At 43.7% G+C, this 288,358-nt stretch overlaps 1 protein-coding gene across 11 annotated transcripts; it reads right to left on the reverse strand.

Moving 5' to 3' along the window:
• Positions 1-30,593: 30,593 nt before the first annotated feature.
• IKZF2 (IKAROS family zinc finger 2) lies at positions 30,594-209,580 on the reverse strand. 11 transcript variants are annotated; one of them, XM_078680588.1, is made up of 8 exons: positions 209,262-209,580; positions 178,653-178,701; positions 175,501-175,605; positions 100,515-100,703; positions 87,054-87,221; positions 43,361-43,498; positions 37,251-37,391; positions 30,594-32,179 (listed from the first exon to the last, which is right to left on the reverse strand). In XM_078680588.1, the coding sequence occupies exons 2-8, from the start codon at positions 178,684-178,686 to the stop codon at positions 31,452-31,454; spliced, it is 1,503 nt and encodes a 500-aa protein (XP_078536714.1). In that variant the 5' UTR covers positions 178,687-178,701; positions 209,262-209,580; the 3' UTR covers positions 30,594-31,451. The 11 variants fall into 11 exon arrangements, with proteins under 11 accessions (XP_078536714.1, XP_078536711.1, XP_078536712.1 ...); XM_078680585.1 differs by having other exon boundaries at positions 100,437-100,703; positions 175,501-175,608; positions 209,262-209,494; XM_078680586.1 differs by having other exon boundaries at positions 100,437-100,703; positions 209,262-209,451.
• Positions 209,581-288,358: the final 78,778 nt, after the last annotated feature.

A 288,358-nucleotide genomic window follows, 5' to 3' on the forward strand; every position in this document is an offset into this window, starting at 1 on the left:
GGCTTTCAGGGATGGTCAAGGTAGGGGTCAGAGCTATTTGGGTAAGGTCCCCACTGATCCCTCCCGCATTATTGGTGTCCAGGCCCAACTCGACTAGCAATGAATTATTGATCGATTTATTAGATCCAGTCTCACTGGAGGGACCAGTAGGGGCCCTGTACTCATTCCTTTGTTCTCCCCCCATATAGCTAGAACCTATGGACAGACGCCTCTCAGTGTGGTCTATTTTGTCTGAGACGACATTAACCGCTTTGACCAAATATGAGTCAATCGTAGTTCATGATTTGTCAGTGAGTAGCTTGACGGTCTTCCTCCTTGCCATGATATTACAAACAGGTAGGAATGTACAAAAGAAAGGTAAGAAGTTGGCCCTATAAGAGCGTCAACAAGGACATGGATGGCGGCTACCCAGGTGTAATGTAGCGACTACAAGTGGAGCTGGGAGGAGGATAGAACACAACAGTTGATGTGAACCTCGTAGGGTCTTGTGACCTTAAGTCCTTGCTTGGCAAAAATGTGCCCCCTTTACAGATCTCTTGCTATAAGTTGTCACCACTCAGAATAAAATGCAATGTAGTTTGGCTTTAACGTGACACATGCTGCACAGTATAAATAAATCTGCCGCAAAAGCGGACTCACTATGCTAGAGCTTAGTGTTTTGAGCGACCCACTAGTGATAAAGTGCAAGGTAAATAAACCTTAAATAAAGTGGCATGTGCTATAACAGTACAAATGTATCGTACAGTAATTCGAAATCCCACAAAATCGGAACATACAATATGTTAAAGTGTCACCATTAAGAATAAGGTGCAATATAGGTTGACTTTAAAGTGACACGCGCTACAAGATATAAATTAATCTGCCGCAAAAGCGGACTCACTATGTTGGAGCTTGGTGTTTTGAGAGACCCACTAGTAATGAAGTGGAAGGTAAATAGACCTTAAATAAAGTGACATGTGCTAAACAATACGGCTATAACTCACAGTTATTCATAATCCCACAGTATCAAAACATACAATACTAGCAGCCCGTCCCGACGTTGTCCGGGAGCAAAAGGCTGTCTCAGGGCCCCCGCCCGTCCAATGTGCATTGAAATCAGTTGCTTACTTATAGAGAGTGGCCAGAGAAGTGCTATTTACTGATCTTTGGCAGAATAGTACAAATGAATATGGCAGCAGAGGTAGTGTGGGCCTCATTTTGAGCTATGTGATACATATTGATGTTAATACTATGCAAGATGTCAACCTGAGGGTGTTCGCCGTCTTAGAAATGTGCAATAAATCCTAAATGTAAGTGCCCATCTCTGCTTATGCTCTCGAGTGCAGTTTTTTGTTTTTGCCCCCGCCTGCCCCGACGTTAAGGCTGCTTCAGTGTGCAATAAATCCTAAATGTAAGTGCCCATCTCTGCTCATGCTCTTGAGTGCTTTTTTTTGTTTTGCGTGTGATAAGTTGCCAAATAATTGTGATCCCTGAGCTGTGTGAACAACATAAACATAAAGTTCTTCTTGGCCCCCCCGCCCCGACGTTAAGTCTGCTTCCGTGCCACCGCCCGCCCCGACGTTAAGGCTGCTTCAGGGCCCCCGCCCGCCCCGACGTTAAGGCTGCTTCATGGCCCCCGCCCTAATTGTGATCCCTGAGCTGTGTAAACAACATAAACATAAAGTTCTTCTGGGCCCCCGCCCGCCCCGACATTAAGGCTGCTTCCGTGCCCCCGCCCGCCCCGACGTTAAGGCTGCTTCAGGGCCCCCTCCCGCCGCGACGTTAAGGCTGCTTCAGTGCCCCCGCCCTCCCCGACGTTGTCATTGGGTCCCTCGGAGCGCACCCGCGGGTGCTTCACCTACCTCCTCCGCCGCCGATCCGCCCCGCGCTCACGTCCGCCGCTCTTCCTCTATGCCGCTCCTCCCCTTGCTCCTGATGTCAGAACGCATGTCGCGGCCGGAGCTACTTGCAAGGGACTACTTTTTTTTATATTTTATTTTCTAAACAACGTATATTTGTTTTTTTTATATAGCCTATGTCCTTCTGCTTGCCCTGACGTTTTCAAAGATGTATTGGGTGTTTGGATTAGTGGTGTAGATTCGAGTTTACCTGGCTCAAAGGACATAGTTCTCTCTTTATAATAGTAGTATAGATTAAAAGGGAAACACAAAATATTAAAAACCAGTAAAAAGTATAAAAAGGGTAATGAGTCCAGGGATAATAGCAGCAACAGTTGTATTAACGTGTAAATTGCAATTAGGGATAACAGTCACCAAGGTCAGGAGAGAGTCAAAGAAAATATTCTAGGTCTCCAGTCACTCACAGTTCGGGATAGATGCAGGACTGTTAGGCGCAATACCTTTTCCCTGGTTCTGTATACCGATTGGGGTCCTGGTTGACAGAGTGGGGGCCCTGCCCTGCCCCTTCCTGACTATGACGGGCTAGGACGGGCACGCCCTTGGCCCGGGCTTCGCCCGGGCACCGCCCGCGCACATCCCGCGTTGCGGTGTGGCACCTGGATTTTGAATGGCGTGGCCGGTACTGCGTCACAGCTGCGGTACTGGGGGCTGCTGGGGGATGTGGTTTACCCGGCAAAGTCAGGGATCCAATGGAGCCGTTCCCCTCACGGCATTGCCCTGGAGCGCCCAGCCATTTCCTCACGGCGACCGGCAACCTGGCGACTTGAGAGAGGGTAGCAAAGTAGGTAAGGATGAGCCGTTCCCCTCACGGCGTTTCGTGAAACCCGCGCTGCGGTGTGGCACCTGGATTTTGAATGGCGCGGCCGGTACCGTGTCACAGCTGCGGTACTGGGGGCTGCTGGGGTATGTGGTTTACCCGGCAAAGTCAGGGATCCAATGGAGCTGTTCCCCTCACGGCGTTGCCCTGGAGCGCCCAGCCGTTTCCTCACAGCGAACGGCAACCTGGCGACTTGAGAGCGGGCAGCAAAGAAGGTAAGGATGAGCCGTTCCCCTCACGGCGTTTCGTGAAACCCGCGCTGCGGTGTGGCACCTGGATTTTGAATGGCGCGGCCGGTACCGTGTCACAGCTGCGGTACTGGGGGCTGCTGGGGTATGTGGTTTACCCGGCAAAGTCAGGGATCCAATGGAGCTGTTCCCCTCACGGCGTTGCCCTGGAGCGCCCAGCCGTTTCCTCACAGCGAACGGCAACCTGGTGACTTAAGAGCGGGCAGCAAAGAAGGTAAGGATGAGCCCTTACCCTCACGCCGTTTTGTGAAACCCGCGCTGCGGTGTGGCACCTGGATTTTGAATGGCGCAGCTGGTACCGCATCACAGCTGCGGTACTGGGGGCTGCTGGGGGATGTGGTTTAGCCGGCAAAGTCAGGGATCCAATGGAGCCGTTCCCCTCACGGCGTTGCCCCGGAGCGCCCAGCCGTTTCCTCACAGCGACCGGCAACCTGGCGACTTGAGAGCGGGCAGCAAAGAAGGTAAGAATGAGCCGTTCCCCTCACGGAGTTTCGTGAAACCCGCGCTGCAGGTGTGGCGCCTGGATTTTGAATGGCGCGGCTGGTACCGCGTCACAGCTGCGGTACTGGGGGCTGCTGGGGGATGTGGTTTACCCGGCAAAGTCAGGGATCCAATGGAGCCGTTCCCCTCACGACATTGCCCTGGAGCGCCCAGCCATTTCCTCATGGTGACCGGCAACCTGGCGACTTGAGAGCTGGCAGCAAAGAAGGTCATCCCAGACAGCTCATATTTTAAATATGCGCAAATTAAGGAATTTTTTAATAACCGCAGGGAGGACATATCCTTGGATAGAATCATTCTTCTGGAGGCTACGGCCCGCGCAGATAGCAAAATAAGTAATATCTATAGCGTGATAACATTCTGGACGATCCCGAACAGATCGAAGTAGATTGGCCTAGGAGGCTAGGCGAACCCGATGTTGATATGGATAAGGCAATTACACTAGCTGCAAAAATCTTTCTGTTCACTAGCTTGAAGTCATAACACAAAAAAAAAATTATTTAACCTCTATTTTACCTGGGCTAAGCTGTTTGGTGGGCAAAAAAGGATATATGATAGAGGTCCCAGGTGTGGGGATGGCCCAGCCGCACCGGTTCATATGTTGCACAACTGTGACACGCTAACTTCCCTGTAGAATGATCTGGAGTCATTTTGGGAAAGACTGCTTGGGCGAAGGATTGGCCTAGCCCTCCCATGATGATTTTAGCCCATGACAACAGCAGCAAGGGTGACCAATATATCCTGGGCAATGTGATGAAATGTTTTTTCCTGAGTGCCTCAGATTTAATTAGTGGGTATAAAATTTCCAAAGATACTTGCCATACCTTTTCCAGGTCTTCACTCGGTAAGCACTTCTCCCAGACCAGATATGGGGGCTCCATTTTCTTATCTGCTGCCGCAAGAAAATACTGGTACGACCGGCCTACTTCCTTTTTTTTAACCATTGGATCTTGCAACTCATCTTCCATGGAGGTATCCTTGGGAATTTAACTATTTAGGCTTTTACACCATGAAGAGATTTGATAAAATTTGAATCTAGAAAGAGCTCCGCTTGTAAGGTTTCACCAAACTTCCCAAGGATGACAGATGTTCCCCTCCATTATATCCTTTCAATGTAGGACTCCGGCCTCTTTTAATGGCTGAGATAGAGTGTCTATAAGGCATTCAGGAGTTCCTGGAGAGTCCCACAATGGAGTCCAATCACTATAATACGGCAATCCTAAACCAGCTCGACACTCAATCCATAGCTTAGCCGCCATATATATAGTCTTAAGCCTGATCTTTTTAAAGTATTTGGGGGCTCCAAATTTGTACATAAAACCTACCTCATCCATATCTGAAAGCATGGCTTTAAACATACTACCAATCAGGGAGCTATCTGGTTTCAAAAGTAGCATCCTGCAGGTTTTTTATTGGTATGCTGAAGGTCCGGCAGACCCAAACTTCCCTTAGCCAGCTTTCTCCTGAGCTTCTTCCAGGATAACCTAATCCCTTTGCCTGTCCATATAAATGAGGAGATATTACCCTGTATTTTCAAAAGAGCAGTTTTATCAAATTCCAGGGGAATATTATTAAAAAGGTAGGCGAATTTGGGAAGAACACACATTTTAATCAAATTAGCTCTCCCATAATGAGATAACGGTAGGATCTGCCAACTCTTGAGTAAGAGCTCCACCTCCCTTGAAACGTTATCTAAGTTTGTTTTGGGGATCTTTCCTATATCCTGGGTTACTTTCACTCCCAAGTACTTTAGTTCTTTAGAAAGCCTGACCCCCTGTGGTGGCGTATTCCAAGCCATTACCTCTGTTTTATCGCTATTAACTTGATAACCTGACACTTCCCCAAAGGACTGTACTTCAGCCATTAGCTCAGATAACGTTGGATTAACATTAGAGGAAAATAAAATGAGATCATCTGCATATAATGCAATCTTCCTGGTAAACCCATTGATTTTGAAAGGGGAGATATTGTCATTCTGCCTTAAACTCTGAGCCAGAGGCTCAATGTACAGGTCAAAAAGGATGGGGGATAACGGGCACCCTTGCCTTGACCAACGCTGTATTATGACCGCCGTAGTAAGTTTACCATTGACCAAGATATGTGCCCGGGGTGAATTATATATTTTTTTAAGAACTTCCCTAAAATTGACTCCAAAACCAAAAGCCTTTAGAGTGTTATTAAGCTAATGCCAATTAACTTGGTTAAAGGCTTTTGCAGCATCAACCGTAGTAATAGAAAGGGAGACCCCTAATGTTATTGCCAACTGAGCCTATTAAGGAATACACCAGGTCCAGCATCTGCCTACCCGGTAAAAAACCCTTTTGGTCATGATGAATAATTAACCCCACTACCTTATTGAGCCGAGCATTTAATACACCTGCAAAGACCTTATAATCACAATTTAGTAGTGATATAGGGCGATAAGATTGACACTGAGTTGGGTCCTTGCCTGGCTTCAGGGTTAGCGTGATGACAGCCTCATTCCAGGAATTCGGCAAGGGAGAATTCCCTCTGACGATCTCATTATACAATCTCAACCAAATCGGGATTATTTCATCTAATATTAACACATAGACCTCTATTGGGATTGCATTGGGACCCGCTGCTTTCCCTTTCTTGGTGTTATTTAAAATTACACGTATATCGCCCTCTTTTATATCTTTAGTCTAAATTGCTTGGCTCGCTGGATCCAATTTCGGTAGTTGTTTTTCAGACAGCCACTGATCAATAACCTCATCCTCAACTGATAACTCTTCCCTATACAAACCTTGAAAAAACTCCACAAATGCTTTTTCAATATCCCTTTTTTCCTCCACCACTTTAGCTCCTACCTTGATCTTATTAATAAAATTGTGGGATCTATCAGATCTACTTTTCAAGGCAAGTAATTTGCCACAGTTCTCCACCTGATCAAAATCACTCATTTTGCTTGCCTCCCACTTTTGAAGCATTATTGCTTCGGTTTTGAGCCTAAACTTCATCTGTAAATCCTTTGCCCTAGCTACGAGCTTTTTTTTCTCCGCATCGGGCATCTACCCCCTTTTTAAGGCTGTCTCTACCAACACCAACTGTTTTTCTAGATCTTCAATCTCGTTTTTTTCCAACCTGGCCCAGCCAGCAACCGCCAGCGTTAAAGTCCCCCTAAGCCAAGCCTTAACGGTGTCCCACACTATGTGAAGAGGGGCCGAACCCAGTTTGTGCTGAAATAAAATAGCTGTCTCTTTCTTTAATAACTCAGGGGTTGAAGGTTGCAAAAGGAATCTTCTGTTCAAGGTCCACCTCCTCAAAATGGGCTCTGAAGGAAGATCCAGTTTTAACACCATAGCGCCAGAGTCCGAGATATGGATCGGCTGATATCTAATTATTCTTACTGAATCTAACTCAAAGAGGTCAATAAACATATAATCAATTCTTGAGTAGTGATGATTTTTTTTACTATAAAAGGAATAATCTCTCGCCTCTCCCATCTTTTTCCTACAAACATCACAGAGGTTAAAAAATGTTAACATCGTCTCTAAGTACGCTTTTACACGGGGCGCCGCAACTTGTGTTCTGGGGGAAGATCTATCCAAGTTATTATTAAGCAGAAATTAAATTAAGGGGGCTTCAAAATCCACCAAGGCTGAACACAAGTTATTCAAAGGGTCGATATCATCCGCATTAGGGCCACAATAATTGGCTACGGTATATTAAATACCGTGGCACCTCACCTTCCTCCATTATCTCTCTGTGATTTAATAAGCTCTATTGCTGCATTTGATTTAATAATTACAACTACTCCCTTTGAACAACATTGTTGGACAGAGACTATTACATTCCCCACCAATCTTAGCTTCTCAGACAAAGCCTTCCATTCTGACTGTAGCAGGTGTGTTTCTTGAAGCATAAGAATCTTAGCCGCGTAATCTTTAAGATGTTGCAAAACCAGGTGCTGCCTCCTCCTAACTCACAGACCATTCACATTCCAGTTAAGAATCTCAAGGGTCTCTACCCCCGGTCTATCCCCTTTCCTAATCCTTGCTCTTCCCGAGCTGAGTCTACAAATAAAAATTAAGTCATATGAGGTCTTATTTAGGATATTTTTTTTGTATTTTTTCCCCAATGCTCCCCACCCATACATGTGTAACATCACCCACCCACTCCACCCTAGGAAACCCTCCCTGACTGTTCCTTGGCAAGTACATTTTGCCAATTTGGGTCAAGGCCCACTAACCTCGAAAAAGAATAAAAAAGGAAAATTATAAAAGAATACTTTCCGCTGCGCTCCCTACACTGATAGTCATACATCACTATCATTTAGTTGCTGATTTTGTATGTAACAAGAAATTATCCACCTCTTCAGGAGATCTAAAATTGTACATCTTATGATCAAGCATAACTTTCAGGAAGGCCGGAAATCTTAATTGGGCTTGCGCACCTAATTCTTTTAATGGGTCTATCCGCTTGCCAAGTTCCCATCTTCTATCCTCTGTGATACGACAAATACGAGATCTTATTCAACAGGTTGAACCTTGTAGCTGAATTGATTTAAACTTCAACACAGCCCCAAGTAGCTGTTCCTTACGATTGGATATACACCAAGATTTTCCTTGGTTTCTTCCGTCCTGGATTAAGCTTAAGTGGACCCGTTGAATCTCGGCCTCCTAGACGGACGTCGAGGCAGCCTGTGGAAATGCTTTAGTCAGATACCAATAACAAAAGCCTTAATATTGTCCCCCTACAGACCTTCAGCTAAATCCAGAATCCTGATGTTGTTCCTTCTGGTGTTATTTTCAAGTCTCTGCAGTCTTTCCGAAAGGTCTCGCTCTCTTTCTTTTAACCTATTTATTTCTAGAGAGTTCCTTTTTACATCTAGCGTAAGTTCTCCCATCTTATTTTCCCGCTCCTTCGTACGATACGCTAATGCAGTAATTCTTTCCTCTAAATTATTACTTGTGTCTTGAATTTTTTTCTGATTTACTTCAGAAGTGGAAAAGCGATCCTTTATCTCTAGAGTCAACTGTGCCAACATCGCCTGAATTAAGTCAGAGCCGGGTGTTGTGGTCACCTGATCCCTATCAGGGCTTTCATTCCTCTTACCAGTCTCGCTCAGATCGATATCTCTCCCAGCTAAAGGGCTGGCCTAGGAAAGAAGTGCAAACCTATTTGGCGAGAGAATGGCCTTTGGTGGTTTGATGTTCTGGACCAGGGCTGCTCCCTGCTTCTCAGCTTCCTTATTACCCTGCATGTTCAATTTAAAGTAAGACCTTAAAGACGGGGTCACCCTTGCTGGGGGTTGAGTAGATTTCTTCTTCCTCTCCTTATTAGGAGTCAGTTTGCCGTCCTTACCGACCTTACCAGGCCGCCTCCTAAGTTTTGGCTTGTTAGGGACTCGGCTGGAGGTAAAGATTGACACTGTGAAACCTCTTTCCCTAAGAAGGTACTTGATCTTAATTTGTATCTTTTCCCCTTTAGAACCTCACCGGTAGGGGTTAAACCGGCCGGAATGCTGGAACTACAATTCTGTTGTCCAAAATGGCCCACCTCAAATAGCTAAATCTTCCCCCCGCTCTGCTGAGGAGCTAACTCCATGGACCTAACTCCACTCCTAAGAGCTGGATCATACCTAGGCTCGTCCTGCTTAACCTCTATAGGTTGATTGCATATATGTAAGCAGTGAGGCTTCCAGATAACTAGGGATCAGCGCAGTAGGAGGCCAATTTATTCTCCTTATGCCTACTGATAAACAACACGCATAATGCGTATGGGCTTTTCCTAGGGATATCTGGTAGCAATTGGGTTGGTCAGCTCAGAATGGGGAAAGCGCGCTCGGCGCGACTCACCAAGTACTTTAGCAGCCCTGAGACAGGCAAAAGTTGGACCGCCACACATCAGGTTAGTGGGAGAGGACTGAGAAACTAAAGAGTGGTGAGAGGGGGAGAGGAGGGGAAATCGCAAATACCAAAAGCTGGTGAAATTACCTCTAACCCACAGTAAAAGCAGCTTATATAAGCTACTTCAGGTTCTTAAAGCAGTCCCCTCCAGAGCTTAATCTAGGACGTGTCTCCCTTCCGCTACATATATGTAGCGACACCCTTCCAGGATCTGTAATTTAGGACCCCTTTTCTGACAAACAATAACTATCCATAGCTTAGACTCAGACTAATACTCAAACTAATACCAAATTCTAATTTAATTCACTTGGGGACCAACCATAACGCTTCTCCCCGCTAATGTCTTACTCACAAATTGTCACAGTCCACCATTCCACAGTCTCAGCCACAGTCCTGGGGGCAGATTCCAATGTGTGTCACAGCCCACCACCCCGCGCCAGCTGACCAAACAGATCAGCGGACCAGCCTAAGCTCAGACCGAACACAACAAAACAGCCACAACACCACAACGCCACCTCTTCACCCCCTGACTCCCGGCCGTAGTCCTCACCAGGGGCTCCACTCCAAAAGGGCATCAAAAATGGCACAAACTGCATAAAAACAGAGCGATTAGCCTGCAAACCTGCAAGCTTGCAAGCCCGAATACCTGCGGCGATGTTCACTGCTTCAGGAGTCGCAAACAGCAAAGCAGCCGACCTGCTGCTCACGGCTCACGTCCGCCACCACAATCCCCGACGTGGACCGTAGAAACAGCTGAGCAGAGCCAGACCATGGCTCAGAAGGCCTTAGCCTTCGATTAGAAAAACCCCCAAAAAGGAAAAATGCCCTAGAAGAAACGGATGTAACGCTGGCTAACTACCGCCAACGAGTTGCATCCTGACGCCGGGAGATCAGCATTCAGCGAGCATTCAGCAAGGTTAGTGAGAGCTCGACCCGCGACCGGCTCCTTGCTGGCTGCCATGTTCCCCCCTAACATCACCATTTTCTGTGTGACTGGAATTGTCTGGTGCGACCAGTATCAACACCTCCAGACTTTGTGCCTCATTTTCAGCGAGGTACAGAATTTGTAACTCTTCATTGTGTGTGACTGGAAATGTCTGGTGTGACCCATATCAACGCGCACCAGACATTGTTCCTCATTTCATGACAAGCTGTGATAGTAAAGGGGTGGTCACAGGTAGCGGAATAGCCAACAATCAGCTAGAATGAACAGTAGCATCAAACACATACCACAAAAATATTAAAAACTGAGGGGATGCAACAAACACTGTACATTCTGCTGGAAATCCAATAGTCGTGCCAAAACAGCACCATAATAGGGAGGTAAGAATAGTGGGTTCGCTGGTATGTGGACAGGTACTAGATGCACAGACGCAGGGCTACAAAGGCAGGGGTAGTCGGGTAGGGATTATTCTCAAGAGAAGGAACACACACAATCTGTGTTGTCATCCTCGCTCGCTAGGGGGGAGCAGATCCTGCCTGTAATGCACAGGTGGGGGCAATCCTGCCATACGATGTGCCTAGCATGTCCTTGGTCTGAGGCCCTAAGTCTCATTGCACCTCCCTCTGAAGAGCTACCTCCTAATTTTCTGCCCTGTTAAGCAGCTCAGCGCACCATCATCTGAGGCTGTGGCCTCGTAAGTTCTTCCAGGAGATCGCCACTTGGCATCAGGCCAGTACTAATGCCAGGTCATGTAATCTAGATGTGATTACCTTCGTCTTGGGCCTGGGTAAGAGCCTCAGTCAGTAGACAGTAAGGTGGTGTTTCAGTATGTGGCAGTCAGTTACAATGGTAATGTATCAGACAACAGGGTCTTAGTAATGGAGAAGAGCAGGATAGGCCCAACCTATGTGATAGAAATCAACCCCCACTGCCTTTTATCTTGGGCATGCAGCATGTGCTGTAGGGAACATAATATTGATGCACTTAGGAGTAATGTACACCTAGTGCAAGAAGTAATATTGGGTTAGCTTGAAACTTGAGTTACTAAAGGGGTGTGGGGTGAGCTCAAGTATAGCATCCCAGTCTCTGATGGAAATTGGGAATTCTATGTCAGCTGCCCACCAGTCACACAGTCCCCCCAGGTTCCCCTTAGCCTGTCATAAGATTGCATTGTAGAGAAGTGTAATGGCTTTGTCTGTGGTGGCCGTAGTGCATGTTGTCTGCAGGGCTTTATGTGTCAGTCGTTCATACTCCCCGTTTGCCAGTGTACCCAAATCGAAGCCCTTTCTACCTCTTAAAGTAACAAATGGTGGGAAAGGATCTCAAAGTTGTCAGTAAGACCCTGAAAGCTTCTCAGTGCGTCGTTCTCAAAGAGGCCCCCAAGGTACAGCGGCCATTTCACTCCTATTCCTGTAGTCCTCTCCAGTCCGCCAGGGAAAAGGGGATGGCTAAAGCCGTGAGGTCCTGAGCATAGGGCAACCTAAAGTAAATTCTCTGGAGCAGGCTGGACCAGGCATACCTGAGGGTATCGACCAATATGCTGTCTGTGGAACCCTGGGGCCAACACAGTGGATGAAGTAGGGCCTGCAGCTATTCAGAGTGCAGGGGTCACGACTCCCAACACTCAAAGAGGGCCCCAACATACCTCCCTCCATCTTGCTGCCCATTCCAGTTGTGATGCCAAATACTATAGTTTGAGGTCAGGAACCACCAGCCCGCCCTTATTTGTGGGAAGGCGGGATTTAGGCAGGAAGCCAGTAATAGGTTATCAATTTTCCAAAAGATGGTACGAGGCACTCAGATGGGACGACTTGTAATAAAGTATAGTAATCATGGTAACATCACAGAAGCTCAGCCAATAACTGTCAGGGGTAGAGTATGCCAGAAGGTGATTGTGTAGCATAAGGAGGCCAGAGTCGCGTGTATATTACCTTCTGTTAGCTGATTTTCCAATTGATAAGTTTGTACCTCTAAGTAACAGAATGTGTATGGCTCCCTGTGCATCTCCTCTCCTGCTTCTTGGTCTAGTCTCTGACTCGAGCTTATGGACAGAGTATGCATGGAATTTACTCTAGTTCACCCTCAAGCCAGAGACAGGACCAAATTCAGTGAGTGTGGTGACAGTGTCTTCAACACTAACCCGTTCTCTATGGAAGTAGAGCAGTAAATCGTCCACCTATAGTGATACACATGGTGTAGACTAATCTACTTGTAGTCCCTGGTATGAGTGACCCTATCGGAACATGTGTGCCAAGGGTTCGACTGCCAAGGCAAAGAGCACCGGAGATAGTAGACACCCCTGTCTAAGGGCCTCTTTAAACTATTTAGGGGTTGAAAATTAAACCGTAATTAAACCGTGCAGTTTGGATAGTATAGAGAAGATTGGTCCATGCAAGGAAACCCCTGCCAAGTCCCATGCTGGCCAGGACATGTACAAGTAATCCTATCAAAGACAGTAGCTTTCTCTATGCCCACTGCCATCACCAGTGCCTTGGGATAAGTCAAAAGTGTGGAGTGCAATATGTAGGCAAGCTGTCTGACATTGGGGCTGTGCTACAGATCAGGGTAAACCTGGATGGAGCTGTGTGTATTAAATCCTACATGCGGGGTAACAACCCAGTGATCAGTTTGTTACTGAGGATTTTATTATCCACGTTTAGGACTGACGGTTACTCTATAGGAGGATACTAGGCCTTCCTCTTTCCCACCTTTCAGGAGCCGGACCAGAAGCACCTCTCACATAGACGGTGGCAGAGCTTCCAGGTCCCTCATGGTATTGTATTGTTTGGCTAACCTAGGAGCCAGTGTATCGACATATGCAGAATAGAATTCAATCGGCAGTGCATCAGTTCCTGGGATACTTTCCCTGGCCGGAGTCATGATGGCCCCTCGGAACTCCTGTACCTATATATCACCCCCAAAAACTGAGGCCCCACTATACGTGTCCAGGCATTTAGTAGATAAGAATGCAAAGCTTGAGGACCAGGACTTGGTGGGGTAGTGTAGAGTTGGACATAGTACTCCTGAAACATTGTATTAGTGTCCGCCTGATTGTACTCCCTACGTCCCGCAAACTTGATAACCAAGAGTATTTGTCTGTGCGATCGTGAGAGGTTAGCGCGCCAGTCAAGCAATCAACCAGTCTTGTCACGTTCACTGAACTTTTGTTATGGATCAGTGATAGTCATACTCCCTCAGTCTCTCTAATAACTCAAGAGGTTTCTCTTTTGTGGACGGTGGCTAATGGCGCATAACAGTGTCATGAGGTCCCATTCTATCCAGTGTGTCTAGTAATTTTTCCTGCTGCGTAATCTCCTGCAGTAACTGCGCTCGGATCCCTGCTATTGCCACTATACATTGTCCTCTAACCACCACCTTGAAAGCTTCTCCTACAAACCAATCGGAGGAAGCAGAAAGAATAGGTTGTGGTCTGAATGATTTCTAGCAAAGTACTTGGAGTGTAGCACTTTAGCTGGCCAAAAAACCATTGCAAAGCAATGAGTCCAACTGTACAAAAATGTCATGCATGCCTGAATAGTAAGAATATTCCCTGAGCTGGGGATTCTGTTCTATCCCTATGTCTACCAGACCCCACTCCTGCTTCAATCTCCGGAAAGGTTTAGCCACAATATGTGACAGGGACATCTGTAGTGGCGGGTGGGATCTATCAAGGGTCGTATCACCTCTACAGGTGATACCTTCGCCCAAGCACTAAGGGGTAGTGCAATAGCTGGAGAGGTATTTTTACAGTGAATGGAGGAAGGCCTGTTGTTCTGTATTTGAGGCATAGAGATTCAGTAGAGCTATGTCTTTCCCTTCAAATTTACCCCCTAACACAATGTATCTGCCCTCCAGGTCGGTAATCTTAAACTGAGGTCAAAAGCCTACATCCAGCAGGATCCACTCTACGAATGAAGGCAGAGTAGGATGTAGAGTAAATCAGACCCCTCCATCTTTTCTGCATTGCAGTCCCTTCTGTTTTAGTGAGGGGCGTTTCCTGTGAGAAGGCAACCTGCACTTTATGGCTTTTGATGTATGTCTGGACTTTGTATCTTTTACTTGGAGAATTAAGGGCCGTACATTCCAGGTGAATAACAGTAGAGTCAGTGCTTTAAATAAAAAAAAACAAGTGCAGGTACGCATTAACATAAGCTAGAGGTGTGGCAAGTGGGCGGAGCTAGGGGCGGGCTAAGGGCAAGATACGCTGGTACATATTGGCTTCTGTACCAGTTGCAGCACATATCAAAAACATGAAATGCGTTTATGTACCTGTGAGTACCGATCCATTTAAAGCACTGCCACTGCCCTTTTCCCTACCACGAGGCTCATCATATCTCTTGCTGGTTCCGTGCCTTTGCCTCCAAATGTCCTCCCCACTTTACCTGTCACCTCACTTTACATTCCTCCCTTGACCTTCTATGCTCCTGTCATCTTTCTCCCAACCAAATGCATGCCCAGTTGTCATGGGAGCTAATTCCTGGAGTGTTCCAACGTTCCCTGCTGTGCATTGCCCCATGGGCAGGGCTAAATTCACACCCTTTGTCCCAGTAGCCTGGTCGGTCCCTGTTATCTTGTAAATGCAGCAATTGCCAAGGGCGAGCATCGTGAAGCGCGCACTTAGGACCTGGCCCCCCGGCCCCCGCCCCCTACCTCATCTAGTCTTAGGGGCGGCCGGTCAGCCCTAATGGGCGACCGGCCGCCTAGTACTTCCGGGGCATAAGGTGACGCACTTCCGGTGGTGTGGAGGGCGGGGACTGGGGACCTATTTAGGTTCATGGGACAGGGACCCCAGTCTCTTCTTCCTCCACGACACCGGACCGGTTGCTGGCTCCCAGGAGCGTCTTCCCTCTTCACTCCATTGTTTAGTTTAACTCCCACCCACCCGTCCCTTTAGCTCAGTTTGTTGGAGGGGCGTGTTGCGGTAGAAAGACCTTGGAACAGTAAAATTGACCGACGGAATGGACGGGAGTCCGCCTTGCGTACTCCCTAGGCCAGCACTGAGGGGGGGAGAGACGGTAAGCTCTCCGCTGTAAAATATGACCCCGGCTGGGGAGGCTAGGGCGACAGGTTACGAGCATCCTGGGTCCCTGGTCAGCCTGGTGGTCTGAGGGTGGGCCCCTGGAGAGGGCGGACAAGGATCAGAGGTTTGGGGGCCAACTCCTCATGGGGCGCAGGTGGGTTGCACCTTGCGTGGATGCTCTGCATGGAAGATGCGAGATGGAAGGCCCCTTAGTGCTGGAGAACTAGAGTCTCGCCGACGAAGATCAGGAAAGTCAATAATAAAATTGTGTTGATAACTGTAAATAATGAATTTGAAATGCCTTGTCATGTTTATGAAATGTCAAATATTAAACATGGCCGTTTTTACACCCACAAAATCTCTGTCGATGATTTAATGTGGGTTGTCAAATTATCAGGAGGGAGCGGGGAGCATGCTGGGGGATCCAGGTCCTATAGTGTTTGCAGGGCACACAAAGGGAAGCAGCTCCTGTGCTAAACATAAAGCGCCTTGATGAAGGACGAGTATTGTATTGCGCTGCCGCACACTTTAGTAGGGCCAGTGCAATACACTAAATGGGACTGGATGACTGTCTGGCATTCCCAGCCCATTTCAGTCACCTAATGGAGAAGGGGAGTGGTGGGGGCGAAATCAATTTCAACCGAACGTTCTTTGCGCATCTGATCAACAGTGTAGGGTCTGTCTAGACCCTGTCCTGTTTATCACGGCGTGCTGTGAACCCTCTCAACCCCCTGCAGTCTTGGACATTCAGGTGGGCGTTGCTGGAATCTTTAGCAGCGACTCTACAAAAGGCCCCTGAGGGCCTCGGTGACTTACAATCTCCACGGGAGCCCTGCCCTCCGTGGAGGAGATGCCTAACCCGAGCCTGCCGTGGCGCTGATCAGAGTACCAGTACTCTCTCTGGCTAAAGAGAAGTGCCGGTACTGACGGCAAGAACATTCGGAAGTGCCGGTACTCAGTAATGGTGAGTACCGGCCTATTTAAAGCACTGAGTAGAGCCGGTTCCGGTTCCAGGCGGGCCACAGCACATCCTGCTTGAGGTAGGTAGAAATCCTAAACCCCATACGTACTGGTGCCCCGTCCAATCCCCAGTCACCATCATCTTAGGCTGCACCTGTCAGAGTGCCTTTCACTACTGTCAGGGATCACGATGAGCCGGTGGGAATGAGAGTGGTGTTAGGGTGTTCCAAGGAGTTAATGGGGATACCTCTCACACCCTATGTAAGCATGACGACTGTACATGAGAGCTCATTTCCCCCCACCTGTACATGTATGACTCGAGTTACTTTTGTTCTGCTGTGTTTTTTCTGTGTCAGTGTGCCTGTTTGACTTGATCTATTTTCAGTTGTGTGGGATGGCGTCCTGTCTCACTCCAGATACCTATATTATTAATGCTACTGTAAGTTTTGCACAGATGGGCGTTTTCTTATGTATGCACGGTGTGTCTTTCTTTATATATGTTATTTTCATTTTTAATAATGTGTGTTTTTCAGAGAAATGTACCTTTAGAAACACATATTGTTCGACACACATTCAGTAAGATACAACTCTACACTTTAGCTTCGCATATGACTGAGAGCTGCTTCTTTCTTCACACCTCACAACCCTTTATGAGTGGTGTGTGAAGTTGTGGAGTTGACCGACTTGCAACTACATGCAACTTTTACTAAACTTCATAAGCTGCGTGAGGTGTAAAGCTTTTGTTTTTTACCCATAACTCTTGCTCGTAGGGGCCACAGGGTGCAGCTATTGTTTGCAGCTGTCCCCTGCTGACAGCCCCATGCTATGAGGCGTAACACAAGCCCCTGCAGAGCAGGAGGCGCCTAACCCTCCATGGGGCCCCCAACCCTTTCTTGGGTGCCCTGTTTATCCCAAGCCCAATGAATATCTGTGAGATATGTCAGACTCAGGGGCCTCTTGTCACATTCTGTAGGGTGGCCCCATCATTTTGCTGCCCACCCTCATATTCATGTCCATGGACTCAGCCTCAACACCCCTTTGTCCTGCCCCTTCCCCCCAGTATGGGCCTCAGTTCACAATGTTCACAAATCTATTATTCGAGTAACGGTTTTGTGCAAAAAAAAAATGTTCATAGGCAGTCTTTGATGAATTTCATGCTCTCTTGTTTATTTCAAAAACCTTTCAAATTGTTAGATCTATACAATATAGTAACAAATCAATCAGCCATATTGTGTGGATCTAACAATTTGAAAGAATTTAAAATAAACCACAGAGTTTGAAATTCATCAAAGACGGGCTATGAGCCTTTTTTTTTTACAAGAAACCATTACTTGAATAATAGATTTTTGAACATTGTGAACATTGTGAATCGAGGCACTCCTTTCAGGATAGGTCATGAATTCTTGTTGATTAGTGGCCCAGTGGCGGTGGGACCATTGAAAGTTGAGCGTGGATGAACTACCTAATCGACTAACCGATATTACACACCAGTATGCACATCTCCTAGCCCTCACCGCGTATCGAGCTGGATGAATTGTTTGGAATTAGATTAGTTTACACTAGGGAACCATACCTGAATATAAGTGAGGCCGCTCTGCTTAGACCTCCTGCCCCTGTTCAATTAGCATACATTAATGGGCAGCCCAGCTACGGGTATCTGGGTCAGTGTTGTTTAGCCCGATCGACATTTTTAACCATGTTTACTATTAGTTCTATTTTGTGCTTTGAAGGGGACATAAAATGTTTAGAATCTGTGTTTTAAATTTCATTGGGGCGTGCAGTGTACTCTCCGGTCTACCGCAATCTCAGTAGGCGACTTTGAGTGGAGAGAGGACACTGCAAAAGTCTTTCCACACTGTAACTAGCAGGCAGTTAGCGGTCTAGTCGCTGTGAGAAGTTGGCCTGGTATATGATGCTCACTAGTTCTAGTGATCACCTTGTACCATGCCAAGCAACCCTTATGGTGCAGGTTGTAAAGTCAACCTTATAGACAAGCTATCCTAGGGGTAGCATGGACTAAGCAGTCTTAGGCTAAACTCTGTAAAGGCATGTGAAGCAAGCTGTTTTACCATACACAATCCCTTGAATACCAAATGAAAGGACACCACACAGATATATATTGAAAATATATATAGATTTATTTCTACAAATATCCCTGATACTCTTTATGAGCACAGAAGCAAATGCGTTAAAACAAAACACAGTTTAAATACACAAAAGTTGCACAATTTTGGATGAGCCCTAGGGGCCACCTAAACCATATACTAAATAGTGGTATAAGAACCACTATGGGGAAAGTGAAGAGGCCTAGGGCCTGGGCAATCGCTGGAGCTGTTCGGGACTAGCAGTGAAGAAGTCGGGAAAGGCCCGCGGGACTCGGGTGCAGTGTGGAAAGTGCACGCTTTACCAATGCAATGTCAATGGTGCGTAAAAGTTACAAAGTTAGTTAAAAAGGAACCTTCCGAGTGACCTAGAAGGATGAAACTTTAGACACAGACACTAGAGGTGTGTACTAGTGTAGGAACACCGGCGGAGCTGAGTTACCTCACCCACAGGAAGCGGGTGCATAGGGTCGAAGTAGTGTCGGGTTTCGTCACGCAGGTCGATGGTGCTTGGAGCTGAAGATGCTGCAGGCGACTCGATGTGAAGAGTTCCGGTGGATCCAAGGGCGGATCTGAAGAGGTGAAGACCTGAAAGCAGAGGGGACAATGTTCAAAGTCACTAGCCAGTGACTACCGTGGAACCAGAGTGGAACCAGGCGATGTCGGGTGCAGACAGGCGTCGAGGTGTAGCTTCTCTCTGCAGCCACGTGGACACGAGGGGTCGAAGACGTCCAGGAGTCGGTCACGAGCTGTCCCACGCAGGCTTCTCGCTGTTGGCTGTGTTGGCAACTTGATTGGAGCAAACAGGCCTTGGCTAATGCAAGCCACGCAGGAATCAAAAAAGGCTTGTTACTCGGACCAGCAAGGTCAGAGCAGGTGCTCCTTTTTACAGGAGCGAGGGCAGGTCTGGAGCAACCAGACCCGCAGTGTAAGTTGAAGGTTTCGTCGCCAAGATGGCCGCTAGCCACATGGCAAGTGGCCGAGGTGGCGCGTCGAGTGGCACGGTGCAAAAGGCCCCCACTCAGATCGTGGAGATGCTGGGGGGCTGATCTTCGGTGCAAGGGCTGCTCGAGGGTGGGGCTTCTCAAACCCCAAAGCACAGCATCGAGGGTGCCTCTGATGCTGCGCAGTCAGCTTCTCGGGGGTCTTTCAAGAGGTCCGGTCCCACGTCTCTCGGTGCCTCCACGGGTCCCTTCTTTGCAGGGACTGTGAATCGGGAGGTGAGAAGTCTGGGAGTATGGGTCTTGTCAGGCTCTGGGCTCGGGCTCCGGCGGGAGGCGGCGGCAAAGCAGACGTCGAGTTGCTGGTTGGTGCCTGTATTCACAGGGTGGTCACTCCTTGGCCACAAGGGAGATTCTCTTCCGTCTTCTGTGCAGCAGAATGTCGAAGTCCAGTCTTCTTCTGTATTTCAAGTTGATTCAGGATGATCTGAAGTCTCAGGACACAGCTCCCACTCTTATTCGAATCTGGGGGGCTGGATCACCTACTAGGTCCCTCCTCTGGGTGGAACCAGGAAGGGGGGTGGTTACACCCCCTTTCCTTTGTCCAGTTTCGCGCCAGGACTGGGGCTGGAAAGCTCCAGCACCGGTTTGAACTGGCCTATGCACAGGGACACCTTGTGTGCCCCAGGCATGTCTGATTCTATTCAGCCCTGTCCTACCCAATACACAAAATCCTGTCTGGAGTGGTGCTAGCACCTCCCCAGGCAGGAAACCCTTTGTCCAAGCTGCCCTCGCTGGAAGGACTCCCAGCAGCAGGAGGTCAGACTTGTGTCTGTGGTGGCAGCATCCATTTTGTGATGCTAAGGCTCTGTTTAACTTTAACCGGGGTTCAGGCTAGGTACATGTCGTGTCCCTCTAGAAGGGTGGAATGCTACCCCCGTCGCCAGAACTGGCGAGGGGGTAGTATTCCAATTCGTATGACACCTTACTCGACATGTTTTGATAAAGCCAAACCCAAGATAGCATTTAACCGCGAGGTTCATAATGCACTTAAGAGTATATGGTCTGGCAATATCATGAAACAGCTAACAGCTAAAGGACATGGTTCCGAAAGCTGCAGACAGGCTCAGCTCATGCCAGAGCACCATCTCACATATTTCCAAGCACTCTGCCTCCAGGATTGATGAGGCCTTCCATAGGAGTGGCTGATAGGAACATATGTGTCCATTTTAGGTTAGGTATAGGCATACTACACCTAAGTAAGGGGTGGTTACACCGACTTACCCCAGCTGAGTGATCAGCCAGTTGTGTCAAATATGGAGGCCAGGCCAGGGGTGGCACAATACATGCTGCAGCCCCTGGTAGGCCTTGGAAGCACCTATACCCTGGGTACCTGGGTACACTGTTACAGGGGCCAATAAGGTGAACCAGTTCCAATTTCGTTATGCACCTAAAGTACATGGGTTACAATTTAGAGAGAGAACAGCAGGCTGTGGGTCTGATTAGCAGGCCCACAGCCACATTAAGTCATAAACCAGTGAAGCAAAAAGCAAAAATGTGGGGTGACCATAGGATAGCAGACCCTACTCTCCTACAGTCGCCAACACGCCTATGCCATAAATTTCACTTCCCGAGCAGGCGCGCACAAGGAGCAAGGTATCTGGGGCAGTGTTGTTTAGCCCGGTCGTATTTTTAACCACTTTTACCATTAGTTCTATTTTGTGCTTTGAAGGGGACATTAAATGTTTAGAATCTGTGTTTTAAATGTCCTTGGGGCACGCAGTGTACTCTCCGGTCCACCACAATCACAGTAGGCAACTGTTTGAGAGGAGAGAGAACACAGCATAAGTCTTTCCAAACTGTAACTAGCAGGCGGTTAGCGGTCTAGTCGCCAACATGCCTACGCCATAAATTTCACTTCCCGAGCGTCTGCGCCCGTCCGCGCCGGGACGCCGCCAGCTGCCAGGGGATGCTGCCAGTTTTACAGCAGGGACCTTCTGGGAGGAGAACCTCTTATACACGAGAAACACTTTTGGCATGCAGGCATTCATCATCATGTAGAGGGGATAACAACGAGTTCCTAGCAGCCGATGGTAATCGGGCTACAAGGATCGACAGGTGCATCAACTGTGGATGGGCCTTGGTTAAACAACTACCTTCCCTTCATGACCTGTATCCCTCTTCATATTACAAACAGGTGCAACAGAGGAAGTATAATGAGTGCTTAGAGGAACTAGGTGTGACAGGGCAGGAGAGACAGAGACCTCACATTCAAAGTCTATATCTGAATGCCAGATCCATCCCTAAACAAGTAACTGAGATATGGGACTTATTAGAGGATATTAAACCTGACATATGTCTCTTTACCGAAACATGGCTCAACAATGATGTCACCCCGGTATTGATAGTGGCCTTCCCGGATGATTATGCAGTCACCAGGCTGGATAGGTCTTGTAAACGCGGGGGAATTAGCCATTGCCACTGGTCTCCCTTACTACATCAGGACATTGGATAGGGTCTCTTCCTCCAATTTGGAGCTATTAATATTCAGAGTACAGCGTGACCAGGTCATTGAATGGTCAGGCGCACTGGCATATCACCCTGCTGGGGGTAGTAAAAAGGAGTGCTGTATCTCATTACTAGATAGACTGGCACCTCACGTCTTGAACTCCAATAAATTCCTACTGAGTGGAGATCTTAACCATCACTTAGAGTCACTTTCCAATCCAGACTCTGCCAGCCTAATAGCAGCCATGGAATCTCTTGAGCTATCGCTGAGAGTCACCAGCCCTACTCACAGTGCAGGCCACACGCTAGATGCCATTTTTCCAACATATTTGAATTGGCAGTTGATCCCCCTCAGCTACTTGGCTGGACTGACCATATAGCATTAAGCTTCTCGGTACTGCCTGTACTGTCAGCAGCACGGACACAAGTTCAGAAGGACGGCCGCAGGCCCTGGTCGAGAGTAACCCCCTCCGCCTTTAGCCAAGTCTACAGCGACCCCTCGTTCAATCTGGATACAGACCCCAACTCTGCCTGGGCAAGCGATCCAGGCAGCCCTGGATGTCATAGCCCCCCCTAAAAGGGTGACCACCCAGGAGAGAGCAGCTTCTGTCCCATGGTACTTAGACACCCTTAGAAGGGAGAAGGCCTTATGCAGGGCCCTGGAGAGGAGGTGGAGAAAATCGAATGGGGGTTAGACGAACATCTATATCGAAAGGAACATAGAGCTTACCTTAACAGCTGTAATGCAGCAAGAAGGGCACATCTGGGTGTACGCATTACAGAGGCTAAAAATTCCTCTAAAGAATTATATAAGATCCTGAGGGAATTTACAAATTCCAAGGTCGATAATGCGGCACCACCTCCCACTCAGGAACAATGTGATGACCTAACCAAGCATTTCACTCACAAGATTGATTTGATCTATCAGTAGTTTGACTCAGCGGGAGAAAAACCGGTGGAGAGACACTTATCCAGAGACCCGTCGCGGGAAACGACTCCCTCTGCTGGGCTGGATCTCTTCTCGTACGTAACTAAAGAGCAAGTAGGCTCCCTACTAAGCCGTGTAAAATCTGGCTCCCCATTAGATCCGGCACCACCAGCGGTCATGTCAACAGTCAGCCCGGTCTTAGCAGACGCGCTTTCCAAAATATACAACATCTCGTTGGAGACTGCCATATTTCCGGGAAAGTGGAAAAACGCGCGTGTCAAACCACTCTTAAAAAAAGCGTCAGCGGCATGACTGAGCTACAGAATTACAGGCCAATCTCTCTTCACCCTTGCTGTGCGAAGGTTCTAGAAACCTTAGTGAACCAACAGATATCCTTCTATCTGGAAGAAAACAGCCTTCTGGACCCTTCCCAGTCCTGCTTCCGTGCATCACATAGCACGGAGACCGCACTGCTAGAGGTCAGGGATACCATAAGGATGACACTGGATAGAGGTACCCCAGTGATCCTAGTCCTCCTTGATCTGGCAGCAGCATTTGACACCATCTCTCATAAGGTGCTTAGACAGATTAGGGGGGATTGGGGTGAAGGGCAGGGCCCTTAAGTGGATACATAGCTTTTTATTGGGACGTACTCAGAGCATTCAGCTGGATTCATTTGTATCACATACTACAGGGGTGGACAGGGGTGTTCCCCAGGGATCTGTCCTGAGTCCTAGCCAGTTCAATGCATACGTGACCCCCTCGGCCGATATCATCAGAGGCCATGGTTTTGAGACCATCTCATATGCGGACGACGCGCAGCTAATTGTCCCCATTGAGGAGGACATTATGTCAACTCAACTAAAATTCAAAAGCTGCATGTCCAGCATTGCCAGCTGGATGAGGAGGAATTTCTTACAACTTAACATCTAAAAAACAGAGATTCTGCTGTTTGGGAAGGCCAAAGCAATCTGGTCTCCTGAGTGGTGGCCCACTGAGCTGGGTGACGCCCCCCTCGTAGGAGCTAGGCCAAGAACCTTGGTATCAGAATAGATGACAAACTATCTATGGAGGAGCAGGTGAAGCCTGTGTAAGGCACTTTTTTTGGCACAATGAGGATGCGCAGGAAGATCTTCCCCTGGATCCCGCAATCAGCAAGAAAAACACTTATCCAGTCACTCCTGGTGAGTCGTCTTGATTATGGTAACTCACTGCTGGTGGGAGCAAGGGAAGATCTCCTATCAAGGCTTCAGGTGGTGAGGAACACAGCAGCCCACCTTGCCCTCAACAAGCCGGAAGCCGTGGCCCGTGGAGGGAGTTGCGGTAGGGCAGGCAGGTGGGGCGTGGGAGGGGCAGGGTGTGGGGTGATAAACACCGGAATCTTGATGATTGCAGGTAAGTAAACAATTAAATTAATAAAAACGAATTTCGTAGCGCGCCCTGCATCGCATTTTGCGATGCAGGGCACGGAACGAAATTTGTCTTATTAATTTAATTGTTTACTTACCTGCAATCATCCAGATTCCGGTGTTTATCATCCCCCATCCTGCCCCTCCACCGCCCCGCCTGCCTACCCCATCGCAACTCCCTCCACAGGCCGTGGCTGCAAGCCAGCACGGACCCCGTCCGCCCCTCTGCTGAACCAGCTACATTGGCTTCCCGTCAGGAAAAGAGCTATCTTTAAGATGCTCTGTGTGGTCTTCAGGTCGCTAAAGGGGAGAGGCCCTACCTATCTCAGAAATAAACTTAGTTGGTATCAACCAGCCCGACAACTAAGATCTAGCAATGCCAACCTCTTATGTACTCAGAGAATACACAAGGCAAGGATGGGTGGGAGAGCTTTTTCTTATTTGGCCGCTAGCCACTGGAATAAATTGCTGCAGAACATTAGGGCCTGCGGTGAACTTACCAGCTTCAAGAAACTTTTAAAAACATGGCTGTTTTAGAAATGCACGTCCAACAATTACCTTCTCCTCAAAGTGCCGAGAGATCCCCCTGGGAATGATTCGCCTGCGCTATACAAATCCACAAAGTAAAGTAAAGTAAAGTACATACTGGGAATGATACCTCTGCCCATTGATAAAAGGGAGGTAATAGAGGCCCATCTGCGTCCGGAAAGGGCATTCAAGCCCCTACTGGGTAGCTGGTGGTATCTGAGTAACAATACCACAGCCCAAATTGCCCACCACGCTGGCCAAAAAAAGTTGCTAACAGCTGTAATTCATATAGTGGCCCATCACCAATTGCCCAAGCGCCCACCTTACCAAACTGAGCCTGATGCCTAATATTAGTCTTGACACCTTTTTCATAAACTACCAAAGATTATCTGTCAGTCTCTCAGCTTCATCGGATTCCTACTTATGAAGAGTTGCATTGATAACTGTCACAGACAAACTCGATTTGACAAAAAAATGTGTTGCCTTCTTCATGTAAATATCTTTTTGATCACCGTCTCAAAGCTTTCTCAGGTGGTTTGTAGGGGCTAATGCAAAATAATTTGATTTTGCATAAATACAGAAAATATTGAAAAAATTATGAGTAATTATGTGAAATTCAAAACCGTAATTTCGCACTGTATTTTAGAGCAAAATACGCCCTTGTGTTCACTAAGGGCATGAGGATGAATTATCTGCTAAAAATTAAGGGTGCATCCGCTGTACATTTTTTGCTTGAACAGCACATAATTATGCGATGTGGTGTAATAATGTAATTTTAGGAATTCGCGTAATCAGAGCAACATAAAGACACCAAGATTACACTAATTTCACCTGCTTAATTTAGAGCTTTGCCAGGAAACATTTGACACATGATGAAAAATAAAGCCTACTGTAAAGGAACAAATGGACGTCTATTTGCAATAGAAACTCGGGACTACATTTTTTTAGGTGGGGTGAAGCCCCTTCATGTCAGCAACCTTTTATTGGTAAAATATTAAATAATATACAGAATTAAAAACTGCACTTGCACATCTGAGAAGACACAAGTGTTGGATAAAACATATGCTTCTTCCTGAGAGTCCTTAAAAATATATACACATTTCTATATTTTATATATATATATTTATATATAAGTTGCAGTAGTTGTGCACTTAAGACAGATTTTTTTTCTCATATCTTGTTTTTCACAAATTACCAGCATTATAATTTTTTCATAGGATCATGTCTTTAGCTTCTCTTCCACCTCTGTGGGAGCAAACACACTTTTATACCTCACTCTAACTTGTGGTGCTGCACCCCTACCCATGCAATTATCGCGAGGAGACATACAAAACACACAAATGACCCGTCCCACATCCCAGTTGGAAATGTTTGAGTTTCTATGAAAGGGAATGGAAAGAACTGTCTATGCTTCTATTTCTGCTTTTGCCATTCCTGATGGAACGCGAAGGGCGGTTCTAAGACAGATTTGATAGGAAGGTATTGCACATGATTCTGCCCAAAAAACAGGGAAATATCCTATAAGATGATAAAAAAAAAGATTGATCAATGAAGCCCCAAAGCTGGACAACTATTTTCTGAACGTGGAATGCTGATGAGGAAGTAGAGGGATAAATAAATTGTCATAAACGACTACCTACAAAATCAGTGTCTAACTTCTTACTCTAGAAAAAACTGGGAGGTGCACTCCGCCTAATATTAAATAGGCGCAGTAGTGAGAGTAATGGAGGAGAGTGTTTTACAAGAAAAAAAATCTGTTCAGCAACAATGAGCAGTATGGTTCAGTGGAACTGAAATTGACAAGAAATGTAGAATGAATGTGCAATCAAATCAGAATATGGAGCAAACGGATTCAGATTCAGAAAATGTGGAACACTATACATTTAAATGCTGATTTTCAATCTGGAAAACCAGACCAGGGACTTTCCGTTCCTCTAGGTTACTCAAAATCCCGGTTCTGTTAACCAATCAACCGAAATTGATAGCATAATAAAACTTGCGACTATACATTCTGCAACTGTGAAAAGAAGCTGGCACAAGCTAAATGTTGAATTATCTGGTTACTCAGACACTATGTCCAATTAAAGGCGATTGGTGCATTGCACAGCTCCATTCTCTCGCAGTGTGAAGATTTCCTAAGAAAGATGGCATTGGTTGGTGTTAAAAAGGCAGGGAAATGCAACTCCCACTCAGCTCAAAGACTGCTGTGTAAACAAGATATCAGCTGGAGCACAAAATACAATCAGTAAAGCATATTAACCTTTTAAAGTCGTGATGTGGGTTCCTAAAATGTGCATATATTAAAAAATCAATTGTTAAAGGCATGCAAGAGAATTATCAATTGGGGTGAGAAAAAAATGTGTGTAGGCCCAAATAATTCGACAACCCTCTCACACTCCTGTTTGTTGTCTCTCACTGAAGGGGATACTTGATAAAATGCATGGGACACCCTAGCACTCATAGAAAATAGTGAGCATCAGATTATAATGATCATCCAGTGTGCCAAGTATTGCACCATACAACTTCACTTACAGAAATAGTTTTACGTTGAAACAGAAAAACTGAACAAACATATCCTACATACTGTCATCAATCCGCTTCTTTGGTGGTTGAATCTTTCTTCTGAGTTTCTCTTTCAAGAATAATGGATAAGGAAGGTGTGCTCTTACAACAATGGACTGAACATGTCGAAGGTGCTGGAGGGCCGCAAGTCTCTGCATGTTGTCTGGGCACTGCAATCCCAATTGTAGTTCAGTTGAAGAGACCATACTGGTTATCCATAATTCTTCAGAAAAGACCAATGGAATCGTTTGGACCGCCCCATCACAATGTCTTAAATAGTGCAAGCAACAGGCACTGGTGCGCACCAATACACCACAACTAGGTCACACTTTCTAACACATGGCCAGTTGAGGTTTCCTGCCTCAACCAAACTGCTTAGTTGAATCCAATAATTATTTAGTCTAAGCACAATTGGCTTCAACTGTGGAATATTCATTGAGATAACCTGCATTACTCTGTAGCTTGCAAAAAGAGCCGTTCAAGGCTACCAAAGTGACCGCACAATTAACAACATTAAAAACCTACCATGGCAAAAATGCTGCCAGGAGCCAAGAAACATAAAATCAACAGACATTTCACTTAGTTGTTGCTGATTTCAATTGTCCCTCAGCAGTCCTGTGAATTCCGTGCCTGCGTTATTCACCAGGAAAGCATTAGCAGCTGGAGGTCTCAACATGTTGAAAACAACTCATTTGCAGATATCCACATGAAGTGTCCGGTTGAAGACTGAAATGAAGTGTCCGTGGCAAGTTCAGAAGCTTTTCCAGATTTGATATGGTGATATCAGTAGCCTAATCAGCAGTGGCCACTTAGCATTTACAGGCAGCTCGTCCTCAATGCGGAACAAGTACAGAGGTATAGTAAAAGCCAGTGAGGGCTGCTCTGGTCACTTCGTCTAACAAAGCACCTATAAACCCCAACCTGTTTTTAAAGCAATGGTAAATTCCTAGAAAAGAAATTCTTTATAGGTGGACAAAATCTTCCTCACCCTCCCCAAAAACCTACAAGAAAAGTCCACATGTTTCTCACACAAAAATAAAATAATGTACAATTTCAGAACACGTAAAAAAGAACCTTTTACAACCTAGAGTTTAAACCAACAAAATAAATTCAAATATATAACAGGATGCTGAATCTTTTAAATTAGCCTTTTTCTGGTACCCTCGTTTTGAAGGTCAAAACAACACACAGGTAACCAGTTATAAGGAATAATACCTCTCCCTCTCAAAAAAACAAGTTTCACTCTTTTCGTTTTTCCTCTTAAATATAAAACTACACTTGAATACAAAAATATGTAAACGAACTGTACAACAAATCAACAAGCAGGAAACTAACTCTCCCTCTTTCTCTCTCTAAATATATATATTGTTTTTATTTCAAGTTTCCCAATGTTTCCCAATGTTTATAAACTCTGTAATTCACAGGTAGGATGCTACTTGCGTAAATTATGGTGTATCTCATTTTCTTAAGAGATTATTTAACAAACTAACAGGTAACTGTGAATTATGGTCCTATATTAAAAGCTACATTTGGTCAATGGAGACATTCACAAACAAATCAATCTCACCTGTTGCTTACGGCATCAGAGGACCATAATTTAAAGAGTTACCAAACTTTCATGGGTGCATGCGCTTAGAAACACACACAGACACAGACATAAATATATATGCACGTATATATATGCACGTTCTCGGTGTTGTAGCCTTGTTTGGTTCCTTGAACTAATTAGACTAACAGATTTGAAATCAATGATGTGTAGACAATAAGTTTAGGACTGGAGACAGGGTCCGTAATGACCTGGAGTGAGGTGGTCACCAGGCAGCACAACATATATATAGATAAACATCACAGTTTGTCAGAATAACATATTTTGTGCTATGTAATATCATCTGTAACAAGGATATCTGTATATTATCGACGTCCATTCAATGGGTGGACAGCAATGCCATACAGAAGTCTTGGCGGTTTTGCAACATTATGCTGTTGTGCTAATCTGTACCATTTTTTTTGGTGTAGATAGTATATGCTCACAATCACGTCTGCATACATAAGCAGACGCTATGTGAGTGAAGACAATACAGTGCCCATCGAATGTTAAAGTGCATGAAGCACTGCTCCTTGACATAGAAACTTGAAAGAAAGTTTGGTCAGGATGGTTGTGCCACATCATCATCATATGTTCAAGTGCATGAGGAAACAATGGGAGCCCTTTCGTGGGCTGAGTTGACAAGGGGACCTGCCCCTCACCCAGCCATCTTTAGTCTCAATAAGTGCATTGAAGGCAGATCCCATGGGAAAGGCAGGCGGTCTGGTGGGTGACTGACACCACCTCATGCCTATCGGCCTTTGACAGGACCCACCCTCTTTAGAAATCACCCGAATTTCCCTAGTGGCAAGCTTGCTTCTTTTACATTGGAGTGTAGCTAAAACGTGTTTCCCTTTTCAAACACCAAACCCACAAGTTAAGTGCATAAGACACCTCGGATGTAGGTGATTTACAACAAGCGGAGTGTGTCCCTTTGTAAGAGAGCAGGCAGGGTGGAACTCATGTTACACCTGCCGCAATATACCGCTCCGCCCTACTTAGAGCGAGAGCACTTGCGCCAGCAGGGCAATTCACCAGCAATGACACAGCATCTTGGGTGTGAGAAAATACCCTTCCTATGGATGATTAACAGAGGACAGGACAAGGAAGATGGGGCTGCTAAGATACATCAGTGTAACCACAGTGCAGATAACAGTGTGTAATATGTACATCAGATGTCTGGAGCCCAGTAGGTCTATTTGATTTTTCATCATTCAAAGTCACATGCAATGATTACCATTCCATGGGGTAACAGTAATACCCTGGAGACCTGGGTGACAAAGTGCCACTGAAGCAGTCATTTACACTGTAGGAGGTGAGTTTAGCCCAACGGGATCACAAAGGGCTCTGAGAGGAAGAGGGCTCAGTGGCACTGATCTTTCTGCCAGAGCAAACTGCTGCCACACTCCCTTCACACTCTTTCCCCTTTCTTGACGAATGCCAAGGCCCTGAGCCATGGAGGCTACAACCTCAAAAGGGCAAGGCTTACTCCAACATGGGGCTGTTGTGTGGTGTTTTAAGTAGTCTAGAAATGGCTCAACTTCTGTGGGACACAGGAATCTTTCACTGCTTTGCAGTAAAGGTAATTTAAGGTGTAGTCAGCATTTGTAAATAAGCAGTTGTGCTTGCGCTATTCACAGCTATTACTGAAAATATCTGTTTCTGTATGTCTATCCCAACTTTAGAGTCAGTTTCATGACATTTTGTGGACTCTTATTTGCATGGGGTGTTTGCCTCTATTTGTTTTATATTTTCATTTATCATGTTTCAGGTTTATTTTTTTCTATTTGTTCTTGACGTGTTTCTCTGACTGTTTCTACGTTCACTAACCACTATCCTGTTACTAAATAAGGCTTTTACCTTCTTAAGTCCTTAGATTCATTTCCTGAACATATTGCACGCCTTGGCCTTGTATATATATGTGTATGCGAGCAGCCAATAAACGACTCTCCAAGGACTCGTTTCTGTGCCCTAAGATGATGCAGAACTACACACACCCGTCCCCATAACATGGGAGTGAATGACATTAACAACCTTGTGCACTGTCAATTTTCAGATCCACATGGCTTACTGCAATCTCAGGGCATTTCTACAATGACAAAAAAGCTGCCTGTCAGAGATCCAGTCTCCCACGTTTCAGGCATGGCCCTAAAGCTGGTACGTTTTCCCTAAATATTGTAGGAGTGTTTAACAAATTCATCCAAAACCCAGTCTCATGTTATCTGAGGTAAAAGACTAACCACTTTTATGAACCCGTAGACTGAGCAATAAAGGATTGCATAATCGTTGGGTGGCTTCAGTTTTGATGACACGGACATTGAGGGGGTGTATCTTAGACTCAAAAATAGGCACTCAATCTCTCTTACTCTCTTTTTCCCATACTTATCTATATATGTATATCTCTTTTTCTCTTTAGTAGCTCCTTCTATAAACCAGGGCAAAGGTATCTAGGAAAGATTATACAACATCATAGTAAGATAACAATCTTTCAAGTTAGAACTAATGACAGCTCCCCCACCCCAGCAATGTACCCAAAATCAGCAAATGTCTGAGGAAATATTGGGATTTTAAGTGCAGTACTTCATGTCCAGTTTAACTTCATGACCAATACCAACAGAAGACCCAGTTCTAGTGGAATGTATGTTCGCCTCTGACAATGTGAGATGAGAATTCATAGCGGTCATGACTCCTGTAGCCGCAGATGTTGCATTCTAGTGGGTCTCGGTAGCCATGACAACCCATGTGGATAGTGTACATGACATGGTCCAGAAAAAGAACACGACAGTGCTCACACTTGAAGGCCCTGACCTGGTCACCTTCACTGTTAAAGACCTTGTAGATGTCTTTTGAAATGTCTGCCGAGTTCTTGCCAGAATTCAGAACCTTGCCATCCTCCTTCATGTAAGTTGGGCTCCGCTTCCTCTTGTTAGCGAAAGCGGAGAGTCCTTGGTAGGATTGCCGGTCTTCATGGCTGCTCTCTGAATCTGTGGTATCCAAGCAGCTGTTCCCAGGTGAAGCCTCCCTCTGCTGGGCATGACTCTTTGGTCGGATAAGGGAGATGGGACCATCTAAGTTGTTGTCATTGCTGTCTGATGTTTCCCTGCTGGTGGGCCTCTCTATTCGGCCTGCGTGGTAGACCGAATTGTATGGTGAACCGATGACCGGGGCCACCTCTGCAATTGTGCTACTCGTGTGTTGCTGCATCAGTGGGCGCAGTGCCTCAGCCCCAAGGTAGGTAATGGCATTGTTGATGGCTTGGTCCATCATGTGAGACTGCATCATCTCTGCTTCCTTCTCGTAGGGCAGGTTAACATCGTAGTGGATCTCGGGGTAGCCAAACCTTATTAGCTTCTCACCTGAGAATCAAAAGAATGCAGGCGTAAGGGATGAGTAGCATACACAAGAGCAATTAAATGATAATAAGACTCAAGATAACTAACAATTGGTAAGACATAATGTCAGTTTTCATGTTATTTCTACCTCACTTCGCCAGAACATAAATTACCAAGTACACCTTATCGTATTCATTCATTGGTTAGGTACCCCATTCTAAAGCAGGATAACACTGTACATGTTTGGGTTGGGTTATTTTGTCCGTGTTATGTTTTTATGAATAATTCACAGAGTGATGGTGGTTTACAGTAGCAGAGTCCCATGGTCTAGGGTCCCAGCTCCCCAGTGGCAGTACTTATGTTCTTTAGCATGTATTTTTTTTCAAGGAGCATATCTTCCGTTATAGCAAATGATTCATCCCACAGATAAAGCCCTCTAGTCAGACACATTGTTCATTCCTGCAGATCGCACCTCCTTACCACAGACCACACCCTTGTCAACAGTCTGAGCCTTTTGTGCACAAGCACAACAACCTTCCACAGACCACGCACAAATGTGACATTCTGAACTTGCCTCCTACCTGAGTGACTTATAGCTCTTGTAAGAATATCCTCACATCTAACTACAAAACATACTATGCCTTTTCCCCATAGACCAAACCCCTCTGCAACATACTCTGACCCCTTCACACAAGCCAAATTGCCTTCCACAGACCACTAACTCTTACAGTTATTAGACCAAACCTCCTCCCAACTGGATACACTCGACTCCAAAGATCATGAACTCCTCTAGCATATCATGTCATCTATTTATCTGCCTATATTAAGACTAAGCACACATCCCATAAAAATTGACCACTTCCGATAGGTTGTGCCTAGGGGCCACTTCACCTTCCAAAATGTCAACAGATCCTTCTTCAAGGTATTGTCTCATCCTCAATTCACAACTATCCTCCTTTAGAACAGTGATTTGCTCTCATATTATTTAATTCTATCAAAGTTCACAAATAAATTGTGCAAAGTTTCTTTATTTTTGCCGGCCATTACAATTTTTGCCACGATAGATGAAAAAACATCCGAGGGCCTCTTAGTGTGGGCATTTATCTCAGGCAACCATAGTCAGGAAACACATGCTTGCTAAAAATACTAACTGGTGCACAAGGCTAAGTCAAGATCAAGCATCAAATGAAAGGCATGCCCTACTTTAAGCAAACCCACACCGTCCAACAGTCAGCATATATGCCCAAGAACCAATGTGGTCACAATAGAAAACTGATTGCAGGGGGTTCACCCACATGATGTTCTTCCATTGTTGTGGAGAAATATTTCCTGGGTATGGGGGATGTTGGTTTTAAAACTTCACTAACATCCAAAAATTGAAATCTTGTTTAAATCCCGATGGATTTCCTGAGCTAATTTAAATTCTTATAGTTGCAGCACCTGAAGTTTTTTTTTCACTATGACTAAATGAAATTGTCCGTTTAAGCAGCTCACAAGCTTTGCAGTAAATGATTATTCCAAATGAAAAGAAAAAATCATAATATGAAGTAAATGCATGGGGTGTTTGTATTCAGATTTTGAGATGCCTTTGGCTAATTTGCTAAGAGATGTACCTTTAGGGTGTCTTTGTCGTTATCTAACTCTCAAACATGCTAATGCTGCAAAAAATATTGTTTCCAAAGGCTCTTTACATACTAGGAAAGACAGTTACTTCTAAAAGGCCTTTATGGTAGGCATTTACTTGGGCTCTTTGTGATTAGGCTCAAGGAGTCGTTTTTACAGGGTGGATGGGTTCAGTGGCATCACTGGGGTTGATGTCACCCAGTGCGGGTAACTCATGGTGTCACCCTCTCACGACTTACCGCATGGACCATCTCACCCTCTGCCTGCACCATCTCCCCTATGCCTGCACCATATCCCCTCTGCCTGCACCATCTCTCCCTCTGTCCGCAGCATCTCCCCTCCGCCAGGCAGCACCATCTCTCCCTCTGCCTGCACCATCTCTCTCTCTGCCTGCACCATCTTCCCTCTGCCTGCACCATCTCCCCTCCACCATCTCCCCCTCTGCATGCACCATCTCTCCCTCTGCCTGCACCATCTCTCCCTCTGCCTGCACCATCTCTCCCTCTGCCTGCACCATCTCTCCCTCTGCCTGCACCATCTTCCCTCTGCCTTGTCCATCTCCCCTCCACCATCTCCCGCTCCGCCTGCACCATCTCCCCCTCTGCCTGCACCATCTCTCCCTCTGCCTGCACCATCTCCCCTCCACCATCTCCCCCTCTGCCTGCACCATCTCTCCCTCTGCCTGCACCATCTCTCCCTCTGACTGCACCATCTCTCCCTCTGCCTGCATCATCTCCCCTCTGCCTACACCATCTCCCCTATGCCATCTCCCCCACCGCCTGCACCATCTCTCCCTCCGCCTGCACCCTCTCTCCCTCTGCCTGAACCATCTCTCCCTCTGCCTGCACCATCTCCCCTCTGCCTGCACCACTTCCCCTCCGCCATCTCCCCCTCCGCCTGCACCTCCCCTCCGCCATCTCCCCCTCCGCCTGCACCATCTCTCCCTCTGCCTGCACCATCTCTCCCTCTGCCTGCACCACCTGCACCATCTCTCCCTCTACCTGCACCATATCTCCCTCTGCCTGCACCATCTCTCCCTCTGCCTGCACCATTTCCCCTTCGCCTGCACCATTTCCCCTCTGCCTGCACCATATCTCCCTCTGACCGCACCATCTCCCCTCCGCCTGCACCATCTCCCTCTGCCTGCACCATGTCACCCTCTGCCTACACCATGTCACCCTCTGCCTGCAGCATCTCACCCTCTGCCTGCACCATCTCACCCTCGGCCTGCACCATCTCTCCCTCCGCATGCACCATTTCCCCTCCGCCTGCACCATCTCCCCTCCACCTGCACCATCTCACCCCCTGCCGGCACCATCTCACCCCTGCCTGCACCATCTCCCCTCTACCCGCACCATCTCCCCTCCGCCCACACCTTCTCCCCTCCGCCTGCACCATCTCTCCCTCTGCCTGCACCATCTCTCCCTCCGCCTGCACCATCTCTCCCTCCGCCTGCACCATCTCTCCCTCCGCCTGCACCATCTCTCCCTCTGCCAGCACCATCTCTCCCTCTGCCTGCACCATTTCCCCTCCGCCTGCACCATTTCCCCTCCGCCTGCACCATCTCCCCCTCGCCAGCACCATCCCACCCCCTGCCTGCACCATCTCACCCCCCACCTGCACTCTCTCACCCTCTGCCTGCACCATCTCACCCTCTGCCTGCACCATTTCACCCCCTGCCTGCACCATCTCACCCTCTGCCTGCACCATCAAACCCCCTGCCTGCACCATCTCACCCTCTGCCTGCACCATCTCCCTCTCTGCCTGCACCATCCACCCCCTCTGCCTGCACCCCCTCCCCCGCCTGCTGCTTTTTAACCCTTTCCTCGTCGCCTTCTCCCCTCCTCCCCCCATGGTTTCTCCCTCACAGTTCTTGGCTCTTCTCAAAGTGATGGAAATAAACTCATGAAATGCGCTTTGAATTTGTGCGCGCAACACTGAGTGGAAAAGTTTAAATAGACACAGAAGACACACTCGCCCTCACCTTCGAGCACAGCAGGGAGGGGGGAGGCTGGCCAGGATGGGAGGAGAAAACGTCTAAAATGGGGGTTTTACGGAGAAAACGTGACCAGAAAACATAGTGCGCCTTGCAGTGGATATAAACACAGGAGTAGCTTATTAACTAAAAGTCAAACTTAGTTTGCATTATAATTCCAAGTGATGGCGTTTGCCTTGCTGCTCACTCAGCTCTCACCTAAGAAACGACTAGCTTGTTCTGCGGCGACATTAGTTGTCTGTCAAGCATGCTAGAGGGGCTCCAAGTCCAGGATGGGCAGGCGTCACGGGGCTGACATGAAGAAATCCACTCGTGAAATGTAACATAGGCAAAGCGGCCTTCTGAGGCCTAGTCAGGGAAACTTCCTAGGACACTGTGTCAGGGCGTACAGTGCGCTGGTGGCTGCAGGAACTGACTGCGGCTGCGCTAATCTGTTGATCCGATCCCGCTCAGTGTGAGCCCATCATCAACATCAATTAACCAACAGTCACAGAGGGGGGTGTGGCTGATACTCAGTAATGACGTCAAGGAGCCTGGGAGAGCAGCCTCTGCGCTTGTCAGAGATGCACAACGTTTTATTAGGCTCTGGGTTCATTATAAAGCAAAGCAGAGCAGAGGTGAGGTGAGGCTGCAGAGCTGTGTTACACAGCGTAACGGTGTCACCCCATGTGATGGTGTCACCCGGTGTGGTCGGCACCCCCCGTACCTCCCTAGTGACACCACTGCATGGGTTGCAGATATGCCAATCCATTGGTATTTACCTAATTGTGGGCCTATTAGCTGAGGTGTATATTGCATGAGATTTCCTGCTGATTCTATATTGAACACCAATTATTTTAACATATTTGGGCCTTACTGTCCTAGTTCAAATCGTGTGATACTGGATCGCTAAAGGTTGCTTGATGTCCCCTACAGGCTACATTGTGTATTGCATTGATGAACATTTCACCCTGTGTGGTTTCTAATATCTGTTGCTGGAAGGCTGGATAGTGTGAGGCTGCTGCTGATTGCTGGATTTCTAGAGCATCACAGCTGATGCTCATAGTATGTGTAGTAGATCCTAGTTGTTCGTTGCATTGTGTCTTTTGATATTGGTTTTAGTCTCATGAGTGTCTGAAGGTTGCAAGTTGCAGGTTGTATGCTGTTTCATCATCAGTTGTTATTGTTTTGCTTTCTCTGGACAGTGGGATAGAGAATTTGCAGGGTATATTATGACTGTTGGTTGCAAATTGAATATCTGGCACGAGACTGACTGTCTTACCTCCCCTTGACCTTTCAGAGGCATTAGCCTACAAGTTAATCTGAAAAGACCACAGATGAATCTGACTCTGGAATTAATTGTCTTTACAACACTAGGGAATCTGTAACTTAGAACTTTCAGGACCTATCAAAATAAGAACATTTTCAGAGCTGGCCATAACAACAAGTGCTTACAGCGAATTAGCATTATCAATGAAAAGACAGCAACTTGCTTACCCACAAACTTCTGTGGGGTGGAGCTTTTACGCTTTCCCATGTTGCTTGCGAGTCTCTCTATGACCGCCGGTCTCTCAAAAGGCACCAGGGCTATACTGCTGTCCATCATGGTCTCTTCCTTGCACTCGTCCATGGGAGGCCCTACATAGAACCAAAACGGCACGTCAAACCAAGCTGGCTACGCTTTAAGCTTAATTTTTGCAAATATAAAAATGACCAATCATTCATTTAGCAAATTTACACGTACACACTATAAGGTGCACCAGAGCAGACAGCTATCGGTGGGTGACAAGGGACTCCTTATGTACTCCATTTTGATAGTCAGAACCGGCTTTAATTAAACATTTCCACCATGACTTAGACTGCTGAGCCTCACCAAACCCAAAGAACAGGCTCGGACAGCAGCAGGAAAAAGGGCCCCATTCTGCTGACCTAATGTAGTTCAAGCCTGCTCTGGTTGAGTGGATCTGGATTTTTTGTGGACACAGTAGTGTCTGGGATTCATTGTGGCAACTAGAAGGATCCTACTGAGGCCAAGATGTGAATCGAGGACCTTTGTCAATTTCAACAATATTTCTTGAAAGAGGGAGATGCCCAACAAGAGAGTTCGTGTCCATCTTAATTGAATTCCTAAAATATACAGCTAATAAAGTGTTTAAACTCTCAGTGACCAATCCAAATACCTGAGTGATGGATCGAAAATGTTGATGGTGTGGCTCGTGCCTGCCAGCTTGCTTCTTGCAGATAGCACTTCAAATTCGAGTTAATGAGAGATCACCAAAATGAGACAAGTGGTTTAGAATTCTGAACCCAAATGTCCAATTAAAAAAAAAATCTAATACAGAATTCATCCGTACTCGTCTGACCATGTGAAAGCCACTATGCCCTCTTGAAGCATCAACAAATGCTGTCAAAGTTCCTATTTGATTTCCTACCTCCAGACCAGTGTCGTGAAATCTTTAATATGAGTGCAATCTTAACGCCTTGTTTCTGTGTGTTACCCTTCAGAGAATCCTGTCACTTCACGAACCTCGGCTTTGTCTCTGTGTTTACCTGCTGATGTCTTATGCCCTGCCCTTGTTTCTCCTCTTACGGCTTCACAGAGCCTTTGTTACTATCACTCCATTGCCCTCTGCCCACATGTTCTTGCGGAATATATTTTTTTATTTAAGCAGCTAGGCAGCAGGTCACAAAAACACTGCCCCGAAATATTTCCATTACTTTACATTTCTTCACGACTGAAAAATGTCCTCAGTGTTTGCTTCACGTATGTGTTTTGCAGTGATCAGTAAAAAAACTAAATAAAGCGCCTGCTTCGCCAGTTGACAAAACATTCGAACGCTGCGAGCTCATCCTACGTATGCCTCAGAGATCAAGATTTTCTCACTTGTGTGTCTCCGCTTCCTAGCAGCAGCAGCTGCCGCGAGCAGCGCGGTGAGGTGAGAGATCAAGGCGCCATGGCGGTGTTTGGATCAGTCTGCAGCGGTGTCACCCCACCTCCTGCTAAACTGCCTCTCTCCGCAAGCTGTGGCAACACCTGGCCGGGCGAGGCAGGGAGGGGTTCGCCGTTACAGCAAGTTCGCATGCGGCAATACAAGGCCGCAAAATGAGATTAAAGTTTACCTGCTTCTTTTTCCTCTCTTTTCCCTTCTGTTCTCGCTCCCTTCCCCTAACGGAGCCGACATGCTGGCAGCCAGAGACATGCTGGCAGGCAAGTGCTTCTAACATGTCAGGAGGACTGGGACAAAGCCACGTGCCAGTCAATGATTCCAAAACCGTTTGCTTAAAAAACTCTCCTCCCAACAGTCCCTGAGCTGCTGGTGTCAGTCAGATTTGTCATCATTGACTCAAAACTTACAATGGCATGCTCTGGCCAGTGTTTGTCGTATCATAAAATTAAAAGATTGTAACAAAGTGCTCTTGCACTCCTTGTATTTCTCAAGACCCTCTGGTGCCATCTGCGATGAGCTATATTGATCTGGCACCGTAGAGCAAGGCCATACTTGGGCAGAACTGGCACACCTAGTGTGGCAAGGGGTGTGCTGCGTGTTTAGGCTCACCAGCGCCCACTCAGCAAAGCAGGCATATTTACATTCCTACTCTTAATGCATACAATGCGTTATAAAATAGTCCCAGCCCAAAGTCATACCTCTGTTTGAATGTTGGTAAAGTATAGGGTTGCCTCATCTTACCAGCATAATGTAAATAGACATGTACACATAAAATGTAGAATGTTTATATGTCCCTACCATTAGAAAATCCCCCAACAAAACTTCTGCATCTCAAACATTAGTGCTTTACTTCTTCCATGACATGGCAGGTTCCAGCAGAAGCCATTTGACAGGTGTTTAATGTATGGCTATTGGTGGTTGTTTGTTATAAGGTGTGACGTGCCTGGTTTCTGCTGCAGCTGCTGTGCAGGGAAGCCACCGACGCGTCAAGGGGCCCCAATCCTTCAGGACGGGTCTCATTCAGTCGAAGGCCAATTAATATATGTCAGATATGGGAGACTCGGGGACCCCGCAACACATTTTGCAGGGAGACTCCATCATTATGTCGTGTGGAACTCATTGAGTGTAATCAGCATCAAGTGCCTGACTATTCACAACCCTCCCGCTTTTTGGGTGCCATTTGTCCTCCACTCTCGCTTATTGAGTACAAACTGCCAAAGCACTCAGTGCAATCTTTGCTGGACCTCTAGATTTAGAACACTGCTTTTCACACGTCATCTCATCCACAACACTGCAACCTATAAAAAAACGTACAGCCACTACTCCTGGTATATTGCCCCAGTGCCCAAACCTTTAAAACACCACTAATATCTTACTAAGCAAGGCCTTCACCCAACAATTTTAAATAACTTATTTTTAAAGTCTCATAGCCCTTTTATATGAAGTTCAATACATTGCCTCATGAGAATGCAAGCCCTGAAGAGGATGGGGTTGTCTGCTGGTGCATTGGTGTATTATATCTTTGAACAAGTTGCTGTGCTGCTGTGAACTAGCACCTCTATAATTCTGTCAGATTGTCTCAATGAATTGCACAGCACTGAGTGCACACCGCAGAATGTTACAATGTATAATTATTATTACTTTAGTTGTTATTTGTGTTATTTTTTATTTTTACTTTTATTCTTAACCTTATCTTAACACATCTGTGTCAAGTCGCATTAAAGATCTTCAGCAAAGATCCAATGTTTTAAGGTTTGCCAATAGTCACTGCTTGAGCACAACTATAATGTTTACTCATATAAAGGCACTTTAAATGGATTGTCCAAACCAAACTTGGTGACTGAACTGCTATTAAATTACACGTAGTGCCCATTTTGTGAGCCACATACAAATGAAAGGTGTACCCACCCTGCTGATATAGGACCTTTAATAAAAAAATGAATTAACCTACTTAGGCGTTTCTATATTAGAAGGTTCTTAGCAATGTAATTTATTAGTATTTATTTGGGGCTGGATCATTTCGAACACAAACACTGTACATAGCAATAATGCGATACATGAGAACATTGGTCGTTCAGTGGTAATGTTAAGTCCTCATGAAGCATAGTTGCTGATAATGAAGCACGGACATGGCAGTATAATACATGTGATTTATTTCATAGCTTGCTTATTTGCATCAAGATGTACAGGTGTCTGGTGTGAGTCATCTGTGTGGGGCTGGAAACAATTATCAGCTGTGATTTAAGGAAGGCATTAAGCAGCGGTCGGAATGACTCGCCGTAAGTGGGCAAGCGGGGGCATCTTGGGGAGGAGGGGAGTTGCGTGGGTGGTCAAGATTGCGGGAGGGAGGGAGGGAAAAAAACGAAGGAAAAAAAATCATATACCTTGCCGCCGCCTGATCCCACGTCGCTGCTCCTGCTTTCCTGCTTCCGATTTCAGGAACAGGAAGCAGGCAGCCAGGCTCCTTCCCCTAAGCCAATCACAACACTGCAATTGCAGCATTGTGATTGGTCTGAGCGCTGTAACGCAACACTCAGCCAGGGGCTATAGGGGTGCCCTGTTCTCCTTGCAGGCTGTAATGCAGCCTGCATTGAGCAGTAGGAAAGTGCAAATGACTTGTTTGGGCGGCCCGAGAAGGCGGACCAAACAGTCACTGCACAGCAAACCACTCCTTCACTACCCTGCTCGCATAGCAGCTCCACCCACCCGCAAAGCAGCCAAACATTAAATTACAGTAACTGAAAGTGATTATCATTTTATGATTTTGCTTCTGCACTGCTTGAAAGCAGTAGGGTGACGCTCCTCCACCATAGAGGAGGAGCCGCCGGCATGAAGGAAGACTTCAACAACAGGAAGCAGTTGATTGGCGTTCAAGGAGGCGGATTTGCTGATTGTTTGGTGGAAGAGGTTGAAGGAGCTGTTCCTGAAATGATTGGAGTCTGGTTTTGATATGATGTCTGACTGACAACACTGACCATGAAACAACACAGCAGGAAAGGAGAAGAGAAGAATCGAGGGTTATCTTGAATACAATAGTACAGTGCCTCAACAGCGCTCTATATTCAACAAACACAAAGCCAAAGTATCTGTGGGAGTGGTTAGAAAGTGTGTGCAGGGCACAAAAGAGTAGAAACATTATTTGAGACCATTGAGGAGGCTGAGCTAACAATCCTGTTTATTCATCACTAGGATGCTGAAGAAGGACTTAGCAGGGAGGGTAGGGCAGATTTCAATGGCTGGAATCCAGCAGCTTGTGCATTCTGGTATCACATATTACAACAAAATACTTTTGGGGTAGGAGGATATCAGAACATCAGGGGAAACAGAATGGTGATAGAGACTGGTGCAAGGGCAGTGTATGTGGGGAAACAGTGGCTAGCACTTAGAAAGGATTTTAACTTTAGCAAGCCCAGAAGCATGGCATCCAATGCCAAAAGGGGTTCACTGACACAACATCGATGTAAAAGATATCGATGTTAAAAATATCAAGTGAAAAATATGGACAACAAAAATTTCGACTCCGATTCCTAACCTCATTCCACCTGAGGATTTCTCTCTTGCTTCACTTCTGCCCAATCCCCAACATGGCTTCTTCCCTTAAAGATATCAAAAGATACCTCTTTTGCTGATAATATTTCTGATTTGTCCACTTCTTCTTTTGGGTGCTAGTGCCAAGAACTTCCCAGGGAACATACATTTTTTATATTATTTAGTTCATTCATTCATTCAAATATATGTGAAATATCCATAGGTTCTTCGTCAGTGCCCTGGAGGTAATGTCCAATCTATGGATGAACCCTGAAGCTAGAATCTTCATTACAGTCGTATCACTGACCTACCAATACCACCAAAAACCATTACCCAATGAAAGTTCACACAGAGTCAGACAGCATGTCCAGTAGAACCACATTTTCTTCATTGTTCTTATGCCAAACAAATCCGTAGTGCCTAAAGGTACATGGTAAACGTATGGCAAAGAGCAAGTATGGGTAGACGTGAAGAGGATATGGTGGGAAAGAAGGAGTGCCACGTTTTTTAATCCTCGTGACACATCAGTAGTTGGTTTCTTCAATGTTGAGATCTTGTAAGAGAGATACGGCTCTGACGGCACATATTCTAGTCATGACAAGAGATGTTAGTGTGCCATACAGACCAGAGAAGGCATTCCCAAATGGGCAGCACTGCCCTTTACTTCACATAGGATGCGGGGGGCATGGGTACGTCATAGAATTGTTGATGTAAGGCAGAAACAGACACAGTCGGAAATGGGGGAAAGAGGACTTCATTACATAGCTATTAGGTGAGTGAAATTGGCACATCATGGTATCGTGGGCATATGGAGGAACAACATTTTAGGAGAAGAACTCCCCGTTCCCCTCTTCTTATTCAGCATGAGTAGATTGAGCATTTTCATAAAACTTGGTTTTTGCCATTTAGCCACAATATATGGGGCAACTTCTGAAAGTGTACCGGCCACCACTAAGGAATAGCAGAACGTTACAGAAAGACAGAAGACAGAACGAATGGGGCTAGAAAGAAAAGTATGAAGTATACATAAAGTGATGGATGGGTTGCTCGATTTATTCTTAGGCACTGGTAATTACATCTCAATCCATAGAGAGCACCTCATTTATGACCTCAACCTCCATGGTCACCTACCATGGTGTGTCAGGCCCGTACCGGATGCCTCCATGCCGACATTCTGCAGGTAGTTGTGACAGCGTTCCTTGTGCTCCTCCAGAGAGCTGCGCTGCTTGTAGCTTCGGCCGCAGTAATTACATTTGTGCGGCTTGCCCACTGTAAAGAAAACAGACAACAGGATTAAACGTATTGCATTGACAAAAAAAACTCACCAAAATCCGACTTGCCAGAAGCCCAAAGTGCAATAAGCAGCAAGAAATGTTATCACAATATTATTGTAAGTTGTGTTTCACTCTAAGACTTTAAGCTTTGTGTCTTAAAAATATTTATTTTCAGACATTCCAATACATTGCAACTTAGTTGAGGGCCAAATGATAAACCCTATAGAACATACACTGCTGTTACATTAATTTATTTACCCATTTTGTGAAAAATGGTGATAACTTGGACTGTTAGTACTGAAAATAGGAATGTGAGATATTGTGCCTCCAACCGACATCATGGCAGAATAGTGCCCGGCCGACTAATTACGATGTGATCTCACCATACTCACGTTTCCCTATGGGAGCATGTGCTATGGCCATAAACCGGTCGTAGCACAAGCTCCCATAGGTAAATGGGAGGTTGTGTTCATCCCTGCACAGCATGCCATGCACTGCAGGGACCAACAAGGGGGCATCATAGGTGCCTCCTCGGCACTCAACCGAAGACTGCAAAGAGAAGGGGCCCTACTAGGGGCCCCCAAACTCGCTTTCCGACAGTCTTTCCATGTCGGAAAGCCTGGCATGGAAAGCCTGTTGGAAACCGAGCATCGTATTCCCAACGCGTGAACGGCATTCATTGGGATAACGGGACGGCCTCTGACTGGCTGATGGGCTCCTCGAGCCCATCGGAATCCAGCCGGAATGGCTGGCCGGTTTCAAATCTGACCACCTACATTGTAATTAGGCAGTCAGAATTTAAACAGATGATCTCCATAGTGTCTCGTTTCCTAGGTTAAAATGACTTCTCACATCCATCGTCTTGCACTACAATACTACAGAGGTGCTTGCCAGTTATCAAGGAACTCTTTCTACTTTTTGTAGCAGTCACAACATTGGAGAGGGTTACAGATTGCAAATGGTATATACCACTGTTGGATGATGTCTGACAGAATCCCAATTTGGTAATTGTGATGGTGCCAAGGGAAACCTGATACATCACCAACTTCAGCGTCGACTTGTGGCATGCTGTTTAGACCTTTCACCGACAGGAATGACAAACCTGCCATCCTCGAAGAGCAACACAAAGATATCAACATCAAAATAAGAGGCAATCTTCCATTTCACCATGTAAATCGTTTTAACCAGAATGTATAATTCGAGATTTGTTGAAATTGTAATTTTTTGGGTTGTTAAAGTTCAAGATAGGTCGACTATTCGATCTAACTTTCCAGGTATACAGCTTTAAGAGTCAAGACTCTTTCAATTATTTCAAATGTAACTGTGTATAGAGTAAGACATTATATATATTTAAAATTGAGGTGATTCGACCTGTAAAAGGCTAAAGTTCCCGTAGCAGTAAAGTCTCTTCATTTGTCTACAGACATGTGATAGTTTTGGCTCAGAGCGTTTTTTGAGAAACATGACTTGGAAGCCATTGGTCCCTTGTGTCCAAACTGCATGAAGAAGGTAAAACAAACAGGTGGCTTTTAGAGAGCCTGTCATGTAACTGACACTCTCCTAGCATCTATCCATCTTCCAGCTACACTAGCCTGTGGCAAGTCTTATGACCTCTTCAGCGAGGGTCTGTTGGTCTCTTATATCAAAGCGGCAGACCTGGAATTTAAAGTGAAAAGCTAATTCTTAAGATAGGGCTGCAGTTATTGCAAGTTGGTGAGCACCTGCAATTCATCAGTTCGATTTCAAACATGATGCACAAGCAGAAACTGCAATTATATGATTAACGAATAGTGTTGAACATTGAAACATACATTTTTCTTTTGTTTAAAATTGCCCAAGTAACACATTACGTAACATTTTCAGTCATTCAACACACTCATCCCAAATCCTCCTTCACATGTGCTCATTGTAGAATGAGTTGAGTTGCTATGAGGAGTTCAAAAGTTCCAACGCAAGGAGAGTGAACATTATAGGAAACTAGAATCAGAGACCTGCAACTAAAGAAAAGCAAGCAATGGCCAGGCCAATAGGTCAGTCAATGGCCGCCAGCCTTTTGACTTTGTCAATGTGTTTTTCATTTTGCCATGCTTTTAATAGAACTTTATTGTTGTGGGAGCTGCTTAGCCCTGGCCAATACACTAGAAAGTTGGCTAAAAGCAAAAATATGTGCGTGTCTCAAAAAGCACACATAGGCATATTAGACTCTTGTACAGAAGGAGACTAAGCTGATGTGTGTTTTGTGAAATAGCAGAATGGCTACAATCAGGGTGAAATTAGTCGGAAGCTGGAGCAGTCTGATCCATTGCCTCATGGTGTGTGAAGTAGTATGCAGAAAAAAATGTGAATAGAGCCACAACAAACAAGTGGATTTAAAACTTTGGAAGAAAGCTCCGAAAAGTAATTTTAACCAAAATCAAAAGACTGTGGAGACCGCCAAGCCTAATAGGAAGATCAATGTCAGTATAAAAAGACAACATTGGAAAGAAAAGAATATATTCACGTCAGACATGGAATAAAATATTACACAGGTTAAAATCAGTCAGCATATGGCATTATGCACTGAATGAGCCGTGCAAATGTAGGTGAAAAATTACCCAGTAAACATTTTGTGATACACAATATGGACCGTGGATCATATTTTGGACTGTCTCGTTTCTCCAGGTTCAGGCAAAGGAAACAATTCAGTCATGACCATTCGAACATCCTAGTGAGCAGCAAACCTTTTTGATTCTTGGTTATTGGCCGACACCTCTGAACCTTCAATCCAGTGTTCAGGATAGTGCTCACTTTGGCACAAAGAGTTAACAAAAACCAACGATGGGGGGTCGGACCATAGAACGTGAGAACCCGTTTCATGAATCTAGAGGAACAGGAAAGTCTGGTGACTAACCGACACATCTGGGGATGTTGAGAGGGAGCGGGGAGAAGCAGGTGTCTGGAGGACAATGCAGGTAAAAAAGTCCTGCTCCAACGTGCAACCAACCCAGCACTGGCAAGTCTAAAACATTGCTCAGTATTTACCTTAGTGAAAAATACACACACACAAATGGGAAAGTCCATCTCAGAGCCAAGAACAGCACGGCTTGTGCCAGAAACACATTGTATTGAGCTCTTTTTCAGATATGAGTTGGGCAGATGATGTTGGATATGGGTGTGATGGGTGATGCACACACTAACAGCACCCAGAAGATACAGGTCGAGAAAAGTTAGGGTGAGGAGGTTACATGTCTAAGGAGGATCCACTGGCCTTCCTCCTGGTGGACTTTACTCTCTGCCCATGGACTTGAACACCTGCCATGAATCAGTCTCCCTCCTTGTGTATCGCTTCCTTCTTTTAAAGGGCGGTCTGAAAAACAGGAGCAGTTTTTTCTGTGCACCTTACTGTTTATGGACATTGGTGGACTTTTGAGGCCATTCAGTTGAGTATTAGATATGACATATATAACATATACACCATATAGAAAGAATTCGATTTTAACAGATTGTTTGAATTTGAACTTTAGCTTGCGTATACCATGGTTGAGCTATATAAAACCTACCCTGTCATATCTGGGCCTATTGTAACCATCTGCTCCGCAAGCAGAGATTGCAGAGATCCCACCATGTGGAGGAGTTAGCTACATGCACCCACAACCCTTTGATAAAACAACTTTACCTTTATATGCTAAAAACATCTAACCAATTCACAAAAGTGAGCTTTGAATAATATCAGGCAATGATAGAGGTGATGATTTTGGGGTCCTACCTAACCTAAGGGGAGGACCAGGCTGATGCCTTGAACAAAAAGAGCATATCATGCTGAACGATTCGGTGGTGGTCCCATCCTCCTAGGACCTCCCAAGCAATGTTATGGGCAAAAATACAATGCCAACCAAAGGCCCAGCAAAGCATTATGGGGCGAGATTCTAGAGTGTAGTGAATAGTATAGTATTAGCTCTCAGCTGAGCCAGAGAGTGCAGCTTGAGGAATGTTTTGATACTGGATACTATAATATTCACTGCACTCTAGAATCTCGTCCCATAATGCTTTGCAGGACATTTGATTGGGATTGTATTTTTGCCCATAGTTTTGCTTGGAGTGGTCCTAGGAGGATGGGCACACCACCAAATCATTCAGCGTGATGTGCTCTTTGTGTTCAGGGCGTCTGCTTGGTTCTCTCCCTAGGTTTCGCAGGATCCCAAAATCATTACCTCCCAGCACTGCTTGCTCTATTTTCATTTTCACTCTTGTGAGATGAGTATATGCATTTTAGCATGTAATGATAGAGTTACTTGTTGTTTTACCAAAGGTATGTGAGATTTCTTCACGGGGCCCACCCTTATCCTATTGCATGTTTTTCATTCACATGAGAAAATAACCAAATCAGACATTGCAGGAGTCAAGAAACCATTTTTTGAGTATACTCAAGAAAAGTAGATTGCAAGACTCACAGCGTAAACGCTATTGTATACATAATACTCTGGTAAAATGTCATGATAAAATGGATTTTTTCCTAACATCGGACATGCCGGTGAACCATAGGAGATTTTTAGCAAATTTGCGGCTGAATATGTTCCCACAGCTTGTAGCAGGATGGCATAGGCCACAAGACCCTCCTGTTTGTTCCTGTGATGAGTCTTCTGCACTGGACACTTTACACATTGCACTAATTTGCCCTAAATGGGCTAATTTGCATCAAAAGTATATACGCCCATTATTTGCACATCTGAATTTCAATTAAGTGAGACCCACCTTTATATATCTACAATTTTTAGATAATTTTACTGTTTGTTGTCTCGTGATTTTTATTAGCTGTGTATTATGCTTATGCTTGAGACTGAATTGTGTAACACTCACTTAATGATACTAACTGATGTTCTTAATATTTTTGTATGATTGTTTTTATTGTACATTTATGATTGCCAAAGTCAATCAAATAAAGTAATTATTGAATTGAATTGAATATACACCATATAGACTTCAAGCTACCACACAAAGAGACAGTCTTCAAAGCAATCAGTACATAATGGTTGCTCCTTCGTTTCAACAGCCACGGCCCGTGGAGGGAGTTACGGTGGGGCAGGGAGGCGGGGAGTGGGAGGGGCCGGGTGGAGGGTGCTAAAAACCGGCATATGGATAATTGCAGGTAAGTAAACAATTTAATTAATAAAACGAATTTCGTAGCGCGCACTGCATCGCATTTTGCGATGCAAGGCGCGCTACCAAATTCGTTTTATTAATTAAACTGTTTACTTACCTGCAATTATCCATATGCCGGTTTTTAGCACCCTCCACCCCGCCCCTCCCCCTCCCCGCTTCCCTGCCCCACCGTAACTCCCTCCACGGGCCGTGGCTGCGTTTCAATCCTCATCACAGCTCAATTGACTGAAGGTAGACCGCTCTGAATCATCACAAGGAAACAAATTTGCAGCATTTTGCAATTCTTCATGGGCCATATGAAAATGATCTAAACTATACCACCATATATCACAGACAAAAGCAAAAGTCTCACTGATAACTGTACTACGGAATATCAAGGGTAGGAATATTGAGATACACCAATATTGTGTACAGAATATTGAGAGATAAAAAATAAAAGATAAGTGCATATTGAGGAAGCATATATTTACTAATCTTAACTCCACGTCTATGCACCTTAGAGATCTATCTATCTTCAAGGTTCATATATGTGGAGTTAGATATAAAAAAATGCAAACTTACCTTTGATATTATGTTTTATTTATTTATTTATTATTTGAGTTTGTTAAGCGCGGCAGCTACCCAAAAAGGGTTTCCCGGCGCTGGACAGGCAAGTTCCATTAAATCTCCGTTTCAACTACAAAAGAGTTATTGGTTGGAGAGCCAGGTTTTAGTGGCTCTGCGGAACTGCACATAATTAGTTTCAGTTCGAATGTGCAATGGCAAGGAGTTCCACAGGATGGGGCATAACTGAGCAAAAGATCTACCCCCAATCTGGCTAGTCTAATTCTAGGCACAACAAAATAGGCCATGTGGGCAGATCTCAAATTCCGGGAAGGTGCATGAGTGTGAACAAGGGACTTAAGGTAATGAGGGGCCAGGTCAGTTTTAATTTTAAACATGTAGCTCAGTGTCTTAAATTTGATACAACTATCTATTTTAAGCCAGTGGAGACTACGTAAAGGACCTGAAATATGGCTAGTTCTAGGTAATTTGCACAGCAATCTTGCTGCTGCATTTTGTACCAATTGCAGTCGCCCTATTACAGCTTTCTTTTCCCCTAAGAAGAGAATGTTTCCGTAGTCCAAGCGGGAAGTTATGAGGGCGTGGACTACGGATTTTTGAGAATCTTCTGGCAACATCCAAAGAATTTTCTTTAGCCAGCGCAGTATGATGAAACATGTAGCCGAGACCTTGTTGACTTGATCTTGCATTGTCAGTGCATTATCAATAACAAAGCCTAAATTGCAAACATGATCTGAAGGAAGGGGGAGCGAACCCATTTCAGAGGGCCAATGCTTGGCAGACCATAAGTCATGTTGCCGGCCCAGTATTAGCACCTCAGTTTTCTCGCCGTTGAGTTTCAATAAATTAAGATTCATCCAGTCGGCAATTCTCCTCAACCCTGACTGTAGGAGAGATGGCGAATCCTGGGCTGTATTCGAGAGGGGGAATGCGATCTGGGAATCATCGGTGTAGGTAAAAAATGTGAGGCCTTCTTGTTCTGCTATGTATGATAATTGTCTAACATAAAGATTAAAAAGAAGCGGGCTCAATACTGAGCCTTGGGGTACACCATAAGGAGACATATGTAGATTAGAGGTTGCAAAGTTGGAAAAAATTTGGAACGTACGTTTCTTCAGAAACGAACTCAGCCAACCCAAGGCCGGTCCGCCCACGCCCACATCAACTAAGGTTTTAATAAGTATGGGATGTGAGATGGTGTCGAAAGCGGCACTGAGATCTAATAAAATCAGTGCCACTGTCTCACCTTTGTCCAAAAGCCTACGTAAGTTTTCTGTAACCCTAGCAAGGTAGTCTCTGTGGAAAAACCAGGGCGGAAACCAGATTGTGAGAAGTGGAGAATATGATTATCCTCAATAAACTGAGCTAGATGGTAGTGGATGTGCTTTCCAAGAATTTTAGAAAAAGCTGGTAGTAAGGAGATGGGACGGAAATTGGAAGGGACATTTGGGTCGGCCGTTGGTTTTTTCAATAATGGTGAAACCATTGCGTGCTTCTAGACCGCTGGAACAGTGGCATTTTGTAATGACACGTTTAGAGTGTTACAAATCACAGAGAGCTGAGAAGTGTTGAGTAGTTTAAGTATAGGCACGGGAAGCGTATCATTCGGTGATCCTGACTTTAAATTTCCTAGAATAACCCTCAAATTCTCAAGGCTAAGTGGTGGCCAACAATTAAGGACTGGGGTAGTACAGGCTACCCCATGTTCCATGTGTGTCCATGATATTTGGTGCTGTCAAGATTTCTACCTTGGTATTATAGGGCGCACCTTTAGTGATCACCCTTCACCAAAGCAACTGCAACTCACTGTACAGCAATATAGTCTATAAGTTACTGCACACTTGGAACCTGAGCAACTGTGAGTAAAGCTGGGCATAAAAGCTGTGGTGTGAAAGTGGATGCAAAACAAAAGACATACAGCAATAGCTGACAAATCCTTACATTCTTCATGCATGAGGGCACAAAGAAACCCCAACAAACAGAGAAAAATATCTTACAAACAAACCGTCAACCATGATTGTTTTTCTTAATGACACCGTAGATTAAAGGAGCTGGGGCTACGGGGTTCAGGGCAGGCCTTGTGTTAAGGAAAACTCAGCTGGTACATGTCAGACTATTTAAAATCTAGTGAACTTTGGTTGCATTTTGGATACCTGCTAAACTCAGTTAAAATAAGATCCTGGAGGTGATGCAGTTTGACATGTTGTGTAATGTAAACCACTAAAGTGAATACGAGCAACACATAAATACAAAACTGCCAGTAAACAAGCTTCATGATACTGTCCTACAATCAAGCTTTAGCTTCCCTATGTCAGTGCAAACCCTAAGCTCCAATTGCAATGTTCCCTCCAGGGTTTGAGATGGCTCAGCTTGCTCAGCACTAAACTTTCTTAGCATCTGATCGCATTTGGGAGGAATTTCAGATAAACTATCAGTTTTGGCAGCCATCCATCACAACATAAAACCTGTGTTTAGGGAGAATTTGGCTTCATTGCTGCCAATAAAAGGTGCCTCAAATCAGAAGCAGATACTACTAAAGGAATCTTACTATAATTAGTGTTTTCTATGGATACTGTGTTGGTCTTGCATATGCAGTTATTCAAGAATGTTTCAGGTCCGCCTTAAATCCCTTCTTTTAACTAGTTCATCTGATTTAAAAGGATTAATTGCGAACCAATAGTAATCCTCATGTGTTGTTGCCTTATAGTATTTTGTTATATACTGTGTTTATTTGATGAGATCAATTTTGTGTTTGCATATGGTGGCTGATTGCGGTGTGTGATTTGCTACGCGCCGGGCTGCTGTACTCGGCATCTGCAAAAATAATACATTTAACTCATTCATGTTCAATTACTTTTATTCATAACTACTTTATTACTTTTGCTTTTCAGTAGGCCTGGGTGGTAAATTATGTTCCGTTTGCGGAATTTCTGTAACTTTACGTTCCGCTGAGAACGCGAAATTGCCCAAAATTCTGTATTGTGCGACTTCGCAAAATGTTTTGCTTGTTCGCGTTCTCAAATGCGTGTTCGCGAGATATTTCCCCCTGAGCACGCAAGCAGTGATTGCAAACAGTAAAAAAGCATCGCGAACAAGCAGTTGCGCATGTTCGTGGAAGTTCTGCGTGTTCACTGAGATTTTTACCTTTTCACGGAGATTTGCGTAACGCGATTCCGCAAATTCCGCCCACTCCTACTTTTCAGGACATAACATTCAAAGCATCATACACGTGCTAGTGTTGGAAATGACTAAAATATGACTCTCCTAAGAGCTAGAAAGATGACACACCAACATCATCTACCATCATAGATGAACTCATACTTATGACAACCTTTGGTGGACCCTTAAAGGGCATATCCTGCATTGGGCATGCAGTACTGACTGCTCCATCCTATATTACTCCAGCATGAGTACATCAATCATAACTCACCATTAGTCACTCCTGAATCCACACTGCTGCACAGATATGTAATCTCTCGATATCCTCCAGACATAACTCAACAAAAATAACCTCCGATTACAAGTCTAAAACAACGCACACCACACTGCGCACTCTGCATAGTGAAGCGATGCATCAATCAAACTATATCCAGCCTTTCAGCAAAACAAAAAACTGCTTTTACAGGAACCCACTCTTTAACCTAATATGAAATTTCTTATTAAATACGATCTCCCTGAATTTTGATTCTTTCTTGTTATTACATCCAGGAAATGGGAACATTTTCACCATCATCATGAGCTGAACCCTCTGAGTTCTGAGTTGTGCTCTGGAAAAGAGCAAAAAATAAATAGTGCCTGTATTTGTGCAATATAGCGGAGCACACCCTACGAACGCCAGTTACGAAAGAAGTACACCTAATGCACCTAGTGGGGTAAGCCCCATAAGGACATAGCTTAGTTGTATGCCCCAACACATCAGAAATGTGCACGGTGAAAGGTATAGAGACTGTTTTATCAGTAGAGACACTAAATAACAAAACTCACATATCTTAAAACACACATAAAATTAGCAAAAAAATACACACATATTCAATATTTACATCCCCACATGGCTGTCACCCTGGCCAGAAAAAATTTGCATGAGAAATAATCACATGACCTCCAGCTCAACGCATAATTGTCTATTTACAAAATCAGCACCGTTTCCTGCTCCGTCGCCACTCAGGGTGCCACGTGATTAGCTTTGATCACTCACCATAAAAGATCATACGGTGTACAGACATGGGGTATGGCTATAGGGTCTGGACCATAAGCAGGTTAGGCCGCTCTCTATCCAGTCTTGTACCCCACTCAAACCTTTGCGAAGGTTGGTTAAGACACATTAAATGAAGGCGTTCTGTGTCATTAAAGTTATCTTTTAGCATAGTTACCATCGCTCTGCCTGTGAGACTATTCATAAATCATAGGCTAGATGAGTTATTAGTGCTCTCTACGTGGCCTCCATTTCAGTGTGGAACGAGGACAAAGAGGATTACAGGGGCACAGCATGGACAGCTGAACCCCTTAGCCTTCCCTCACAAGCAACTTACTTCTAACAGGAAGAAATGCCTCCGCAGACATGACGGGCAGGGCACCTTTACCTTAGAAGGAAGGCCTAAAGGCCTTTACCTTTCATAAGCCTTGTTCACTCCCATAGTGCAAATGAGATTCCCTGGCATGCTTGCCATAAAAAAAAAAGAATGAAATGCTGCAGTAGGCCCTGGTCTTTACAGGTCCAGCTAAAAATATGGGTTGCTGAGGGGACCCATATGGGTGGAAGTGAGGAGTTTGGTAAAAGTAACTGAGAAGCCCAAGTTCTATCTTCTGGGCTGTTGGGACAGACGTTATCAATCGTCCTACAATCTTTTCTCTTTTCTTAAACAGTTCAAACTCACAGAAACAATAATGTATTATGGCTGGTATCGTCATTCTCCATCCAGATTGAGATTCTATAAAGGGCTCTTGCAGAGTGCTGTTAGTAAGTAAGTTTGAGTAGAAGTCAACGAGTATCATCAATATCCTGTCACTTCGCTGAGTTAAAGACGTTGCTATGGTAATGTTGAACATGACAGTTTTCTGGATGCGCCAATGAAAAGGGGCACCGATATCCCCAGAGAATAAAGCCTGGTTGGTTTCAGGGGAGTCAGAATATTTTGGGGTCCATTAGGATCCCATCGGTCATTGGGACCGCCCGCCATAAGGGCGGGGGTCCCGTGGGGGGTAACAGGATGCGCCCGCCACTGTGGCGGGCGCATCCTGCATTGTTGGCATTGTGGCGGGCGGTGCTCTCAGCACCGCCTGCCACAATGCTAACAATGCACAAATGCATTTGCATTAACAAAGCTGCAGGCACCGCGCCGTGCCTGCCGCTTTGTTAATGCAAATGCAGGGGGGTACCGCAGGTACCACCCTGTATGCACCCCCGACCTCTCCTTCACTCCGGGGGCCTGCAGGGGGCCCCCAAAGTGAAGACCGCATGCCTTTCCTTGGCGGGCATCTGTTCTGGCCCATCCTAATATGGCTGGCGGTGTCTAATGGACACCGCCACCATGTTAGTCCTTTTCCGCCCCGGTCGCCTTAAGCGGCGGACGGTCTTTCTGTCTGCCGCAGTTCCCCCGGCCATAATAATATGGCGGGGGGGCATTTAGGTGAGGATGGTGAGCGGATTACCCCCGCCAGGCCAGCAGTGGCTACCGCCAGCCTGGCGGGGGCAATCCGCCCGCCATCCTAATGGGCCTCTAAGTCTTTAGTGCTCTGCTGTTCACTGTACTGGGTCACAAAATCTTCAATGGATACCTAACAAAGATAAATACTTTAGTGCACAATTCGGAAAATGATTTCTCAAATGAACTACTGATCAGTGTGTTAGTTGACCCACTGATCGTGTAGAACGTCGTGTTAAAAAATGCATTTATGCCAAGCACAGCTGCTTAACTGTGTTTTATGCCTCTTTACATCCTAGTCAAGGTATTGTTGCCGTGGCCTTTCAAAGACCAAACATAAACACGTTTTCAGAAAAAAACACCAACTTACTGTCAGATGCATCTTGTGACATGGAACAAAGAAATTATGCCACAATTTGTACCATAAAATAAAATAGATGAAAACAACAGTGCAGCACATCACAGCTGCAACCAGGTTTTTAGAGAAAAATAAGGAATACACATATAAAAAAATTCAAATCATTTATATAATCTTTACAAATATTGGAGAGCACACATTGTAGATATTAGTCAATAATGAGATCTAATTATTTTAGGTCATGACAGACCTGTAAAAATATTGATAAACATTTGCCGCACCAGGATTGAATGTCTTCTTAGTGAAGTCTAGTTTACCTGAGTTGAGACAGTAACTCACCCAACACAAATGTCACTGTGCTCTAAAGTTATGTCAGCTTCTAGGAATGTCCATGACAAGCTCGTTGTTGTGACCATGGAATGCCTTACAACATACTTACAAAGGTGTAAGCATGACCTTAAAAGCAGAAATATACAAATACTCAGGTGACCTGTAAGGAAATGTGCACAATGTTGAGAAATTCTGTCTCTGAGTCCCAAAGATTAAAGCGGATTTCTCCTGAGCTGGTACCAAACAAAGTTTTCACTCACAGATCTGGAGGCTTAATCACAAATGTTCACCCTCATTAGTGCATTTTGTTAAGCAACTCCCCCAATGCACATACGCTAATGATTCTGAAACTTTAGAAGGTAAATTTGAAGGGTGAACATTGATGTGAAACAAAGTTAGAAAAAATTCCCTCCTGAAGAGGTTCACATGTGTGTCATAAGTGAGGGATTATAGTGACACTTTACCCATCCTTAGAGTAAACTGTCGTTTGAACCTCCAAAGAATTTGATAACCATTATGGATCGACAGCATTGAAAAATCTTGTGTCACAAAGTGATCCTGGAAGGCATGACAAGGCTGTCCAGGAAGTGAGTCTGCCCAGATATTTTCTCTCTCCATCCTCTTCTCTCATCACTTCCTACCATTTTTCTGTTCAAAAGCACAATTTCTGTGATCAGTGAGGATTTAACCCTTGGGCAAATGGCACATTTTCAATTGAAACTATTTTTAAAGGTCGTTTTGTCTTGATTCTCTTTCCATGCCTAGATAAATCTAAAATATAATGTTATAAAATATTATTATCTCTGTGCAAACTACCAACTTTACACTAATTTTCTGCTTCACATTACTATACTATATCTATGATCGCTTTCTTTTAACTCGTTTTAGATTTTGTATATTTTTTAGATTGGTGTCCTTTCCTAGTATGAACTCATGGATACGTATATTGCCCACTTGCCCGTGTGATGGCACCTCACATCAATCGGATATCCATATCCTTTTCTTTTGCAGGCTTTATAGTGCCTCTCGTAGAAAAATTGTCGTCCCTTTTTTAAAAGAAATGAATTTAACCAGATGCCGCCCAGCTTTTTTAGAAGTCCAGAGAATGGATACGGTTTTAACTGTAACTGTGGTTTTAAATTTCCTAAAAAGTGTTTCTAAATTACGGAAACAAATGGTAATAACCGAATAACTGTCTATTGATCCCCCTCACTGAACTCACATTAAGAGCTGTAAATATTGTAATCTGTTTTTATGTCTGTCACTTTTATGGTTACTTGTTTTTAACCGAATAAAGTTCTTTGAAACTGAAACTCAAACTATACTATATCATCAATAGGATAATACATATGCTGAGTGCTAAAATGTGGTGATCATTGGAACAGCTGTTTACAGGTTTTGATCTGTAGGCGATCACCGCCGATTAACCCCACCTCCCCATCAGCTCTCTAAAATGTCTCAACTACCCGCAGCCATATATTTCACTCAGAAAGAGGAAAATAAAGGCAAAACAATTTTGACAGCTCTTAATATTAGACACATCTGTTTTAAAATGATTACATTGTGTATGGGTGGCTGTCAAAGATATATGTGGAGCAATGTGCGTACCTTTCACATGTAGAAGCTTCATTAGTGGTTTGTAATGGTTTGGTAAATTCTGCTGGTTTAAAGGCCTATGCTCTGCGCAACTGAAACCATCATAGAGTTTGTCAGTCTGAGTTACATCACGCTTGTATATTCTGATTAGTATCATATGCCGCTCTGCTCCACAACCATATGAGTTATTGCATCACTGGTACGTGAATTGCCTGCAATGGTATCTCCTTCTCCTAACCCTTCAGCCACCAGCATAAGGTACTGTATCTTGCAACCAAAGCATTATGAGATCCTCTAACTATAGACATGTGTGCATGTATGGAATATGCTGTCATTTTCCCGAGGTTTACCCTTGCCATTTGGTTAAGTCGAACCTTATTGAAAAAATGCTTTAAAAAAAGTATACATGTCCTCTCGTTATTCAACAATCATTGTTATACCTGGCTGCCAGGGGTATATCCCACTCACCCCTTCAAATGTTACTGTAGCTTCATCTGAAAGCTAATTGTGTCCACGGCTTGGGTTTTATTTCAACCCATACACAATTTGTGTTACTAAAATGTAATCCCTATTACTGGGCTACCCATAACTTGGTTAACTACTAGTTTTCCTTTGCTCATACTGACAGCAGCTTTCACTCGTGGGAGAATTGGTTCGAGCAGATCTATCTCGTGACAGTGAACAGCCCCAGGTTAAAGCACACAGCGTAATTCCTTCCTGCAAAGAAATCGTGAAAGTGAGACTCTCGCTCTGAAAATGATTGTGAAAGTCCCAATTTCGATGCACCTGGCCTCTCATGCAAAAACCCCAGTTCTCGTCAGAATAATACACGTTACATAAGAGAAAACTGACATAGATGTTGTATTCCCTCTGACATGCTTCCAGTGGTATTTTCCGCTCCTCTCTTGCAGTCTCGCCTATTCACCCCATGGCTGAGGAAGTGGTAGTGTGAGGGGAAGGAGGGGGATTACAGAACGCGCGCAAGTCTAAGAAGGACTTCCCGCCACCCGAACCACAACCTTGGATGTGCACAACCATGTTGTGAAGCATATGTACGGTCTCCGCGCTCCCACCGTGCAGGCTGCTAGCAGCCCTCCAGTACCCTGCCTTTTGTGATACATCTACCGTTCTCCCGCCTCACTTGATACTCAGCTTGCTCTCTTGCCGTCGTAGGTGCGCCCCTGACGCCTGACGTATGCAGCACCCCTCTCCTAAATCTGACAGAGAATGCCACTGAAGGCGGCCGAGCCTGCTGCCAGCAGTGTAGATAATCATTTACACAGATTTTTTCTTTTCCTTGTTTTCCAGTCACACCCATCTCCTCTACAAATACCTACAGGGCTAAAAACACAGCCGCCTGACACCTGCGCCCTGCCTGGCAAGCTTTAATTGTGCTGTAAACGGATTTGAAGACAGCAGCAAGCCACAGGCGCACGGCAGAGCCAGCATGCATGCCTCCCCCGCACCCCAAAACTCGGCAATTAAGAGCATTTAAAGTTACATAAAATAGCAATTAGGCCTCATTGTGCCTCCGTGCATTACGGCAGGCGAACAAGTGCACAGCGAGCCAACGCACAGCTTACAGTGCCTGGTGCCAGCTTCTAACAGGGTGAATCGATACACGCGCACGAGGCAAGCTGGTTGTAGCACCAAGAGGCCTTGTGGCAAACACGCATAAATGATATTTCTGTAGCGCTGCCGCTGGATTGCCTGATCACCTGACTTGCCTTAGCCAGTTTCTCACACTATACTTTCTGTGTACTTTATAGCACAGTGATTATAGCCTTTAGATAACAAATGACTTTGACAAGTCTCTATATAACACTTTTTTTTTTATATATAGCGCTTTATACATATTGGACCGATTCACAGACGACTTTCGGTATTCACAAAGAGCATTTAATATTTGTAATCGTAAATGCCCTTTGTGAATAGCAAAAGTGGTAAAGTTCAATGTTTGGTATTCACAAAGGGCTTAATGCCCTTTGTGAATTCCAAAAGTCGTAAAGTTAGACTTTCATCTCACTTTAACTTTGTGAATCGGGCCCTATGTCTGCCTGTTCGATTCGCTGTATATATCAGCTCTTGCTATTGCCTACAGCAACGATACTCCAGTTAACGACCTCGGAAGGCAGGGCAAGTCACTCACTATATGTTTCGGCACAGAACAAACAGCTCACTGAGCTACACTGCCAGCAATACACCTTTGCCCCTATCTATAAAAAATATAAAATGTTTAATTTTTTTAGGTAGTGTGACCAGTGACAGGGCCGGACTGACTACCGGGCAGTTTCAAATGCTGCTGAGCTGGGGGCCGATTTCACAGGGGTGGGGGCTGATTTCGTTCATGGAGACCTGCGTGTGCTTCGAAATAATTAATGCAAAACGAATTTGGTTAACCCGCTCGCAGGTCTCCATGAACGAAATCACCCCCCAGCTCAGCAGCATTCCAAACTGCCCGGTAGCCAGTCCGGCCCTGACCAGTGAGCTCCTAACTTTTCCAAGATTGGCCCACGGATATTCACATGTTTCTCTAATGACATTCTGGTAACCCGTGAATGTCTGCAAATCAATGTTGGGTTCTGAATTCCTATAAAAATCTTGCAGTAAGTTTTAGCAACCAGGCTCGTTTATTATTTTTTTAAGTTGTGAGCAGTAGCGGTCCGCAGTAGGTGTTTCTGTAGGGCGGTGACGTGGGCAGGGGAAGGGGCAGGGTGGGGGGTAGTAATGTATGGATACAACGAATTTCGTTGCACGCACTGCATCACCAAATGTGATGCAGTGCGTGCAACGAAATTCGTTTTATTTTTTTAATGTTTACTTACCTGTAAAACTCCGTTATCCATACATTACTACCCCTCACCCTGCCCCTCCCCCTGCCCACGTCACCGTCCTACAGAAACACCTACTGCGACCGCTACTGGTCGTGAGGGAGAGTGCACACCCCTTAAGAAAGTGAAGTTTTTTTGCATGTTAGTTTAAGCCCTTTGAGGGAGTGCATTCCTTCGCTGCTATATTTATTGATTTTTAAGTCTCCAACCTTTCTGGGAGCCTAGACCCTCAAGGACAGCAGTGTTTTTCAGGCTTCCGGGTGACAGTAAGCACCCACGTGGTACAAAAGATTTGGAAAAATATGTTTCAGTAACAACGCCTGCTCTATGAATTCACCCTGCTGACTGTTTAATATTTCTACACAGCGCACACCTGGTAAACAGACCAGTGTATCCTGCTTTGTCAATACAGTATCAGGTGATAGTCTTTTAACTCGTGACGTAGTACATAATTTATGCCGAGGTACATGCTCATTTGGTCGATTTGATCTGCAGGAATGAAAACAATTGTATTGCCCTATGGGATACTGCACTCTCTGCAGAGTAGAAAGAAAAAACAAATAAACAAAGTCACACTTCATGGTGGGGGACCTGTTGAGACACAGGGTTTAGAAATGCATCAAAGGCCTGCCAAGTCCTGCCTTCCACTGCATGGCTTTTTAATGACATTTAGAGAGACGCCATGTAGTCTTGTGGCAACCTATCCTACCCTAAAGGGCCTAACATGCACAGAAATACTAACTTGCAATTCACAAAACCTCTTTAACCAAGCCTCCAAATGGACAAAGTGCTGCCAACTTTCATAGGGCCCCAAATTGCCCATGGACCCAGGAATTAAATGTGCTCTGGCCTACGCTTCTCCTCTGCTCCAAAAGGATATGTAACTGCTCCTCCCCGGATTATTACCCTGTCTGATGCTCCCAATTCCTAGAGGCGTGGCTAGAGAGCCTTGGGTCATGATGTACGGAAGGAAAATGGACACTAATCCTCTGGTTTCATAGTTAAAAAAACTGCTATAATCGAGGTCCAGTGGACTCCTCCAACTCTCCGGAGCCCTGTGCCACTGCACCTGTTGCACTGTTGACAACTTCATCCTTGCCTATTGCCATGTATAGAACACTGCCACCCATCAAGGCCTTGTTTGAACTCAACACAGTCTTTACTTCCCTAAATTTGCTCCGCATCATTGTGCAATTCACTACCTTGGTGAGCCTTGGACACCTTAAAATGGACTTTTTCAGCACAATGCTCTGGTTTCTCAAAGGGCCCTTAAATGAGCAACCCCTGAGGGTTTCTGACGCAAGAGGAAGCATTTTTAACATTCATCAGCTTGAGCGGATAAGGGCAGTACTTAGCTTCTGACTGTATCATTTTCGTATGTGGTGCTTGCAATGCATAAAAGCAAATTTCAGAAGGTAAAGCGTCAATATCAGTGACCCGAGAATACAGAGCGCTGGAGTTTGCACATACATATGAGGGTTACTCAGGTTAGAGGTCATCCTACATGTTCAAGAGTAGGTGGCTCCGTTGTTATTCAAAGGCTATCCTACAAAACTGGTGTACAGAGTACCAGAGCTCGACTGGTCGAGGTGTGCATCGGGCATTTCCCTGGGAGGCATGACATTTGGGGGGCAGTTTTGCTGCAGTGGGGGCAGTGGTGCAGCAATGTCGGCCCCCAATAACTAAAGCAGCAGTGCTTCACACTTACACACCCCTCCACCCCCGGGGGCTGGTAGGACAAAATTGCCAGAGCTGCTTTGGGTTCCCAGTCCAACCAAGCAGAGTATACTGGAGAGTTTGTGGTGTCATTTAAAGCGCTACTAAGTCACAGACGGCCATGTTGTATTCCTCTACAAACTTTTTATTCAACCCAAGCATGTTCATGTTCATTGTGTTTGAATAGTTTAAGCAGAAGCTCAAACGTGCCAAGCAGGCATAATAATTACTCCTTTCTCTAAAGCTAGATGGGCCGCACATTTAAATAAGAATAAAACACTTTCAAGTGGGGGTGGAGTACTCTTTAATTTACCGATTTTTCCACCAACCAGAGGATTTTCTTTTGCCAAGGAACTCTAATTCAGGACCTGGACATAAAAGAAGGCCCGAAAATAATAAATACTCACTTGCACAGAAAGCCACTGAATTGATTTCAGGTTGGACTACCAAATGTTTGATTTTGCAAACTAAGAATAAAGCAAACGTCCCTGTTCTGTACTTTTGACAGGTACCTCATTTGTTAGCGCACGGCCATCGTTAGTATATTTGATGTAATTGAGGCTACCATCAACCAGTGCACCCATCACTCATAAATGTAATGCTGTGGCTTGAGAACTGAGATTGAAAACGGATGCAGTGCAAACCTGGAATTTCATCCTGAAACCTACATCAAAACCTAGCCACAGACTCCTATCTTTTTTGTTTGAATAATAACATTAAAAAAATCGGTTAGCCAATTCAGAATGGTTTGTGTTTCTGTGTGTGTGTGTGTGAGGGGGAGGATGGGTTTCTCGATGTCGCGCCACCTACCTGTGAACCTAACATGCTATGCCTGTATATAGTGTGGCATCCTGGACTAAATATCGTATGACAAAGCTATTGCGTCTTAAAAATCGTTTCCAAAATGTTGCCCCAGTAGGGCTAATAAGAAAAAATCTAAAACCCAAAGGACAATATTTTTGTAAACAACATATACAACACTATATTTTTCAGACGATATTTGTTTAACAATATTCCGACACACAACCTATCTTGTGACGAAATGGTGGACCTTGGGACAAAGGCTGCATTGTTATAATCGCATTTTGGTGTTTTTTCTGTTGCCTCGGTGATCAAACTTGACTTAGTCCAATACATTCCATTGGATTGAATGTCTCTTGTAGGAACCACTCTCCCAAAACCTCTTGCAGTGCCCGGAATTGGTATGGTCAAGGGGAAGGAACTGTTAATAGAGCGCAGCAGACATACCAGGGCCTATATTGGTTATTACTTTATCCAAAACTTTGTTGGGGTTTTTCAACCTAATGAATTTGCTATAATTACGCAAGAGGACATCGGTCCCTGTTAGTTGTGGCTACAAACTCACTGTAGTACTGAGGTACATGTATGTGTTTGCCATGCAGGGGAACAAAAGAGGAAGTCCTATAAATGCAGTTCTCAAATCTCTCTTTATTTCTTCAGCTGACATGACCTTGATAGTCAGTCAACAGGTACTTATGATAAAGAGTCAGCAGAGGTCACATTATCTTAGCCCCGATTTCCTCGTGGCTCACTACTGAAATGCCAAATCAAGTGTTGAAAAATCGTGCTGTGATTCCAAATTTATGTATGTGAGATCCGGTTTGTTTGTGCCAGTGCCTCTGCCATGTCCAAGATAGTAGTAAAGTCGTAGTCTAGAGCAGGATAAAACGCACCACCTGCTCCCTGGTAACACGGCTCTCTGTGGGGCTCACGCATGGATGCCAAGCAACCTGTGTGATCAGCATCTTCCTGTGGTAGTCGTTTGTATATTAACGATCAAGGTCAAACCTGTGAGAGGCAGCTGACCATGAGGCAGTTTATGGAATCAAACCAGCAACTACAAATACACAACTGACTTAAATCTGTCAATGTGCACCTCTCACCGTTGTTCATACCCCACCGCTTCTTACATCATGTCCTGCATGTATTTAAAGGACCGTCTTTTTTATAGTTCACTTAGTCCTGGTTACCAGCATGATATAGGTGCTCAGTCCCATGCCTTCTAGCTGTCTTCACCATATGCAAGTATGTCAGCAGAATTCTAATTCATTATGCCTTATTTGGTTAATACCGGTCTGCTGACCTCAATCATCTGGTGCTATATTGAGGCTCCGTGTAAGACTGGGTCAATATCACGCTAACAAAACCCCAGGTCACATCTGGACTGTAATGGTGACTTTCGCCAGTACTGGAAATTGGCATGGAGACGAATTAGGTTTCCAGAAATATCCAAGTATTGTTTCTTGATCACTCCCTTGGTTTCACAGAACACACACGAAACAAGCTTACGCTGATTCTCAAACTATGTTACCTCTGGTTTGTATCAGCCCCTCACAGTAGGCTTTAAAGGGGCATGGACAACCTCCCTTGGCAGACGTTACCACAGAACAGAATGGCACGCTGCATTAAGTATGTTCAGGTAGTTGCCAAGAATGGGTAACCTGCATCTGACTCCATAACTGTAAATCCCGACGTAGCTAGCGTTATTCGCATGTGATCACTGTCACGTTGACCCGGTGACCGATTTAAGGAAGGGAAAACTCTACAAAAGATTTTAACTGTTGTTTTCTTTTTGATTATCACCTGCACTTGTCTGCAGGCTCTGTTTTCCAACTGCTTTCCCTCCCTTCTGCCTATTGTGTTTCCATACACAAAGACAAGACATGTAATCACTTAATTGCCCGACATCATTGTTCAAACTTCTTTAAGAGGTGATGCAGGTCTTTGTGTGTCATTATTAAACCCCGCCAGGCTCCTGCCGCACTAAGTGTCCATTTAGGTTGGCACGTTTCCACACCTTTGGGCACACCCAAATGCCAGTACCACTATACAGCAACGAGGACCCTCTATAGACAGGCAGGTCATACACACAGCCAATAGGCTTTGCTTTTACTAAACAATAGGGTGTATTCCATCTCTTGACAACGTGATGTCCTCCTCTTGGTAAGAGCAGGAGAACCTGGGTGCATTGGGGGACCTCAGCCTCATACAGGGGAACAGCTGAGTAGTTCACTAAAATCCTGTGATCCATGTGACCTTGAGGGCAGAGGGCGACCACACGGCAGCTTTTCACAATGTATTACATCCACAACAAGGCGGTGCATTTTTATGACACCCTAAGAATACCACGGGTTATTTCCAGCCAGTCAGGCAGACTCCCTCCAATTTGGGTGCAAATATGCAACTGTTAGGTCGTGACTTCGCGTCACTTGAAAGCTGAAAGCCTGCTCGGAACGGTTCCCAAGACATGCGAGGGAACGGTGTGCACGCACAGACAGGGTGTGGAATCCAACCTTTCACACCAGGAATGCTGCCGGGCAAACACTCCCTGGGTGATTTTTTTTTCTCTTCTATTCTAATCCCTTGTGGATCCTGTTGAATCACTCTTGGCCATATTTTTTTTCTCTCTCTTCCCTATCTGTTCACAGTAAATAAGAAAAGAAAACAGGCCACTCCCATGCAACTGCTGCCAGCAGGCTGGCGAGGTCAAAAGGTTGCGATTTTTTAAATGGTCATCCTTTTGCAAATATAGCACAAATTATTGAGTGTTTACCTTGTTTCTGAATATTCCCGATTTGATCAGCTAAGGTAACTGAGGAACATTTCTGGATTACCAAATAGGCAAAGTAGGCACCGGCCAATGGGCCTCACTCCTTTTAGGGACCCACAACAATGGATCAAAATTATATTGATTTGATCTTGAAAGAAAATTACAATCAAGCTTTCTTAAATTGTTTCCATAACATAGAAAAAATGGACCAACAAAAAAACAAAAAACTTTACATTAAAGATTCTATAGAGAAAATGCTGTATTAATTTAATGTACCCACCAACAACTTAAAATACATAAACCAGAGACATCAAATTCACATAACCGTTTGTCTCTTAAAAGCTAACATTCTGGCAGCGGCCAGTTTGTAAAAAAAATCTGGTGCAAACTACGCATGTGTTAATTATTTAAATTGTTTAATAATGTAATTGAACATGATCACACAATATGTACAACTGAGAATACAAGCCTCATACGATCACAACTGACAATCATTAAAATACCTTTGAACATATGTAATACCTACCATTGTATGCTGATGAATGCGTGGCCCTATTTTTATTGCCATGGGTAAAGTGAGATTTCTTTGCTTTTTGCTTTGATTAGCTTTGGGCCAATTCAAACTGGCAAAGTAGACAATTTCTGAGACATCCGTTATCAAAGTTCCCCGCTTCACGAAGCTGACTCTACTTATTTAAGCTTACTAGGAGATTATGACCCCTCCTGCCACTTTCTTTTGTAAATGTGTTTAAAATAATATATTCTCAACAAATTGATATGGATGTGTAGCGTAGTGTGGATGCTTTCCAAGTAGAAGTCAAAATACCACATTTTCCCTTCCCCGTGCAATGTACTTGCTGCCCTAAAATGTTTAATGTAAATAATGTATTAGGGGGCAGACACAGAGAGGGGATGGGCCAGAAAAACTATAACAGAAATATCGCAAGACATAAAAGTTGTGGTCAAAAAATTGTTACAAAATATATCGCTAAAATGGGTGTAGAATTTATATTATTAAATCTAATGAGGCGATATTTCTGAAATAATATTTAGGACACTCAGGGGCTCATTACGATGGCGGACGGACTTCCGTCTGTCCGCCATCATTTCAGATTTGGGACCGGCCACCCATGAGGCAGTCTCCCCACAATCCAAATTACGTTGCGACAGCCACCATGGCGGTCGCATCACCTCTATTTGGCATTGTGGCGGGGATGCGTTCAACAGCGCCCGCCGCAATGGAAAAAAAAGGCATCTGCATATCCCTGCACTATGTAGCAGGCACCATGCGGTGCTTGCCACATGGTGCAGGGATAAGTAGGGGTGCCCTAGACCCAGTCCCAGGGATTAAAGAGGGGCCCGCTACGGGCCCCCAAATCCGTATCTACCATTCATTTTGCTGCGGTTTGTCAACCACAAAACAAATGAAAAACAAAAGTTGATGGACAGAATGCAGAACAATGTCATACATTCACCCCAGTACAGAGATCTGGGCCTAAATCCATCGTTTTTTTGCTCAACACACCACCCCAGTTTAGACATGACCATATGCAAATAAGCCTTGACCCTGTGCCTCATGGGAACAGTCCAGCCCGAACTGCCAAACCATGTCTTCCCTGTACCGGGATGAAGCATCCTAGGACTGGTTTCTGACTATCAGCCATCTTCAGCCAGGATAGCTTGACTCCAGTGGCGTGGAGAGCACGGGACTCACGTCTGAGCATACCCGTCCAATTCGGGGTGACAAATGCAAAAACAACATTTGATGGGCAGAATGCCGAACAATGTCATACATTCACTCCAGTACAGAGATCTGGGCCTAAATCCATCGTTTTTTTGCTCACCACACCACCCCAGTTCAGACATGACCATATGCAAATAAGCCTTGACCCTGTGCCTCATGGGAACAGTCCAGCCCGAACTGCCAAGCCATGTCTTCCCTGGACCGGAATCAAGCATCCTAGGACCGGTTTCTGGCTATCAGCCGTCTTCAGCCAGGATAGCTTGACTCCAGTGGTGTGGAGAGGACGGGACTCACGTCTGAGCATACCTCTCCCACTCGGGTGACAAATGCAAAAACAACAGATGATGGACAAAATGCAGAACAATGTCATACATTCACCCAAGTACAAAGATCTGGGCCTAAATCCTTTGTTTCTTTGCTCACCACACCACCCCAGTTCAGACATGGCCATATTTAAATCAGCCTTGACCCTGTGCCTCATGGGAACCGTCCAGCCCGAACTGCCAAGCCACGTCTTCCCTGGACTGGAATCAAGCATCCTAGGACCGGTTTCTGACTATCAGCCATCATCAGCCAGGATAGCTTGACTCCAGTGGTGTGGAGAGCACGGGACTTACGTCTGAGCATACCCGTCCCACTCGGGGTGACAAATGCAAAAACAAAAGTTGATGGACAGAATGCAGAACAATGTCATACATTCACCCCAGTACAGTGACCTGGGCCTAAATCCATTGTTTGTTTGCTCACCACACCACCCCAGTTCAGACATGACCATATGCAAATAAGCCTTGACCCTGTGCCTCATGGGAACAGTCCAGCCCGAACTGCCAAGCCATGTCTTCCCTGTACCGGGATCAAGCATCCTAGGACTGGTTTCTGACTATCAGCCATCTTCAGCCAGGATAGCTTGACTCCAGTGGCGTGGAGAGCACGGGACTCACGTCTGAGCATACCCGTCCCACTCGGGGTGACAAATGCGAAAACACCAGTTGATGGACAGAATGCAGAACAATATCATACATTTACCCAAGTACAGAGATCAGGGCCTAAATCCAAATGGAAGCAAGGGATATCATAATCCCTACGGCGCTGCCTGCAGGCTCCGCCGTAATGTTGGGCTATATTTCTGTTCCGACAGGCGGTCAGAAAAGGACGGCCTGTCAGAACCGTCGCACCATGCTTACCTACAATTCCCCTGCCATCATAATATGGCGGGGGAAAACAGCAGTACGATGGCGGAAGGCCCGCCATCGTAATGAGCCCTATATTTTGCCACACATTATTTAGCCTTTGATATTCTGGGATCAACCCTCATCAGCCAACTTTCTGAAGAGTTGGCACAGGATTCCACATCTAGATGTAATTTGGTTCCCATGAGCAAGAGGTTCGCAACATTAGCGAGAAAGGAGACAGTTGTCTGAATATGACTTCTTGGTAAGTATTTTTTTTTCAATTTGATGTAAAATTGGAATCTCTTCCTGTCATTGGTTTAGCACTTTCTTCATTTATGTTTTAGATTTTTCCTGGCACGTTAATCTGGTTCCTGCAACACGGTCTAATTTACTGATGAGAATAAGATTTCATAATGACATGGGGAGCATGCAGTGTTTAAACCTCAAGGATGTAGCGCACTAGGGATCTCGGAATCATAGAAAGAAGGAGGGGAGGAAACTTCTGGAGAATGTCTGCTGAAGCAACAATCACCAAAAGAAGTGGCTTTTGCAATATTCAATTCTCTGACAGAGGTAGATATGGTGTGAGAAAGTCTCACAGAAAGATTTTAAGTGTGTCCGTGCTCGCAACACACCAGGGTCCACTCTAAATTTTCAGGCTAATTTTTAAAATAAACATAGATTTTAGGTCCAAAAACCTTGTCTGCCAGATGAAACAACCTTTTGTAAAAGCTTCATGCATGGGCTTCTAGGCCAATTGGAAGACTGCTTAAATATATTTAGGTATTGGTAAAAAAAACCTTTTTTTATTTCCAGAAACCACATGGCCGACAACCAGGACGAACAAAGTGTCAATGCTGACTATGGCAGTTAGCAGTTGCATGCCTCACACACCTGCCTAATATGTTACCCGCTTCTGATTAAGTCTTCAGTTGATATTTCTAGCTCCCACTGCGTCCTACTGCAACCCACTTTCCTCAGTGTTACCTCTGTCCCGCCTTTTTCATCGATTTCTAGACTATTGTCCATGTGTTCCTGGATCATTGGCAAGAGAACATCTAGGCCGAGATTTACACAGAAATCACGCTATGCAGTGCAGCACATAAAGTTGTTGCCCTGTGTTGTGTGAACAGTACCAATAAGTATAGCTTTCTCCCTGTCTGCATTGTGGTAAGCATAGGTTTTGTGCAGGAAGAGGTCCCTTCCTATACAAAAACAATGCTGTAAGGTTTTATACGTGTGCTGAAAAATGCAGCACACATGGAAAGAGAGACAAATAAGGAGAAATTCAAATATTTCTCCTCATTACGCCTGCATCAGTGAGGCACAGGATTTGGTGTAAATCTCTCTCTACAGTTCACTGTAGATAAGGTTTTGCATCAAAACCCATGGGTGGTTGCCAGTGGCAGTTAGCTTCAATAATAAATGGTGGGGAGCGAAGGTCCTTGACTCACCATAAATGCGTAGCTGGAACATTCCCGCTGTGGTATTTCTCCTTTTCACGAGCAGGAAAAGGAAGGACTTCCGTCCTGCTTGTAGAACGCAACTCCAACAAATCCTGGAGCTTCTCTCATGCTGTGAACGCTTCCCCAGAATTGGCGGGAGCAGGCTCACGCAGCAGGCTGGAGGCCTGTGCCAGCAATCCGCTGGATTTTTCAAAGCCTTTGGATTGATGGGACTGCAGTGTGCATGATGGGCTGGCCGTCACAAGACAGCGGGGCAATCCGACATACTTAGATTCCTCAGCTGACAGAATGGCCTCTGCCAAAACTTATAATGTTACATTATGCTATTAACACTTGTCTAGCTATTACCAGTATTTGTGTAAGTTGATATGTGAAGTGAAGTTGAGTTGCAGCGACACCTATCATTCTACTGCAAAGAAGGCTATGCAGTTTGTGGGATAGGCACTAGAAATAGTAAGTCTAATTACATTAATAAACGACTTTTGGTCTGAGACCCGCAATGATTAATATTTACCTTCACAGGCAGTGCATTTGTTCTTGGGGTGGCTCCCCCCAGGGACATTCAACAGCTTACCCTAAACAGCGTGGGGCTCCAACTCTCTTACTGCACATGCCCTGCCAGAGAGAATAACTGCTGGGACAAAGGAAAGGGCTGATGGCAGAAACCAGGAAGGACATTTTGAAGGCAGGCCCAGGGACACTCCTTTAATAAACAGAAAAGAAAGCTGGAATGCCTGAACTCGTTAAATAGACGGCATCAGAAAATCTGCACCTCCTGCCAGATAATACACGGACATGGTCTGTGCTTCATATCAACAACCCACAGGACTAGGCGCTCTGGGGTCGGTGGACAATGACAAGCTAAATGTCCTACTAATGCAGAAAATGTAATAACAGGTGACTTTTCATACCACTTTTAAACCAGAGGCTGTGGATATGCTGTAATTACACCATACTATCAGTGAGCGCTCTAACTACCAGGGATGCTTAAGTGATTTTACCTACCCTAGTGCACTCATGAGACTCTCTTCAGCCTTTTACAGCCTTTTACTGGTGCTCTAAAGTCTGAAGTTGGGTGAGCAGACTCAGGTATCATTGAAGACTGACGAAAGACCCATCTGCCCAGATATAAAAAAAAAATCAAGTGTTTCCCCATGGTAGAGATGTTGCATTAATTTCAAGGAAATTTGGATACTTGTAGTGATATCAGAGAGAATTAAGAGCATTCATTTGGTTACAGATGATGCCCCAGAGAGATGGTTCCTATGCAGGACAAGAAACATCAAAGCTGTTTTTCATTTATTGCATGCATCCATAGGTTACATGCATGGTTCATCACAATTTAAAAAAAAAAATTAAATATTACAAATCATTTTACCTATAGTCCTGGGGAAAATGTTCATAATATCAGTGGAATCTGTTGTAATTTCTGCTGAATTGCAAAATTCGGCGATTACGTCTCATAGCGTAATTAAAGACCATTTATATAAAACTCCTGGTGTAGGAGCACAGAGCAGCACAAATGACCAGATTGTGAGTGGCAGATGTTCCCGGCGCTTGTGTTTTTTGCACTTTTTCTCAGCATAAAATGTAGATTGATCTCTAAAATGTAGCTCTGAATGCCGAACTTCTATTGCACACAAATTTGTGTTATTTGGCATAATTTTAAAGAAATTTCACATAATTACTCAAAAGGAAATTATGAATATTTCGAAAACAACTATAAGTGATCCTCGTAGTAGCAGTATGACTCTGGTATGAAGAAGCGATCAAAACTTGTTAATATTCCTTTGGTAGGTTGTTGTACCTAGAGGGCATGTGGATAATTCATCAGACTTTTTCCCCAATCATGATTTTTTCATTCAGTGACTCTGACGTGGGAAGGACTCTTCCACGTGTTATGCTCTGCTTGCAATTTGACTAACTGTGAGGCAGCCCTACCAGCCCTTCAGAGGGACTGACCATTTGGTGGAATTTCTTGCTTTCTGGCTGTCCATTCAGACTTCCCACTTAACTTTGAACGTGATAAAGAGTCCATGGTGATTGAGAGTGGCTTACGAATGAACACACTTTTAGGGTATTGTGTTGTAGATTTCTTCTCTATTCACATCCTCTGCTGCATGAGGCAGCAAAGCCACAGGCTCCTTCCTCTCACAGTGTCCTCCATCACCAACACCGATGTTACATCTGCATTCCACTTGGGGCAATGACTCACAGAAACTGACACCTGTGCAATATCTACCTACTTCCATCACCAATCACTGACACAGATACTGACACCCCCATCCTCCTGCCTCCAGAGAAACTGCATCTGTTATTGTAGGGGATGGTATGCAGGACGCACATCGCCCCACACATCTTTTCTTTCTAGCCCATTTTTTTCCGTTCAGAGCTTCACCTCTCTACTTCCAAGTCAATGCATGTTACCTCATTGTAAAAAATGCCACCCTTTCTGCTCACGTTCTACTATCTGGTAGCCATTCAGAAGCAATATGAAGTGAGCTATATTTGAGCATAGAGAAAAGAGACGTGGGACGGCCGAGAGAGTTTGAGTGCAGGCAATCCGGCAAGCACTTTGCACAATCACAAATCTGAAAAATTAATTGCATGTCATTACTTTTTGCATTGCTGGACCAGCATAAATTAAGGAATGAGAGACAGTAGAGTGTCTTCTACTACTGAAAGTCAGCGACTTTGTCAAGAACTAGATTACAAATTGTGTGCCCAGAAAAGAAAACAATTACTGATCATTGATTGCATATTGGGCTTCAGAAGTCACGACTGCTTGGGGTTAACTTCCAGGATGGTGCAATGGGCGACACTTCAATGCCATGATCCTCCAACACAGAAGTTGTTTTGGTCTTGTATGAGGGCCGGTGCACATTGAGGTAATAGAAATCCGGCGCAAAGGCCCTGCAGAACACTGTTCTCCCACCACGTGTAAACCTTCAATGGGGATGGAGTACAACTGTTTGATCTGCATTCCTCTTTTATGGTTATTCCATCGCCTTAATGCACCCTACACAGCATTTCAATTTTGCTCACCTTCCAATGTACTTAATGAGTGCTTCCCCAGGGTTGTGGTTGGCTATTCTAATCTGTCATTCTGACACTGGTACACCTTAGGAAGAACCATACTCTAAGTGACAGTAAAGTTAGGTACGGGTTTAGAAAGCCTGGTTATGGTGGGTGCACATGTTTATCAAAACGGGTGCAGGTACAGAGACCAATACAATGGAGAGGCAATTCCATAGCCATAGACAAATTTTATGATGATATCATTGAAAGTAATAGCATAATTTTAGGAAAAGAAAAGGGTTAGCTACACTCTGCTGGTAGTTTTGCCACAGCCACTGTACCATTTGCCACACAGTGTCTTTGTTAAGACAGTTATGGGAGGCACAGAGAGATTTGCAACCATCAGGATGGCTATTCTCCTTCAATCTCACAGCAGTACAAGCTCAGCTCTCACAGGGTTGCCTTATCCGAGGCAGGGAATGACCTCAATAGAACACTTAGCAGAAGGCAAGATTATCTCTCAGGGGATTTCCCAGGTGTGTCTCAGATAAACACATCAATTTCACCTCCCAGAAAGCTTCAGGATGACTGAAATCAGGAAACGATTCTGTTGGGCAGACATATGAACCACATGTAAGCTGGAGTGAGCATCTTTGACAGGAAGAAGCCAGCAAAGGAGGATCATTGGTTAAAAGAGTAAGCATCACTCACTTCTGCCAGAAGGCAGACCGCTTAAATTGATACTCTAGGACATCTTCGATTTTCATACCTAAAAAAAAATCAGCAAACACGCAACCAGTGAACCAATGACTTGATATTTACGGCTCCCAGTTTTATGGAATTTCTTTTTTTGTAATTTCCATCTGTATCCATATTTATTTTTTGCTATTTTTTTCTGTAGATATCCACTTTAACTCTGTGTTTTCTGTATAAATGTAGCTGCAATGGGTATTTTTACATAGTTATTTAACTGACAAATAGGACACTGGCATTTGAATATCCAAGAGATTTCAGCAGTATACAGCGCAAGAGCGTTATCTGAAAACACTTATATATAGGAAATCTATTGTCTTTCACATCTCCCCTACCTCTCAATCTGCACATCTACTGACCTGGCACTCAGGATTTGCAGTGGAAAGTGGAAAAAAACATCCAAAGAAGGCCTATTTTCTGTATGTTTCTTATTTAAAAATAAATACAGAAAATGAATAGTATTCTGTCTGTATTTATCTGTAAAAATTGAAAACTGGGAGTCCTATTTATGTTTCATTCTGAGGTTAAACAAAACATAAGTTGCCAATGAAGATCCGAGGATTTACTTTGGAGCCTTCAGGCACTAGTGTGGATATTAGCATTTTGATGATAATAAACCGGGATAAAGTGTAAGGCTCAATGACTGAGTGGATGGATGCAGAGCAGGACAATATTGGGTTCATAGCGCAGCTAATTTAACTACTTACTACGTGTCACCTGTATGAATGGTTTTCAGTTATTTTATGACAGAGGAAAAAGCTGTGTGTAAGGCACAGACATGAGTAGTCGGGTTCTTGGACACTACTGAGAGAGCAAGCATAAGAGATGGAGTCAGCACCCCCCATTGCAAGGGAGACAATGGGCAGTCAACTTCAAGACAAATACAGAGTGAGAGTTTGACCAATACTATAAAGCATGATGAAATGTTGTTGGATATGTTGCCTTAGTCTCTGAGTTTAATTTGAGGTGGAGTTTTTTTGGAAACTTGCACTTATTGTTCTTTATAGGACATTTCGCAAGAGAAAGAGAAGGTAAAACGCACAAAAAAAGAAGAAAGCGAAAGAAAAACTGAAAAAAGGCCACAAGCGGAAAAAGCAGGAACATGCAGGAGGGAGCCAATTAAAGAAGCATGAGGTGGATTCCAGAATACAGGGTCCTTGGAATCAAGCCCCCCAAAATGTAAAGTGCTGGCCACGGGCTGCTGGATAGAGCTTCATACCGACCATAGCCCTATCAAGTCTGTCTGGCTGATTAGAGGGGGTATAGACCAGCAAGAATCCTGGGGGGCGGAGGAGTGATGATGGTGACTTGTACAAGGGTGGAAGTCTAAGGAGTTTTGGAGACCTAGTGATCACAACCTCAATCAAGGTCACTTTCTGCTGCACAGATCTCTAGCTGTGAGAGTGAAGTTCATATGAAAGATGAAAGAAATATAACCTCCCATGCATTGAGGGCTGCTGCTACTCCACTCAATTGAGGAAGAGACACTTGCAGTGTCCATTCGGCACTGCTTGACCTTAGTAAAGGTTCTTTAGATGGCGGAAGGGATAAATCGGCAAGGACATTGGTAAACCTATTGAAGAGTGAGACTGGTGGAGGGTGCAGGGCAACACCACAAAAGTGTCTAAAAAGGCTCGCTTCAAGTTGGCAAACATTAAACTTTACACATAGGATGTATGTCACACTGCCAGAGATCAGTAATATTAAATGGGAGCAACGGAGCAGTACCCTCGTTGGGGCGAAGGGGATGCAGGCTTTTATCATAGTTGTGGGACTGAACAAGACTGGATACATACATGGCTGACATACAACCTGCCTGTAATGTTCACTAAACGCATCGGCCACTGCAAAATTGGTTGAGGTTGAATATACAATTTTAAAATATGTCTAAAAAACACAGCCTTGGATTTCTACATGCTGACATTTAACAGCGTCAGTCGGGTTCTTCTGTCCATCCAACCAATTGCTGATTTCAGCGGCGGGGGGCAGAATTTACTTCGGTATCTTCATTGACTTAACCAACTAGGTATTTTGATAGTAATGGTTGGAACTTTTGAATCTTTCAATTACCCTTAAAGTAAGTTTCTGGTGTTTTGTAATCATATAATTCAAACTTGACTCTTGATTTGTATATGACAGACTTGCTAAAATGTGTCGCGCTCTCTAATGTGTAAATTCGGCCTTACTGAATTCAGTAACCAAAAATGTACTTCGAAGGTGGCAGTAAAGTAAGCATTTATTTGAATATTTCGGGCACAGGCCGCTGTAAAACCTTTTCAACTATGTGTCAAATATAGAATGAAAAATGAATACAGATTACAAAATAAAAAAACAACATACGGACATTGAAGTTGCCCTGCAACACTTGCTCGTCCTCTCAAGGACTCTCCATGACACCAGTCCCCATTACAATACAAAAAATACAGTGCCTTTGTCCTATTATCAGCAAACATTAGGATTTCTTAGTAAAAAAAAAAGCTAACCTCCAGTACAAATGAAATGATATAAAAACCCATCTTTAGACCCACAGCATGGGCAATAACACAAATGGAGATGGATAGAAAAAGACAACGATTCTCCCTCAGAACATCCTGTCATACTCTTCGTTGAGAAGGTGTATGTTTTGGCATTTTTGGTTCTCGCTCTTTTTTTTCAATTATTGTGACATTTGGCTCAGGTAGTTTTACTTCATCGTGGGTGATTTGAAAATGAAGCAAAAGTAAATGTTCCTTTACTAATTCAAGAGAAACAGAAAGGTAAGGTGTTGCTCCCCAAGCACAGAAGGCAGGGGAACAGAATGTATATTTAGTGAATTAGTCATTCGTGAATAAGATTGCACTGTTTGGTGTGGTGCCAGTAATTGCTCGCACTGTTTCTTAGTAAGCACTAAGGGTGAAGATAACTTCCGTTCACAGGCACGTTTTTGCCTAGGAAACCCACTTAGCCGACATTGAAACTAATAGATCGTTTAAGCTGTTTCTCAAAATAATAATGTCACAGCCAGCTACTGTTCGCACAGGAAATGTTATGAGCAATGGCTCTCACGACCATGAAGGTGGCATTTTTTATCTAACACTGAGAGGTAATAGGACATCTCTCCTTCGAAATGTATGTAGATTCATTCTGGTAGTTACAAACTGAGTTCATGTTATAGAATATGAAATCTGGAACAAAAAAGAAAAAAACTGGACATCTGTATAATTGAGGCTTCTTCAAGCTGATCTATCATATTATTGCAAGTTCATGCTTAATAAAGCCAGGGAAGTCGTTTCTCTGTTCCAGTGGTTTATTTTGTACCTGGATATGTTTTATTAGATGTAAGGGACTATGAGGTCACGACAAGACACATATGTCCCAAATCCTCTTTTCCTAGGAATTAGGAGATCAGAAACATTTCGAAGGACCTTTTTATTGGAGGACCGGCAGGAGAGAACCTTGAGAAACAGGAGATTTATCATCACTGGACTCACATGAAGAACTTTTGCCTGGGAGAGGATTGAGCCCCCTCTGGGTTAAAAAATTATGAAACCCCTAGAAGCGGATGTATTTGTGACCCACAGAAGGTTATGCCTCCCGGTTTTGTAATTAATATTTTGGATTCACCATGCTTCTAATGACTGATGAGGTCCAACTTGAAGACCTTTTGTATGGTATGAATTGATATTGCACTATTTGTCTAGTCTTGGAGACTTGTACATATTCATATTGTCCTGAAGAAGGTGGTTGAACATTTTCTAATCCACCGAAATGAGTTTATGTATGTCTCATGCAGGATCTGTCCAGCGAGGGACTTTAGATGAAAAACCTTTGCTTCATTAGGATCGGTGTTTAACAGATATACTACTACTGTTTTGTGTTGTTCTCCCATTTGCCTTATGCAAATTTCTTGTATATTTGTGGGTTGCAGCATATTTGGGTGGATTAGCAGTGTAGGGCCTTTTAAACTATTGGATGTGTTATCCTTTTTATGCACAGTGTCACATGTAATCCGGTTTCAGCTCAATGTTGATATGAGTTAAATGATAATATTGAACACATTATATTGAACCCTGGTGCAATTTCCATACCCTGGTGGTACTTGTGGTTGGTAGGTGGGCATAGATTGAATTTGTATGTGGTACGTGATATCGTTGAGTGTTGTGACAGACTGAATAAGCATTAGTGTAAATATAGATTCTTGCAGGGGAGCTTTTTACTTTACTGTTCTTGCGGTGCCCTGTTCCCTTGGTTTGAGGGGCCCTCTTGCTTTTTGATTGATTTATAACTTAATATGCCAAGTGTGAAAGTTATAAGATATGCAAATCATCTTACCGAGGTCTGCTATACCGTTGATACTGCAGACCATATGAAAGGAATGTGGAGCTACTTAAAACTGCTTGCAGGTGAGTTGTGACTGAAATTAAATACAGACAGGTACAAACTCTTGCACTGAATTTTCACAGAGGACATCAATAAGCAATGGCAACATGGTCCTGTAAGCATCCAAAATGGTTGGCATCTTAGAGTTATCATATCTGATTTCTTAAAAGTGACCAAACAAAATTATAATTTCGATTGACCGAATAGTAAACTTTAGGGTGAATGAGGTGTAACCAGCAATAGAAATGAGGTTGTCCCGACACAGTACCAATCACTGCTGCAGCCGTATATGCAGCCCGGGGTATTTCTTGGAGGCCACATCTCTGGAATGATGGATAAATACAAATACAGACTGGACAATTCCCCAACTGGTCTAAGAAAACAGACCGTGAATAGTGGGTTCCAATGAGCAGACTTGTTGAAAATGGCAATGTATATGCACATAAGCGGCGTTCATTTGTGTTCACTGTACCCCTTGTTGTAAGCAGAACGGATATCGCTAAACCCTGACTGTATTATCCCGCCAGCATAGACCCATGCACACACGTACACGACAGCCATTTTAGGCACCATGGCCTCTCTGCCCATTTGTTCCCGGCACCCCTCCCTGCGCGCACTGCTCATGCATCGGCCACAAGACCCTCTCCCTCTGCGTGACCCTGCTCTAGAAGTAACCCTCCTGCTTGACCCACACCCCCCATTTCCTCCCGAGAACACCCTTCCCCTCAGCTGACGACCCCCCCACCCCGGCTGCACTTGGCCTCTCGACCCGGTCCCAAGTCCTAAGACCAAGCCTCGTGAATGTACACCCCCCCTTTTCCTGCCCAGCATAACAAAACCGTGATACACCAGCCGAAGTGCCCGATCTTATCGCCTGCCCAACCTTTGATTTGATCATCCCCTCCTGCCCTCGTGTCCTGTAGGAATGTCCGGCTGAGAGATCACAATCTCTTGTTACATTCAGGAGGGGAGAATGACATCTGATCGACTGGTATGGGAATAGGCCTGAAGCTGGGATTCCAAGCATGCTTCTTCCTACTTCAAAGCGTCTTTATTGCAATAAGGAATGTTTTGTGCATCATAAACATGTGTATAAAAGACGAAGCCTCAGAGAAACTTGTTAGAGCACCTCCTGAAGACACTATGCGAGTGTCCGAAATGACAGGCTCTCCTCATGAGAAATAAAACTCTGTTCTTGTTTTCCTGCTTCCAGCGCCCGTCTCTTTATTTGGTAATTGTTCAAGATGGAAACTAAGAGGCGTCCTGCGCCAGCAGCCTGGGCATCAGGTGTGTTATGGGCTGACTTTTCCACAATTGGCGCCCAACGTGGGGCCCATCAGCGACATAAGGTCCGGTAAGAGAGGTCCAGACGATGGGGTGAACATCTAAACGATTGGAGTATACCTGCCTTGAGAGGGCCCTCGTCCGGCTGCCGATTGAATGAACTTCACCGATTCCGAACGGACCTCTCTCAAGTGACCTACTGTCCTGACTGGAATCCCACAGGAATGCTGCGGTAAAAACATGGAGAAAGAGAACGATTGGGCGCTGGAAAAGGGAAGGCAAAGAATTGCCCACACGGTCCGGTCCGGGTAAGGTTAAGTAGGACGTCTTTACGTCCGATTGGTAGGATGGCTTTATCCATCTGATTGATTGATTGATTGTACTTGAAGTATTGGTTCTCTTTGAGACATTTTCTATTTGGAAACAGCGATGAATAGGAACGTTCCTCTCTCTTTGCAAATAGTTAAGGATAGGTAATGCAGACGTTTGTCCCCTATTGTAATCCGTCATGCCTATTTTTCTCCCCACTGATTGTTTGTTATCGATTTTTATCGATTATTGCTCTTTGAGATATTCCCTGTCTACAAACAGGGAAGAATAGAAATATTCTGCCCCCTTTGCAGATAGTGAAGGATAGGTAATGCAGATTTTTGTCCCCGTTGTAATCTGTCATGCCTGTTTTTCTCCCCATTGATTGATTGATTGTCTGGACATTTATTGTTCAAGGAATAGTTTTTTTTAAGGTATCCTCTGTTTGCAAATAACGTAGAAAAGAAATATTCTGTCTAAATCTTTACAAGTAGTGAAGGGTAGGTAATGCGGACCTTTGTCCCCCGTTGTAATCTCCCGGGCCTATCTACTCCCCACTGATTGGTAAACTAGTTCCACCCGGACCATTTATTAGAGGTAGGTCATCTGGCTCGACCAGAGGGCACCCCTAATAAAAAGGACATATGCAACAATAACGAAGTAATAACCGTATCCTGTTAACAGAAACTTTAGCATGAAACACGCTAGGAAAAAAAAGGGAAGAAAGAAATAAGAAAGCAAAATCAGTAGGCCACTGATGAGTTTTTGATTTCGCTACAAATAAGAAAACGTTAGAAATAGCTGACGATAAAACACATGATTTCGCTAGAAATAAGAAACGTTAAGAAATAAGTCCGTAATAAGAAACATGAAAATGGTGAGAGAAGCCAAGCTTGACATCACGGCAGCCACAAGGCAACCAGGCTTCGCCACCCCTCACTGCTCCAAACATGTCTGTCCCACCGCCTGCCACGCCCCAATAACGGTAACATGAGACAGATACAAGTCAACAGATACCTACCCCCATTCTGGAAACTCCCGAAGTGCAACAGGTTCGCGGCTACGCCCATCCGGAAGACGAGATCTTCGGCACGTGTAGGGCGGGTCCTGCTGCCAGCCGTCGGCCGGAGGTCGTCGAGTAAGGTGGGCCAAAAGAGGAGCTGAGGCCGACGGGATCCGGGCGTCCCCTCTTCTTTCTTCAATAATGGCTGCGACAACACGGGGGGATGTCTTGCTCATGCCACCGACCCCCCCCTCGCATCTCCTGGTCCAGCCACGGCCTGGTAGAAGCTCCCCGTCCGGCCCTGAAGCGGCGCCTTGCAGGCCACCGGGGGGGTGGATGTCTTGCCTATGCCTCCGACCCCCCCCCCTCTCATCGCCTGGTCCGGCCATCATGAATATTAGCGCCGAGAAAAACGGCGTGGGGTGCGCTGGGAGGGAGAGGCGGCGCGAACGAGCCTCTCCCACCTCCCCAGGTGGAGGCCCCCAGTGGCACCCCCAACGCTCCACTCACCCGACGAGGGTTCGCCCACTCGTAAAATGGCAGCCGACCCTGCTGGAGCGGGCCCGGCGTGGAGAGATGGCCCGGTTGCTTGTTGATTAAGAAATGAGTCCCACCATCATAAGTGTTCTCCTCGACTTTGAAGATTCTATAAGAGCCACGGGGGCCCCCGACCCCTGCAGACACCCCCGATGGGGAATGACTGCCATGATTGCCCGCGGAACGATGAAAATGTAGCCGCGAGACATCGGCGCTCCCATGCTGATGCCAGCCTCAGTTTGAATTACTAAAATCCTGCAGACTACAGTTCGGATCAGTTCCGGTGAAAACCCAGTATGACCCGGTAGAAAAAATTGTTGCCTCCCTACCCCTTTTTGACTGATGGTTCATACCGCCGATCCTTTCTGTTGCCCTTTAACGGAACTTTTGGACTGCCGAAAGAGCCTCTAGGCCAACCACGAGTTGGTGGAGATTTTGACTATGCCTGGATCTGCCTGGCTGCCCCTAAAATGGCGCTGGTACAAATGAAACTTTCAACTCCTTGTTGTACCCCGATTGCTCAGCCTTGGTGTCATGAAATATGTATGCCGTTTTTAAACACAATGAATTGATATGGGATGGGTACTGATTATGTGTTCGGACAATGAATTGAAGTGAGATGGGTACTGATTGAACATTCGGACAATGAATTGTTGTTAAGTTTGGCGCATCATGATTATTGAAAGTTCGAATTTCAACACTTATGATACTCGCTCACACTGAAGTTTCGATATGCTTTTATTGCACCTGTCGCACTTTTTATTATGAAATCAACGACCACCGACTCCATTAGGTTTTCCACTAATAAGTATCCCCACATGTACAGTTCTGGCCGGCCCACGGGGTTGTAGGCCCGTATTTATGCACCGACATTTCTATTAAAGATTTTTTGGAAAAAGCAAACGTAGTTGTCACGTGTAAATTGGTAAGTTTCGAATAAATGACCACTATTTCCGATATAACTAAATTACAGGTGAAATGGCTCAGCTCGATTAGTTAAGGGTTAAAAAGTATAGTACGCAGAAATATTGCAAATATGAACGGTCCAGGTTTTTGTTGTATGTGTTTTGCATTTTTGTACAGCCTAAAGCAACCGCTAAAGATCCTGGTATTTAGCCTATACTTTATATGCTACCTGTATCAGGAAAGTTGTTTCAAAAATGCCCCTAAGTCGCCCCAAAGGAGTGCCACCTAACCCCCCCCTGGTACGAACGACAAACGACCCCGTGCCACTGTAGGTTATCACTTTTCCTCAAAGGAGAGCACGAGCTCGCCCCCCCCCCCCACGTTGCACCGACTGCCCTTTGTTCTGACCCCCCCCCTGCACACGATCCGTAATACCACACTTGGGCGACCTATGCTATCCATAGGCTTCCGATAATCATCTCTCCCACACTAAATGGTCCACCTGGGCTTAAACGCCAAGTTGGCAGGGACTGCGTCCAGTGGAGATAGCCCGAGTATGTAGTAAGTAAAATCCTTTTCGAGTTTATGCGCGCTGATGTGTTTTTAAAATGCTGCCCCCACCCCCTTCTTTTTCCCTCTTTCTGCAGGTCACATCGGAACGTCGACTAAAGAACAAAAAGGAAAATGGTGATCTAGTGGACAAAGATGGGAAAAAGGGGTTCGATTATGGTACCTACACACGACGAGCGAACAATGGCTATTTCTCTCCCTGAACTTAGCGCTTGGGAGGACAGACTGAAGCGGAAACTACGAAATATGACTTCGCTTGGCACCCCGAATAATACAACCAGGAATGACGTGCACTAATGAATGAATTCCTACGTTTAACTAAATAGGGAAAGTTTAAGGAATATTCAGAGGCGAGGTTTACCCAAGTACCCTCCGTTTGGAGGACTAGGAATGTTGCCAGTGTTTAAAATCTACTACCTTCTTTCGCACCCTCATAGACATGAAACTCAAAGCTGCCCCATTGTTCTCACAACTGACACCCACAGTTGCCTCAGCCTGGAAACATCCTAGCCCGACCAGGTTAGTTCTTGACCAATTGCCGAAGGCATATAAGTGTATATAACTAAAGCCACCGGTGAAGGCAGCCGACGATAAAAGAGAAGAAAAAGGTAAAAAGAGCTTAGGATGCTAAGGATGCGCAGCGTACAGGAAGAGATCATTTTGGCCAATAACTGTTCTATGTTTTGTCTTGGATTTTTGTATATAATACCAGTCACTGTTCTATGTTTTGTCTTAGATTTTTGTACATAATACATGTACTGTCTCCCCCGCCTGAGTTTGTGTGCACGTAATGTATGGGTCTACGTCGTCCCTCTGCCTGTGTTTCCGTATTACTTGACCCCTGCTGTTCTGTGTTGTGTGCGCACTGAATGGCCCATTATTGTACACGTTTCTCTCTCTCTCTCTCTCTCTCTCTCTCTCTCTCCCTCTCCCTCCATGTCATACGTGTACCGAATGGTTCGTTTAGAGTGCGGACTCTCTCTCTCTCTCTCGCTCTCTCTCTCTCTCTCTCTCTCTCTCTCTCTCTCTCTCTCTCTCACTCTCTCTCTCTCTCTCTCTCTCTCTCTCTCTCTCTCTCTCTCTCTGAGGATCCCCCTGTTCCCTCCTCCCTTGTATGGTAACGTTGTGCCCCACCGGCACAAACCTAATTGGGTCTCTTCGAACACAAAGGTGTTCGGCAAAATTGACAGAAACTAAAACGATTGTAACTTGCCATATTACTACCTCTCCTTTCTGCGAAACGATAGAACCCGAGTTGGTAATGAAAGAAAGGACAGGTAAGACGACTGATGTCCCCTAATCTGGCCTTTTTATAGGGGGACTATAACGTCAATGGTCTTCTGTTTTTCAGTTCGTTAGAAATGCAATCCCCAATGCCCAAATTGCCTCACCCCTCTGCACTTAAGTGCGGATGTCCAAAGCGTCCTCGCTTCCCTCGATTGACCCCAGCTCCCTGTCCAAAGCGTCCAAAGCGTCCTCGATTGACCCCAGCTCCATATCAGCTATCCCCGAAGCGTAATTGATGACCTTGATTAGCCGTCGCTCCCCAAGAAAAGCATGTTTAACCTCTGCCCCCCCCTCATGATGATAACCCCTGCTTGCAAGAGTTAGCCGACCCCGAAGGGAAATGTAAGATTGTCAGTACTTGGGTTAGAAAAAAGGGCGAGTCTCTACCTAAGGACTCGATTTCAAGTTTGATAGAATACACTGTCAATGGGAGTCCGATTTCTGTCCACGTACGTCACGAATGAACGCCAAATAGGCTTACGAATTCAGTGGAAATGCCCTCCTACATACTCCATAAGTGATGACTTCTGACTGTGACCGATGAACCTATCCCCCACCTACTTAGGATTGGGGACGGAATTGAGATGTATAAATGTCTTCTCCTGCCAGTTTTTCTAAAACTTGTTTTGTACCCATTCAAAGATACAATCACCGGAGGAGAGGAGCTGGATGTGACGCACAGCCTGGCCACAGATCATGAAGCACGTGTGACCGCAACCAAAGGTGGAGTCGCAGAGCAACGAGACGCAGGACGAGGCACCACTCTCAAGCTCGGCAGATGAAGGAATGAAGGGCTGCCTTGAAGCCCTTGATTTGCTGACCCACTCGTGCCTGAAGTCCCCGTCCCTTTTGAGCCCGACTGATGGGCCTGCCTGCTCGTCATCCTTTGTTCCTTTGGTCCCTTGGTGTGTTCAAAGATCTGATCCCACTCCGCCCTCTCTTCCCTCGATTATTCAACAACATCACCCTTTTCGCATAACTTTTGACTCAGAAAAGAAGAGCAACATTTAGATAGAATAAGGTTTTGCCACGGAAGAAGAAAGACACGCAGGTGCCCAGCATGAGGCACCCCTAAGAAGATCAGTTAGGAAACAGGACTGTGATCTAACAGCAGAGGACTGATCGCACCCTGCAACGCGTAAGGATGAATCCGAGCTGGACCTATAGCTCCACCGCCGGTGCTCAACAGCGCCAACGAAAGAAAACGGACTCTGTTAAAAAGACACTGTGACAAAGACCCCCCCTTCCTGAACTTTCTACCCACCCCTTGACTAATTGCTTGTATCAAACTGAATTCCTCCCTCAACCATTTTGTATTGCTTTCAAAAATGTTTCATCGGTCACTCATGTATTTAGTTTCCAAAAGTCTCTTATAGCACTGACAAGACCCGAAGGTATCAGAGCACTTTTTACTGTATGTTGATGTCACCGGAGAGAAAGTCAGAACCTGATTCTATAATGTGTCGGAACCTTTTCCTTGATTGACCCCGACTAAGTATTATGCCGATCTCTAGACTTGTATGAATAACCCAACAAATGTAAAATCACATGTACCGCATTCCGCCAATCGTATCGACTGTATAGAAATGAACTAGCTTATGTAAAAAAGCGGCGACTGTTGAAAATGGCAATGTATATGCACATAAGCGGCGTTCATTTGTGTTCACTGTACCCCTTGTTGTAAGCAGAACGGATATCGCTAAACTCTGACTGTATTATCCCGCCAGCATAGACCCATGCACACACGTACACGACAGCCATTTTAGGCACCATGGCCTCTCTGCCCATTTGTTCCCGGCACCCCTCCCCGCGCGCACTGCTCATGCATCGGCCACAAGACCCTCTCCCTCTGCGTGACCCTGCTCTAGAAGTAACCCTCCTGCTTGACCCACACCCCCCATTTCCTCCTGAGAACACCCTTCCCCTCAGCTGACGACCCCCCCCCCCGGCTGCACTTGGCCTCTCGACCCGGTCCCAAGTCCTAAGACCAAGCCTCGTGAATGTACACCCCCCCTTTTCCTGCCCAGCATAACAAAACCGTGATACACCAGCCGAAGTGCCCGATCTTATCGCCTGCCCAACCTTTGATTTGATCATCCCCTCCTGCCCTCATGTCCTGTAGGAATGTCCGGCTGAGAGATCACAATCTCTTGTTACATTCAGGAGGGGAGAATGACATCTGATCGACTGGTATGGGAATAGGCCTGAAGCTGGGATTCCAAGCATGCTTCTTCCTACTTCAAAGCGTCTTTATTGAAATAAGGAATGTTTTGTGCATCATAAACATGTGTATAAAAGACGAAGCCTCAGAGAAACTTGTTAGAGCACCTCCTGAAGAGACTATGCGAGTGTCCGAAATGACAGGCTCTCCTCATGAGAAATAAAACTCTGTTCTTGTTTTCCTGCTTCCAGCGCCCGTCTCTTTATTTGGTAATTGTTCAAGATGGGAACTAAGAGGCGTCCTGCGCCAGCAGCCTGGGCATCAGGTGTGTTATGGGCTGACTTTTCCACAGACTCATGAATGTAAACATGTGTACCCTAAAGAGCAGCATCTACAGAGAGACATAAGCCGGACATTTATATTCTCCATTAAAAAGTCACAGAATAACTGGCAATCATTCCTCCAGTGTAACAGTGCTTCTGAAGTGAATGACACAAGTATGTCATCTTGGGGTAGTTACAAGCCGCAACTGTTATACTTGTGCTGTTGTATACAACTGAGTGGACTGTTTTGCAACCCTGTGAACTATTATAAATGATGGTAGGTGGTTAGCACTTGATCATTCATAGTTTTAGTAGCTAGGGAGTTGACCCTTCTGTTCATCTCGATTTATTATGCTGCTGCCTAACGTTTTTAATCATTGTTGTTAAGTATGTTATTGTATCACGCGTTCAAAGTTCATGTGCTCACTTTCTCTGATTTATTAGGGTCAAAGGACATTGGATATTACTTCTGCTATCCCTATGATTTTGGCACGAAAACATATTTTTTTCATCTTCCTCTAGCAGTGGTGAAGACTAAACAGTGAATGAATTCCAAAGGACACCGAACACACACAGGAGAAAAGTCATCTGACTGAACATCAGGAAGGCTTTGTTTAGTGTTTAGAAGCATGATATGGATAGATATCTGAAATTAGACACAGGTCTGGAAATCCAAGTAACCTCACAGCATTTAGACATGTTCTGGCCTTTCAAAATGTATTAATGGGATTTTGATGGCAGCTCCATGTTTTGGCTACTTTTCAAAAACACAGAGTAACTAATAAATAGCCGGATCAGTCCTGTTAAGATCAGAAGGTTGGAAGGAGAAGCAGAGGCCACAGGCAAAGTAGCATTAAGGGAGTTCATTTTGCGGCTGTCACTAAACCACTCCTGGCAATGGGTAGACTCACCTGAGTGCGTCCTGAGATGGCCGGTCAGTGCGTCCCGCCTCCGGCAGGCGTAACTGCAGAAGGGACACTTGAAGGGCTTCTCCCCCGAATGAAGCTTGATGTGCCTGAGAAGGTTGCCCTTCTGCGTGAAGGAGGCCCCACATTGGTTGCAATGGAACGGGCGCTCACCTACAACATAGAGAGAGAGAAATAACAAGAGGGCAGTGAGTCAGCCAAAAGTGGTTGGATAGGCACAGACAAGACATGAGAAATGGTATACATTGAGATGACCCCCAGGCAGTGGACAGCTACAATACAAGGTATCGGTTAATTTTTGTGGGTAAGAGTGAGTCTTGTTAGGAGCCTTATCAATAATTGTCCTAAAATTCCAAAATGCACAGTCCTTTGCAGAACACTCGCCTTCTATTACAAAGTAACAATGGGTGGATGGACAAGTCAAAACACAGACCTGCTAGTCACATTAATCAAGCAATTTACCTATCCCTGAGTACTCGAGGGTTAGGCCATTGTTAGTTCCTTCAAGGCATTCAGAAGTTTAGGGCAGATGAAAAAGTCTGTTAAAGTCTGTTAAAGGATGAAAACATTTATATGGACATATTTATTTTTATTATTATTTCATGTCCACCACGCTATTTTTCATTTACAAACCTAGAGGGAAAAGAGGTTATAAAGGCCTCAATGCACTTGATGTACATTAGGGAATGTGTATCAGGTGCTTTATGGAATCCCATCAAGGGGGAACACTGCTGATAGGGGGTGTCAATCATGCTCTCTTCTACAAGCTGGTTGCTTTGCCAGGTCAAAAATAGAGTACTTCTAATTTCCAAGCATGTTGGAAGCTGCAGCTATGCATGTTGTTTAGGATGCGTTAGGTTTAGATTTAAGGGGCCCAGCTATCCGCCTGTTATACATCTCTCCAGTAACAGCTCAACCTCTTGTGCCCATACTGATATGACTGGATGGGTGTGAACATTCCTGTTAGATTTGGGGGTCTCTAGTTGGCAGAGGTAGGTACCTTTGACAAATAGGGACCCTGGTGTCTAGTCAAGGTAAGGGGGTACACTCCTAAAATAACCCCTGCTCACCCCCTTAGTAGCTTGGCATGAGCAGACAGGCTTATCTCAGAGGCAGTGTGTAAAGCATTTGTGAACAAATACAGTAACCAAGTGACAACACTACAGATGGACACCACCCACGTTTTATATCAAAAATAAGTATTTTTTATAGACTTATCACAAGACCATAAATGACAAAAATCCACAATACTGTACTTAAAATGGTGGAATTAGCTTAGTTCTCTTTAGATGTTAAAATGCGACACTTTGAATTCAATGTACCTTTAGATGCGTAACACTATACAACAAAAGTGTTGCAGGGAAGGTGATGCATTGGTCCCTTACTTGCAGGACGATGATGCATCGGTTTCTTACTGCTCTTCCATGGCATTGCGGCTCGCAACGCCGTGATGCGATGAAAATCTGGTGCGATGAAAACAAAGATGGTGTCTTCTAAATGATGCGATACAATGCGTGCATGCCCGATGGCCGTGCGGCGACTCAATAATTCTTCTGAGCCGTGACAGGCCCTGCGACACGCTTCTCTGGGAATGTGTGACACTCCGGTGAGGCGATGCGACAACTGCAGCAGCAACACCCTTGTTCAGTGATACAGCGACAGCGGCTGTGGCTGCTGAACTCTTTTCCAGTGATGCGAGATGCTTCTGTGATGCGATGCGACAACTACAGCGGCGTCATCCTAGTTCAGTCATGCGACGGCAGCGGCTGTGGAGGCGACACTTTTCTCCGGCGATGCAGGATGCTTCTGCGATGCGACAGCTACAGCGGCGACACCCTTGTTCAGTGAGGCAATGATAGCGGCTGCGGCAGCAACACGCTTCTTCCTCGTGAGTCGCGCTTCCAGCTCCTTGCAACACGCAGTCCCTCAGAAAGCCCAACACAACTGCAGGCACGTCCAAAGAACTCTTGGGGGGTTGGTGATTTGAAGTCTGTTGTCCCTGAGTCTTCAGCAGGAGGCAAGCTCTTTCTCAAGCCCTTGGAGATCTTTCAAAAGTTGATGAAAGTACAAACAAAGTTCCTCTCTCCTCTCTTTAGCAGTCAGCAACCACTGCAGGTCAATTCCCCAAGCAGCACTTCAGCTTAGGGATAGTTTCTCCTCAGTCTCTCTGGTTCCTCTCCTCAGCAAAAGTTTCTCCTTGTTTCCCAGTAGTGATCTAACTCTCTGCGGTCTGGATCCCCTTTTTATGTCTAGTCCAAATCAGTTCTGGTCAGTTCTGGAGCACTCTGTTTACTTGTCTCCTTCTTTCTTTTCAAAGTGCAGGGCAGAGACATTGGACGCACCACAGGAGGTGGAGCCAGCATTGTGGAGGGAAGGCATAGCCCTATTCAGGTCCCAGGTGCAACTCCTCCCACCCATCTAGTTGCAGATCTCTCTATTCACCCCTGTGCTAACTCACCCTGTCTCCTAGAATCCCGCAGCCCCTGTCACTCAAACTCCAGACACGGAATACACAACCTAGCAGAGGCAGGCTTGGATGGTTAGACAAGAAAATACCTACTTTCTAGAAGTGGTATTTTCAAACACAAAATGTTAAAACCAACTTCACTAAAATATGTATTTTATCATTCTGAGTTCAGGCATACTAAACTTGAATTTCTACCTAGGTCCCTGAGTCAGTTAGGATTATAAAATGTAATAATGAAACTGCCCATTCTGGCCTATGGGGAACATCTAGCCTTGCATTGGTGAAAATCGAAAATGGCTGTAATTCACTATTAGAGCACACCACAGACATCAGGGCTTGTCCTACCTTATAATTACAATGCACCCTGCCCTTGGGCCTACCATAGGGGTATCTGATATGAAGAAAAGGGAAGGTTTAGGGATTGGCAAGTGGGTGCACTTGCCCATTAAGCATGGCAGTACCAGACTGCACACAGGCTCAGCAATGGCAGACCTGAGACATATTTTACAAGGCTGCTTCTGTGGGTGGCACAACCAGTGCTGCAAGCCCACCAGCAGCATTTGGATTTACACGCCCTGGGCACACTCAGTGCACTGTACTAGGGTCTGACAAGTAAACCAAACCATCCAATCATGGAGTCACTGATTCATACACCAATTTACCATTGGGAGAGCATATGCACGTTAGCACTGATCAGCAATTGTAAAGTGCCCAGGGTCATAAAACCAACGAAAACAGGTCAGACAAAATACAGGAGGAAGGCAAAAGTCCAGGGATGACCCTGCAAAAAGCGCCAAGTCCAACAGTTCCTTTGTAGAGAGTTGCTCCAATTTAACGGGGCTCTCTAAAGAGGATGATTTTGACCAGGAGTGAGTGTTTAAAGTAAGATCTTACTGCACCATCTAATGAAAAACATAATTTGTAAATCACACTTGTGCACATCTAAAAACTGTAATATATAAGGATGAACTCCAGACCCTGCCCGGCTCAGATTGAGGAACGTCAGTGTTCTAGATGAAAAAAACTGCTAAAAAATTATTTGCTGGTATGTCATTCCCACATCTCTAGAAGGAGTGAAATGGTAAAGTTGTCTACTTACAGGAAAATGATCATTTGACACATTGCTTCATCTAATTTGCTAGAAAGTGAGTCATCCAGACAGCCAGTGCTAAATATGCAGTCATTTCTCAATCAGATGAAAATACAACAAAGGGCCGAGAACAAGAAGTTGATTGTGGTATATTGTGTTAAGAATGTGTTAAGCACAGAAAACACCCATAAACGCGTCCTGGATCTGGGGAAGCCAAAAGAGGAGTAGTAGAACTGAGACTTCAGGGATTAAGAAACACAAAGACTATTTAAAGATGTGACTTTTGATACATTTTGTTAACGTACAGTGGGGAGCAGTGGATTAGAAACCAGGAAAGAGAAAGAACAGCCACATTGCCAGACCAGATGACTTTATTTCTGTGCAGTAGATACTTGGATACTAAAAAACTCAGAGCATTTTGTGTCCAGCTGATTGATCCACTGTACCTCTAATACTTAAAATCAATTCCACAACACCTGGGCACACAATTTATACTGCAGTTATGAATGCATTAAACATATAGAACACGTGAAATTCTCTCTAGGGACTACTCTTTGCCAATTAAATAACCATGTTTGGCAGAATACGTTTCTTATCCTTTATTGTACGACCACAGTCCCTGACTCTCCAAAATGGCTGCCATACTGCAAGTCTGCAGCACCTGTAGATGTATAAATATGGCACTGGTTTGGTCCCTGGAACATGTCCTCAATTTTCAAACACCTTAAGTGAGGCTTTTACACTCTTAGAACCATTTGCACCCTCCAAGAGTAAGAAAAGTCCCCTAAATCCTGACTCTTCAAGATAACCAACAATCTGCGAAATCTTTAACTTGGGGTAAGAACATGTAGTTAAAATGTAAATACGTTCTGCCTTACCTAAGAGGCAAACACTTACAGGCTAACAGAACAATACTTCAACAGATCACAACTTCTTTTCTTACTTTATGTTAGGACCAGGAACACAGCTTTCAGTGGAATGCATTACGTAATCCCTGTGCCGATGTAAAATCCAAGCAAATTTATTCACTGTATACTGATGCCTCCATCAAAAAAAATGGCACATGGTGGCTTTACTGAGAGGATATATTATAACGATGGCACACATAGAGTGGTTGAGAAAATTGATTTTGTTTTCTGTGTTAATTCCATATGTGAAAATGGAATAAAATGGTTTACCTTTTTCACTATCATTGTAGAGTTATCTGCTTTGCCTTTGTGCAAAACGTAATGTAATTTGGAACAAAAACTCTTGGAGCTCTTCCTAATTATTTAAATGATGTAAAATTGAATTGCTGGAATGTTTGCCTTGGTGGAAAACTTTGAGTGTTGTCGATTCCAAAAAATCGTTCTGCTGAGTCTAGGTTTTATATTATCAACTCTAAAGGGGAAACCATTTTGCAAACGTTATTTAGGATATGATATTTCTGTCAGACAGTATTTTTTACTAAAGATATTCTGTAATTAAACTGGAATCAAACCTGACCGGCCCACCAATGAAAAAGGTGACATGGTGTCCCCACTGGCATGTTCACTGTTTTCCAAAAACAACAAAAAACAGTGTCCCTGAAAGCTTCTTCCCGTGATTGGAGGAAGTAAGAATGTTTTTCTGCCTGGGGCACGGATATAAAGGCTGCTTTGGCATCAACCATTGTTTGGAGATGTCTCATCACCACAACCTCTACATGAGTCCGTAAGTCTATTTCAGACATCCTCATTTCCTTTAGTAGATAAAGTGCACCACACATCAGGCGATGGACACTTTTCGAAGCAGTGTGTTTATGATGTCCAGTCCAATCACCATGTGCAGGCTGGCCATTTCCTTGAGAAGTTCACAAATTCCTCTCTGAAAGTTTGTCCAGTTGCTTCAAGAATCATAAAATGCCAAAGCATTACAAGACATTTCAATTTTTCAGCCTCGCTTCCAAGCTCTCCCACTAAAAAATGTTATTTGCACACTACTACATGCCATACAGTCTTGTGGTCGTAGGTGGAATGGACAGCAGTTGCCCAAAGATTTTGATGCATTTGCGTTAATTGATTGCTCTGTGGCTGGAGAACAAATGCTTTAGGTGAAATTATTTCTTCTGAGGTGATCAAGTGGTCATTGGCACATTAGAGAAAACTTTTTTTCATCGACGAAATGGTTGTTATTTATTCTGAAAATTGGCCCATTTTTAAATATATGTAATGTATTATTTGAAAAGGTCTTCTTTTTGAAAGTAATACGAGTCTCTGAAATATAATTTCTGCATTTCAGAATACTCTCCATCAGACATTGTTTACTTCAAGCAACTTTGGCTCAAAATAATGGTTCTGTTTTGCTTGTTTTTTGTTCCCTGAGAAAAAGACATCGAGATTGGGATGGAACTCCTCAATTGTTATCGATCTGACACGTGTTTTTGATTCATGGCCTTTGCTAAATATTTCCAAAGATGCCTATAATTAAAGTGTTATGAATAATCCTCTATAAAAAAATGTGTTGGCCAAAGTTTATTTTCCCTGATATATATTATAAGCCAGAGTCAGAATGGTTCAAGTGATCTGAAAGCTAGCCACGTCCACCCATACCAACCAGGGTTTCTTGATATTGCATTATGTTTTATCTTTTCAAGATTTATGTTGTTGTCAATTTCCTCCAGACATCAACCTCCTTTGTGCAAACCACCTACGACTACATTCATGTACCCCTCCTAAGGAATGCGTAATCTTTAGCTATGAAACACTCTTACTATTGAAGTAGGTGCTGGGTTCTTTCAATTTTCAATAAAGTGAGTGGTCTAGGCCATGAAGAACACATTTTCTCCACATATTACTTCAATATCTATATGTCTGTGATGTTGCTCTCCAGGCATACTTTAGTACATTCAAATCTCGTTGCACCATAGACTATGGAGCTAGACTGGAACATTTAGATTTTCTACTCATCTGACACAACTGTTAAAAAAAATCTCAAAATCATCTCAGGGTGTTTGTATTTCATAAAACAGGTAAAGATTAACCAAAACCTTGCTTCATGTCATTAATAATGTCATTTTCATCGGTGTTCTAACCACACATACACACCTCAAAGAAGCCCATATTTTAAGAAGAAGCAACTTTAAAAAAGATAATGCTACTAGCCTAATATCCAGCTTGTTCAGTTAATGCCAGAGCAAGTGCCAAGCCCAAAGCTTGAAGAATTATTTCTTCCGTTAGCCATGTGCAAAGTTCTGGGCAATATCAGAGAGTAGAAACCTATAGTCATTATTACTCTGGATGAAAACTCACTTCATTCAATCACAAATGACCACTTTCTCAACCCATTTTAATAAATACTTCTAGTTTTGAAAAAAGTTTTACAGAATATTCTAAATAAGCCTTTATCTCAATAAATGTACCCCATGTCCTTCTTAGTGCAATATTTTCCATGACTGAATTTAAAATATTGGTATAAAATAATTGAATAATGGCATGAAACATCAGGCCCTCCAGTAGAAATTTCACTTCATAATTTCATTAGAGACCTCATTAAGGGGGTCATTAGGATGGCGGGCGGACTTAGTCCGCCCGCCATCCTATCGGTGATCGGGACCACCCGCCATGAGGGTGGAGGTCCCGTGGGGGGTATTAGGATGAGCCCGCCACTGTGGCGGGCTTATCCTGCATTTTTAGCATTGTGACGGGTGGTGCTCTCAGCACCGCCCGCCACAATGCTAAAAATGCACGTATGCATGTGCATAAACAAAGCGGCAGGCACCGCACGGTGCCTGTCGCTTTGTTTATGCAAATGCAGGGGGGTACCACTGGTACCCTCCGTGTGCCACTCTACCTCTCCTTCACTCCGGGGGCCCGCAGAGGGCCCCGAAGTGAAGACCGCATGCTGTCGCCACGGAAAGGCATCTGTTTTGGCCCATGGTAATATGGCTGGTGGTGACACCGCCACCATATTAAACCTTTTCTGCCCCGGCAGCCAGGCGACCGGGGCGGAAAAGCGGCAGACGGTCTTTCCGTCCGCCGCTGTCCCCCCGCCATAGTAATATGGCGAGGTGGAAATGGGTGGCGGGCAGGTATGGATGTCGGTTGGATCGCCATCGCCCGCACGGCGGTGACGATCCGCCAGACATCCTAATGGGCCCCTAAGTTTGGTGCACATCTAGATAAATGGGACGTAACAACTTCCTTGTTGCTGTGTAAAGCAGTGGAACCTACCAAACAGTCAGAGACAGTATACTTTAGGGAGATTAAATACAAAAATAAAAAAGTTTTGCCACATGTCTGGTTTTAAAAAAAAAGTAAATAAATCCCTGCTTTTTCACAACATTTCACCTTCATTGTACTGTTACTAGTAGATGGTAGATTTCTCACTGACATTCCCTTTAATGTGGTTTCCATGCTATAGTTTCCCTCATGTGTTACAGCTATTGAATCACCATTAGCAAACCTTCTAGTAGCCTCAGTCACTTCAGAGATGGACTGGTTGGGTGGAAAAAAGGGTCATTGGTCATCTTTATGCTGGGATGCATTAATCAGAATAGACTTTAAAGAAGGAAATGACAGGAAAATACATTCAATTCGGTGGTCAGTCCTACAAGTTCAAAATGAGACCTACCTTTACAAAAAAAAGTATTATCATAACAAAACACAAAATTAAGGTACAAAAAGATATACGTCTCATTAACCAATAAAGATATACCAAATACAAACAGCACATTTATGCAAATATGTTTTCAAGAATGCTCTTCCATAGTTTTCAAACTTTGCTTGTCATGCCCAATTAATAAGCTGCTTTTCTTTGTGGTAATTATTGGCACACTGGACAATATGAGGTCAACTAAGTAAGACTGTAAACCCAACCTCTGCTCAACAAATTGGTGAGTTGCTAAAGTATCTGATGGCAATATTACCTGAGCCACTGCAGTAAGACAGACACATAACGAGACAATGTGATCAAGGATTGCATGACATGGTGATGTAGGCAAATCCTAGCTGGTGTTAAATAATCATAGTGTGAACCTGGAAAAAGGGTCTGGGTAATAAAGCCAACGGATACCAATTGGATTAAATGTGCTGAGAGATAAAGTCACTTTTAATGAACATGGTCTCAGTTTGTGTGATATTGGGTATTATAATTTCCTGTGCTTCTAGTGCCCCACTGAAATCAAACGAATGCGGCTGTGATTACGTCAATTATTCTAGAGGACATAGAAGAGGTGCCCTGGGTGCTTGGTAAGCGCAGAGAATTTCCCAAAGGACACACACGTCTTGGCTAATATCACTTAATACCATTTTGTCTTAATGGACCTGATACTGTAGGGTTCCTCAATAGCAGTACCACACAATACATTAAATAAAAGTGCTGCCATTGCCACAATTGAATTACTGTAGCACATCTTTACTGGCTTCTCCATAAAGTCTCATTGTTGGGCTACAAAGGCAACAAAACATGGGAGCCAGAATTGGCCTAAAACATTTGCAAACATTCCCTCACTATACCAGTTTTGATTGCACTCCATCGGAACCCCACTGATGCAAAGATTAAATACGACATTTTCTGCATCAATATACTCTGGGGAACAAGGCACTATTTACATTGACTCGACCAAAGACTTAAGAACTCTGTCCAAGACATCCCATTGCAAGCTAACTTCCCCTCTTCCTCCCACACTTGTCTGCTGTATCATGCACAGCATTCTGTGGAAAACAAATGGCACCAGGCAGCAATGTGTATGATTTCTAAGTAAATAAATGAACAAATCCAATGCTCTATCAATTAAGCAGTACAAATGTGACTACTCATGCTGTAGATTGAATTAAGTGTCTATTCATTATTCTTTACAGAACATGTTCCGTGAAAGTCTGCATTCTAAATATTAGTCGGGTCTGTGGGTCTTCTGGCCAGCTGTCTTCCTGCGCCAGACTTGTGAAATCTAAGAGTTGGCAGAATTTTGCATTCCTAAATAATGCAGTAGAAAGTGCAGAGATCTTCTGAGAGCTCTAAACTTCCTTGATAAGAAGTTAAATAAACGCATCAAACTAATTGTAAGAAGATCTAAAAGGATTTAGTATCTGCTTTTCTAGCTCCTCCGTGTACAATGCTGTGCAGAAGACTCACGTTTCTAGCTGGAGATGTGCTTAAAAACCAAGCATATTTATGGTAAGTTACTAAGTAGAATTGCAACCAATTTTGCAGAATGACACAGAATTTCTAAAAACCTTGCAGCTTTTTAATGATGGTGGTATCTACGTAAATTACCTACTAGACACAGATGCCAAATACTGGTGCATCCCCAGAATTAGAAGCAAGGAAATAATCTGTCTCCTCCCAAGTTATGTTGTTGTGTCATCTCATCTTTTTACTTTACCTAACCTTGTCTTTTCATATGCTAGGCTCTCTTAAGTTACCTGATAATATTTTGTGCTTGGATGAGACAGATGTTCCCTACTTGCAATTGATTTTGGGAGGTGAGGAATTAACTTTGGAGTCTAATGTTTAGCTACGTTTGGTTATAGCACTATTGGTCTCAAAACAATGCATGTAATGTCCTTTCTTTCTTTTTGAAGTAATATTATTTAGCCAATTGTTTTTTTCACCTTCAGGTAGGGTTCCATTTTATGCATCATTGTAGCTGTTTTTTGTGAACAGGAAACTAGACTGGTAGTTTTTGTACTACATTAAATTTGTTTGTTGTATTCTGCTGTGTATTCGAATTGTAATCCTGGACTGTGACTGCTGTAAGGACAGCTATCCGTCTGAATATCACCACCCTAGTGAGAGCAGCTTCTGCTGGAAGTGATAGGTGTGATAATAAGGCCAACCACCAATTTGAGGATTGCAGAGTGATAGCATGCCAATAAGGCCAAGAGGTGTGCCTTAAGCTCCTTTCTGAATGGCAAAGGAGTTGGTACAGTTTGATTTTGGTGCAGATATTGTTCCACATCCTTGGACAGTAGCATGGGAAGGCCCATCTTCTCTTGTTATTGTCTTTTTTTATTTTCAGTCTACTGGTGTCCTGGCTGTGATAATCTATGGTAGTTAGATTCTTGGCCATGTGAGGAAATCTGCCACCGATGTTGGTCCTGTGTGTGATGCGGTTGGCCTTGAAGAAAATGTGGGAGAATGTATGTCCCTTCGGGATTGGGTGACACAGACAAACCTCATTAGGCTTTAAATGAGATGTGCTGTAACACATATAATGTCTTTTCGGGTGGGAGGTGCAATTTGATGTCAGGCAAACCTAGAGCAGGGCAGTATGTGAGAGGATTAAGATTTCTGACTGTCACATTCGACTTTGCACCAGGCCTTTCTTACTGTGCAAGAAATAAGCCATGGAAGCACCTGTTTCAGTCTCCCCTGCAGGCCAGGTGAACCTTTCAGGTGAAATACAAATGTTTTTCAATAGTAACAAACAAGATTGGCCTTACAACAAATGCTGCTTTCCCAGCAATGACAATGTCTATCTGATAAAACTTTAGACTAATGGAATAGCTGACCTTGTGAGATCGGGACTGGGATGGGTGCCATCATTCCTTAATTGATCTGTGTTTTGTTTCTGCTGGAAAAGGGTCTGACAAATCCATTAATTCAAGTGTTTAATATTTAAAGGGACGTTGGGAATAGTATTCCCAGCAGCCTTTCTCAAGATGGAGCCAGGTTTGATCTATAGAATTGTAACATTCCTACCTGTAAGAAACTTGACACTGAAAGAAATTAACACATGGCAATAGACATAAAATAAGACCAGTTCAGGTCAAGTCAAGTCATGCATGAGGGTTACTGATTCTGGCATCCACTAAATAAGAATTAGGTAAACATTGGATATTTGGCCTTTTTATCTTTCTGCCTCAACTATGCAAGAAGGCAAATAACTATGGTGGTAGAAGCAGTGATTTAAGATGGATGAGAAAGGTGAATAGTAAGCTCTATATATGGTGTGGCTTTATAAGTGTATCTAAGAAGTCTAGCATATGTAACTAATTTCAGTGTCTAAATATTATGAGAGAGAAATCAGTGCTTGATAAATTTATGAATACTTCAAAGTAAAGACAGAGTACCCAAAATTGGCAGGCACCAATATATTTGTTTCGTAGTTATAGCAGTATTATCTTGGGAATTAGGAACAAGATAGTTTGAAAGTAAGCAGCAACAACTTTGTTTTTCAAGTGGAATGGAATACAATCTTAATCCCCGTGACACCAATGGTAAATGACAGTATCCACCAAGTTGCTTAGGGCACATGCATCATGCATATATTTTGTAATTCTAAAATAGCGATTGTTACCGAATCGCTATTATGGAATCACAAAAAGACCTACATATAGGAATCACAAAATAACTTGCAATTCCTTAACATTAGCTAATAGCAATTTGGAAATTGCGAATCGCTATTAGCTAATGTGACTCCATTCATTCCTATGGACCATATAGGGCTTAATTTTGCAACCTCCTAACATTATCCTAAAATTGGCTGCATTGAATCAATGTGTAAGATAAATTCTATATTTTTTTCCTGCCATCCTAAGAGTTTGCAAACGCAGGACTGAAAAGTAAGGTTAAGTTTACCATCTACTATATTCCTAAAAAGAAGAATCCACTTTACCTCTTGATATAGAAGAAAATAATTCTAAGGATTAGGATAACTCCGCTTGTAATAAGGCGGACAAGTTATCCATCACATTTGTAATGGAGTACACGTCCGCCAAACTCTTATTCAGGTCAAAAGCCATTGTGGTGTTTCACTCAAGGATAGAGCGACAGCTAATGTTAGGGCTGAAAGTTGCAGTTTTCCCAAATTATTTTGAGATTTTATTGAGCCAGCTTGTTTCCAGAGGGGTGGGCCCAGGGCCTTTCATTCTGTCTGTGGCATGGTCCAAGCTGTAAAACTGGTTACTGACTGGAGTAAGGGTAGTGTCTGCTGATAACAGTACCCAATGCTAAATATGATATTCAATATTAGGGGGACCTCTGATGATGATCCAATGATCTATCAGTGACCCTTGTTGAATGACCCATCACATGCTGTGTAACATATCCTCAAATGATAATTCTAAAGATAGATAGCTCTTAAACATCACCTATCATAAGAACACCTCAACTTCTTTATCCAGACCGATCACCTTCAGTGACCTTTTAGGCTTGGGCTTTCACCTGCTGCAGAACCAGCGATTATTCTGATTAAGATATCCTTCATCAATTGGGGTTGCTCCTGTTGATGCCCCGGGAATAGATACCTTTAAGTGACCATTTAGGAGTGGCATGAAATTTCACTGACTATAAGTTTCAGACAACTTCTGTTAACTAGTGCAGTGAAGGATAACTCTAATTAGGCATACTCTTGTGAGATACCCGATAGCTATCGCCTTCCTGCATTTCCACAGTCAGTTAAACGTATTTGATTTTCAGGATGGAGATGATTCTGTTGATGAAACCTGGGTCTGATAACATTCCCGTTTACTCGAGAGTGTGATATTTCTTACTGATCAACCATTCTCTCATTGATTATCCTTGCCTCAGTGTTCAAGACCTCTGGCTTTAATGTTCGGACATTCTCCATACATAAGCTACTAAATAAAAGCTTCTCATGTCTGCTCGTCGTGTATTTTTACTTTGCAAATATAAAAATGTATCATCTGCCTCTGGTTTATTTCCATGACTTTCTTAACTCAGCATCAAACTAATGGCTGCCTCCTTTTTATCTTGAATAGCCTGTCTGGCTCACTGCCTTAACGACATTGCCAACACTATAAGAAACGCAGATGACAAGAGAACAGTATCAGGTAATATTAACACCAGATTCTAAAGGCAGTCAGAGGTTCTGTTTGCGGCTGCTTACCAGTGTGGCTCCGTTTATGAACCATAAGCACATTGGGGCCAATGCAAACCATGCCACAGACGTCACATTTCAGTTTACCATTCGGAAGCCGGATTCCTCCTTCCAAAGACAGCTCCTGGCTGTCTCTGCCTTCGGCCAAGCCGTTGCTCTCCGAGAGGTGCTCTTCAGGGCTGCTGCCCTCGTCGTGATTCTGGATCCCACCATCATGGCTCAGCGGCTTTCTGTCCAGCTCCTCGTCACTTTGGATTTCCAGTTTCACAGAATTTGCTGTATAAGAAGAAAAAATGTACACAACTTACTGTTACCTGTTGTTTTGCAATTATTGACATGTCATCTGCATCATAGTCAAACTGTATTGTATGCTAAGGCAATAAGAACATATTACTCAGGTCAGAAACAATTATTAAAATTGTGTAAACAGCATAGACATTGCTACATTAAAGCACATCACGAAGGCACCATATAACCTGCGGTATGTCTCTGGTTCCTGTGTGAAGTGCGGGGTGAGTTTGTCCATATATTTGTTAGCTCACATCTCTTTACACGATTCACATGTAATTCTGATGTGAACAGGTAAGAGAGCAAAAGCCAAGACATTTCCCCCTGATATGGTACTAGTCAAGAGCTCTACGAGCAAAATGCTGACGGTGCAAAATAGTGCTGGGAGAACCCTAACAGGTGTATACATTGCCAAACACCCTATCATCCCCATAAGACATGCATTTAAACAGTACTATTTCACATGCACCTTAGATGCCTATCATGTTAATGTGGCCTCATACACATGTGGAGATTCCTGTTAGACAAAGCTATTTTTCTTCGATGGCGTTGCATCACCATGCTTGGGTTGTAAAGTCGCACCGTGCAGCAAATCCAGTAACAGGGAGTTGTAGCATGGGCAGCACTTTTACCAGTGAAGATACAAAACACCTGAGTAGTGTTTCAGTTACTTTTTGGCATGCTCCTCATGATAGGCTGAGCCATTACATTTCACTGTACTCCTCGTCCTTACTATGTGTACAAGAAAGCAGACATTCTGTGGGATTGTGCACACATCACCCACTCAAAACCCTTTCTCTGGTCGTATCTCCTTGTAGTATTGTGATGAGGGAAAAGGATGGGTGTTATTAATTGAATGAGCACAGTGAATGCCACGCGCCATAACTTCACAATGAGTTAATCCAGTTGCAGCTTGTTAGAGATGGACGTAGGGGCATGTTAGCAAGGAGTAGCGATATTCATCACTAAATGCGCTTAGCGCATTTTCCTTTATCGCTGCCTATTGTCGGATATTATCGCAGGGAGAACGTGCTATTAGCAACGTTTATCTCCAATGCGATAAAATATCCGGCGTTAGCGGCTCAATGCGATAATATCGCTGGAAATCCAGCGATATTCTTGCATAACGCCAATGTGGGCTTCATGTGATAATCCACCTCCCATTGACTATACAGGTAAGTCAACTTTTTAGCAGGCGTAAGATTCTAGCGATAATCACGCTTAGCACAATTGTTTTACCGCTTCACCTGCCATGCTAATAGGCGATAGCTGTGATAGCGACTGTTTTCAGTCGCTAAAAGTTTGGGTACGCCCACTTTGCATGTCATTAGCGATAAATATCGCTGACATGCAAAGCGGGCCCCAAACCGGTCGCTGTCGCTAACTGCTGTTAGCGACAGCTTGCTAATAGGGCGATAAAAATATCGCCACTTTAGCGGGAAAAAGTTCTGCTAAATCGGCGATATTGCCCGTGCTAATATACCCCATAGTCTCTTTGCATGGTACCCACTGTATGCTATGTTGTTGAGATAAGGTGGAAAAGAGATCAATGAAATTGTGGGGTTATGTAATAGCTGTCATCATTTGTCTAAGAGTTTGTGAAAAAGAGGCCTTTGGATGATTGAAATGTTGCACCGTTTAACTAAACTCCATTCAACTGTAAATCATTGATGTGAATTACACAGACTTAATAGAAATGCTGTTCAGTATTGCAATACATTATGCTTAAATGCTTAATATGGTTAGCTATCATAGTGTGCCGAAGAGATACTGCAGGTCTCTCCATAAAGGTGTGTTCATTACCTCTAGCACCAAAAATATTAATATCTTTTTATTACACATTGACTTTTGCACAGTACAAAAGGTCTTCAGCAGGGCCTGTGTGTATTGCATATAGCCTGAGGTTTTTAAGTTGTGTTGGAAACCTGAGTACATGTTTTCTGTACATGTGTCTGTCACTCCTGGGGCTTACACATATGCAGGGTCTACGGTCGCTGCTCTAGCTTTTCTCCTGGGTAGCAGTAGGAAGAAGGGTTCTGCATGTCTACATCTCTCTTGTGACACTCTGGGCTGTCCACTTGCCGGTTCATTCCTACGGGCATCACCAGAAGACACAACATCAGACGGGCTTCAGGAATCACTGCCAGTAACTCCAGGTCTGCTTGGATGACAATCCTATTAATCTAGCCATTTAGCAAATCCACCTACAACTGGGTTCTGGGTGCTCCGGTGAGTCCACGCAATGCGCATGGAAGGAGTGGCCATGCTGCCCAGCTGCGAATTTCTCAGTGGGCTAAAGAGATGCTTTAAGAGAAGGATAAGCTGAGGAATCCTCAGCCCATCCAGTCCATTACAAATGTGCTGAAGGAAGAACATAGGTTTTCTTAGATAAATATAAATGATTTGCTGCTATAGAAAAATAATGCTGCCGAATACTGTACATCTCCATGAAACTGGGATATTTGATGAGTCTTTCTTCACAACTCCATGTGAAATATATGACAATGTTTATTAAGATTCAGGAAAAGTTTCTCTAAAATTAAACAAAAGCTAGGTTGCTAAGTTCACTTTTCATGGGTGTTCTCATCTACTGGTGGTTAGGTTCTGATCTCTAGTTCGATTACAGTTGTGCAAAGTTGTGGCATTTTTCTCACACGACTTTCAAATATTGCCCTCAAACGCGAGAATTACTGCGTGTAGGTTGTGAAGTATTCTGCATGTAGACTTTAATATTAAAATTGGGACTGTCCCAGCCCTGTTAGGTTACTTCAAGAATAAAGAGGCAACATTGTTTCAAGGTGAGTGGAAAACTGTTGCCACAGGAGAAAAGGAAACACAGGTGTTCAGCTTCAATTAACACTTGGAAGGAAACATTAGTACTTGTGAGAAAATATTCCCAATTTGAGTGAAAACTATGCAATTATGTGGATGGCAGAAACTTTGCAAACCTCGAGTTTAGTGTATTACACAGTGTATTTATCAAGCCCTTCAGGTTCGTGCAATGGGGTAAATTTCATTCTAGGTTGCGCCATGCAAGGGGGATGCAGGGTGACGCAAAACCTTAATAAATCTGGGCCCAGGTTTTTAATCTTGTTTTTTTCTACTTGACCATATTTTATAACTAATGATGCCAAATCATTGTTTTCACCTTGTGCCTCAGCTTCTTTGTAAAGGTCAGGATCAGTTGCTCCGAGAGGGACAATATTGCATCCTCAGCAGTCATAGCAATCTGGGCACCAGTATTCCATTCTATTGACGAGCGATTGTGAATCCAGGCTCACATGGCCCCTGCCAAAGCCACTTTTAGAAGCTGCCGTCAGGGCTTGTTGTGTGCAGGTCTCCCTGTGGGAGTGAGCGCTGAGCTGCAAGCCACAGGGGACCTGCCAGGTGGGAGCGGGGGAAGTCTGCTACAGAAGGGAATGTGCACAAGCTTGGTGCCAGCCTACACCCTGCTCTTGAAATGATTGGAGTTCACTGAACCATCCATCTGCAGATGGTAGAGTGCAGGCCTGGGCACACTGTACTGCAATACACACATTACGGTGTTTTATATAGTGCTTAATAGAACAGCTATCATTTCTAAGCTTTGCCAATTACAGATGTTAATTTTTCTGTATTAAATGCAACTCCAGTTACTGGCTTTGGAAATTATTATTATCAATTTTAATGGTACTTACTGTATTGGCTTAGGAAAGAAGAAAAGCTGAGTTTGTCTTGTCAGTACTCATACTCATAACTAGCAGGTCACACCAGATCCCAGGTTCGAAAATTATCTAAATGCGCCTACTTGCCTGTATGTCAACCAAGGTGCCATGCCGCTGTATGTCCAGCACAGTTCTGGTAAGTAGAAACCTCTCAGCCTGACACCATCTCGCTAAATCTGAAATACAGTACAATGTTCGGACCTGATTCCAGTTGTGTGGATGGGGTGGGGTATTAGCTACACATAGTAAATTTACTGCCTCTGGTAAATACCTTCAATTCTGAATTTTCAAATTGAAATGGGGAATAACACAGAGAAGCAGTATTTAAAACACTGCCAAATTGAAAACATTTTGCCTATCTTCAGGGCGTTATCCACCAATCAATTTCAGCAGGTTTCAGCCTGCCAAAACCCAGCAAGGGAAAATACTGAGGGTGTAATAATTATCATACAACTCAATAGCCCAACCCCTGTAAAAAGTCACGTTTGCACAGGTATCAGAATTTAGCCATGAACTTGTAATCAGGTCCTGTGTTTTAGCCTAATCCCCAGAGTCTATATTTTAACGTGACCCCCAGTTGACCTGAATATACTGTACAGCCCAATAGAAATTGTGTCAGAGCGACACACACACACGCACACACACATATATATGCAACGTACTTATTATCCTGACCCTGACAGTAGACCTCTTTGCCACTTCCCCGAGTCTCCCTGTTCTGGTTCCAGTCTTCAGCTGTCCTAATTTACAAGAACAATAGACAGCAGTTCAGTCACACTTTTATGTCCATTAAAGTACAGGAAAAAGAAGAAGGACAACCAATACTGGGATCTCAACCTTCCAGGATATTGGCAGCCCTTTTTATTTCCACAAATCACAACGAATGGAAATAAAAGGAGGACTGTTCTCACATTCCCAGACTTTGTGCATGCTTCTCCACGGCACTGACAGGAATAATATATCACTGGAATTCGGGGTGGGGGTCTCCTGCAGTAGTGGTGCTGCAGCTGAAATTGAGACATGATAAAAAAAAGTCAGGATAGTAAGCCCTGTCTCCCTGTCATACGGCCCCTCTTATTTCAACCTCCCAATTTAAAATTGACAGTATACTACAAACTAGCCACAGCAGTACACACGCCAGCTTGGCTCCAGGCTTATGAATCCGCAATACAACAAGAGTCGGACTGGCCATAGAGGGCACAGGGCGTTTCCCTATTGGGCCACCAGGTTGTGGGCCCCTGGGGGGCGCGTTTTCGCTACAGGGGGGGCGGCATTATCGGTACCCTGTAACAAAATTGGTCGAAACTGGCTATAGCACACAGCTCAGACTCACCCCCTTCCTCCGCCGGGGTCAGGCCGAGCAGTTTGTCAGGGCTGTTTTCGGTTGCCAGTCTGATCCTAAATGTAACCCACAGCAAACAATCATATTATGAATAAATATCACTGCCGGTGTGTCAGCTCGACTCCCATTCTATGAACATATGATTTAGCCACAAATGTAAGGGCTAAATTCACGGAGGATTTTTGTAGATAAAATCATAATCTGACACCTTATGATTTAGAGATGATATTATTTTGGCAAGTTGCTAATTACTAACATCATATATTGTTCATAGTTTAATTTTCTTTTCTTTTTAGAATCCTTGTTTTGTTTCAGCAGTGCTTCCACTACACGTTGTTGATGAGTTCAATCATTTAATGCCTGATCCACAAATGTCTGAATTCACAGGGACCAATTTATCTGGAACGGAAATTCATTCCTTATGCTCCAGTACGATCTCTTAGATCTAGTAACAATCTCCTTCTTGTGGTCCCCTACATAAAAAAAGTAAGACACGGAGGCAGAGCCTTGTCCGCTACTGGCCCTAAGCTGTGGAACAAGTTACCTCTGGCCTTAAGACAATGTAAAGAACACCTGACATTCCGCAAACTTTTAAAAACAGCTCTTTTTAAAAATGAAGTCTAGCTCATCTCCTCATTGTCAATGTGTTGCTGATTTATGGTAAAAAAAGCGCAGAGATACTCCTGTCGGAGTGATTCAAGCGCTATACAAACTCATAAATAAATAAATAAATAAATTAAGAGACAGATTGAAGTTTTGTTTGAAGAATGTATGCAATGTTTGTAGAATACATTGGTATTATAGCTCACAAATGTGACTGGCCCACTGCACTTCCAAAATCAGATTGCCTCATCCTACAAAGAGACCAGGTCACAGTAGGGCACTCTTAAAATTACAACTATCAATGTACAAGGGAAAGACAGGATTGAGTTGGCTTTTTGCACTTCCTCCCAAATCATAAGTCTAAATAACAAGGGGTGATTTTCTGGAAAGCAATATAGTTTATGGAGCTACAAGTAGCCCTATAATGATTTACCTCATTAGGCCCAGGGATCATTTTTAGCATAATGTGTAGCCACTTAACCGTCAAGGTGTGATGCTTCATCATCGAGTCATGATCCATGTTGAGTGGGGTGGTTCAGTACCAGGGCCGGACTGGCCATAGCGGGCACCGGGCATTTCCCCGGGAGGCCGCTAGGGTGGGGGCCGGTTTTGGGTCCCTGGGGGGCCGTTTTTGTACCGGGGTCGGCAATGTCGGCCCCCGGTGACAAAATCGGCCGAAACCGGCAGCCGCAAACTGCTCAGCTGCAGTCCCCCTGACCCCAGAGTGGGTCAGCTGAGCAGTTTTCCAGGGCCGGGTTCTGTTCTCAGTCCGGCCCTGTTCAGTACCCATAGAGCTCCATTTGGAGCTCTCTATTGGGCTACATTTTTTGTTTTAATCTTCAGTTACCAGAAAGACTAATAAAATATAACACATATGAAAGTGGCAGGAGTAAGGATTTTTTAGATTTGGTGAAACATCCTAAATTGTCTATTCATAACCAATACACTTCTCCATTTAAAATTGGTTGAATCCAGGCTAAGATAACAAAGAGAGAGTGGAGGACTAGCAGGACCTATTCATCCCATAAGTTCAAAATAATACATTTTTGGTCGACGTGTTTCTTGTCTCATAGCCCAACCGGGTCTTTGGTGTTCATCAGGAAATATATAGAAAAATACCTAATCTAAACTAAGTAAGCCGTTTAGTCGAACGTATCGATGCAACTTGGGGACAGCAGTGAAATACATGCAGGCAAATCTGTGAATGGAAATTCACAATGGAACTTACAGTAGTTCTTTTTTGTAGGACCTAATAAATAATGAAATGAAACTCCAATGGTTTATAGAATTGTCTCACAGTTGTCAGCAGAAGGCACCCAGTCAGTTAAAACTATGGGCCATATTATCAAGAAAGGGCGATACATTATCGCCGTTTTATCGGCAGGAAACTGCAGCTAAAGCGGCGATAATGGGCTTGATAATATGCCTTTGTGAATTCCCATAGAAGCCCAGGTTCTGGTGTTAACTTGGGCTTCTATGGGAATTCACAATGGCATATTATCAAGCCCATTATCGCCGCTTTAGCTGCAGTTTCCTGCCGATAAAAGCGGCGATAATGTATCGCCCTTTCTTGATAATAATGCCCCTTACAGGACTGCCCTTAAACGAACGAGCCAATGTGTTTAATAAGCGCTGAAACCTTTCTGCAATTTTCAGCAAAATAAGCACACACAAAAGATGGATTTCTTGACCGTCTGTATTTAGTTATCCCACTTAAATGTCCTCAAATAATCAATGCCGCCTTCTGCAAAAAGGGAATACATGCATTAAAGGTTTAACGATACTTCAGTAAGAGTCAAGTCAAAATATCATTGCTTCCGTCATTAGTGAAAAGATTAACATTTCATTTGTGGGTCTCTATCTAGAGTCACCCAACTTGTTTAAAAAAAAAACATCCCCGAGCACAAAGACATTAGCATGCATTGGCAAAGCCAATAGGTCTTGCCTTTGGGACCTATTGGCCTTGCCAATACCTTTAGGCAATGCTTTAGAACTTCCCTGATGCTGTGCAGCATGGCCAAGTAACAAGAAAAAGCCTATCATTTGCCTACCAAATAGTACAGCCACTTTTTTTTTTACCTTTTTTTGGCAATACAACTTGGATTGCTAAAGAAAAGATAAAAAAACATACAAAAGTGGGCGGAGGGGAAAGCAACATGGGTGGGAGGGTGTAGAAATAAGGCAGGGCTGGTGGGGTCTGAAGTAATGCAGGGAGGAAGAAGCAAAACAGAGGTAGGGGAGAAAACCGGGGAAGGGGAGAGCAACCTTGAGCAGGGAGGGCAGCGAGAAAAGCAAATAAGAGAGCAATGTGGAGCTGGGAAGGAAGAGAAACACAGAGGGAAGAATGCAGCACGAGGGGCGCACATGAGGGCGAGAGCATCACCGGGGGGCATAGATGAGCAATGTGGGTGAGAGAATGCAGTGGGGAGAGGGGAATATAAGCGCACTAGGGAGAGAGCTGAAAAACACATACACTATTATGGACTGTTTAAACAAAAAGAAAAAAGTACTGCCTGAAAAAGAGAGAAGTGCATGAACACCATGTTTCAGGGAGGGAAAAAAACAGGAAGGGGAAGGATAGCCCACAAAGGCATATCAAAAGGAAGCAGGCAAATGAGAGTGACAATGAAACCAACCAATGGTAAGCAATCCATGGGCTCTACATTCACAGTAAGCTAACAATATGTCTTGCAACAGACACCATATGAGCTATCTAGCAGGTGAGACCTAAAAGTCACAAACCATGGGATGAAGTGTATAGTACAGCTTTAGCAATGAATTCAGTATGAGAGAATATTGTTATACCTTTTATATCCAAAACCTAACCAAAATATCTGTGACAAAAATATCGAAAGGTAAGTATGCATACATTTTCTACACCTAACATATATGTAACTTGATGATATATTCAAGGTATGTAGATGTGAAGTTAAGAATAGCAAATTTATACTTCCCTATATGCACTTACCTTTTGAAATGTGGCTGTCAATATTTACCTACGATATTAAGAAATCTTGATGTTCCATACTCAATATTCTAGTAAAGGTGTATTTTTCTGGTACTTGGAAATTGTATATGTTGCTACCCCCTGCTTTTTTTTTATTTTAAATGTTTATTTTTTATTTTTTGACACTAAACATCATCATTTTTAAATAATGATACATTTAACACCCTGCTACGTCAATGTTTAAGGTTTCTCGTGGCAAACACGCATGTCATTGCTGAGGCCACTGTTGGGGGCTGACTATTCTTTCCTTGATGCAGAATCAGATGTGAAGCCCACTAGCAGCTGTGAGTTAAGCATCAATTGAACTGTGGGAACTAATACATTTTGTTGAAATGTACATACTTGACAAATGTCATTGAGTTTTTGAAAATTAGTCATGTCCTTGCTCAGACTATAAATATATGCTGGTATCCTTGTTATTTTAATGTTCCTCAAACGCAATGACACTATCTATTGAGGTCATGACCAAGCACAAACCTACCTGAAACTCCAAGAAGATTAAGCTGAGAGCAGATATTATCACCACCAACATGAGATCTTACTTGCCATAGAGCTAGAACTCGTGTAAAAAGAGGAACAGGCTTTCACGGATTGGAATTGCAAACGTTTTATCATCCATTTCTGTAGTAAAAACGTTTTGGTGCGTTGCTCCAGAATATTCTATGCAACGGTTTCTACCATGAATTTCTGTTTAATTGAGAAATAGAGGATGGGTGTCATAATCTACTGTTTTTAGTCAATGGCAACATCCTCTTAAAATAATCAGATAAACCCATCTCACCAACATGTTTTATGTTCTCTGTAATGTCATCAGTCACAAGCAACCTCTGCATTTAAAAATAATTAAAATTTGCAACTTCTTAACCACCTAATGACCATGAAAGTCCATTCTGCATTTTAAATAATATATTTTTTTATTGAATATCCCTTCCAAGAAACAAATCACTTCTAAAACTCATGCTAACCAATTCAATGCTTCTCCACCATCATTAGAGGGACAGAATGATATCCCACAGGATGTCACTTTAATTAGATGAGCTTTTCCAATTTTTTCAAACAAATTCCTTCTGAGACAAGGAATGTGGCTATAGTCATGCCTTCCTCCTCCTCTTTTTTCTGGCCTCCTATTGTTAGCCTTAGAACTTTGAACAGTTTACCACTGCTGACCAGTGCTATTGTGTATGTGCTTTCTCACCTAAACATGGTATCATTGGTTTATCCTGTTTGGCATATTTAATATAGTGGTAGGTCCTTGTTAATTGGTATACCATATACCCAGGGCCTGTAAATGATATGTGACTTGTAAATTTGATTGGGATAACCACACAGGCAGCCAGGTAGCCATGTAAACATGCCTCAGGCCTGTCACTGCGGTGACTGTGAGTGCAGTTTTACTGCCACTTTGACTTGGTATTTAAAGTCCTTTATCCATCCTTAAACTCCCCTTTTATTACACATGTTACCCCTAAAGTAAGCCCTAGGTAGCCCATTGGGCAGGGTGCTGTGCAAATAAAAGATAGGACATGTACTCTTAGGTTTTGCGTGTCCTGGTAGTGAAAAACACCTACATTTGTTTTCACTACTGTGAGGCATACTCCTTTCATAGGCTAATATTCGAATTCCTTAATACACTTTTAAGCTGTAATTCCTGATTAGAAATGAGCAGCTGTCTCATGTTTTATATCTCTGGAATAAAATTTACAAATCATCTTTACTGGTAAAGTTGGATTTGACATTACTATTTTAGAAATACCACTTTTAGAAAGTGGTCATTTCTCTGCTCTTGCAGCTCTGTGCTCCTGAAGCCTGTCTCCAAAACATATTTATGGGGGGGGTGACCGCTACACTTTGTGTATTCCCTTTGGACAGCCACAAACACAAGAGGGTTAGATGTGTCTGAGAACTCATCTGCATTCTGATCTGATAACTATTCCTGGGCAGGAAGGGAGGGACGAGCTGTCACTTAAACCTGGATAGGTGAAATTCTGCCCCCCACAAAGGGCTGATTACCCCCTACAGCTAGTTTGGAGTCAGGGCTGGTAAGAAAGGGCTTCTGTGTACTTCAAAGACCCTTTTTTGAAGTCCCACCCACTTCAAAGGCACAAGTGGGTATAAGTACTGGGACTATGAACACCAAATCAGAACACTCCTGGTTCTGAGGACATTCTAACAGGAAGAGGGAATGCTGTGCTGCCAAGAGGGACTGCCACTGCACTGAACTGCTTTGCTGGGTTAGCCTGCTGCTACTTGCCTGGGAGTGAGAAGGACTGGACCTGCATCTCCACATCCCAGAACCTAAGTACTCTCCAAGGTCGTGTTGCCTTGCCTCCTGTTGTTAAAGTCTTAATGATATCAAAGACTTCACTTTTCATCTTCAACTCAGCACCTGGACTTTACTTGCTGTAAGTCTTGCTCTACAAAGTGGTGCCAATCTAGTCCAGGGTCTTTGGAAGTGAATTTCAAATGCTGTATTTGATAAGAACATGCAAATCAATGCTGTTGCGCCGATCAGAACTGACCTATTGTTTGTTGTGAGATCAGGATCAAAGCATCACCACTGCTTTGGGAACTCTGTCCAGCACATCATACTCTGGAATCACCGCTGCGGAACCTAAGCATTGCAGCCATTGCGTGGTGAAGATTGACGCATCACCCCTTCACTGTGGATTTACCTTGTGCATCGAATTGGGAACCGCCGCACTCCATAACTGGTACTTTGTCCACGGAACCGACGCATCACCACTAATGCATGGAGAAATCCATCACAACCGCTGAACTGTGTGGGGATCATAGACGGATCGCTCAACTGCACCCTGCATTTTGTGCTGCGACAAGGATTACAATATTTTTGCTCTGCAGGCATGCATGGGTCCTGTAGCCAGTCTGTGCTCCATTGTGGGTAGCCTGACTCTTGACTTTGTCCTGGTTCAGCACAACCAATTAACTCTTTGAATGCTATTTGCTTCTAAGCGCTATTTTTGCATTTAATCTTTTAAAATTCCTATCTCAACTTCTACAGATTGGATTTTTGCAGTTTTGCTTTTGTTTTATTTACAATGATTCTCTAGTTTCCTAAGCTACTGTGGAGTCTTTTTGTGGTGTTTCCACTGTGTTACTGTGGTGTGTGCACAAATACTTTACACATTGTGTCTTAAATTAAGCCTGAACGCTCTGTGCCAAGGTGCCAGAGGGTGAGCACAGGATAATTCAAAGTGTGTTTCTGACTTACGCTGACTAGGACTGTGGACACAGCTTGGACTGGTGCATACCTCTGCCAACCAGAATCCAAATCTCTAAAACATGTGATGCATAGTAGATATTAGTCATAAGGATTTCAAGTGCAACAAAGAGGGCTATAAATGCAGGAATGTAATTCCTTGTATGGTGCAACATTAAGACCACATAGCAAAGTGACATCTTGTAAGTTCCTAATCAGCTTTCCGGGGAGGCCTTCACAATTCCTTAGACCTGAAACGTGTGTGTGGTCAACTGAAGGAATGACTTTCCTCAACATACTTGAAAGAGTGGGTCAAAATGGGGTCTTATGCATGTCAAATATTCTTTATTTAGGACTTAATGAAAGATATTTGTGAGGCAAGATAGAGCTGGGCAGCTCTTTTGATTGCAATAAGCAGGATCAATGTTAATGAATATTAATGAGACAGTTGTTCGGTAATTGCCAGTTCTCCTTTGCCTTTATGCCATTATCGTAGTGGAAATGGCAGATGTGCAGGTCATCAATCAAACCCGATCTAGCTCTACATTCGCAACATACATGAAGTGTTAATTTTTTGCAAGTAGGAACTTCTACCTCACAGTTGCCACTGCTCCTCATGTTAAGGTCTATTGTGTGCTGCTTACACCAGGCCAGCTACGTTCGAAGCTGGGATGTATAGATTAAACAGATATTCATTTCCGCTTTCTTTTTTTTAAGGAAACTCTATTCAGAAGTTAATCACTTGGACCTTCATCAATCAATCAATAAAACAATCAATCAATCAACGTAACAATCAATCAATCAACGTAACAATCAATCAATTTAGTGTTATATCATAAAATGTGTGCTTATGCAATCAAATATACAAGATGGCTGCTCGATGTGTTCATCTACAACCTGACTGCCATCTTGGAGTGGTCCAACCAATAAAAAGTGTATTTTTAAGCTGGCTTCCCAATGCGATTATCTGGGCAAATGTTTTAGCAATACCGTCGAGTGGTTAATACGTATATGTGAAAGTACACTGTACACACTAGGTCTCTTGATGACAGGCAACTTGAGCTGTCTGTACAACAGACCACAAATGAAGTTGCAAGCTTCTAAAGCATTCTACAAATGAAAGCAAGGTCAGGTCAATGACTAGTTGTTTAGAAACAGGCTTTCTAATATAAGGTTTATGTGTTTAAATACTCAAAAGAGACAAAAACCTGTGCAAACCAAAAATGATGATCTCATAACATTCCCCAATCATTTAAAATTCCGCTCTTTGCTCTTATCATCATCTATGCTTTAATGCCATTTTTGTATGATACAAACATTTTTTTATTATGATTAATGTTGATGTTGTTTTTTTAGTAATTGTCTCAGTAACTGAAATCTGTAAAGGTCACACCTGTAATCAATTAAAATTGCCTTTATTTTGGCTAGTTACATGAGAGCTTTTTGACAGGCCTACTCGCAAAAAATTGGGATTTTGGTTAAGGTGAAAACACATGCTCCTTTCAAAGTCCCAACATTTCTGTACATGACCCAAAGTTGTAGTACGTGGTAAGCAGCATGAATATATTTGTTATTTTGCTGTTGATAATTAGATGTGCACTAAATTTTTTTGATTTGGCTGAAGTTATAGCCAACGGGTTTATTTGCAAATTGGACTATTTTGATTGTGCATTGCCTGGTGGATTTTGTATGTGTATAAATTAACATGCGTTAGTGAGTACCACTGTGAAACCTTGATGTCCTTCTGCTGTCTTCTCTGAACTGCATTGGGTGAGCATTAAGACTTGTGTTTTGATGCATGGTCTACACAGAAGTGGAACTTAATTAGGAGCAGTGTGCTGGAACCCGACTTTTAAGAAGGTTTTTGTATTGAGATGTGTTAGAAATTGAGTTTCTGGTTAGCAGAGGTGTACACCCTGTTAAAGCAGGAACCACAATCCTAGTCAGTGTAAGTGTGGTACCCACTAAAAGTTTACCTCTGATCGCCCTCTGGTAGTGTTTATGCACACACACACACAGTAAAAACACTAAAAAGTACCCCACACCAGATTATGAAAATAGTCAATATTTATCTGTGTAAAACAACACCAAAACAATAAAAATCCAACATACACAAGTAAAGTTATGGATTTTGCTAAATTACACAAAAAGCAGTGCTTAGAAATAAATCAACCACTCCATCTGGGTCTATCTGGTCACACTTGCCTGGAACAAATCGAAAAGCTCCATCCAACTATGATGGAGCACGCGCCACATTCAGGAGTCATGCAGACCCGCTGACAGTACCTTGGTTGTGTCAAAGCTCGGGGACGATGCGTTGAGCAACGGAGGGATGCATTGCTGCCGAAGTGATGGTGATGCATCGTTTCTAATGTCGGGCAACATCCTAGATGTTTTGATATGAATTAATGAATGAATACGCATTTATATAGCACATGGCTACCCAAGGGCATCCCAGCATGATATCAAGCGGTGATGTGCGTTAGGCCGATGCTTCGATCTCAAACCACTCGGCTACAGGCGATGCGTGCAGCACACAAGCGATGCACTGGCACAAAGCCATACTGGACCTGGAATGTGTTGGAGTCCAAGGACGTTGTATCGCAGATGTCGGCGATGCCGTGTCAGAGACTCGTGCAGCAGTGATGCTGAGGCACTGCATCAGCAAAGTCAGGGCTGCATTATGGGTCATCATTGCTGTGTAGCGCTGTCAGCGGGCATTGTCCACAACTTTGGTGCAAGCAGCAGCGATGCATCAATAGCACAGAGAAATGAGCCGTTTTCAATTGACATGGTGTTGATACATTTGTTTCTTGGGTTGCAGAAGGCAAGCCCAACAAGACCTTGACGAACCTTTAGAGATGCAGGATGTAGTGAGTCAATCCAGTTCTCTCACTCACCGGCAAGAAGTAGCAGTATGCCAACACAGAAAAGCAGCAGCAAAGTGGCAGTCCCTCCTGGCAGCGCAACAGCTCTTCTTCCTGGTAGAATGTCCTGAGTTCTAGAAGTGTCCTAATCTCTGGAGCCCTCTCGGGAACGATCCAGACCCAACGGCGGAAAAAAGAATCTGAAGATGGCGCCCAAGGGTGGGAGCTTCCGCAGGAAGCATGCCGACGTCACAGGAAGGACTCCAAAAGCTGGGACGCCGACGCCCACCTGGGCTATGAAAAAAAAAAAAAAAGAAAGAAAAGATTACGATTCCGGACCCATTCTCAGTATATGGTGTCGGAGGTCCAGTACTTATATCCATTTTAGCCTTCCTTCCTTGGCTCCAGACTCACTACAGGGGGGTATGCAACCCTTTGTGTGGGAACACCCACAGCCCTATTCAGGTGCAAGTGTCAGCACCTCCCTCTCACTCTAGGCCAGGAAGACTCATCAGCCTGGTAATGGGCTATCAGGTTGTGACTGGCACACCTCAGCTCCCTTTGTGTGTGACTGTCTAGAGGGAATGCACTAAGCCCAGCTGTCGTCCTGAAGAACCGGGTTTTAGAACCTAGCGGCGCCAGGGACGCGCCCGAAGTCTTCGGGTTCTCCTGTCTTGGCAAACAGAGACACGGAATACTTCTAGGTGGCGTCAGAGATTAAATTTATTAGCTGCAGCTGGTAACAGTAATCTCAGCAATACAACACGGTGTACAACTCAAGAAACTGTTCAATTTCATAGAGCAAGACATCTCTTTTTATGCTGTTTTCGATTAATTACAAATGCACACCCACTGCGGCAAATTCTGACCAATGGAATACATTTTCACATACATTATTACATTCCAAAAGCTCACTTTACATTGTACCAACCCACAAGTTAATTATTAGGACTGTCCCAAATTCAATTTCCTCAAGCCGGACAAACCCATAATTGAAAGCACTACCCATGTAATGAAAAGTCGTAAGGAAATCAGATGTTGAGTAGGATAAGATATGTGCAAGAAACTAAAAGTTAACGATATCCTGAACATTGATTGGCAATTTTAGACAAAGATCAGCCAGAGAAATTGGCTTCGTGAAAGGGTCAGTTTCAGGTGACGGGGTCAGCGTCTTTGCAATTCACTCACAAGTCAGAAAAGGGCCTGTTAATGCATACATGAACAATGAGGCCCATGCAACTTTGTGCGTTCGGTTACCTCCGCGGCCTACGTGAGGGCAACACAAAAATGGCGTCACGAACAACTCAAACAAAATGGAGTCTGGTTCAAAATCACGGAACCTCAGTCCAACCCAGACATGTATTCCAAAGATAGGCAGAAGGCACAGAATGGTTACAGTAAGAAAAGACCAAGTTTCTAAAGGTGCATTTTCAGACTGGCAATTTAAAAACCAAGTTCACTAAAAGATGTGTTTATAAATTGTGAGTCCAGAGATCCCAAGCTTACTTTTCCCATCTTTTACCAATTGAAAGATACACTTGTAAAATGTTCCAAGGCAGCTCCAATGTTAACCTATGGGAGAGACAGGCCTTGCAGTAGTGAAAAACTAATTTAAGAGTATTCACTACCAGGACATGTAAAACTTAAAGAGTACATGCCCTAGCTTTTAAGAACACTGCACCCTGCACATGGGCTGTCCAGTCCCTATTCTCCCCATTCTAGGGGTGATTTATTTGTAATAAAAAGGAAGGTTTAGGCCTCACAAGGAGGTTACCTGTGAGGCTCAAATGGCAAGTTAAAACTGCACACACAGGCTCTCCAGTGGCAAGCATGAGACATGTTTAAAGGGCTACTCAGGTGGGTGGCACAATCAATGCTGCAGGTCCAGTAATAGTATTTGATTTACAGGGCCTGGCACATGTAGTTGACTGTACTAGGGACTTATCAGTAGATCAAATGTGCCAATCATGGAGAAAACAAATGCCATTACATTTTAGACACAGAGCACATGTACTAGAATAGTTTGCATTTTCTCGATTTATGGGATTATTTGTAGACCCTGCTAGAACTTGAAGTCCTGCCCTTCATTCCCTTGATTGTTTTCTTAAATAACACAACTATCTCACGAGCATGTAATATGTAGATGAAGCATTGAATATTTAAGTTGTAGCTTGAAACAGTACGAGGCTGAATAGGCATGGAGTAATACTGAAAACGGAAATGATTGTGAATCCACTGGACTGTCACCGAGCAGAAGAAAGGAAGACAACATCATCAGTGGCTGGGATCGACAGGGGACCATCCTGTATTTAACAAGGGTTAATTTGTTCCACTTTCTAAACTTTTTAAGAGAGAACAATGGGAAAAATTTGAACAAATCAATGTTCTCCTTTCCCTGTTATGCCAACAGAAAATGTAGCGCAAAATCAATGTTCTTGATTTCTTGACTATGACCCAGTAGTGGCTCCTGGTGGGAGTTCTGCCGGGCGGTGACATGGGGCAGGGAGGGGCAGGGTGGGGGGTAGTAAACACCGGAATACAGATGAATGCAGGTACATAGACAATTAAATCAACAAAAGGAATTTCTTTGCACCCACTGCAGCTTGTGTTATGCACTGGTGACACACTGCAAATTCATCAAGAAGCAGTTTGCTAATTTCAAACAACTTTGCTGAGAGGATTGTATTTTTGCACAACCCTAAAAGATGCAAGGACACAATTACTTGTATGATAGAGAAGCTGAGGGGATTAGTGTGGGTGCTTCATTCCGCAGTGAATTGTTACAATAACAGAGATACCGGGGACACTGACACTTATAAGAACATTTTATGTCTTCAGGAAGTGTTTTTTTCTTCTTAGCAAAGATGGTAAAAAAACATTTTGTTCTACCGTGGGTACACTGGACAAAGAGCTAACCATGCGAGAAACACTCATGTGTGATTACTGCACACTCAGGGTTGTGGTCAGATGGATGCCAAACTGCCGTTTGGTCAGGCTGTACAGTTCCTGTAGAAGGCACTCGACATTTTTGTATTTATCGTTTCGAAGAAGTCACTTGAGGCAGTCCAGCAAGAAGCCGCATATTTAAAAGATACAGATCTTTGTATCTGCAGTTTTATAATTTTGTTTAATTTAACTTATATAATTATCCCTCTTTTTTCAGTATGATGACTTTATTGCATTTTAAGTGAGAATAGCAAAAATGAGTGCAAGATAATTAAATTGAAAGGACAATTGCATAATTAGAGATGCAAATATGCAACTAAAGATCCATAAGGCCACTGAAATTAATAAAAACATTACGTATTACATATTTTGTATGACCATATACAACTACATATTAATAGTTGAAATATAAAGTGCATGAATTGAATGTATATTTCAAATAAACTCTGCACATAAGACATTAAAGAGATGCTTAGTTATAAAGACAAAGAAAGATGGGAACCATGAAGGTGAATAACATAATTAGTCTTCTGAAATATTTATGAGATAGCCAAGTAGATAAGTCAAAACGGGGTAATTTTCGTTTTAACTTGTGCACTGGGTCCTACTACTGATAAAGCGCTTAGTATCACAATAACGCATGCTTGCCTTCGAGCACCATTTGAGGTGCCAGTGACTAGCAGCATTATCCACAGAGGCAGTGCGTTCAGTTCAAAAGTATTTTATTTCGGCGGAGCCATAAAGGTTTTACATCAACACCATAAAAACAATCATAAAACCTGTAGAGGCTCCCTCTTAAAACTAGCTCGCAATTAATGTATATACATGAATACACTTTAAAAATAGGTTAAAACATACTATGCATAATTAATCATCAATATTTACAGTGACAAGTTAAAAGATCAGCATTTGATAGCTAGACTTCTCTTTGCCCACATCTTACCCAGGAGATTTGCTGTAGCACAAACATAGAGTGGTGGCATCAGATCTTAGTATCCCTAAGGCGGTGCGATGGCACGTAGTCCCCATAAGCCTACATGTAGTGCCAGCCAAACTGAACGAATCTGGGCATAGGCAGGACATGCAAACAACACGTGAGGTACAGTCTCATCTTGTTCAATACAATAAGAACAATTGCTGTAAACATATCTAATCTTTCGTCCTCAAAATCCAAATTATTATGCTTTTTTTGTAAGTATTTGTGTTCTGATTTCAGCACTATCAGTGATTGATACAAATACATTGCAATGCAAGGTTATCTGGCAGGAGGATTCAAAGATTTTTGCTAGTAAGACATTCACTCAGCAGGTTCATTGCAAACTGCAATTTGCACAATTGATAGTGGTTTAGGCCTGCTCACCAGAGACAGTTTGGAGCAGGTAACTCGATGTTGAAAGGTAGTTGCTAGCTGTGCATCAGCTCCTCAACAAAACTCACAGAATCATTCTGAAATTGTGCACCTCTAAAGAGGTCTCTTTATAAAGGAGTATTTGGGATTTTTGGGGGACTTGATCGCACTTCCACACTACAGAAAAGCTTCAGTGTACCACACAGAATGGCCTTTAAGTGAATTTGTGATTATAATTTATTAGAAATTAAATATAGTCGTAATATACTTGATTGCAACCCATTCTCTATGAAATCTGACTTCTGGTGTAGGATTTTGCACCAACACTTTTATAACTCATGGTGTCGAGCACGTGTGTCAGTCATTGGTTAGAATCGCACAATGGCAGCTCTTGTCATTTTGAGGTTAGCAACATCCATACAGCAACTGGTTGCTGTAATAAAATCATGTAATTAAGGCACTCATGGAGAATTCTGTTTGTTTGGTGGAATATAGAAAGTTAGTATTATCTTCCTTCGGGCAGTCTTTCCATTCTCTAGTCCTACCTTCACTTCTTCCTGCCATTTTTCTTTCTTTCATTCAATACATGATATATGAATTCATTCACTCGTCTATTATGCATTAAATATTAATGTACTTCGTACATGGGATGAAAAACATAGCTACAAATTAAGTAAGCATCTGAAGGGCCCAACAGCGGGCTTGCTAATCACACCCTTTTCTATTTTCAGCACACCCTCATCCACTTTCTGTACTTGCCCTGCGGATGAAAATGCTTGGTATGATTTCGGGAGCTGTCACACCAACGCTTTTCACAAACATGACATTCAATGGAACTTTACACAAAGGAATTTGAAGCTTGTTTGTGTGGGGAACTGAGTGCAGCATGGAAACAGGAGCTTCTACACCCGGAGCCATGACCAGTCGACAGGCCTTCCAGCTCAAACCGGCACGCTGGGGGATTGGCCATTGCTAGCGTCCCTGTTTCCGAGGTACCCACTCGCTGACCAGGAACTAGACAGTTGGATCCCAGACGTAGGAATACAATGGGGCATGCGTACAACAGAATGATGGAGCGTGGCATTAAGAAAAACTTGCTAGCGCCACACTCTACCATTCTGAAAACGTAGGGATGCTCCGTATTTACAAAGATACGGCGCACCCCGGCATTTCGCCTAGTGCTTGTGCTAAATTAAGCATTCTAACGCCAACATAGGCACCCTTACACTATAGTGTAAGGGTGCCTGCCTTAGGTGGAAAGATTGTTTATGTGCAGGAAGGTGTCCTTTCCTCCACAAAGACAATCGCAAATGGTGTTTTTTTACTCCTATGTGTGCTGCATTGTGCAGCACACATAGAAGTTGCAACTCGTCATTTCTTTAATGATAGTTTATGTGCAGGAAGGGAGACCATTATTCATGGCATTTTGCTGTTTCTATGTGTGCTACACAATGCAGCACACATAGAAACAGCAAAAGCTAGGAGAAATTAACCATTTCGTCTCATTTCACCATGGTCAGACCAGGTTTTCCCTGGTCTTAATTTTGGCGCTGCCTCCTAATAATGCCACCCTTGTAAATAGGGGCAGCGTCAAAATTAATTGGCGTTTCGGCAGAACGCCCACTGCAACACCCACTGCCCACCCCTTTCACGCTAAGTAAAATGTAAAAGGGTGCCTTATTTACAAGGTAGCGTTAAGCCACGTTAAGTGGCTTAATGCCATCGTGTAAATAACGCGAAGCCCCTACTGCCACAGGAATGCGGTTAAAAGTGATGCTCCTGTGGCCCTTGGGGCTTTTATATATGCCCCAAAGTTCCTTGTGTTCAGAGAAAGCACACTAAGGAAATTGGAGGAGTGGGAGGAGAAGGTCTCAAGGTAGAGGAGGAGGCAGGGCTTTAGAATAAGAATTAAGGACCAGGTCGGACTGGGACTGAAAATAAACATGGGTTCAAAATAAAAGATCAGATGATCGCTATAAAAAGTGACCCATGTTTGCATAGTGGGGTGGTTTTGAGCTAGCAAGACGCGCTGTATAAGTGTTTTTACAACATTTGGAAGAATGCATGGGTTGGAGTTTTTTTTGGTAGTTTTATGTAGCGCGAACTCGACCCAAAGTTGTTATAGCACTTTACACGAGGCCCAGCTACATTACACACGGACACGTTCATTATTATGTTAGGCACGGGAAGATTAACTGATTCGTCCAGAATCTCTGGATGTTGAGCTGATGCCCAGATTATATTGGCTCCTCAGTTCTAAAGTCGCAGTGCTAGGTAATGTTGGCAGTAATATCGGGGAATTCAGAAGTAACAAGCGCTCGCCATTTGTCTCTAAGCCCCGTCCTTTTCAGATTGGGGGGCGTTTTTTTTACTTTCTTTCTACGATGTAAACAACAGTCAAAAACACGCCCCCCAGTCTGAAAAGGACGGGGCTTACAGACAAATGGTTCTTCTTTCTATCTAAGCCCCGTCCTTTTCAGACTGGAGGGTGTGTTTTTGACTGTTGTTTACAGCCTAGAAAGAATGTCAAAAACACGCCCCCAATCCGAAAAGGACGGGGCTTAGATCCAAAGAAGAATGTCACTGGGACTTCTTCTCCAATAGCTGGCCACCGTTTAGGAGGCCAGCCAATGGAGAAGAGGGGCGGGGTTAACCTCGCTACTCAAAGTCATTAAATCTTGCGAGCTCGAGTGTGCATGTGCGCACCTGACGCCACGCGAGACCTAAAAACTAACCAGAGACAGTTTTTTATCGGAAGAGTACTCCCAGCAGTAGGGGTTCACAAAATGAGAGCAGAGAGGGAGCGGATAAGAAGAAGGATACATTTTTATGTACGGAAAAAAAGGAATGTCTTAAACATAGTCCGCCAGTAGATTATTTTTTTTTAACTTCTAGAACAGATACTGGGCACTCTTAGTAAAAACGGTCGAATTTCTAAAGTTTTTTTTCTATAAGTAGGACTGAGTACACCAAGCAATTTTAAATTCGCCAACTTTGTCAACTTTAAGAATGCAGAAAAGTGAAAATATTTGAAACAAAATATTACCAGGGAATTTTAATTTCATGCCCTCTGCAGCAGCCAATTCCTGCCCCCCTACTGAACTCATTTCAAGACCCTCTACTGCAACCATTAATAGAAGTGAGAAACATATTGCTCTGAGGTATCTGCAAAGTATGCACCCTCTGCTACAGAGGCAGAGGTACAAAAAAACAATTGACAAGGGAAGTAAATCTGTGAGTTTTTCCCCCACAATTAACTTCCACTTATGGACTCTTCAGTGAGAGGAGCAACAGATGCTTTTGTCGGCCCGACATTTTTGTATCTCAATGGAAAGGGTAGGATTAATGGAGGCAAAGAAAGGGAGCATTACAAGTGCCCTTACTATTTTCAAAGGAGCAAAACGAGCCTTATTTTGACTTTGGCTGTAGCATTTATCAAAGAACTAAAGATATTGAGCTAACCAAAAGTGCTGATTGCATTTAGCGCCCTGTGCTTATTTTGTAAGCTTATTTACATATCGCAGCTTATCACCCGTTAGAGTATCCGGGCGTAGTCCCTGGGCATATTAAGTGATTTGCCCATTACCACAGGATGTTGTGTGGATGCAAAGACTTGAACCCGGAATCCCAGCTCCCGAGTAGGGAGCTCTGGCGGCTGTGCTACATGCTCTTCCATGCTAGAATCAGTTTGTAACATGCAGGTCACAGGGTCATACCATGCTGTGGTCAGCTTAGACTTGCGCCCTTCTGAAGCCAACCAAAAACTAATATTGAGTTGGTTAATAATAGCAGCTGTTATTTAAAAATCAAGTGATATAGGGGTTTGTGGTTTTGTGGTGCGTACTATAGTTTCTATTTTTTATAAAATGTAGTTATCAATTTATTGTTGATGAACAAGATCTGAAGTGCATAATCCTTAGCAACCAACATCAACGTTCGTTGGAGCACTGTCTAGCACATCTGCACCACGCGTCCAAGTAAACAAGATATACTGGAGGATAGGCCAGAATGCAGGCCCTGATGTGATTTACCATATTCACCCCAGGAAAGGTGCAATGCACAATTCATGTGGCATTCAACAGGCATGTACTTCATGAGTCAATCATACATAGGTTGTGTTCGATTCTACCCTCTTCTTGACAGGGAACAGAGATGTGGGGAAAGTAGTCTTCTATATTACTTGAGGGATAAAATACCCCATCCAAATAATATAAGAATATTGCAAGTAGATGAGGAGTCCCATGAAGATATGGAGGAACAAGACTGAAAGCTAAATTCCCTTATAAGGTCATGGAACTCCTAGGTGATGTGCAGCATCTTTCTAATGTATCTCAGAGGGTATTTTATTCTTTATAATACCTGGTCTCACTATCAGCCATCCCCAAAAACTCCTTAAATTATTGGTGGCTTGCTATTCCATATGAAAGAGATAACATGGTTGCAGACATGCACAATAAATGCAGAACCTGTAGTGTGATATTAAACAGACCAAAAACAGAGCAATTTGATGCAAAAAAGATACTAGTATATGTTTAATTTAACCCAGGTCAAAAAATGCTGTAGCTCAGATTGTTTAAAAACATCCAGGGAAATTATTTCTTTAGTGTAATGACTTATACGCTGCAAAAATAAACATGGTGCCATAAAAATCTAATTTCTTCCGATCAATGTTCCTTTAAAAAAACAGATCAGAAGGAGGTAATGCAAATTCTAATTTTCATTTATACTGCATCGGTACTTTGCTCTGGACCTGCCTTTTGCCTTATCTGCTGGGTCTGGCAAGAGGTACTTTGATTTCACTACTCAAGTATAATAAGTTATTACAGTTGAGTAGCTATGTTATTTCACTGTTTAAGATGACTATAGATGTCACAATTTAACTTTAGTAAGAACATTGGAGACAGTCTTACACGTCGATTGCAGACCCCCGTGTATTATTCTTTCACGTTCATATGAAGAATTACATATCTCTTTGGGGATGTTCTGCATAATGACTGAACAGTTTTGTATGCATATGCATATATACACGGGCAATTAATTTGCCCATCATCTTGTAACTAGAAAGAGATGACAGCTCCTGATACACCTCTCTGACGATTTACAAACACCTAGCAATAGGAGTGGGGAATTTTTTCCCTAGGACAACTCCGATGTCGTTGAACATTTTTGACTTTTTTTGGAATTCTCAGCAAGTAGTAGGAGTGCTCCTGGGAAACCCCAACATTCGTCATTTTCGAAGTGAACACACATGCGTGATGTTTATATATCCAGAATTTCCACCAGGTGGCAATTTCGCCAAAAGGAAATGGAATAAAACATTGCATTTGAATATTACTTTATTTTATTTCTCGATGTGGGGAGCGGGGGTTATTATTCCTGAGAAGAATTGCTTTACCTGACAATTCCACTCATGAAACGAAATACAGGAATGTACTTTTCTCATACAAATTCTGTCAAACCCGAAAGTGGAAAATGAGAACTTTCAAGTTGCACCAAGTTTGAAAATGCTTTTCGGATTAATCGTTGAGAACATAGCCAGGATGACACTTCTTTTCTGTTATGAAACCCCACAGGCCACCGCGATAAACATCTAGCACAAATCAGATAGACTCCGAAAGTGCACGTGCAACTTTAGTGCAAGCAAAAAGAGGAATCTCCTGTGATGAGAAGCAGCACTTCCAACACCCGCTATCACAAGCTATCACAACGTCCAGCTTAGTATTTCCTAGAAGAAAGTGGGTCCGAGGTGGTAACGCCATGACACACATTTGAGTTGTGTTGCAATATGTTATAAGCTAATAAAGTGGTGCCCCACAATGTGCTAAACCTTTTCTGGGGCCGTGTTTGCCTGCAACTCTAGAGCGAGAAAATCTCAGAGAAATATTAAATAAAAAACGTATTAGGGCCCATTCACAAAGGAGTAGAAGAAACCTTCCTGCAGTAATCTGTTACGGACGCATACATGCCTTAGTGAATTAGCCCAAACCATCTAAATTGAGAATTAAATGGAATAAAACCATGGATATTTTAAACGGTTAGTAGAGATTTAAAAAAAAAGGGCTGTAAGACACATTGTCTGGGGTTATCCCATATCAACACTCCCCTCTCAAACAAAATACCAGATACAACATATTCAACATACAATTTACAGAGAGGACTTTGGTGAGCCCACTTTAGCTGTTGGCCTCTACTAATATAGAACTGAACGTTTTTGGGCTGATTCACTAATACATGTCAAAGTATGTCAAATAGTACTCCTGCCGTACTCTTTTAGGTATTCCTAAATGCTTTCGTCAATCCTCCCCTTCGTGTGCGGCAAATGTAGATTGATTTCCCTTTAGCAAAAGCTACTAGATAAGTGTTCTGCAATCTTGCACCTTGCACCAAAGGTGAAGAGTGAACTGATAGGAGACCTCTTGGGGACATAATACTGGAACTTTAACTAGGCAAATGGGGTGGAACCATAAAGATGTAGTATGTTGCATACACCCTACTTAAAAGTAGTACTCTCCAAAGTAGTACTCTCCATAACATTGAAGACAGTGGAGGGTATTATTTTCGTCCTAACCTTTTTTGGTGATGTCAGCTCAGCACTCGTCACCCTCTCTTGCTACCTTACCTTAGAGTGCAATTCATGCTACTTGTTTATTTGCCCGATTGCATCATAATCAAAAGTTGGAAGACTCACGATGAGTTCTCTATGAAATGTTTATTTGGCAGTATGTTTGTGAAATGACATTGTGGAGAAGAAAATGACTAACTGCTTTCTCCAAAGCATGTTCTTGTGCAGTACAGTTATTTTTTGTTAAACAATGATATATGCGACATAAATTCATGATATTCAAATGAATGTTTGAAAGTTTGCAAAGTTGCAAGGTTTTCCATAGACCTTCGGGGTGGCATAAATACATTTTTGCATCCTTGCTCATTCCAAGTTACCAAGCAGACTTCACCAACGCCAATATAGCAACAGTGACATCTGATCACAACTAAACAGGGGAAGAAACTGGTCCAATAATTTCGGACAACCCTACCATCCACCAGCCGCGGCCGGTAGTGGGAGTACCTGCTGGGCGGTGGGGTGATGAGGGGGAGGGGCAGGGTGGGGGTTAGTTGTGTATGGATTACGGAACTTTACAGGTAAGTAAACATATAAATAAATAAAACTAATTTCCGTTGCACGCACTGCATCGCATTTGGTGATGCAGTGCACGCAACGAAATTCGTTGTATATATTTATATGTTTACTTACCTGTAAAGTTCCATAATCCATACATTAATACCCCCCACCCTGCCCCTCCCCCTCCCCACGTCACCGCCCGGCAGGTAGTCCCACTACCGGCCGCGGCTGCCATCCACCATCAACAAAAGAAGTGTGATCTATTGACAGAATTGCTGACTCTAAAATTATAAAAATGTACTTCTATCTCCCATTTCCCTACAGAAACAAATTATCTGATCCGTGGCAGTGGCATGAAGCAAAATGATGCTCATTTCCCTTCAGAATGTGAAGGGGACTATCTCACAGATATTTATTGGCTTTGGGCTGAATGGCAGCCCCCTCAAGGGTTGTGGACCCCCTTGAAGGGCTGGAGGGTCCCTCTGAACCACAGATCTGCAGGGACGGATCTAGGGCACACCACTTTTTTTTACCTTTGGGTCATTTCTCAATGGGTGTAAGAGTTTAATTTGACTGCAATGTCTGATGAATTTGAAGGTGGGTTCTAGCGGCTGAGTGGAAGAGGGGAGGGGTGTTGCAGCTCCAGTCCTATGCAGTCTGTGTGGAGTAGTTGTTTCTCAGTACCTTGTCAGGTAGAATGCAGTGTGCTCTATGAGGAGTGGAGATGGAGCATGATACATGCCAAGCTGGAGGTGCTCTTCAAGGACTGCCACCAAGTGTCAGCAGTTTACCCGCAGACCCTCGTGGCAACAAAGATTGTTGGGGCTGCATTAAGGGCCTTCTGAAACTTCCCCTCATTTTAGTTTTCGTTTTTGTCAAGAAATCAAAGTTGTGAGACCACGGACGTTGCAACTTCACACACCCTTACATATTACCCTAATTTGGTAGCACTTAAATGACTATATTTAACCTTGTACCAAAACTGGACCTTTATATGTAGGACGAGATAGATATGATCACAGCAGCAAGCTGCACATGGAAATCCACCCAGTGCTCAATTTGTAAAATAATGAGAGCCAGTGCCCAAAGCTCTGCATAGAAGCCTGCAGCCGGCATGGGTTCACCAAACACCAAGGCTGCATAATTTGGAATTGACCTCATGCCTCTTTAACCACCAGCAGACACTGATTGCCCATTTATCTCACTCTTAAAGGTTCCTTCTTTCTCCCTTTCTCATGGTTCCTCTGCTTTTCTCTTCCTCCTTTTTTCCCGTTTGTGCATTTTCCCTCTTTTGCTCTGGATCAAGGACATTGAGGAAAAATAAATGATAGTCCCTAAAAATGAGTAGCAGTGGCCCACACCGGCAATCACCGCCTCAAATTAAGCACTACATTGGCTATAACCATCAAAATCCCACTTTCATGCTCCGACAACCTCTTCGCCTCTCTTAGTTATGAAAAGTGGGACTGCGTCACTTGCGCGTCAGGTTTTAGCACAGTCGCCAGCATCTTGAGGGCCAGGAATTCCATGGATCCCCACCCATGCATCAGCCCATCCCTGCAGAACCCGGCTCTGACCTCATGTTTCTAACCACAACGTTTGCATTGAAGCTTGCTCCGGTTGAACTGGTTGGGAAAACCCAAGCAACCTCTCTGGCAGCACACTAAAGCTCCACTGTAAACACAGCGTGCTGGAAATGTGCTTTTGCTAATACTATACCGTTTCGGGGATTTGTGTGCGTCGTCAAAGCAGTAATCAGAGGTGGTGAGCATATGCACTATTGTAAGATGATCTCATTAACATTTATGGCAGAAAATAATCATTTTAAGGAGAATCGTGACTTTGCGAGATTGGATAACCATAAACCTCGTAGGGGAAACAGATTCTGGCCTAACAAAAGAAAGGCGGTATGTCAGATGCACTCAAAATTTAGAAGCCGCCAATTCATTCTGGTCAGTTTCCATGTTGCATTTTGTAGAAAATGTTGGTAAAATATGTCAAAGTAGGCAGACAGTGACAGGTCGATGAAACGGTCTATGAGGTTGCCAGTTCTTGGCACCTGTTCAGCATAAAAGGACATTTAACTGACTGTCATAGCGCTCTAGACTTTTAGAACAATGAGTCTTGCAGGGAAAAGTTATCATTTTATTATTTGCCTCTTCACCTCTGACAGGATTCTCAACAGAAAACAAGCACTACCAAAGGCCATCCATTTGTAATAAAAATTATGAATTACTTACGTACTATGCAGGCTTACTCACCTAATGTAAAAAGCACTGATGTTTTAATGGTTTTGCAGTGATAGTGGGGAGAGCTGGCTTTCTAAGTCTATAATGCTTTTGTGATGCAAGACGTCATATCATAGACAGGGCTTTAAGTGGGATAAAAAACTGGGGGGGTCTCTCAAAAGGGCGTGGCCAATGTCATTATGGATGTGGCTTAAAGCACATCAGCTAAAAATCTGTGCTTGTGCCGCTCGACTTGTATTTTGCTGTTTCTGTTATTGCATCCAGATATATGATACAAGTAACATCATACCTACAACAAGTCATGAATATTAGCTTTGTCAATGGTTGTTAGTTTCATAAGATAAATAAGCAGCAACTATGAATTGTATACAATATTGAAAAAAGGTTTGACTTAAAGCCCTGTTGACACCAGGACAATATTGTTGCTCCTGAGTTTCAAAAAGAGAAGGGAAATCTAGAGAGTTAATTGCTCTTTTTAAAGATTTCCCTTTCCCTACAGCCCTCACATGGCATGACATGCCGTAACTTCTCCACTAGGGAGAAGTGAGCAGTGTGAGCAGGTGCACATCGATGTGCCAGCAGTCACTGCAGTGCACCTGTGCCAGGGCACAAAACAAAGCCCGATAGAGACCCGTTTTAAGGCACCCTTTAAAAAACTGCTGGTGCTTACCACTGGAGAGACCTGGCCCACTTAAAGCCCTGATCATAGATAAAGGAGAGACCGCCCTCCATAGCTTGTAGTGACCTATCACCGGTTGCCCAGCGCAGGAGGGACTTTCTTAACTCGCAGAAAGCTCAGCTCAGTGCTGCAACACTTGGCCTGATGTCAGGAGCGGTGTGTGCAGGCCGTGTTGTGTCAGAGAGCAGAGTGGGGCATCCCCTGGGCCTTCCCTAGCCCAGGAGAGTGGTAACTCCAAGGAAACAACCTGGAGAAGAAAAGGTACACTGAAGAATGTGCCCAGGTGCGAGTGGCAGGCACTCGGGTCTGCGTTCACAGCGTCTCACCTAAAGACAGGGACATGGTTCACCCAAAAGGTGTCACGCGGAGAGTTTCTCCGACATACTAGAAAAAAATCCAAGCATGTTCATGAGGGCTGCAGGGTGCATTGGTAATGTGGGGCACATTGGTCCCCTACAATGTGGTCACTAACGCTCCGGACCTTCTGGTCTAGTAAAGTCCATTTTCCCTCCAGCGTATTATCAATGAAGTCCTGGCCTGGAACATATTTTGTAAAAAGTTGTGCATTCCCTTTGTGCAGGGCTGGACTAACTACCGGGCAGTTTGGAATGCTGCCGAGCTGGGGGCTGATTTCACTGCGGTGGGGCGGATTTCGTTTATGGAGACCTGCGTGTTCTTCGATATAATTAAAAACAAAACGAATTTCGTTTAGCACACGCAGGTCTCCATGAACAAACTCAGCCCCCAGCTCAGCAGCATTCCAAACTGCCCGGTAGCCAATCCGGCCCTGCCTGTGTGCACCTGGTATGCCTTCATATCGATGTGCCTACACAAATAGGGATAGTGCTACATATATGATGAAACATAGGAAGTCCACAGCATAGGTACCAACTCCCGCTTGACCCGGAACGCGCAATTTGAATGTAGACCAGCAGTGTGAAATGCCAAAGCACCTTTCTTGACACAGGGCCTGAAGCAAATTGAAGTGAAGACACAGAAAACCCAATAGACGGATACAGTGTGTGACTGTACCTGCCTTTATTCGGAGGACTGAGTCCCTGGGACCACCAAACCACCTCACAACGATCACCTTCTGGGCACACACAATCTGTGCACTAATGTATATATGTATGTGTATGCTCAGACGTGAGTCCCAGGCTCTCCACACCACTGGAGTCAAGCTATCCAGGCTGATGAAGGCTGACAGCCAGAAACCGGTCCTTGGATGCTTGATTCCGGTCTGGGAAAGACATGGCTTGGTAGTTCGGACTGGACTGTTCCCATGAGGCAGTGGGTCAGAGCTGATTTCCATATAGCCAGTGTCTAACAAATGGTGGTGTGGAGTGCAAAAAAACGATGGATTTAGGCCCAGATCCTTCTACTGGGGTGAATGTATGACATTGTTCCACATTCTGTCCATCAACTGTATTGTTTGCAATTTTCACCCCTGAGTGGGCTGGGCATGCTCAGACGTGAGTCCCAGGCTCTCCACACCACTGGAGTCAAGCTATCCAGGCTGATGAAGGCTGATAGCCAGAAACCGGTCCTTGGATGCTTGATTCCGGTTTGGGAAAGACATGGCTTGGTAGTTCGGACTGGACTGTTCCCATGAGGCACAGGGCCAGAGCTGATTTGCATATAGCCAGTGTCTAACCCAGGGTGGTGTGGAGTGCACAAAAATGATGGATTTAGGCCCAGATCCTTGTACTGGGGTGAATGTATGACATTGTTCTACATTCTGTCCATCAACTGTGTTTTTTGCAATTTTCACCCCGAGTGGGCTGGGCATGCTCAGACGTGAGTCCCAGGCTCTCCACACCACTGGAGTCAAGCTATCCAGGCTGATGAAGGCTGATAGTCAGAAACCGGTCCTTGGATGCTTGATTCCGGTCTGGGAAAGACATGGCTTGGTAGTTCGGACTGGACTGTTCCCATGAGGCACAGGGTCAGAGCTGATTTGCATATAGCCAGTGTCTAACCCAGGGTGGTGTGGAGTGCAAAAAAACGATGGATTTAGGCCCAGATCCTTGTACTGGGGTGAATGTAAGACATTGTTCTACATTCTGTCCATCAACTGTGTTTTTTGCAATTTCCACCCCGAGTGGGCTGGGTATGCTCAGACGTGAGTCCCAGGCTCTCCACACCACTGGAGTCAAGCTATCGAGGCTGATGAAGGCTGATAGCCAGAAACCGGTCCTTGGATGCTTGATTCCGGTCTCGGAAAGAAATGGCTTGGTAGTTCGGACTGGACTGTCCCCATGAGGCACAGGGTCAGAGCTGATTTGCATATAGCCAGTGTCTAACCCAGGGTGGTGTGGAGTGCAAAACAACGTACTGGGGTGAATGTATGACATTGTTCTACATTCTGTCCATCAACTGTGTTTTTTGCAATTTTCACCCCTATTGTATATGTGGAACATATCAATGCCCCTTCAAGCATCCTGTTTGTCCTCCCAGTTCATTCCTAAAACGACTCAGACAGGGATAGTGCAACATAATAAATCAAAATGTGCTAGCCCCAGTGTAGGGGCACACTAGTGCTTGTAACTGTACTTGCATTGATATAGCGCTTACTACCCCTGACGAGGTGTGGAAGCGCTTTTCGGCGAGTAGCACGCAACTCCGGAACCCAAAAAGGATTAGTAGTGAATTAGTATAGGGAAATATGAGATTAATTTGCACTGAGGACATTGCAGCATTGAAAGGTGTCGTGGGACCTTTCTGTGCACAAAGACAGGCAGCGTGATTTGGAGGGAGCAGCGAAATCACGTGACTGCAATGCCTGCTAAACACCAAAACTCTCTCTCACCAGCCGCAGCCGGTCGCATCGGAAGCCGTGGACAACTGCGCGTCCGAGTCCAGCCAACAGAGCCCCGCAGGAGCAGAGCTCTGTACAACCTGGCACCCTCCATCGTGGGGCGACTTCAAGGGACTGAAGCTCTTCCGCATTCGGCCATCCTTCATCTGAATGACAGCGCTAAGTGCGCACAAGACTTTATGAAAACCTGTGCACCAACCTCGCTGGCCTAGTTTGAGTCCCAGAGAAGTACACTTGGTAGTCACATTAGATTACTCTTTTTCCACAAATTCGGCTGAAGTGAAACATACACACCAAATACTTTTTAAACATTGTTTACGTTTTCATGCACACTTATATTCGTTTTTAAAGAACATTGTCACTGCTTGCTTTTATTGTCATTCATTGGAAATGTTAATACCCATTTTTCTACATTTACTATACATTGCATTTGCTCGGTTTTTTGTGACTGCTAATTAACTTAGGGTTTTTATAGAACTGGCTTCTACCTTACATGTCTCAATTAACTGGCTATTTGTGTTGTGACGTTCATGAATCCATAATAGGGCCAGAAACTAAGTCTGAAACTTCAAGCCACACTGCTGATGTGTGTTACATGGATACATTCACGAAATGTTTAGTCAACCTATGGATCACCCCTCCCTTCCCCACCTCAAAAGTTGCTATGGGGTCTGGCCTTGCTCAGAAGCATCTTTGGCCACCCAGGTGAATGTCTACCAAGTACCATGGTCACGTTTCACCATTAATCTGAAATACAATAGAGCAGTCAAAATAACAGGGGACCGATGCCAAATCAATATTTTCTCTGAATTAAAAGCATATGGGAGAACCAAAAATTCTCTCAGCTTATGTATCAATTTAGAACGAAACTGAAAGTAGTCGCTTCATTGTATTGTGAATGCCTTAGTCACAGCCCCCGAACAAATACGCTGTTTTTCAACAGTGACTCCAAACACATATCTTCCCGAAGCATCTGCGCACCCACACCTCAAACGGCCCCTTGTTTCTGCCCGGCCGGCCAAAGCATTACCCTGGCATCAGGGGTGTAGCTCCAGGTGGCCTGTTTGGTGTTACATCTCTCTAAAAAGTGTATTCGATAGTAAATATATGGGTGCAAGTGCTTTCAGTCAGGTAATCATGGCTGGAGCCCCAGGAGGCCGATTTTGACACTTGGAGACTGGTTTCGGCCTCCAGGAGTGGTGGTGCAAGTTATTTGATCTCCGAGGCAACTTGAAAGAGTTGCTCTGGTTCCAGTGGGTATCAGTACATCTGTACTTGGTGGCTACATTCATCATTTTTGCCAGGGCTGTTTTAAGTTCCCAGTCCGGCCATGCAGGTAATGTGAAGTGTCTTTTAGGTTTTCACCTGGAAAGTTTCACAATCGCACACTGACAATAAACAGACACTCTCTCGTCTATATTTTGAAGGCTTTGAACAATGTTGATTAGCTTGAAAAATATTGTGTTTTAAGTACACTTCACAATCCATACTCCTCTTCTTTGCACTGCCCCTTGAGCTCCCCTCATGTCCTGTTTCACATATAATGCGTTTTAACAAGATGTGCCAGAGTGATTGTTGGAAAATCCGAAGCTCACAAGCCCCCCACTCTCCAATTATATTGGCCAATCAATGCTCCTGCCAGTCCCTCTCCTCCAGAGTTTAGAGGGCCGAGGGAAGCAGCACCTCCGCAACGCCCCTTTCTTCTTCATCCCCCCCCCCCCCCCCCCCCTCGGCTCTCATCCCCACCCAGACACCACAGGCTCGCGTGCCTGGAAAGAGGTAGTCTCCCGCATGGTTAGGAGTGGGCGGGAATGAGCGTCTGATGCAATCATATTCCCAAGAAATTGCTGTCACGAAGCAACTATTGTGAAGGTGTTTGAACAGTACGGAGTTCCCAGCTGGGGCAAAAAGGGTGGTGTAGGGGGAAGCTCTGCATGTGACCAGGCCACCTCTCCAGGCGCCTCGCTCGTGTCACAAGGACGTAGGTCAATTGCGCATGCCCCCATGAAACAGCCCCCTTATTAATATGCTTCGTGAAGAGGGCTTCCTGGTGCAGGCTGCAGCCAATTTTTAAGCTGACTCAAAACTGCTACTGTAACAGGGGAACCTCGAATGAGCATACCTGCGGATGCCTAAATTCACAAGAGGTGTCAGCCAGGAGTAAGAGCTTAACATCATGGTTGCAGGAAACAGCTTACTGATACTCTGTACCACAAGTCCACAGACATGCAGTGCTCTTGTCATAGACTAGCTTGCAAACATATGACTAACTCCTGACGTTTAAAGAGTTGCTAAACATTCCTAATTTCAGCGGATAAGGAGGTTGAGACATAGGGAGATAAAGGTGGTTTACCAAGGATCACACATTGCGGTCGTGTTGAGAAGTCAGGATTACAGTTCAAGTAGCCTGTTTCCTAAGTCGAGAATTTGCTCTTGGCCTACCTCTGATAACGTTATATTTTCTCTTAGGCAGTTTGTGGGTTTGTGCTCAAAGTTAATATTATTTGTCAAGCATTCTATTTTTGTGTTATTTTTTTTTGTGCTGCACATCAGGAGGTTGTGAGCAAAATGTTTATCAATGTTCTATGGAGGAGCAGGCCAAGTTGCCAGTAATGTGCTAATAATCAACTTTTTGTATATTTTTCAAAGTACATACAAGGTATGTATTCGAATCAAAAAGATATAGATCCCCTAATGAGAATTGACCAGTCCTCAAATGTGCCACACATAGTGCCGACGTAAACATAATAAGTTTGCTGAAATCAGTTAATACTCACAGATTTATGTACATTCTGATTAAATAAACAGTAAATGCATAGGTCACAGTGACTGGCACACATATGTGCAGTGTTACCTGCATTTGGATAGCATAGCGCCCTTTTAACATAGGTAAGGCACCGTGGCGCTTTTGGAGCCTAGGTCCACTTTTCCTAAGGTTCCAACCATGTGTTTGATTGGAGCCCGGTTTGTTTGGTGCCACTGGGGTTCACTAGAGAAGATCGGTTTGAATTAGGTGTTGTGAAAAATCGAACACGTCTGGCATGGCTATGGGTCTTTGTAGTGCATTATGCACACAGATCTGTGTAAGAATTTGCCACTTTGCCTACTACACCTTCCCAGAACTACTTGCCAGTAACAGCTTTGGGAAAGATGAGGAATCGTTTTTTACATGAAAATGTTGTCTATATGAGAGAAAAAAAGATTGCCTTTTATAAGTCAGACATCTACACCCACGGAATCACTCACATGCTTGGACTAGATTTTGAACTTGTGTGGGCTTCTGAAAGAATTCTGTGAATACTTCTAGAATCTACATCACCCTTTGGTTTTTAGGGATATTCCAAAGTGAAAGATCTCTTTATGTGGAAAACTAGATATGAGTAAATCATATAGAAATATGTTTTTTTTGTTTCCATCAAACAGAAATAGTTTTTTCCTAGCGAAGAAACCCCCTTCCTCTAACCTACATTAAATGTTTCACCCTGACCTTTCCACATTGAAACGGCACTCATCCCTGACTTTCACAACAGTCGTTTTTTAAGTACTTACAAGAAGGGACTCTCATGGGGTTGTCCATGCAGCTTTTTTTCCTCTATGTTAATGTATGGTACGGCGAGAGAGATAGAAGAGAGAGAGAGAGAGAGAGAGAGAGAGAGAGAGAGAAATGGGGTGCGAAAGAGAGAGAAACAGAGGCAGAGTAACAGCAAGAGAAAGCACATAGAGTCAAAATGGAAGAAAGACTGAGATAGACGGTTGAATTAATGGATGTATGCACAGACAGGCAGATGGAGGTGAGAAGATCAAGTGAATGATAGCTCAGTCTGCTCTTTTTACTTGTTTTTATCTGCTCTTTCTACTCTGACTACAATGGATGCACTCTAAACATGGCCTACATTCTTCATGTACATCTCCCTCCCCTCCATCTCTCTTCCTCAACATCCCGAAAGTCTCCACCTATTATAACTTAGAAAGAAACACCTTGTATTTGCACCATGGCCATCTCTTGCTTAAGAATAGGCTTATATTTAAGTAAGGCGTTGAGTCGTATTCATGCCCCTTTCTCAAATGGGCTTTCAAATATGCAGAAGACTATACAAAAAAGTAGAGATGGATTGATATAAGGATGGATAGATGGATGGTAAAGTGGATTCAGTGATGGATGAATGGTAGAGTGGATGGGTGAATGGATAGCAGTGTGGATGGATGGCAGAGTGGATGAGTGGGTGGATGGATGGACAGACGGACGGACGGATGGAAGGACAGACAGACAGAAACACAGACAGACAAATAGTTAGTTAGACAGACAGCCAGCCAGACAGGCAGGCAGGCAGACAGACAGATCGATTGAATGATAGATAGATAGATAGATAGATAGATAGATAGATAGATAGATAGATAGATAGATAGATAGATAGATAGATAGATAGATAGATAGATAGATAGATAGATAGATAGATAGATAGATAGATAGATAGATAGATAGATAGATAGATAGATAGATAGATATCAGGACAAAGAGAAGATGGAAAGAAAAGAAGATAGAGAAGAAAAGGGAATGAACGTATCAGAGGAACATAGAAATAAGAGGGCATGTAGATAGCACCAGATAGAAAGAAGCAAGCACAGATCAGAACATGAAATATAGTGAGGACTGTAGAAAAATAGACATACCAATCTGAAAGGCTGAAGGATATGAGAAGAATAGAAAGAGCAGAGTGTGGGATGAAAGACAGCAAGAGTTATTTCCATTCGGCCAGTGTCTGCATGAAGCTGAGCCTGCTTAATGCAGGATGCAGGGCTGCTCATCTGTGCCCCCGCGCACTGGGTGCAGCTCCCTGCTTTTATTCATCAAAAGTTAAAGGCTCGTTCTTATTGCTCTGGGACTACCATGGTCCACATGCCCTTCTTTTCACTTTAGCATTAGACCAAATACCAAAACAAACGCAACACACTTTAAATATTATTGCTGCTAAGATAATATTATGATAATATTATGGGCTTCCAAATTCTGCAGATTTGGTGTCACGTCTACGAAGTCCTCTTCTGACAAGTGTCAATCATGAACTATCTAAAAATGGCGATTTTAATTTCTTCCACAGTGAAGAGCCGAACTACAGAAAGAAGTGCCTCCTCGTGCTTTCCAGTTCCAGAAGTCAAACAGTTAACTTGTTTTCGAAAAAATAAGCATAATGTCAGGAAAACCCCCAAGGCTGAGGCAGAGCCGTTCCCGTCAGAGCCATTCCACCACAGGCTTGTTGCCTGTCCTGTCCGCACCTTCCCAGATCTCCTGGGTTTGCCTGGCCTCCAGCCAGAAGTGTCATTTTACCTTCATAATGAAATAGAAAAGATGAATTTTTTTCTTTTTGCCCCCTGGTCTACTCGTTCTGGCAGAACAGGTTTCTTGTTTTTCCACATTTTCTTGGTAGCTGAGAGGGGAGAGCCTTCCCCAAGGTCATATCGATGAGGATCGGCCTCTGCGGAAACCAGCTCAGTTTTCGAGGCTCTTTTACCCACCCCTTCTGATCCTCTTCAAATGCTGATAAGATCTCAGTTTAAAAACACTTTTTTTAAGGTGTGTGGATAATATGTACATGAAAGGAGTGGGGAACTTTGTGCTGTAATCCAGAAACATGCTCTCGCGATAGTTTCATGCACCCAAAAAGCACAACCCTCGCTATCTCTCATGGACCCAGAAACGTGAATTTCTCATATGAATCCACGCACAGTGCCAACATCCTACAAAAATCCACACACTGTTCTATGAAAAGCCAAATACTATGCTGATGACCCCTATAAACTCATTCCCTACACCCATATGCACTTGATGAATGCACATCCTATGCCTACACTGTCCTCACTGAATCCTCAGTTCAAATGAAGCCTAAAAGTTCATTGATCTTTAGCAACAGCAGCAACACATAGAATGACTCTTGGTGGCCAATAGACCTAGGTCCCACACCCACTCCCTCCAACGACACCAGAAACCTTGGAAGTCTCATTATCAACAAAACGCACACCTGGAAATCACAGGTCAACAGTGTCTCCTCCACCTGCTTCCTCACTCTGCATATGCTACATAATATCTTCAAGTGGCTACCCCTCCACAAAAAAGACACAGTGACACAAGCCATCATCACCAGCCGACTTGGCTACGGCAATGCCCTCTATGTAGGAATCGCCACACACCTTCTACTGAGACTTCAGATCAAACAGAATGTAGCAGCCAGACTCATCCTCAGCCTTCCCTGACGAACACACATCATAGCCCACCTCAGGAAACTCCACTGGCTCCCCTTATAGAACAGAGGCCAATTCAAGCTGCTGACTCATGCACACAATGCTCTACACAAACAAGGACCCGTCTATATTAACCACTGACTGAACTTCCACCAACCATCAAGAAGACTACGCTCTGCCTCCCTGTCACTTGCCCACACTCCCTGCATCTACCACAGCAGAAGTGGAGGACGCTTCTACTCCCACATCGCAGTAAAGACCTGGAAAAGCCTCCCCATACCCCTTCAGACCTTCCCTTACTTCGGTATTCCGAATGGCCCTCAAGACCTGAGGCTAAGTGATTGATTTGTCTTGATTGAGTATAAGTCTCCGGGCCTGTAAGCATTTGAATAACTTTAAAGAACAAGTTAAAACAGTGGTTTCAACTTCTTTTTATATTCTAAAAATAATAAAGAAGATTGCCCATCTGCTCACTTTCGAATTGTTAAAGACTGTGGTTACTGCTCTAGTGTTAGCACGACTCGACTACTGTAATGGTCTCCTTCAAGGGCTTCAAAAACAATCACTGAAAAAACTTCAGATACTGCAAAATACAGCAGCACAGATGCTTTTTAATAACCCTTGGTCAAAATCTGCACCCTTAGCCCTGAAACAATTACACTGCTTTCCCACTAAAAGACGTATCATCTTTAAGGCTCTATGTCCTGCATATAAAACCTTGCACTGAACTGTCCCAGGCTACTTAAAAAAGAAGATAAAATGGTATGTTCCAGTTAGGTCTCTATGCTCTAGTCTTCTAAAGAATCTGGTAGTTCCATACTACAAGCGGATGTCTTGAGGTGGCAGGAGCTTTACCAAAAACACTGCCATTTAATGGAACTGTCTTTGCCAATCGTTGAAGTCTATAACCATTCTTCTGGCTTTTAGGAAAGTTTTAAAAACCTGGCACTTCACCAATACATTTCTTACTGATCATAGATAACGGCAAGATGCTTCCAGGTACATGTGATGCTTTATAAATGCGTTCAATATCAATATCAATAACCTGTTGGGTGATTAGCCGCGCTTTATAAATCCTGATTGATTAATGATTAATGTTTGATTTGTTCTCCTATGATACGTAAGGAATATCACTGGCAAAAGGGTCCTCGGCGCATAGAAGTTAGGATAGGAGTGTGCTATTCAAATGCAGTAAATAAACTAGTCCACATATTTCTAAAAAAGTACTCTATTGCTTTATGACTTATGAAAAATTGCATTCAGAAATTTATGCAATATGCTTCTGAGATCCTCCATACATCCATGAACTATGCTGATAACTCTTCGTGAATCATTGCTTTGTGCGTATGCCCTTCGTAAATCCACATCCTATGCACGAGATGTCCTTGATGACTAACCTCAAATCAAGACAAACATCCCACTTGGTATCTTATATTGCAAATAGAATGTCGCTGGCAATGGGGGCCTCAGTGGCAGATACATTTTCATAAGAATACGCTAACCAAATGTAATAAACAAATCAGTCCTGACGCCCTGTATGTATGGTTGCATGTCATAATACTGTGTTCAAAAATATGATCTTGAAAAAATATTGAAGCCAAGATATCAACTACTGCAATATTGTGATGGTAAGTATATGCATGTACGTATACCGTTCGTAACTCTACACCTGCATACCTTGACACTATATTTGTGAAACAAAAATAGCTCATTTATACTTACCTATAGATAGCTATCTTCAAGATATTGTGTTAGTTGATATTCTAGATATTATATTTTGTATGACGATATTACAAACACCGTTTTCAGGTACAATACCTCCCTGGATCCAGCAATTATGCTGATACCCTCCATAAAATTGCACAAAATGCTCCTCTGTGTAACACTAGTGCTCCTGATGTTCTGCAGCCCACACAGTCAGCCGCTGCAGGTAAGAGCAGTGGGGGCAGTGGGGTCAGGTGAGGGGGGATTTTGAGAAACAGCCACAAAGGAAAATTAACTCTTTATTTAATACTCCCTCGTAGTTGTCTCTCGAAATCCCCCCTCACTTGGCTCACCGCTTTTACCTGCAGCGGCCGACGACACATGAACCCTCATACTTGATGACGTCCTACATAAGTTCCCCAATGCCACCATTTAACTCACGCCAGACGTCATCCATTTTATATTCTGTTAATGAACAGCAAGAAAAGACGGGGCACAACTTCGGCTCATGCACTTCTGAAAATGCAATCCTTGCCCTATATTCGGAGACCGACAAGGAAGATTATTTGGGTGATTATAAAAAATGAGACACTCAGCACTGACAATTAGATTGACCACAAGATCATGCCCTGGAGGTTTAATAAACAGCGACCTCATTAAGATGACATGAGTACAACTATCAACACTGGATAATGAGGTCTACCTTTGTCTGAACTTTACATGCCCTGATTTCTGTAATTTTGATTGGTGATTTTACCCATACATCTGTTCACTACATCTGCTGCAAGCCTGTTTCACGTACCCACTAACACCTTCAGTGTGCTAATGATCCTGCGGGATTGCCTGCTGTCCTTAAAGTCCTTGTATGCTGTAATGGAATCCCCTCAATCTGAAAGAGAGCAGACCATGTATCCTTTGTGTACCAGCCTATAAAGAATCCTCTGATCAATAGCTTTCTCAAGTGTCTTGGAAGGATTCTGCAGCACACTATCTAGAGCCGGGTCCAAAAAAAGGTTCCACCATCGAGGTGCTCAAGATGCTCATCAGTGACTTTTCTGGAGAAAAGTTTATAAACTAAAAAAGGCACAAGGATCCCTCTGCGAGTGTCTGAAGAATAATCTTGTGTAATTCTTCCCTTTTAATTTGACAAACCTAAATAGAGTGGTAAAGGAGCGGATGTGGCCTGACAGCAGGAGCTTCTGACTTTGGATTTGGAGAACCAGGTTTGAGTTTCGGCATCTGCTCAACATCCTGTGATTCTGGCCAAATCACCTAATCTCCCTGTGCCTACCAGAAAATGAATGTGTCATTGTGTAATGTTACTGATGCACATGCAAAGCACTCCAATAGCTTCAGGTCGAGTTCCTGCTATGAAAAAATGCAACAAAAAAAGACGCCAGAGTACCTGTTGAATACCGTGGGTCATTTGGTTGCTTACTTCAAGGTGAGATGCATCTGCAATGACTTCATGTAAAAAAATTGTGCACTCCGGAAGTCAATGTCACTATCTGCCATTTATTAAATGTATCTAGTATTTTCAATAATAATTGTTATAGTAGTAGCAGCAGTAAAATAAAGTACATGTAGATTGCTAAAATATGAAGTATCCCGCTTCAATTGGCTCTCATGGTGTTATATTCATGTACAGTGTTTTCTATAGCACTACTTCACTAAGCTGTATTACAGCACTTTACAATGTAACCACAATAGCATATTACTGGTGCTTAATATGTTTAAAAGTGACAGATTTTATTGGTACATTAAACGTTATGTGGTTATCCGCCCATGTCTAAGTAGTGGCAGGTTTTAAAGTAGGTTTTTAAGGTTATTAGCAGGAATGATCAGGGTTGGATTGGGTTAAAAATTAGGCCTGGGCACACCAAAAAAAAGTGGCCCTTATTTGCGTATTGCCTTTCCGCAAAACACTGCTTCAACGAAGTTTCATGAAAAGAAAGGGGGTGGAGGGCATGTTTTATTAACTTCACATAGATAAAGATTGCACAGATTAGTTGACACTGCTTAGCCACACATGAATGCAAGTGAGACCACTTCTACTCAGGATCCTGGCCCGCTCAATCAGCATACATTAATGGGTCGGCCCAACGAGAGAAAGGGAGTGATACCTCCCCCCATCTGTCTTTAAAAAGGCCACTCAGGCACACACTAGGCGACTGGCGGCATCCTAACAGCACAGACAGCCCCCAGGCTAACCAAAATAGCAGCCCACACCCAGAACTCGGCTACTGGCCCTTCAGCCATTTCCCGAGTGCCCGCGTTACCAATCCAACCCTGGGAATGATGTACTTTCTATTCTCCTCTCGGGTTCATGTCAAGGTCTCTGATCGCTGACCTGTCACACCGTGATGTCTTCAATAAGTCTTTCTGATAGAGGAGACTTCATCATTCGATTTGGGGGCTTTCGATACTTCTTCATGAAAGAGAAACATCAGCCTGGGGAACTCGTTTTTGGCGTGCTAGTGTCTGTGACGTCAAAGTAAGGATGGGAAGTCAACTGAAAGAAAGCCCTAAGTGACATAAATGCACAGTTTTATTTGCTCAAATACCATTGAGGTGATTCACTTCTAACTATGCCTTCCAAAGGACTCGTTGAGGGCTGGAATCTTTTTCAAGTTCCTGGTCTGTGCAGGATTGTTTTTTGCCCCACCCAGTGCTCTGAAGTATCCCTTGGGTTCCTGCAGCTGTTCATTGCTCTTGATCATTTATACAAGTCATCTGAAGTGCACACTAGGACTGTGGGTGATGTCCAGATTTGTGTTTTGTGACAGTATACAGAAACCTATGCACTACCTCAGGAGAGAGAGCATCGTCCAAATCAATGGCAGGGCTGGAGAGGGACCAGCAGCCTCGGCGGTCTGTGGCCGGGAAAGGGCAGCCATAGCTCTTTCTGGCCCGCTCATTCACAATAACCATATATTATCTACACACTCGCATTATCTACGCACAGTGACTATTTCTCTCTGGTTATACAATGAAATACTTGAAAACCGATGTACTTCTTGATACTTTGTAGGGGGCATCCTCAAGTCTTGTTACACCACTGACTTTCAGCAGGTGGAGTAGGATGCACAATTTTTAAAAAATGGCTAAGACCGACATGGTGGGGAGGAGGGGGTGGGGGAGTACAAAGAGTCTAAGAGTAAATACCAAGATGGAGATGAGGTGTGTGATTCTGTGTTAGGAAAGGTAGCTAAATTAAAAAGCTTTAGAGTTTATCTGCCTCTAATGCCAATCTATCAGCATACTGCTCTTTGCTTATGTATAGTTCGCCCCGCTTGAGTGTAGCCTTAACATCTTACCATATACCATTCTACATATCCTTATTGTGAAGAGGGTAGGTATTTGCGTTTCACATAATTAAGTATAATTTTGTGTGATTTCATCTAAATTTCCCATTATTACTCAAAAGCAAATAACGTAAATTTCTCACATATTATTGACTTTAATATTCCCCAGCAGTTTGTGCTGAGGCTGTACAATATGCAAGTAACAATGATGAAAAGGAGGACCATCATAGTACTCCATAATTTACCTTTTGTAGGGGTATTTTGTATTCATATATCAGCCTTCTATTGTTTTAGGGAGTTTTATATATCGTGAACTCGACCCAAAAGTATCAGAGAGATTTACATGAGCACAAGCTGCGTTACAGGTGGACACATTCATTTTGTTAGGCACCGGGAGATTAAGCGATATTTCCAGAATCACAGGATGTTGAGTGTCCCTGCTGAAACTCGAACCCAGTTCCACAGCTTCGAGGTTGGACACTCTAGCCATTAGGCCACATATTCGCCCTTACTTCGAGCTCACTAATAAACCTACTGCTACTTTTAGTCTTTTTATCCTAAGTTCAGGGCCAAATGGGACTAACAGATCTAGTATCATTAGTAATACAGGATCACCTCTGACCAACATCTCACAGATTGTAGATTTGATGTCCACTGGACATCACTCAGACACCAGAGTTTTCCCAGATTACAAGATCATGACATTATTGGCCTCGGATAACACCTCTAGTTCTTAGGTTACACAGGCCTTACACGACTCAGAGACAAAAACATCCTTCAGTTTACAAAGAAATACAGATTTGTTGGTAGCTGATCACGGCCCCAGGGACCTCATCCCCCAGCACAGTTTTTAAAGAGGAGGGGGTGAGCGGCCTCCATCCTCGATCCCCTAAAAGCTCCATGGACCCCCAGACCCTTGGCCGGCTCTGCTGTGCTGTCCCAAGGATCGCACTCCCAGGATACAGTTTCCCAGCCTGCAAGAGCAGAGACAGGGAAACGTGTCTGGGCCCACCTGACAGGAGCTTTACAATTTGCTCCCGCTTGCTTAAAGAAGACATTTCTTTGCTGTGTTGGTGGTGGTGTGTGTCCCAGGTGGGCACTGGGGCATCCACAGTAGGCCCTGGGGGACGTGGTCCATGGGGACGAAAAGGCTCTGGAGGAGGCTGCATGCACAACTCCAAGTAAAAATGTGTACATTATGATAACTTTAACTCATGCCATCTCAATGCACTGCTAATTACCCCACATATTACAGTACTCATAACATGATCAATGATATCTTTGATAGCATGTCTGCAACATCTGAAATGGCATAATTGATGACAAGACTGTGTGTGAGTTACAGTTACCTTAGGGCACAAGTTATAGTTACTTGACATAACTATAACTGGTGAATTTGAGACTTTTTTTAGTTTCAATGTTATGTCCGTTAAAACGAGCCTGGAGGCACATTTCAGAAGTGAGATTTTGTTGCACTTCACGAATTTTACGATTTTTGTTTAATTCAGCAGTTCTATGTGAGGTCACAGAGTGAGAATGTAGGTTTAAGGTTCGATTGAATTCAGCAGAGTTTGCTTCACTCGACTTTTATCACTCCTTATATCTGTATTTTCGAGTGACATGCTCTGTACTGCCATAAGAAATATCTAAAGCAGACCCTTCCAGAAAGCAGGGCTGGACTGGTCTTTTGTTCCATCCGGCATTTTCCCATGGAGCCCCTGGAGGCCGGTTTTGAAAGCCCAAGGCCACTCCTGATGCCTTTGTCACTTGCCCCAACTTCCTCAGATGATTTGCAGTAGGTACAGAGTGCTTTAAATGAGAGAGAGAAAAAGAAGGAGAGAGGGATGGAGAGCGAGAGCAAGCAATCAGAGAGGGAGAAGAGAAGAAGATATAGAGAATGGATCGATTGGAAAGGATAGATGAAACGAGGAGAGGAAAAGAATTGAGCTGATGTGAACATTTCTGCCAGGACTGCTTTTGGTATTCCAGTCCTGCCCTACCAGGGAGAGATAGGATGAGCTAAGTTATGTAAAAGCTGCAAGGTCCTTGGAAGCGTGTGTCCTACCATGCAAAGAAAACACTGGAATGGTGGTCATCTACGAGATACCGTTTGTAGATGTTGAAGTGGATACCTCTTCTTGCTCCATTTGAAAGAAAATGTAAAGGTTGTCTCTTGTGAGAGCTATTCTAAATAATGTAAAGTACATTCTATAGTATTTTTACAAAAAACTCAACTTACGTGTCATGATGTTTTATGGCCCTAAACACTGATAGATCTTTTAGTGGCATTTCTCCATTTTCAAAAGTTCCATGTTACTAATAAAAATGTCTCTTTTGAGATCAATTCTCAATTTTTTCTGATCAAAGGATTTTTCACAAGATGTATTACACTTTTTTATGTAGCTTCTTCCCAGATACACAGTATGGGAAGGTGCAACAGCTGTTTAAATAATGTCCGCTGTGACTATGTAGGAGCCTAATTTAGAGATTTGAGGAAGGGTTACTCGTCAGATATCCCAACGGCCGTATTACAAGTGCCGCTGGATATAATGCACTTGTAATACAACTTTGTGACAGAGTATCCCATCCGCTGAATTCTAAATCAGGTCTTATGGTTTAACTTCTGTAATTAACACGCCAGCGTGGCGTCTTTCAGGAATTTGAATCTGACACTGATTAATCATGAAGAACTCTTGTTTTTCCATTTCTTTTTATGTATTTATGTTTTGTACTGTAATGGTTTTAATTAAGTAGGCAATTAAAACACATACTTCTCAATTTCTCATGCATACAAGCTGCCCGAATATCGCTTCCAAACCATAATTTCCTCTCTTCTAAGCTCTCTTTGTCATCTCTGTTGCACTACTCAGGACTTTCTGGTGTCCTTTTGGCACTCATCTTATTTTTACTTATGAAGAGTATTTAAATTATCATTGTTAGACCTGGCATCTTTGGCGTGGTTTACCCAGACTTTTTGCGTCTACCTCCTGTATTTTTGACACTGTGCTGGATTTCGTTTTTGCTGGTTTAGATGCTTTGGGCACTTTGCCACTACTAGTCAGTGTCAAAGTGCAAGTGCTCCCTGAGTAAATTGTTTTTGTAATTGGTTATCCATGATTGGCATATCTGTATTACCAAGAAGTCCCTAGTAAAGTGCACTGAGTGTGCCAGGGCTGGTGATTCAATTGCTACTAGTGGGCTTGCAGCACTGTTTGTGCCACCCACATAAGTAGCCCTAAAATGGTGTCTCAGGCCTGCCACCGCAGTACCTGTGTGCAATCTGTGAACTGCCATGTCAACCTGGCCAGTGTCCCCACTGGCCAGGCCTAACTCTTCCCTTTCTGTACACTTTAGACACCCCTGTGGAAGGCCCAAGGTACCCCCTTGGGCAGGGTGCAGTGTATGTGAAAGAGCATGTACTAGTGCAGGTGACTCTGGTAGTGAACTACAGCCATTTTCATTTTTCACTATTGTAAGGCTATCTTGCCCATAGGCTATCATGGAGAATGCTGGCTACCTGCATATCTTCCCATAGGAGCAAGATAGGACATAAAGGTCTAGTATCCATGAACTCAGAATTTAATAACACATCTTTTAGGAAAGGTGGTTTTTAAATTCTGTGTTTAAGAACAGCACTTTTAGAAAGTGGCTGACCTTTCTGTGTGCCTTGACCTGTTTGTGAACTGACTGTCTGGTTTGAGAGTGACAGGGGCTGAGGAGCCCCTAGGAGGCTGGACGAGTCAGCCCTAGGCTGAATGACTGCATCTGCATCTTGAGTGGTGGGAGGGGATAGCACCTGGGCATGAATAGGGCTGTGCCTGCCTTCCACAATGCTGGTTTCACCTCCTGCTGGGCGGATGATGACCCTGCCCCTCTCATTGAAAGGAAAGGAGATGCCAGGAAAACAACATGCCCCAGGAACACCCAGAACTGGCTCAGACCGGGCTCAGAGCCCTCCTGCACAAAAGAACAAAGACTTTTAGGGGTATAAGTATAGGACCCCAGACTACAGAAAATTAGATCATCCTGGAATCAAGAAGGAACCTCTGCCAAGGAGAAAGCTGAAGACTGAAGAGGAAGGACTGTCCTGCTGTGTGTTTGTGGGCTGATCTGCAGTTGCGTTGCTACCAAGGTGGGGGGAAGGACTATGCATTTTTCTGTATCCCCTTGCTTGAAGCGATCTCCAATGGCCTGAGTAGAGCTGGCTCCATGTTAAGAAGTCCTAGGAACAAAAGGACTTCACCCCCAGCTTCCCTGAACTCTACTGAGAGAGTTCTGTCCTTCTTAGAGTGCTTGGGCCAGTTGTGGTGCCTCTGTAAGTTGTACCTGTTATTGGGAAGCTGGAAAAGAAGATACTAAAGACTTTCTGCAAAGTTTCACGCATCGCTCGCTTGCGGAGCGCATCCCCGACAGTGCGAGGAAATTCCCACTGCCGCAAAAAACAAAGGTTATAGGGACATTATAGTTAGGCTCAGATTGCACTTGTACAAAACCATAGAAGTTAAGCAGTTATAGTTACCTGATCTAACTAACTTACACCCCGCAATGCACTGCTTATGACCTCACATATTACATCATTTATGCCATGGTCAGTGATATCACTGAAGACATCTTAAATGCATAATATATAATATGCTATTTTGAATACAAAACAAATCCTACTACATTGAAATGCAATCCTAAAATGACTTGATAAGAAATGCATCTTTCAGACAAAGGTACAATAAAAAAAATAAACAAATAAAAAATCAAATATAATTATACCTAAATATGGAATGCACATACCAGTGTACAAAATGCTCAAGCTCACGGACTGCAGTACAAATAAAAAGTAAAATATCTAAATACCACAAAAGCATAAAAATCAAATCAAAAACCCATACAGCACTGTAGCAAAATGCAGAACTAGACCAAGTTATAACTTCAAAAGAGCGCTACACGAAAATACAATAATTAGCTAACAATACACGACATGAAAGGCACTATATACAAATGCAACATTCAGATCCAGAAGCACCAACATACAACTACCAAACCACCTTACAAAATAAAAAGTTAATTTGCCGTTACACATAAATACAATTTCCAGATATCAACATTCACAACATGCAGCTATTAACATAGCCAGCGCTATGGCAGGGTAGCTCTATTCAGAAATATAAAGTTCTGATGTTACTAAAAACACAAAAGCTGACAAGCAAATTACGCCTTGCAAGCTTCCTAACTGCCAATAGTGCAAACAAATGATACACCTGACAACCAAAGGAGAAATGTGAACTGCCTTTGCAGCAAACCTTGCAACCTTACTTCCACGTGATGAACAATTGCTTACACCATACGATTGGTAAACAAAGACTCAATTATTTAACTAAGTATTCATAAAGTTTCCAAAATGTCTTACCCTGCCAGATCTTTCTTAACCAATTCTGCTTCACATTAATACCAGGGCAAGGATTAGTATAAGTAGCGGCTGTGTTCTAGCCTATCTTTACCCTTTAAACCTCACAAACCTCACACACCTCTCCTACAATCTCATTTTAAAAGACATGATGAATCCCCCCTACAACACCAAGTTGTCTGCCTCTGCACTCTACCCATGTCTTGCATAGGGCCTGAAGGAATACTATATTTGCATAACCCCACCCGCAACACAGTGAAATACAATGGACTTCTCACAGAAAGTTCAATAGCAATCCAAGAAAGTTAACATGACTTCCTATTTAAGATCGCCAATGATGCTAACAGGCCCCACTTTCTTCAGTTACACCCGCACTGCCTTCGTCATCAGGATCAATGGGCACCTTCTCTACCTGCGTGCATGTGTATTTTGACACACATTCTGTGCATTGATTCAGCACAGCTACATCAAAGAGCTGCCTGTGTGAGGCATTGTAGTCAGCTAATGAACAATGGAGGGGCAGTAATGCCAATCTCACTCAGCCTAACAACTGCTCACTGTCATCAAGTGTCCATTTTCTATTTACAGTCTCATAGTAGCTCACTTGTTTCCGCACCATAAAATATTTGACTGCATACAGATTCTCGGCATCTGTCTGTCATTGGAGATGATAAAAATTTGAAAATCGTCAAAACACCAAATAAATATAGTTCTATGATATTTTTAAGTTGTCGACAATGTGTACATACAGCTATTTTGTTGAGATTAGGGCTCAGATTCATATCAGTAGTGAAACATGGATATTAATGTGCGTGAAAACCATAGCATTACCAAAGACACGGTGATGTCATCAAGTATGTCATCCTAACTCACTTTTCATTTAAGAAGTGTTTACAAAAACTTGATTAATTGATTGTTTCAGTTCTTTCCTATAAAGAGCATACTTAGGAGTTTCCCATTTCTAAGCTCTTTACACAGAGAGATGGTCCTAACTAAATTAGGCAAATGCATGGGGTAAAATCCCTTCCCCTTTGCTGCTTAATTCTTTCACTCATTTTTAATTATATTTTAAATTACTCTCATGCATGCAAGTATTCTGCTATTATTCCCAACATGTTCAACATGAACCCGTATTATACTTTTTGAAGGCTTTTCTCCTTTTTCTGCAAACAGCTCACTGTCACCAAACGCCACTATATTCCACAACAGAATTAATACGTGGGAGTCTTATGATAAATTCTTGAATTATCTTCATTATTAAATTATGTACTTTCACGGTAACATATTTTCACCTTTTAGTCACTGAGTACATGGAGCTCATAGATTCTTGTTCAGAATCCATTTTTTCCGGTGCTCAGAGTGCCCTTCTCTATTGCTCATTGGTGCTCCAGATGAGCAGTTTGGAGACAAACCACTGGACCACAAGGTGCAATCTTGGGGGTCATAAGTTTTCTAAATCTGCAAGCTAGTAATCACCCCTTTCACTCCAAGAGAGGACCCACAGCAGCAGGTACAGACACAATACTCCGGGGTTGGCAACATGTTTCCTTACTTCTTTATTTAAAATGCCCATATGGATCAGATAAAGTAGGAGTATCATTTCTGTTATGATTTATTTTCTAATGATCAATGGAGTCCTCCAAACTCTATGATGAGCTTCTACAACAAGAACATGCTATGTTGAGTATTTTGTGCTGAGCAATGTCCCTTGACCAATCTTTGAACATCTCCCTAATATTCAGATCATGACATTTGTGCCCTGTTGACTTAGTTTTGTGCTTGTTTGAATTGCCGGTGGAGACAAAGACGATGAAGACAGACCTAAGGAAATCAGTTCAGACAAACAGCCATTTGACAAGTTGCTGTAATTACTAAAAAGAAAGCAAAAGCACTTGAGAAACAGGTGTAAAATAACAGGCATTGCAAAGGAAAAATAAGTCAATAATTAAAATTTTATCAGCAAATTCCTGAAATAAAATGAGTTGGACTGCAGTTAATTGGCAAATAAGGTGACTAAGGAAAAGGGAAAGGAGCAAGAAATTATGTAATTACTTCTCCTTGTGTAATTAAGAGAAATTTTGGGCGGAAAAGTCTAATGTGAGAGCACATTTAGCAAGCGGCACAAGCTATTTGTGTTCTTCTGCATTTAGAGCTGTTTGTTAGCACAAAATGTGTCCTCGCTTCCATTTTGGACACAAGGGTGAATTTTGTGCTAAGAAAATAGCACTAAATGTTGGGGGAATATCCTATGCCAAGAGCACATTTAGTGAGTGCGAGCGGCCGCTCGTGCTCGCTAATTGTGTTTTGTAGCTTAGCACTATTTTGTAGCGCAAAATGCATCCTTGTGCACTTTTTGGATGTGAGGGGACACTTTTGCGCTAAGATATAGTACTAAATACAGAATTATTCTTCTCGCATTATTCAAGTGTAATCGCGTGGAACTTTAAGATACTTCTGCATGAATATGCTATATTGAATTACAGGACTTGCTCTCACCTATAATTTTAGACGTACTGGACAAATTGATGGAGAGTTTTGGGGACTCATGTCTCTCCCAAAAAAAAAAAGTGGATAATTAGGTTTATGAGAGGACGGTCATGGTGAGGGAGAGTAGAATAGAAGTTCCTAAAAGCGATAAGAATGCAAAGAGGCGAGGTAGATAAAGAGTCAAAAGAAAAGAAATATTGTAAGTGATGCAAGGTCTCGAGATCTATAATTAATTTTTTGGGGTCATGGAAGGTTTTCATCAGGCTGAATTTGTCGAACTGGTTAATGTCGTCCATGAAAATTTCGAGAGATTGGCTTTGTCACAAAACCAAGTCTGCCTTTTACCAGCAGCACAGAGATCTGGTGAAATGTCAGATACCAGCGTACTGTGGAGGCAAATCAAGTCATTTTCCCTTCCATTGAACCTGCAATGAATGTTTAATGGAGAACTGAAGAAAGGCGTGACAAGATTTAAATTTAAAGTCTCATTTCCGATTCTATTTTTATTTTCTTCTCATGAGATTGTATTTTCCTGCTTTTGAAGTCAAGCATTTTGGGTGGAAATGGTGCCAGATTTCCCCTGGTTTTCACTTGCAGTTCTTCTGGTGAAAATTGGGAAGAAGTTAACGGAATTCTTTGAATAGATATATATATAATTAAATATATATATATATATATATATATATATATATATATATATATATATATATATATATATATATATATATATATTTATATATTTATATATATATATATATATATTTATTTAATTAGTATTAATTTTTTCAGTAGTCTTCAGCGACGAGTGATTAATGTGTAGGAAATGTGCTTGATTAGGTTAGTCACAATTACAGCTGTAACTTTTCAAGTGATATTGCAGGTATTACTGAAACATTCATAAAAGCAAGGATACTTGTTTTGCTGTTGATTTTTTAAATTTCTTTGCCAGAAACTCCTTTAAGGTTGCCACAATGGACACTTTAATGGGTGGCACCATGCAGGTTTTTCTTTATAAGTTTCAGTGTAGAGTGTCAAAAAAGGATGTCACTTTTTTCACTTTGATGAACTGAACTGAATAAATCATTGGATTTCCAGTGTGCTGTCTACAATTTCGGTTTTCTTAGTGATCACCTTGTCTCTTGCCGTGCATATTTCCATCTTTGCTGTTCAGTCCACATATCAAAGGACTACATCAGTGTTTGGTTCTAGTTCCTGAATAATTGGCTAAGTGGTGAGATGTGAACAACACTAACATTTAGGTGCAACTTCGTGAGCCTTGATGCTGTGCTTTTTAATGAAAGAACCGCTTCATATGCAAAGTTCCGGCTGTGGCTTTTTGCAAACACCGGGCAGGGAATTCCCCCTTCTTTGAAGCATCTGCAGAAGAACACTTGTGGTCTTCGCTCCATGGCGTGCTATGCTGTCAGGCCTACCTCAGCAGTTCCTTGCTGCCATACGTAGGCAAAGAACTATGAGATATCTCATCTGACATCTATGCAAACATTGCTAGAAGCAGACATTTAGAGACATGGTACACTTCATAGAAAAACGTTAAATCTTGCAAAGGAGCTTCTGCACTTCACGAGGCCGATCAGGTTTGGTCAGAAAAGGGGCAGAGCTTCCCCGTCTGATTATTTTTTGTTGTCCCTTTTGCCTTTGGGGGAAATTAAGTCGTTCCTTGTCTCCAAAATTCTGAGCTCTGTCCTCTGTCTCAAGCAAACTCTATCCTCATAAAACAAATTGTCATTTTAAAAATAAAACACACTCGCTGTTAGAAGCTAAAATAGAACATGTTATCACTGTACATAGATTGCTTTACCTCAAGGACCTATGACTTTTGCAGCCGCTTATCCAGCTATTCTATGCTTTCATACTTTTGTTTGTTAGCTGCAAAAGCTGGCTTTTATTTCTAGCTTGTCCACTTAAAGACTACGTGATCCTAGATATATTGCTTCACCCAAATGCACTTCGTTTTCCCATCTCAGACAAAATTAGGAGGTCTTAAGAACAGGATAGCCTAAATATGGAATGCATATACCAGCACGATACTTCATGAGTGGACAAGGTATCATTGCTACCAGGGGTCATTGTCCTGGGCTATATGCCGTGTCGGGTGGTGCAAGTAGGTTCACAAGCTCTAGTTGCTTTCAAAACAAAAAATACGTCCAGGTAGAAGGTTGAAGTTTACATGACATGCTATCTGCTGTTCGTGACCTAAAGGCAGAGCAATAGCATGAAGCCAGGGAGCAGATGTTACCTAGTGGCTAGAGTTGCCCACTTTGGATCCTGGTTACCTAAGTTCAAATACTATCCTTGGTACCTGACTCAACATTGTGCTATTCTGGGCAAATCTATTCACCTTTCCGTACCTGAAATAAAGTAATGAAATATGTAATCCCTGATTCATGTACGCAATCTTGTAGATTATCTCCCAACCCTACACATAATGTACAGTGCTCCGTTGTTTCCTAGCTACGTCTGTACTATATGAATACCAATTCATGCAGCTTCTGGTATTGTTGCTTACATGTAGATCCATGGCAGTCTATGACATATTACAATGCGCTTGCGTGCCATGCCTTTCTTCAGATGTACCCAGAGACGGTACCGAACTAGACTAAAGCTAGAGAAGCCAAACCCAACTGGGGATGATCTTTCTTCCTAGGTCCCTGCTGTAGTTTTCCAGATGTCCTCAATTTCCTGGATTGCAGGCGGCATGTACAGGCAGATAATGTGCTTCAGGGCATCGTGCTTCTTGTTAAGTGTTTCGAGGGAATATCTGTTTTCAATCCAGTAGCAACGTTTTCAACTTGCTCTCTTTCTTCCTCCACCTATAAAAGCTATGTAACTACGTACATTGCAGAGCAAAGTCGGTTCTTGTGACTAATGAATCCACTACACGGACCTGTGGAATACCTCATGGTCACGGGCTCGAATCCTAGTGGTCCGCTGAGCCTTCCCTTCTCTGCTTTGTTAAACTGGATGGACCGTTTCCTCATTTCACCTGAAGATGAGAGCAGTGCATCTGCTGCCCCCTCCTGGAAAGGTTTATTCTAAATCAGCTAACATAAAATGCATGGACCTGGGGCACAGCATAGCACTGATATCCTAAAGCCACGAAATCAATTCACACACTAACGTAGATGTAAGAATGGCTATAACGTAAGCAGCTCAGATAAAATTAGAAGCAAGACATGTATTTTGTAGGAGAAAATTATCTCACAGGTTTAGCCACAAGCTAATGGGTAATAGGTTAACCTACAATTAGCTGTGAAATTGCTATCCCATTGTTCTACACCAGCTACCATAAAACGTATAAACAGAGAGAGCACAGACATAACATGCCATGGTGTTGCTCTAAATGAACAGCACTACGACTGAGAAGTCTTAATTCTTCTATTATACCAAATAGTAATCTGCATGAAAAGGGGGGCACATTACTTAGCATATGAACACGCATACCAGCAGCATCAGATTGTCTATGACAGAATCAGACCTAGTATCAGGATCACTTTCCACATAGACCATACTATAACCAGTCCCCTCTCCAGAAACATACAGGTCTGACTCAAACTGGTCCAGGCAGTTAGAGGGAGCAATTGCCTTCCCAATACTTTAATTTAGAAAAAGAGGATCTGGCCCGAAATGTTTCGACTCACCAGGTGAGTCTTTATCACCTAGGTACAGGAAACACCATTCAGGAGCATTCTGTGTTGGTTTTGGTTTCTTAAATGTGGTATATCCTACTCTTTTGATAACACAGTATCCACAGCAGAACAGTTACAAACAGATGTACTTGAAATAGTCTATTAGTCAGATGGTGTCTTATTTGATTTTGGATAACTAACATAGGTTGTAACAATAACATTGCTTGGAATGTCCTGGAGCAGTAGTTTACTGTAATTATAATTTATGTTCGTGAAGGGCTCCCTGTCTCTTGGTTCCCCCTTAGCTCCCCCTTTTTGATGTCTACCAGTCTTGCACCTAATTCAAAACTGAATGTGTATTAAGGTGTTCGACCTGGCATCTTTTGGCATGGTTTCTCCTGTATTTTTGATTATGACCTCCTGTTTTTGATTGTGTGCTGACTTTCGTTTTTGCTGGCTTTAGGAGTCTGGGCACTTGACCACTGCTGACCATTGCTCAAATGAAGCCATCTGTTTGTGCTTGGATGTGAGCTATCAGGGATGGATGAAGATCTCTGAAGGTGCGGTGCAGTAAGGACCTCATGATGGCATTCTGGGGGAGTGTGGAAGAAGCTTGGGGTTTTCTAAGGAGCAGCATGGCGAGCACAATGACCAACTGTGTGTGAATGATGTCAGGCTGAGCGTCTCTTCAGAAATGCCAGTGTTATGTAAGCACAAACCAAGATTCTAAGAAGGTTGATCAGGAGTATTTAAGGACCAGCAAAAGGTGGAGGAAATCTGAGACTCCCTGAAAAAATGCTCATGTATTCTGAGGGCATGCCAGGGGTGTCAGTGGTCGCACTATGGATCTCTTAGAACAGTCCTGGGTTGTTTAACTGTCAGTTCTTAGCGTATGAAGCCAGGCTGAGGGATAGCTGGGTGTGTCTAAGATCCAAATTAAAGTGTCTAAGAGCTAGACTGAGGGGGATATTGTGAGTCTCCAAGGGCCAGACAGACAGAGGGTGTCCGAAGGCAGATCATTGGTATCTAGGGAGTGCCTGAAGGTCTCTGAGGGCCTGCTGGCAGTGTCTGAAGGCGGACCAGGGGCTGGCTGCAGGGGGAAATGACCCACTAGGACAGTAAAAAAAAGATGGATGCGTCTTAAGGTCTTTCAGGGTTTGCTGGAGATCTCCGAGAGCCATTTCAGGGTGTTGAGAGTGGGCTCGAGGTATTTGAGAGTGGTTTGGGGTTGTTTAGCGCCTGGAAGAGGCTTTATAAGAGCTGCCTGGAGATGATGAATGACTAGCTAAAGGTATCTGATAGAAAGCTGTGGCCCAACAAGAGTGAGATGACAGACTTAGGGATATCCGCAGGAAACTCAGACGCATCATATAAACTTATACATGTGAGTTAAAAAGGTATAGAAATATAAAAGGCAAATTTAAAGAAGTAAATTATTTGCAAGGGGATATTTGTGGACATATAACTCATCAGGTTTGAGGTAAGCTCTGGAGTCGTGTTCTACGGTGGGGCATGATTTTTATACTATTGTAATGTATTGTAATTGGATTTGTATAGTACTTACTATCCCTGGTGAGGCATATGAACAAATATGCATCAGACTACTTGGTTTACTCATAGAAAACTCGTGGACTCAATGCTTGGCTTCTCTGTGAGACCAATCATATTAGTGTTGATTTTGTACTCGTTCTGATAGCACTGCATATAACATACTCGATGAAAAGATGGTGACATCCACCCAGTCCTGAAATTTCAACCAGAATCACAAAGCATGCAGTGACTTGTAGGCTTACACAATAAGAAAGTAGAAACTACAAATCACAGCATAGATGTGTTAATTGATATACTAGATTAGCTGATAGTCACTTTCATGACATTGCAAAGGTTGACAACTATGTAAATACGTGAGTACCAGAAAGTCAGAGGGTATTTGAAAAGAGAGACGAGAAGTGTTACATAGGCCATATTGATGTGTGAGGTACTCTGCTGCAGTATTTCAGGTGCATTGGCCTGGAATCTGACCGATACCAACACAAAGCAAATGAAACCTCAGAGATGCAGATTTCGTTACCAGACTGCCTGGCATTACAATCAATGGTAGATCTTTCCTAGCTATTCAACTTCCACAACTGGTGCACTGAGAGGTCAGTAGTGAGGTATAACAGGTATATTTTGCCCCTGGCTGATGGCCTTTGAGAGACTACTAGTTATGTTTGAAGGTGAGATGGAGTCACTGAGAGCAGACTGGGGGTGTTTAAGAACCAGCTGGGGGATCTGAAGGTCATGTGAGGATCGACTAATCGGTATTGATGGCAAATTAACAGTATAGAAAAAAACAGCCTCTGTTTCTTCGACGGCTACTAAGTCGTGTTTAACAACTTGCTTGTGGTGTTTCAAAGTTACCGAGGGACTCTGAGTGTCAGGAAATGCATTAGAAGATGTGTTGATGGTCAATGATTGCATATTACTGGTGTTTGTCAACCAGCTGGGTGTGTCAAGAAGGCCTGCTGAAGGCATCCGTAGGTGGGATGAGTGTGGGACGGGGGTCTCTGAGGGCTGTTTGGTGCTGTTTTAGGACTAGCTTGGCAGTCAGAAGCCCAGCTGACTTTATTTTAGGGTGGGCTGGAGGCCAGTTGCTGGCTTCTGAAGGCCGAGTGCATATTTTGATTTCAAACAGGTGTATCCTCCCACAGAGGGAACACAATATAAAAACAAGTCAAACTTTTCAGAGATGGATTAGTGACTAAAAGTGAGCGTAACAGACGAAATTAGATCCCTTGATAGACTATTCCTCTGCTCTTTGAGATCTTCTTCACTATTGCATGGCCCTGTAAATGGATTTCATTCCTCCTGGTTTCCAGAGGATTCAAACCAAGTGAAGAGCTATACATTTATCATTTACTTACAGAAATTGAACTTCACTGCAATTGTTATTGTTTGTACAAAATTAAAATGGGGAGTTGTGGCATATTGTTTCTTATAAATATTTTGTACTGAGCTGTAATTACCTAGTGGATTTTTCTTCATGCTAGCAGGTCAAAACTTTAAAGTGTTCCCTTTTATTTTGTCCATTGAGACATGACGTTCTTGACAACTGAAGAAGGGGCCCAATGTTATATGGGCATTGGAACTTTGGTTAATAAACTGCTGGGTATCTAAAAATCGGAATATGATTGAATACAGGTCTTCAAACACTAAAATCTGCTTACAACCTGCTTGCTATTGATGGTGTATTGCTAACTATTTTGGCCACTGTCTCGATTTTTTTATTACAAAGGAGAGGCTGCTATCAGCAAAATATACTTCATCTTGTGTTTGCTGTTTAATATCAGGGTGTGAAAAATGTGCGTAATTTGTTTTTGCATAATTATTTCAAATTTCATCAAAATTATGAGTAATTATGCAAAATTCAAACAGGCATATAGGGCCAGATGTAGGTGGCCAATTACCGGTCGGTAACGGCCGAATTCGGCCGTTACCGACCGGTAATTGGATTTTGAGATGCAGGGGGAAAAAACAGGCATTTTCGGTAATTTTACCGAATCGGAAAATAGACCAATCGGTAAAATTACCGAAAATGCATTTTCAGTATGTAGGTGCCAAGTTGCACATTGACACAGGGCTTTGAAAATCGGTATTTTACCATGCAATACAATTGCATGGTAAAATACCGATGCAGGTGTACATGCACATCTGTGCATGTACACCTGTGCCATGTGGCACACATACATGCCCTAAGGGCATGTATGTGTGCCACATGGCACACAAGCCTAAAACAGGGGTGCCAGAGGGTATCAAAGTGACACCCCCTGCACCCTTGCTAAAATCGGTATTTACCAATTCTGTAATTACAGAATCGGTATTGCCCATTGATTCCTATGGGCTTCACAGCCCATAGGAATCAATAGGAAATACCGATTCGGTATTTCCAGATTCGGTAAATACCGAATCTTAACAATTCGGTATTTCCACATCTGGAAATACCTACATCTCCCCCCTTCATATTTACGACTTCTTAAATACCGAATCGGTAAAATTCGGTATTTAAGAAGTGGTAAATATGAATTAACTACATCTGGCCCTTGGTGCTGTATTTCAGAACTATGGGCCTGATTAGGATGGCGGGCGGACGCACCCTTTCGGAAACTGGAGTGGCCGAGTAGCCGTCGGCGGTCCCGCCATAGGGATAACGATACGACTGCCTGCAAGGCGGTCGCCCATCTATTCTTTGCATTGCTGCCACATTGCAAAAAATGCACCCTGTACATATCCCTACACTATGTGGCAGGCAACGTGCGGTGACTGCCACATGGTGCAGGGATATTTTGTGGCGGGCAGGCGGTCTCTCCATCATCCTTTGATACGGTCCATCATGATCTGTTGATGGACCGCTTGCAGGAGATCAGAGTACAGGGCTCCACCTGGAGACTTCTTAAATCTTTCCTGTCAAACCGGAGGCAGTTAGTGTTGTTGGGGGAATTCTCGTCCGAACCTTTTTCATTACCATGTGGGGTCCCCCAAGGGTCCTCAATGAGTCCGACACTTTTTAACATTCAAGTGTTCTCATTGGTGCTTCTTATTTAGTAATTTGGGTTTAGCCTGACCTCCTACGCAGATGACACCCAAATCATGGTTTCATTACAACCAGATCAGTGGCGGGCACTGCGGTCCAATTCAAGGACTGCATGAACACCGTAAGGATTTTGATGGCCCAAAACTGACACAAATTGAATTCCGAGTAAACTGAGGTGGTATGTTTTGGCCACGATCCGAATTTTTGGTCCTCGGAATGGTGGCCAGACACCTTGGGTCCTCTCCCCTCATCTAGCAGGAAGGTAAATAACCTAGGAGTGTGGGTGGACCAGAGCTTAGCTTTAGAGACCAAGTGAATTCCGTGGCCTCTGGTACTTCCTTTGCTCTCAGGTCCTGCAAGAAAATTCTGCCTCTTTTACCTAAAGACTGTAATCAAAGAGTCATCCCAGCTCTTACCATTTCGAGGCTTGACTATTGTAACAGTCTGTATTTTAAGGAATAATGCATAAGCTGCAACTCCTGCAGAATGCTGCTGCTAGACTGGTGTCGGGCATTCTAAAATATGCACCAATCTCAAATGAGATACAGAAGTGCCATTGGTTGCCAGTTAGGAAGCGTAGCCAGTTTAAAGTCTTGTGTTTGGTCCACAAAGCGCTTCATGGGAGGGTACCAGCTTATTTAAAAGAGCGGCTTCATGGGTACATACCAACCAGATCACTGCGCTCATCTGATGCTAAGCTGGTTTATGTGCCATTTGTGAAAAAGACCACCTGGGGTGGAAGAAAGTTTTGTAGTGAATGGAACCAAGGCTTGGAATAATCTCCCACTGTACCTCAGAGGTACGACCAGCTTACTGGCTTTTCGAAAATCCTTAAAAACGAGGCTGTTTACAGGATAATCTGACCGCTCCATTGCTTTGAGCCTTGGGCAAGATCTCACACAGCACCAGATTTGAGGGAAGAGAGTCTGCCCTATATATTTCATTCTACGGGCTCATATAGAGTCCCAAATTATCAAAGAGGGGCACAGCCTTGAGCTCACTGATCCACGGTCACCATATTTAACTTCTCAACACAGTTTCGGAATAAATATACATTTTTATTTTCATTTTTCAAGATATGAGGTGATATCAAACACATATAAAACCATTTCACTTTACATATATGTACAAATCTGTCATGAAATCAAGTATAGATAGCTAAACGGTTAAACACACAGACCCCCTAACTCACCCTCTCATCATTCATTCAGATTTAAGAATTTATTCCACTCAACACAATTCCAAACATTCAGTCCATTCATTCAATCTACGCAATACAACAACCTCAACACCCATCGTACACAATTACGCTGAGGTAGTTCTGCAGTATCCACTCAGCATATCGCTAGAGGGACACCAGATGTTGTGGGCAGAACAGATGGTCACCACGCCGACGCGCGTTTCGGTGCCCAGCCCGTTGTACGGCGGCACCTTCGTAAAGGGCATATATACGAGGGGGAGCAGACTTTGTCTGCTCCCCCTCGTATATATGCCCTGACGGGGCAGACTTTGTCTGCTCCCCCTCGTATATATGCCCTGACGAAGGTGCCGCCGTAGAACGGGCTGGGCACCGAAACGCGCGTCGGCGTGGTGACCATCTGTTCTGCCCACAACATCTGGTGTCCCTCTAGCGATATGCTGAGTGGATACTGCAGAACTACCTCAGCGTAATTGTGTACGATGGGTGTTGAGGTTGTTGTATTGCGTAGATTGAATGAATGGACTGAATGTTTGGAATTGTGTTGAGTGGAATAAATTCTTGAATCTGAATGAATGATGAGAGGGTGAGTTAGGGGGTCTGTGTGTTTAACCGTTTAGCTATCTATACTTGATTTCATTACAGATTTGTACATATATGTAAAGTGAAATGTTTTTATATGTGTTTGATATCACCTCATATCTTGGAAAATGAAAATAAAAATGTATATTTATTCCGAAACTGTGTTGAGAAGTTAAATATGGTGACCGTGGTTCAGGGAGCTCAAGGCTGTGCCCGTAGTTTGAAATATATAGGGCAGACTCTCTTCCCTCAAATCTGGTTCTGTATTTTCCCCTGCCAGTCTGCCCTGCATCCAATACAGGGGGGCCCTATTTGTATTGGTAAGATCTCACACAGCACCAGAGTAACTTCAGGTAACGTTAGTGCTAAATAAATGTTTTTAAAAAATCCTAATCGGGCCCCAAATGCTTCTCCTTGTCTAATTTGGACGTGTGGATTCATTTTGTGGTGAAAAAAATAGTGCAAAAAAACCAGAGTGTACAACAACTACACATGCTCTCTCATTTGCGTTCTTCCTGTGGGCTTACTACAGTTTGTTTTAGTGCGAACTGTGCGTAATTACGCAATTTGTCATAACAGCATAATTCGGGGTATTTTGCATAACACGAATAAAATGACACTTCCAAAATTATGCAAATTACACCGGGGTATATTTAATATGTGTATATATTATTTTTCTGTCGAATGTATGTATGTTTATTATTAAATGTGGTATGTTTTGTGATGTACATGTTGTGTTTTACTACTAGCTCAAATTATTTATGTATCTTCTACATCAAAATAAATAAAACCGGTAGGCTGCATTTTCAAATTTGGTGGTGCCGACTCAGCCGGTGATTCTTCTGTGCTCCATAAATTAAGTACCCTGAGAAGGGTTAGAGGAACATCTGATTTTTCCAGAGCAACAAGGATATTACATTAGGGATTATACAAAAGCAAGTTATCTTTATCTCATATATGCATATGTTAGGCTGAGTTAATTTTTGTTCATCTAGCACTTAAAACTGACAGAAAGCCAATGCTACACTGGCAGTTAGGGGCCAGTTTTGGACATGACTGGGCCAGCATGTAGGAAGCAACCATAACTGCAGAAGCAGCCCTGCTACGTTTTAATACTTAACATGCTGGTTCCACGCTGACAAAGTCAGAATTACGAACACCACCTTCCTACATAAGACAATTGCAAATATCTGAAGAAGGTCTGGATGAAGCCATTTCTGAGAAATTTCACTTTGGATCCAATTGATTCTACCAACTGTGGGCAAACAGCATAAGCGCTTTTCCTGGCAGAAATAATTGATACAATTAACACTTTGTGGTTACCTAAAGTCCTTGAATGCAACAACCTGTTGGGCGATAGACGGTTGTACTTCAGAACTGTAGAGGCCCTGAGATAGTCCTGCTAGATGTCAGGGAACAGCCATTGATTGATGGCACATTCACCACTACTGATCAGCCAAATAATGTCAAGTTGTTCCTGACCAGCAATAATGAAACAACATAACAACTAGAATAAAAACTAATGCTAATTATTACAATATGCTGAATCAAAAAGCAAAGACTAAAATGGGTAGATTATTCAAGACTTTGTGCCACTGCAAGGTCACACAAAGCAGCCCAAAGTTGTGATGCACTTTTTTTGTTCAGCACAAAACTTTTTTTGCGCTGGAAAAGTGCTCTAAGCGTAGCACGAATAGTGTTGTGCACTACTTTGTGTCAAGGCTGCGTTCCATGGGTGGTACAAGAAAGTTTCCATTTTTGATGAAAAGTCAGATCTACAAAGATAGTCAATTTTTTTTATTTTTTATTTCTCCTAACACTTTACACATTGCAGCTGTGCAGCACTGTCCCGCACACATCCTATGAGTGACATTTTTAAATTATGACTAGGCATTAGATTTTGTATTGGAAAGGTAACCTTTCAAAATAAAATTTATATTAGCCTGAAAACTCACCTTTGCACTTTGCAAAGGTGTGCAACGGGGAGCAATAGGAAGCCTTTTAGAGTACTAACAGCAACGGAAAACAGCAGCAGCAGGCCACGTTTAGTAAATATGGTTCTGTGCTGCTTTCTTCCCTTTGTACTATGCAGCACAGCACCTTTGATTGCAGCATTGCCAAAAATCTACCTGAAGTAATTATTCACGATATTAGAACACATCAATAAGCTCTAAAAGATTGGACCTAGGCAAAGCATTGTGACCCCATTCACAAACAAAACAGAAAGCTAACATCACAAGTGCAATCATTGGAGCTGGTGTACATACGCAAAAATGTTTAGCCACCATAAAGAAAACTATAAGGCGATTTTCGAAAATTCGGAGCAACGCACCAGGAGTGGTCTAGAATAGAACATTTGATCCCAAGGGTGAAAAGCCTGCCCAGCTCTCCATTACCACAAGCATGAAATTCAGAGTTACAATCCTAATGGCTAAAATGCTCAACAAAGAAGCTCTAAAGTAGCAGTGCTTAATTTGTGCCAGTGGTTGCAGATAAGGCCCAGGGACACTCATTTGTGGGGACAGGTACTTATCTCTCTTCATTAGTCTATTTCCCAGAGCAACAGAGTGAAAACACACAAACGGGAAAGAAGGGGAAAGAGAAAGACAGAAAAACTGTGACAAAGGATGAAAGCAGAAACATCTAGTGGTGGATTAAAGACTCTTAAAGCAGATTCAAGACTACACACCCTTGGTATTCAGCACACTGATTTTCGATAGCTCCAGTCACAGCCTTGGCAGCAAAACTGGGGGCCCCTGCACTTATTCTTTTGCAAATAAAGCGCTGCAAAGCAGTTTTGGGGAAAAAAGTGAAATTATAGACACCAGATTAAATATTCAGGCCTTACACACGAAAGCTTGTCAACATATCCTTCAGTAGTTCGCTTCTTTCCTGAACCAATATTCACAACTAATTAAACTAAACAACTCGACTTTAAAAGCAATGCCAGTCTCACAAGGATCACTCCTGTCTCCTGCCCTATTCATCCTTTATATAGAACTCCTTGCAATAATCCTGACGCAAGCAGGAATTTCTTATCTTTTCTATGCAGTTGACACCTAAATCTAAGTGAAAATCTCGTCAGTCACAGACATCCAGCCATTAAGTAGCCCTCTCTCCAAGGCTCAATCCTGGCTAACGAGCAACTATCTTCAGCTCAGGTCCCCAAAATGTGCTCCTTTTCCTCCAATCTCAAGAAACTCAACTGGCTAACATTCAAGGCAAGTGCTATACTCAAAACTGCTTGCATAGCCCACAAAGCTCTCTATATTGAAAAACCAGTCTATCGCACACAAAAAATTATCTTAAGCAGGTCAAAAGGGACCTCTTTGAAGCACTACAATCCACTCTTGATTCTACTAAAATTTAAGAAAGAAAAATCTCGCAACCGTTCCTTTTCTAGGATCACTCCCAGAATATGGAAATTGCTGAGGATTTACGAGACTATCATTTCCTCATTACAAGAAGAAACCGAAACTTCTTCTCTTCAACAAATCATCTGACTGGTTTGTTTGCTCCCACCAGCATACTCTAAATGAATCTGAGCATCACCAACTCAGGAAAAACTGTGCTTCTACTCTCCCCACCTTCACAACACCCACCCTACCTTATCTAATTCAGAATATCTATCGTCTATTTATACAACTTTTCCTTTATATATTGTTTTACATATTTTATTTACTCCACATGTAACTCATGTACTTGCTGCTGTGCTAACTCTGGGAAGTGATATATATATATATATATATATATATATACATACTTTATCTATCTCAAATGCCGTCCTGCATATATATAGCTTATCTACCTCAAATATCATCCATCTATACGACTGTCCATTGTAAATATCCTTTATATAGTTATTATGTATACTTATTTACTCCACATGTAATTTGTGCACTCACTGCTGTGCTAACTATGTAAAGCGCTATACACATATATAAAGTAGCTACCTCAATACTGTATTGTCAGAATATCCTGATGTCTTCTGTATACTTTGTTTACATATTGTGGCTATGTATTTATATTTACTCCAATGTAACTCATGTAAATGCTGCAATGCCAACTCTGTGAAGTGCTCTGATGTCTTTGGGTCAAGTGTGTGCTATAAAAAACTCGATAAAGAAATAAATATATAAAATAAATAAATATTCAGACATAAGAGAAGTGCAATAGGAGAAAAAACATACGATTTAGAAATTGCAACCATCTGAAGTGGATAACTAAGGTGAATCAAGGAAGGAACAAACTGAACAGCTTTCAGAAAACTATTAAACTCATACATTTGTGCATGGGTGGAGGGAAGACATATAACTGTGACAGCTATTGCTTTCAATGTGATATTAAGCTTATGGATAAAACCTGTATTAAGTGATATAGACTGTGGGTATGCAATATCGAGTATGTTTTTCTGACAAAATTTCATTAAAATTACATGATAAATTTTCAAAATAACACATTCTTAGTAAAATGCAATTTGCCGCTATCTCGCATTACTTTTTTTTTTACAAATGCACAATCCTCTTGTATGATAGTCTGATGAGATCCTAGAACAACACAATATCTCCACTCTACAGTTTAAAAAAAATCCCTCTTTAATAACTGACCAAAATATTTTTCCAGACCTGTTAGATACTGGTCAAGACGTGCATACATAGAGCTTTTACAGGCAAACAGAAAGTGCCAGCCCCCAACAAAATAGACTACCACTTTTAACGAGTGGTGTCTTGTGCAACCTCATGCCCTTTTTCCTATTATTAGAATAAAGTCTATGTTCAAAAGACACCCGACCACCACCATTGATGGCTGGAAAGTCATCCTGTGAAACTCACCACCATGATCCTTCCCTTTAAAACATAGGTACAGGAATAGCGGAAAGTACAAACATATGCTGGGATCACTAATTAGAATGACATGGCGTATATTACACCGCAGTGCAGAATAGATTTGGAACCGGTGGTATAGCGAAGATGAACATGTATGTTTTTATGATCTTGTATACAGCATCTTTAGTCGCTGTAGAGGTCTGTGCTGGTGCTTCCCCAAAGTTTGTCCATATACTGGGCCATAGTCGCCCATCTGGCCTCTGACAGGTGTTCAAAAAGGGGATTTTCTAACGGTAAGACTCTGAAGCCGACTGCCCATAGCCAAGACGCAATTTTTTTACCACTGGACCAAGAAACATCCCTTCTAACGTAATAAGGTCCTTGGGAATTGCTTTCACTACAGGAAATTGCAACTGATGCGCTACCAATGAAATGGAGATGTTAAAATGATTTGCGTATGCACTGAAAGGGTTCTATTTTACAGTTGGATGGTCATTTTATACTTTTGCGTTGACTACTTTCAAGATGTAGCATCAGCTGCCAGGTTGTGAATAAAACATTTTGATAACTGACACTTGATATCTTGGATATAATATGAATGACATTTGTATGTTAAACAACACACTCTTGGAGTAAAAATATTTAGGGCAAGGGAGCACTAAATCTACACCAGCCTTAACTATTGCAATCACTGTCTACTGCAGGATTTGCCGTAGATCATATGGAATTTACTAAAGACCAAGATCTCAACGAATTATGATGCTTCTGTTTAAAGCACCTTTCCAGCTCACTGCTCCCATGCAGCCTGCTCACACGAGAGCTCGCGCCCATCTGGGTGAGTAGTTGAGGAGGCGCTAGACCCTCATGAAGGCAACACATCATGTCCTCATATGACTGTCTCCACACTTCCTAAGATGGACGCTGTGGGTGCACGTATGCAAGTGCAAACCCACGGACCAGTATTTGTGATCATTTCCAAATGTTAGATTGTACCACAACAATGTCCTCCTTGGCGTAGCCTGGTAGTGTGAACAGGGCACTCTGTTACCCTTATTGAGGTCCTAATTCGCCAAGCGAATAAACTTACTTTAAAAACTACATCAGAAAGAAAACTGTGCCTCAAAAAAGGAAGCCTGCATCTATTGGAGCGCCTCTACGCGGAGCAAGGAGGCTCAAGACTCCTCCTGCTGACATTACTCAACATGCATGGTTGTAAAGTGTTCCTTTCACTCATGGACATCTTGGCACTCTGCAGCGACGGCTCCTCCACTATAGTGGAGCACAGTCGCCTTCCCAAAAAACACAGAAGGAAAGGAAAAATAAAAGACACTCGTTTTTTTTGTCCTTTCCTAACGAGTCTTGGGGATGGGCCCTGGTAGTGATAGGCACTGAGGGGAGTGGCAGGGCCAAACCGACCTGCGCGGTGAAGAGCTCTCTCCAATCCAGCAATGCAGCAGGGTTAAACAGAGCATGCAAAGACTCACAGTCTCTCCTGGTGCGCAAATTAAAGGCACTCAAACCAATCCTGAAGCTCCCTTCATGTCTGAGAGCAGCTTCAGGATTGGCCGCAGGGCATTCTGGGAGCCAGTGCCTTCCCTCGGTGAAAAAGACCAGAAGAGCGTGACGGGTGCAGGTAATTTTGTTTTGTGTTTATCCCCCCCCCCCCCCGCGACCCGTTTGCCCCTTAACCTATTTATTGATGAAATATTCATCAAAGTAATAGACGATTACTATCATGGTTAACTCTTTAGAGGCAATAGAGAGTAAAGCTTCCAAAATACAAATGTTTTGTTGTTAATTTGTTATTAAATTGGGAGACGAGTTCCACTTCCAGGCTTGTGGACCAAGCACAGAAAGGAGGCCCTCTCTTGCGGTGTTCAGAGGAGGCTCCCTTTCTTGCATTGAGAAGAAGTCTCGACCCTCTCAATGAGAGGAAGCCTCCTCATTGTAAGAAGACCCTCTCTCACACAGAGAGGCGGCCTCCTCCTTGTGGTGAGGAAGCCTCTTCCTTGTGATGAGAGAAGGCCTCTTCCCAGGCAAGAAGAAGACGCCTACACCTTAACGCTGAGAGAAGGCCTTCTCCCTAGCACTCAGAGAAGGCAGCCTCATTAGCTCTGTGTGGAAGGTTTCTTTTTTAGATCTAAGAGTAGGCCTCATTAAGGCACTGAAAGTAAGTCAAGATCACAGGGGTATGTAGTTCCTAGTAAGTACGGATTTGTCTGCTTAGGTCAGTTAAGTTCCACAGAGTCTGCAGAGAGCATTACTCTGTAGAAACAAATGTCCTCACACCCCTAGACCGGTGTCAGGCTTCATCATTGTGCTTATGATTCTCGTCAGGCTGGCGCTGCAATGCCCGACGGGCACCCTCAAAGGGGGCTCTTTACCAGAGATCTTATTATAAGCTATATGGTGAAATGTGGGTGTGTGGGCAAAATAGTAGATTGGTGAATTTTAAATAAATATGTGAAAGAGTGAGATAAAAATAGGACACGTGGTACTCTACAGAAATATTTTAATGATTGAGTCCTACTACCCATGTTAAAATATGTGGTGCCATCAACTAGAAATGATTATCTAAGGTAGTTGATGGTTGACATGTTTCAAGCCTAATTAAGTCTTGTGAATGATCTAACGGCTTTTCTTCAGGACCATAAAAACCTAATCTTCACAGTGACTGGGGTTTCGATGTATGAGTTCATTTATGTTACTCCCAGCCACCTATACGTCTCTATATATCAATATAAGTAAATCAATTTTGGAGAAGACCCACTGAGGGTATAAATCAGGACACCTCGTGTATTTTGCTTGGTGACACGCTTATTAGCCTGGAACTCCTGTATATCAGCACACTGGAAGACCTGCTTGTGCCGGCAACCTAGCCTGAAAGTGAGCCTCCTCATTATTGCTAAGAAGAGGCCTCCTTTATACCACTGAGAGGAGACCTCCTCCCTAGAGCTGAGAGGATGCCTCATCCATTGTGCTAAGAAGGCATCATCGCGAGTGCTGAGAGAAGGTCTCATCAAGGCACAGAGAGGGGACCAATACTTGAGAGCTATTATTGAGACTGGAGGAGCCCACTTGAAAAATGGAAATGAAGAGACCAAAAGTGTTGAAATGTCATGCAAGAGGGTAGTTAGTGTGAAAGGAGGGCTGGAGATGAAGAACACAGGGCAAGGCAGATAAACAGAGAACTTGAGAAAGAGAAAGGAAAGCCAGACCTTCAGAAGAAATTGAGAACTCTTAAAGTAGGATCTTTGACCACACAGATATGTTCACCTGCCACAGAGGTGGCTTGTGAGTTCAGACATTGGGGGCGCTGCTCTACCTAATTTTCTACCTCTTTTTTAAAAAAACATTTTGACACACACTTTTACTATGAGATAGGATCTCTGGCTAGCCTGCCTTTCCGTTGCTCTAAACAAGGATCCGGAACCGAGCTAGTTTCATCAGCATGCTGTGCATGTCACTTTAATAACACAGGGTTCACCTTCCTACAGTCGTTCAGAGTCATAGAATTGTTTGAATATGCAGTGTGGGCCAGTAGCGATAACAGAGTCTAGCCTCAGGCTTCACAGGCTACATCCCTTCATGAGGTATACATCATTCACGAGTAGAGATCCCACCCTTTCCACTCATCACAGAGTGGCATTGGGTTAACTAGCTTCCCAGGGCCGAACCCCACTGTGTGAAAAATGGGAACAGATGGGGTCAAATACAATTAAAAATTAAAGAAAAGCAACATGCGTGGTCTTTCACTTTGTATAGTGCACAAGATGCACTGCCGCCTTTCAGTGACAGTGGAGAACTGCATGAGTAATACAATACTGCTGCCAGAAAAGGATCTGACTGAGCCTGACTAGCTGGTTGATTATGAGTCACTCACTACCACCTGTCGTACTGCCATCCCGAGCCACTCTGACTAGATGAAGATCACTAGAGGTGAGGGATTTTAGAAACCCACCTCAGCACATGCACGGAGTTGAACCTATTGAGTGCTGAACTGGTAAAATTTTTCTATCTCCTCATGTCTGCTTTTCAACTCAGCTTTCTCTCTCGCTTGCTTTTTCTTCCATTCCGGTCTCTATTTGCCTTTTATTTCACACCCTCCTTTCATTGCTTCTCCATAGTGGAGCTTCTGGTCGTTCTTTATCACAGATCACATCATATCCCTTCTATCTCCCTAATATTTCCGGCCTGTCTGCCTTTCGCAAGAGGTTTTATAATTTATTTATTTATTTAAAGTTTTGTATAGCGCAAACATGACCCAGTTGGGTATCAGAGAGCTTAACATACGGTTCAGGCAGACATAGGAAAACAGCTAGTGGAGAGAAATCAAGGAAACAGTGGGACAAAATACAAAAAGGAGCAGGATAAAATTGAGGCGGACATAGGAAGCAGGTTGAGTGAGAACGAAAAGTAGGGAAATATACAACAAGAGCAAACCAGATAATATGGCCGGTGACAAAGGGTCACAACAGTAATACTTGTAAATTAAGCTAGAGGCAAGAGGAGCAAAGCATCTAGTTCAAGGCATTGTAAATTAGTAGAGCTTTAACTTCCCTTTTGAAGGCAAGTGTAGAGGGAATCAGTCTTGTTTCCACTGGAAGGGAGTTCCAGATTCTCGAGGCGACGCCAGAGAATGAACTTCTTTAGCTTGAGCAGCAGTGTGCCGGTGCTCCTTGTGGACCTGGAGCCCCCGGATAGTTGCAGCTTGTTAGTCAGGTAGAGTGGGGTGTTGTAGTGAAGTGCTCTAAGGGTCATGCAAGCGATCTTTAGTTGGATACTTGCCTCAAAGGGAAGCCAATTGAGCGAATTCAGGACCGGCGAAATGTGGTTGGTCTTCTTAGAACCTGTGATGAGTCCAGTAGCAGCATTTAGAGATGCTCTGATGGGGGCTAAACTGAGTTTCGGCAGTCCGCATAGAGTATCACTGCCGTATTCTAGTCTAGAGATGACAAGTGCTTGCACCGCCGATTTAAAGTCATCTCAGTGAAGGTAGGGTTTGAGTTTTCTAAGGATGCAAAGTTGGAAGCTCGCTCCTTTGGTCAATGATCTGATGTGGTCCTGCATGTTTAGGTTTTATCTAGCACCACTCAAATTGATTTAGTGGAGTCAATGAAGTGTAGTGTGCAGTTGAGGGCGATGAAGTCACAGAGATATTTGATAATGAAACGAAAAGCTAAAATATGAGATGCCCTCTACACCATTCTACTTGTTAGTGGCAATGACAGTCTGTAAATATGTTTATGCCAAAAAAAGACAATATGAAATCCTGGAGAAAGGGGAAAACTATATTAGGCTCAACACCATTTGTGGTATCATCTCATGTCCGTCTCAGGCCCTGCCCATTTTCCTCTGATGGCCAGAGATTCGTAGTAGTAGTCAATTTTTTTGTATGGTTAATTAAAACCTCTACAAACAGACAAAGCAGATGAAAATATACAACATACTAATGTACAACTATGTGGTAGGAACAAACAGGGCTGAATACAGACAGAGATTAGTATGTATTGTTCCTGACTGTGTGTATACATGCATATATAAATGTATGTAGGCAGGTATTATATTTATTCTAAGCATGCATGCTTTATGCATATACCTAAGTATGTATGTTTGATCTGATTTGTAGAAATGTAACTCCTGCTGCTCCGAACCGTGGCAGATTTTCTGGCTGCAGCTACAGCGCGCTGTTTGGGCTAGTGAGCCCTGGCGCAGTCCATGGACTCACCAGTGGATGCACCAGAACCTAGAGTCCCTCTAACCAACACCGATAGCATCATTTTCGCAAGGCTTGGGTTTTCTGATGCCAGTGCCATTACCCTGCTGCAGTATCAAGGCAGAGGCAGACAGAGTGCATAGGGTGCACAGTGTAAGAGTTCTTTCATACTGTTGAAAGGCAAAAGGCTGGGAATGCTCGGCTTTAAAAGGTGCATAGGAATACAGAAGTTCATTCTTGTAGAAAGTTTTTATTTTTATTTTGCACTTGTCTCCGAAGTGCTGTATAGAACTCAAAACGCAATGATCTGCCTCTAAACAAAACAGCTACTTGCATCAGTCATTGAATAATGTAATGGTATGCTGATGTTTGACCTTCGACCTGCAGATATTACAGAGATCGCAGCATTAGGTATTTAACCCCCAACTATAGAACTGTTTTGAGGGTCGCTCCTAATAATAACAAAGTGTCCGAAACAGGTATCCAAACTCTTAAGACAGGCACAGAGTGATCTCCTGGCTTTTACTTGGATTTTACTTCTAGTAGCTTGTTTTTTTAATGAAAACAACCAGACGTGGGTTTCCACTACACAATACGGATTTAGGTATTGGACAAGGGGAATAAATATCCCCATATCGAATTAGTAATTACCACTGGAGTCAGTTACAAAATAAAGTGGAAAAACATGGAAAATTGATGGATTAAAAAACAAATTGAAATAGATGCTCAATGACATATAAGCACAAGCCCTGAAGAAGTCTAAGAGAGCTTGAGTGAAACGTGTTGGCTGGACATTTTTAACCTTTGGATTCTACAACTTTGACTACTGGATTTGAATAAAGCAGAATTTTTTTTAATGGACCCAAAGACTTATTGTTCTATTTGTTTACGGGTGCATCATTCCACCTTTGGTTTTGTCAAGCTCGTTTTTTTATATAGGAGTGAATAGTGCACTTCTGCCTTTCTAAGCGCCACAAATAACAGATGTTACAGTGTATGATAATGGTCTTTGAATGCCCTTTCTCCGCCCACTGAACCATATTGCTCTGTGTACTTGTTGCATGCATCTGATTCTGTCCTATTTCTACAAGCTGCTACTGTCAGTCTCGAATGAGTTCAAAGAATGAATGAGAATGAAGTCTTGACTGTTTTCCCATCCCCATGAGCAGATCTGTACTTTAAATGTACCCTGGTGGCCAGAGGCGATTCAGTCCAAAGTGCAGTCACCAGGAGATGCACAAGTAGTAACCCTGGTTTATTTCTACAAAAACCCTGACACAGTGAGCAGCCATGGCCTGTGAGACCCGCACTCCTGGCGGTATTTGTTGTTTCTATGGAATCTCCATCCTTCCATTTTAAACGCTTTTTTGGGGTAATTTCTTTAAAACAATATTCTGAATAAATGCTTAATTTATTCCATTTTCCAAAGAAAGATGTCAGCTCCCTACCTGTTACCTGTACCTCTCTTAAAGATGAGGCTTGCTTGGTAAACTATTTTTTTTTTTTAATATTTCATGAACACATCTTTAGAAAGTACAGTAAAACGTTAGACTTTTGTCTAGTAAGATGTGCTAACAAAGAAATTCTCTTGGTCATGAGCATGGGTAGGCACTCTTGTGGCCCACATGTACATCTTTCAATACAGTGTATTGATCCCCACCATGTTCAGAGCTCCCAGGGCACCGCTAACCTGCCATAAAAGGAGACAGCTTTTTACTTCCATTCCCTACGCATCTGTTGCATGAGTGCAGCCCTTACCAAGCATACCGTTTGGATAGCTAGGTTGTATACCTTTAAAAAAATCTGAATACCTCAGACAGAATGAAGGTTTGAAGGTCGGGGACAGAATTACGAGTAGACTGATGGAAAGTAGATAGATAGATAGATAGATAGATAGATAGATAGATAGATAGATAGATAGATAGATAGATAGATAGATAGATAGATAGATAGATAGATAGATAGATAGATAGATAATGCAGTAATAATTATAAGTACAGAAATGGCATGCTGGGAAATTGAAAGAGAGCATACAAATCCAGGAATAATATACACGTAATTAAATACATAAACGCACAATTCAGAAATAAATCTACAAAACAAACAAAATGTATGATAAAGAAAGAGCATAAACTACAGAGAAAGCAAGAGGGTACGAAAATGAGGGCAAAAGTGATTAATTGACAAATGTTTGGAACAAAAAACACAAAAAGCAAAGATAACAAAATCGTGAGAAAAGTAGCAAAGAAAGAGTGGGAAAGAGTGGGAAAATGAAATAAAGTGAGGAAGAGGAAGAAGAAAAAAATAACTTAGAACACTTAAAAGTCAGATAGGAGAAAGTAAAAGGGAAGAGAAAATATGAAGAGAGAACGAGAGAGACAAAAAGACAGAGACAAAGAACCGATGAGAAGAGGAATCACAAACAGAAAGGAAAGTGTAAAGGAGAACAGTGAGAATAAATACAGCAGGTAAGAAACACTCCAAGAGAAAGTGTAGACAAAAAGCAATAAAATACAAAAGAAAATCAAGAAGCATCGGAAATGAAAGAGAGGGTGAGAGGGAAAAACTTGACAAAGTATAGAAGGCATAAAGAAATGAGAGCAAGGGGAAAGAAAAGAAAAAAGAAAGATAAACTAAAAGGGAGAAAAAAGAAAGAAAGAAAGAAAGAAAGAAAGAAAGAAAGAAAGAAAGAAAGAAAGAAAGAAAGAAGATAAATGTAACATCCATGACATTTTATATACAGTACAGAAGTTTTCCATAGTAACGTACTCTAATCACACTTCCAACAGCCAAGGAGTGGACAGCTATTCTGGCAAAAAGTTAGCTCTGCAGCACTGTTAGTCAAGTAACAATGTGGACCATACAATAAAAAGACTCCTGACTGTTGGAGGAAGGGGGGAATGGCGTGGTTCCCCTGTGCCCGTAGTCCGGCGCATCCCTGCGTAGCCTACCTGGCGCGGGAAGGCACCAGCCACCAAAGGCCAGCCTGGGGTAAGCGAGCGGCGGCAGCACGTTCATGGCTGAGGAAGCCCAGAGCCGTCTGGCAGCCCAGGTACCTGCGCCGTCTGGCAGCGCGTTGCTGGCAGCTGCCTCCTCTGCGTGCGTCTGCCAAGCCCACAGCGGCGGCCGTGCCTTCTCAGACATGAGGATGACACCGGGGGATCGCAGGGGAGAAGCTTTACAATGAAAGGAAAAAGTAATGAAAGACTTACTGTTCGTCATGTGACCTGGCGATGCGTGGTGCCCATTGGGCGTGCTGGACGTGAGGTCAATGGCCATGTTGGAGGGATCCCTTTCGGGCAGAAGCTCGGAGTCTCCTGCTTTCATGGAACAAAAAGATGGACTTTAGTTACTGCCCCACACACAGCTGATGCTCAAGGCGGAGATCAAATCTTCAAAGCCAGCCTCACTCGGGCAAAAACAAGAACCTGCGGCAGCCTGCGGGGTCGGCTGCAGCCGGGGGAGAGTGAGCCGCCGCCGCTCATGCAGCGCTGTGTGCGCAGGAAAGGGCGCTTTGATGCGGCCCAGACCACGCCTCTTGGCGCTTTACAAATGCCTACTGGCTCAATGCTATCCTGATACGGGAAAGACGGACAAACTGCACAGTATTTAGCATGCATGGCAGGGCAGACGCACACTTCGTCCACAAAACTTCATACACAACAGCAGACATACAGATACAACTGTTAAGACACATTTCATATAACCTTAAACACACAGGGCAGATTTACAAGCACCTTGCGCCACTTTTGCGTAATTTTTAATATGGGGAAAGTGACGCAAAAGTGGCGCAAGGGGCTTGTAAATGTGCCCACAAACTCCATATAAGCAAATACACTTTACACAACTAAAGATCTGCATACACGGTCACAATCACTTAGACGTGTGCACTAAGCACACCCAGTCCGCATAAGTCAGCACGTGTACAGCAGCAAATACACAAGCACCCCCTGAAACAACCAGACACATGAACATGCTTTACAAAGTAACAAAATGCACTTTCATGGAAACCGACAAACACCACATTACATAGCAGAAACAAGCATGCAGCACTGCTTAAACACAGAGACGCACAATCGTACAGATGAAGCGGCAAACAGCAGCTCCCACTTCAACGCAAAGTTATTAACCCAAGCCACACGAGTGTGCTGCAGCTAAGTAAGACTCGAGCCGTGTGTTTATTTCTCTGCCCACGTCCACACAGTGGCACTATACATTCCACAGCCTCACCATTACCTTTTCAACATAACCAGTTACTCTCTCATATAATACAGACAGCCCACATGCTGCAGGCCTGAGTAGGGTTTTAATGCAGGTGGAATAAAACAAAGGCCATTCTTTAAGGAATTTAATTAGATGGAAAGAAAGACATTTCTGTGTTAATTATGCCAATTATTTAGGTCAGCTATATAATAAAACTGGTACTACACGCTATTAAAAATGAACATAACTAGATATCAAAGAAATGATGCCTATGTGCATCCAGGTGGCTGCATCTTTTAAAGACACAGGCAATCAGATGGCATAAATCATTGTGTTGTTTAATGGTTATCTGGTAAATACAAGAAGCATGAGAGGGGACTGTAAAAAAAAGCAAAGTGCAGACATAACGCCACAAACAAACGCTCATCATTACAGCTATGGAATCCCATTCACATAACTACCAGAGTCCACCGACAGAATAAAAAGCGTCCACACACATACAAAAAGAAGCACTAACAGTGTTCTTTTCTCACAAACATGAATGACAATAAATGGAGCCATGATAGTTCAACCACAACCAGAAACCTCTGGCCAGATGCAGACAGACGAGCCGCCCAAGCCCACATTCATGCTAGGCCACTGCACTGAAAGGCCCACAGAAGGGCAGTCTTCAACAGATCGCTGATAGAATACCGGAAACAAAGATATTACGTGGACAGAATATCGCGCCAAAAATATCAAGGACCAAAATATTGAGAAGGTAAGCGCAAATAGGTAAGTATAGAATTACTACACTGAGCTCCACATCTACTTACCATGAAGATATATATATCGTCAAGGTGCATATATGTGGACTTATATTTAGTAAATCTTTGCTTACCTATAGAAACTTACAGCCACAATATTTTTCTCATCTATACTCTTGACACAATAGTTTGCCCCATAATATGTATTTTACCGATATTCTGTCTAAACACCTGTTCAACACAATATGCACCCTACAGGAAAAAACATAATACAAAATAACAGCATAATACATTGGAGTGCAATTCCAACTAAACTTAAGTAGGATCCCATAGCCTAGCATGACACACCACACAATAAAATAGTATAGTGTAGCACATCAAGGCAGTGCATAAAACAGCACAGCATAACATAATTTAACATAGAGAATGTCAAATAAAGAATGTCCTAGGACCTGAAACTCAGGGCTAGTACAGCCCTAAAGTGGTTCACCCAGTCACTACAGCATTAGCTGCCACGTGTGTAGCTCTGCAGCCTGTTGCCATGCTATCCAACTGGGGGCACTAAGGACAATCTGGGGGCAGAGGAAGGCATAAGTTCTCTGATTGAGGCATTCAGCCTCCATCATCATCCCTACCCGCCGTGAAATTCCATCTCCTCCAGATACTTGTCACTGCCTACATCCACCCACTGCACCCTTGCTTGAACACCAAGAAACTCTCTGCGCTGTTAAACTGGCTTCAAGACAATATTCAGCAATTAGGCCATGGCAATCACCAGTCTCTCTCACTCCAGGGAGGACTACTTCCCCTCCTCTTTCCATGCGATGTCCTTCACCCTCAACCTCCTCTTTCCCGCCTTCTTTACCTGTCTACTTCCCCAGCTCCTTCCCCCCTTGCCTGCTTTCCCCTTACGTATTTGTGCTTACTGTTTATCTTGACCTTACAAGTAACTATGTTGCCATGCTATTATAACTGTGTAACCTTTGTAACGATGTAACCTGTAACTATGATCTGATGCTCATGTAAAGCGCTCTGATACCTCCGGGTCTAGCCAGCGCTATATAAAACCTTTAAAATAAATAAATAAATAAATACAAATTGGCAACACTTGTTACTGCTCCCTATGTGGCCCAGAGAAGGAGAAATGAAGAAAGAAAGGAAAAAGAAAAAAGAAAGAAAGAAAGAAAGAAAGAAAGAAAGAAAGAAAGAAAGAAAGAAAGCAAGAAAGATGTGCAGGGGAGGGAAAGGGAATGGTAGGGAAGAGAAAGAGGGAAGGGGAGGTAAGGGATGAGGTTAGGGAGGGACGGCAAGAGAGTAAGCACAGACTGCGCTGCCTCTGCAGCCCAAAGAGGGCGCCGTGCCCGGACAGAGGAAAGCACAAGCGTTTTTACAGTAGGGCGCACAGAAGTACTCACTATTTATGTAGCCATCCGCCGTCTCTGTTTCCATAGTCAAAGTGCAGTGCTGAAAGACAAACGTGGCAAGCTTCAGGCAGATGCCAGAGTCGCATCAAGGACGTTTTACGACTTATTTCAACAGAGCGCCAGACCGCATAACTCTGCCACCTGTAGGGGGCACTAGTTTGCTCGAGTGTCCTTCTGCTCGCTAAGGGCTTTCTTTTCTACAGTGAGTGATCAGCGTAGAACAATGGCTTGAAGATTCATTAATGAAGACCCCAGGAATGCTCCTTCACACATCTTCTGCCTTATCTATCAACTGTGTCTAGTTTGGGGGAGAAGAATGCCCTCGCCAGAGAAGACAGTTTGTAAAGAGCAACACACACAATTTATTGGCCTCCTACGCTTTCATACAAGCGGTTATTATTTCTAAACTCACTGTTACTCAATTCTCTGTTCTAAGAAAGGTGAAAGGCTGAGTCAGTGCCCCTACTACGACCTGTAGACTTCACCTATATAAGTAGCCAATGCATTGGCCACCCTGCTGTCTTGTCATCCTTAGACTGTAATGAGATCACATTTCAAAGATATTTCTGTAGCTCATATAATGTTAACAGTGTCTAATGTTCTTTATGTCCCTAGGACTGATTCAAGCGCTTAGGCCATAGCCAACAGCACTAAACAGCAATTGCTATATACTTAAACCAAACATCAAACACAGTCAAATTACAAATAACATCATTGGCTTTGCGATTTTCTAAGTGGCAGATCGAGTACAAAGTAACGTGCAGTGTTTGAAAATCTGTCTCTAGCTCAAGCAGATCAAAAGTTAATAAAAACGTGTGAGAAGTGCTCCAGTGTAGTGTAAGGCCCTTCGTAGAGGTGGACTGGTCATCATTCAGTTGTAAACTACTGTCTTTGGTTGTTACAGTGGTTCTAATGAAGTAACAGTGTTGCCATGTGTACACTGTAACAGTCAGTTATACTGTGTGTAAAATACACAGAATAGAACAACACTACAAATTGTGCCACATTACACCAGGTAATTTGCCTTTTCTTTCTGCATAATTTAGTCAACCCTCCCACATAATTTGGCCCACCTCTGCTGCATAATTCCAGTGACCCTAGCTACGATTGGCATTAGGATACTAAATGGCCCTGGCTGAGGTGAAGGACAGTCAAGGTACTGGGCAGTTGCTTGGTAATGACTTACAGCCGCATAGTGTCTACACAAGATAGCAGAGAAACACTGAGACTATGCAGGCCTATGCAAGATGCCTATGACATGCTCACCTGCATGGACATATACCAGGCACATGCACACTTGGAACTTTGAAATTCCTTTGCTTGGCCAAAGACAACAAATTGACGCAGATATCTGTGCCCCAATGAGGGTCCCATTACCAGTGGTTTGGAAAACAGACCGGTGTCTCCCAATGTCACTGATATCATGGGCATTCTTGGAATGGGGGATTTATTTACGCCATTGCTAGGTGAACTATAGGACTTTTATAACAAGTGGGGAATCACCATGCACACTGCAGGAAATTCAACGCTCGCTATCCCCCTGGAGTTTTACTGGAATCCACGCTGTTTTCAGCAGCTGCTGGGAGTGCACGAAACGCACCGGGCCCACTGTGGTTTTAGCGGCTGCTGGGTGTACACGAGACGCACTGTGCCCACAGTGATTTTAGCGGCTGCTGGGTGTGACCGAGACACACCGTGCCCACAGTGATTTCAGCAGCTGGTGGGTGTGCATGAGACGCACCAGGCCCACAGTGATTTCAGCAGCTGGTGGGTGTGCATGAGATGCACTGTGCCCACAGTGATTTCAGCGACTGCTGGGTGTGCACGAGACGCACCGTGCCCACAGTGATTTCAGCAGCTGGTGGGTGTGCACGAGACGCACCGGGCCCACAGTGTTTTCAGCAGCTGGTGGGTGTGCACGAGACGCACCGGGCCCACAGTGTTTTTAGCAGCTGGTGGGTGTGCACGAGACGCACCGGGCCCACAGTGTTTTCAGCGGCTGCTGGGTGTGCACGAGTAGCGCCGGGCCCACAGTGTTACCGTGGGTCTGGTATTTCCATTGGAGTTGGTAACTCCTGCTATTGCCCTGTCTTAGTAGCGCAGTATTTGGAATGGGAGCCAGAAAAGTAACTTTCAGTCAGGGTTTTAGTAAGACAAACAAAAAAGCAAATCATCTCTAGTTACACTCAATACATGAGAAGTGTCACTCGCATATTCGTTGTTGATAACCTCAAAACGTGACTGGGTTTTACTATTCGGAAGGGTGAAGCGCCAAGTCCTGCGTGTGACATTAGAAGATATATAAATACTATGTTGAGGAAGGCGACTGGATAGGCATAGGGCCCTGGCGCCGACCCATATCTGAATCATAATCTATGTATGTACACTACAGGGTGAAGCCTCAGGCACACAGGTGTGGCGCTTTCAGAATCAACCACGCGGCACCTGCAGCGCCTGGAAGCTAAAGTTAAAGTTACAGGGCTAGCAGGAGGGCGCGGGCAGGCTCTGTCCCTAGCACTCGCGCCCTCCTCCATTTTTCCCCTTTCCTTTAAAATAAAAAAAAAAGTCTCCCAGCAGCGGGAACCTAAATAATTCAACCACGAGCCATTTCTGTATTGATCCACCAAAGTATATTTAGCCCTGACTCCTGGAATTTCTGCCTTACTTACTGGAAAACAGGCGGCTTCAGTTCATTGTCTCCGAATCACTTCCCAAAAAAAAGTAGAAAAAAATGGTTCCTCTTTTTATTCTTTTTTTCATGGCCGGCGGATCAAATTCGCAGCACAGCCAGAAGGTAAAGCTTAAGTTTCAACATCCCGCGCTCTCCTGTTTTGCTGGGGTTTTTACTCGCTTCCTTTTAAGTGCTTTGTGGCCACAACAGGGGTATGAAGCGCTATGCAAATATTACAATAAAATACTCCTAAGAGCGCAGGGGGCCCGGGAGACGAGGAATGCCACAAGAATAGACTGCCTTATCCGTTGGTAAATTATGTTTTAATGTATTTTACTACGTAATTAATTGTAGTTAAAAGCAATACAATTTGGACTGAACAACTGAACTCATGTTTGTGAGTAGATGGTTTGATGAGTCTGTTTCTAATAGGGGGATCTATCTATCTGTCTATCTATACATCTATCTGTCTGTCTATCTGTCTGTCTATCTATGGTTTTGTATTTACGTTATCCATCTACTTATATCTTTTATTTAAGTAATTTCTGTGAAAAAGTGCCAAACCACTTTGCAGTGCTTTCCTCCTGCACTGGTTGTGAACAAGTTACCAACAGGAAACACGCTTTTAGCTAAAGTCTGAGGTAAAATGCCTCAAACGAAGAGCCTCTGAAAGCAGAGGGGCGGGTCGAAGGGGGCTTCTAAGTCCCGACTCCACGAACCGAGAGAAGTGACCGAGTCTCGAAAGTGAATGCCGAGCAGGGTCCCGCGCACCGTCACTTTACACACGGCGGCGGCAGTGCCAGCCCACCTCTGACCCACACCAGGCTCCGGCTCATTACCGTGGTCTACAAGTTATGACACAGACTAATTTCTGGGACGACGGATTGAGAAACGCGTATGGCAAAGCGCCAGTAACCGATACAGAATCCTTCGCCCCTCGGTGACCCCCAACCCATTCAAAACCTGTTGAGGTCAAAATGACGGTGTGACGGTGTCTCTTTAAAGGGAAGCGGGGCCTTGTGGTTCTGAGATGCAGTGTCCCGCGAAAGGTGGGACGATAAGGCAGGCAGCGAGATCGTGTATTAAAAGCATACACTCGTTGCTGTCTTTAGACATACATCTATGGAACTCTATAAATATAACCCCAAAAAGCTTTGCATATCCTTTAAAATAAAAGAGAGGGGATAACAACGGCACAGAGGAACACGGGAACCCCAGCACCCTAAAAAAGAAGCATTTCAATAAGAAATAGGAAAGGAGTAGAAGCAAAAGATTAAAAGAAGGTATTTTTTTGATTTAATTGAACAAAAAACAAAATAACACACAAAACAAATCACCATTTCCAAGTGCGTGACAGCAGGTCCAGCTTCCAGCGCCCAATGGGAGCAGACGTCAGTTTCCGATTCTTCCGTCGAGAAGAGATAAAGTCGCAATTTCAAGACAGCGGGTGGGGGCAGTTGACACTGAAAGGGCGAGATTTTGATCGATAACTTATCTCTATTGATCCAAACCTCGATCTGGTCGACTGAACCTTTATTGCCTGTCTTGGAAGGAAACAGTACACCTATCTGCAAATTAGTTCACCCAAGAAAGGACTCTGCTCTCAAAGATCACGGACAACTTCTAGGTTTCAAAAGTTTATTGTAAAGATATAATGAGCTGCAAATACAAGCATCTCAGAATGAGATTCACGAGATACACAGGTCCAATTACATACATGTGCTCTCGAAAAGCCCTCAGACGAGCAACAGAAATCACTAACACAAGTTCTAAAAATAGCAAAGCTATCAGCATAGACGCATATCTCTCCTTCATTTAGGTTGGAGGAAAACAAACTCAGGTTAGGCGTCCCTACCCTGTTCTAGATGGTATCCCTACTTAACCAAATCCCAACCTAACAAAGGTGTCAGCAATGAATGACCCCCAAGGGAAGTCACCCACTCTAAGTCTCTTGGTGAAAACCTAAAGTTCTCCAGTCATGACCCCTCACTGCCTACCCATCCGCTCTCTAAAGGGTCCTCAGGTCTCTGCTCTAACTCCACCCAGGGGTGCTGTCCCTAATACAAAATAGTCAACAACATTTGAGACGCCCCTTGCGAAACGCCTCTCACGTGGTGCAACTTCAGGCTTTTTCCATGATGCTTTGTATTGGGCCTCAGACGTTAGAGTTGACCTTGCTTCTCAGTCTCTTCTCCGGCCCGCTGATACCCCTTAAACATTCCAGAACCCTCCTCCATGTCTGGGCCGTCTACTGAACAGGCCTCTATTCATTCACTTATAATTGGATCCCCCCTTTCCTGTTGCAGACAGATATCTGCCGCCAAGAACCCAACTCTCATAGACTTCTAAAAAGGCTTGCAACATTTCTCAGCCCAGACATGTACGTGTAAATCAATGCTAAAACATTTCAGGCCTACAATATTTCACATTATGATTATAGCATTCTATTTCTTCATTTAATTAAAGCATGTTAAAACTCTTATTCTATTATTTAGAAAACATTACTCTAAATCATGGCCCATTAATGCAATGACCAAAAACGTTAAACAATCTGTGTCGTGAAAAGAAACACCTTCCCTTTTAGCTCCAGCTCTGGCCCTGAGGCCTACCACGTTCTGCGTTTTACCACAGACCATCTTATATGTTAACAGCTACACGACATAGATTCAAAATAATCACGTCTAATAAAATCATATAATGTCACACATTTCTGTATTAATTCCACTTCTACTTAAATCTCTATATTAGCTATACATTTAGAATATAATTTCAAATACTATTAGCACTCATGGCATTTCTCTTCATGAATTATGCTCTCTATAGGTAAATGTGATGTACTCATATATTTATATCAGTTTGCGCTCTCTCAGTTCCCCCCTTTGATGACCTCTCGGGGTCATCACTAACATTTAAACTGCAGTTATTGCTGGCATTCTCTGCGCTTCCAGAGCTCTCAGGCTCCTGTACTGATTATCTTGTATGGCAGCCAATCTCTGCAACTGTTCTCTTTGGGCCCTTTCTGACCTTCTTGCTCTGTACCATTTGAATACCCTCACCAATCCCCACAATATTATCCCACAGATCAATATTATGATGATAGGCTTTAGGATATACCAAATAAAGCTTTTGCCTAAGGTGGAAAACCACCCTCCAACTGTACTCATTCCGTGGCCCACCTTTTCCCAGACATTTTCTCTACTCAAGTCTTCGATCTCTTTGTGTATATTAGTTATGTTCTTAATAACTTTCTCAAGGGGTTTTGAAAGGTCTGGAATGTAAGTGCAACATTCCTGAACCTTCAAAGCCTTACAGACTCCGCCCTCTTTTGCTAATAAGACATCTAATGCAAGCCGATTTTGAAGAACCATAGCCCTTATCGATTGCATCTCTCCTTCTACCAGCATTAAGGACTGAGCAGTGCTGGCAGACAACCTGTCGACAACTGTTGCCAGTCGTCTAATTTTAACATCATTAAGGATTATTCCCAAAAGAGGGAACATAGCTCCAAAGACATCTCCAACCATTTCTGCATCGCCTAAATCTCTCCTTCCCCTCGATGATATCTGGCCCTCATTGATCAATAAGTCTTGTGCATGATATATTTTGGGGAAGACAATTGCCAAGTAACATGATCCATACCAGTTGTCAGGTAGTCTCACGTAAGCATTTCTTCCACATACAAAATACACATTTGGAATCACTTGCATTCCCTTCAGGAAATCCTTAGTGTAGTACTCTAAATTAAAAGCATGTTCACAGTCAACTTCACCCACGTATACATTTTCATAATACGTTTTGGCTCGGTGAAGACATAACTTTCCTTTCTGCGCTTTATCTAAAGCTATTGGACCACTACTACCCTTTCTCTTATGTGACTTCTCTTCCTCGGTCCAATCTAATTTCCCTTGTCCTGATTTTTTCAAAATCTTTTGTCTCCTGTAACGATCATCCACCTGCCCTATGAACTTTTTCTCGACTTCGGACACCTTACATGTCAGGTTATTTCTACGGGCATGTGAAGTATCTAAGGTAATCCAAGGAATGAAGAATTTGGCCAATCTGTCTTCACTCTTCCAGTAATCCCATTTATTCATCTGCTTATAATTCGGGACTTCTGGCAACACAGAATCATAATTGGAGAAATAGTATTCAAAACTATCTCTCTCATAAAATATACTAAGCAATAAGCTACATGTAATGCCATATGTCAGAGGGAGGTGATGATATCGAATTCCTTCATCTACAGACGCAGGCAACTGCATGCAGACGTAGCAATCCTTAACCTCCATGGCATCCACGTATTCATACAAAAGTTTAGCATAAGCATTTGACCTAAAGTCTCCTTGGGACTCGTCTACATGTAACCTGCGGGCTTCTGCAGCCAATAACGCTTTCTCTTGAGTGTTTTCCCTTTTCTCACCTGCAACAGTGGGTGTAAGTGTTACTACAGAATTCGCATCAGTTACCTTTACCTCTTCCTCATGTCCCTTTACATAAGAAATTGTTACCACTAAAGCTATTAATATTATCACTCCTACTATTAGTGTACCTATTATACATTTAGCTCTGCGGTTCGGGGTGCCGGCCTCCATTTCGTCAGACAATCTAGCTTTTCCCTTTCTCTTTGCAAAAAAAGTTCTTTTCCTCTCGTTCCTTTACAGTCTCTTTCAATCCTTTTTTTGTCTTTAGAATCCACACAGCTGGAGGCTGACAGCCTTTTTCGCAAAAGTCCTTTCACAGTTCAAAAAGACAACCCTAGCCCTTCTCCATCCACTCAAGGGGTTCCCTAAAATTCTCTGCTTCCTGGGCGCTAGGTAATCTTCTTTTCTTCTGCTTGCTTTATTTACAAAGTCCTTTAACAATCGACTATTAGATTTGTGGTTGCAGCTTCAATAGCATAGTTCAATATTTCCATGCGAAGAGTATGCTCTTCATGTGCTGTTATCGTGGTACCAAAGTCGGGGAATTTCAATTCTGTAAGAAACATGTGTTTTAACTTGCTGAGGCGGGGAGGTCTGGGGAGCACGAATGTTAGTGACCCTTCTTGTTCGACACCGGGTACCAACAGTTGTATTTCCACGGTGATAATGGGCTCAGAACTGGACACCACCACCGCTCGGATCCTCCCTGTCTCCGGTTTCACAGACATTTGTCGCCAGATATGTCCACTCAGGTGTGGAGTATCTTCTGTTAGGCACACGCACTCTTCTTGACCTTCTTCGGTCTGGTGCTTCAGCGCCCTGAGCACCTTCTTCTGGGTCTGAGTCTTCTGATATCGGAGGAAGGGTTGCTTCTGGAGTTGACCTCAGGCTAGAACTTCTTCTTTGCGGCCAATTTGCTTCTCCACGTGCCCTTCTACTCCTTCTCCTTCTGGTCTGTTCTCGCTCTCTTTCAGACCTGTCAGGGTCAGACTCGTACTCCCAGCTGTCTTCTCCTTCTGTAGCGTCTTCTGTTTCGCTGTTGTACTGACCGTCCTCAGCTTGGTCAGACTCGTTCCCTGCTTCCACTGGCACCTCTACAGCTTGGCTAGCCCCCTCTATGGCTTCTTGGTCCTCAGCTGGACGTCCATCCGAGAGAGGAGCTGTTTCCAGAGGTGCTGGAACCCTTTTCGTATGCGACGCGTGTATCCAGTTGGGCAGGCCTCCCACCTTTACAGCTGTACTTGTGATCAGGATGACCTGGTAGGGCCCACGCCAACGAATATCCAAGCAGCTTCTTCTCACATGTTTCTTCACCAGGACCCAGTCCCCAGGATACAGGTCATGGCAAGGGCCCTGGCACGCTGGAACCTCTGCAGCCTGCACCGAGCGTTTCACCCTTTCTTGTCGTCTGTTCATATTCCTTTCATGCGCTGCCCTAAGCCATGCTTCAAGGGCTTCAAACTGGGTTGGTCTAGGCAAGGGTCTCTTTGAGGTCATGACTGATTTCAATCGATGTAACACCTCTAATCTGAACGTCCCGTACTTCGGGAACGTCAGTTCCTCGTTTCCTTCAGTAATCTTACTCCACTCTGATATCCAAAGGATCGTATGCAACCCAACATTTACTGCCATATAACGAGCTGGCGTACCCTCCGGCGGGGCTTCTTCCCCTTCATACGATCCTCGCCTCTCTTTCTTAAACAGCGCTTTCAACCATTTAAAACACTTCATAATTATGCGCACAAAATTCAGCCTCGCTACTCTGTTTACTTCCTGATGACACTCCACCAATCCTGTCGCGGCTTTGCTAGCTTGGCCTATCACAGCGCGGTCTTTCTCCTGTTGGCCAATCACGTCGCGACCCTGTATGACGTGTTCGCTAGCTGGCCTATCACAGCGCGGTCTTTCTCCGGTCAGCCAATCACTGCGCGACACCACCTGACGTCTCTTTTCTCCGCTTCGCAGCAGCACCCCTCCTTTCTCAACTCGTCTCCCGGTTATGCATGCGTCCCATTCATACACTGAAAAATGACTACTTCCGACCAAGCGGTCACTTCTCTCGACTGTACGTCCACAGTCTATCTGTAATTGTCAACACAACTGACGAGATGTCTATCGTCTCTCTGATAGGTTACTTACACACACAGTAACTTCCGACCAGCGTCCGTTACTCACGCACTCACTCTTACGTTCCCCCTATCTCGGTCTCTCGGGTGATCAATGGTACCTCATGACCCCCTTCACACTAGTTGACAATTACTCTGGGTGTCCGATACACCCGAACCACTTAAGCTCTCCTTGAACTTAAGATTTCCACCGGTTGCGCGCGCTCACAACCTGTTCCACAGTCACTCTACAAACATTCAACTCCGCCAGACATTACAACATAGACACAATACAAAAACACCGCAATCTAACACGCATAACCCTTTATACTCACTCTCAACCGATACTGCTGCTTTTTCTGTCTCACGTCATCCGGATCTTCATCTGCGGGCTGTTCTTCCGATCATCGATTTCTAGGGGCCTTGGGGTAAGCTAACCTGGCCTAGGTCACCGTCCTCAAGAAGGCAACCATCCTCTATAGCTACCAACTGAAAGGGCGAGATTTTGATCGATAACTTATCTCTATTGATCCAAACCTCGATCTGGTCGACTGAACCTTTATTGCCTGTCTTGGAAGGAAACAGTACACCTATCTGCAAATTAGTTCACCCAAGAAAGGACTCTGCTCTCAAAGATCACGGACAACTTCTAGGTTTCAAAAGTTTATTGTAAAGATATAATGAGCTGCAAATACAAGCATCTCAGAATGAGATTCACGAGATACACAGGTCCAATTACATACATGTGCTCTCGAAAAGCCCTCAGACGAGCAACAGAAATCACTAACACAAGTTCTAAAAATAGCAAAGCTATCAGCATAGACGCATATCTCTCCTTCATTTAGGTTGGAGGAAAACAAACTCAGGTTAGGCGTCCCTACCCTGTTCTAGATGGTATCCCTACTTAACCAAATCCCAACCTAACAAAGGTGTCAGCAATGAATGACCCCCAAGGGAAGTCACCCACTCTAAGTCTCTTGGTGAAAACCTAAAGTTCTCCAGTCATGACCCCTCACTGCCTACCCATCCGCTCTCTAAAGGGTCCTCAGGTCTCTGCTCTAACTCCACCCAGGGGTGCTGTCCCTAATACAAAATAGTCAACAACATTTGAGACGCCCCTTGCGAAACGCCTCTCACGTGGTGCAACTTCAGGCTTTTTCCATGATGCTTTGTATTGGGCCTCAGACGTTAGAGTTGACCTTGCTTCTCAGTCTCTTCTCCGGCCCGCTGATACCCCTTAAACATTCCAGAACCCTCCTCCATGTCTGGGCCGTCTACTGAACAGGCCTCTATTCATTCACTTATAATTGGATCCCCCCTTTCCTGTTGCAGACAGATATCTGCCGCCAAGAACCCAACTCTCATAGACTTCTAAAAAGGCTTGCAACATTTCTCAGCCCAGACATGTACGTGTAAATCAATGCTAAAACATTTCAGGCCTACAATATTTCACATTATGATTATAGCATTCTATTTCTTCATTTAATTAAAGCATGTTAAAACTCTTATTCTATTATTTAGAAAACATTACTCTAAATCATGGCCCATTAATGCAATGACCAAAAACGTTAAACAATCTGTGTCGTGAAAAGAAACACCTTCCCTTTTAGCTCCAGCTCTGGCCCTGAGGCCTACCACGTTCTGCGTTTTACCACAGACCATCTTATATGTTAACAGCTACACGACATAGATTCAAAATAATCACGTCTAATAAAATCATATAATGTCACACATTTCTGTATTAATTCCACTTCTACTTAAATCTCTATATTAGCTATACATTTAGAATATAATTTCAAATACTATTAGCACTCATGGCATTTCTCTTCATGAATTATGCTCTCTATAGGTAAATGTGATGTACTCATATATTTATATCAGTTTGCGCTCTCTCAACGCGATACGGGGCTGGCTTCCCTCCAATGAAGAGACCACGGCGGGGGTGCAATGCCAAGGTGGCGCAGGCAGAGCGCAGTCCCGACCTCTCTCCTCGGGAGGGAGAAGAGCAAATGACGGAAGAAGAAGAAAGAAGGCGTTTTGGGATGGTCTTGTTAGGGAAAGTTACTCAGGAATGTCACGTACTTTCAGGAAAGAGAGAGAGAAAGAGAGCGAGAGAGGTCATAGCTCCAGCAATGTGATTTACAAGAGGAAGAAGAAAAAAAACTGGATCCACCGGTTCTTTCCAAAAGCAGCTGAGAAAGAAACCAGGATGGATCACGAGAGGTGGGGGTTTGAGGGCTGAGGAGGGGCAGCACAGGTAGACGGGAGTGCAGAGCACACGCCTGCAGGATGAGTAGCCCCCTGGTGTATTAAAGGTCGGGGGCTCGACCAGTACCTATAGTAACTGCTAATGCTACTTCAAGAGTTGGCGCTGTGGGGATATGGTACAAAGAGGGTACATGAACTCTTGCCCTGCCTTGTCAGATTGCCCTGCGATGGGGGCCGCCTCTGCAAGCTTCCCACGAGCCCTATGTCCACGGCCACTTGAATTATGCGGCAGTGGAGGGCCATATATATATTATGCGACAAGAAAAGGAGAATTAAGTAGCGCAATTCATCGCATTTTTACATCTCAGCTTGTCCTAGGATGCAGGTGATCTTCTAGCTTCGTACAATTGCTCCGACAAACATCTCACTAGGCCTTTGCCAAGGCCCACTGGAAGTATACTGGAGAGGGCCACATTAAAGCAAGAAAAGGCAAATTGTGCGGCGTAATATAGCACATTTTGGCCTCTCAGTTTGTCCTGGGAAGGGCCCATGATCAGCGCCACTGGAATTATATGGCAGGGGAGAACCACATTATATGGCAAGCAAAGGCTAATTATGCGGAATAATATGACACACTTTATAATAGTACTACGTAATTTTGTCATTTTTTTACATATGTTAACAAGGTCTTGGAAAAGATTTTCCCTCATTGATATCAGCTGAATATCAAAATACAGCACTTAGCAACAGCAACAGAAAAGCGACCAGTACATCTCTTTGAAGGGCCTTCCTCTGGGTTGAAATACGTATCACTGAGTTTTAGTAACTTTTGTTGCATCTGAACTAGAAATACATTTTTTTGGTAAAATCAGACACTTAGGCAGCTAATGACCGACAATTCTGTGGTGTTTTCCGCAAGGTCATGAGTTTTATACATCTGAGGGATGTATAAAACTCATAACCTTGCGGAAAACACCACAGAATTGCATGATTCCAATGGCCATGCCTGTACCCTATGTTTCTGTAAGCCTTTGAGTTTACGGGGATGTATGACATTACAACGCATGCTTTTACCACGCATGCTTTTACATCGCAACTTTTACAACGCATACCATTACAACGCATAGCGCTTTGGGGTGCTGGATAGTGAATAGTTTAATTTACTATCTGATGGTGGCCTTAACATCAGGTACATCATTAATTATGCTTACGTACACCAGGGAAACTCTCCTGGCGATTAACAATTGCCTGCCTCCTTGCGCTGGAGCCCGTGTTGACCCTTTGTGTGGCCCCCACCATTGTGCTTGTGGTGGTTGGCTACTCGAAGCACCATCTTGCTTGGGGTCCAGTATAGTGCAGCCTGCCATAAGCAGCAACGTCTCTCCGCGACATCTCACCATCTGGAATTTGAACGTAAGATCGGCGGTCAAGCATTATCAGGATATTGCTGATCTTATGGACAATGACCCCCCTGACATCTTCTGTCTGACAGAGACATGGCTGCAGGATACCGATTCTACTGTATTGAATTTGGCGCTCCCCGCGGAGTATTCCATCTACACGCTCAACTGCTCTTCGAGAGGGGGTGGAGTCGCTCTTGCAGTTAAATCTTGTTATCCTTGCGCCTGGAGAGTGCAGAACATCACGGGATGCGAGAGCGCCCTGTTCAAGGTTGCAGTTACATCGCATTTTACCATGTCAGGATTGCTTATTTATCGCCCACCTGGTAGTTCCGTGGCATTTAGGGAGGCTCTTCCCGAGGCAGTTAGTTCACTAGCAGTAGGGTCTGCCAATTTTTCTATCATTGGAGACTTGAATCTCCATTTTGACACTCTGTGTCTTTCTTCAGTGGGAGGGATGGTGGCGGATCTCGAGGCCCTTCAACTGTTCCAGCTGGTCTCGGACCCCACTCATAAGGGTGGCCACATTCTGGACCCCTTTTTCTCCAACTTAGAGGGGGCTACAGTGGCCCCCCCTCTCCCCCTGACCTGGTCAGACCACTCGCTCGTGACTATCTACTGTCCTCTTATAGAAGCCCCACTTAAGGCGCCACTGCGAGCTATGCCCAGACGGCGCTGGAGCAAACTTAAGGCGGAAGATCTCCATCGCCTTCTCACTGATGATCCTCTGGGTGCAGTGGAGAACGTGGAATCTGGTTATGACCATTTCTGCGGATGGGTAACCAGAGCCCTCGACTCCCTTATCCCGATGGTTTCCAGTAAGTGTGGCCTCCGCGCCCCCAGCCCCTGGTATGATGGCAATCTGAGGGCTCTAAAAAGTGTCTGTAGACGTGCAGAGAGAGACTGGAGGAAGAGGTATGACAGCAGCAAAAAAAAACCTGTATATGGCTGCGGTTAAGTCCTATCACCGCGCGGTCTGTAGAACCCGGGCGGCATATTACGCTCTGGAGTTTCGCAGCAGTGGGAATCCTGTTAAAACCATCTTTAAGGCCCTTAAAGACCTTGTGGCTAGGAAGCCTGCCGGCAATTCCATCAGCTCCAATACCCACTGTGAAGCGCTGGCGGCTTTCTTCCTGGAGAAGGTCCAGACCATCTATAGGGCCTTCCCCACCACTGCACAAACCAGTACGGGGCCACCCATCCAGCAGGATCAGGTGGTGCTAGATTCTCTCCCCTGTCTCTCTTTGGAGTTTTACACGGCATTGGCCCTTCGAGTCAAGTCTGGGTCGCCGGTTGACCCGCTCAAGCCACCAATGTTCAGAGACCAGACTTTTGCTCGCCCGGTCTGCGACTTAATCAACATGTCGCTATCATCTGGCCAGGTGCCTTTGAAATGGAAGCATGCGGTAGTTATGCCCATTTTGAAAAAACCATCTCTCGACCCCTTAAAATCGGAGAACTACCGCCCGATTTCGCTTCTCCCGTGGCCAGCCAAACTCGCGGAGGTGCATGTTAACACCGCCCTCACTGATCATCTGTCGCGTGCCAACATTCTGGACGACACCCAGAATGGTTTTCGGGCCGGCCACAGTACGGAGACAGCATTGTTATTTATGGTCGAGCACCTGCGGGCAGTTCTGGATGCAGGTCAAACGGCGGCGCTTGTTTTGTTAGACCTAAGCGCCGCCTTTGACACGGTCTCCCATGAAATTCTCCTGCAGCGGCTGGAGGAGATAGGGGTGACTGGCACTGCACACCAGTGGTTTCGTTCGTTTCTCAGGGATCGTTCCTTCTGTGTGGCGTCCCCGCCCTATCAGTCCAAATGTCATCCTCTGTCTCTTGGGGTTCCGCAGGGTTCCTCGCTGAGTCCCACGTTGTTTAACATCTACGTGAGGCCGCTGGCTGAGGTGGTGAAGCTCTGTGGTATGACCATGGTGTCATATGCAGATGATACCCAGCTAGCGGTCACGATCAGCGGGGACTCTGGGGTGGATGCCCCAAGATTCAGAGAAGGACTTAGGGCGGTGGCTGGTTGGATGACGTCCAACTGTCTCCAACTTAACGCCAAAAAAACGGAGGTGATGGTCTTTGGGAAGCGGACGGACCTTTGGGGAGATACCTGGTGGCCCCCTGAGTTGGGTCCCACCCCCACTCCGGTTGCGGAGATCAAAAATCTTGGTATCTGGCTGGACCCTTCCCTCAACTTTGTTGGTCACACTAAAAGGACGGCGGCGTGCTGCTTTGGCATCTTGCGCAATCTGCGACCTGCCCTTAAATATTTTGATGCCGCAACCCGTCAACTTGTGGTACAAGCAACGGTTTTGGCTCGGCTGGACTATGCCAGCTCCCTTTTCATAGGGTTAAACCAGGCCGAGCTAACCCGACTTCAAAGAGTGCAGAACGCAGCGGCCAGAGCAATCGTAGGTCTTCCTAGGTTTTGCTCGGCCGGTCCAACCTTGCGAGCCTTGCATTGGTTACCCGTTAGGCAGCGGATCCATTTTAAAGTACTGTGCATATCTTTCAAGATTCTGAAGGGCCTACCGCCTCCCTTACTGTGCCAACTTTTGTGCTCTTACATCCCGGGCCGCACTTTGCGTTCGTTGGACCAAGAACTAGCGGCAGCCCCTCGGTTCAAACTCAGTCGGGCGGGGGGTCGCTCTTTTAGGGTGCGGGCAGCCGCGCTCTGGAACGCTCTCCCCTTGAAACTCCGGACCCTTGGCGACTTGCTTTCCTTCCGCAAGGCCGCTAAAACCCTTCTGTTCTCTGAGTTATGTTAAAATCCATACCCCCATTTTTAAATAATATTTTCTGTTTTCTGTTGTGTTGTGTTCGCCACCTTGTCGGTGCGCCGGGACGCTCCTTCGCTGGAGCAGCCGTGCGCAATACAAATAGCCCTAACATAACATAACATAACATAACATATCCTAACTCCAGTCCCCGTGGATAGTAGGGAAGGTGTTGGATAGTAAATTAAATCTATTTCCTATCCTAGAGCGCCCCCAGCGCAATGCGTTGTAATGGTTTGCGCTGTAAAAGTTGCGATGTAAAAGCACTGCGTGGTAAAAGTTGCGTTGTAAAGGATGTTTCCCAGTTAAGGGTGATGTTATCTGGCTTTTTACAAGGCTTGTGACAAACATGTCACTATATTTGACCTAAAAGTCTCTCTATGAGTTTGCTTATTTCTGCCAAGCTTTTCATTGTCTATATCAAGCTGCATTTATGTCAAGCATCTGCACAACATTTCATTGTATTTCCAGCAAGCTTCTTAGTGTGAATGTGGCAATCGTTTTACTATGCTTCTACCAAGACACTAACATTGTTGTTTCTGAAACCCTTCTCCATTTTAGCCAAACTTCTCATCACCTTTCTTTCTTCCAAGATTCTCAATTTTTGTTCAAAGCTTTTTGCAAGGTTTCAGCTAAGTTTCTTAATGTTTCTGTCAATCGTCCCACTGTGCTTCTTTTATTGTCCCCAGGGTTTATCCAACAAGTTCCCACCATGTTTCAGACACGCTTCTCACTTATGACCTGAAAAGTTTCCATGTTGGAGAAAATTCTCATGATGATTCCACAAGCTTCTCGGTATGTTTCATTCTAGCTTCTGAATGTGTCAGGAGAGCTTCTTTCTGTGTTTCATTCTAGCTTCGAACAATGTGTCAGACAAGCTTCTCAATATGTTTCAGTCTAGCTATGTGTCAGAGACGCTTCTTGCTATGTTTACGTCTAGCAACAATGTCAAACAAGTTTATTACTGTGTTTCTCTCTAGCTTCTAACTATGTGGCAGACAAACTTCTCACTGTGTTTCTGTCTAGCCTCTAACTATGTGTCATACAAGCTTCTCACTGTCTTTCTGTCTTGCTTCTAACTATGTGACAGACAAGCTTCTCACTTTGTTTCTATCTAGCTTCCTTCTAGCTATGTGGCAGACAAGCTTCTCACTGTGTTTCTATCTATCTTCTAACTATGTACAAGACACGCTTCTCACTGTGCTTCTATCTAGCCTCTAACTATGTGTCATACAAGCTTCTCACTGTCTTTCTGTCTAGCTTCTAACTATGTGGCAGATACGCTTCTCAAAGTGTTTCTATCTAGCCTCTAACTATGTGTCATACGAGCTTCTCACTGTCTTTCTGTCTAGCTTCTAACTATGTGGCAGATACGCTTCTCAAAGTGTTTCTATCTAGCTTCTAACTATGTGGCAGACACGCTTCTCACTTTGTTTCTATCTAGCTTCCTTCTAGCTATGTGGCAGACAAGCTTCTCACTATGTTTTTGTCAAACTTCTAACTAGGTGGCAGATAAGCTTCTCACTGTGTTTCTATTTAGCTTCTAACTATGTGGCATACACGCTTCTCACTTTGTTTCTATCTAGAATCTAACTATGTGGCAGACAAGCTTCTCACTATGTTTCTATCTAGCCTCTAACTATGTGTCATACATGCTTCTCACTGTGTTTCTATCTAGCTTCTAACTATGTGGCAGACAAGCTTCTCACTTTGTTTCTATCTAGCTTCCTTCTAGCTATGTGGCAGACAAGCTTCTCACTGTGTTTCTATTTAGCTTCTAACTATGTGGAAGACAAGCTTCTCACTTTGTTTCTATCTAGATTCTAACTATGTGGCAGACAAGCTTCTCACTGTGTTTCTATCTAGCTTCTAACTATGTGGCAGATACGCTTCTCAAAGTGTTTCTATCTAGCTTCTAACTATGTGGCAGACAAGCATCTCACTTTGTTTCTATCTAGCTTCCTTCTAGCTATGTGGCAGACAAGCTCCTCACTGTGTTTCTATCTATCTTCTAACTATGTACAAGACAAGCTTCTCACTGTGTTTCTATCTAGCCTCTAACTATGTGCAAGACAAGCTTCTCACAGTCTTTCTGTCTAGCTTCTAACTATGTGTCAGACACGCTTCTCACTGGGTTTCTGTCTAGCTTCTAACTATGTGGAAGACAAGCTTCTCACTTTGTTTCTATCTAGCTTCTAACTATGTGGCAGACACGCTTCTCACTTTGTTTCTATCTAGCTTCCTTCTAGCTATGTGGCTGACAAGCTTCTCACTATGTTTCAGTCTAACTTCTAACTATGTGGCAGATAGGCTTCTCAATGTGTTTCTATCTAGCTTCTAACTATGTGGCAGACAAGCTTCTCACTGTGTTTCTATCTAGCTTCTAACTATGTGTCAGACAAGCTTATCACTGTGTTTCTATCTAGCTTCTAACTATTTGTCAGACAAGCTTATCACTGTGCTTCTGTCTAGCTTCTAACTATGTGTCAGACAAGCTTCTCACTGTGTTTATGTCTAGCTTCTAGCTATGTGGCAGACAAGCTTCTCATTGTGTTTCTCTCTAGCTTCTAACTATGTGGCAGACAAGCTTCCCACTGTGTTTCCGTGTAGCTTCTATGTATCAGATAAGCTTCTCACTGTGTTTTTATCTAGCTTCTAACTATGTGTCAGACAAGCTTCTCACCGTGTTTCTGTCTAGCTTCTACCTATGTGTCAGGCAAGCTTCTCACCGTGTTTCTATCTAGCTTCTAACTATGTCAGACACGCTTCTCACTGTGTTTCTGTATAGCTTCTATGTGTCAGACAATGCTTTTCACTATGTTTGTCTAGCATCTGTGTGTCAGACAAGTTTCTCACTGTGTTTGTGTCTGGCTTCTATGTGTCAGGCAAGCTTCTCACTATGTCTGAGACAAGCTTCTGACTAACCCTCTGTCTAGCTTCTATGTGGCAGACAGGCTTCATGTGTCAGACAAGCTTCTCAATGTGTTTCCGTCCATCTCCTGTGTCTGACAAGCTTCTCATTATGTTTCAGTGCAGCTTCTATATGTCAGACAAGCTTCTCACTGTCTCTGTCTAGCCTATGTGTGTCAGACAAGCTTCTCACTATGTTTGTCCAGCTTCAATGTGCCAGGCAAGCTTCTCACAATGCCTCTATCTAGCCTAAGTGTGTCAGACAAGCTCCCCATTATGTTTGAATGCACTTTCCGTGTGTCAGGCAAGGTTCTCATGATGTTTCAGTGCAGTTTCTCTGTGTCAGACAAGCTTCTCACTATGTCTCTGTGTAGCCTATCTTTGTCAGACGAGCTACCCACTATGTTTGTCTAGCATTTATGTTTCAGACAAACTTCTCATTATGTTTGTCATGCTTCTACGTGTCAGACAAGCTTCTTTCTATGTCTCTGTCTAGCTTCTATGTGTCAGACATGGTTCTTACTATGTTTAAGTGCAGTTTCTATGTGTAAGACAACCTTCTCACTATATCTCTCTCTAGCTTGTGTGTGTCAGACAAGCTTCTCACTATGTTTGTCTAGTTTCAATGTGTCAGGCAAGCTTCTCATGATGTCTCTGTCTAGCCTATGTGTGTCAGACAAGCTTCTCGCTATGTTTGTCTAGCTTCTATGTGTTGGACAAGCTTCTTGCTATGTTTCTGTCTAGCTAATGTGTGTCAGACAAGCTTATCGCTATGTTTGAGTGCAGTTTCAATGTGTTAGACACGTTTCTCACTGTTTCTGTCTAGCCTATGTGCGTCAGACAAGCTTCTCACTATGTTTGTTTAGCATCTATGTGTCAGACAGGCTTCTTGGTATGTGGACAAGCTTCTCACTATGTTTGTCTAGCATCTATGTGTCAGACAGGCTTCTTGGTATATGTCGGACAAGCTTCTCACTATGTTTGTCTAGCTTCTAACTAAGTGGCAGACCAGCTGCTCACTGTGTTTCTGTCTAGCTTCTATGTGTCGGAAAAGCTTCTCACTATTTTTCAGTCTATCTACAGTGTGTCAGGTAAGCTTCTCGCTATGTGTCAGACAAGCTTCTCACTATGTCTCCGTCTAGATTCTAACTATGTGGCAGACAAGCTACCATGTTTCTGTCTAGCGTCTAGCTATGGGACAGACACGCTTCCAGCTATGTTTCTTTCTACTTTATAAGTGTCAGACAAGTTTCTGCCTAGCTTCTAACTATGAGGCAGACAGGCTTCATGTGTCAGACAAGTTTCCCACTATGTTTCAGTCCATCTTCTGTGTCAGACAAGCTTCTGATTATGTTTGTGTGCAGTTTCTGTGTGTCAGACAAGGTTCTCACTATGGGCCCTATTCACAGAACGAACTTACAACAAACTCCTAAACTTACTACTTTTGGTATTCACAGAAGGCATTTAGTAGTCTTAAGTTAGGATTTTGTCTTGTTAGGATTTTGTCCTAAATTAGGATTTTGTCTTAAATTAGGATTTTGTCCTAAATTAGGATTTTGTCTTAAGTTAGGATTTTGTCTTAAATTAGGATTTTGTTCTAAATTAGGATTTTGTCTTAAATTAGAATTTTTTATTAAGTTAAACTTAAGTTTAACTTAATTTTGTCTTAAATTTAATTTAAGATAAAATCCTAATTTAGGTTAAAATCCTAATTTAAGACAAAATCCTAATTTAGGACAAATCCTACTTTAGGCCAAAATCCTAATTTAAGACAAAATCCTAACCTAAGACAAAATCATAATTTAGGACAAAATACTAATTTAGGACACAATCCTAATTTAAGACTACTAAATGCCTTCTGTGAATATCAAAAGTAGTAAGTTTAGGATTTTGTCGTAAATTAGTTCTGTGAATCAGTCCTTATGTCTCTGTCTAGGCTATCTGTGTCAGGCACGCTTCTCACTATGTTTGTCTAGCTTCTACGTGCCAGAAAAGCTTATTGCTATGTCCCTGTATAGCTTTTATGTGTCAGACAAGGTTCTTATTGTGTTTGAGGGCATTTTCTCTGTCAGATACGTTTCTCACTATATCTCTGTCTAGCCCTATGTGTGTCAGACAAGCTTCTCACTATGTTTGTCTAGCTTCTAACTAAGTAGCAGAGAAGCTGCTCACTGTGTTTCTGTCTAGCATCTATGTGCCAAAATAGCTTCTGACTATGTGTCTGTCTATCTTACATGTGTAAGGCAAGCTTCTCGCTATGTAGCAGACAAGCTTCTCACTGTGTCTCTGTCTAGCTTCTATGTGTCAGAAAAGCTTCTCACTATGAGTCTGTCTATCTTATATGTGTAAGGTAAAGTTCTAACTATTTGTCAGACAAGCTTTAATGTTTCTGTTTAGTCTCTATCTATGTGTCAGCCAAGCTTCCAGGTATGTTTCTCTCCACTTTAAAAAAGTGTCAGACAAGCTTCTCACTGTGTTTCAGTCTAGCATCTAAATATGTGGTAGACAGGCTTCATGTGTCAGACAAATTTCTCATTATGTTTCAGTCCATCTTCTATGTGTCAGACAAGCTCCTCATTATGTCTGAATGCAGTTTCTATGTGTCAGACAAGGTTCTCACTACGTTTCTGTCTAGCCTATGTGTGTTAGACAAGCTTCTCACTGTGTTTGTCTAGCTTCTATGTGTCAGGAAAACTTCTTGATATGTCTCTTTCTAGCTCCCATGTGTCAGACAAGCTTCTCATGATGTTTTAGTGCCACTTCTATGTGGCAAACAAGTTTCTCACTACGTCACTGTCTAGCCTATGTGTGCCAGACAAGCTTCATACCATCTTTCAGTCTAGTTTCGATCTATTTGACAGAGAAGCTTTTATGTTTCTATCTCACTTCTATATGTCAGACACGCTTCTCACTATTTCTGTCAAGCTCCTATGTGTCAGACAAGCTTCTTGATATGTTTCTGTCTAGCTTCTATGTGTGATACAAGCTTCTCACTACGTTTCAGTTCAGTGTCTTACTCTGTGTCAGACCAGCCTTTCACTGCGTTAGGCAAGTTATATGTTTTTGTTATGCTTCTCGCTTGGTATTGACCAAGATTCTCAAGATGTTTCCACAAGCTTCCCACTACCTTTCAGTTTAGCTCCTAAATATTTGCCAGGAGAGCATCTTCCTGTGTTTCACTCTAGCTCCTAACTTTGTGTCAGACAAGCATCTCAATATGTTTCTCTCTATCTTTTATGTGTCAGTAAAGCTGTTCACAATGTTTCTCTCTAGATTATGAGTGAAAGACAAGTTTCTCACTATGTTTGTCTAGCTCTATGTGTCAGACAATGCTTCTCACTATGTTTCCATCTAGCTTCTAACTATGTGGCAGACAAGCTTCAATGTTTCTGTCTAGCGTCTAGCTCTGTGTCAGACAAGCTTCCAGGTATGTTTCTCTCCACTTTATAAGTGTCATACAAGCTTCTCACTGTGTTTCAGTCTAGCTTCTTACTATGTGGCAGATAGGCTTCATGTGTCAGACAAGCTTCTCACTGTTTCTGTCAAGCTTCCATGTATCAGACAAGCTTCTTTCTATGTTTCTGTCAAGGTTCTATGTGTAATACAAGCTTCTCACTACGTTTCAGTCAAATGTCTTACTCTGTGTCAGACCAGCCTTTCACCACGTTAGGCAAGTTCTGTGTTTTTGTTATGCTTCTCGCTTGGTGTTGGACAACATTCTCATGATGTTTCCACAAGCTTCCCACTACCCTTCAATCTCACTCCTAAATATTTGCCCGGAGAGCTTCTTCCTGTGTTCCAGTTTAGCTTCTAACTTTGTGTCAGACAAGCTTCTCAATATGTTTCTGTCTAGCATCTAACTATGTGGTAGACAGGCTTCATGTGTCAGACAAGCTTCTCACTGTTTCTGTCAAGCTTCTATATATCCGACAAGCTTCTTGCTGCTATGTTTCTGCCTTGCTTCTATGTGTGAAACAAACTTCTCACTATGTTTCCGTCAAGTGTCTTACTCTGTGTCAGACCAGCCTTTCACTATATTAGGCAAGTTCTGTGTTTTTTTATGCTTCTCGCTTGGTGTTGGACAACATTCTCATGATGTTTCCACAAGCTTCCCACTACTTTTCAGTCTCACTCCTAAATACGTGCCAGGAGAGCTTCTTCCTGTGTTCCACTGTAACTTCTAACTTTGTGTCAGATATGTTTCTGTCTATCTTTTATGTGTCAGAAAAGCTTTTCACCATGTTTCTCTTTAGCTTATGAGTGCCAGACACGCTTCTCACTATGTTTGTCTAGTTCTATGTGTCAGGCAAGCTTCTCACTATGTTTCAGTCTAGCTTCTGTGTGCCAGACAAACCTCTCACTATTTATTTGTCTAGCTTCTAGCTATGTGTCAGAAAAGCTTCTCACAATGTTTCTCTCTAGCTTATTAGTGTCAGGCAAGCTTCTCGCTATGGTTCAGTCTATCTTCTATGTGTCAGACAAGCTTCTCACTATGTTTCTCTCTAGCTTATGAGTGTCAGACAAGGTACTCACTATCTTTCATTCTAGCTTCTATGTGGCAGACAAGCTTCTCACTATGTCTCTGTCTAGCTTCTACATGTCTAACTTTTAACTATGTGTCAGACAAGCTTCTATCTATGTCTCTGTCCAGCTTCTACATGTCTAACTTTTAACTATGTGTCAGAAAATCATCTCTCTATGTCTCTGTCTAGCTTCTAACTCTATGGCAGACTAGCTTGCTCTACGTTTCTGTCTAGCTTCTACATGTCATACAAGCTTCTTGCTATGTCTCTGTCTATCTTTTAACTATGTGGCAGACAAGCTTCAAACCATGTTTCTGTCTAGCTTATGAGTGTCAGAAACACTTCTAGCTATGTTTCTGTCTAGTTTCTATGTGTCACACAAGGTTCTTATTATGTTTCTCTCTAGTGTCTAACTATGTGTCAGACAAGCATCTCACTGTTTCTGTCAAGCTTCTATGTGCCAGACAAGCTTCTGACTATGTTTCTGTCCAGCTTATATATGTCAAATAAGCTTCTCACTGTGTTTAAGTCTAGCTTATGTCTGTCTGTCAGACAAGCTTTTCACTATATTTCTGTTCAGCTTATATGTGTCAGATAGCTTCTCACTGTATTGTAGTCTAGCTGATTAGTGTGAGACAAGCTTCTCATTGTTTCTGTCAAGCTTCTAACTACGTGTCGGACAAGCATCTTGTGTTTCTTCCAATCTTCTCGCTATTTGTTAGTCTATCTTCAATGTGTCAGAAAAGCCTCTCCTTTTGTTACTGTCTAGCTTCTATGTGTCTGACAGGGATCTCACTATTTTCTGTCTAGCTTCTAACTAAGTGGCAGACAAGCTGCTCACTATGTTTCTGTCTAGCTTCTATGTGTCAGAAAAGCTTCTCACTATGTGTCAGTCTATCTTATATGTGTAAGGCAAGCTTCTAACTATGTGGCAGACAAGCTACAATATTTCTGTCTAGTGTCTGTCTATGTGTCAGCCAAGCTTCCAGGTATGTTTCTCTCCACTTTAAACGTTTCAGACAAGATTCATACTGTTTTTCAGTCCAGCCTCTAACTATGTGGCAGACAGGCTTCATGTGTCAGACAAGTTTCTCATTATGATTCAGTCCATCTTCTATGTGTCAGACAAGGTTCTCACTATGTTTCTGTCTAGCCTGTGTGTGTCAGACAAGCTTCTCACTGTGTTTGTCTAGCTTCTATGTGTCAGACAAACTTCTTGCTATGTCTCTGTCTAGCTCCCATGTGTCAGACAAGCTTCTTAAGATGTTTTAGTGCAGTTTCTATGTGGCAAACAAGCTTCTCACTATGTCACTGTCTAGCCTATGTGTGCCAGACAAGCTTCATACTATCTTTCAGTCTAGCTTCGATCTATTTGACAGAGAAGATTTATGATTCTATCTGACTTCTATATGTCAGACACACTCCTCACTATTTCTGTCAAGCTCCTATGTGTCAGACAAGCGTTTTGCTATGTTTCCGTCTAGCTTCTATGTGTGATACAAGCTTCATACTACGTTTTAGTTGAGTGTCTTACTCTGTGTCAGACCAGCCTTTCATTGTGTTAGACAAGTTCTATTTTTTTGTTATGCTTCTCGCTTGATGTTGACCAACAGTCACATGATGTTTCCACAAGCTTCCCGCTACCTTTCAGTCTAGCTCCAAAATATTTGCCAGGAGAGCATCTTCCTGTGTTTCACTCTAGCTTCTACCTTTGTGTCAGACAAGCATCTCAATATGATTCTGTCTATCTTGTATGTGTCAGTAAAGCTGTTCACTATGTTTCTCTCTAGCTTATGAGTGAAAGACAAGTTTCTCACTATGTCTGTCTAGCTCTATGTGTCAGACAATGCTTCTCACTATGTGTCCGTCTAGCCAGTATGTGTCAGACAAACTTCTCACTATGTCTCTGTCTAGCTTCTAACTATGTGGCAGACAAGCTCCAATGTTTCTGTCTAGCGTTTAGCTCTGTGTCAGACAAGCTTCCAGGTATGTTTCTCTCCACTTTATAAGTGTAAAACAAGCTTCTCAATGTGTTTCAGTCTAGCTTCTAACTATGTGGCAGACAGGCTTCATGTGTCAGACAAGCTTCTCACTGTTTCTGTCAAGCTTCTATGTATCAGACAAGCTACTTGCTATTTTTCTGTCAAGGTTTAATGTGTGATACAAGCTTCTCATTACGTTTCAGTCAAGAGTCTTACTCTGTGTCAGACCAGCCTTTAACTACGTTAGGCAAGTTCTGTGTTTTTGTTATGCTTCTCGCTTGGTGTTGAACAACATTCTCATGATGTTTCCACAAGCTTCCCACTACCTTTCAGTCTCGCTCCTAAATATGTGCCAGGAGAGCTTCTTCCTGTGTTCCAGTTTAGCTTATAATTTTGTGTTAGACAAGCTTCTCGATACGTTTCTGTCTATCTTTTATGTGTCAGAAAAGCTTTTCACCATGTTTCTCTCTAGCTTCTCACTATATTTGTCTTTTTCTATGTGTCAAACAAGCTTTTCACAATGTTTCTCTCTAGCTTATTAGTGTCAGGCAAGCTTTTCGCTATGTTTCAGTTTCCTCCTTTTAGTCTCTTTTTTATACTTTTCTCTACAGACCCTGATAATTTGTGGGTCCCGTGGTTTCGTCTTGAGGGAGCATTTCAGTTCCCTCAAAGCCTTAGAGCAATCTTTATCAAACCAACGGGGATTTACCAAGTTGCGTATGGGCGCGCTGGACCTTAATAGTTCATCGATCAAGTTGGCAATGTGATCAAACGCTTCCAGTACCCTTGGTCCCTGAATTTCCAGATCTAAACAGTCGTTAATGGCCAGTAGGCCCTTATCGCCCAAAGTTTTATAAAACTGTACCCCATCAATTTTGGCCCATTTCAATCTCCTGCCTTGATCAGTGACCCTCTCCTCAATTGAACAATGAGATTTAATTCCATTGCCCGCCTTGTAGAAGAGCGTTAAAATAAGCGGATTATGGTCACTAAAGCTGCTCCACTCTATCCCTACACTAATTATTTTGTTAATCAGGGATCTCGAGACCAAGATGTGATCTATAATGGATGAGCAGCCCCTGCCCTTAAAAGTTGGCGGGAGTGTGCCGTCCGACTGTGGGTCTATCATATTAATGGTATGCTCTAGGTCGTACTTAAGCCGAAGCAACCTAAGAGCAACCCCAGTCGGTGTGTGTGAAAAATGCGGCCCCTTCTCAATTGGGCATTGTGTCCAATCTGTATTTACCTTAATCAGTGCCGGACAGAGGTGACAGTTAAAATCTCCCGCCAAAAGCAGCCCATGAGACAGCCCTTTATTCTGGGATGTAATTTCTTGTCCCAGCCTATGGTCAAGTTCAGCTAGTAGCGGTGTATGGGTATTTAATGTCTCACTGTTATAGAAATTAAAAACTGACAATTGTAACCCTTTTCCGGCGAAACGAACTACCTGGATTCCATATGAGATCCAGTCTGGGGACGACCAGGTGCCTGGGAGGACTAAATCTACATAGACGGATAAACCGCCCATTGCTCTCCCTGAGCTAGATTTTCGAGCGGGAACAAAAAAGCACTTGTAGCCCTGAAGATGGTAATTATTCACCACAGCCCATGTCTCCTGCATACATATGACATTAAATTTTCTAATAAAATCAACCCACTCCTTGTTGTTAAATTTGCCCGCTATGCCTGCTACGTTCCAAGAAATGATCCTCACACCCTCTCCACCTGGTGCTACACCCCCCTGACTCCTAGATCTTGTCTCCTGTTGCAACCCTTGCGTGGCCCACCCACCTCCCCCTCCTATACTATCTACAGCCATAGCCTTAGTTTCAGGAAACATAGGTTCCTCCACCCCAATTGTTTGGGTTTGCTGAACCATGTGTCTTTGCTCCTCCGGTATTCCTACCTGAGCGCCCTTTTCTGTATAACCCTTGGAGGCATTCTCTATTTGTCAGTCCACCCCCTCTAAGCCGTTCAGGCAATTAAACCGGTTGTAGGTGAGAAGGGGTGGTATTGGTTTCAGTCAAGAGTCTTACTCTGTGTCAGACCAGCCTTTAACTACGTTAGGCAAGTTCTGTGTTTTTGTTATGCTTCTCGCTTGGTGTTGAACAACATTCTCATGATGTTTCCACAAGCTTCCCACTACCTTTCAGTCTCGCTCCTAAATATTTGCCAGGAGAGCTTCTTCCTGTGTTTCACTGTAGCTTCTAACTTTGTGTCAGACAAGCTTCTCAAAATGATTCTGTCTATCTATTATGTGTTAGTAAAACTTTTCACTATGTTTCTCTCTAGTTTATGAGTGCCAGACAAGTTTCTCACTATGTTTGTCTAGTTCTATGTGTCAGACAATGATTCTCACTATGTTTCCATCTAGCAACTATGTGACAGACAAGCTTCTCACTATGTCTCTGTCTAGCTTCTAACTATGTGGCAGACAAGCTTCAATGTTTCTGTCCAGCGTCTAGCTCTGTGTCAGACAAGCTACCATCTATGTTTCTCTCCACTTTATAAGTGTCAGACAAGCTTCTCACTATGTTTTAGTCTAGAATCTAACTATGTGGCAGACAGGCTTCATGTTTCGGACAAGCTTCTAACTGTTTCTGTCAAGCTGCTATATGTCCGACAAGCTTTTTGCTATGTTTCGGTTAAGCTTCTTTGTGTGATACAAGCTACTCACTATGATTCAGTCGAGTGTCTTACTCTGTGTCAGACCAGCCTTTCACTATATTAGGCAAGTTCTGTGTTTTTGTTATGCTTCTCGCTTGGTGTTAGACAACATTCTCATGCTGTTTCCACAAGCTTCCCACTACCTTTCAGTCTCACTCCTAAATATGTGCCAGGAGAGCTTCTTCCTGTGTTCCAGTTTAGCTTATAATTTTGTGTTAGACAAGCTTCTCGATACGTTTCTGTCTATCTTTTATGTGTCAGAAAAGCTTTTCACCATGTTTCTCTCTAGCTTCTCACTATATTTGTCTTTTTCTATGTGTCAAACAAGCTTTTCACAATGTTTCTCTCTAGCTTATTAGTGTCAGGCAAGCTTTTCGCTATGTTTCAGTCTATCTTCTGTGTCAGACAAGCTTCTCACTATGTTTCTCTCTAGCTTATGAGTTTCAGGCAAGGTACTCACTATCTTTCGGTCTAGCTTCTATGTGGCAGACAAGCGTCTCACTACGTCTCTGTCTAGCTTCTACATGTCTAACTTTTAACAATGTGTCAGACAAGCTTCTATCTATGTCTGTCTAGGTTCCTAGCTTCTACATGTCTAACTTTTAACTATGTGTCGAACACGCTTCTCTCTATGTCTCGGTCTAGCTTCTAACTATGTGACAAACAAGTTCCCAACTATGTCTCTGCCTAGCTTTTAACTATGTGGCAGACAAGCTTCTAACCATGTTTCTGTCTAGCTTATGAGTGTCAGAAAAGCTTCTAGCTATGTTTCAATCTAGTTTCTATGTGTCACACAACGTTCTCATTAAGTTTCTGTCTAGATTCTAACAATGTGTCAGACAAGCTTCTCACTGTTTCTGTCAAGCTTCTATGTGTCAGACAAGCTTCTCACTGTTTCTGACAAGCTTTTATGTACCAGACAAGCTTCTGACTATGTTTCTGTCTAGCTTATGTATGTCAAATAAGCTTCTCGCTGTGTTTAAGTCTAGCTTCTGTCTGTCTGTCAGACAAGCTTTTCACTATATTTCTGTCTAGCTTATATGTGTCAGATAGTTTCTCACTGTATTTTAGTCTAGCTGCTTTGGGTCAAAGCTTCTCACTGTTTCTGTCAAGCTTCTAACTACATGTCGGACAAGCTTCTCGCTATTTTTCAGTCTATCTTCTATGTGTCAGAAAAGCCTCTCCCTCTTTTACTGTCTAGCTTCTATGTGTCTGACAAGGATCTCACTATTTTTCTGCCTAGCTTCCAACTATGTGGTAGAAAAGCTTCTCACTATGTTTCAGTCTATCTTCGATGTGTCAGACAAGCTTTTCACTGTTTCATTCTATCGTCTAACTATGTGCCAGACAAGCTTCTCGCTATTTTTCAATGGTCTAGTTTCAATGTGTCAGACACGCTTTTCGTTGTGCTTCAGTCTAGTTTCAGTGTGTCAGACAAGCTTCTCGCTATGTTTCTGTCTAGCTTCTGTGTCAGAGAAGCTTCTCACTGTGTTTCTGTCTAGCTTCTATGTAACAGAGAGCTATGTTTCAATTTAGCTTCTAGAGATTTCCTAGGAGCTATCGCTTTTATCTGACACTGTTTGGTTCTGGCAAACGTGTTTCCATGTTGCTAGGAAAAGCCTTTTGACAGGCCTCTCGTTATGCCATGCAGTCTAGACACTCCCCAAATCGGGTCTGACGAGTTTCTCACTAAGTTCCTGAAAAACGGTTCGTTATTTGTCCAAAAAGTCTCCCTGCATGTTTCTTCTTAACTTGTAGTTACTCACGGCTAAGTTTCTCTCCATAATTCTACATATTCTCAATACGTTTTTGCAGGCTTTTTAAAATTCTACTGAGCAGAATAATTACTATCTGAGACCTGTCCGTCCCCCTAGGCCCGGGCTCATGAGACTAAACACTCCGAGCTTCGGGATATTTGAGGATTGTGATTGCTTTCGACGCTTCATTTCTGGATGTGTACATCCCAGTCAAAAAAAAGACGAGCACACCACGTGGCGCTATTTGCAGAGTTCTTTCTTTAACTTAATATTCAGTCGCTCTCTTGAAATCTACAGCTGGTTAGGGAAGGGTAACCCTGTCACCCGAGAATGGGTCCTATGAGGGGTGGGAGTAGTGTCCTCGGACCAACTCAACTTCAGACGATTTAGTGACTAAACCACCTGTGGACCTGATGGTGCTGCTCTCTAGAAGCGAACACATTCTTTCACCCAGAAATCTCCCCTGGTCTCAATATCTGTTGCCAAGGGAAGCAAGAGGCGGGAGGGAGATGGAAACAGGATGGCACACATTTCCTTCACTTTTGCACACTACTCAGTGGGTTAAGCGCCTGATGCACACCTGTATGTCTGTAACATGCAATTTTAGGTTCGAATCGAGGAAAAGCCGCCTCAAGTTTCCGAGGTCGGTGTAAAGCTTCTATGCTACTCGGGCACCGCGACCACCTGCCTATCTAAGCACAAATTCAGATTATATGGCTCGCTGTGTAAATAGTCAATGCCATCCCTGAATTCAAATGGCATGCTACAGGTAGTGTCGCAAGGGGCAGGGGGAGACTGGTAGCGCCCACTGCACTCCAGCAGTCCCCACCCCACGTCCCCATGACATTCTAGATAGCAACAGGTGCAGCATACCCGCGCGCCTCAGCCTAGCACGACGAATCCCAAGTTTCCACCGCACAACTCCCCTTCCTTCCTCTGCCTCGCAATATCACCATCCAAACCATTTTTAGCTGGTGTTTCTGCATTTCACTGCCTTGGCCACAACCAATTAATGTCAATACCTCCCATAATTTCTTCATTACAATTATTTGCTGCTAGGGTCTCTGCTACAAACGTTTCTGAAGCCTTTGGCCACGGCGGGGTAAGTGTCATACAAACTACCAAGATAGCATAACATAGCACCAGATATACTGCCAGCGCCTGTGCTACCTCATGTTTCCGGCGCCATCCTCGCAGCCGGTGCCCTCTGCGGCAGGTGCTCGCCCGCCTGCCCGGGGCTCGCCGTCCGGCCGTGCGCCGCCGTTGCCGTGCGTCGCGGCTGGTTACGGAAACTAAGGCAGTGCCGCTGTCGCTAAGGGTAATCCGGCTCCTACTTCCTCCATCTTCGGCAGTGCCAGGCAGGGGTGAGCCTGGGACAGCTGGTCAAACGCAGAGAAACGGATGCAGCCGGAGCCAGCCCTGCCCAGACAGACGGGCACACGGGCGCACACACCGCCGCACACACACGCACAGACGCGCGCTGCTACTGTACAGCTCAAGGCGCTCGGCAATCGATTACAGGACAGGGCACTTGCTCAGCACCGCGGCCCCAGGAGCACCTCCCTCTCCCATGTGTACAGACAGGAGTGGAGGCTATGAAATGAAACACAAACCTCCTTTGCATGGCGGGAGACTAGATGCAGTCTCCATTAAATTAAATTCTCCTTGGATTTTTTTTACTGGATATTTTTTTTAGCTAATAACAAAAGGCATACGCTCCTCGAGACAGCAATATAAACAATAATAATATACTCGCTAGGCAAAACATACAGAATAGTAAGCGAACTTTGTAAATTGCATCGTCAGAGGTAAGCTGCTCGGATATCTCAGTCGGTTGAGAGCCTGATGCAGAACTTTGTCTAACCTTTGGTGTAGAGTTGTTTCACTTAGCAGACCCGAGCTTTCATTCCCCCTAATGTTGATACTATGTACACTATTGCGATGGTTAATAATAGAACTGTAAATACATTGGCAAGATTCATTTCATTTCGTAATATGGATGCTATTGAAATGTTTACTATTTTTAGCCACTAAAGAGCAGCACTAGCTTAGTGTTATGGAAGTACAGTGACGAAAAATGTACATGAGCTCCACAATCTCCACATGAGCATGATTAAGCACAGTGTGAAATGGAGACGTCCTAAAGAGATGATTCACAAAACATAGATCCTAATTGCATCAAACGAATACAGCAAGCAAGCTGAAATTTCATCAGGAGTGGTAAGAGAGGGGTTAACAGGGGAAGCTACACCAAGAAACATTAAAACACGGGGCCTAATACGTCCTTTCATATAATATATCCCCCAAAATAGGTTGGTCGAAATGCTATACATTTTACAAGCAGGTCCAAATAACACACATGAAATCTTCCTATAGCTTTGATTTGTCATACTGCATAGAAGCAGTGTTTTTAGGAAGCAGAACATGTTATTTGTGCCCATCAGATGCTCTCAAAATTAGTATGAAGTGCAGTCACATATATGTGATACGTAAATGAAGAGCCGTCCACTGCAGCATCCAAGTACCACATTGGAACATGCTAGTGATTAATTAGGTACCCAAAGTAATTACAAAAGTATCATGATACGATGACATAATGTCGGGGTTTGAAGGGAGTCACACCCACCTTCATTGTTAGAGAAACATAATGTAACCATGAAGCAAGCACATTCTGAAAAGAACATGGAGATCATGGAGACCAAAAATGCAGCACAAAAGACATTGAAAAGTTCTAGCACATATCAAACAAACAAACCAAAAGTTCTAGCACATGTTTAGCGTCCTTCGCATTCCATCACAGTACCTGTGGCTACCCTGGAATATGGATCCTTCCTCAAAGGAGCGGGGGATAATACTTCCAGCAAGGTGGGAATGGACTATATATAACCCTGTGCTACCCAGAACTCATTGCATGGCAGCTGTATGGGGTTCTCTCCTGTTGTTCCCACCAGGCTCCCATCTCACTATACAACTTTATGTTTTTGATGTACCCATGCGTTTCTCTTTGGTGTTTATCTGTTTGTCTTTCTGAAACTACACTGTTTCAACCTTCTGCTACCAATCTTGCTTAGAGAGAATTGATGGGTTTTCCTCACTATCTCTTCTGAGTCTGCCACAGGAGGTTACTAATGCTGTGTGTGATAAGTCACCCACAGTTCGAGTCAGAATCCACAGTACAGACTACTCACAAACGCACACACACACACACGTATATTTATATTATATATATATATATATATATATATATATATATATATATATATATATATATATATATATATATATATATATATATATATATATTAACTGAAAAATATCAAAGGTTACAGGGATGTTATAGTTCGGCTCAGATTTCACTCATACGTAACCATAGAAATTCAACAGTTATAGCTACCTGGGCTAACGATAACTTATGCCCCTGCAATGCACTGCTTATGACCTAACTTATTGCTTCACACATACTTCGTCCAGGAGCCATGTTTGCAGAGTGTCGGAGCAAGGCTGGGGCCATCCAAACACCTCCCAGCAATCCCGCTGTGTGGGACTTACTGGATGTAACAGGAGGGGTTCTGGCCCCCAAGGACCTTCACTAGCCGAGGAGGACTCATCCCCAACAAGTTATGCACCAGGGTGCCCCGTAGAATGGTTGAGAAAGGGGAAGGAGCTTCTAGTGACTACCCCAGGGGCCGGCATTAAAAACAAAAATTATGTATATTTTTGCAAGAGGGGAGGGGGGCTGCACGGCCTCCCTTCCAGGGCCTATTTTGGCCCCAGGGACCTCATCCCCTGGGGTCCGGCCATTACACTATGGGGAGGCAGACCATGGTGCAACCCTCCCCAAGCCCATTTCAGCCCCAGAGACCCCATCCAAAGGGGCCTGGCCTCTTTATTCTGGGTACCCCTAAGTCTAAAAGGCAGCAACCTGTCTGTCAGAGCAATGTTTTCAAGTGTTGCAGAGAAACAGATTAAAACTCGGCTTTCTGCAAGCCGGAGCTGTTTGACAGCTCCAGCTTGCAGAAAGCAGAATTATGTTTGCTTTTGCTTGGTGGGAGGTGTCAGCTCCCACCAAGCAAAAACAAACATCTACCTCCCGATGGTAGGCACCTCGGGGGGTAGCCGGAGCCCGTTCTGGGGTTGCCAGTCCCCAGAGCCATGAATGGGTCCGCAAGGCAGGCCGTACACTCCCCTCTATCTTAAATTTTGCCCTGGGTAGGTGGCGGTCCCTGGGGCAGGGGGTCTGCAATGGACCCTCTACATTAATTTTTTATCAGCCCTGGAGCTGCAGTAATCTGTGTGATTTTATTTTTTGCCCCCGGGTGGGTTTGCTTTTGCTTGGTGGGAGGTGGCAGCCCCCAGGGCTGCTCGGAACAGCGCAGGCCTCCTCGCATTAACGTAACTACACTTGCCCTGGGGAGGTGGCAGGCCCCGGGGTTTGTGCGGAACCAGCGGGCCCTCCAGCACACATATATAAAAGCGACCCAGGAGGTGGTGGTCCCGGGCGTCAGATAAGTCATTGGAGGGGGGCTCCCTGTACCCCCTGCCTTTACATAAGTGCTGATGCCCCTTAGACTGAGCCCACCCAGAGGCCTATTAGTAAAGAAGGGCAGGACTCTGCGCCTCTTTTTACTTGCATTTTTCAGCACAAGCCGCAGCTCCCACTGTTTTTTTTTTTATGTAGCATTGTTTTGCCCTGGAGTGGTCCCTCTGGGACCTCCCTAGAGGCCTTGGGGCAGTGCATTTGTACCTTGCCCCCTTCTCAATTTTGAATTTTTTTTTGTTGGATTTTGCTCAAGCCGGGTCCAAGATGGCTGCCAACACTTCCAGGTCTGAAGTGTTGGCAGCCAATCAGATCTCAGCACAAGATCGAGAGGGTCAGAGGACCCTTCACATCCCTATATATACAAATTTGGATTTCAGTTAATATCTCTAAAACTCCTCAATGGATTTACACTAAATCACAAAAAGACTCTTCCGTGTACCAAAATCTACCTTTCTGCCAAATTTGTTGTACTTCCGTTCAGCAGTTCAGACTGTAGATGTGTCTAAATTTCCTACGGGAATTAACATGGGAAAATGCGTTTTGGACCCCCACCCTTTTTCTTGGCCCCCACTTCACAGATAACCATGAAACCTTCAAGACAGCAGCTGAAGTGAGCATCATATTAGTTTTGAAAATTTCATTAGGATTCATCAGATGGCGCCAACCTTTTTGGAATAGCAAAACATGTTTTTCCTATGGAAACTAAGTCCTATGTATAACTCCCTTTTGGCGTCTGCAATAGGGACTATATATATGTAAACAAAGGTTAAAGTGACATTTTAGTTAGGTGAAAAATTCAGTGGCAACATAACATTTTGAACACAAAAAAACACAGTAATTCATCAGTTATAATTAACAGAGCTAACCACAACTTGTGCCCTTTCCATGCACCGCGTATGTCTTCACATATTACATCACTCATGACATGTTCTATGACACCATTGATGACATCCCTGATGGCATCACGAATGACTTAACTGATGACATCTCAAATTGCATAATTGATGACATCACCGATGACATCATCCAAGCTTCTTTTGTACACACTCCACTGTAAATGAGGGAATGACATCAGTGATATCAAAATAAGGATGAAATAAGTCAAAATAATAAGGAGCATAATTAAGGGCATCACACATACAACCCCCTGACGTGACGCAAGCTTGTGTATGTGCAATATTGACCCTATATCATACACTTCTTGGTTAGCTGAGGTCATATTAACAATCAAAGACACAGAGATGGGTAACCCCTACTCCACACAGTATTCAACCTGTATAAAACAGTTCAAAGAAACCAAGGGCCAGATGTACGACCATTGGAAATTGCGACTCACAATTTGCGCAATTTGTACAACAGTGTCTGAGACACTGTTTGTGATTCTCAATGGGGTCACAAATTGAATGCCTCATGAATATTAATGAGGCACTTGCATTTGCGACCCCATTGAGAATGGCAGGCCCTTCCAGGTATGGTAGCTTGCTGGGATCAGCAGACCTCCATGTCTGGGACTGCTTTTAAATAAAAGCAGTTTTTTTTAAATGCAGCACATTTTCCTTAAAGAAAAACAGGATGCATAAAAAAATGAAAATTGAAACGTTTCTGTTTTATTTTTTAAGGGCAGGTAGTGGTCCCTGGCACCACTGCCTGCCCCCCCCAAAAACCTTCCCCTGCATTTGCAAAGGGGAAGGGGTCCTCTGGGGACCTCTTCCTATTTGCGACTGCATTTCCACCCTCTTGAGGAGGACGGTAAATTGTGAGTATTTTGCGACTGCAATTGCGGTCGCAAAACATTCATACATGTGGCTCTGAGTCACAATTAGGAAGGGACGCCCTTAGAAAGTCCCTTCCTAATTGTGAGTCGCTAAACACTATTTTGCAAGTTTAAATCTTTTGCGACTCGCAAATTAGTGTTAGTACGTGGCCCACAGGGATTTTGCATGTGCAAACAGGACGCAAACCCAAATTCAGTGCCAACATAACATTTTGAACACAAAAAAAACACAGTAATTCATCAGTTATAATTAACAGAGCTAACCACAACTTGTGCCCTTTCCATGCACTGTGTATGTCTTCACATATTACATCACTCATGACATGTTCTATGACACCATTGATGACATCCCTGATGGCATCACGAATGACTTAACTGATGACATCTCAAATTGCATAATTGATGACATCACCGATGACATCATCCAAGCTTCTTTTGTACACACTCCACTGTAAATGAGGGAATGACATCAGTGATATCAAAATAAGGATGAAATAAGTCAAAATAATAAGGAGCATAATTAAGGGCATCACACATACAACCCCCTGACGTGACGCAAGCTTGTGTATGTGCAATATTGACCCTATATCATACACTTCTTGGTTAGCTGAGGTCATATTAACAATCAAAGACACAGAGATGGGTAACCCCTACTCCACACAGTATTCAACCTGTATAAAACAGTTCAAAGAAACCAAGGGCCAGATGTACGACCATTGGAAATTGCGACTCACAATTTGCGCAATTTGTACAACAGTGTCTGAGACACTGTTTGTGATTCTCAATGGGGTCACAAATTGAATGCCTCATGAATATTAATGAGGCACTTGCATTTGCGACCCCATTGAGAATGGCAGGCCCTTCCAGGTATGGTAGCTTGCTGGGATCAGCAGACCTCCATGTCTGGGACTGCTTTTAAATAAAAGCAGTTTTTTTTAAATGCAGCCCATTTTCCTTAAAGAAAAACAGGATGCATAAAAATAGGAAAATTGAAACGTTTCTGTTTTATTTTTTAAGGGCAGGTAGTGGTCCCTGGCACCACTGCCTGCCCCCCCAAAAAACCTTCCCCTGCATTTGCAAAGGGGAAGGGGTCCTCTGGGGACCTCTTCCCATTTGCGACTGCATTTCCACCCTCTTGAGGAGGACGGTAAATTGTGAGTATTTTGCGACTGCAATTGCGGTCGCAAAACATTCATACATGTGACTCTGAGTCGCAATTAGGAAGGGACGCCCTTAGAAAGTCCCTTCCTAATTGTGATTCGTTAAACACTATTTTGCAAGTTTAAATCTTTTGCGACTCGCAAATTAGTGTTAGTACGTGGCCCACAGGGATTTTGCATGTGCAAACAGGACGCAAACCCAAATTCAGTGCCAACATAACATTTTGAACACAAAAAAACACAGTAATTCATCAGTTATAATTAACAGAGCTAACCACAACTTGTGCCCTTTCCATGCACTGTGTATGTCTTCACATATTACATCACTCATGACATGTTCTATGACACCATTGATGACATCCCTGATGGCATCTCAAATGACTTAATTGATGACATCTCAAATTGCATAATAAGTGTGTCACAGGTCTGCCATTGCAGAGTCTGTGTGCAGTCTGTTACTGTCATGCTGACTGGGCAAGTGCACCCACTTGTCAGTCCCTAAACCTTCTCTTTTATTCATATCAGACACCACTATGGTAGGCCCACGGGCAGAGTCCGTTGTACGTATAAAGTAGGACATGCCCTGGTGTGTGTGGCATGTCCTAATAGTGATTTACAGCCATTTTCGTTTTTCACTATTGCAAGGCTACCTGTTCTCCATAGGCCACAATGGGCAGTAAGATTATTACATTTTATTATCCCAACTGACTCAGGGAACATGGTAGAAATTCAAGTTTAGTATGCCTGAATTCAGAATGAAAAAAAACATATTTTAGTGAAGTTGGTTTTAACATTCTGTGTTTGAAAATACCACTTTTAGAAAGTAGGTATTTTCTTGTCTAACTATCCAAAGCCTGCCTCTGCTAGGTTGTGTATTCCTTGTCTGGAGTTTGAGTGACAGGGCTGGGGGTTTCCAGGAGACAGGGTGAGTCCGCCCAGTGGTGAATAGAGAGATCTGAATTCAGATGGGAGGGAGGAGTTGCACCTGGGACCTAAATAGGACTGTGCCTGACCCCCACAGTGCTGGCTCCACCCCCTGTGGTGCGTCTGATGTCTCTGCCCTGTGAAAGGAGAGAAGGAATCGCCAGCAGAATGTCAACAGAGTGTCAACAGAGTGCTCCAGGGCTGTGCATTTCCTCCACAATGCTGGCTCCACCTCCTCTGGGGCGTCTGATGTTTCTGCCCTGCACTGTGAAAGGAAAGAAGGAGTCATGTAAACAGAGTGCTCCAGAACTGGTTTGGACTGGGCAAAGACCCCTCTGCCCTCATAGATCAAAGGATTTGGGGGTATAAATATTGGTACCTTGATCCCAAGAAATTAGATCACTTTTGGACAAACAAGAAGAAACCTTTGCTGAGGAGTGGAACCAGAAGAAACTGAGGAGAGACTATGCCTAAGCTGAAGTGTTGCTTGGGGGGTTGGCCTGCAGTGGTTGCCTGACTGCCAAAGGAAGGAGAAAGGAACTTTGTGCACTTTATTTTCAACTTGTGAAGGATCTCCAAGGGCTAGGAACAGAGCTTGCCTCCTGCTGATGTCCCAGGGACAACAGACTTCAAACCCCCAGCTCCCCACAGTTCTTTGGAAGTGCCTGCTGCTGTTTTGGGCCTTCTGAGGGACTGCATGTTGCAAGGAGCTGGAAGTGCAACTCAAAAGGAAGAAGCATGTCGCTGTCACTGCTGCTGCCGTCGCATCATGGATGTCGCCGCTGTAGCTGTTTTATTGCACCGCATTGAGAGAAGCATCTCGCAATGAAGAGATAGCATGTGGCCGTCGCTACTGCTGCCGTCGCATCTTGGATGTCGCCGCTGTAGCTGTCGTATTGCACCGCATCGATAGAAGCGTCTCGCAACGAGGAAGAAGTGTGTCGCCGTCGCTGCTGCTGCCATCGCATTGTGGATGTCACCACTGTAGCTGTCGTATTGCACTGCATCAAGAAAAGTGCCCCGCATCCACGGAGAAGCGTGCCGCCGCCGAAGCTGCTGCCGTTGCATCTTGGATGTCTCCGCTGTAGTTGTCGCATTGTGCGGAAGCGTCTCGCAACGTCGGAGAAGAGTGCCACAGCCGAGGCTGTTGCCGTCGCATGGCTGAACAAGGGTGTCGCCGCTGCAGTTGACGCATCGAATCGAGACTTCTCGCACCTTCGGAGAAGCGTGCCGCATCTGGAAGAGCTTGACGTCTTTATTTCTTTGCACCGGAACTTTGCTGCATTTCCATCGCTGCAACACTGCTAGTTGTGGAAGTGGCCCGCATCGAAGGGTACATTGACTTAAAGTGTCTCATTTTAATAACTGAACAGAACTAAGCTAAAACTACCATCTAAAGTACAGTATTGTAGATTTTTGTCATTTGTGGTCTTGTGATAAGTCTATATAAAGAATACTTATTTTTATACTACAACTAGTGTGGTGTCCATCTGTAGTGTTGTCACTTGATTACTGTATGTGCTCACAAATGCTTTACATAAGATAAGCCTGTCTGCTCATGCCAAGCTACCAAGTGGGTGAGCGGGGGTTATTTTAGGTGTCTACCCCCTTACCCTGACTAGAGGCAAGGGTCCCTATTTGTCACAAGTACCTACCTGTGCCAACTAGAGACCCCCAAATCTAACAACTCCTGTCAAATGATCAAGGCTGTGGCAGGCCGAAACACATTATGGTGGACAGTCTGAAACAAAATTAACTGCACGATTGAATGGTGGTCCATGTCCGTCTTTTTTCCGGCAGAAAGAACTAATCAAAAGCGGAGCAGTAGACACTCTGTAGGTAATACCCTTGCCCCCAGTTGACAAATTTCCGCAAAACGTTGCAGGCAAAATGACCGAACAGATTTTTTATGACTTTTGGTAGGTGTGAGAAAGTACCCTCTTTTTGCATAGTCACTCCCACTTTTTTGCCAAACTGTTGATGTAATTTGACTGAGTGTGCCCTGGGTTCCTGCCAACCAGGTACCCAGGGCCTATGTTCTTTCCCTAAAACTGCATTAAAACAAAACCCAATTGGCACTCTTTGGCCACATATCAGTTCCTTGAATATGGTACCATAGGTACTAAGGGCACTGGGGCCAAGGAAGGCATCTAAGGGCTGCAGCGCTTATTGTGCCACCCTTAGAGGCCCTGTACCTTAACACACACACTGCCATCGCAGGCTGCGTGTTTTGGTGCAGAACAAAGTAAAGAGTTGACATGGCACACATCCCTGTGTGCTATGCCTACAACCCACTACCCTTGCATAGTCCAGACACCCCTCTAGCTAGGTGTACTGTACCAGTGGTGAGAATAGAGGTGCATGAGCCTACAGTGCTTAAGCCAATTCTTAGACATTGTAAGTGCAGAATTGCCATTAAGAGTATATGGTGCTGGGAGGTTATCAAAACAAACTCCACAGCACCGTAATGACCTTACTGAAAACTGGGAAGCTTGGTATGAGACTTCTCAGCACATTAAACCCACACTGATGCCAGTGTGGGATTTTATGAAAAAATGCATTCAGAGGGCATTCTAGAGATGCCCCCTGAAAAACGACCTAAAACTAGTATCCTGGCTTAGTGGCTGCTTGCCAGCTGCTACCACCAGACATGTTTCTGGATCCCTAGGCTGAGAGCCTGCTGCTCCCGCGGTCTGGAACAATGCACATTGTGGGATGAGGTGCCTAGCCTCCTCCCCAAGGATTTGCATGGTCCACGAACTGAAAGCTTCTCAGGCTTGCTGCTTTTGTGAGCTACCCAAGCCATTTGCTGCTTCCAGCAACTAGCCCCCACTGGTTCTGACCCCCACTTTAGGTAAGTTTAGGAAAACCAATTTAGGAAAGGAGGTGTGCCCACCTTTGCCAACCCCACCCCTCAGGTAGGGGAGGCGAGGTGAAGCACAACTCTCAGTCCCCGCCATCTTGCAGATGGGGGACCCAGCCAACCAGAAAGAGGCATATGCTCCTCTCGCACTAGAGGGTGGCATAATAGGGGTGTAGCCACCCCAAGGAAGGGACCCATTGGTCCTGACCTTTACCTGCCTGTAATGCCCTTAAATCTAGTATTTAGGGGCAACCTCAAACGTTGCCGTCTCAGACAAGAACTGACAAGAAGAAGAGAAGAAGAAGGACCGAAGAAGCCATTCTGAACTAAGAAGAGGAGGAAGCCCACTGACTTGGCCCCAGCCCTACCGGCCTGTTCCGACCTCGAACCAATTCCAGCAAAATCCCAGTGTGACTTGTGGCCTGCAGCCGTCAAGAACCTGAAGGACCTGCCCTACCTTCCAAACCCAAAATGTTGTCTCCCGTGAGCCCCGGATTTGTTCAACAACAGACTGTGGCTCCGGTCAAATTTGAGAGTGTGCACCACTCTGCACCCGGCCCCCACGGCCTGCAGTTCGAGTGGCCCAACACCACAAGGAGGTCTCCCTGGCGATCCTGACCTGATATCTGGTGACCTCTGACCTGCCTAGAATCTCCAATGCACGGCTGCAGCCCCTTTCTGGAGGAACCCCCCGACCGCTACCGGAGCTCCACCCGACTTCCTACAGCCTTGGGTGGCCCAACCAACAGTGTCCCAGCAGCTCCAGGCATCCCAACTTACCTCTCCAACCGGTGGTCAACTCCAGAAGATCTTCATCCTGAACCTGCAGTTTTTGTTGCAACTGGAGAATCCCCATTGAAAACAATGGGGCACCCAACGCCAAAGCAGCACCCTTTACCCAGCCTCCCCAGCGCTGCTGCAGGTGCACTTTGTGTGCTAAACCGGATCCCCCTTTGCCCTGAACCTAGCACCAGGAGCTTTGCTCTCATAACCTGGTGGCTTGCTCGTGAGCAGCCACCAACTGGAGGCTCCCTATCCCTCATTGGATAACATTGGGCCTCAGCACTCTGCAACCGGCCGCGCTAGTACTTCTGAGGGTGCTTTTTAGAGTGCATCCTTGACCCTGGAGGAACCCTGGGTCAAACCTCAGAAAACCAACTCCCAAACCCAAGTACTTACCTTGAAACCGATAACCTAATTTCCTCCCATAGGACTGCATTGACTGCTTTCTTGTGGAAATTGTTGCGTGTGGAGTTGGATTTCTATGAGAACTTGACAAACTGCAAATATCTAAAAACTGCTTTACGTACCCTTTCGCTAGGAAATGGCCCAGTGTGACATCTAGGCATATCACACTGAGTAGGAAAAGTAATCCATAAAGTAATCTTTAAAGTAATCATAAGTAATCTAACAGTTAATTCAACTGTATTCAAAGCATTTACAAACCTGCAACAAAGTAATTTTCATTCAGTTTACTTGCATTGTTCAACCTTCCTTGAAAAATGCCATTTACACTTACCTGTGCCAGGCTTGCTTGGTTCTAGAAAATAAATATAACTAAATAATATTTTTATATAAACAAATTGGTCTGAGTTCTGTCTTTGAGTGTGTGACATCATTTGATGCGGGAGTGTGTACAACAAATGCTTAACACCACCCTCTGATAAAGACTTACTGTTCGCCCACACTACCACAAATAGAGAGTAAGGTGAAATCTACTTTTGCTTCTGCCTTCCTTTGGGGATTCACTGGACTCTGTGCACACTATGCCTCATTTTGGTATAGTGTACACAGAGCCAGCTTCCTACATTGGTGGATCAGTGGGTGATATACAACTTTGCATTTGTTGGTCTGACTTGGTCAACCCCTCACTCACCACCTAGTGGTGACTTGCTTCATCATCGGGGCCCACCCAAGTGGCCTAGCGTCACTTGGGTGTGCTTCAACACCTGCGATTGCAGTGGAGCTGGTAGTGAAGTGTGGGGTGCGAACAAAAAAGAGTGTAAATATTAAAATTGTCCTGGTTAATGCTTTTATACAATGTTTAATAAAAAAGTAACTGGACAAAATTAAAAGTATAGGTGAGATAGTGGTAGGGAAGTTACGACCTACTTATCTCTGTTTCTATGTGTTGGTCGACATGTTTCTACCATAAGGGGAAAATCCCCGGTATTCCTCAGGACCAAAACAAGGAAGTGGGTGGTATGTGCCCCCTAAAAGACACACCCAGCCCTAATTCCTTGGACATCCAGAAGAAAAATGTACTTCTGGGTAAGCACGCCTAGGGTTCAGGGTGCTAAAAAACCTGTGGAAAAGGAAAGAAAAGTGAATAAGATAATTACTATCCTGTAACGTAGTGCAGTGATAGAGTGCAGGATACGTGCAGTTATTCTTGCTTTCCACAGTGGTGATTGACATAGTGCCTTCATCGATGTAGAGCGTGTCTACAGGTGGTGTGCAAACGTGCTCATAGCCTTAGAGTCAAAATGTCTATGAAATAAGGTCTATCCGTCTAAGGGGTTTTGATTTAAGCCTTAGTGCCTGTCACTGGACATTCACGATGTGGGGACTGTAGTGTATGTCACCTTACTGAAAACACTAAGACCATCAACTTGGAGCCAGGAAAGACATGGGAGCAGAGATCCCATACGATTTGCAATAGCACCAATGTGATTTATCTGATTACCTGCACCTGTGGAAAACCCTACGTCGGTATGACGACACGAAAAATCAAACAACGAATCTGCGAACACAGGAGCACGATAAGATGCAAAAAGAACATGACAAAACTCACAGACCATTTCCTAACAGCCCACCACACTACAAATGATATGAGGTGGACAGTCATCGAACAGTTGCAAGCAGGCCCTAACATCCAGGCCCGCTTATTTGAAAAAGAACAGAGATGGATATATAGACTTTCCACTCATATCCATGGGCTTAACGACAATATCCCGTGGAATTCTGTATTGAGATAACTTATCTTTCCCAGTCACCTGAGAATGCTAACCATGGCTCTTATATAAATTATTCCTTTAATGTTTGAGCACAATTTACACTATAACCAGTTCCCTGTGTCCTCTAGTAACAGGTTATAGAGCTCTTTCTAAATATCCATGCCCACATGCCGGGCCCCTCAACTTAAGGCACCACATCCCTTTATTTAGCCATCCACTCGGCACTTCCAATTAGGCCCCAGTGAGGCCCCCCTGTCTCATCCTGCTGTAAGAGCCCCAGCTCGCTTGACAGCCTTCAAGCAACCCTCTACATAATGATCGCTCCTATCATTACCATCAAGGCGAACACATGGCGCCGGCGACTACAACGCCCACTCCCCCATCTGTCAGCCACTGTTTACTATACCACTGCGCAGGCGCAGCGCCGGTTGGTTTCTATGCCTACCGCTGACCCTTCCAGGCTCCCGTAGCAATCACGAGCCTCCCGGAAGCGATCGCAAGCATTTATACGCCACGCCCACATTCGCTCTTTGCTACCAAGCAGCGAGTACGGAGAAGTAGGTGACCCGCCTGATTTCGCCACACGCAACTGTAAGTTGTTCTTCCCCTCCCCGCCCCCCTAGCATGACTAACAACGGGGTCCAGCCCCTAGCGCTCACCGGGGAGGTTATCCCTCGACCCACGACATATACTTTTCTCTTTAGATTATGTTGTATCCGGTGTAGCGCCCTACTCCTGCCTGATGCAGCTCGACTAGAGCCCCAGCATTGTAAACCCCTCCTTCCTGCCATGCCACATGTCGTGTATGGCTCTGTGTTGTATGTGTTTGTCAGTCCAGTTTGTCTCTTTTTGTGGACCACGAACCCTGAATAGGTCCTACAAAGCTAATATTTACCATTCAGCTGGCACCAAAAAACCACGGCGGTATAAAATATGAGCACTTCGTCTTAGTGCACCCCAGACTACGATGCCAGCATGTATTTTTTAAGGCACGCACTAAGGCTTAAATCAAAACCCCTTAGACGGATAGACCTTATTTCATAGACATTTTGACTCTAAGGCTATGAGCACGTTTGCACACCACCTGTAGACACGCTCTACATCGATGAAGGCACTATGTCAATCACCACTGTGGAAAGCAAGAATAACTGCACGTATCCTGCACCTATCACTGCACTACGTTACAGGATAGTAATTATCTTATTCACTTTTCTTTCCTTTTCCACAGGTTTTTTAGCACCCTGAACCCTAGGCGTTCATACCCAGAAGTACATTTTTCTTCTGGATGTCCAAGGAATTAGGGCTGGGTGTGTCTTTTAGGGGGCACATACCACCCACTTCCTTGTTTTGGTCCTGAGGAATACCGGGGATTTTCCCCTTATGGTAGAAACATGTCGTTTTTTAGCACCCTGAACCCTAGGCGTGCTTACCCAGAAGTAAATTTTTCTTCTGGATGTCCAAGGAATTAGGGCTGGGTGTGTCTTTTAGGGGGCACATACCACCCACTTCCTTGTTTTGGTCCTGAGGAATACCGGGGATTTTCCCCTTATGGTAGAAACATGTCGACCAACACATAGAAACAGAGATAAGTAGGTCGTAACTTCCCTACCACTATCTCACCTATACTTTTAATTTTGTCCAGTTACTTTTTTATTAAACATTGTATAAAAGCATTAACCAGGACAATTTTAATATTTACACTCTTTTTTGTTCGCACCCCACACTTCACTACCAGCTCCACTGCAATCGCAGGTGTTGAAGCACACCCAAGTGACGCTAGGCCACTTGGGTGGGCCCCGATGATGAAGCAAGTCACCACTAGGTGGTGAGTGAGGGGTTTCCTAACAAAGGAACAATGTGTCCTGAGTTTAGACAAAAGCCTTCTGTCACCCTCATCGGGTAGTACTCCTCCATTTTGTTCTTCTGAACCTTGACCAGGGAATCAGGAGTATTCCCCGTCCGACGACTACGGACGCAACTCCTCACTCTCTTCTTTGTTTTCCAGCTGACTTGGTCAACACCTGATCACATGACAGAACTTTACTAATATTGTCTTTAGAAATTCAGATTTTTTTAATTGATACATTTTTACAAATTACTAAAAGTCTTGTTAGGACCTGGGTTAAGTCCCATTAGAGTTTTAGGAAAATAAAAGCTCACTTTAGTTAGGGGTAAGAAGGGTTAGAAATGTTCTTTTACAATGCCTCTTAACAATAACCCAGCTGTTAGTGAAGATAACAATAATGCCATAGAGAACCAGGTTGAGGAGCTTGACCTCACCCCTTATCTCCACTTAGAATTTAGGGAGTTAAGGTCTCTATGCAAACTTAAAAATATTAACACGGGTCCCATCCCTCCAAACAAAAGCTACAGGAGCTATTGCCAGGGTATGCTAAGGACCATTCCTCTGGGAATGGAGAAGACCTCTCAGAGGAAGAAGACAATCGGAGGGTTGAGGATAACTTCTACCCCTCCCCACTTCATAGGGAGAGAAGGGCCCCAGTGGCCCTGACTCCAACAATACACCTCTCAGCACCTAGACCCCACACAGGTGGGTCAGGTGTTACTTAGGAAATTGAGGACAGCCTCGATGAGGAGACCAACCTATTAATAAGATTGACAAAAAGATTAGCTCTAGAGACCAGGAGAAAAAGAAAGCAGAGATGGGCCTAGCGCCCATCAATGGTGTATGCAACTTAAATAATAAAGATACAAAGCAATCATATGATCCTAAAATCCCAGAAGGGATTGTCCCTAAATTTGAAGAAGGTGATGATATCACAAAATGCCTTTGAGAGGGCCTGTGAAATGAGAAAAGTGAAGAAGTCACACTTGGGGGTGGGGGTGGGCACTACTTTGGGAACTGTTCACTGGACATACTACTGACCCTTACAGGGGCAGTTGCTGGGTCTTATGACCCCATGAAGAATACTTGAGGGCTATGTACTTACAACTGAGGAATACAGAATTAGATTCAGGGGGCTTACAAAACCCAAAATCAATCATGGATTGACTTAGTTGACAACTCAGTTAAGACACTAGATGGATGGTTAACTGGCAATAATGTGCATGGTTTCAATGGACTTTATAATTTGTTTATGAAGGAACATGTTTTGAGTAATTGCACTAATGAAAAGTTACACCAACATTTGGTAGAACTAGGTCTAATTTCTCCACAAGAATTGGAAAAGGAGGCAGACCACTTGGTCAAGATTAGGGTGACAAAACAACAGCCACTGTGGGTGACCAAACAAAAGGGGTTATAAAACCTTCCCATGGGAAGGGCAGCGAGAATCCCAAATATCAAAAGCCAGAGTCTTCAAAAGGGCCCCATAAACCTCCTTGGGTGGTGGGTCCCCAAACTCTTCCAAGTCCAATAATAGGCACAAGGGAAAGAACTTTGATCCCCTAAAGGCCTGGTGTTTCAACTGTAAGAAGTTGGGACACTGAACTGGAGATGCTACTTGTCCTAGCAAGAATCCCCCTAGTACTCCTCTCTTCCAGCTACTACTGGTGTAGTCAGTCTCCAGATGGGATCAACAGTGTGCCCTGAGCAAATTAGGTTTCACATTGAAGCAGGTCTAGTCACTGAGGGTTAAGTTGAGTTTGCCACTTTAGCTGTGTGGGCACCAAACTTAAAGAAGTATTTACAATACCCTGGATCAATGGGACTAGAATAGATGCCCTGAGGGATACAGGTGCCAGTGTCACTGTGGTAAGGGACATACTGGTTTTCCCAGAGCAATATCCGATTGGGAAAACTTGCCCAGTCACCAACGGTGACAGTGTTACTACTAACCATGCCATGGCTATGGCGACATTAGATTGGGGGGCAGGGGGGCGTTACTGGCCTAAACAGAAAAGTGGTCTCTCCAAAGCTCACAGAATAGAATTAAAAACCCAAGCAGCATTGCTGAAAATCCACGAGATTGTGTGTGTCAAGACTAGAGTACAGAGTCTAAAGCAGGGTGAAAAAGAAGTGTTGGAGCCTAAAAGAATGGCCAACCTACCAAGAGGAAAGGTAGGAAGACTGGTAAACCAGCTTCTGAACAGTTAAAAACTCAGGACCCCTCTCCTTAGGGAGAGTACTTGGAAGCCCCAGAGGGGACTGAGCACATGGAACTTGACCCTTACCAGTTTGAGCTCCTAGGCCCAGGAGGACCTACTAGGGAAGATCTGTGCCTAGCAGACCTGTACAACTCATGAGAGCCTGAGGCAACAAGCTGCTGCACAGAAAATGGGAGATGTTAGTGGTGCCCACGGTGCCTAATGGGAGGAGGGACTACTGTACACTGAGGCCAGAGACCACAACCCTGGAACCACTAGGAGAGTGTCTTAGAAGTACATGGATTTCCTACTCACTTTGGCTCATGACATCACCCTAGATGGACATCTGGGTCAAACCATAACTTGGGAAAGGCTAGTTAGCCACTTTTACTTGCCATAGATGTCCCAAAACGTAAAAGAGTTTGTCACCTGTCAAGCCCGTGGCAAAACAGGTGGACACCAAAAGGATCCCTTAATTCCACCACCAGTGGTTGGTGGAGGAAATGGCCCGATTAGGGCCACCTAGGTCACCCACGACCACCTCTCAGCCTTTAATACCACCTCTTAGCCTTCCATACAAATGAAGAGTCTGTCAGACAGTAGAGAATACAAACCAAGTATATGTTTATTAAGATACTTTCAAGTGGAGCCCCGTCTGGCCAGTCGCTTAGGGGTGCTGCAGAGAGGACTGACTTCAGCAAACATAGTGATACATTATGTAAATTTCAGAACCAAGGAAGACCCGAACATAATTACATTTTCCAAACAGATGCAGCTAACACAAAGTAGTACAGTAGGAAGGGTTTAGATTCTGAGGCCGGGCACAAAGTATCTCCTACCCAAGGTCATTCTGTCCATGCCTGCCACTGGACTGGTGGGAGAAGACCTCTATCTAGGGGGAAAGGTATGCACTAATAAGAACAGTGTATTCATTAGCAGAGCACGACCTAACCTTGGAGAAATGAAACTTTCTACAGCCTGCTTCTCGAGGAGGGAATGCGCAATTACGGGCATGATTCAAAATGGAGGATAAACATCAAATTGTGCCGCAAATGCTAACTTACATGGAACAATGCACAAACATAATAGCAAAACATATTAATTTTATCAGCCCCTCCTTTTAGCATTCGCTAACTAATTTATGGGGGGGCGGAAAAGACATAACTTTCTTATGAAGAAAAGGACATAGTTATTTGGAACAATCCATAAACTCAGCATCAGGAATAGAAGCTGCAAGGGATGACGTAGAACCAAAGATGCCCTTGTCAATTTGCATAATTTCATCAACCTGTTTTTGTAACATAACTGCTACATTAGTATCATGAGCTGACAGTGCTTGCTCCCGGTCTGACTCCTGCATTTAATTGTTTCTATAGCGCGGGGACACACCAGCCGTAGCAAGGCGCTTTATAAATGTCTTTATTATTATTATTATTGGGAGTGAGGATAGTGATTCAGTAGGAGCAACAAGCTGGGAGACATTGCATGCAGAGGCAACTTGTGAAGAAAATACTGGCAACCACAGCCAGAAAAGTGAGGATCTTCCAACCCCAGGAGGTGAGTACGTTCCAGAACCACCCTGATAGGGTCTCAGTACCTGTCCTTTGGTGTATGTCAGACGAGAGTCTATGCAATTTCTGTATAGCTGCATAAATGTTGGGAGCCTGATTAGGTATGTAAATGCAATGACTACTGCCAATGACGTGACAAGCTCCACTCCTATCTGCAAATATGGGGTCTAACACCATCCGGTTTTGCAAAGTGACTAATTGTTGGAAAACGAGGCAGCATCTGTGAGGCCTGCACAAATAACATGACTACATTTGTCCTTCACTGGGAACCAAACACCCCATTGTAGCGCCTGACTCTCAGAGGGTAGCATTGCAGAGCAGTCTGAGGCTTACTCAAGGGTGGTGGTGTGGCCTAGTAATCGCCATTTGCAGGTGCGCAAAAATAACACTCAATAATTGATTGCCCAGTCCGTTCTTTGCTTTATAAAAGTAAGAGTACATTTATTAAACACACATACCACTCAATACTATACACCAATTTACAAATATACATAAGCTGATGGAATTACTTTGTGACATTGCATAACATCTCCACCCCTCCCGCATGGGGGGTCTAGTATCACCACTCACATGTATGCACATCATCTTGCCCCAATGCAGTGAATTGGTCTTAACCTGGAGTGAGGGCCCTGTGCACTGGCACCATCCCAGTGGCGACCCCCCACCCCATTACCTCAACAAGCATGAAACAGGCTACACCTGCCTTGGTGAGACATGACCCTGACTGAGCATCTCCTACTGACCATACAGTGTGCACCTCTACATCTTAAGGGCTAATAGTCTGGGGTCTTCACCTAAGCGCAGCAGCAAGAATACATGTTTACGCACACTTTAGAATGACAGTACTCAGCACATTTGGATATCATTGCAAATACAGCCCCTAAAGGCATCACAGATGATCACAGGATTAAGTTGTAAATACCGTCAAATACCCTAGCAAGAGTGTCTAGCCACTTAAATCCACTTTGCTTATGACATCACCTTACACCAGTACTTCACATTGAACATCAGTCCCTGTGAAAGAAATAACCCTTAATAAATGCATTTAAGTGCAATTACACTCTTCACCTCCAGGGGATGCCTTTCTCCAGACATCACCAACTCAGCCCTTCGCTCTTTAATGCAATTATCAAAACACCATCAGCTGAAAAGCCGCGATGTTGGCCTCCGGCTGCTTCTAGGGCCTCGGTGGGGGGCTTGGAAAGGAAATGCGGCTCGGGGAGCCAACCCCCGGCAACTCTGCTCATTTTCAGGGGCCCGGTCCCACCCAGGCCCCGTGCCGCTTCTTATATCCGGGATGGGGTCCCGGTCCCACCCGGGACCCCCACTTGCCTTCGTGTTGGAGGGCAGCCTGGGGAGCCCACTCCCGGCTACCCCCGCCGGCTCCCTGCGTGGCCAGCACCCTCATGTACTGCCGCGGGAGCTGGCTGTGCACATCTGGCCTGCCCGCTCCGGCGGGCAGACTCGAATCGGCTTCCCGGTTTCTGCGGGTCTTCTGGGGAGTACGACGGCACTCCCCCGGCCTCCTCCACACTCATCGGGGCCCGGGGATGGGGTCCCGGGCACCAGGGTATCTTCGGTGGAGTGCGGCGGCACTCCCCCACCTCCGCCTAAAGTCGGGGCCTGGGGATGGGGTCCCGGGACATCTTTGGGGGGGGGGGCGCGACAGTGCTCCCCCGCATCCCGCATCAGCAAGGGGCCAGGGTGGGCTCCTGGCACCCCCTGGGGCAATTTACATGGGGGGGTGACGGCGCTCCCCCGCCCCCTCCTTCACATCACCGGGGGCCAGGGTGGGCTCCTGGCCCCCTGCTGGCATCTTCACGGGGAGTGCGATAGCACTCCCCAGCTTTGCTTCCTCCTGGGGCAGGCCCCGGGACCTGACCCACCCCAGGGGCATCTCTGAGACCAGTGGCAAAGCCCCACGCGCTTCGTCGTCGGTCTTCTTAGGGGTCAAAGGTCGCCTGCCTTCCGGGAGCCATATCTCAGCCCCTGGGGGTCCAAACTGCCCCATGTTCGCATCTTCTCACTCCTGGTGGCGTCCCCCAGCCACTGAGAGCACTCTCCTTTGTCCTCCAGGTCTTCAAGAGGGTGCATTCTGCAGGGAGCGGTCTTCCCTGGCTCCCTGCACCTCTCTTCTCCCTGCGCGGAGGCCTCTCCTTCTGCGCACCAGTCCTGGGCTCTTCCTCTGGCGCTTTTAGGGGCCTGGGGGGGCAGTCAGGGGTGTCCTCCTTCCAATTGCCCATGGCACCAGGCTCCAGCACCTTTCGCCTCCGCAGACCACACCCCAGAGAGAGCTTCTCTCCCTGTGCCGGTACTTTTTAAAAGTTGAGTAGGGGGCTGGCAGGAAGTCTCTGGGTGTCCTATCAAACAGCAACACATCACTTCCCTGCCCCCTCCCTCCTTCTTGACCAGCCTCTGGGTTTTTCAAAATGGAGTTGTCCAGTGTCTCTGGGCACATGGCCTCTGATACCCAACTCCCCCCCCCACTGCCTTTCGTCTTTGGTGTAGCCTGGTGCCTGGCACCCAGCGACAGCAGTTGATGGATTGGCTTGTAGCTCCACCTATCTTTTCTCCTTGGAGTGAAGATCTTCGCTCTGGGAAGAAAGGTCATTAAGCTAACATGCCAGGGCCAGACCCCAGCCAGGGACTCAGAGAAATATGACATTTCTGAACGACCCAAAAGCAGTAAAAATGTGACTTTGGACTCTGCAGAATACTTATTTTCACATCGCTACACTGGACTGTAGTGAGTGTCTGGAATCTGTAGGCCTTGTGGAAGTCATTTTAGCCATGGGCCCTACATCCTCATAGGGAAATAATGAAGTGAAAACACAGTAAGACTCACTGACTTTCCCTGGCATGTTCCTTTCCAGTGTATAAAGCTTATTCCATGTCACCACCCAATTCTGCATAAGTCCTGCCACACAATTCACTCTGTAGCTTCTCCTGCACTGCGCACGCTAGGAATCTCCCCTGCGCAGCCCCTACACGAGTGTACACGCATGTACACCCGTGTCTGCATGTAACCAGCACGGTGTCCCATACTCCAGCTGCGGCTCAGCGGCCTAGTCAAGCCAGGGTTACACAGGTAACATCTCCATGCAGTCTCCTTCATTATGAATTCACTGCGGATGAGTCCCAGATTATGAGGCTCCTCCACAGTAAAAGCTCAACAAATAGGTGCTCAAAAAGTGAAAAATTTGGGCGGCCCATAGTGTCAGAAACATCTTCTAACACTAATCTATCAGCCTGAAGCTCAGCAGTGACGTTTGTTAGTATGCCAGCAGTTGTATTAATAACACCCTCCACAACTCTTGTTAGCCGACGAAGTTGAAGACTTTTAGCCATGGGGCCCCAAAAATGTAGGAGATCCTTAATGGCATCCCCGAACAGTTGTACGGTGGTATCTGTTTGATTTATATCCTTTGTGTTCACAACCCTTCTAACATGGGGCAAGTATGTACTCCTACACAGCAGCTGATGATCTTTATGATAATTAGATGGAACAACATACACAGGGGAAAGGAGAAAAGAGAGATAACATCTGCTTGACCATCTCCTCGAAGCCAGACATGAGCTTCGGCTTATGGGGTGAGGCCAAAGGAGGACTATTAATCGTTCTCAGTCTGTAGGTGAAATTGCAATTATTCTCCCCACCTTTACCTCCCCAGCCCCCTGGACACAGAAACTAGCTGTGGTGTAGACCACGTACACCGGCATCGGTTTGTCCTTGGTACTATTGCGATCTTGGAAGGATTGAAAATACTCAGAGTTGTTGAACCTTTGGAAACCAGCCATTTCCATTCTAAGCCATGTTTTGTTCTTCACTCTTTCATATATGGTAATACAGGACTTTGGGGACAATGTACCAAAGATCCCTTGTTCTGTCGATCCTGTGGGAGTAAACCCATGATGAAAACTTATATACTCTACCACAGCATGAGAATCAGCAGGTGTCATAACCAGAGTAGAGAGGTGGAAATGGCAGTGCACCATAATGAGCAATTCAAACCAACCTTCACATCTACCAATATATGTCAAAGGCATGGACAACAAATTGTCGCTCTTATGAGCAGCTGAGGGAAGTAATCGACAAACCCAACAATTAGTTGTATTGGACACATAATGAGCTTGATGCAACATTTGTATAAATACATTGTCTGTGTAAGATTTTCTATGCTCTACTTTGTGAGGGGTCAACGTAAGAAGTGCACAGTGAATTTCTACTCCAAAAACTGTTGCTAGTACTTTCACAACCATTAATATGCTAATTATTTTACTCTTTTTAGACCAACCCATCAGTAAACAAGGTGGTACAAATAGCTGTTCCTCCTCAGCCACAGGCCGACCCAAAGGATGCATGATTAAGCAAGAAGAGGAATGCAATGAAAATGATAATAAAGGAAAATGATCCCAGTGTCCGTGTGAGCCTCACTGGTACAGGCTCCTATTGTTCATCAAGCGTTGGCACACTTGAGCACCGGTGGTGGAGTCCTAAACTCAGTCCTAAGATCAGTCCTAAGCTCAAGATGAAATCCACGCCAATAAGGATAATGTACCCCCCTCCAGGAGAGCACATGCAACTTATCCTGTCCAATGTCATGAACAGTGCACAAATCTCACTTCACCCTAAAATGACTCCGTTGGTACTACAGCAAAGTACACCCTCACGTGCACAGTCCATCGCTGTCTAATCTGAATTCTCCTATTGGGCACGATTCCCAAGCCGAGGTCGCAAATTGTACCTGGCAGCCCCAGGCACCGTTTGATCAAGAAACAGCGGCTCCTTTATATATCTTATCTCAGGAGGGACCGGTGCATTCATCATGTCATCATTCTCAGCAACCGTTTGGGTCCACGTTAACTTTGCATCACTGAAGGGCATGAACTGAGCCACCTTTTCATACTCATCTAACAAAACACCAATGTCAATACTGATATAGATAATTCAAATACACAAATATCTATCCAAATCAAGAAAACAAATTCAAGAATGGGGATTGCTACTCAATAGCATTTTATTCAAATTTTACAAAGAATTTATTTCAACATTTAATACATAGTACAAACATTTTTTTTTATATGACAAACAACTGGGACATTTAGGCATTAACCAAACACTTAATCTTTCATACAAGATTTCAAGCATATCACAAGCAACCATATCACATTCATACACTCGGAGGGGAAAATAAAGTAACACAATTAAGAAACAATTAAGGAAAACCCAAGGCGGGGGGAGGAAGAGAAGGGTAAAAAGCAAAAAGCAACCAAGGTCTGCGAGTCGTTTCAAAGAACAATAGAACAAACTATTTTTTAATAGTACATTCCTGTATCTCTAGCATATTGGTTGAGACTAATTTCAAATTAGTACTGCAAGGTAATGTACATAATCGAGCTCCGGGTTCAGCTATTTGGATGCCCAGATGCTCAAGCAGACCGGTTAGGGCAGGGCCTACGCGTTTCGAATCCCACTATAGTCGTTGGGGATTCTCTTCAGGGCCTCTATACATATCTATGACAAATGAAACAGAAAAAAAATAGAAAAAATTAGTATGGAGTATTGTACGATCTTTAAAAAAACAACCATGGGATTAAACATTGAACAACATCAAGAGCACTGCTTTACGATACTACTGCCAGTCCTGCAAATGGCTTACCCAGTGGAGGGGATCCCAAACGTGTACTAAGGAAAGAGCCTCTTGTGGCTGGTCTTCTCCTGTGGAATAAAGGAATTTGAAATAAGGGCTTGACTTGAATGTTTGTATACGCCTATTCAGGTGGGGTCACACTTCTAGGGTGGGCTTGGGCTTGAACGGATCAGGATGTTGCTCTGCATGTGTCTTGATACTCACCTTTTCACATCAAAAGATGTGCGTTCTTATTCCAGATGTCCTGTTGATGTAATGAAAGAGTTCATACAAGCACAGGATGCATGGAAGCCTAGAGGTGGAAAGAACCTCGTTAGAGTATCTAGCCCAAGGCAGGCTGGCTTAGTCAGATCAAAGAAACGGATTTCTATCTTACCCCTAACACTAGTTTGCTTCGTTTCGGGGCTGGTGAGGAGGAGAACGACAAGGCTAGTTCGGTGAACGGTCTCAGCTGCAATGTAAAAGAGAACCGGTTACACCTGCATGTTACAACAACTCTTTGGCGTACTCTCTAAGTGACAGGTTAAATAAGTCTTACCGGTCTTGAAAACTTCAAGACCCGAGCTGGTTAAGTCGGCGAGTTCTTTCCACTCCTACGCAGTAGAAGAGCAATCGGCACTGTAATAGAGTAGGAAAAAAGGCATGTAACAGTTCACTATTCACGAGGGTCGTTATTACGAGAGTGTTTCGATGAACGAAAAAATCTCACCGCTCCTATTCAATAGGCGTGCTTCGGAGTATGGTGAGACGACTAGCAAAGAAGACTTCAGAAGCGTTCAAACACGAGCACTAGAGGAGTACGAAAAAGAACCTGTAAAACAATTGGTTCTGTATACATGTCGGTGATATGAAGTATAATTCACCAGATCTTACCGGATGTATTCTGTATTCCAACTTGACCCATACTCGTACATCGAAAGCGCCTAGGGTAATAAAGTAATCTAAAACAAAGGGGAAAACCAGCCGTTATTGACTGTGGGGGCAGAGAAGTTATCTGGCCTTATGGAGCAAGAACACTTACTTTTAGCCCGAGTGCCACCATGGAAGGCTAGCGTTTGAGTCAGCACTTCTCTCTCGCGCATGCGTAGAAAAGCGCAGCCGAGACGGAGTTCCTTTTTAAAGGGACACTTCACAAGGACCGCCCACAAGGGGCGTTTATAGATGACTTATCGACCCGATTCTACGGGAGCCTGGGGTCTGAGAGACAGGGTGTACAAATAGCATTAATTGTCCATAGTTATATATGGGGCAACGGTGGACGGTTCACGTTTCAACAGAAATGCTAAACCTTTGCAGTGAACCGAAGGGTGATCTATCGGAAGTAAGAGCGGGGATACTCAGACATTGTCAGTGGCGCCCTTATAATTTATAGATTTCACTCAACTCATTGAGGCCCGACACTGCCGTGTCAAATTTTACTATGAGAAATGCCTCTCTCTCGGATAGTTTGAGGTTCCAGTCACCTCCACGGGGATCTTTTTCGACCTTAGATATAACTGTCCACCTCAGATCACTGGTTCGGTGTTGCATCCTTGCCCAATGATTGACTAAGGGCGCATTTTCCACCTTTCTTTTCAGTCTTGATTTGTGTTGGGAGATACGCTGGCGCACTTCCTGGTTTGTTTTGCCGATGTATAGGCGTTCACACGGGCATCTTATCCCATACACTACAAATTTTGATTTGCAGTTACTAAAAGCGTCGTGCTTCAATGAAATTCCATTGTGTTGAAATAACGACCCTTCTACTGTGGTTTCACAACATAGGCATGTACCACATTTGTGGTGCCCTGTCACTGGAGGCATACCCATCATTTGGCACAAAGTGGGTTGTGTTTCAACTGGCATAGCTGCTCATACTACGTGGTTGGCCACACTATTCTCTTTCTTAAAGGCGAATAGAGGGAGTTCTTTGAGGCTGGCATCTAGATTTTTTACCAGATGCCAGCTTTGTCTAATGACACGTTTGAGCTGGTTGGCATTTGGGCAAAAGGTGGTGACGCACACTTGGCGTTTTAAATCAGATTTCTTTTTGTGCTCAAGGAGTGTCTCTCTGGGCGTCCATCTGGCCCTCCTCATGCAATTTTTTACGAGCTTTTTTGGGTACCCCCGGTTGCACAGTTTAGAAAACAAATTTCCTGCATGATGGTGGTGTTAGGGGTAAGATAGAAATACGTTTCTTTGATCTGACTAAGCCAGCCTGCCTTGGGCTAGATACTCTAACGAGGTTCTTTCCACCTCTAGGCTTCCATGCATCCTGTGCTTGTACGAACTCTTTCATGACATCAACGGGACATCTGGAATAAGAACGCACATCTTTTGATGTGAAAAGGTGAGTATCAAGACACATGCAGAGCAACATCCTGATCAGTTCAAGCCCAAGCCCACCCTAGAAGTGTGACCCCACCTGAATAGGCGTATACAAACATTCTAGTCAAGCCCTTATTTCAAATTCCTTTATTCCACAGGAGAAGACCAGCCACAAGAGGCTCTTTCCTAAGTACACGTTTAGGATCCCCTCCACTGGGTAAGCCATTTGCAGGACTGGCAGTAGTATCGTAAAGCAGTGCCCTTGATGTTGTTCAATGTTTAATCCCATGGTTGTTTTTTTAAAGATCGTACAATACTCCATACTCATTTTTTCTATTTTTTTTCTGTTTCATTTGTCATAGATATGTATAGAGGCCCTGAAGAGAATCCCCAACGACTATAGTGGGATTCGAAACGCGTAGGCCCTGCCCTAACCGGTCTGCTTGAGCATCTGGGCATCCAAATAGCTGAACCTGGAGCTCGATTATGTACATTACCTTGCAGTACTAATTTGAAATTAGTCTCAACCAATATGCTAGAGATACAGGAATGTACTATTAAAAAATAGTTTGTTCTATTGTTCTTTGAAACCACTCGCAGACCTTGGTTGCTTTTTGCTTTTTACCCTTCTCTTCCTCCCCCCGCCTTGGGTTTTCCTTAATTGTTTCTTAATTGTGTTACTTTATTTTCCCCTCCGAGTGTATGAATGTGATATGGTTGCTTGTGATATGCTTGAAATCTTGTATGAAAGATTGAGTGTTTGGTTAATGCCTAAATGTCCCAGTTGTTTGTCATATAAAAAAAATGTTTGTACTATGTATTAAATGTTGAAATAAATTCTTTGTAAAATTTGAATAAAATGCTATTGAGTAGCAATCCCCATTCTTGAATTTGTTTTCTTGATTTGGATAGATATTTGTGTATTTGAATTATCTATATCAGTATTGGCATTGTTGTTTTGTTAGATAATTATCCGTCTCAGCCTTACTGATTAGAGCCAGCCCCAAGTTGTTTATTACCTTTTCATACTCAGCATCCCCAACATGATCCCTCACTCACTGGTCATAGGGTAAGGGCAGCGGAATCCTGTGGCAGTGCGATGCACAAACCTAGTTCTTCCTGTCGTGACCTTCACCGAGGGGCTCCAAACTCTTTTTCAGCTGAAAATTGCACACAACGATCCAATCACTAGCCTGGATGTCATCTCCAGGCCCCTCTGGTATATCTGGCAGAGTGTCCCGGATCTGATGGTGAATAGAAGGCACATTTTCAGTTAACTCGCAAAGGTAATCTGTTAACAATGGATATTCTATGTCAGAAAATCGACAAGTACACGAGACACACCGTACATTTGTGGGGCACCCAAACACGACCTCGTATGGTGACAATTCTGTCCTAGCATGTGCTGTTATTCTTGTCAACAAAAGGGCTAATGGTAAAGCATCTGGCCACTTTAACTGTTGTCTCCTGAGTCTTTGCCAATTTCAGTTTGAGAGTACCATTGTACTTCTCAACTAAACCTGCTGACTGCGAGTGGTTTGCAGCATGAAACTTCTGTTTTACATGCAAACCGTCACAAAGGAACTGAATGACTTTGGCATTAAAGTGACTTCCGTTATCACTCCAGATCAAATGGGGCACGCCGAAACGAGGAACAAACTCCTTTCAGGAGTACCTGTGTGGTCTTAACAGCTGTATTGTCTTCAGTGGGATAAGCCTCAACCTATTTACTGAATGCACAGACAACCACCAACATGTACTTCAAGTTATTGACCCTATTTAACTCTACATAATACATCTGGAGTACCTCAAACAGGAAAGTGGGTGGTGCAAAATTACCGGGTGGTGTAGGGGTACCTTTTCCAGGCATCATACACACCAGGCAGTGTTTCACTAAATGTGCAGCTGTTTTGGGGATGGCTTCTTTTTGCCATACAGTGTCTAACAACTTGAAAATATCTTTAGCACTGATATGGGCTGGGCCATGGGCCACTATGACCTCAGGAACAACAAATGCATGTGGCAACATCCATCTCTGCTTCCCTGACTTGTCAATCCAACATCCCTCATTGTTCAATTGCACTGTGCTCTCTTGCCATATTGCTACTTCTTCCATTGTAGCCTCACTTTGGATCTTTTTCATATTCTCAAGCGTAACCTTAAACATAGCACCTTCCGGCATCCACCAGCAGGACCTGCTACAAACAATCTGTTCACTTTAGTTCGTGCCCTTTCCTTAGCTGTCTGATCAGCAAAAGCATTCCTTCTGCCTACATCATCGTGATCTTTTTATGGGCCCTATACTGCACTATTGCCTACTTCTTAGGGAGTGTCAAAGCAGACAGAAGTCTCAGTATAAGGGGACCCTGCTGAATCTTTGTACCATGGGAAGTAAGAAACCCTCTCACTGTCCAGAGTCACACAAAATTGTGGGCGACCCCGAAGGCATACTGGCTGTCAGTATAAATATTGACAACCAGTCCCTCGCTCAATTCACAAGCTTGAATAAGGAAGGCTAACTCAGCTGCTTGGGCAGACTGATAAGGGACTTGTGATGTCTATACAACTGTACGCAATATGGTGATGGCATAGGCAGCAGTTGTAGTGCCATCTGGCAATTTTAAACAAGAGCCATCAACATATATTTCCCCTTTTGGGTCAGATAAGGGAACATCAGTCGATTCTACCCATCCTTTTATCTCTTCTTTGTCCAGAAGATACAATCATGTTTCTCATTTTTGTCATTTTCAGAAGGGATGGGTAGTAATGTGACTGGGTTCAGAGTGGTACATTGTTTGATCGTAATATGCTTGAAAAAGTGTGTCAATTCATAACCCGTCAGACGTGCAGTGGTGAGGTGCTGTGTCTTGGTCTTATTCAAAAGTGTATCCACAGCACGGGGTACCATGACTGTGAGATCAGGATCAAGCACAAGTCCAGCAGATTGTCTTATCGAGACAGCCACAGCCGCGACTGCACTTAGATAGCTCAGGAGGGCTCTTGCGACAGGGTCAAGAACAGCAGAGAAATACACACATGGCTGTTGCTTAGCTCCAAATGTTTGTGTTAAAACAGAAAGCGCACAACCAGCCATCTCATGGATTTATAATACAAATGGCTTGCTGTAGTTAGGTGTGCCAAGCACTGGAGTCAATCAAAGAGCACTTTTTTAATTGCTCATAAGGTTGCTGACATTCAGGTGTCCAAGGCAGGGGTTCATGCACATCTTTAGTAGTCAAAGCAAGCAGGGGTTTGGGTAGTTGGGAATAATCTGGAATCCACTGGCGACAGTTGGAAGTAATGCAAATAAAAGCGCACACATCTTTTCAAGTTTGAGGAATGGGCATTTTAACAATAACACTAATGCGCTCTGGAGTCAGCTTTGTACCCTCGTCCGACAGTAGGTGACCTAAATAGGTGACTTCCTGTCGACAATACTGACATTTTGAAAGGGACACTTCATGTCCGTGGTGTGCCAGGTGTAACAACAATTTAATTGTACTGTCCTACAACTTTGTTCGTTGTCAGTAGCGATGAGGAGGTCATCAACATACCGAAGCAATACATTACCTGTGGGGAGTGACAAAGAATCCAGCACACCTTTCAATGCCTTACTATAGCTACCAGCTAGGGTGAACCCACACAGATACCTGCTATCAGGATGAATAGGAATACTAAAGAAAGCATTTTTCATGTCAATGACAGAAAAGAATTTAGCAGAAGAGGGAATCATTTTCAGAAGAGTGATGATGTCAGGAACCACCAGTAACTGGGGAATCACTATTTTATTGACTTCACGCAAGTCAATTTTATGTTATGTTAACTGAGCTTATAAAGCGCTCATCTGCCTCAGCAAAGAGGCACCCCTGCGCTAGCAGTAGCAGGGCATAGAGGCTAAGAAAATGGGCAAAGGGGCAACAGAAGAAGTGGACATAGAAAAACAATCTGCATGGTCATCAGAGGAACCTCGGGATGCCTCTTAAGAATCTGAAGAATAGGGCGAATACAAATATTAGCAGTCATCTCCTAAACCATACCTTTCTCAATCAAATCCTGTATGAAATGCAACATGGCTCGCTCTCCTGCCTGTGGTATTTTATATTGAGGGACACAAGGTAAAATGGCACCATCCTTAACGCGTATCGTAACAGGCAATATCTGCAACAATACCACGTCTGTGTCGCCTGTTGCCCACAGAGTAGGTGGCACATCTTTAAACTCAGGGGCGCATCTTGGACAGACATTTATTAGCGCACACCACATCAGGACCTATGGTCATATAAACGCCTTCTGGAGAACAATAAATCCAGACCCATCAAATTCTCATCACAATTAGATGTCAACAAAAATGGCAAATCCACAGTGAAAGTATCTATGGTCAATGGAAGAGCTTTGGAAATGGGGCTTACAACCGGTACACCAGAAAAACCTAAAAACATTATATGGCCAGACAGAACCGCCCCAAGGACCAAAGAAATGGAAATAGAACTGTTTGTTGCACCTGTATCCACCCAAAATTCCTTAGCCAATCCATGCAAATTCTCAGTAACATAAAGACCACGCTGATCTACAGGTATCAAAAATGGTCCCTCACTCTGTCCCTGGCTGTCCTAGCTGTAAGACATTCCTGTCACCTAATCTGTGTCATAATCATTAAGATAATACTGTCCGCCCCAAGAGTCATCAACGTAATTATTATCAGAACGACCCTTTGAGGCCACAGCATTCTGAACCCTGTCCGCTCCTGCAGCTCCATGACCCCATCCACGAGAACCTCGTCCTCTTGGGGACGACATGTTCTGCAACAACACAGGGCACTTGCTATGCCAGTGTCCCTCCTCCTTACAGTACGCACACTGATTTTTCCCTACAGGCTTAGTATTCCTGCTAGTATGTGGAAGCTGTCTGGTCAAACCACCACATCCTCTACCATTCCCTCCAGAAGCCTGCTGTAACAACACCTCCATCTTCAAATCCTTGTGCTTCTTCTCCGTCCTCTCCTTATCCTCACTTTGCCTGTGCTCATAATACTGTGCCATATTCAAAATAACAACAGGAGAAGAGGTCGACCAGGTGCTCTCAGAAGCCTGTAATCGAGCCGCAATCTCACAAAGCAAATTTGAAACAAATCTATTCATGAACAATCGGACACCTCCCTAAATAGACAAATCCTGCCCACTATAATCCAGAAACACATTTTCAGACCGAGTGAAAAAATCAGACACACTCATCTTTCTTCTGACGACAAGCAGATAACTTGTCCCAATCAACCTTTCACGTGGAATAAGAGAATGCATACACGTTATAATGCGACCAGGCAAAGCAAGTATGTCTGCCCTAGGCTTATCACCTGGCTTCCTGTCCTGATCCCGTTATGTTATCTGATCCCATGTGCCACCAAATTCTGTGACATGATCCTGTCCGTGCACTTATCTCCAAATATCAACCGGAACAAGCAGACCAAAAAACATTTCAATATCCGCAAGCGTCATTACTGTTTATGATGCTGCCTCAGTCAATTCCCTTTAATATGCAGTAGGATTTTTCCTAGGGTCAGGTAACTGAGTCTTAAGCAGACCCCCCAGGATATAGTGGCATGGATTAGAAAATTTAGCGGCACAAAAACGGAAACTTAGCGGCACAAATATGGAAATTTAGTGGCAATTTAGCGGCATTTTGTTTGGCGTTTTTTCCAACAACAAACACAGATATCTTAGATTTTTGTGCTTGTGGTCTGTGTGTGTTGGTTCCTGGTGTGTTTGTGGTCTGTGTGTGTTGGTCCCTGGTGTGTCTGTGGTCTGTGTGTGTTGGTCCCTGGTGTGTTTGTGGGTTTGTATGACGATCCATCGGTCACAATGCAATCGCAGGAGTTCTCATCGCGGCAATTACATCGCTACGGCAATCACACCGGACATTTTGTCATTGCACGTTGTTGTGATGCAAATGCAACCATGTAATTGGATCGCGTGTCACATCGGCGACTTTACATCGCGCGACATGACAACGCGATGTTTGAGGCCACACTTTAAAAATCTTTTTACAAACTCGGGCAGTAAACTATGACTATTCATTGGGGCCCTCTGGATTCTCTCCAACTACTCGGGAATGTCAGTTTAAAAGGGTTGTTTCGAAATGTAAGCACATGGGACTTCATTCTCTCCAAATACTCGGGAATGTCAGTTTAAAAGGGTTGTTTCGAAATGTAAGCACATGGGACTTTATTTTTTCCAACTACTCGGGAATGTCAGTGTAAAAGGGTTGTTTCGAAATGTAAGCACATGGGACTTCATTAATAGTTTCCTTTTGTGGAAGGCAAGGTGACTGAGTGTATTCTGTCATTCTGAGTAATCTTTTTCACTTAAACTTCAGAGAGGATGCAGGCAAGATAAGACAGCAACTACTACGAGCCAATATTCCACCAGAGACACATTTTGAGACAAATTTACACTTTCAGTCAGAGCGCATCTTCTCAGTGAGTATCCCACAAAAGTACCCCAATGAACTGCTTTCTTACAGGTAGGAGTCTGTAATAAAAATGGTCCTTCTTCTCCTGTTTCCGTTGCTACACATGAACTTAATTTTCACTCAGAAGCGATTAGTGTGTCAGTCAAAGTCAGTTTTTTAACCATTCAATTTCTGTAAGCACGACACATGACAGTGTGGGACTGTCTTTCAAGAGATACGAGGACTGATGTGATGTCACCATGGCATAGTCCCTTCGACGTTCAGAAACAGATAAGCAATATTATCATCTGTCAGTCCACAGACAGAAATGACGATGGAATCAAATACAGAAGCAGCATGCTCAGTAGGTGAAGGGGCTAAGATGAACTGCTGCTTAATTAAACAAAAATATTGTGCAAACCTTGCAACAAGCTGTTTGCATTTGTTTGGCGTGACACTCGGCATTATGAATAAATCCTTGAATTTTCTGTTGGAAAAGCCCGTTTCAAAAACAACTGCCAGCACCCATCCGTCAAGGGAAAAACTGATGGCTCTTTCCACCCCCCCACCCCCAACCCTCCGCAGACCCGCCCCGCCCCCTTGAAAGGGATCTGGATGTCTAGATTTAGCGGGCACTTTTGTAAAAATCACGGCATTTTTACAAAAGTGCCGATTTCGCGGCAAACCGCGAAATCGCGAAATCACGAAATCCTGGAGGGTCTGCTTAACGGACAAAACTTCACTTCTTTACCATGGAGTATAAACCCACTGTTCTTGGAAACGGGCAGTCTCACCTGGTGTAATAACAGCATTGTGCTGGTCCCTCAACTCTGGGAACTCGGGTGATATGTAGAGTGAACCTCCTGTATTGGAAAACTGAGATACCGTGGTAGGGCTCTTCTCAAGCAGCCTACCCTAGTAAGCAATCAATGTCGTAACATTACAAAAAACTTGACCGGGTGCCATATCAGTAACATATGCGTGATCCTTAATATCATATAGAATTTGCGGTGCTGCATCAATAAAGCACTGCTCCCAAAGACTGATCAAAGTAGCCGACATATGCTTAAGGGCATACTGTTATACAAAAGGCTCATCATTTTTCATCACATTCCACACATCCTCCACACTGTAAAGGGGATTTCGTGCCCATTGGGCAGCCTGATAAGCTACTAACCTTTTCTCTTCATCTCCCACATCAGATCGCACTGACGTTCGCCCCATGCGTTCCTTAAATTTCGTCCAATCTGGCTCCTCAAGGCCACGTACTGGTGTACCACTACTCAGTAATGTTGTGGGATGAACGAACAAAGGGGGAGTAGCAACATAAGTAACAGGCACCAACGTCGCTACTGGCTGTGTTGTAGGTGTAAGAGCTTTTAAAAGAGACGTTGAAGTAGTAGAGTAGTTGCAGGAGTACTAACAGTCATAGTTGCCGCAGACGGCGAGGACTAAAAAAGGACAGGAGGTGCCGTGGCCAACGCAGTCCGATCAATAGTAACAGGAACAGAAACAGTAGAGACAGAAGAACCGGGTGGCTGGGCCTGTGAGGGAAGAGCAGGATATATCCTATGAGGGGCATATGGGTGTGGGGGTCTAGTATCCAGCAATTCTTCCACAAAAGTGTTGTTTGCTTCTCAGGCAACATAAGATTTATCAATTTGTAATCAAAACCTCCTATTTTCGCTTTCGATTCCTGTCCCTTGCTTCTCTCTATCATGTGCTACTGCTTTCTGAGACAATGCGTGCATTCTCATCTTTTGCGCCTCTTTCCCTGCTTTCATTCACGTCTGTTAGCTTCCTTTTGCCACGTTCAAAGAGAATAAAACATAGACTGTCTACTTCTTTTTGCAAACAATTTCTTCTGTAAAAACCCAATTTTTTATTCATCAAAAGTGCCCGTCAATGGCCACTGCAACTCGGCATTGTCCCTCATATATTTGTGCCATAGCGTATTAAACATAATAAGGCCAAGGCCATGCTTCACATACATATCAAAGTTCAGAGTGCCTTCTGGAGGCGCTGGCTGACTTTCTTCCAATCGAGCATCAGTAGAAAAACGACAGCCCACAAAAAAACAATTTACTGAGACCAGGCTTTCTAAAAAGATAACAAGTTCACTACTTTTGCCTGACAAAGTATTTTCAAACACTGTTCCCCCAAAATCAGTCCTCTGACCATACCAAATACGAAATAAAATGGTACCATATCCACAAAGAATCAAAACAAACTCACCTGATATATGCAAGTCAAACAAATGTATTCTTCACTGCTGACTCTTCGGACCAATTGGTCAGATCCAAGTGTTTCGCCATTCAGGACTCCAGTCGGGATGACCACTGGGCGAGGCACCATCCAGCAGAACAGAAGGGGCAATTGTGAGTTCAGGAACTCTCTCGTGCAGGGATCCCTGATCAGTCCATCCGACCCGACGATAGCCCTATCTTTCCCACCCGTCTGCGGGAGGGGATGGGTCACTCACCGAAAGGAGTCCCTGTTTGGGCAACAACTGAAGGAAATGACCCGATTAGGGCCACCCGGGAAACTCACAACCACCTCCCAGCCTTCAAAACAAATGAAGAGTCATTCAGACAGTAGAGAAAACAAACCAAGATTATATTGTTATTCAGATACACTTGAGTGGAGCCCAGTCTGCCCAATCCCTTAGGGGTGCTCCAGAGAGGACTGACTTCAGCAAGCATAGCAATACATTATGTACATTTCAGAACCAAAGAAGACCCACCCATAGTGGAATTTTCCAAGCAGGTGCAGCTAACACAAAGAAGTACAGCAGGATGGGTTTCGGTTCTGAGACCGGGCACACAGTATCTCCTACCCAAGGTCATTGTGTCCGTGCCTGCCACTAGACTGGTGGGAGAAGACCTCTATCTAGGGGGAAAGGGATGCGCTAATAAGAACAGTGTATTCATTAGCAGAGCAAAACTTAACCTTGGAGAAATTAAACTTTCCACAGCCTGCTTCTTGAGGAGGGAATGCACAATTAAGGGCATGATTCAAAATGATTGCTAAACATAAAATGGTGCAGCGAATGCTAACTTACATGGAACAATGCCCAAACAAAATAGCAAAACATATTTATTTTATCATTGGGGTTCCCTTCGAAAGGGACAGTGTGGACATAGTGGGTCCACGTGAACCTCCCACAGCTTCAGGAAACAAATTCATACTGTTAGTGGATCATGCCACTAGGCATCCTGAGGCAATTTCCCTTAGACACCTTCATGCACAAAAATAATCAGAAGAGGTATTTTCCTCTTTCTATGTGTGCTGCAGATCGCACCACAAATAGAAAGTGGAAAAACAAGGAGAAATAAAAGTATTTCTCCTCGTTGCACCTCATTACGCCTCCCCTGGGGAAGCATAGGATTCTGACGCCTTCCCAGGCTAACGATTTCTCATAAATCTGGTAAGGTGGCATAATCCATGGGTGTTGCATAAAAATTGGCTTTATTTACAAGGACATGAAAAGCCACGCAGGGTGGCTTTACGTGTCCTTGTAAATATGGAACATCACACTGCGTCACTGGTGCATCACAAAAAGTGAGACACCGCTGGCACAAAGGGCTTGTAAATATGCCCAGCCGAGGCCAGTGCAGGTAAGACCAGTTGGGCGGTGGGGCCGGTTAGGAGGGGGGTTGACAGATAACAACTAGGGAAGATTAATTATTCATTTAATTTTCCCTTTTGGTCGTCTGTTGAAACCTTTCATCTGGCCCCACTGCCCCAATGCTCTTACAAATGTTCTACTTTTTAATGTTAAATATCCTACAATAGGGCTGCTAAGACTAACCTATGGGGTGACGTAGTACTATTTAAAAGGAATGTTTAGGCCTGGAAAAGTGTGCCTTTCAAAGGTCAAAATGGCAGTTTCAGATCTGCTCTGCTAGGATGCTACGACAGGCATGTAGTCATGCTTTATATGGACACATTAGTGGCACAATAAGTGCTGCTGTCCACTTGTGCCATTTAACTAAGATATGTGGGTACATGAGGTACCATATACAAGGGATTTATAGGTAAGTTAAAAGTGCCAATCAGGGATTTTGGCCAATTCGACAAGTTTTGTTGGGGTTAAAGTATATGCACTTGGGCCTGATTATCAGGGTCACAATGTACAGAGTCCAAAAACCAATAGCATCATTCCAAACAAATGGGGGTGATCAAGCAAACTGAAGTATGCTTGAACACTAATCACCATATTGATACAGATATTCAAAATGCATGTTATGTTCGGAACAACCAAACTAAACCGAATCAGGTATGACACTAAATTATTTACCCATGTGGACTGGAGAACCATTTACATTGACAGGTTTATGAATAGGGTAATGAACTCCTTACTAAAAGAAGATGATCATATTCAGATATGCATGATGAAAGGTGTTTTTGCAAAAGGTTATCATTAGGCCTGGGCGGTGAACTCTGCTCCGTTCGTGGAGTTTGAAGATTTTTTCATGGAGTTACGAAAAAAACTCTGCTCCGCATAGCAGAGATTTTTCCTCACTCACACTCACCATCGGTAAGTTGGCGAGCAAGAGTGAGGAAAATCCACTGCTAGACCACTTCCCAGCGAGGTGGTCTCTACTGCTCGCTTTGAGAAATCTTCCATTCGCGTTGACGATGCTGCCACTCGAGTAGAACTTCTACTTGAGTGGCAGAAACAAGCAGCACCCTGTTGCGCGTGCGGGATGCCATTAGTGCTGATTTTATAGTGCAGAACAAACACCCAGCATTAAAAATCAGTGCAAACGGTGTGAGGTAATGCACTCTGCCACTCACGGAACTCCGCGTAGCTTGGCAGAGTTTTTTGTCACTTCACTGAGTTTCTCGTCCTCAAACTACACCCAGGCCTAGTTATCATCAGATATTAGTGATAACATCTTTATTATTGTGGTGGTTAAACTTAGAGAATATGTGTATAGACTTATGGTTTAAAAGATTATGAATGAAGGAAGTAAGGTTTAAAAGAGTTAAAATATAAAAGTAAAAGAAAGTTCATATCTTTACCTTTCAGGACTTATATAGATTTATTCACTGAAAAAAATAAAGGTTACAGGGACGTTATAGTTAAGCTCGCTTTTCATTTTTACCAAACCATAAAAATTGATCAGGTATAGTTATCTGACCTAATTATAACTCAAGCCCCCAAAATACACTGCTTATGACCTCACATACGACATCACTCAAGACATGGTCAGTGAAATCACTCATGACATCCCTGATGACATCTCAGATGACATCACAAATGACATAACTGATAATATCATCCACAGAACCACTTACACATCCTCTCACACACCCATTCAGCCTCTCATACACCCACTCATACACCCACGCAACCACTCACATACCCATTCACAGACCCACACAACTACTCACACAACCACTCACTCACCCATACAGCCAGTCACAGAGTCACACACTCACCTATACACCTACTCAGATACTCACTTATTCACCCATTCAGTCACTCACACACACACACACACACTCACTGACCCATACATCTGCTCCACACAGCCACCCTCTCACCCACAAAACCGCTGACCCACCCCCACAACCACTTGCATACCAATTCACACATCCATACAACCACTCACATCCCACTCACTCACCTATATAGCCACTCACACAAACAGTCACTCTTCAGTACAGCCACTAAAACACCAACTCACTTAACCAATCACCCACTCAAACAGCCACTCACTCGCCGAAACAGCTAGTTACACACCTAGTCACTCAATCTAACAGCCACTCACATAGTTACTCAGGCACCAATACAGCCCCTCACACACCCACTCACCCATGCATACAGCCACTCAGACAGCCTCTCACTCACAGATACAGTCACACAGCCACAAACATAATATATATCAGCAGTATTATCTCTGTTTCTAGGTTTCCAGCCTGAGCTGCCGTTCTGCTTACACAGCGGGTGCCACAACTTGTTAAGGCAGACTCATGAAATATTATTTTCCCCACAGACAGAAAGTTGCTCAATCAAGGGGATGTTCCATTACAGAAAATGTGTTATTCCACAAAATATAGGAAAAATGCCGACAGGCATGTTTCGGCACCTGGCCTTTGTCAATGTCAAGGTAGCCGGCGTCAGTTTAACATTTAAATACATAACACTACATGAATGAACGGCAGCAGAAATGTAATCAAAAAGTTTTCAACAGCCACCAACTGAGTTTATTGGTTTCTTGGTGGCCATCTAATCAATGCTACAGATTCATCATCTGTTAACGTAATAGTTCATAAAAGCACACATATTTTGACAATTTACAGTTCCCAGTACCACTTCAATGTATCTATTGATGAATTTAATAACTAAACAAGCAGACTTAATATCGACATTCTGATAAATTACAAATTTAAAATACCTCCTTTACGTGAACATATTGAATGATTTTATAGATAGGTGGTCTATTTAACAAAGTCAATGCAACCTGATTGTAAAATCTCCCCAGTTTGGCGTGATTCCCATTATGTGAATGAAAATGCAGAACTGCCACAGGAGTCACTAATACACTGGTGTGTGTAATTTTCCAACTCCCCTCTCCTGACCTAGTTGTCAGCCGGCCAGCGGAAGAGTATATATCACTAGAGGGGCATACTTGTCATGGTGGCCACCTTCTACTGCCTATGTGGCTACTCCTGGCTCCACCATGCTGGAGTATTCAAATTGCTGGTGGATTTCAAAGTTCTACCCAGACAGCGACATGAGATGTTCCTGGAGCTTGCCAGTAATGCCCAGTTTGTAGGTACAAATTACTCTTATAATAGTGTATGTCCCTTAAGAAATACGCAGTGGACGTATAAGTAGTGTCTTGCATGCGTTTTCTGGCTCAAATGTCTGTGTTATATGAAGTGCAACTTGTCGCACCATTTAGAGCCCTGAATGGGATGCCCCTACCTCCTATTAATGATATCCAATGGAGCTATGCATAGGCTGTCCCTACCTATGTTTGGGAGGAAGAACCTGATGATTAACTCTGCCTATGCTCATGATGGAGAATAGTTAATAACAACCAGGTGTTCTGCATTAGTCAAGAATCCATTTAGCCCTGAATGGGCTGATTCTAAATGTAAGGGAATATCCTGCTATGCAGTCTTGAACCCATCCTAAAGGAAGAAAATCAAAGGAAGAAAAGAATGGAAACTACCCTATGTGTGTCCATAGCTCCTTGTCGCTATTCAGTCCCCATTGGGTCCTAGTGTGCATCTCAATTATATAACATAACTTAAATTGTCTCAAAGCCTGAATTCTATTGAACCCCTTTCGTCTCCGACGACTTGATCCACACAGATAAAATGCAATAGTTCTCGGTTGCTGTTATGGTCAGTCTGGAAATACCTAGCTACAGGGTATGTCCCATCTTCGTTTGTTATGGCATGAATGTGCTCCAGCCCTCTTTTGAAATGTAATCTCATGTAAATTAGTTTTATATAGCGTGCAAATACCAGAAGGTGTCTTAGTGCTGGCGGTGACCGATCAGGTGAGGAGTAGTCGCAGAAACTAAACAGCTGCACCTAAATGAAAGATTCAGTAAAGAACCAGGTCTTCAATCTCTTCCAGAATAGTAACAGGCTGGGTTGGCAGCGTAAAGTTAAAGGAAGAGAGTTCCAGAGTTTCCCCACACAGAAGGAGAATATCATTCCACCCCATCATGTTTTCTTAATTCTGTGGACGATTATCATTTTAGCTGAGCTTGATCTTAGGTGCTTACTGGGCGTATACCAAGTGAGCAGATTCGGAAAGTAAAGAGGACCAGCCCAGTGAAACGCTTTATGGACCAGGCAAAGTGCTTTAAAAATTATCCTTTTCGTGACAGGTAGCCAATGCAGGCATTGCAATGATAGGGAGATAGATGTAAACTTAGGAATTTTTAAAAGCATTCTACTGCTGCGTTCTATAAGGATTTCAGCCTTTTCACCTATTGCTACAGGGAGCCCAAATAAAGGACATTCCAGTAATCAATCTCGGATGTACCGAGTGCCACCATCACTGTTTTTTATAGGCCCTGGGGAATAAATGGAAAGATCTTCTTGAGGACCCTAAGCAAAAAGAAACCTGAAAGGTGATTTGAATTATTTGTTTTGAGAAGCGCAGTTTATTATAAAAAATGGTACGCAGGTTTCTCGCTTTTTGCACCAGCACTGGAAGCGGGTCAAGATCATTCGGCCTCCAATATCAGTTCCAGAAGGTGGTGTTCCTTCCAAAGAGTAGGATGTCTGTTTTTTCTGAGTTCAACTTCAGGCAATTCCTCTGCATCCAGCTTGCAATGTGAGTCATGCAGCTACAAAAGTTGTTTGCTTCCTTTATGATGTTGGATGATATAAACACCACGCTCTCCGTATCGTCTGCGTAGGAGAACACTGCAAGACCATAGCTTTGGATGAGATTGATCAAGGGGGTAACGTAGATGTTAAAAGGTGCAGGGCTAATGCACCATATGGCTGGATGTACTATACCACCTTCTTGCCACACTGGCAGACTAGGCAATAAATCACATAGTTGGAGTTACAATTTAGCAATTTTGTGATTGACTTTCTTGTTTTTTTCCCTGTGACTTCATAGTCTTTTCACTTACTGCTACATTTGCTTGCCTTTCAGTGAGTACATGGAAAAAATCCAGTGATCTTGGGTTTGTCCACCTTGATATCCATATAATGGCTATGTACAAGCAAGTCCCTGAGGAAAGTGTTGTTCCTATGGTGAACACATGGGGCTGATGGCAATTGGGACCAATTATGTGGTCGGTCTGCAGAATGTTCCAATTTTTCTTCAGAATTGACAGACATTTCTATAGTCAGCAGAGAAATTCATGATTGGCCTGGCCACCTGATTTTCCTGTCCCTCCTACACTCATACACGTTTGTTTACCAACAATTAATTTCTGTCAAGAGTTTGAACTTTTTCAGATGCTTGTCTCAATACCTGACTTGAGTAACTTCTCATTTAGAATCTCCTCAGGGATTCACTCCCTGCCTGTTCATGTGTTGCAGGAAAGCAACAGTTGCACTTAATGCACAATTATTCTCCACATGCCATGCTGTTAGCTAGACTGTGTGGATGCTGGCTCTTGGCATGCAGAATGGAGTTGACAGCTGTGGGCTTTCTATAGAGTTTAATGTGTAGACAATTGTCCTGTATATAAACCATCAGATCAAGGAAGGGTATTACTTGCAGTGTCACTGAACTGACCAGTAAATTGTAAATTGATGGAGTTCATGTTAAACTTCTGCACATATAGAAATACCATAAAGAAGACCGGAGCAATTAGGAGACAGAACATGGTACCAGCCAATCACAAAAGACCAATACATGGAAAGTGCAAAAGCCTTCTACGAGCTTTTAGAACGGTGGAGAGACAGGGGAGTTCTGTGCTATGATGAGTACCAATTCCCGAGGGTTGAGCACCCGCATATTCCCATACTCTATCCCAAAATTCATATGCATGCAGAAGCTCCTCCTGGGCATCCCATCATGTCATCTAAGGGGGGGTCTCCGGAGAATGCCTCAATTTTTATGTTTTTTTAAAAACTTTTTCCCTTTGTCAAGAACTTAGGTTTGTATGTGAAGGACAGTACGAATTTTATAAGAATTATTGAAGGCATCCAATGGGAAGAAAATCTCCCATTGATAACTCTGGACATTACAAACTTCTATACTTAAATTTACTGTGAAAAGGGATTGGAGGCGGATTACTTTTTCCTAAATAGTAGACCCCTCATATATCAAGAACACATATTATGGTCTTGCAGTTAATTACATTTTGCTTGAATCATAACACATTTTTGTTTGCAGGAGAACTGTATCAGCATAGACAAGGGGCCATCATCGACACGTGCTTCTCCCCAGCTACGTAAATGTATGTATTTGTGGGTAGTAATTTGAAAAACCCGGACACTGTGGAGTCAGGAGTAGCCACACAGACAAGGTGGCCGCCTCAACATCTATGCCTCTCTAGTGGTATCTACTCTCCCACAGGACCTCTGAGAACTTAGTCAGGAGAGGAAGTTAGGCAATCAAACACACCAGGTATTCACATAATGGGATTCATGCTAACCTGGGAAGATTGTACAATCAGGACAATTTGGCTGAGTCATGTTGGCCTACTATCTATGATATCATTCAATATGCTCAAGTAATGGCGGTATTTTGAAATTGTAATTCATCAGAATGCTGATATGAAGGCCGCTTATTTGGTAATTCACAAATAAATACCTTTAAGCAGTATTGGGAATTAAAAATGATCAAAACATGCGTGCCTTTATGTTCTGGTACGTTAATCAATAATGAATCAGTCACCTTGATAAGATGACCGCCGACAAACCAATGAACTCAGTTGGTAGTTGTTGTTGAAAACGTTGTCTATTTTAATTACACTTTTGCTGCTGTCCAATCATGGCATGTTATGTATTTAAATGTTAAAATGACACCAGCTACCTTGACATTAACAAAAGCCAGGTGGTGAAACATTTCTGTCTCTTTTTTTTGTGGCCTTATTCATTTTCTGAAATGGAACATTCCAGTGAACATGCAACTTTCTGTCTATGGAAAAAGAATATACATATATATATATATATATATATATATATATATATATATATATATACATACATACATACATACATACATATATATATATATATATATATATATATATATATATATATATATATTACCTACTGGCGGTCGCCAGTAGGTATATATAGTTAGGATTTTTTCTCTATGGGTTTTTTGAAAATTCTATGTCTAATAACTTTGGCGTTTGTGGACGGAATTGGCTGAAATTTTCAGGAAAATGGCACATTTTGTTTCTGAGCAGCCCTTGAAAATTTGGGGGGGGTTCGTCCAGTGGGGGCCGAGAAAAAAGGGGGGTCCCAAAACGTGTTTTTAACATTGAGTTTTCCATAGGGCGGTTGGCCTCACTTTTAGCCCGAACGGCTGAATGGATTTGCACGAAACTTGGCAAAATTGTAGGGACTGGTAGCCCGATGTGCCTTTTGTAGGTCTCAATATATGTGCTCCAGTGGATTTTGAGAAATTAACGTTTAAAAAAAGATATATATCTGTAACAGCGGACCCGGCAGCGGCCCAGGACGCGTACTTTTCGCGCAACGGAGCTTTGTGAAGCGAAGCTGATTGGTTCTCTGGCGTCTGTCAACATTCCAAACAGTCCGTAGCGGCCGCCATCTTGTCTCTCGGTAGGATCGAGAGACAAGAGGAGGCCAAAGCGAAGGGGCAAATGACCATAAGGGGGAATAGTAGATCCTCGCTGACTCCCTAGGTTTGATGTGGAGGTTTTAAAAGGGCCCCGCGGGGCAAAAAAAAAAATAAATAATAATAATCGAACGGCTGAATGGATTTGCACGAAACTTGGCAAAATTGTAGGGACTGGTAGCCCGATGTGCCTTTGCTAGGTCTCAATATATGTGCTCCAGTGGATTTTGAGAAATTAACGTTCAAAAAAAGATATATATCTGTAACAGCGCTCCGCCTCGCGTAACGGAGGTTTGCGAAGCGGATTGGTCATTCTGTCACTGGGCTATAGTTGGGCTACATCTGGCTGATATTTGGGCTACATTTGTTTTTTTGTGTGTCTGGCGGCCATCTTTGGGCTACATTGGGCTACATTGGGCTTCATTGGGCTACATTGGGCTACATTTGGGCTCCAACATATATATAGGCCAATGTAGCCCAATATATATTTTTCAAAGTTAATTTTCGTAAAAACCACTGGAGCATATATCTTGAGACATAGCAAAGGCACATCGGGCTACCAGTCCCTACAATTTTGCCAAGTTTCGTGCAAATCCATTCAGCCGTTCGAGCTAAAAGTGAGTCCAACCGCCCTATGGAAATGAAGGAAATGAATGGGTAATTTGTAATTAGCAAATAGCTAATCGCAAACTAGGAATGGTAAAGAATCGCTATTTATTCCTTAAAGTTCGCTATTTAGGAAATGCAAAAAACTTTGATGATACATATGGCGGTTCATCTCTAACAAGATAAGAAGCATAGGGATACATTTATGATGACTGGCGCATCACCAGGGATGTGTTAGTCATTCTGTGCCGCTGTTCCGTCACCTATGGTGTGCTGCATTTACAATGCGGCGCATCATGGGGCAAAAACAGCACAGATGCGTGATGTATCTGTGCCGTAAAGGTGGCGCATTGCTGGAGTTGTATCGCAAGTGTGATGAAGCTCCAGCAAGGGTCGGGGGTGCCCCTGTCGCAGGGTTTCTGTTCTCACACAGAACTGTGGACAGAGGATTGGAACCTCGGCGAATTAGGGTGTCCCAAAACTCACGTTAGTAATCAAAAACTCCTTAGCAAGCTAGGTACAGTGTCACATTGGATATAACAAACTCTCAATGTTTAGTCAATCCAGAATATGAACTTATAGTACCTCAGGATACGTGGAACTCATGAACAGTCGGTCGTTATATATTTCTTAGAAACCAGAACATGGAGTTAAGAAGAACACATGTGTATTTGAAATGTTTATTTACTAATGCCGTCTTCTGAGGCGTAGTATCTTAGATTATACAAGTACACATATTATCAGTAGCAAAATTACCAGCATAGTCAGTAGTACATAAAAAGCGAATGGTGACAGTATGTTAACATGCTGTAAATGAATAAGAGTTAGCAACACTTATAAGCAGCCGCGGGCCGTGGAGGGAGTTACGGTGAGGCAGGGAGGCGGGGAGGGGGAGAAGCAGGGTGGAGAATACAAGTACACATATTATCAGTAGCAAAATTACCAGCATAGTTACTAGTACATTAAAAGCGAATGGTGACAGTATGTTAACATGCTGTAAATGAATAAGAGTTAGCAACACTTATAAGCAGCCGCGGGCCGTGGAGGGAGTTACGGTGGGGCAGGGAGGCGGGGAGGGGGAGGGGCAAGGTAGAGAGGGCTCCACCCTGCTTCTCCCCCTCCCCGCCTCCCTGCCTCACCGTAACTCCCTCCACGGCCCGCGGCTGCTTATATCTCACCCTCCCTAATACACATATTATATTATTTGCTAAGAAGGTCTCTTTGTGTTGGTTTAGGGCGTGCCCATACTTTAGTGTCTTAGATTTGAAGGAATCACATCAGCATACACCAGCTCTCTCTTCATGTGAACCGCATCAACTGTTGTGTATGTGTGTTCGGCAAAGCAATATAAAACCCGCCTCATGCCCAGAATTGGCAGAAGTTGCACTTATGTTATGAGTATGAAGTCGTGGAGATCAGACCTCATAACAATTCTGTATCGTGTTGTTCTTGAAACTTTAGCACTCGCTGTACAGATATAGTTTAACAAGCAAAGCAGATAGTAGAGCAATAACATATTATTCTCATGTAAACCACGATGAACTACTAGGTGGAAAGCTAAAGCAACAACTAAGTGTCGTGTGCAGAAGTTGCAAAAAAGGAAAAATGGCGTTTAAACCGGTAATGAGCCCATGCTAACTTAACACGGTGTAAAGATATCCAGGACCTAGATGACACCTCCCCATGATCCGGAAACAAACTGAATAAGATAATAGAAGTGCCATCTCATGAGAGTAGATTGCAAGTTTATATGTGGACGGTCCGCAAGGTAAAGCATTAAAAACTAGGAAAATTTAATGCTAAAGAAAAATAAAACAGCCAAGTACTTTATCGAGTCTTAAGCCAATAGGCAAGGTAAATAATAAAAACTTGACAAATAAGTCAATGAATTGTCAATGAAATGCTAGTACTCAGCATATCAAACATGAAAAAGGTCTATGACATAACTGTGTATGCAAAATAAGCTGCAACAGCCTCCAATAGGAAGTCACCGTCTTCATCCGAAAACAGTTCAGCCATCCAATTTAAAAGCGGAAAAGAACATACGTGCTCTCCCAGCACCGGATCCTCTATCACCATCAGAGGACAGCTCGGTGGGTTTTCAAGAAAGCTCTGTTCCAAGAAAGACTGTGCTGCCGCCAGTAAATTCCAGGGACCAAGTAGTCCATGCATCAATGCCACAGCCATAATCCTTTCGCCAGGACAAACCAACTCGTGAGTAATGATAGGAGTCATCAGCTGACTAAAGTCGACGTCAGGAGAAACCGGTCCGCAGAGACACAAATCAATGGCCCAATCGAAATCACAGGTCAGGCAGTGAAATACAGGCTGGACACAGGTGAAGTAGGAGAATCGAAAAGATAATCCATATGCCGTGCTTAATATCGCCAACGGCATTGTGCCATAATATTCTAGCATGCGATTGCGGAACAGTGTCAGCAGCTGCAGGGTGGGAGGTTGCATAGGAGGGACATCCATATTTAAAAATGTAAAAAAGCACAAGAGCGTCCGCTGGTAATGCAAGTAAAAATGCCAATCCACGAACCAGAGTGGAGAAAATAGAATGAAAGGAAGCAGGGATGACTCCAAAGATTTTCTCAAATGAAGTCACGAGACCACTGGTAACAACTTTAAAAAAGTGCGCCAGGGTCTTTGTGGAGGATGCGTTAAAGATAGTCGGAACCATCTTGCTGAAATTGAAAGGCAAATCTGAATTAAAAGTATTCCTTTTATCGTAACAGTAAGTGAACGGGTTATTTGCTGCAGAAATGTTCTATTTCCTCCCACACATGAACATAGGGAGTTTTCAATCTGGCCACAAATACCAACCTTGGGACAGATTTCAACGGCATGGCAAGAATAAGAGCTCTTTTGTCTCAGAGAGAGGTGGCCTTGAGTTCGGCCCGTGAAACTTTCGTGCTTCACATAGCGAACACCCGTACAGAGGTGCAGACCCTTTTCAATTAACTCAGAACAATCTTCATTATTGAGCATCAAATAACTACCATTTTCCAACAACTTGAACGTGGGGATGATAGCAGGAACTGGCGTGCCTTGCAACACGCAAGCCATATTTGGTCGGTGTTTGTTGCATGAACCGTGTAACTGTATGTGCCTACACATTAGTGAATGATCTGGCGTCTCAGTGCATTCCTCTCCATTCAGATAAACTTCTTGATCATCTTTGAAACATCTGTATGTGTATGGAAGCGACCAGACCTCATGAAGAAAAGCACTACCTAAAGGTTCATAACGACCTATTGGTATATATTTCATACAATTTGAAAACTTATATAAAGCAAAAGGCAGCGTTATTAAACCGTGGATAAGGCACGTTGCCAAAAAACCCGCAATCCTCTGCTGATGATGTCACTGAGCATGTCATGAATGATGTAATATGTGACATCATCAGCAGTGGATTACGGGTAATAGTATCTCTAGTTTACTCCCCTATAGCTGTCTTTCTTTTAACATAAGTGTCTGTTTCCTTCCCTTATACTTACTGTTTTTGGTTCGCTTCTAGTTCGCGTACCGGCGAGCGAACTGGGAAGCGAACTAAGAGAAATAGAGGTTGGCACAGTTCCAAATATTGTACCAATTTTTTAATAACGGGGAGGTAGTTCTGAAAAGAACTTTTTTTTTATTGTTTTTGTTGTTTTATATTTTTTTTATTATTTTTCGGAACATTTTTTTACTTTTTTTGAATTTTTCTGAGGTTTTATATTTTTTTGGGTTTTTCTTGGAGGGGGCAATGAAAACGATTCATTGTAAAGGGCTCAACAGGAGCAACAAAACAAAAAAAGAAGTATTTATTATTTTGGGCGTTTCGTACAAACTTGCATATGATAGTCAATAGCTCTGTTGATCAGAGTGATGCTTTTTTCTCCGTAGGAAATGAATCCATCGCAAAATACGCAGGTGTGTTTTACTTCACCAAATTTCATTTGTATATTTGGCACCATCTCCCTGCCCTCTGGTCCCGTTACTTCCGGTACAACAGATCTTCTGGCCATAATAGGGAGATTATCTAGGTCGTTCCGAAACTGTGCAGCACTGTAGTTGTTAGGATGCCACCTAGTCATATGGCGATGCATTGTGTAGTTTCCGAAACTGTATTTTTTCTCGGTTCCTCTGGACAGTCTATCTTGACATATAAGGCAAGTTACGTATCTTGCATTTACTTTTTTCTGACCTTTGGGAATTTTAAAAAATTGCCAAATGAAGTTTTCTTTCCGGTGAGACGTCTTGGGCTGCTCAGGCAAAAACTGCCTCTCTTCGTGCTCGTCGTCCTGTTCCTCTTCTTCCTCTTCTTGTTGAATTATAACTTGAGCAGGTGGTCCACTCTTCCTTGGATGTGGTGGAGGTGGTGGGGAAGCACCAGCTGAAGCTACTAAAGAAGCCATTGCTCAGTGATCACAAAGGGTCTTTCTCTCACAATGATGAAAGTCAGAGTGAGGAAAGAAGGAGGGATTTTCATCATTTGGGAAAAACAAGAGTTCTCAACCAATCAAAAGTGTTCATTTTAGATTATATGACCTAGTCTTACATCATTAGGAAACCAAAAGTGAAATGAACCAATGAAAAGTGTTATTACCAAGTCACATGACTTGCTGTGTTTACGTTAAGCGCTTTGCAGGGCCTCACGGTTTGCTTCCAGAAACCTGCGCTTTGCGACTCGCTTCGCGTACCAGTTCGCTAACGTAGCACGTCATATGACGTATCACGCGACAACGTGGAACGTCATGCGGACGGGAGGCGTCACGATGTTGTTTTCTAACGCGGCACTTGCGGTAAAGAAACGTTTACCGGCTCGCGGTCTATTTCGCGGCATCAAGGTCAGCTAACGGGAAGCTTCCTGATTCGCGAAGCGGGAACGTAGAAAAAAAAATATTAAAAAAAAAATTATTCATAAACATATAAAATATATTTTTGGATTTAAAGAAGAATACATTTTACAGCTACAGATATTAGCTGTTAAAAAACCAATGAAATTCACAGAAAAAACCATAGGTTATAGACCATATATAGTTAGGAATTAGCATTTACAAAACCTTGAAAATTCACTGAAAAAACCATAGGTTATAGACCATATATAGTTAGGAATTAGCATTTAGAAAACCTTATTTTACTCACACAAAACCATTGAAATTCCATATATAGTTAGTTGCACTAACTATATATCGCGCACCCGCAATCCACTGCTGATGATGTCACATATTACATCATTCATGACATGGTCAGTGACATCACTGATGACATCACTGATGACATCTCAAATGACATCACTGATGATATCTCATTTGACATCAATGGTCACATCAATGATGATATCATTAATGTGACAATACAATGCATCTCCTCACACTTTAATATAACCTCTGTTACACCCAGTGTTAAATACAGAGTATAATTTTTGAAACCATTGACACACCAATACTAGTTACTACATACGCACTCACTGATTCCTACGTCTACACACACATTCACTCATTCACCCATACAATCATTCATACATACAATCACTCATCTTTACAACACTATCATATGCACTCATACACCTATACAGACACTCACACTCTGCCACTCATCCATGGAGTTACTCACACACCTAGTCAGTCCTGTAAAGAATCAATCACAGTTCCATTTTCTAATCTACACAGTTAAACATAGAGTACCTTACATTTTCAAACATATACTAACACATACTTACTCTCTTATAGAATCACTGATACAAGTACACATTGATCTGCACAGAGTCACACACCTCCCAGCCAGCCATACACACACTCAGTCTCCCATACAAATACTTGTGCAACCAATCAATAACCCATATAGCTACTTATATAGCTACTGATCAACACATGCAGCAGCTTGCACAACAACAGACATGCTGATGCACACTTTCAGACAGTTTAGTCACTAACCCGTGCATTTAGTAAGACGCATTTAATCACTCACTCATACAGTCAATCACGCACCTACTAAAACCTTCATTCAGACACTTATACATCCACTCATTCTTCAATATGTAAAACATATTTAAACTTTACAGAAACACATAATCACTGGATGTTGTCATCAGTGATGTCATTTGAGATGTCATCAGTGATGTCATCAGTGATGTCATCAGTGATGTCACTGACCATGTCATGAATGATGTAATATGTGACATCATCAGCAGTGGATTGCGGGTGCGCGATATATAGTTAGTGCAACTAACTATATATGGAATTTCAATGGTTTTGTGTGAGTAAAATAAGGTTTTCTAAATGCTAATTCCTAACTATATATGGTCTATAACCTATGGTTTTTTCAGTGAATTTTCAAGGTTTTGTAAATGCTAATTCCTAACTATATATGGTCTATAACCTATGGTTTTTTCTGTGAATATATATATATATATTCACTGAAAAAACCATAGGTTTCAGGCCTTATATAGTTAGGAATTAGCTTTTAAAAAACCTTTGAAATTCACTCAAAAACTATAAGTGTTAGGGGTGTTATAGTTAGCTGGACATTTCACTCATACAAAACCATTGAAATTGCTCCTATATAGTTATTGTTAGAACTGGCTATTTCTGGTAGGCTAAGGCTGACGCCAAAGCCAGGCAGAAACCACCATTCTAGTCAGGGCAAGGAAGTCACACGCCAAGATAACCCCTGCTCACCCCCTTGGTAGCTTGGCACGAGCAGTAAGGCTAAACTCGGAGGCGATGTGTAAAGCATTTGCGCCAGCACACAACAGCAACAACATCCTAGGCACACCACAAAAGGAACTCCACACAAGGTTATATTAAAATAACTTTTGTATTGTCAAAACATCTCAGATAAAAATCACACATGTACATTGTGCCAACTGGCACGGGCAACATTCATAAGGGATTATGTACAGGACAGGGCCACATGGGCCACTCTCAGAATCAACCATTTGTAGATATAGAAATAGCACTTATAGAACTTAGAATAAGTATAGCAAAAAGAATAACAGTTGTAAATCACATCCAGTAACTACTGGGGACAGGTAAGTACCACCTACGCAACCCTAAACACCTTAGGAGAATGTCACGCAGGGGACCAGGACCTCACTAGGACCACCTGTACTAAAAAGAACAACCACCTAAGAAAAATATATTTAGGGGTATCAGCAAGAACACATTACCCATGATGCATAAATATACATTCAGAGGAGTATTAAAGGGAAACACATGATGCATAAACCTACACATTCAGCGGTGTTAAGAATAAAGCACATGATGCAATAAAAATACATTCAGAGGTACCATAACAATACAGTAGCGCAAAAGTCACATAATGTCTAAAAACATTCAGAGGTGCAAGAATAAAAACCATACAATTGCGCACAACCTTACATAAGCCACCACCTGTGGCAGTCCCTAGGCCAACTGGCCTTGTTGGGGCTAAGACGCCCTGAGTCTCAATGTCAGGGGGCGCGGCCATGCAGCGCCAGTCCAAGCACAAGCCTAAACGTAGCAGGTGCCCACTACTTGCTGGGCACCTGGGAACACACAAGACCTAAACGGTGCAGCTGCCCACTAATTGCTGGGCAGCTGGGAATCATCAGCAAAACTGTGCAGGGCCCTCACTGACCCTTTGGCGCAAACTGCGCCCACTGCTGAAGCCACACAGGCTCTGGAAACACTCTACACGCGTTGGAGCCACACAGGCTCTGGCATTACACTTGTGTCCCCCAAGAGCCTCACAGACTCTTAAAAACAATTATGGCCCATGGAGCCCTCAGGCTCTGCAAACATGGCCCCTCGAGCCTCGCTGGGCTCATAAATAGCACTGCCCTTAAGAGCCTCACTGGGCTCTAAATAACGATGTGGGCCCTGAGCCTCCCATGGCTCTATACACGTTGGGGCGACCCACTGCCAACTGGGGCCGCCCTTGAAGCCCTCGTGGCTTCCCATTGACAAGGAGCGCGAGCTCGCGCTACGAGGTGGGGGGGGCGGACACCGACCATGTGTCCCGGCGCCCCTCCCTTGCTCCTGCCCCACTCACCGGTCGGTCAGACGATCGGCGGTTTCTCCTCCTCGGGGCTCTCCCTCCATTCGGGGAGCCTCGCGGTGGGGGCAGGCACCGGCAATGTGCCTAGCGCCCCCTCCGCTCGTCTTTGCAGGCCGCTCCTCTCGCTGCAGGGCTCCCTCCGCTCACGGGAGCCCTGCAGACCAGCCGCCATCATTCTTCTTCCTTCCCCGGGCCGGCAGCCAATCACAGCGCGGCCCGGGGAAACATCACCAGACAATCCCGGACCGGCCAGCCAATGGCAGCGCGGCCCACCGGGACGAGCCCCCAACCGCTGGCCAATCCTAGCGCGGCCCCTTCGATGCTTCGTCTCGGGCAGCGGCGGTGATTTCCGAATGTAGAAGCAGTAAATGCCGGGTGGGCACCAACCTTAAAAATAAAGCGCTCCCAGCGCTCGGGAAGTCGTCGGTTGTGCTGGTCATGCCGGGTGGGCACCGGCCTCTGCATACAAAGCGCTCTTAAGCGCCAACGGGCAATCCACGGCGCTCCCAGCGCTAGCAACCAGACAGAGCGCTCCCAGGCGCTCAGGGAGACCCACAGCGCTTCCAGGCGCTAGAAATACGAATCAAGCGCTCCCAAGCGCCAGCAGGCAGCAAAGAGGGTTCAAGTAAAAATAAAGTGCTCTCTGCAGGGAAATGCAGCTTCTCCATGCTTCAAAGGTCCCAGAGCTTCCCAGGGGGCAAAGCCAAGTCCCCCCATCAGCCCAGGCAGGGCAGAGGGGTCCCCCAGGAGTCCAGGAAAGTCCATCAGGAGTCCAGGGGTTGGGCCGGGCTCAGTGATTCCCCTGAGCCCCAGCAGCAGCACGCCCCTGGCAGATTCAAGTTAGAAAACAAGAACATTTTGGAAGGGGACACAGCCCCTTCTTATACACAGAAAAGTCTTTGAAGTCATGGTGTAGGCAGTGTGAGAACCAGCTAGACTGGTTTAGAGGGAAGTCCCTTCAGTATCAGGGACAGAGGTGACAGTCGCCCAGCGGGGGGGTGGAGCCAGCATTGTGGCAGGCAGGCACAGCCCTTCACTATCAGGTGCTAATCTCCTCCCACTTCCCTGGCAGCAGATGCTGCCTTTCATCCACGGGCTGACTCAGACAACCTCCTGGGGCTCTGCAGCCCCTTTCACACTCAAACCAGACAGTCAATCCACAAGCAGGCCCAGCCACTCTGGGCCAGGCTCACCATCCAATCACGTGCCAGCAGACTCACTACACAAATATGCCAACTTCTAAAAGTGGCACTTCTAGACTAGACACAACCATGCCACATACACCATTTCGCAGCATTCAATCTCACGAGTTCGCACATATCAAACTCGACCCTGCACTCCCCACACATCAGGAACTACCATGGGCATACATATTCCCCATTCATTCCTATGGGAGGGCAGGTCACTCACCACACATACACAGAGAGCACACTCACTTTACACTGTACCACAGTGAAAAAAATGCGCAGAGGCCTAAAATCACCAACCCAGGTTCCAGAAACAGGCTAGGAAAAAGCAAAAAGTCTTGGGGTGAACCTGCCAAAAGGGCCAGGTCCAACAGTTATGTTATGTTATGTTATGTTAAAAAAACTTCTATAGCGCATAGCTGCCCCAGCAAAGGGGCGTCCCGGCGCTTAGGACAGGCAGAAGAAACACAACACTACAGAAACATCAAAGAAACCAGAGAGGACAAAATACTAAGATGCAGGAGGGAACAGGTAAGTTTTAAAGGCCCTCCTAAAATCAAGCAAGTCATCCAGAGCACGAATATGGGATGGAAGTGAATTCCAGAGTTTAGCAGCTAAAACACGAAAGAATCGCCCACCTGCTCTGCAAAACTTAAACCGTGGAACTACAACCAGATTTTGACCAAGAGACCTCAAAGATCGAGAAGGAACATAGGGGGTAAGGAGATTCTCAAGAATCTGAGGGGAAGACAGTTTGAGAATCTTAAAGGAAAGACATAGGGTCTTAAAGTCAATCCTTTGCACCACCGGTAACCAATGGAGTGCACAAATAGTTTCCTTTACAGAACAGAACCTCGGTAGACCTACCAGGGCCCTAGCCGCAGCGTTCTGTGCACGCTTTAACCGGGCAATTTCCGCCTGATTTGCCCCCACCAGGAGCGAGCTGGCGTAGTCAAGCCAAGATAGGATGGTTGCCTGAATGATCAGCTGCCTAGTAGGGGCATCGAAGAATTTTAAAATAGGCCTCAATCCACGCAAAATCCTGAAGCAGATAGCTGCCACTTTTTTTGTGTGGCCACAAAAACTGAGGGCAGGGTCTAACCAGACACCTAAGTTTTTAACCTCAGATACCGGGATAGAAGTGACACCTAACTCTGGGGGCCACCAATTGTCACCCCAGAGGTTACTATGCTTGCCCACGATCAGTACCTCCATTTTCTTGACATTAAGCTGAAGACAGTTGGCTGTCATCCAGCCAGCCACTGCCAAGAGACCATTTCGAAACCTGGGGGCATCAAGGTCGGAATTCCCACTAAGAGCAACCGCCAGCTGCGTGTCGTCAGCATAGGAGACTACAGTCATGCCCCAAAGCTTGGCGACCACAGCCAGCGGCTGCACATAAAGATTAAATAATGTGGGACTCAATGCCGATCCTTGAGGCACTCCCAGTTCTAGAGGGTAAGGTTTGGACTCAAAGGATAGAGTGGCAACCCTAAATGAGCGATCTGCCAAAAAAGAACGGAACCATTCAAGTGCTATGCCAGAGACACCTTCATCTCCCAGCCGTTGCAACAGTATTGTGTGAGAGACCGTGTCAAACGCGGCACTGAGGTCAAGTAACACCAGTGCCGCAGTTTGACCGGAATCCAGCACAGTCTGCAGATGTTCCGTCATTGAGAGCAGGGCTGTCTTGGTGCTGTGGCCAGCACTAAAACCGTTCTGGGAAGGATCCAGGATATTGACCCTCTGCAGGTGTTCAGATAAAATGCCATTAACATGGGCCTCGGCGACCTTCGCGGCCCATGGAAGTAGAGAAATAGGTCGATAATTCTCTAATTTAAGGGGATCCAGCGTGAGTTTCTTCAGGATAGGGGTGACATAAGCCTGTTTCCATTTAGATAGAACTATACCTGAAGAAAAAGATAAGTTTATAAGGTGGCGCACGTGGGGAAGACATAGACATAGAGATTCTCTAAACTGTGCCGGTCTAAGTGGGTCGGCAGGGGACCCAGATTTTACCTTGCCAAGCTGTTGAATACCTCCATCGACATATCAGGGAGAATCGAAAGAACCACATCCGTGGTGCAATTAGGCCTCGAGGCCTTGCTCAGAGAGGTGGAACTAGGAAAGGAGCGGTAAATGGTCTGTATCTTTTCAAGAAAGAAGGCCGCTAAGTCTTCACAATGAGACACTGAGCAAATTTCGGCTGCTGGGGCTCTCTTAGCAGTCAAGTCTTTAAGAACTTTAAAAATCAGCTTCGAAGGATTAGGGCAGTTTTTAAACTCTTGGGAGTAGTAGGCCGCACGGGCTCTACAAATGGCTCTATGATAGATTTTGACTTTGGTAAGATAAAGTACTTTGTTGCCAGCCTCATAAGTTTTCCGCTTGTTTACAAGCTTTTTTCAAAGGCAATAGGGTACTATCGTACCATGGACTGGGCTCTAGGGAGCGACATTTACTCCAAGTGGCAGGGATCAAAAGGTCAAAAGCCCGAGTAATCCAATCACAAAAAAGATCATAGCCAAGTTCCACATCAGTAAAAGGACCAAGCGGATTTTCATCAAGTAATCGATGAAAGTCTTCAAGCTTTAATTTTTTCCAGGGGCGTTTCAAAGCAACTCTCTCCAAAGGTTTAAAGAGGGGGTCCTTGATCGTGAGATGTAATTTCACTAGAAAGTGATCAGACCAGGCTACTGGGCTAGGCCGCGACACCTTAGCTCCTGTTAAATTCGTAAATAGGGGGTCCAGAATATGTCCACCCACATGCGTAGGGTGGATCACCAGCTGGCTTAGTTGTAATGCCTCCAAATCTGCAAGAGTGCTGCTAATAGCTGGAGTATGGCAAAGAGCGAAATGGAGATTAAGATCTCCAAGGACACTAAAATTACCAGAACATATAGCGAGAGAGCTCACCAATTCTGGAAGGGCCTTCCTGAAAGCAATATCATTTCCAGGGGGTCGATAGATCAGGAGTCCAGAGAACGAGAAGTGGTGGTTAACCGTTATAGTAAAATGTGCACACTCACTACCATCCAAATTCAAAACCTTCCAGACACAAGGAAAGCATTACTTAACTATCACGGCAATACCCCCACCCCTAGAATTGCGATTATGGATGTAAATGGAGTATTCCGGAGGAAGTGCAAGGTTCACTATAGCCGTAGCTTCCTCCTGTAGCCATGTTTCAGTCATAAAGAAAATATCCGGGGCCTCCTCGACAATGAGATCATGAATAACGGAATAATGTTTAGCCAGAGATCTGACATTAAGATTCCAGATTGTAAGATCTCGAGGGGCCTTAGACTCTGTATGTGGGAATAGATCCGAAGAGAGTCCAGCAGAGACTGATATAGGGGCTGGTGTCTTAAGAAAGAAGTTATCACATGCACATTGGAAGGGACCGCAAAGCGGATCAACCAATCCAAAAGCACAGTATGGAGACAAATACCGATTACTCAGGAGCTCATCCCTCGAGTACTTACCTCTAATACACTGAGACTGTGCAAAGTTCCAGGCGCTAGGCGCTTCCTTAGCGCTGACGGGCGCAGACGGGCCGGACTCTGGCAGGACTCTGGCGCGATTACGACACTCCCGCTGCGCGTCACCGCTGCGCGTCGCCATAACAGATTTAAATAGGGGACTGGCCTGCACGCCGGAGCACTGGAGCGCTCACCAAGATGGCGCCGCAACACATCCCTACCTACCCTCAAGATGGCTGCAAAGCGTGTGTACCTGCCAATGACCCGCTAAAGCAGCGGTGGATGTGACAATTATAGTGCAGGTATGCGCTATGATTACAATTAAAAACCAGGTTTAATAAAGGAACTTTAAAGAAAAATCAGACAAAACAGGGAAGTTAAAAAAACGCGCTCGCTTCCACGATTTCAATCGCCAAAAGCGTGATGCCTAGCATGCGCTGCGTAACACACAAATATCTTGTCCAAGGCCGACCTGCCTAAAAGGATCGACTTAAATAGGGGACTCGCCTGCACGCCTGAGCACTGGAGCGCTCACCAAGATGGTGCCGCAACACGTCCCTACCTACCCCCAAGATGGCTGCAAAGCGTGTTTACCTGCCAATGGCCCACTAAAGCAGCGGTGGATGTGACAATTATAGTGCAGGTATGCGCTATGATTACAATTAAAAACCGGGTTTAATAAAGGAACTTTAAAGAAAATTCGAAAAAACAGGGAAGTTTAAAAAACGCGCTCGCTTCCAGGATTTCAATCGCCAAAAGCGTGATGCCTAGCATGCGCTGCGTAACACACAAATACCTTGTCCAAGGCCGACCTGCCTAAAAGGATCGACTTAAATAGGGGACTCGCCTGCACGCCTGAGCACTGGAGCGCTCACCAAGATGGCGCCGCAACACGTCCCTACCTATCCCCAAGATGGCTGCAAAGCATGTGTACCTGCCAATGACCCGCTAAAGCAGCGGTGGATGTGACAATTATAGTGCAGGTATGTGCTATGATTACAATTAAAAACCGGGTTTAATAAAGGAACTTTAAAGAAAATTCGACAAAACAGGGAAGTTTAAAAAACGCGCTCGCTTCCACGATTTCAATCGCCAAAAGCGTGATGCCTAGCATGCGCTGCGTAACACACAAATACCTTGTACTAACTATATTTCGCGCACCCACAATCCACTGCTGATGATGTCACATATTAGATCATTCATGACATTGTCAGTGACATCACTGATGACATCTCAAATGACATCACTGATGACGTCACTGATGACATCATACAGTGAATGTGGTTTGCTTCGTTATATAAATATGCATTATATATATAGCAATTTGCATTGCAGATAGAGTGGATATATATAAATAAATATTTGGATGGAGGATTTAGTAGCAGTGTAATTGACTGTTTACTTGACCAATTTATAATGTCTCACTAAATATAGTGGATAGTGACTAAACTGTGTGAATATCTGAATCACTTTGTCAGTTGTTGTGTAAACCTATTCTACAGTTTCTTACTAGCTATGTGAAAGTCTATATTAGTTATTGATTAGTTAACTGAGTATTTGTATGGGAGTGTGAAAGTGTGTGTGGTTCGGTGGGGGGTGGGTGACTGTCCAAAGATGTGTGAATAGTTGATTCAGTAGATATATGAAGTTAAAACTACATGTTCTAACAGTTTGGGTGAGTGAATCTCTTTATGGTGATGAGCAAATATATTTCTCAATGGTACATGTCCAACAAACTAGAAAAATAAAAGGCAGTGTATGTGTCAGTTGTTGTATATAAATAAGTATACATAAGACTCAATGATTGTGTGAGGGACTGTAAGGATAACTGTATACTTGTAATAATGATTTTATAATTCACTAAGTATGACTTACTATCTAAATGAATAGATGAAGTGGTGTTTGTAGTAGTGTTTTGCTAAGTAAATATGTAAGTATGATCCATTGTTTGCATAAGTGAGTAGGATGACTCCATATGTGAATAGGATGTGTGCTGTTGTTTAATGTCGATATAGGTGTATAAGTATTTTTGATAGTGTTCTATTGTTCATTGACAGCATGTATGAGTGAATCTACAGGTAAGTGATTAGATGTGTGTATACATCTATGAATCACTTAGTGGATTTTTAGATACTTGTATTGCTGTGACAATGGATTCAAATATGATACTCTGTATTTTACAAAGAGTGATGAAAATTTTTAATAGTGTATGAAAAGGTGTATGTGATTGTCACATGGATGATGTCATCAGTGATGTCATCAGTGATGTCATTTGAGATGTCATCAGTGATGTCACTGACCATGTCATAAATGATCTAATATATGACATCATCAGCAGTGCATTGCGGGTGCGCGAAATATAGTTAGTACAACTAACTATATAGGAGCAATTTCAATGGTTTTGTATGAGTGAAATGTCCAGCTAACTATAACACCCCTAAAACTTATAGTTTTTTGAGTGAATTTCAAAGGTTTTTTAAAAGCCAATTCCTAACTATATAAGGCCTGAAACCTATGGTTTTTTCAGTGAATTTCAAAGGTTTTTTAAATGCTAATTCCTAACTATATAAGGCCTGAAACCTATGGTTTTTTCAGTGAATTTGCAAAGTTTTTTAAATGCTAATTCCTAACTATATAAGGCCTGAAACCTATGGTTTTTTCTGTGAATTTGCAAGGTTTTTTAAATGCTAATTCCTAACTATATAAGGCCTGAAACCTATGGTTTTTTAAGTGAATTTGCAAGGTTTTTAAAATGCTAATTCCTAACTATATAAGGCCTGAAACCTATGCTTTTTTCATTGAATTTCGAAGGTTTTTTAAATGACAAATTTTAAATGTATTAATTGTTTTTTTTTATACTGATTTACTACATTTTTGCAGGCAGGTGTTCAGAGGGCACGCCCCCTTTTTACAACGTTCTGCAGCGCAACCCCTGGCGCGTTTGCAGAGGAGGAACTAATTCCCCTTGCATATTGGGGGTCCCTGGGGGGCAACTAGCCCACCAGGAGCCTCCAGTATAAGCCAGGGAGCTGTATTACAGAGAGGTGTAATGAGGCCACACCCTTTTTTACACCTCTCTGCAACGCAGCCCCCGGGCGTGTTTGCAGAGGGGGAACTAATTCCCCTTGCATACTGCAGGTCCCTGGGGGCCAACTAGCCCACCTGGAACCTGCAGTATGCGCTAGGGGGCTGCATTGCAGAGAGGTGTAATGAGGCCACACCCTTTTTTACACCTCTCTGCAGCGCAACCCCTGGCGTGTTTGCAGAATAGGAACTAATTCCCCTTGCATACTGGGGGTCCCTGGTGGCCAAGTAGCCCACCAGGAGCTTCCAGTATGCGCCAAGGGGCTGCGTTGCTTTGCCCTGGGGGCGTTGGTCCCCGGGGCAGTGTGGGGGGGATTGTCGACCCCCCACACTTCTTTATCACTATGCCGCCGCGATTTGGTCCCCCTGGAGGGTAATTTTTAAAAAAACAGACCAGGTTTTTTAAAAAAAATAAGTGGGCCTTTTTTGTCCTAGTGGGACCACGTGGGCAGGTCTAGGGGGTCAGGGTGTATCTACCCTGCCCCCTTTTTGTGTTCTTCACGTTTGTTTTTCTGCTTTCTTGTGCCTCGGTCTATCTACACGCACACATATACACATATATATGCATATATATGCATTTATATATATGTATGTGTATATATATATATATATATATACATACATATATAAACATATATAATCTGCATATCTATGTAAATACAAATATAAATGCATGCATACATATACATATATGCATACATATGCATGTTATTTACATGAAAGTTTGAAAAACACTATTAACCCCTTCCGTGCGGGGCTGTTTCCCCCGCTGTGCTGGGGGGTGGTGGGGGCGCGTACAGCTCCCCAGTGCTCATGACGAGGTCAGCTCGTCATGAGCAACGGCGCTCCGGTGCTCATGATGAGCTGAGCTCGTCATGGCCACACCCGTTCCAATGGAACGCTCAGCACTGCAGGGGAATCAGCCCAGCACGGAAGCGTTCCACGGACCGGGCGCGGTCATGACGAGCTCAGCTCGTCATGAGCACCGGAGCGCCGTTGCTCATGACGAGTTGACCTCGTCATGAGCATTCAAGGGGTTAAAAGCAAAGCTAAAAAGCCACCTCATTACAAACAGAATGGCTTTAACTTAAACGAGGGCGAGATCTATTGCATTTTCAATGCTTGTTTACTTTGGTTCCATCAAGAAGGCATTCCGATGTGTCACACATTTGCCATAAAATCTGAATGTTAGCACTCTAGTTGCTCATTATATCACTGTAGTAAAGCTACTGCTCACCAGGGAAGTGTTCTGCTGGTATTCAAAGTGCATGTTTCAGTCTGCATGTCAGAATTTTTTTAATGAAATAGAAGAGGATTTGAGAAGTCACTCAAAATGTGCCCTAATTTTTCTTTCTGAAGCACTAATTATACTTTGAATGGCAAAATGAACCCCCTCGTTTTGTTCCTTTTTAAATTAAATGTTTTCAGACTTACCACTTCATTCCAATCAAGATGGCTTCTGGTGTGCCATACTTTTGTCAGAAGTAAGACTGTTAGCGCTCTAGTTGTTCTTTAGAACACTCTGGGACATTCTGTCATTGGGCTATACTTGGGCTACATCTGGGTGCTATTTGGGCTACATTTGGGCTCTTTTGTCTCTGGTGGCCATCTTGGGAGACTGCATGTCAGAATTGTTTCATGAAATAGAAGAGGATTTGAGAAGTCACTCAATATGTGCCCTAATTTTTCTTTCTGCAGCACTAATCATACTTTCTATGGCAAAATATACCCCCTCATTTTGTTCCTTTTTAAATTAAATGTTTTAAGAGTTACCACTTTATTCCAATCAAGATGGCTTCAGGTGTGCCATACCTTTGTAATAAGTAGGACTGTTAGCGCTCTAGTTGTTCTTTAGAACACTCTGGGAAGCTGCAGTAGAACACAAAGGAATCAACTGACAGTCTCTGTCCTTGTTGAATGTACATGTTTTACTGAGAATATCAGACTTCATTCTCACATGACTGAGAAAGATAATGTGAATTTCCCGAAAATATGCTTTCAGTTTAGCTTTTAGATCCCCTTCCAAACCACTGTGGGAAAAGCATGAGATAATAGTTTTCTTTCAGACATGATTCATGATATCCCAGCAGAAGGCTTTTTCACATGGTAAAATCACCTTAGAACACACCACAATTCCTAAAATGAGTATGGTACCATCAACAAATGATTTACAATATAACTAAAGTCCTAAATCCTTCTATTAACTGCAATGCTTTTTAATGAGGTGCTATTATGTATATTGGTCCCAAGATGGCTGCCAACACTTCTTGGATGAAGAATTTGAATTTTGAAAACAATTTTTTTTTTTTGCCTTGGGGGTCCTTGTGGGACCCCCTGAGCAGGCCTAGGGGGTCAGGGTGCTTCTACCCTGCCCCCTTTTTGAGTTCTACACGTTTGTTTTTCTGCTTTCCTGTGCCTCAGTCTACCGAGGCACAAGCTGGCTGCCAACACTTTCTGGTTTGGAGTGTTGACAGACAGTTGACAGCCAATTAGCATTCAGCTCGTGCTCGGAAAGGTAAGTTTACAGTAAGCTTACAGTAAGCTGCTATAGATATATATTTTTTCTCTTCTGATTTTCTCAGGAACTACTGGAGGGATTTTCACCAAATATAGAAAAGGCACTTCTGCATACCAGTCCCTACAATTTTGCAAAGTTTGGTGTAATTCCATTCAGTGGTTCGGGCTGTAGCCTTGTCTATTCGTCCTATGGAAATTAACATGGGGAAAACACGTTTTGGGACCCCCCTTTTTTCTCGGCCCCCGCATGACGAAATCCCCCGAAACTTCCAGGGAAGAAGCGGAGCGGAGCTAGCCTAAATTTTGGAAAATTACACGCAAATTCTTCAACCGGCGCCAAAGTTATTCCCAATAGAATGTTGCAGATTTCCTATCGTAGCTAGTCTACTCTTTGTGTTTTACACATTCCTTGGTCAATGAGGAACCAGATGCTGCTGGGTCCACACAGAAAATGTTGTGGAATGAAGGTCTCAACTTCGGAAAATCTGCAAATAGTCCTTTTTGTACACCATCAACCTTTCTTCCAATTATGCCGAAGAATGCAATAGATGTCTTCAGTGACAGGGTCATTGAAGAACTTAAGTAGCTCAATGGCTCGGTTAACCGTAAGACACACCAACGTAAATACACACAGAGTTGCTATTTTTCTCTCATAAAAAAATTAAATGCAAATCATGAGATTATTGTCAGCAAAGCTGGTAAAGGAGGGAACATTTTTTGTGACCTAAAACTGAATACCTGGAGGAGGCTGACCGCCATCTGTCTGACTCTTCTTGTTATCGTATGGCCTCTTCACAGGATTTGGTCTCGGTAAAGGAAAAGGTATTTAAGCACCTGCAACAATGGAGGAGGGAAGGATTATTATCTAGAAATGAATATCATTTCTTGAAGAACGATCACCCTATTACCCCTTTCCTGTACTTTATCCCCATGGTGCATAAGAACATTACCCCAGTGCCAGGAAGACCGATCATTTCGGCCAGAAACAACATCTTAGAAGCAATGTCCAAATATGTAGATTACTCTTTACAAGACCATGTAATCAAATTGCCTTCCTTATTCAAAGACAGAGGAGATTGTTTCTAGGAAAATCAAGGAAGTAGAGTGGCATTCAGACTATCTGTTAATTGCAATGGGCATTGCCTCTTTATATAATAATATACACCATACGGACGGATTGGTGGCCACAAAATATTTCTTGAATGATAGAGCTATCAATTTACATGACCACAATTGTATGCTTTTAACCATGATTGACTTGTGTTGTAAGAATAACTTTTTCTTGTTCAACAAAGATTTTTACCAGTAGTTGAGAGGGTTGGCGATGGGGGCGTGCTTCTCCCCCATTTATGCATGTTTACATGTTGGCTGGTGGGAGGAGCACATCCTCAGATCGCAACACAGACCTGTTTGTGAGTCACACATAAGACGCTTTTGGAAATACATTGACGATCCAAATCCTGTGACGATGTCTTTATTGTATGGCAAGGCACAAGGGTTACAGCCAAACAGTTTGCGTCTTTGATCAACAACAATGAGCTTAATCTCAGCTTTACTGCTGAGATTAGCAATGTCAGGGTGGAGTTTTTGGATGTTGAAGTGTTTATTGAGGCAGGCACATTGCACACTATATTACATAGATAAAATACTGCTGGCAATTCCACTCTGCATGCCACTAGCTCACACCCTCGCCACTTAATACGGAGCATACCCTATGGCGAATTTTTGTGAATTTGCAGTCGTAGTGAGGATCTACATCAATGCCAACAAGAGGCATTTCATCTTTTTCTGGTACTTGTCTATTAAAAATCTGATTTACAGTTAGCACTGGACAAAGCCAACTCTCAATCTCGGTAGTCGTGTTTGAGACCTAAAGAGGAAAGCAGTGCAGCATCTACACCGCAGGCTGAAGGTAATGAGAATGAGAGTGACATACAAGCGATAAGGCTAATAACCACCTATAGCAAACAAGAAAAAAAGATTTGCAACATCATCTATGCCCAGGAGCCTATGGTCCTGACAGACCTGACTTTAAAAGCTATGTTGCCATTAAGACATTCTATCACATTCAGGCGCGCACCCTCAATGAGGGATGCCCTTGTGGAATCTAGCCCTGAGGTCTCCTCCAAATCTACGTGGCTTTCTAAATTGGGCTTTTTTAAATGTAAGTCTTGTCGGGCATGTACGTTTGGTGCAAATATCACTGAATAAAAGACTGCTTTCAGCACCGTATCAGTCCCCATAAAAGATCACCTCACATGCCGCACTGAGCATGCCGTATAAATGTTAGAATGCTCCTGCGAGCTCAAATATGTTGGCAGCACAAAATTCCTGGTGTTGAAAAGAATCTTGCAACACCTGCGTGCCATTATCAACTCTGATCCCAACTATCCGGTAGCCCACCTCTTCAAGCTGGTGCACCACAATAATATAAACGTACTGAAATACTCGGTATTAGGGACAGTTCCTGCATCTCGACGATGAGGGAACAGAGAAAGGAAGCTGCAACAGTTAGAATCACATTTTATTTTGACCCTTGACACTAAGATGCCCAATGGAACACAATGGAGGATCTACGCAATTTTCTTTAATATATACCATTTTATATCTGGTAGCTTTTTGATTCATTGGGCCTTGGTGTCATAGTCAGGTCTCTTACCTTCCTGTAGGCCCGTTTGTTTACTGTTTTGCTTACTTTTTTTCACCATCCGTAATACAATTGTCGTACTATGTGTATTGAAGTTTACCATTATACAGTAACAGATTATGATTAATTATAAATAACTGATTTCTAATCCTACATTCACACTTTATAAAGACCAGTACTGGCACTTTTCATGGCAACTAGGGCCTGAAATTCAGTTTCCCAGCGCCTCTGGGCAGCCTCAAGAACTTATATATATTTTCATATTTATTGGGTTTCAGGGTTGTAGCATGTCATGCTTCACTCATGGGTTCGCTCAGTTCCCATATGCACTGCACTTTACAGACTACCCAACTATCTGGTCATGGCGACTTTACATTATTGTGTTGGTACACTTGTGAGGCTCAATCAATAGGCATTTCAGTCAGGAACTAGCACTGAACAGGATGAACAGGTTGCAAAGTATATGGATATCATAAATGGCCGTCTATGTATACATGACCAATAGCACTAGCACTTTAACATATTATCTTATTTAACCCCTTCCATGCTACCGTCGGCCATCGCAGCCCCGCCCTCGCATCGTGGCGGAATTGTCGCCACAGTTAAGGCGTTAAGACACCGACCAGTATATGTGATGGCATAATGCTTTTTTATAGAATGCAGATTGTGCTTTCTTAACCTGTTTTGTTTACCCCACATTTTGTATATACCACTTTTTAAGCCTATTTATGAGTTGTACTGTGATGTCTTTACAATTTTGTATGCTTGTACTATACTGTCGAACTCCTGGATACCTTTTCTATATTGCAACTGGCATAGTCTGTTTTCTATATTCTTTCACATTTCTCTACCAGTCTTTTTTAAACCCATTGGTTTTTCACTTTATCCAAGTTCCAATTTGTCAGTAGCGTGTCATGTGATGAAGATCACGCTGGACCGGTCGATACGTATCATGGTGGACACTGGTCTGTTTTGCACTCTGAGGTGTTATCAAGATTAATAAATAAATGAACTTTGCAAGCAACTTTGAGTAATTGAAGGCGTTTTTGTGGTCCGTACCAGGATCGTTGTACTTTGTATGTATACCGCCAAAACACATTTGTTTCTGGAGAAATAAACTTCTTCAAACGCCCCAGAGAGTGCTTATTTTCTTGCTACTAAAAAGAAAAGGAGCGATAATATGTATATATATATATGACTTAATATTAGTGACTCTGGACATCGAGTCGTTATATACGAGTATCCAACATGATTGTGGTCTAAAGGGGGTGGAATACTTTTTGAACACCAGACCAGTAGCATACGCATTGCACAGCAAGATGTTATTGTCACTTATCACCTGGTGCCTCGACAATAATTTTTTCTCCTTTGGTAAGGATCTGTTCAGGCAGAAGCAGGGGTTGGCCATGGGGGCTTGCTTTTCCCCGAGCTATGCGTGCTTGCACGTAGGGCTCTGGGAGAGGCGGGTCCTCATGGCTAAATATGGAGACATCTTTGAGCAGAATATTATTTATTGGCTACGTTTTATTGACGACGTTTTTATAATTTGGAAGGGGGACAGCAAAAGTGCACAGGACTTCATTGATCAGATCAATGAGAATGAGTATAACCTACACTTCACTTCACACATCAGTTCAACCACCATTGAATTCCTAGATGTACGCATACAGGCAGTAGACTAAAAATTAATAACAAGTGCCTTTAGGAAACCCACGGCAGGCCATGCATTATTGCATGCCACCAGTGCGCACCCTAAACACTTAATCGCAAGCATTCCCTTCGGGGAACTCTTGCGACTAAAGCGTATCTGCAGTACACCAGAGGAATATGAAAAATGCAAGGTAGAGACAGTGGAACGGTTTAGAAGAAGGGGTTACACAGAAAGCGTTCTAACTAAAGCAGTCCTGAAAGCTAATAACAGAACTAGGGAGACCCTACTTCCAGTCAGCCATGATGATAAGAAAACAAACAAACGGGAGGATAAAGAGGCACCCAGCCTATTACGACCTGCAGGAGCGCAAGATCAAATCTATTGTAAGTAAAAATTGGCCCATAGTCTTGACTGACAATATCCTGAAGGATAGATTACCAGAAAGACCAACTGTAACCTTCAGGAAATGCAAAACTATGGAGGCGTATTTATCTAAACCCGTGGCAGAAGGAGCTTTGGTTAAAACGTGGCTACCTGTTAAACAGGGGTTCTTCAAGTGTGCTACCTGCCGAGCGTGCAAGTTTGGTGTGAATACCACAAAATACAGAACACCCTTCAGAGAACAGGAACAAAAGATCAGGGGCAATTTTGACTGCCGCACAGATTTTGCAGTATATATTCTCACATGCACCTGTGGGCTTAGGTATGTGGGCAGCACCAAGCACCAGGTGCACGTGAGAAAACTGCAGCACATTAGAGCCATCATCAACTGCGACCCAGCTTACCCGGTCGCCGGGCATTTCAAATCTGTGCATAACAAAGACATCAACTGTCTAAGGTACTTTGTTATCGATCACGTCCCCATACCCAGAAAAGGAGGCAATAGGGAGATACTCCTAAGACAGCTCGAGACAAAATACATCTTGAACCTGAATAGCAAATTTCCTAACGGCTTAAATAACACAGAAGATTTGCATACTTTTCTTTGAGATTCACCCTTTGATTTGTCACTACTATTAATTCACATAAGTCCTCTTATATTGTAGAATTCTAAGAAGACAACAAGAGGAAGGAACATTAAGAGAATTTTGTCTACCAACCAGTTGAATTTTTCTGCAGGCTTGCAGGGATTTATATTGTGATGAACTCAGTTATGACAGTTGGTGGTTACACACATGGGCGAACTTCAACAACGGTTACACCACTCCCTAAATAGTGCTGAAACAAAATGGTAGAACACTATCTGATTCTCGAATATGTACAGAGCTTCACTGTTATTAGATGTAATAATTTTATGATTCACTCATTTTTTTAGGGTATAGCACTTTGGTAAATTTAGAATATAACTGAACGAGCATCTGGGGGACACCTGGGACCAGGTGTCGAACTGTAATATCTTTGAGCCTAGCAACTTTGCACATTTCTGTATAAAAAGACGAAGCATGCATTCATAGCGAATTTGCACATACGCAACTGCATTGAGGCAGTAATTTTGCACGAGGTCTGTGTTTTTCCAAAGGGATACAAATGGGTAGAACATGGACTATTTAACACACAGGCGCATTTTGCACATGCTTTTCCAGCATTGAGGCTGGAATTCTTGCACAATTAAATGCGGTATATCAAATGCATATGTATATAATGGTAGAGATATATTTTTTATTTATATATAGATATATTTTTTTCATTGTACTTGATATGTTATTGTGTATATAATTGTAAATAATTTGAATATGTATAATAATGCATAGTGCAATATTTGTACTAGGGTTCATTATTTGCGTATTTTTTTATATATTTATATGTGTGCTTAAAACATCATTAATGCGTTTGTGCTGCTAGATTGTGTGGTTATAATTTTGCCACGCTTGAGATCTTTTAATATAAATCAAAAATGTATTTGAATGCTGCTCATATTAAGAGAATGCCGTTCTTATCTCCAACACCAGTATGTCTTCACCTTTTATTGTCACGTTGTGTGCAAATGAAAAAAATTAGTATTTAAAGATATTACGGATGACATGACTGTTATGTGATCAAGGGTAGTGTCTATCCGAAACGCGTCATGCCAAAAGAAACAGAGAGGTTATAATAAACTGACCTGTGTACTGGAAAGCTGTCTGGTGGTCCGTGATTTCTGCATGCCGCGCTGGAGAAGCAGAAAGTTGGTGGAATATATATGAATATATATATATATATATATTTAATTAAATTCACAGTGTGCAGAAAAGCAACTCGCGCACTCGGTAGTAAGGATATATCAGGTGTTTATTTACTCAGTCTGACTGAGTAAATAAACACCTGATATATCCTTACTATCGAGTGCGCGAGTTGCTTTTCTGCACACTGTGAATTTAATTGAATTTTCGGCTGATGGGTTCGCCGAGGAAACGCGCCACCCGACCATGGGAGTAGGATCCCGGAAGAGCCCTTTGCGCTACTAATAATAACTACTAATAATAAAAAAAAAAAAAATATATATATATATATATATATATATATATATATATATATATATATATATATATATATATATATATATATATTTATATGCATCACAAAACGCCCTTGCGCTCAGGCGTGCACTCCCAGTGCCCCTGCATTGTTATCCTTGTGGCGACACTCATTCTCACAGCCTGCAATGATTGCCATGTCTGACGCGTTTCGAGGACCCCGCCTCTTAATCATGGACTGCTTGCAGCAACAAGGAAAGGCTCACCTGTGATTGTAGTTCGTTTTTATTAACAACCAATTCCCACAATGGGCGTGGCTAGCATTGTTGGCCACATGTGCATGCTGGTACTTGCAGTTACATTCAGGTAAGTTTCAGTGTTCCACCTATAGTAGGCTTCCATGTTACTGTGTTTTAAAAGCAATTTAATAACCTTTAGTAGGTAGGCTGCTCGTTCTGTGTGTCTTCATTAGCCATGGGACATCGTTCCTTTAGAGCGGAGTTCGTCTCCTCCCCAGACTTTCACCTTGGAAATGGTGCTCGAGCCTGTTACCGCGGCTCGGGCAGCCGCGTCCAATTTTTGCATCACAAAACGCCCTTGCGCTCAGGCGTGCACTCCCAGTGCCCCTGCATTGTTATCCTCGTGGCGACACTCATTCTCACAGCCTGCAACGATTGCCATGTCCGACGCGTTTCGAGGACCACGCCTCTTAATCATGGACTGCTTGCAGCAACAAGGAAAGGCTCACCTGTGATTGTAGTTCGTTTTTATTAACAACCAATTCCCACAATGGGCGTGGCTAGCATTGTTGGCCACATGTGCATGCTGGTACTTGCAGTTACATTCAGGTAAGTTTCAGTGTTCCGCCTATAGTAGGCTTCCATGTTACTGTGTTTTAAAAGCAATTTAATAACCTTTAGTAGGTAGGCTGCTCGTTCTGTGTGTCTTCATTAGCCATGGGACATCGTTCCTTTAGAGCGGAGTTCGTCTCCTCCCCAGACTTTCACCTTGGAAATGGTGCTCGAGCCTGTTACCGCGCTCGGGCAGCCGCGTCCAATTTTTGCATCACAAATCGCCCTTGCGCTCAGGCGTGCACTCCCAGTGCCCCTGCATTGTTATCCTCGTGGCGACACTCATTCTCACAGCCTGCAATGATTGCCATGTCCGACGCGTTTCGAGGACCCCGCCTCTTAATCATGGACTGCTTACAGCAAGAAGGAAAGGCTCACCTGTGATTGTAGTTCCTTTTTATTACCAACCAATTCCCACAATGGGCGTGATTAACATTGTTGGCCACATGTTCATGCTGGTACTTGCAGTTACATTCAGGTAAGTTTCAGTGTTCCACCTATAGTAGGCATCCATGTTACTGTGTTTTAAAAGCAATTTAATAACCTTTAGTAGGTAGGCTGCTCGTTCTGTGTGCCTTCATTAGCCATGGGACATCGTTCCTTTAGAGCGGAGTTCGTCTCCTCCCCAGACTTTCACCTTGGAAATGGTGCTCGAGCTTTTAAAACACAGTAACATGGAAGCCTACTATAGGTGGAACACGGAAACTTACCTGAATGTAACTGCAAGCATATGTGGCCAACAATGCTAGCCACGCCCATTGTGGGAATTGGTTGTTAATAAAAACGAACTACAATCACAGGTGAGCCTTTCCTTGTTGCTGCAAGCAATCATTGCAGGCTGTGAGAATGAGTGTCGCCACGAGGATAACAATGCAGGGGCACTGGGAGTGCACGCCTGAGCGTAAGGGCGTTTTGTGATGCATATATATAAATATATATATATATATATTACCTACTGGCGGTCGCCAGTAGGTATATATAGTTAGGATTTTTTCTCTATGGGTTTTTTTAAAATTCTATGTCTAATAACTTTGGCGTTTGTGGACGGAATTGGCTGAAATTTTCAGGAAAATGGCACATTTTGTTTCTGAGCAGCCCTTGAAAATTTGGGGGGGGTTCGTCAAGGGGGGGCTGAGAAAAAAGGGGGGTCCCAAAACGTGTTTTTAACATTGAGTTTTCCATAGGGCGGTTGGCCTCACTTTTAGCCCGAACGGCTGAATGGATTTGCACGAAACTTGGCAAAATTGTAGGGACTGGCAGCCCGATGTGCCTTTTGTAGGTCTCAATATATGTGCTCCAGTGGATTTTGAGAAATTAACGTTTAAAAAAAGATATATATCTGTAACAGCGGACCGGGCAGCGCTCCAGGATGCGTACTTTTCGCGCAACGGAGCTTTGTGAAGCGAAGCTGATTGGTTCTCCGGCGTCTGTCAACATTCCAAACAGTCCGTAGCGGCCGCCATCTTGTCTCTCGGTAGGATCGAGAGACAAGAGGAGGCCAAAGCGAAGGGGCAAATGACCATAAGGGGGAATAGTAGATCCTCGCTGACCCCCTACGTTTGATGTGGAGGTTTTAAAAGGGCCCCGCGGGGCAAAAAAAAAAATAATAATAATAATCGAACGGCTGAATGGATTTGCACGAAACTTGGCAAAATATTAGGGACTGGTAGCCCGATGTGCCTTTGCTAGGTCTCAATATATGTGCTCCAGTGGATTTTGAGAAATTAACGTTCAAAAAAAGATATATATCTGTAACAGCGCTCCGCTTCGCGTACTTTCCGCGTTACGGAGCTTTGCGAAGCTGATTGGTTCTCCGGCGTCTGTCAACATTCCAAACAGTCCGTAGCGGCCGCCATCTTGTCTCTCGGTAGGATTGAGAGACAAGAGGAGGCCAAAGCGAAGGGGGAAATGACCATAAGGGTGCATAGTAGATCCTTCCTGACCTCTTAGGTTTGATGTACCATTTTGCCAAGTTTGGTGTAATTCCGTTCAGCCATTCAGGCTGTAGACGTATGTAAATGTCCTATGGAAAATTGCATGGGGAAAACACATTTGAAAGTGTTGAAATTTAGAACCAATTAAAATGTTACTTTGGTTTTGTATTTGTGTGTGATGAAAGTTAATTGGTTATGTATATATTTCAAATGAGAGGAAACCACAGCCATTTTGTGATACTACTGTCTGAGGTACATTTGTGAGGAATTTTTGGTGGTGAATTTCTGGTGTTTGATTTACACAGTACTAACACTTCTCCTACTTTTAAAAAGGTGAGTTGTTAATTTGTAAGGGGAACTATGTTGTACACTTGAAGATAATTTGAAAAAAAAATTCTGTTATTTATTTGCAGTCCTTCTGTTATACTAAATACTTGATAAAGTTAGTTTTATATTATGTATTACTAAAAACGATAAATGAAAGTGATTATTTTTTTCTGCAATTTACAGCAAGCAATTTCAAAATAAAATGGCTCACAATGAAGAGACCGTGGCAATTTCTTTTGAATTGTCCACTACATTGATTGAAATTGAGAGCACCAATGATGAAATATTGTCACAAGGAGGACATGACTTGTATGATTCCATTAGATTGATTGAAATGGACAGCACCAAGAATGAAATATTGTCACAAGGAGATGACTTGAATGATTCCACTACATTGATTGAAATTGAGAGCACCAATAATGAAATATTGTCACAAGGAGGAGATGACTTGTATGATTCCATTAGATTGATTGAAATGGACAGCACCAATAATGAAATATTGTCACAAGGAGGAGATGACTTGAATGATTCCACTACATTGATTGAAATTGAGAGCACCAATAATGAAATATTGTCACGAGGAGATGACTTGAATGATTCCACTACATTGATTGAAATTGACAGCACCAATAATGAAATATTGTCACAAGGAGGAGATGACTTGAATGATTTTTTTGATCAATCTCTTGATGGCGAATTTATCGAGTGTTTGGAGACCATAGAGTTACAAGAATCATCATTGGAGACTTTTCATGAGGACATTGCTGATGAGGACATGTTACTAGTTCTTTCAAATTTAGAAAATTCTGAAGAATAAATTTATATTTAGAAATCAAAAATTGTTTGAGACATTATTCATTTTTATTTTTAATTTATGAGGTTGTAGCGAAGTGATTGTAGTATAAAATGAGACTTATAGTATAGAGTGCAACATTTTTATGTTACATGGTAAGTTTACTCATATTTACTTCCCTTCTGCCACTATATTATCTCCAATGTGTATTTGACATCTCTTCTTCATCTCCGGCCTCCTTTCTCTCACTGTGTGTCTCCGATGCATCTTATCGCTGCTATTTTGTGTAATTACAGAAGAGAGTAAAATAAAATAGTTCGGAACGTGAAAAGGGGGCAAAGTAGAGTACTCCTCACCCCCTAGGCCTTTTTAGGCGGTCCCAAAAGGATCAGTTTCTGCTTTCCTGAGAGATTATGGTATGAGTTCCATATACCACAATAACTTGCATTACAACATGCAAGATATCTATCTCCTATTACCAACTTTTGGAGATATTCGCGCTAAGCGCGAATATCTCCAAAAAGTAAGACCTGCCCTGAGCAGTTCTTAGCCATGTTATCCAATGGGAGGTGGATAACATGGCTAAGAGCATTAGCTCGGTAATGCATGAATATCGCTGAGTTTTTAGCGATATTCATGCATTGCGGCCGTTTATTATCGCATTTGCGATAAACCTTGATAATAGCAAGGTTTATCTTCGATAATTTCTGACGATGCTTAGTGGTAAAAAATTCGTTGGTAAGCATCGTTAGCGATAAATATCGCTTAACTTTGGTAATATGCCCCAACGTCTGTTAACGTTCGATTCGAAGGAAATGAGGAAGTGTTGAAAAACATTGTCTGCGCCATCTTGCCTTTTTTGAAATGCCACACTTTTGTCGTGCACGGCAGCCATTTTAGATGTCTTGACCAGACCCACTCTCTGCACGCTGTCAATTCGTAGCATGGCTCCTCATCCACGCAAGCATCTTCCCCAGGCACTGGTCACCACCGCTCTCTGTCTTATGCATGGGCAATAAACCTCCCCCCATCTGCGCTGCTCTTCCCTGAGAATCACACTCTGTGCCCGCCCGACACCTCCCTTTCGCTCTATTCACTACCGCACCCTCTGACACTCCTCTTCCTCTGTGTCCGATTGTCCAGGCTATCAGCTAGCCCTGCAGATGTAGTTTATGGCCCCAGCTGTAAAGAATCACCCCTCTTCAAAGGAGTTATAGTAGATCAAGGCCCACACCCGATGAGATCCGTCACACCACACGTGTTCCTACTATCTGAAAACCATCCTGTATTGTGATTGGGGAGGGGACCGAGCCTGAAGCGGAAGATTCCAGGAATGACTCTTTGTACATCAAAGTTTTTACAATTATGTGTCACATTAAAAATATATAGCACTCCAACAAAGTAGTAGGAATATAAAACTTTAATAACATATAAATATATACAACAAAACAAAAACAGTAAAAACATTTAAACAACGAAGAGACCGTGGCAATTTCTTTTGAATTATCCAATAGATTTATTGAAATTGACAGCACCAATAATGAAATATTCTTGTCAGTAGCGGTCTGTTGTGCGAATAGTTCCAAGGCAGCAGAACGCGCTGAAATCTAGATGGCACGAAGGTGATGTCTAGTAAGTTGCCGCCCAGCAAATAACGGCGTGGGGCGCCGCGGGGGTGAGTGAGTCCAGTAGGCACCACAGCTATTCTTACCGGCATTGCAGAATTACTGCTGGGGACAATGCCTGTGCTGTAGCAGGGTCACAGCAGAAACAAAAAGGATTCTGTTGAAGATGTTGTTGGTTTTCAATTTGAAAACAGTTCTGGTGTCAACTGCTATGCTAATGTAGTGGTTAATGTTTTGTTTTCTCTAGAAAATGTAAAAGAGGGGGAGGCAGTCCAAAGTTCCGTTAAAAGGGCAAAGGAAAGGATCGGTGGTTTGAACTATCAGTCAAAAAGGGGAGGGGGTGCAATAATTTTTCCTACCGGGTCACACTGTGCTTTCACCGGAAGTGAGGTCTGCAGGATTCTAGTAATTCAAAGTGAGGCTGGCGCCAGCATGGGAGCGCCGACGTCCCGCGGATACAGTTTCGTCACTCCACGGGCGATCATGGCAGTCATTCCCCATCGGGGGTCGGAGACTCCCGCGGCTCCTCTAGAATCTTCAAGGTCGTGGAGGACTACGGTGGTGGAGTCAACCAGTGACCGGGCCATTTCTTTATGCTGGGCCCGCTCTTGCCAGGTCGACCGCCATTTTGAGAGTTCGGCAGCTACCGGCGATCGCGGGGTCACATGAGCGGACGGGCTCCACCCTGCCGGGCGAGACGTTGCAGCATGGCCACAGTGGAAGAACCCTTTTCCGGGCGCCTGGAGCGCTGAGGGTGCAGCTGGGAAGCCTCCACCTGGGGAGGCGGGAGAGGCCTGTTCGCACCGTCTCTCCCTCCCAGTGCACCCCACGGCGTCTCGCTTGAGATTTGTTATGGCCGGACCAGGCGATGAGGACGAGGGGGGGGGGGGTCGGAGGCATGTGCAAGACATCCCCCCCCAGTGTTGTCGCAGCCATTATTCAAGAAAGAAGAAGTGTCCCGTCCGTCTTCGGGCCGGGCTTCCGGTAGATGTCGGCCGGACGCCCCTGGCTCTGGCCCCATGAACGGGTTTCTTGGTTTATCGGCTGCAGCCGGATCCCGTCGGCCTCGGCCCCCCGACCGTTGGTGGTCGGACCGGAAGAGCATGTGGCGGGACTACCTGCAACTCTCAAGGGCCACCGCGGCCGGACTGGGAGAGAGAGGGGAGGGTCGAGGAGACATTCCCCCCCCCCTGCAACTGTTCAGCGTTGTAAAGGCAATCCCCTGGCCGGGTCCCGCTGGCCTCGGCCTCTCCTCCGGCTACACCCTACGTTAGGATCTCCTGGCCGAGGCGTGGCAGCAGGACCTGCCTTATATGGGCTGCTCCCGGCTGGGCGTAGTCGGAACCCTGCCCCACCTTGGAAGTTTCCAGAGTGGGGGCGGATGTTCTACTGACTTGCATTTTCCGTAGTCTATCGATTTTTTTGGCGTGGCAGGCGGTGGGACAGCGAGGGGTGATTTGGTTTCTCTTACTGTTTTTCTGGTCTCTCACCACTGGCATATTTTAACGTTTTCTTGTTTCTAGGACATTAATAGGTTTTATCATTACGTTATGTTATCGTTTCTTTGTTCGTTGTTTAATAAAAGTTCATGTTCATCAGTGGCCTACTGATTTTCGTTTTCCTATTCTTTTCTTTCCAGGTTGTTTCATGCTAAAGTTTCTGTTAACAGGATACAGTGATCACTTCGTTATTATTGCATATGTCCTTTTCACTAGGGGTGCTCTCTGGTTGGGCCAGATGACGTATCTCTAGTAAATGGTCCGGGTGAAACAGGTGCATCAATCAGTGGGGAGTAGATAGGCATGACAGATTACAACGGGGGAGAAAGGTCCGCATTACGTACCCTTTCACTACTTGCAAAGATTTTCCTACGTTTATTTGCAAACAGGGAATACCTCCAAAAAGAACTAATTCCCAAACAGTCAATGTTAGGACAATCAATCAATCAATGAGGAATGAAATAGGTACGACGTGTAAAAGGCTTGCGTTACCTACCCTTCACTATCTGCAAAGGGAGAGAGAATATTCCTATTCTTCCTCGTTTGCAGGCAGAGAAGATCCTTAAGAGAATTAACTTCGAACAATTCAATGCTCGATTCAAACAATCAACAAGGGGTACTGTGAACACAAATGAACGCCGCTTATGTACATACGCATTGCTATTTTCAACAGGTTGTTCCTAATGTTTCTATTTTAGCGAGGTCAAAAAGAGATCCCATTAGTGGCCTACTGATTTTGCTCGATTCCTTTTGTTTTTTTACACGATTTTTCGCTATCTGCAAAGACTAAACAGAGTATTGCGACTCTGTGCTTGTTTGTAAATAGAGAATGAACCAAAGAGAACAATCAATCAAATGGAGAGAGAAGCAGGCACGACGGATTACAAAGGGGGCAAAGGGCTGCGTTAACTACCCTTCACTATCTGCAAAGAGAGAGTACTCCTAATAGAAATGAGGGGTGGGGGGCAGCATTCAAAGCAGATCAGTGTGCATAAACACGAAAATGTTTTTACTTACCACGTACTTGACATTCGACAGCTTATGATATTTGCTATTAAAAAACCATTGAAATTCACTGAAAAAACCATAGGTTATAGACCATATATAGTTAGGAATTAGCATTTACAAAACCTTGAAAATTCACTGAAAAAACCATAGGTTATACACCATATATAGTTAGGAATTAGCATTTAAAAAACCTTATTTTACTCACACAAAACCATTGAAATTCCATATATAGTTAGTTGCACTAACTATATATCGCGCACCCGCAATCCACTGCTGATCATGTCACATATTACATCATTCATGACATGGTCAGTGACATCACTGATGACATCTCAAATGACATCACTGATGAGATCACTGATGACATCTCATTTGACATCAATGACCACATCACTGATGATATCATTCATGTGACAATACAATGCATCTCCTCACGTTTTAATATAACCTCTGTTTCACCCAGTGTTAAATAAAGAGTATAATTTTTGAAACCATTGACACACCAATACTAGTTACTACATACGTACTCACTGATTCCTACGTCTACACACACATTCACTCATTCACCCATACAATCATTCATACATACAATCACTCATCTTTACAACACTATCATATGCACTCATACACCTATACAGACACTTACACTCTGCCACTCATCCATGGAGTTACTCACACACCTAGTCAGTCCTGTAAAGAATCAATCACACTTCCATTTTCTTGTCTATACAGTTAAACATAGAGCACCTTACATTTTCAAACATATACTAACACATACTTACTTTCTTATACAATCATTGATACAAGTACACATTGATCTGCACAGTCACACACCTCCCAGCCAGCCACACACACACTCAGTCTCCTATACAAATACTTGGAGAATCAATCAATAACCCATATAGTTAATCATATAGCTACTGATCAACACATGCAGCAGTTTACAGAACAACAGACATAATGATGCACAAATTAAGACAGTTTAGTCACTAACCCATGCACTCAGTGAGACACATTTAATCACTCACTCATACATTCAGTCATGCACCTACTAAATCCTTCGTCCAGACACTTATACATCTACTC

This window comes from Lissotriton helveticus, chromosome 3_1, assembly GCF_964261635.1.
Source record: "Lissotriton helveticus chromosome 3_1, aLisHel1.1, whole genome shotgun sequence".
NCBI lineage: Eukaryota > Metazoa > Chordata > Amphibia > Caudata > Salamandridae > Lissotriton > Lissotriton helveticus.

Excerpts from the sequence above, each read along its gene's own strand:
- IKZF2 (XM_078680584.1), bottom strand. The coding sequence starts at position 175,432 with ATGTCTGAGAAGGCACGGCCGCCGCTGTGGGCTTGGCAGACGCACGCA. Across the intron at positions 37,392-43,360 it reads TACGGGCCTGACACACCATG|GGCCTCCCATGGACGAGTGC; the intron begins GTAGGTGACCAT and ends GGTTCTATGTAG. Across the intron at positions 32,180-37,250 it reads CACCCCACAGAAGTTTGTGG|GTGAGAAGCTAATAAGGTTT; the intron begins GTAAGCAAGTTG and ends TTTGATTCTCAG.